The sequence below is a fragment of the Bactrocera neohumeralis genome, chromosome 5 (genome assembly GCF_024586455.1).
Source record: "Bactrocera neohumeralis isolate Rockhampton chromosome 5, APGP_CSIRO_Bneo_wtdbg2-racon-allhic-juicebox.fasta_v2, whole genome shotgun sequence".
NCBI lineage: Eukaryota > Metazoa > Arthropoda > Insecta > Diptera > Tephritidae > Bactrocera > Bactrocera neohumeralis.
In genome coordinates, this window is record NC_065922.1 from 44,352,678 (window position 1) to 44,641,035 (window position 288,358).

At 36.5% G+C, this 288,358-nt stretch overlaps 20 protein-coding genes and 1 long non-coding RNA gene across 37 annotated transcripts in view; 9 read left to right on the top strand and 12 right to left on the bottom strand.

Moving 5' to 3' along the window:
* The first annotated feature begins 577 nt into the window (after positions 1-577).
* LOC126758930 (uncharacterized) lies at positions 578-122,166 on the top strand. Of its 6 annotated transcripts, none has more exons than XM_050473385.1 (9): positions 578-750; positions 23,173-23,589; positions 61,146-61,206; positions 81,535-81,704; positions 84,745-84,999; positions 115,270-115,557; positions 117,327-117,543; positions 117,733-119,779; positions 119,841-122,149. In XM_050473385.1, exons 2-9 carry the CDS (start codon positions 23,464-23,466, stop codon positions 120,838-120,840), a joined length of 4,164 nt encoding a protein of 1,387 aa, XP_050329342.1. In that variant the 5' UTR covers positions 578-750; positions 23,173-23,463; the 3' UTR covers positions 120,841-122,149. The 6 variants fall into 6 exon arrangements, with proteins under 6 accessions (XP_050329342.1, XP_050329343.1, XP_050329341.1 ...); XM_050473386.1 differs by having other exon boundaries at positions 578-729; positions 23,129-23,589; XM_050473384.1 differs by having other exon boundaries at positions 578-729.
* A 649-nt stretch (positions 122,167-122,815) lies between these two features.
* Positions 122,816-124,478, top strand: LOC126758959 (histone acetyltransferase KAT8). Its single transcript, XM_050473455.1, has one exon. The coding sequence runs from the start codon at positions 122,896-122,898 to the stop codon at positions 124,429-124,431; it is 1,536 nt and encodes a 511-aa protein (XP_050329412.1). The 5' UTR covers positions 122,816-122,895; the 3' UTR covers positions 124,432-124,478.
* A 132-nt stretch (positions 124,479-124,610) lies between these two features.
* On the top strand, positions 124,611-127,018 carry LOC126758951 (glycosylphosphatidylinositol anchor attachment 1 protein). The gene is made up of 5 exons (XM_050473442.1): positions 124,611-124,885; positions 124,938-125,288; positions 125,351-125,542; positions 125,608-126,707; positions 126,774-127,018. The coding sequence occupies exons 1-5, from the start codon at positions 124,708-124,710 to the stop codon at positions 126,894-126,896; spliced, it is 1,944 nt and encodes a 647-aa protein (XP_050329399.1). The 5' UTR covers positions 124,611-124,707; the 3' UTR covers positions 126,897-127,018.
* A 73-nt stretch (positions 127,019-127,091) lies between these two features.
* On the bottom strand, positions 127,092-130,709 carry LOC126758952 (myb protein). Its single transcript, XM_050473443.1, has 2 exons — positions 128,616-130,709; positions 127,092-128,552 (listed from the first exon to the last, which is right to left on the bottom strand). Exons 1-2 carry the CDS (start codon positions 129,841-129,843, stop codon positions 127,858-127,860), a joined length of 1,923 nt encoding a protein of 640 aa, XP_050329400.1. The 5' UTR covers positions 129,844-130,709; the 3' UTR covers positions 127,092-127,857.
* A 503-nt stretch (positions 130,710-131,212) lies between these two features.
* LOC126758976 (geminin) lies at positions 131,213-132,868 on the top strand. 2 transcript variants are annotated; one of them, XM_050473481.1, is made up of 3 exons: positions 131,214-131,406; positions 131,680-131,795; positions 131,904-132,868. In XM_050473481.1, the coding sequence occupies exons 1-3, from the start codon at positions 131,347-131,349 to the stop codon at positions 132,412-132,414; spliced, it is 687 nt and encodes a 228-aa protein (XP_050329438.1). In that variant the 5' UTR covers positions 131,214-131,346; the 3' UTR covers positions 132,415-132,868. The 2 variants fall into 2 exon arrangements, with proteins under 2 accessions (XP_050329440.1, XP_050329438.1); XM_050473483.1 differs by lacking the exon at positions 131,680-131,795 and having other exon boundaries at positions 131,213-131,406.
* Positions 132,869-133,330: 462 nt separating this feature from the next.
* Positions 133,331-135,573, top strand: LOC126759285 (probable ATP-dependent DNA helicase HFM1). Its single transcript, XM_050474020.1, has 6 exons — positions 133,331-133,335; positions 133,377-133,982; positions 134,057-134,201; positions 134,466-134,584; positions 135,165-135,357; positions 135,439-135,573. The coding sequence occupies exons 1-6, from the start codon at positions 133,331-133,333 to the stop codon at positions 135,571-135,573; spliced, it is 1,203 nt and encodes a 400-aa protein (XP_050329977.1).
* Positions 135,574-135,845: 272 nt separating this feature from the next.
* Positions 135,846-141,219, bottom strand: LOC126758987 (pro-resilin-like). The gene is made up of 3 exons (XM_050473504.1): positions 140,870-141,219; positions 136,928-137,008; positions 135,846-136,862 (listed from the first exon to the last, which is right to left on the bottom strand). The coding sequence occupies exons 1-3, from the start codon at positions 140,972-140,974 to the stop codon at positions 136,740-136,742; spliced, it is 309 nt and encodes a 102-aa protein (XP_050329461.1). The 5' UTR covers positions 140,975-141,219; the 3' UTR covers positions 135,846-136,739.
* Positions 141,220-149,572: 8,353 nt separating this feature from the next.
* Positions 149,573-171,617, top strand: LOC126759286 (uncharacterized). Its single transcript, XM_050474022.1, is given in 10 exon segments — positions 149,573-149,674; positions 162,226-162,454; positions 162,539-162,687; positions 162,842-163,014; positions 165,391-165,488; positions 165,694-165,935; positions 166,301-166,512; positions 166,602-166,702; positions 169,050-171,299; positions 171,302-171,617. Coding segments are annotated over 10 exon segments (3,651 nt in total). The 3' UTR covers positions 171,397-171,617.
* A 2,976-nt stretch (positions 171,618-174,593) lies between these two features.
* LOC126758942 (uncharacterized) lies at positions 174,594-190,174 on the bottom strand. The gene is made up of 7 exons (XM_050473430.1): positions 189,629-190,174; positions 189,002-189,196; positions 184,722-185,377; positions 184,078-184,515; positions 177,934-178,399; positions 177,464-177,619; positions 174,594-175,523 (listed from the first exon to the last, which is right to left on the bottom strand). Exons 1-7 carry the CDS (start codon positions 189,749-189,751, stop codon positions 174,744-174,746), a joined length of 2,814 nt encoding a protein of 937 aa, XP_050329387.1. The 5' UTR covers positions 189,752-190,174; the 3' UTR covers positions 174,594-174,743.
* Positions 190,175-197,617: 7,443 nt separating this feature from the next.
* On the bottom strand, positions 197,618-232,776 carry LOC126758935 (stromal interaction molecule homolog). 7 transcript variants are annotated; one of them, XM_050473411.1, is made up of 12 exons: positions 232,612-232,776; positions 226,778-227,328; positions 224,605-224,768; positions 224,350-224,469; positions 224,163-224,275; positions 218,876-218,991; positions 218,625-218,797; positions 217,000-217,579; positions 216,869-216,916; positions 209,212-209,641; positions 206,030-206,278; positions 200,102-201,123 (listed from the first exon to the last, which is right to left on the bottom strand). In XM_050473411.1, exons 2-12 carry the CDS (start codon positions 227,145-227,147, stop codon positions 200,187-200,189), a joined length of 3,300 nt encoding a protein of 1,099 aa, XP_050329368.1. In that variant the 5' UTR covers positions 227,148-227,328; positions 232,612-232,776; the 3' UTR covers positions 200,102-200,186. The 7 variants fall into 7 exon arrangements, with proteins under 7 accessions (XP_050329374.1, XP_050329368.1, XP_050329372.1 ...); XM_050473415.1 differs by having other exon boundaries at positions 209,212-209,620; positions 232,612-232,775; XM_050473412.1 differs by lacking the exon at positions 232,612-232,776 and adding an exon at positions 227,464-227,860.
* Positions 232,777-233,303: 527 nt separating this feature from the next.
* LOC126758966 (diphosphomevalonate decarboxylase) lies at positions 233,304-235,080 on the bottom strand. Its single transcript, XM_050473464.1, has 5 exons — positions 234,850-235,080; positions 234,688-234,758; positions 234,483-234,600; positions 233,643-234,427; positions 233,304-233,580 (listed from the first exon to the last, which is right to left on the bottom strand). Exons 1-5 carry the CDS (start codon positions 234,899-234,901, stop codon positions 233,428-233,430), a joined length of 1,179 nt encoding a protein of 392 aa, XP_050329421.1. The 5' UTR covers positions 234,902-235,080; the 3' UTR covers positions 233,304-233,427.
* A 577-nt stretch (positions 235,081-235,657) lies between these two features.
* On the bottom strand, positions 235,658-239,549 carry LOC126758941 (coatomer subunit beta). The gene is made up of 8 exons (XM_050473429.1): positions 237,734-239,549; positions 237,524-237,653; positions 236,935-237,460; positions 236,713-236,874; positions 236,515-236,651; positions 236,309-236,445; positions 236,137-236,242; positions 235,658-236,079 (listed from the first exon to the last, which is right to left on the bottom strand). The coding sequence occupies exons 1-8, from the start codon at positions 239,329-239,331 to the stop codon at positions 236,014-236,016; spliced, it is 2,862 nt and encodes a 953-aa protein (XP_050329386.1). The 5' UTR covers positions 239,332-239,549; the 3' UTR covers positions 235,658-236,013.
* A 102-nt stretch (positions 239,550-239,651) lies between these two features.
* Positions 239,652-241,089, top strand: LOC126758969 (putative inositol monophosphatase 3). Its single transcript, XM_050473466.1, has 2 exons — positions 239,652-240,320; positions 240,384-241,089. The coding sequence occupies exons 1-2, from the start codon at positions 239,789-239,791 to the stop codon at positions 240,920-240,922; spliced, it is 1,071 nt and encodes a 356-aa protein (XP_050329423.1). The 5' UTR covers positions 239,652-239,788; the 3' UTR covers positions 240,923-241,089.
* A 605-nt stretch (positions 241,090-241,694) lies between these two features.
* On the top strand, positions 241,695-244,624 carry LOC126758958 (uncharacterized). Its single transcript, XM_050473454.1, has 2 exons — positions 241,695-243,425; positions 244,027-244,624. Exon 1 carries the CDS (start codon positions 241,830-241,832, stop codon positions 243,366-243,368), a length of 1,539 nt encoding a protein of 512 aa, XP_050329411.1. The 5' UTR covers positions 241,695-241,829; the 3' UTR covers positions 243,369-243,425; positions 244,027-244,624.
* LOC126758980 (glycolipid transfer protein) lies at positions 244,052-252,920 on the top strand. Of its 4 annotated transcripts, XM_050473497.1 has the most exons (5): positions 244,055-245,205; positions 247,416-247,471; positions 247,569-247,826; positions 247,932-248,113; positions 252,541-252,920. In XM_050473497.1, the coding sequence occupies exons 1-4, from the start codon at positions 245,091-245,093 to the stop codon at positions 248,094-248,096; spliced, it is 594 nt and encodes a 197-aa protein (XP_050329454.1). In that variant the 5' UTR covers positions 244,055-245,090; the 3' UTR covers positions 248,097-248,113; positions 252,541-252,920. The 4 variants fall into 4 exon arrangements, with proteins under 4 accessions (XP_050329453.1, XP_050329455.1, XP_050329454.1 ...); XM_050473496.1 differs by lacking the exons at positions 247,416-247,471; positions 247,569-247,826; positions 247,932-248,113 and adding exons at positions 251,842-251,897; positions 251,995-252,252 and having other exon boundaries at positions 244,052-245,205; positions 252,358-252,920; XM_050473498.1 differs by lacking the exon at positions 252,541-252,920 and having other exon boundaries at positions 244,054-245,205; positions 247,569-247,845; positions 247,932-248,080.
* Positions 248,428-249,414, bottom strand: LOC126758981 (transmembrane protein 17-like). The gene is made up of 4 exons (XM_050473499.1): positions 249,223-249,414; positions 249,061-249,164; positions 248,870-248,983; positions 248,428-248,791 (listed from the first exon to the last, which is right to left on the bottom strand). The coding sequence occupies exons 1-4, from the start codon at positions 249,260-249,262 to the stop codon at positions 248,510-248,512; spliced, it is 540 nt and encodes a 179-aa protein (XP_050329456.1). The 5' UTR covers positions 249,263-249,414; the 3' UTR covers positions 248,428-248,509.
* Positions 251,587-260,937, bottom strand: LOC126758936 (gamma-tubulin complex component 5). Of its 2 annotated transcripts, none has more exons than XM_050473419.1 (7): positions 260,292-260,937; positions 259,730-260,203; positions 258,330-259,661; positions 257,455-257,592; positions 256,955-257,398; positions 256,662-256,887; positions 251,587-251,756 (listed from the first exon to the last, which is right to left on the bottom strand). In XM_050473419.1, the coding sequence occupies exons 1-7, from the start codon at positions 260,802-260,804 to the stop codon at positions 251,713-251,715; spliced, it is 3,171 nt and encodes a 1,056-aa protein (XP_050329376.1). In that variant the 5' UTR covers positions 260,805-260,937; the 3' UTR covers positions 251,587-251,712. The 2 variants fall into 2 exon arrangements, with proteins under 2 accessions (XP_050329376.1, XP_050329375.1); XM_050473418.1 differs by lacking the exon at positions 251,587-251,756 and adding an exon at positions 256,543-256,589.
* Positions 252,856-253,841, bottom strand: LOC126758982 (transmembrane protein 17-like). The gene is made up of 4 exons (XM_050473500.1): positions 253,651-253,841; positions 253,489-253,592; positions 253,298-253,411; positions 252,856-253,219 (listed from the first exon to the last, which is right to left on the bottom strand). The coding sequence occupies exons 1-4, from the start codon at positions 253,688-253,690 to the stop codon at positions 252,938-252,940; spliced, it is 540 nt and encodes a 179-aa protein (XP_050329457.1). The 5' UTR covers positions 253,691-253,841; the 3' UTR covers positions 252,856-252,937.
* Positions 260,938-264,696: 3,759 nt separating the features above from the next.
* LOC126759287 (uncharacterized) lies at positions 264,697-271,328 on the bottom strand. The gene is made up of 2 exons (XM_050474023.1): positions 270,216-271,328; positions 264,697-265,241 (listed from the first exon to the last, which is right to left on the bottom strand). Exons 1-2 carry the CDS (start codon positions 270,805-270,807, stop codon positions 264,697-264,699), a joined length of 1,137 nt encoding a protein of 378 aa, XP_050329980.1. The 5' UTR covers positions 270,808-271,328.
* Positions 271,329-274,919: 3,591 nt separating this feature from the next.
* On the bottom strand, positions 274,920-280,084 carry LOC126758991 (uncharacterized). The gene is made up of 2 exons (XR_007666934.1): positions 276,510-280,084; positions 274,920-276,475 (listed from the first exon to the last, which is right to left on the bottom strand). It is a non-coding gene; the product is annotated as an uncharacterized LOC126758991 (long non-coding RNA).
* Positions 280,085-282,962: 2,878 nt separating this feature from the next.
* The window catches only part of LOC126758943 (uncharacterized), a 30,617-nt gene continuing 25,221 nt past the window's right edge, over positions 282,963-288,358 (bottom strand). Inside the window, exons 4-6 of the mRNA XM_050473431.1 lie at positions 286,604-286,748; positions 284,129-284,488; positions 282,963-284,061 (exon numbers count right to left, since the gene is read on the bottom strand). Coding sequence (XP_050329388.1) covers positions 283,666-284,061; positions 284,129-284,488; positions 286,604-286,748 — 901 coding nt within the window. The 3' untranslated portion in view covers positions 282,963-283,665. The remainder of the gene's footprint in view (positions 284,062-284,128; positions 284,489-286,603; positions 286,749-288,358) is intronic.

The following is a 288,358-nucleotide window of genomic DNA, read 5'->3' on the forward strand; positions in this document are numbered from 1 at the left end:
ATATTTTTTCCGTTAAAAATTCCCACTTCTTCGGATCGGGAATATAACCGCACATTGGCGCTTTCGTGCATCAGCCGTGTTGCACCCAATTGCCGGACGCCAGTGTTTGCTTGACGCACCGTGTGTTGGCGTTTTAACGTTGTTATTCTTAATGTTGTTGTTTTTAATATTATTGGCATTGCCGCTATTGTTGTTGTTGCGACGGTTAAGGCTGAAAGTAAAAACAAAACGATATTCATATGGCGTCGCTGTCGCCGTTTCAAAGTGATTTTGGAGGAAAGCTTTGCGCATGTGTGTGTTCGCATTCATATTTGTGTGTATATATGAGAGACCGCTTGAATAGCTGGAGGAAGCACAGCGCTGAGGCGGGCGATGCGTGGCGTGCGGTGTGCGGCAGGCAGGTATTAAGCGCCTCAGCTGGCTGCTTGGCCGACGACTGGTAGTGGACGACGTCAGTCAAAGCTCAGGCATACCGCTGTGGGTGTGTGTGTTTGTGTATATTGTGACAGCAATATACTCCGATGGACCGCAACACCGCAAATTGTTTGCGCTTGAACATCGTAAGCAGGTAGATCGACAGATCAGTTGTGACGCGATACTTGTACGAACTGCACGAAACCACAGCGTATCTCAGCGAACCGCTACGATCAGGTGTTGTGTTGTTGCTGTTGTCGCCGCCGGTGGGGATCCATATACGAATCAGTTGGTCGAATCGATATCGAATTTACGGTGTGTTGTGTGGTTTTTGTTGTTAGTATATTAAATATATAAATTAGTTAAAAATACACTTGTAGTTGTTGTTGTTGCGTGATTTTTTGTTGTCACCTCAAAGCGATGATTAGCCATTCTCGCGCGAATCTTACAAAGTGCTAAATCTAATTGGAACGGATTGGCGATTTTTGTGCATTGTGTTGTTGTAAAACACATTAGCAACAATTGTTGTTTGTTTGTTGGTTTTAAGATGTAATGTGATCGCCAAGCTATTTATTGAATTGCTCCAACAATTTATTGATTGATCGGATGTGATGAATCGGATTTCCACTGTCATATATTTGCGTTTTCTGAATTCTGTGATTTTTCTAAAGTGATTGATTTGATAAATAAATATTTTAAAAATAAAAAACAAAGTGGAAAAAACTAAAATTAAATTAAAATATCTTCCAGACAAATACAAATAATTTAGGTATTGAAAAAATTAACTAAAGTGAATTACAAATAAATTATATTAACCGAAATAGTACATATGTACATATGTATGTACATATATGTATTTAATAAAAATTAATTAAAATCAAATTTGATAAATATAACTAACATAAATGAATAAAATCTCCGCACAAAATAATTAAATTTAAGTTAAATTTATTATTTTAAAGTTAATTATAATTAAAATTATTTTGTTGATATGATTAATTTAAACCTTTTTATTAATTAATTAAAGTAAATTAAATATAATTTAACTAAAGTTGACCATTTATTCGATGTAATTGAAAATCATCAAAAATTAGACGGAATTAATTTTTATTAACTATTAAAATTAAATTAAATTTAATTTATATAATTAATTAACTATAATTCACATCTAGAATTAAAAAAAAATTAATATAAATTATTATTTAAAAATAATAATACATAATTAATTAAAAAATCAATTGTAATTAATATCATTTTATAAATTAAAATTTAAGTTAAGCTTATTTATTAAAATTTAAATTTATTCAATTAAATCATCAAAAATTAATCATAATTAATTTTTATTAACTTTTAAAATTTAAATAAATTAAATTTTTAAATTAATTCACATCTAGAATTAAAAAAAATTAATTTAAATTATTATTTAAAAATAATAATACGTATTAAATTAATTAATTATAATTAATTTCATTTTATTAATTAAAATTTAAGTTAAGTTTATTATTTAAAATTTAATTTGAATAAAAATTCAAATTTATTCAGTTTTTTAACATGATTAATTTAAAACTTTCCTATGAATTAATTAAAGTAAATTAAAAATAATTTAACTAATGTTGACCATTTATTCGATGTATTTGAAAATCACCAAAAATTAATTTTTAATAACTATTTAAATTATATTTCTAAATTTAAGCTTCGACTTATAATTTATTTTGATTTTTTGTTCAATTTTAATTTTTAATTATTTTAAAATTTTTTTAAATATAAGTCATTTTTATACACATGTAAGTAACTTTTTTTTAATATTTTGTTTTTTTAGTTTGTAAAAGTTTAAGTCTGTTCGTTTATTTAATTATTATTTTTTGTTTTTTTAATTATTTGAAATTTTAAATATTTTTTAATTATTATAAATTTTATCTTTAAATATTTTGCTATTAATAAAAATTTATTATATTAAATTTATGTTTTATTATTTATTTTTTAATAAAAATTTAATTACTTTAATTTTAATAGTTAATTTTGATGATTTTCAATTACATCGTAAAAAATAACAAAATTGTTTTTAATTTTTAATAATAATAAAAAAAGATTTAAATTAATCAAAAATTTAATGTAAAAATTTTTATTAATTATTCTATATAATAAATCTATAATAAACAATTAATAATTAAATTTAATTTTTTTTTGATAAATTATGTTATTTTTTTTAAATTAATAATTTAAATTAAATTTTTATACAATTTGGACGTTAATTAAAATTAATAAATTATAAAGATTAAATTAAATTTAAAAAACGTTTAATTAAAACTAATTTTTTAATAATAAAGTTAAATTAAATTTTACTTCTTAAAATTAGATTAATTATAATTATTACTGAAAAATTTTTAATTATTAATTTTAATTTTTAATTTAAATTTTTATAAAATTTAAATTAAAATTAATTAATAAAATTAAATTAAATTAAAAAAAAATTAATACATCGTTATTATATTTAATTTTTAAATAATAGTTAAATTAAATTTACTTTTAAAATTGATTAATTATAATTATTAGTTACAGTTTTTTTAATTAAGTATAACAAATTTTTACTAATTAAATTTTTATAAAATTTAGGCGTTAATTAAAATTAATTAATTATGAAAATTAAATTAAATTTAAAAAAAATTATTACATCGAACGGGTTTAATTATAATTAATTTTTAAATAACATAGTTAAATTAAATTTTACTTATTAAAATTAGATTAATTACAATTATTACTGAACAATTTTTAATTAATTATGTATAACAAATTTTTACTAATTAACATTTTAATATGTTAGTTTATATCAGGAAAGAATTCTCTCTGAGTTTTTCTTAAACTGTAATTATCAAAAATAAATTAAATTAATTTTAATTATTTTTTTAAATAATTAGTTAAAATTGTTCTTAATTAATTTAGTATAACAAATTTTTATTAACTAATATTTTAAATTATTATTTTTTATTAAATAATACAAGTTAATTAAATTTAATTAATTAAAAAATAAATTTAATATAATTTTAATGGTTAATAAAAATTAATTATGATCAATTTTTCATGGTTTTTAATTACATTGAATAATTGGCACAATAAATTTCATTAAATTGCAATTAAAGTGTGATGCGATTATTAACCAATTCCATTAACAATGCACAATACAACTACAAGTAATCACTCCAGTTTGCAAAGTCGAGTACAATTAAAGCATAATAATTACTATGTTAAAAGGCATGCAACGATCTTATGTAAGCAGTTATATGACAACAGTGAATCGAAAAAAAGCATGAGCACTTATTATATTTTTTAATTTTTCACTTAAACCAACAACAACATATCGGTGTGCTTATAGTGCACTGCTTTGACGGATGAGTAATGAGTCAAGAATGAAAAAAACGCCATACAAGCAAACAGCAAACGAACGAACTTAGTTGAACGGCAAACTGCAGATCGAATCGAAATCGAATCGTCGCGATCGACTTGTTTAACTTGAGCACTTGCACGCGCCCGAGAGAGCGCTGGAAAAAAGTGAAACCAATTAACGCGATTTTTTCGCATCATTGCCTCCGCCGACCGCACGCCGCGCCGCAAAGTGCAACACAACAAGTGGAACGCTGTCGCCAAATACAGGCAAATATGCGTGTGTGTTGATGTGCGGTGCGGCGTGGGGCGTGGTATGGCGTACTAAGTGTAACGGCGGCCCTTTGAGCGCGCACCTGTGTAAACGAGAATCAGCTATTATTGGCGTTTTATTTTGCATTAAAATTTGTGACCATTTTTTTTTTGTTGTTCTAATGATTTGTTGCAATGTTGCTAGTACAATGCGGGCAGTTTATTGACTGGCGGTTGCGCCGAAGCGTGAAAATTACAATTTTTCCAAACATCTGTTCGTCTGGCAGCGATACTCGCTTGTAACGCGGTGCAATACAACAACAACAAACAACAAAAAATCCAAACTGCCGCACTCAATTTGAATAACATGTTTGGTTTTGGAAAATATTTGCACCAAAGTGGTCAGCGCAGCGCATGTCTGCTGCAAAGAAATTTAAATTGAATCGAAAATATCGAAAAATGCACAAATTCGTAAATTAAATTGCATGCGCCAATGTGAGAAAAACTAAAACAGCTCGGCGCGCCGCTTGCTTGCTTCCAGCTCAAGCCAAATATCGAGTGGCCGCTGATTGCCGCTGTCGTCATCGTTACAAACCTGCTTGCAGCGCGCATGCGCAAACTCAATACGCGCAAGCTTTAGTGGCTCACAACAATTACGCTGCTTATTTACGCGCGCACGCTCAACTCACTTAACGCGCTGCGTAACGGTGTAATGCGCCGCCAGCGCTTGAGTGACGAAGTTCAGCACACAATTAAGTGAAAAAAAAACGAAGAACGCTGAAGCCAGTGCGACGCAGTCATTAAATTGCAAATTGGCGCGGGTGAGCGCCGCCACTAACATTGCCGGCAGCCCACATATGCGCTTGCGCATGCGCCGCCAACACTCGGTACGTCAATTCGTTGCGTGCGGTGCGCGCATTTGTATGGTTGGCTCGTGTGGTCAGCGACGGTAGCTTGTTGCCCACTGATTGACTAGCTGCCTGATTGGCAGTTTATGCGAGTCAGTTGTTAAGCTTTTTTTCTTCTGCGTGGTTTTCATTGTTGCTTTTCGGCTGTGTGCCAAATCGAGTTCGTTTCTTTTGTCTTTTGATTGTCGACCCAATTTTCTACGCTTACAACGGGATTGCCGATGATCGTTTCCTTTTCGAGCGTTGATTGCGTTTTTTTTCGATTGTTCGACTGTCATTCATACAACTCGAAAACTTGAAGCAAGTTTTGTGTTCATTCATTTTTTAGTTGGGCGCTTAAGTTGGAGTTAAGTGTATTTTCCTCTCCTCTAACTTTTTTTGTTGCTTGTGATTTATTACACTCTTGCAACATGTTGCCACAGAGTATAAGAGTTTTGTTCACTTAACGGTTGTACGTATCACCTAAAATTAATCGAAATAGATATAGGGTTATATATATATAAATGATCAGGATGACGAGACGAGTTGAAATTCGGTTGACTGTCCGTCCGTCCGTTCGAGCAAGCTGTAACTTGAGTAGAAATTGAGATAAAACTTGGTAGGCCCGTTTATATATATCTTCCCGTTCCTTACTAAAAAACATACGAGTTCGTGGATGGGAGTAATGTCACCGCTGCCACGTCCACAAAACGCCATTAACAGAAAACATATAAAGTGTCATAACTAAGCACTAAATTCTGTATATAAAACTGTAATTTGGCACAGGGGATCGCAGTTTCAAGGACCACTTGTGGGCAAAAACTGTTTAAAAAGTGGACGTGTGGGCCCTCTAATGGACTTTAGGGGCTATACGAGTGTAACGCATGAAAAATTAGGCGATTTTCGTAAATTTTTTGAAAAGAAAGTACTCGATTGAATGTTTCGAACTTCTTTGAACGTGATAAGGTTTATTTGCAGCTACATATATTTTAAGTTTTTTTTTACAAAATTATTGAAAAATAACGGACAATATTGAATATAAATGTATTCAACAATACTAAGTTTATTTGAAATCGATCGGTCAATTTCTAGTTGAGTTATATGTCAGCAGTTTTGAAAACTGTCGTTTCGAGAAAAACGCGTTTAAAGTTTTACTTATATACAAGTATGTACAAATATGTACATAGTATATACCTGAATGATGCGAGTGGTCGCTCATTTTGAACATTGCCATTCAAAAACTATTCAAGAAACGAATGGTTGCCGATTTCACAGGAAATTTTTGGAAAAGTATATTTTTTTTACTATGGAAAAAAATTTTGTCAAAAAAAAAATGAGTAAAATATTTTTTTTTTTTCGAAGTCATGTCCGGGTGTTTAAAAAAGGTATAGCCCCTTTAAAGTTTGGGTCAGACTTTTTCACTATCGAAAAAAGCAAAAAATATATAATATTTTTTTTTAAAGTGTCACACTGGTATAGCCCCTTAAGGGGTCAGTAGGGTAATCTGGCCTGTTTTTTTGATTTTTTTTTTCGTAGAAATTTTTATTCTACAATAGGACTTTTTCACATATCATATATAGTGTATAAACAATTTTTTCGGAATTTTTTAAAGACATCTGTCGAAGAAATGGCTGGGTAAATGATGCGTTTTTTCACTGGCGTACACGATTTCTCATGTTTGGATCATCTGAAACACAAAAAACCAATTTATTCTTAAAAATTAGGTGAATGGTTATCGTCCCTACTAGAATCATGAAAAAATGTTTATAAATAAAAAAGTATAGTAATTCACGATTTTTTTTAATTTTTCCACGTGTTTTTTTACATAAATTTTGTCATAACATTGTCAATAAATTATAAAAATTATGAGTCTAATAGGGACGATAGCCTGGCGTTTTGTAAACATTTAAAAGAAAAATTAAGCAAATCGGTTGAGTAGTTCGACCGGAATCATGTCCGCCAGTTTAAAAAAGTGTGTTTTGAGAAAAACGCGTTTAAAGTTTGAGGTGTGCACTCCGAGCGCCCCGAACGTCGAGCGATATTATTATTTTTGGATCTTCTGCGAAACCTTCCAATGATAAAGTGGGCTTCTACATTAATTCTAAGGGTATAAGGGAACAGAAAATGCAAAAAAAAAAAGATTTGAAAAAAGATGACTCTACTGACCCCTTAATGTACATATCTTAAAGCGCGAAAAATCAATAACTAAATAAGCCAAAGTCATTAAATTTTATCTCGGATAGATTTAATGGAGCCCTGGTAAAAATTGCACAATGGGTGTGGCACCGCCCACTTTTTGGGACATTAAATATTTCGTCGATTTCGACTAAATTATACCTGGCATTCTTCTCATTTCCCTGTGACCCAGTTTGAAAATAGGCGAAATCGGATTAAAACCACGCCTACTTCCCTAATAGCTCAGTTTTAAATTCCACTTGATTCTTTCACTTTCCAGTACACAAATCAAGAAATAATTAATAATTATTTTATGGTATGCCACCTCGTGATCAAAAATTGCCCAAATCCAACCAAAATGGTTCAAACCCCTAGATACCGAATATGTGGACCGCCGTACCTATAGTTGACTTTTGACCGAAATTATCGGTTAATGTAAGGGATATACAATTGGAGTTCAGAGATAATCCCTTCCTGATAATATTGACTTTGTATATCAAAAATGGAATGAATCGGGTCAATACTTCCCAGAGCCCTGAATATAAAGATTTTCGAACTTCCAGTTGACTTTATACCGCATATATCGGCCAATATGTGAGCTATCTCAATGAAAATGAAAGAGCGTGTTTTACTCATAACAGTGTATGTATATTTGTGCCTAAAATAGAGCGAAAGCTTGACCTAGACGCCATATAACTAATATTAGGATTTTCGACCATCCGATTGACTCTGTTCCATAATATTGGTGATTATATGTGAAGTACCTTATTGAAGCCCAGTGAATATTTTTTTATTATGTGGCATGATAATAGATAAAATTGGGTCGGTACTACCCCAACTCGTATATACTACGTACATACATATGTATGGTATAAGGATTTTAGTTTTTCTAGCAAACTTTATGACGAATATGTCGGTGAGTGTATGTGTTACATACATATATTATATGGTATGTACTCATATATATAAAATTCGGCAAAAATGTTCGTTTTCACCCGAACTTTGCCCTTCCTTACTTGTTATGCTTATATTTTTAGAGTTTGCTGGTTGTTAGTTTTCATTGTTATTATTTTTTTTTTTTTGCTTTTGCGCCTATGCTGTATACATATATTTTTTGTTGTTTTTTAGTGCCTTAAGTATGTAATCGGTAGCAGAGTGGGCGTTACGCGCTCAGCTTAGTGAATTCGTTTCAATGCGAGCTTGTCTTAGCGCTCCTTTTTTCTTTTACTAATAATTTGTTGCGGTTAGAATATGGTTTCATTTGATTTTGTTGTATTTACAACTTTATGTACATTGCCCAATAGCTATTAAAACCGCTGGAGGCATTTCTTAAAAGTGCTTCCCAAGCATTACGGTCTCAAAGCATACATATATTCTTTTGACTTGGGGACTTGGAACTTATATATGGGTTATCAGGTGATAATTTCGATATGGAGCTGAAGGTACATTTTTTAACAACTTTTTCCCAGAATTTAATTCAAAAATCTTTTTATTTGTTTCTCGTTTTGACTATAAATATATATGGTATTGAAAAACCGCTTGTTTCTATCGCTATCTCAGTTATAATAATCACAGGTGTCAGTTTGTGTGTGTGGGTGTTTTTAAAATTGCGACGATTCAATTGAAAATAATTTTCTAACTGAACCTGAAATGTCAAAACAACTTTTAGTTTTAACGAGTATTGTTGTTGTAATTACTTTTTAATAGCAATAATAACACCAATACGATCACTTACCTGGAATTTGCTCCAGTTGACTTGTAATAGGTACCGATACACATACATTTAGTTGCTGTTAGTGATAGAAAATTTCCAATTAGAAATATTAGAATTGCTAATTAGAATTTTTACATCAACTCTTCTCACATTTTTAAATATAAAGGGTTTTACAATAAGAATTTTGAATTATTTGAATGAGGGAAATAATATTTTTAGGAGAGTATTCTGGTCTAGAAGCTTCAATTTGTGTCGTAAAAAAAAGGCAATTGCAAATTTATGCAATCCATTTTTATACTCCTGCAACATGTTGCTACAGTGTATAATAGTTTTGATCAGCTAAAGGTTGTTTGTATCACTTATGTTGGAAACTACTTAAAGTGCGATAACTCACTGAACAAATGAGTTCATCGTCCGGTTTCCCTTATACGAGGGCTGCTATATATATTTCTGGCCTAATAATGAAAATAGGAATATTTATCAACGAAAATGGTTTTATTGTTTTTCAAAATATTCTCCATCAAGATTTATACACTTTTGCATGCGCTCAAACCAATTTTCGAAGCACTTTTTCCACTCAGATTGAGACACCTCCAAAACATGGTTTTTGAATGCTTCAACAGCATCTTCTGGCGACGAAAATCGTTGACCACGCATTATTTTCTTGATGTGTGGGAATAAAAAGAAGTCATTGGGTGCCAAGTCAGGACTGTACGGCGGATGACCCATCAATTCGACGTTTTGGCCGGTCAAAAAGGCGCTGGTTTGAGCCGATGTGTGAGAGCTCGCCTTGTCATGGTGCACAATGATTCGTCTTCTCTTGTTCGTTTTTCGAATTTCTCCGAAGACTTCAGGCAAACAAATGGTGGTGCACCACTCAGAATTGACCGTCCTACGTTGCTCAAGCGGAACAGTCGCCATATGACCAGTTTTGCCGAAGAAACAGGCGACCATTTGCTTCGAAGTGCTTCTTCCACGAACAACTTTCGTTGGATTTGGCTCGTCTTGGAAGACCCACACGGTCGATTGCTGTTTTGTTTCGGGCTCATACGCATAGATCCATGATTCGTCACCTGTGACGATCTTATAAACGTCTTTTGAAGCAGCGCGATCGTATTTTTTCAGCATTTCTTTACACCAATCCACACGAGCCTTTTTTTGAGCGATTGTCAACGTTCTGAGTGAAACGGAATTTCTAGGGCTTATAGTTATATATTTAAACATCAATCACAAATTTTTTGGATACGAAATATTCTGCCTTCGGAAAGCAATTGCCTGATGCATCTGGCATGTGCATTTGTCGGACGGCGCACAGGATGCAGGTCGCAATTTCTATTGGATACAAAAAATTCAAGGAGATTCATATTTTCCAATAATTTATCTTCTAGTTAAACTAAAAAAAAGAACCGATTCAAAAAAAAAGTTATCAAGTGTAATCTCCCGATAGTTATATTTTACAAATTTTTTAAAAAGTTGAAAAAATGCATCTGTGGTTTTTGACAAAAAAAATACAAAAAATTTACTATACATATGTTTTTTAAAAATATGTTCAAAAAAAAAAAATTACTTTATGACTTTACTTAGTTTTTTTAGTTTAAATTGAAGAAAATTTAATGCCAAAGATAATAAATTTTGCCTCAATTCCATAGGACGTTTAGTTTCTTTCTATTCTGCCCCGCCAATTAAGAAAAATCGTAAAAATGAAAAACCGAGAGATCGCCCGTCAAAGTTTTCGCTTTCTGCCCAATCGCTCATATATCTGCTAGACGCTCGGTCACTATTTCCCTTCTAGCTTCGACAACATTTCGAATTCCCATCTAAAACTTTGGGGACATATTCTTAGATTATTTTTAAGAGATTTAAGCAAAAAAAAATCGATTTTTTGAAGCTTCTAAAGCAGGCTCCCCCCTTAAGTTTAAAAAAACCGGGCATAGCCACAACCATCACACATTCTTTAAGATACGAGTATAAGGTTAAGGCTTATCTACTTAGAAAAATCGTATACAATATCTGTTTGCATTTTACGGTCAATAATGTGTAGGGACCCCAATTAAGGTTAAACCATTGCAACACTGGAGCCAAAGAAAATTAATATCGTAACATCTCTTCGGTAAATGGCACATGTGCGATGCTTACACATTGTCAACTTAGCAGTCTTAGCAGAATTTGATTAACTCTATTTACTATATGTGACCTGGTCTAGGAAAAGGGGGCTTAGGTGTCAAAAAAAAGGAGAACAATTAATGAGATAACGAGAAACTGACGATTATTTTTAACAGCTTTTCCCAGAAAACTAGTTTTCGCACGTTAGCCCCCCTTTCGTAGACCAGGTCAAATATATTTATCGGGCTTCCCAACTTTCACTACAGCCAACTCCAAGGTTTCCTTGGCGATTCTGCTGCCGATCTAATCCTTTGTAAATCGATATGTCATCTCAAGCGCCCAATTATTAGATGATGAAAGAAATAAGCCAAATTTAAAAGACCACTGGTGATGGTAGGGAATAAAAAAGTAGTTTCCTCTTTCATAGTCACTAATTTTTGAAAATAAGGAGAGGAGTTTGTCCTGCTGAGATCTATAATAAATTATACATCTGGATATAAAATATCTAAACGTTTTTTTATTTTCAACAAAATCGCTTCCAAAACTCGTTATGTCCTATGATCGGTAAGATATTTTTGCGTGTTATAATATCTATTAAAAAATAAATAAATCTAAATAATTCGTAAAATTTCGAAAAGTATTTTTAGACAAATATATACTCATATATGGCCATACATACACATATACGCGCACACACACAATGCCTTCTAAGGCCAACTCAACGCACTTTTCCTTAGAAAACGCCCACTTGCACGCAAATAGCTTACAAATATGATATACATATATATATAGTATATATAAGAGTATGTATATGGATTTCGCCATGATTACATAACAATAGGGCTGACACAGCTGTTCGCTGATTTATTCCATTCGTGGCGCGGCGTACGCGACGGTCGCTCCCAACTGTCAATATCAATGCCATTTATGGGACGCATAGGCGACTTCCATTTCCATATGCATTTGGAATACTTATTTACAAACATACACCTGTACATATGTACATATGTAAGTGTATGCAAGTGCCGATTGACTCGATTGACGGCCAACCGCTGACGGTGGTGCCAGTGCCAATGCCGGTTGTGGATTGTTGGTGAGACAGACGTGATTGTCATTTCCATTGTTGATGTTTTTGTGGCTAAAGTTGACTACTCGTTTGTCCATATATATGCGCACGCCACATATACATATGTTTATGCGGGTATTCATGTAATGACCTTGATTTTAATGCGGTTGTTTTAATGCGTTTTAATGCGCACGCGTACCGTAGTTGGTCGAATAAAGCATCAATGGACTTGTTTATTTGCTCGTATTACATTACACATCGTAAATTAGTATGCCGAATGAATGAGCGTAGATCTAAGTATACATGTACATATATCGACTTCAAATTTTCTGTCGTATCTGATTGACTTATCGTTATCTAAAAGCGTTCGCCGCCTTGTTGCTAACAAGCATTCTCGCATTACTCACTTGTTCATGAATGAAAATAATTCCATTAAAAAGTTCGAAATAAAACAAAAGCAAGCGTGTTTGGGCTACACAGGCAGTTCAAACACCTCCCAGTGCATTAATAATTCATTAGGCTAATGTGCTTAATAATGAAATAACTAAAGCCGAATATACTTGCAATTGAATGTACCGTTTGTGCTGGAATGTGATTGTGGAATGCCAAATTCAACAATTATTTTTTATTATTTTATTACTTTTTATTTAAATATATATTATTTTGTATTACTATTTATCAATGGTGGCCAGTTTAAGTTCCACATAAACATATAACAGCTTAGTCTTCACCTAGTCGGAAATTTAGAAAGAGAGCAAGTAAGGAAAGTTCGGGTGTAACCGAACATTTTATACTCTTGCAACTGGTAAGAATCAAAGCCAGAGAAATACCTTAAGGGGGTATTCTCATGTAATCACTTCGAAAAATCGATTTTTTTTATATTTTGACAGTAAAACCTATTGAAAACATGCTGTGAAAAATTCAGACCGAAATTCGTAGTATTTGGTAAGTTACAGCTCATAGTCGCCGACGTGTCGTAAGCGACTGTCTACCAGGCGCCATGCCAAGTCTGCAGCTGCTACGTTTCTAAATGCATTTTTCTTGAATCATCATTTTCTGAAACTGTCATGGTCCTAAAAAAAAAGTATTCAACCGATTGCTTTAAAATTTACATATGTTCTTCTACTCATTTATGTTATCGTCCCTACCAGAATTGTTTATTTTCGAAAATATTTTCATATTTTTTTTAAACGATTTTGAACTACTTTTTTTTGTTGGGGACTACTTTGATTTAAAAAAATATATATTAAAAATGTAAAAAACGAAAAATAAAATTTTTTATGCATTTCAAAATACAAATAAAAATATATTAAAGAATTAAAATGATTGAGTTTTGTTGCCGCAGATGTAAGACGTCAACCAGAAATTCGGAAACCAAGCAATTTTATCATACATATAGTATATTAGACACAAAGACACACTATTATGAGTAAAACAAGCTTTTTAATTTTCATTGAGATATCTCAAATATTGGCCGATATATCCAGCTTATACCACCCGGAAGTTCATAAAACCTTTATATTAAGTATATGGCGGCTCGGGGAAGTATTGACCCGATTCAACCCATTTTTGATACACACAGTTATTATTGTCAGGAGAGAATTCTTTCTATATTTCTATTGTGTATCGCATACATTGACCGATATTTTCGGTCAAAAGTCAACTATATATACTTATGTCCACATAGTCGGTACCTAGGGCCTTGAAAAGTTTTGGTTGGATTTGGGCATTTTTGGTCATAAGGTGGCATACTTTAAAGGATTTATTATGACAAAATTTTATACCTTTATATCAATTGGCTCGTAATTTGTGTACTGGAAAGTGAAAGAATCAAGTAGAATTTAAAATTGTGCTATATAAAAAGTAGGCGTGGTTTTAGTCCGATTTCTCTCATTTGTGACATAAGAATGTGAGAATAATACCAAAGTTAGTCGAAGTCGATCGGTCGGGTTACGTGATATGTGATTTCACTAAAATTTTTTACCAATCCTACAATTTTTAAACCGGCTCCCATAAAGCCCTCTAATACCATATCGGGGGTATAATTAAACCAGAAATGGGTCTCCTTTGAGAAGATGATTTTCGATGAATGTGAATTTGTGAATTTTTGAAGCGTTGTACCATAGTGAAACTTGATCTGACGAAATGGCAAACTTTACTGAACAAAATTTGACACAAATCTGTTAACAAACAAGGCCGCCAGAAGGTGTCAAAATCATGTATTTTCTATCGGTAGGTGATGTACTTAGTGCATATGGTTGTAAATAAGTCCTGAGAGAACTCAAAAGTTTGAAATGTTTTAATAAAATAATAATAATTTTTTTAGGAGATATTTCTAGAAACATAAAAGCTTTACATATACCATTTTTGGTTTGTTCATATTTTCATTTTTATGCCCTGAACAGGGTGTATTATGTTTGTTATACCCGTCGGAGACCACATGAAATATACATAGTTAAATATATATGTAGTGAAAGATCTGCTGACGAATTGAGTTGCATTTAAGCGAAGTAGACACTAATTTTTTGAAATATTACCGCCAATATCGAACCTCTTTAGGTTATAGCTGCCAAACAAACTAAGCCATTATAATCAAATCCTTTTATTTATTTATTTTATTTGACAAGATATCTGGCATTAATTATTATTTAAAATCTCCAAAGAAATTTTGGAAAATGGACCAGTATATACATAAGTATATGCTACAGTGATTCGATCTCAAAAATTTATACCACCATACCAACTGATCAAAATCAAATCCTTACATGGAAAAATGCTTTTATTTGTGAAGGGTTGTTTGTTTTGTTTTTGTTTATATTTATTGTAAAAAAAAAATAAAAATGAAATTAATGCCAACGGACTTCGTCATAAAATTTATGGTTATTATGAGTAAAACCACAATTTGCAAAAAAAAGAAAAAAAATATTGCATACATACCATACAAATGTATGTACGTAAATACATACAAATACAAACAGACATGAGACAGATATTTTCTTGTCATTTGGAGTTTTTTCTTCACTTCAGCAAACAACGATTAGTCTCAATAGCGCAGAGTTCAAAAACCCATTAACAAAAAAGGCAACATAAATAACAAAAAAAAATATATAAAATAAAATAAAAAATATTACAAATATAAATTCCAGAAAATATAAAAATGATGAAAGGCATATATAAAAATTAAAAAAAGACCGCAGGAAATAAAAGAAATAACTTTGATTTGTGTCTGACAATAAGTGTGAAGAATCGATGGAAATCAATTGGGTATTTATGTTAATGGGCAAACGAAATACATGCAGGAATATCTGTATTCATTCGTGTTTCACATTTTTCGCATACATACATACATAGTATTTTATATAGTATGTATGTTTGTATGCATATAGACTACTCTTTATATGGCTTTGGTCACGGTTGTGTATGTGTGGTTACCGAACAACTGTTAATACAAAAATAATTATGAAAAAAAAATATTTTTGTGTGAATCTATAAATGGTCTCCAAAGCTCTCCATTATTCTTTATGTCATTAAGTTTGTTTTTTATGCATGGCATAATATCTATTCTTCTGTATTCTCTTGTATTTCTCGTTATTGATTATTATTTATAATTTTTAGTGTTATTTATGTACTTCAGTTTTTGCTACCATTTCCTATGAGCTTCTTTATTTACAAATCAATACCAATATCTTGAATTGTGTAATATTAGGGTGTGCTTTTTTTTTATTAAAAATTAAGTTAACCAAAAGTTATTAAAATAAATGTTTACTGTTCTCAAAGCTGCTTAATATATGTATCTTCAACTTTGACTATTATTAAAAAATTCTTTCTCGTATGCCGAAAAAATATGTCTGTCGGTAAGAAAGGTTTTTCTGCTTAAAATTATCTCAAATCCAAAAAACCAAAAAAGAATTTTTGTTCCTATAAAATAATACGGGCAAAAATCGCAGGCCTGGTCCAAATTTTGATTTTTGACAAAATGACGGCTTCCCATAAAAATTGTTTTTTTTTATGTTCAGTGTGGTTTAAAAGGAATGTTAGGTTAGATTACACTGACTGGCTGCCATGCCATAGATAAACCTACAGGTCGTTTGTAATGCCATTAATAATAGGAAGTGCAAGGTCTCAGCGTTTTTTTGCGAAGCTTAATAGAGACTTGTTATCTAAATCTGTTATTTCAGCCAGTCCCTTGAACTGCGAAACCTCTAGATATCTAAGCCGAGTTATAAATAAGACCGGATATACATAAATAGAGGAGATCCTCCAAAGTCTCCTTTGCACTTTTTACATGTGTCATCGTTAATGATGGTCATGCAGCTCACATGCGATGTCATTAAATACAAGTAGTGACCTAGGTCAATAGCTGCCATGCAGTCTTTTTGATACCGTGTGCGCACAAAGTTTAGGTGATTTTCTTCCGCTTTTTTGCACATGATCTGGCGATGTATGCCCCTGAGGCATTCCATCTCACATTGATCCGTCTGTCAGTCCTTGTTATTGTTTTTAGCGACTTACGTATTTCCTGAACTGGCTCGGTAGTCAAGCGGATGGCACTTTTGGCTATCTAATCAGCTATTTCGTTTCTCGGAACGCCTTTTTGACCTGGAACACAATATACATATATGGCTCATTTGCTGCAAGACCGGCAAAAGTCAAAAAAATCGATTTGCCAGAAAACGCGTTAAAAGTTTTCAACTGACTCCAACCTTACACGGAAAACAGGAATCATATTCTCTTCTCAAGCGGAGCATATAAGAGGTATTCATATGAATTTTTCACTCAACATGAAGTATGATATGACGAACAATTCTGCATCATTAACTCAAAAATCACGTTTTTTGATTTATGCCGGTCTTGCAGCAAATGAGCGATATGTCGTTACAATTCTTTAAAAACTTTCAAAATAGACCACTTCTGCGTCGGGCAAGCGCTTCCAACGCGATTTCCAAGCATTGAAGGCGTCACGGAAGTCATTCTCCGGAATATCCTTGAGAGGCGAGGTGCATGCTGCTTGGATCCCCTCTGTCGTCTCGTCATAGTGCAACTTCCAATCGGCTACGACCTCTTCCCGGTCCTCCAAACAGGCCCGGTGGCACCAGGACACACCACTTCTTGCTAAAGCGATATCTGGGTAAGATCATATCAAACGTCTCTGTCGCAGATTTACCGAGTTTCACACCGAATTTAGTCGCGTAACTCTGCTCTAACGAACGCTGCATTTTCGGCTTGCACCACTTACAGAAACACGTCGCGCGAAATGTTTGTCCTGACTCTCCAGGTGCTCAGAGACAGCTGACCAGGCGCTTGTTCCTTAGCTAGGAACGCCCTCCACCGAATCCAGTCGGTGCGCGCACGGTCAGAAGTACAGTCACAACGGAAGAAAATCAGCCCTATTACTTTCCGAACAAACCCTGTAGTCCCTTATCAACAATATCTTTGCTCTCCCTGCTTCTAAGGCGGCACAATGCGATAAGAGGTTAATGCTTAACTGCAGCTTGGCTTTTTTTTATATATTTTTTTCGGCGTTTCCTGCATTATTTGCTATCCCAGCAACAGTTTTCCTGACCGCAAAGCTTTCGGCATGGAAGATACTGCAGTATTCGGCAGCTTAAAGGGTCGCTTGAGATCTAGCTCCGTGCTGTAATCTCGGCGTCCAGTACATCAGCAATTTTTGACCCGTTCGTTAAGATGTTGAAAGTTCCACTGGTGGGTCACGTCCACCTGCTCTATCCACACTCTTTTAGCGTTATTTAAAACTACCAGATAAAGCGTTAGGATATGTGATCTGTTTTATCCACAGACCCTCTGCCTATCAAGCTACATATATCCGAAGTTTCTTGTGGAAAATTCCCCAAGCGTTCTCAATCTTGCAACTGATCTCGCTGCTGAGCTTTTTACAGCAATTTCAATTGGTGGCAAGTAGATTAAATCGTCATATAAATACTTATCGGACCGCCCTAATTTATATATCGCTGTGTTGGTTATACTATGTAAAAATAAATTGTATAAGGCAGCTCTTAATGACAGCGGCCAATAATTTTTCATTATCGCAACATAACAGGTTACCAGTTTCTCTGTCCAAACAATAAATCAGACAAACGAAGCGTATTAAGATCACATTATTCCCTAAAACGTGATTTTGGGAAAATAATCTCAGTAGTGTATTAACTAGCATTTAAAATGACATTTCTTAAATATTGCAAGTATTTAGGGTTTCCCCAAAACTTACCTTTCCCGTTTTTTTTTTTTTAATTTCGCTGCCATTGATCCAATTATAGATAGAATTACGAATCTAACCACAATACTTTTCGCCACTCAACGCAAGCCGAACAGTGCAAACAGCTAAATTGCCGACCCCTTAAGGCAATGAGCAAGGCAGTCAGGCCGACGTGCTGTCAGGTTTGGTGGCTACCAGCAGGCGTGTGTGGGCCGCTGCAGCAATTTCAAGAATCTGAAGCTTTGATTGAGTTCAAAGCTGGTTATTTGGACTTAGCCTTTAAGGGAAAATCAAACATCAGATAAAACAAACTCAGTCGCACACACTCAAGTACAGCGACAAGTCAAACCACTACGCTGAATAAAGCAAAGCTTTGGCGACAAGTGACGACGCCTTTTTTGTTGCGTGCTTGTTGACATTTTCAGTGATTGTTTTGCTGTTGTTGTTGTTTCTTTTTTGTCTTCAATTTTGGGTTTTGTTTGCGATCAAATTAAATTTTCGATTCTTTAACGCGATTTTTTTTGTTGTTAATTTTCGGTATTTTAATTTATTTTATTTTTTATACCCTCAACAGGGTGTCTTAAGTTTGCCACGAAGTGTGTAATGCTCAGAAGGAAACGCGGGAAACCCTATAAAATGTATATACATATATAGCTCAAGATTTTTTTATAAGATATCTTCACGAAATTTGACATGGATTGTTGTCCGTGATAGCGCTACACTTTCCGAACAAATTGTTCAGTTTGGACCTCTCTTGCATATAGTGTCATATAAGCTGTGAAATCAAAATCAAGATAAAGCTGTTGTTGTTGTTGTTTGACGGGGTTGGAGCAATGGGAGAAGCGTGTCAGATGTGTAGGGTTAGCAGGGCATGCAAAGAGGTGGCTAGTTTCATTCGGGGACTCATTACACGCTGGACATATGTTTGATATATCAGGGTCTATTCTGGATAAGTAGAAGTTTAACCTGCTACATTATCCAGAATGAAGCTACGCAAAGGTCACTCTCGTTTCTCGCGGCAACTCGAGCTCTTAGTCTGCAATGGGTGGTGATTTTACTTCAAGTACTTTCAGTGCGAAAGAGTCGGAAAGGCTTCAGTGTGAATGGCGGTCTTGCGTCCGAAGATTGGTCGGCTTGTTGTTTTATGTCGTCGACGTAGTTGAGTAAGGATCTTGTGATGCTCCTAGAAGACGGTTCCGCTCCAAGCAGGTGATTGCAGAGAAGATTTCTGCGAAAGCATCCCAACAGAAACTTCTTGGAAAGGAGTTGATTATGCTCCTTAACTGGAAGCATACGGCCCTCACTGTGCAGGTGTTCGATGGGAGATTTCAATAGGCATCCTGTCGTAGTTCGGAGTGCAGTCTTTTGACTGGTTTGGAGCTTCCTCGTCTGCGTTTCATTGCATTCAGGCTACCATGTTGATATAGAGTAGCTAAGGCCGGCCGATTGCCTTGTAAGTTGCCAACAACGTTTCTTTGTCCTTTCTGCATGTGCTGCTGACTAATGACTTGAGGATTTTGTTGCGGCTCTGTACTTTGGCAATAATCGCGATCTTGTGAGGATTGAAGGAGCACAGGCTGTCGAAAATCGCACCTGAAATCTTAGCGTTATTGACAGTCGGAATCTTAACGCCATCGACGGCAATATTAAGGTTAAGTCTGTACTCCTTCGTCCAGTTTGTAAATATGGTCGCTGTGGATTTAGTGGGGAGAGTGTTAGTTTCCGTGCAGCGAGGAAACGATAAAGGTCGGAGAGATAGCCGTTTACGTCAAGGTAAAGATCATTTTATACCCTTTACGATAAAAGAAATCATACCTGTGAAGTGTGTACAGCCGAAGTTTACATTTTTTTCTTTCAATTTTTATTTTTAACAAAATCAATCGATGGCCACTCGCGGCTTAGAAAATCTTTATGTGTTTTACAAACGCTTTGTGCGCTTTCAAAAGCCACTTATGTTGTACGCCGCGCATGTTGTTTGCATTTTTATGGCTATTGTTTTTTGTCGTCTTGACCAAATGCGTGTGCGCACGCAATGCAAACATAGCCAGATACACACGCACACATAGGCAAATATATGTTTCTACAAATGCTTGAGATTAATGGGTCAATGCTGATGTCGCGACGCCACTAACAACCGACTGACTACTAAAAACTCTTTTCCACGCATAACACGCGTACGCACAAATGCTGATAAGTACAAGTACTGACATACCTAACTATATGATTGTTTGTGCTTCATTTTCGCGCATCCGCGCATGCGTATTTAGTTGATGGCTCTGCGTGTACTTTTTAAGTTGGCAGGTGGGAGTGTCTTATGGCATTCCGCATTGTTGATTTTTAAAACTGAAACTTTAAAGTTGTTGTTTTGTTTTAGTGCTTGTTGTTGTTGCTTGACAGCGTGCAAAACACACACAGTTACGTCAATTTGTGCGCATCAATGAATTGGCAAAATAAATTTAGTTGAAGGTAATTTGTAGCGAATACTCACCTACATACCCACATAACTGCTTAGGTCGTTTGTGGCACGATTGGCGCTACGCGTTTGTGTATTTGTATGAAAACATATAACGGTACATTATTAAGTCATTGTACAAAACGTGTTTTAGACACTCAATTAGTCTGCAGAAATTTGCATACTCATCAACAATTGTACGCGATTATGTAGGTAGGTATTTAGTAGTATTGTAAAAATATCCAGAGAATGTTTGCTACAGTGATAAAAGATGGAATTTTATGAAACTGCAAAATCATCTTTGAGGGGCTAAACAATTTGCACAAGAAACTACATTATTTACTCTAAAATTTGATATTTTCGGACCACATTTTAACAGCTGTTAAAATCACCTCAACACTGTAAATCGACTACGAACAATTGAGAGGTTTTTCATCTTAAAAATAGCTATTTACCAAAAACTATGATTGGTTCATGTGATAAGAAAAATCCGATGCAAAAACTGTTTATAACATTAAAAGCATTGGTGGCCACCTTATGAAAAAGTTTAAAGTATTCGGTATTTAAATTGATTATATTAATCAATCTTATAAATTAAACATACCGGTGAATACGGTTATGGAACAAATTGCAATATTTTAAAAAATTTGATCTTTAAGCTTTCTTCGAGTAAAATTTTCAATTAGATGATAATCTTAAAATTTTGTTTTGGCTTAAAGAACAGTCTGAAGCTTCAGTTCAAAATATATAATTTTACTAGTAGATTCTCTCACGCGTTATTCGGGCTATGATATACTTTAAATAAACTATTCAGTACAGTTAAACGGGTGGCGCTCATCAGCATGAGATTCACTCCAACCCTGGCATTTAACGCCATCCTGTACGTATTACCTATGGACATAGTCGAAGATTGTACAGCTGCAAAAGTTGCCATCAGACTCGGAGAGTCTCGGTTCCTGAAAGAACACGAGTCTGAACACTCGGAAATCCTCACTCACTTTGACTTCATACCACTTGGATCATGGAGTCGCCAAACCGAACTCTGACGACTCCTTTTCTACCAACATACCGGTGAGGGAGTTGTGGGTGGGAAGAATCCGTTGGAGGAGAGGGGCAATGAGCTTCTTCACGGATGGGTCAAAGCTTGGGGGGAAGGTTGATGGAGGGGTCTACTATCGGGAGCTATCTATCAACTCCAGTTGCAGACTTCCTGACTATTGCAATGTTTTCCAGGCCGAGGTTGCACCCATTAAGGTAGCAGTAGACTTACTGCTCCGGAGAGCAGCCTCCTTCAGAGAAGTGACCATCCACCCAGATAGCAGAGCGCCGATACTAGCCTTGAACTCAATAACAGTGTGTTCAGGGCTGGTCGAAGAGTGCCTAACCTCGCTATCAATAGCATCGAATGTCTTTGTGATAAGACTGGTATGGGTACCGGGCTACAGCGGAATCGCAAGAAACTGTAAAGCTAATAAGCTAGCAAGGAAAGGCACCCTGGAACCGCTATCGGCAGAATGGGAGGGTATCGGTGCTCTCTAATCTTCTTGTGTTCTACTACTAAATACAAGTAGCCGGGATTCGTGGAGGCTGTCTCAAAATCCTTTTGGCCTAAGCTCGATGGCAACAGATCTAGTGATCTCTTTGACCTCAGTAAGGCTAGTTTCGCCCTAGTTGTGGGGATTCCACTAAGTAAGGCCCGGAATCTTACCAGATGCCATCTGCAGAAGCTATATGAAAGAAGATAAGGTGGAAACAACTCAACACTTTCTTTTTGACTGTCCCTCGTTTGGGAGTTCAAGACACTTGGGTGCGCATTCCTTCGGACATTGAGCTGGCGGGAATGGAAATTAAACGCCTGTCCAAATTTGTATTGGCTACTAACAGTGTGCTAAAATTTACTAAACCGATTCAGTAGTTTAGGAGTTTACACCGGACAAAAAAATATTTTTTTTATTTATTGATATATTGAGTTGATCAGAACTTACGATACAGAATTTCGTGCTATTTTACATCATATTTTTTTGCGGACATTATTATAAACATATGTTTGCTTATGTAAATCAAAGGGACTCTTTAAATAATTTTGCTCCACTCAGGGGGGAGAAAAGTTGAAACGGATAAGGAAATATGAAAATTTATAACAAGCTTTCTCGGAAATCAGATTGCTCTTCTTCGTTTCTTAATTGGTGTGGGAATTTTCGCTTTACTCGTACTGGTGCTTCAAGATAATGTAATGAAATTTGTTAAGTAAAAAGTTCTTGAATTGTGGGTTTGCTGTTGACAAGTTGACTTAGCAAAAGCTAAAAGAAAACATATTGATGGCTAAACTGAACTAAATTTCCATTCCACCTACTAATTTAAATGTTATTAAGTCTTGAATCACCATGTATGTTTTATTTTTTATTGTTGTGTATTAGATTACTCATATGTAAATACATCATAGCAAACGGCAAGTATTTCCGTTTATTTCCAGTTCAACTATTGTTTAATAACTTCTTGGAAACTTATTCTCTTTAGCGTCATCAAAAACAACAACATTCATAAACCAGCAGTATGAAATAAAACAACAAAGAAGCAAGTGCATTGTAAGCCAGTGAAAACATAAAAGTTTACCGCCAAATCGATAAGCTTGTAAGATCATTTGTGTATGTGTGTGAATCATACGTCGTGTAATGAAGTGCTAAAGATCGTGCGCCTAAAAATATGCAGTAACACAAATGATCGTGTATAAAAGTGAATTAAAAATACGGCCAAGGAAAATTATTAGTACAACAAAATTATTTCGTGTTGTGTCGTGAGTGAAACACAATGAACAGCAACGATAAATCGAAAATCAACAACATTTTGAAAACAACAAAGTTTGGAGACGAAGATGTAGCAACCAAGCAATTGCTGAAGAAGCCGAGAAGGGATAGCGACGCTGATAAAGAAGTGGTGAGTAGGCATTTTTTAAATTTTGTATACAATTTTGATGTACCATATTACTAACAAGTATTGTTGATTGTTGTCATTTATAAGTATTTCTTGAAAGAAATGCTTTTTTAAGCAATAAAAAGTGAAAAATATATATTTGTAAAAATATTTTTTTAAACTTGTTTGTTTTATATTTTTTCAGTTTACATTTTTTTAGTTTAATAAAAATTATTTAGTTTATTTGGTAGTTCATACTTTTTTACAAACAATTTTACTGAATTCGAAAAAATATTAATTAATTCTCTAAACCTGGAAATGAAATAAAAGAAATGATTTTTTTAAGAAATAAAAAGTAAAAATTAAAAATATTTGTTTTATGTACATACATATATGTATGTATGTATATACATATATGTATACATACATACATATATTTATATCTTTAAATTTATTTGTTTTTAATTTTTTTAATTTGCAATTATTTTCTTTTTTAGTTTTATATAAATTATTTAGTTTTTTTTATTATATATTTTTTACAAAAAAATTTTAATGATTTTCAAACAATATTAGTTTAGCTATAATCAAAACAATTTTCAAAATGATAAAATCTATAAATTTTATTTTTTTAATTTATTTGTTTTAATTTTTTTATATCAAAAATATTGTTTATGTTTACTGACAATTTTTTTTTAAAGAGTTATAAACGAATTTTTTTTTAATATTTCACATTTTTTAATTTAATTTGCAATTATTTTCTATTTTAATTTTATATAAATTATTTAGTTGTCAATATTATATTTATTTTTAAATTATTTTACTGAATTTCAAAAAATTATAAATTTTCTAAACCACTTTTCAAAACAAATTTCTAAATGATAAAAACTATAATAATTATATATGTATATATTTAATTTATTCGTTTTATATTTATTTACAATTATTTTTTTTAATAAATAATGTTATTTGTATTTACCGACAATTTTTTTTTAAAGAGTTAAAAGTAAATATTTAAATTTATTTTTATATAAAATATTTCTTTTTATAGTTGCTTATATTTTTTTACAACAAATTTTGTTAAAAAAATATTAATTTCTCTAATCCTCTTAAAAAAAATTTCAAAATGCTGAAAACTTTAAAATTTGTATTAAAAATGTTTTTATATATTGGTTTGTAATTTTTTCATAAAATATATATTTTTAATCTTAATTTTTTATATGTATTTTATTATGTTAATAAATTCGAAAATATTGTTTTTTCTAATCCGCTATTCAAAAAATTTTTCAAAGTGATATAGATTTTGAAATTTGTTTTGACTTTTTTTGGCCAATATTTTTTTATTTTAAATTTTGATTTTTTAATTTTTTTTATTTTAAATTTTTTTTTTGCAATTTTGTTTTAATAAATTCCAAAATATGCATTTTCTAAAACTCGATTAAAAATGCTATCATCTGCCACAAAATTGTATACAATTTTTTTTATCAAAATATCTACGAGAATTAATACTGACCGACAGCTTTTTTAATTATTGTGAGATCACCTGTCGCTAACGGTTGGTCAATATCGGCAAGCAACGTGTATTTTGCGCTAATTGTTGTAGCGCATTGTTGCAATTCAGCGCTCGTGCGTCTCTCTGAACTAATTTGCAGCCTTCATACTTACATATGTACATACTACATAGCACATAGACGTAGTTATGCAAATGTGAAAAACGCCCATCGCTTAGTTCACCCAGCTCAGTACGATCTTGCTCGGCTAAGCTGAGAGCTTAGCTCAGTTTGGAGCGACGCGAAGTGAACTTGAAAAGTAATAACACACGCTAAGTGCATACAAAGTGTCTTTACATATATAAAATATACATAATATTGAACAAACATATGTACTTACATACATACATACATAGGTATAGAATAACTCTACAAACCGGATAAAGCAGAAAAACAAATCAATACAAATTAATAAATTTATTCTATAACTTATTACGTACTCGTACGCTCATGAGCACAACAACAATAACTAACAGCAAGTGCTGCTGCCATGTTCGGTAAGAAGTGCTACCAAAGAATTCTAGCAACAACAATTCTAACATGCGCGGCGAAAAATGAGGCGGTGGCATAAACAGTTAACGAGCGTGCTTTGGAAATCAAATCATCCGCGAAATTTTATGCTGAAAATGTTGGAACTAGCTATGCGATGATGTGAAAAATAACTTTTATGGACACGATTGCAAAAACAACTTGACTGTAACAATAGCTTAACATTGTCATAAAAAACAACAAAAATTATTTATTTTTATTAAGCGCTGGTTATTGTTCATCGAAGTTGTAGGTGTTTGGCTACAGTGGCGCCTAAAATAATAATATATTTTAAATATACAAAATTTTTCCAATTTTTCTAAATTTTAGTCACAGTAATTTTTTTTTAATTTGATGGAATTATTTAAGGAAATTTTTCAAACAAAAACTTTTTGTACCGAATTGGAGGCATATTTTTTAATTCAACGCACAGCTTTTGGAATTCGAAAATGGTTGGTACCTCTAAAGGGTGTTTAGTCAAGTTTCTGTGTCTCAGCTTTCAACTGTTATTTCGCAAAAAACATTCCATTATCATATTTATTTAGTAGTTTTTGCCACACTTTATTTATTATATAATTTTTGCTTGAAGAAGACACAAATTCGTAAAAATGTTTACTTAACACTTATTTATTCTTATTTGCTAACATTTTGAAGTTTTTTTGTGGCAAATATTATAGCAACAGTGGGCTATTTTAAATTTTCCAGTTGTAAATTCTTCTTTGAAAGGAAATTAATATATTTTACTAACACAAATCAACAAATTTACAGCAATTTTTGGTGAAGTAACCAGTGCAACTTGTTAAAAAATTACCGTACGACATCAAAAATATTTTTATTTTTTTCCTGCGTGTAGTTTTCGGAAAATCGGTTTGAAGTGATCTTGACCAATTCTATTTCTCAACAACTTTAAAACTAAGTAATGTGATATGTAATAATGTCTACAACATGTTGAACCGCAACTTTTACTCTCGCAGGAATAGATTTCCTACGGATGGGCGTTTTTATTTCAATATTTCGTAAATATGGTAGCTTTAAAAATTATGAAAAATTTTTCAAAAAATTATTTTAGTTTTTTTTTTCACGATATAGTTTGATTACATAGATACATAAGTAACAAACAGGCCGAAAAGTTCATTTTAGACAAAAAGATTTTAACGATATACAATTTTATTGTTCAGTATAGTTGGCATCAGAGCAATAAACCAATTATAGCGATTTTCAAAATATTGTTTGTGGTTCGCTGGAAAATAAGACCTTGAAGCTGGCCGATTATTTCGTTTTTTTTTTTTTTGTTTTTTGAGGTTTCAAGCTGAGAAGCGTCTTTGAGAAAAAATGTTCAAAAAGTGGGCGTGATCGCGCCCTCTAAAAATGGAATATGAATATATCTCCTAAACTACTAAAACTACAGCAGCCAAGTTTACCTAGTTCAAATATTACAAGAACTCCTACCGGCAGTGAGAAAATGGATAAAATAACGTTACAGTTAAAAACTACTAAAATCGCAATAAATCAATAACTAAATAAGACACAGACATTAAATTTTACCCCCGATATAGTATGATAAAGCTTTAAATGAGCCGGGGTCAAAATTGGAACATGAGCGTGGCACCGCCCACTTTTAGGTGAAATCGCATATCTCCGCTGGTATTCTCATTTTTCAGTGTCAAAATGGGCGATATCGAACTATAGCCCCGGCTATTTCTCTTATAAGAAAATTTTAAATACCACTTGAAACTTTCACTTTCCAGTATACAAATCCCGAATGGATTACTATGTCAGGATAAAACTTTGCAATAATAGTGCTATTGATGTGTGCCATCTTATGACTAAAAATTTGCTGAATTGAACCAAAACTGTTCAAGCGCCTAGGCACTAAACATGTGGATTCAGTGCTTATTGCTGACTTTTTACCCAAAATATCGGTTAATGTTCAAGATATATAACTAAAATTCAGAGAAAATTATTTCTGTTACTTCCCTTACACAAGGTGCGTTCCAAAGTGAATAGGACTTTAAAAAACAACAGAACAAATGGTTTTTCGGCAAAATCATTTTATTTTATTCAAAATAGTCTGCTTCTGCTTCAATACAGCTTTTTGCACGGTCCAAATGCATGTCGAACGAGTGTCTTAGCTCGTTGGCCGGTATGGCCGCGAGTATGCCGGTGCAAGCCTTTTGAATGGCTTCTACGTCTGCATAACGCTTTCCTTTCATGGGCAAATGCATTTTTCCGAAAAGGGAGAAGTCGCACGATGCCATATCAACACGTTTCGTCACCAGTCACAATATTGTAAAGGAAGTTTTTATCCTTTTTGACCTCTTTAATGATGTCCTTCGAATGTTGGATTCTGAGCAATTTTTGGTCGTCAGTCAATTTGTGCGGAACAAACCGTGCACACACCTTTCGTAAGCCCAAATGTTCGATCAAAATGCGATAAATCCATGTTTTGAAGATGTTCAATTCCATTTACATGAATTTCAGTAATGATTTCGGCTAATTTTGCAACGATAACACAAACATACTGACACTTTAAAGCACCTTGTATACCTAGTATAAAGATTTTCGAACTTCAGTGTGATTTTATAGCGCATATATCGGCCAATATAACTCACATATATAGGTTGTCAAAAAAGTCTTGCGGTATTTTCGCTAGTTGGCGCTGAAAGCGCGTAGTTCTAGTTTTATTCGTCGCATCGGGTCATGCTATACCTCTTTGGAAAGCTCATTTCAACAACGCTAACACGTGTTTGATTGATTGTCGTTTCTTTTAAGTCGTTCGTGAGTTATAGCGTCGCAAATATGGAGCAAAATAAAGAGAAAATACGGCATATTTTACAGTACTACTACGATAAAGCAAAAATGCATCTCAAGCCGCCAATAAAAATTGTGCAGTTTATGGACCCGATACAGTTTCCATTTCCACCGCACAACGATGGTTTCAACGTTTTCGTTCTGTTGTAGAAGTGGTCGAAGATGCGCCACGCTCCGTAAGGCCTGTCGTCGAAAATTGCGATAAAATCGCTGAATTGGTCGAAAGAGACCGGCATAGAAGCAGCCGTAGCTTCGGTCAAGAGCTGGGCATGAGTCATCAAAAATTCATTTCAATTTCAATAAAAAAAAAAATTCAATAAAAATACCGCAAGACTTTTTTGACAACCCATTATTTAATTATCTTAATACAATTGAGAGACCATGTTTTCTTATAACGGAGCATATTGTGCTTAGAATGTATAAAATTGGGTATAAACTCGCACTAGACCCCATATAACAAACAAGCCTTAAAGTAGTACCTTTAGTACTGTCCAAAAAGGAAATTTTTTCCGTTTTTATTATGGGAGAATACAAACTGATCACATCCGATTTTTTTGCATATATATTAAGAGGTATTATTGAACTACAAAATAAAAATTGTTTTATGTAAAAAAATGGCGGAAATATCAACGATCCCGCTGATTGACATTTTTTACGACCGTCAACTTTGTGGCTAGGCTTCTTATCTGAAACGAAAAAAGGTAATTTTTTTTTTAGTAGGAGCTATTATCAAGTGTCAAGTGGTTTTAAGAATTTCAAAAAATTATCGATGTAAACTGCATCTGTGTGTTTCGACATCAAATTAGTTAAACAAATTAAATAGTCAAAATGTCATTTTTCTCGGAAAAGCGCTCTATCGCGCACTTAAGTATAAAGTTGTCTATAAAATACGCTTTAGTTTAAGTAAATCGGTTAAATAATTCAATCGAAATTTCGACGACCGGATAAAAAAAGTTAATTTCGAGGCAGCGAGTCTCAAAGATTTGGTACTATACAGCCGCTGCATGAAGTGCAGTGGTTCTGGGGCCTATTTCTTCGAAAATATTTGAAGTAAACCAACGAAACTTCGGGTCTATATTTTTTAATAGTTTTTCAATTGACTAAAAGAAAATTTTTGTTTGAAAATTCTAAATCCCCCCCCTTAAGTACCTGAATGTCGTCCTCTGGCTTTATTCCATGCAAGTTGCAAGAGTAATAAACGTTCGGTTATACCCGAACTTAGTTCTGCTTTATTTGTTAAATATTAAGTTCACGAAGCTGATTTGGGTCGCTCAGTTTGTAATATAATAGCCAAATGCTAAAATGGTCCAATAAAGATGGTGTCGACAAGTGATTAGCTCGTTGAGGAGAAATGGATGTGTACAAAATTTCAGAGCGATTTCTCAAAAACTGAGGGATTATTTCTCTTATATGCCTACAGACAGATGGACAGATAGACATGAATGCTAAATCAACTCACCTCGACACGCTTATCATTTATTGGTATATTTTATAGGATCTACGACGCTTCCCACTGGGTCTTGCAGACTATGTGGCAAACTTATTGTAGAGTATAGTTATTGATTTTCTTAAAAGTAAGAATATGTATAACCCACTAAGCCACAGCTCTAGAAATTATACATATATACCATTTTCTGATTGTTTTCAATTTCAATCTATATACATCTGGATTTTGGTCACTTTTTTATTTCATTAATTTTTCTACCTTCTCATAAAATTCTTTATTTCTTGCTACGAGAGTTGCGTTCTTTATTTTAATTAATTTTTATTCTACTTTTAATAAATTCATAATGACGAGAGAAATGCGCCAAGATTACATCATAACATACTGGTACTCGCAAAAAAATTACAAAAAAAAATATGTTTAATTAATTGAGTTGTATATTACTCATACAAGCCCACTGTTATGTAACAAAACCCATTTCATTGCTTTTGCGTTCGTAAATGGTGCCGGCAGCTATTCCGCTAATAATATTCTAAAATGTTGTGTAAAACGCGCACCCATTGAAGAAGCAAGGCTGAGAAGCTTTTAGCTTAATGATAATAAATACCAGCAAATAATATACAACTCGCTAAACAATTACTATGATTGCTAAAAAAGAGTTAAAAGCAAAATAAACACATATTTACATACACTGGTGAGAGACGACGAAGCAAAACAAAAACGGCGAAAGCTCCACCACGCCACATGGATTGATAACAGGTGAATAGTTGAACGCACACACACACAAATACAAGTAAAAAACTGAGCGAAGCTTTTGAGAAAATGCCAAAGAAGGGGCTAGTGGGAGGTAGTTGAACGCTTACGGCAAAGAAAATGCAAAGCTTTTTCCACAAAGCACGCGCTTGCTGAGAGCGCATGAGCGGGAGAGTGAAAACGCGCGAGCACCACAAACCGTTAGCGCCACTTGGGAGTTGTTGCTAATTGTACACTTTGTTGGCAAAATTGAAGTTTGTTGCTAAAGTTTTTTGTTTGGCACGGCCGCTGAGCGCCGCCCGACTATGTTGCACTGGCGCGCTGCACTGCGCCATGCGCTCGGCTAGACACTTTGGGGTGTTGCTGCCGTGCTCAGCTTGTTGTGGTGCACAAATCGTAGCAGATTGTTGAGGTACGCGCGCGCAAAACGCGCAAAGTCGCAACCAAATCGCACTTGTGTACGCTTTTCACAAATCATTTTCCATTACGACGCGCTTCGAAATAGCCGCGGACGCGCGCATCATCGCCACCCGAATCGCTTGCCTGCAATATGCCACATTCATTCGCATACGGCTAGAGAAAATCGTCATAAAACGACGGACAGCGGAAGCCACTCGTGTGAACGGTGTTCTTTTTTTGTTGTTGCTGGCGGGCGGATAATCGCTTTGGGGTGGTGTATGGCGTAAAATGTAAGAATTGTGAATCAGTTGGTCACACAACGACGCGCGTTCAAGTTGTCAACGCGTACACACACTTGAGCACATACAACGGGACAAATATTTGACTTTGTCTATTTGATTTGACGTTGCCAAACTGCTAGATAACACTTTAGTTTTCGGTTTCGGTTTCATTCTCGTTTAGTTGTGTGAGCATAAAGTTTGTGAAAAGTGAGCAAAAAGTTTCCTGTTCTTGGTGTCAGTGCAAATGTGTGCGTTTGTCTGCAAGTAGTTGCAAGTTTTTTGTATTTGCCGTTCAATTGACAGTACAGTGTTGTAGTTTGTTGTAGTTTTGATGGAATTTTTTTGCTAATTGTGCGTGTTGTTAGACTGGGAACCAAGGAATTTTTTTGACTAAAATAATGAATAAATAATAATTTTAATTAATTGAAAAATAATTATAATAATAAATAATTGATAATTATAATTAAAGTGACAAGTAAGACAGACCAGTGGCGTAGCTAGGGGAGAGAGGGCAAGGGGGCCGTTGCCCCGGGCGCAACGTCTTGGGGGGCGGCAAAACGATCTTCGCTGTTTTTTAATATTCAGAAAAATACTTCCACAAATTTTTTTACAAAATTTATTATAAAAGATAAAGAGTTGTACACTCACAATATAATAATCTGAATAACAATGAAAAATATTAATTTTTACTCGAATACTCTTCAGTCTTTGAATTTGTCTTACTTATCTCTTGGCTTATATCTTTCTTTAAAATAGTGAGAGAACTTAAAGATGCACTTTTCTAGCTTTGTCTAGCGACGTGTCACTCTCACAGTTACCCTATGCTTTGAATGTAACAAATACTTTTATTTCTCCAAATTTTCAAAAATGGTATTTAAAAACTTCAATTCGGGCAAAAATTCCTGCAAATTGTGGAATTTTGGAACTTCAGAATTTGCGTGGCTTCTAGTTCCTAAATTGTATATACTTAATATCGAAGATATTTTGTAAAAATTCACTTTTGTTCGAACCACCTCATGAAACTTGTAGGTAGGTAGATAAATCCAGAACATCCTTGGCCCCGGCCGCCCGAAGTTGTAGCTACGCCACTGAGGCAGACTATCTATATTTAATGAGCTAATTCTGAGCAATTTGAGGTTATGAATTTGCATGAGTACACAAGTAGCTGTGAAGCCTTATTTCTCATCTCTATTTTTTTTCTAAAATTTTGTTTTTTATTATTGGACAAAAAAAGGAATATGAGCTTTTTCTAAGACTACCAAGAGACTGGTAGTTATATGTTACAGTGGTGCGATATGAAAAATACTTTAACAGTTTGTAATAATGCTTTGAAATATAATATACGCCAAATTTCGTTAAGATATCTTGTCAATTATAAGAGTTCGGTCAGTTTGTATGGCAGTTATATGCTATAGTTTTCCGATCTGAACAATGTATTCGAACATTGTAGAGATACCTTTCATAATAATTTATGCCAAATTTCGTGAAGCTACCTAGTGCAATAAAAAAAGTTTATCATAAAGAGACCTGATTTTGATCGTCTGGTTTTTCTGGCAGCTATACAGAATAGACTGATCAGAACAATTTCTTCAGAGATTATAATGTTGTCTTCAATAAAAGAGTTTCACGTACAAGGACTTCTGTTTAAGCTGTCAGTTTGTATCCTACGTGTTATAAGTGTCCGTTATAGCCGGTTCAGCAGCTTCTTGGTATCGAAAAGACGTGTGCAAAATTTCAGATCTAAATCTCGAAAACCCGCGAATGTGACGCACATGCCCTAATCAATTATATATACATATGGATTGGGTAGTCAATAAAATCTTTTCTTATTTCTAATCAAGCTTCAACTTATTTTTTATATATATAATGAACTTTAATTAACTAAATATGTACCACTTTGGTCGACAACTTTTTGCCATTTTTCCGCTAGAGACATTATTCCAAGTGTAAAACTTTTCTGCTTACTCGGCGAAAAACTGCGACAAGTAATTTTCACAGGCTTCTTTTGAAGCCAACTTTACGCCATTAAGGGGGTTCTGCATTGACCGAAACAAATGATAGGTCGATGGTGCAAGGTCAGGGCTACATATATGGTGGATGTATCAAAGCTTCCCAGCCAATCTCTCCAAGTTTTTGCCGAGTCATCAAAAATGTGTGTGGTCTAGCGTTGCTCTGATGGAAGACGAAGTCCTTTCTGTTGATCAGTTCTGAACGTTTTTTCGATTGCTTGCTTCAATTTCATCAATTGTTGACAGTAAATTCTAGAATCAATCGTACGACCAGGCTGAAGCAGCTCATAGTGTATGATTCCTTTCTAATCCCCTCAAACAATCAGCATAACCTTTCGAGGTGTCAATCCTGGCTTTGCGACCATTTGTTGAGCTTCAACATGCTTGGACCATGATCTTTTTCCCACATTATTGTCGTATTTGATCCACTTTTCGTCTCCTGTTACCATTCCTTTCAGAAATTATTCGATTTCATTTCGTTTCAGCAAAGAATCGAGAATGTTAATTCGGTCCATTAAATTTTTCACAGACGATTCATGTGATACCAAAACATCGAGCTTCTTTTTGTAGCCAGCCTTTTTTTATGGTGCATAGCGATGTCATGGCTGCTTATGTGACAGTCCTGGTCAATCTTTTTCATAACTTCATCGACTTTTTCAAAGATAGGTCGACCAGAGCGAGGTGCATCTTTCACATCGAAATTTCCAGAACGGAAGCGAGCGAACCATTGTTGTGCTACACGAACTGATATAGCATCGTCTCCGTAAACTTCACAAATTTCATTGGTGGCCTTTTTTAAACAAAAATTTCAAAATATAGCGAATTTCTTCATTATTTTCACTCATTTTTGAACAGCTGTAACTTTTCTTCAACTTCCCCGAATTTAATTTTTTGGTTAAATGAAGCCTAAATTCTCACCTTTCCAACACTACTACACTACCAAATATATACATATATATACTTGATAGAGCCTCTGACGCTTCCTCATGGGTGTTACAAACTTCGTTACAAACTTAGCATACCCTGTTCAGGGTATAAAAATAGTGATTCAATAGTTTTATAAGTCATCTCAATTTTTACCACATACCACCGATCTAAAATAAAAAACATGATTAAAAAATATGTTTTATTCACTGTTAAAGCTTTTGATTATATAAGTTTGCATGCCTTTGTTATGCACCCTTCAATCAACAATACTGCTTAGAAGTCAGGGGTTTTCTATACAATTTTCTAAAATCAGATTTTAACGTGTTATTGCGCGATCTAATACTAAGCGGCTCAAGTTATTGATATGGAATATTAGCATAAAGCATGACAAGTTTTCCACATTTTTATCAATAAATCCTAACCAATTAGCGTTTATTAGACCATATTTTAGTGTATTTGACGTTAAAGGCACTAGTTTTCTTAATTTATACCCTATAACCTGCAAGGTTGTTTTCCTGTTCAGGTATTCTAATTTCAATTTCAAAAGTTAGTTCTAATAACAAATCAAATCGACCAATCACGCGATAATTCTGCATATATAAATATCCAATTAGCCTTGCATTAATTGAGTTATTATAATGGTATTTATTTTGTTATTATCTTATGAGATTGTTGGGTCTAAAGTAAATGGCAGTTGGCTTGGTTATCATACCAATAAGGAGTTTTTAAGGCGTGTAATAATCATAAGTTGTTAATTTTTTTATTAAATTATTTGGTTTAGCTTTTAGTGAAAGAAGTGTTCCTCTCTGATAAAAGTTATTGTTTGGTTTAAAAATATATTATATGTATTTGGTCTGAAAATTTGGGTAAAATTTTTAAAATTAATCTGAGCACAACTAAGTTCTCGCTGTTTTTTTTAGTGAAAATGCAATTTTAATGTAAGAAACTGGTTACAAATGAATTATTCGACGTATTGCCCATCGCTAGTCATAGCTTTTTCCCAACTTTCTGGCAAAGCTCGAATAGCATTACGTTAAAACTGTTCACCTCGTGTTGCTATCCGAGAATAAAGCTAAAGCTTTCGATGTCTTCTTGTGAGTGGTGCTGTTTCAGAGCCAGAGCATGTGCCATCGAATGGAACAAATAATGATCGAACAGTGCAATATAGCGGGTGAGCTAGGACTTCCCATTAAAGCGTTTTCAGTTAGGATTTAACGGGAATGGCAACGAGAGGCCAAGCGTTATCACAAATCACTTTTTTGTGCCTCACCTGGTATTAAAATCATTATGAACCCAAACTCCGTTTCTGAACCATTACCAGCGTTTGTAGTCGCTCTGAAATGGCTTGGCGGGTGACTGCCAATGCTGAAGTAAGCTCTTCTTGCATTTGACATGGATCCTCATCAAGCAACGTCTCCAATTCACCGTCTTCGAAGGTTTTTGGCCGTCCTTCACGCGGACGTTCGTTAACTTCGAAAACGACTTCTTTGATGCGACGAAACCAATCACTGCCCGTTGTTTTACTTGAAACAGCTCCGTTAAATTTTTTGGTGTACCCGATGTGCATCAGCAGTCGATTTCTTTGACTAAGAGAAGAACCTAAATTATTTTTTCTTTCTCATAATTTCTTTTTAGCTTCCAAATTTACATCGCCTACGTAGTATAACAGTAATAATATAAGGCTTTTAAAATCATTAGTATTAGAAATTGTGTTCTCATAGACCTTAAAAGCGGAAAGCATAAGGACTCAGATCGAAATGTTACTTGTTTTAATTCGTTTGTGTTTAACAGGTGAGGGTTTTGACGAATATATCTCTTAGTAATGACGGATTTTTTTATATTTGTCGATCTCATCACATATTTTTTTTAACATAAATTCTTTTATAGACGAGTTTGGTACTTCCATAATAGGTGTCGTATTCTTACACCTTTAAATCATAACCGAAAATAATTAAAATATTTTGTTCATTCATCTGTTCTGAAGTTTAGGTGCTACAGCCACACTAACTGACAGTAAACGATGAAAAAAATATTTGTTTAAAATTGAATTCGAATTATTTTGAAATTTCTGCGACTCTTAATCCTTGTAAAAATAATATATATGAGAAATGGCGTGAAATCGAAAAGAAAACCTCCTGAAATATGCTAATTCCAAACATATTAATATATAAAAATATTTTAATAAATGAAAAAAAATTTAAATAATAGACATCAGGCTCAAATATTAATAAGCATAAAAATATACAAATCGAGAACCAAAAACAATTTCACACGCACTAAATCATAAAAAAATTTAAGTCAAAACTTTGCACCCTTTTTCAGAGCAAAACAAAAGAAGTTTGAAGAAGAATAAACATTTATTAAGTTAAAAACTACAAGCATTGTAACCTACGCTAACCTAATAAAAAAGTATATAACTAAATATAAAGCAACAGCATAACAATAAACATAAAACAACGAAACATAAAAACGACAATTAACTAACTAAAAGTAATGCGAGAATTTGTTTATAAAAAAATTTCAGTGAAATAAAAAGTGAAATTACACCTTTTTAAGCACCGACTGCGAACTGCCAGCATTATCGTCATTATCATCAGCTATCGACAGCAATTTCAGCGACATTGACATTGCCGACTTTAACAATATGTAGTTTGGGGCAAAAACAGCAATAACAAAGCAACAATTGCAGCAATTAGTTGACACAATGGTGGCGTCCGAGCGCACGACGGCGAAATAAACAAATTAATTTCTATGCATATCCGCAGTATTGACTCAATAACGCTATTGTTGTTCTTATTATAAAATAGCAAACGAGTTAAGTTAGTTGCACTTTAGAACCGCAATTTGTGGTGAGGGAAAAATCATACATTTCTTCAACGAAAATTACTACAAATTTAAATATATTTTTTTTAATTATTTATAAAAAAAATAATTTAAAAATAATAATATTATAATAATCAAATAAAAAAATTTGTTTTTCAATAAAAAAGTAATAAATAGTTTAAAAAAATAATTTTTAAAAACAATAAAAAATAATTAAATAAATTTTTTTTCATATTTTATTATTATTTTTTAACTATTTATTATTATTATTTTTTTAAACCTTCTTTTATTTATTTTTTGTTTAATTAAATTTCTTATTTTTAAATAAAAAATAAAAATTTTTAAAAACATTATAAAAAATAATTCATTTTTTTTTTTAGTTTTAAAAAATATTTTATATAATTATATAATAAAAAGTTTTATTTAATTTTTTTATTGTTTTTAAGAATATTTTTTTATAATTTTTATTAAAAACTATTTATTAAATTTTTATTAAAAAAATAATAACTTTTTTTCACGCTGGCAAACTTTTTCACCGCAATTTCCATTATATTTTCAAAATTTGATGCTAAGCATTTTTCCGTTTTTGGTAATTTATTTTTGTTGTGTTTTTTTGCTTGCATTAAATTTATGCACACAGCAAGTGAATTGTTGATTTCGCGCTAGCTGTTTCCCGCGCGAAAATCGTCAAAACGGCAAATGGCACGTACATATGTATATGTCTGCATACATACATACACCTAGACGTATCACAAATGAATAGTTTAGGTTCCCACATTATTTGTCCACCCATGCACACGAGTTTGAAAAATGCGCTACAGACATACGAACACACTGCAACGTTGTATATATTTATGCACATGCATATGTATCTACATACACAAATATTGGACCCAATCAGCCTTTTTGTGGCTTGAGAAAATTTTCGCTTTACTAATTACCGAGCGATAATTAAAGATATGCATGCATTTTGAAATTGATTTTCCGCCTTTGCACAAATACTTCCTAAAATCTTACAAAGATCTTTCCTTAAGTGAAGCAGAGCGTAGATCCGAGTTTCTTTGTACTGAAAGTAGTTCTCTAAGTTACCTCCTTATGATTATCTATGTTTAGTCGTCTACTCATGACCGTATTCTAAGGTAGCATCTGGATAAGATGGTTAGTGTATCGGTTCCTTGTATAACTTTTTTGTGTAAAATTAGCGCGTGACTGTTAAAGAACCGAGAGCAATATGTAATCTTGATTTTGATTTTGAAAGCATTGGGTTGATATCTGTATGGTATATAAGGTATAAGGAATTAACAGTAATAAATTATTGTTCATTTGAAGTTTATTAAAGAATTAACTGTAATTAATAGGTTACTAGGGAATTACAAAAGTGTTTAAGAGGACTGCTCTCCTCTAGAGCTTACACCAAACCTATCATCACATTATCATAACTATTATATCCATTAGGGTGTCCGATATTTACCAAATTGATTATTTTTGACGAGACGCCCCCTAAACTTTTAGTTTTACATCTAAAAACAAATATCAGACCATAAAAAGCGCATAATTTTCATAATAAACCTTGCCCCAAACACGATACATTTCTCATTGAAATTACATGGGATTTTGCCACTTTTTACGAATATTTTGTTTTCTCTGGAGCTTTCTCCTTTGTAGGAATAAAAAGGTCATATTCTTGTACAGAATTGAATACTCTACAAAAAAGTCTTGACAATTTTTTGATATACTCACTCCTTTAAAAGTTATTGAAGGTTAAAATTAACTTCTGGGTAATATGCAAAAATAACTAAGGAATGTTTAATAAAGGAAATCTGATGTACTCAAATGGTTTAAATTTGATTTGATTTGCAAATTTTTCTTATTTTTTATCCTAAAACTATAGGCATAATATATTTTTTAGAATAAACAATTGAATTTTACAAAAAAAAATTTCAATATGCCGTAAAAGTTCGAAAATTCCAGAAATTACCCAGAAGTTAACTTTGACCTTAAATAACTTTTAAAGGAGTGAGTATATCGAAAAATTGTCAAGACTTTTTTTGTAGAGCATTCAATTCTATACAAGAATATGACTTTTTTATTCCTACAAACGAAAAAGTTCCAAAGAAAAAAAAAAATATTCGTAAAAAGTGGCAAAATCCCATGTAATTTCAATGGGAAATGTATCGTGTTTGGGGCAAGGTTTATTATGAAAATTAAGCGCTTTTTATGGTCTGATATTTTTTTTTAGATGGAAAACTAAAAGTTTAGGGGCGTCTCGTCAAAAATAATCAATTTGGCAAATAACGGACACCCTAATATCCATATTGCGCATGATTCCTTGAGAAATTTGCCAATTGATAACACTTCGATTAGAGCTAGAGTTTTTTGCTTCGGCTCGATTTTTATTAAAGGTCATTAGTACAATATAAAACTGGTTATAAGGATGTTGGACATCTCTTTCTTGCTGTGGCAGTAGGTATTTATTTGCCCTATTTAGTGAAACCTGAATCCAACTTTTCTCTGCCACGACACAATTTTGTCGTTGGAGACTTAAAATTTGGTAGTATATTTGACACGATCGATATTTTCTACTAGTTTTTGATTACTATATTTTATGACATTGCCCATTTGGTTCCAATAGTAGACTGTAATCAAGAGTTTCAATAACGTTAATTGATTTTTAATACTGCTTTCCTGAAAATCCTTTTTCTCAACAACGAAAAGCATATTTTGTGAAATGTGTTATGATTAAATGACATTGTACAGATACGACGAATTTGCGATCGTGCTAATATTATTGAAATTCATATTCTAAATAGTACGTATTGATCTGCGATAGTTATATATCATAAGTAATATTGGCCGTGATATCAGTAACTTGTGACCTTTGGTGAAGAAATTTATAATATTGAACAAAAAAATAAGAAAATCGAAAATTGTATTATATATAGCATAGCCTTCTGAGTGATATTAATAACATTTCAAAGTAGAGTACATATCTCCGACGACCATTAGTTAAATTATATTGGAAGATTTAAACCTACAGACGCTGTCCGAAATTATTTTTTTGAAATTTGCAAAAATGTGCAAATATTTTTTACTGTATCACTTCTGGCTTAATAAATTTAAAAAAAAAATATTAACGATTCCATCAATTTCAGTTTCCGCTTGGTCTAGAACAGGGTTGGAATTTTTTAATTACAAAGTTTGAGTGTAAAATTTCGAATTCTGGTTTTTAATTCCAAAACCGAAATTAAATATTGAAATTTTAATTTTTTAATCCAAAAAAATTGGAAATTTAAATAAAAATTATATTTAAATTTTTTTTATTTGAAAGTGGTTAAACGATGTTGATATTTTAAAATAACTTTTTCAACCGTCTAATACTCTTGCACCATTTTGGAAAGCTGATGAGCTAGCAAGGAAAGGCACCCTAGACCCGCTATCGGTAGAATGGGAGCGGGTCGATACTCCCGTATCCTTTTGTGTTAAAATACTAGACAGCTGGGCTTCGCGGAAGCTTGGCCAGAGCTAGGTCACCATTGGTACATGCGCTGTCGCAAAAGCCTTTTGGCCCAGATCGCACGCAAGAGATCTAGTGATCTCTATGCCCTCAGTAAGGCTAGCCTATTCCTAGTTGTAGAGCTTTTAACAGGCCCTTGCTCTATTGTATTCCATGCTCATCTTACCGGACGTCATGTGCAGGAGCTGTAAGGAAGAAGAAGAAGTGGAAACAACTCAACACTTCCTTCTTGACTGTCCCACTTTTGGGATTGCATACTTTTGGACGTCCTATCGTGCTGGCGGGAGTGAAAATGAAACGCCTATGCAAATCTGTATTGTCTACTAAGCGTTTTGCTAATTTATAAGTTCGACCATAAGAGTTCTTTTCTATGGCTTCATAAAGGACTACATATAGCAGTCCACGTGCGATCTTTGATCAGCCGTCTAACCTAACCTAACATGTTGCTACAGAGTGTATTAGTGTTCTTCACCTAAAGATTGTTTGCATCACCTTAAAATAATCGAGTTAGATATACTGCCTATTTCAAAGTGGACATGGCCCCGCTCCCTAAAGGGCTTAATGTACATATTAAACACATCTTTACTCTTTGTGAAAATGGGTAGAATCAGATAATAACTAGGCCCACTTTCCACAGAACGGTGTTCAAAACCACCAAAAAGAGCCACAAGCATTAACTTTCACAACCATGACGGTAAGAACGTGCTTTATAGGAGCAGTGATAAAAGCTATATAATGGCCGTGGTACCGCTCACCTTTAGGGGAAATCCTCTAACTTTTCTTTACCTATGAAAATTGAATGATAATCACGCCAACTTCCCATAGAACAAAATTATTTAAATATGACCTGCAAATGAATTTACAGAAACTAAGGGAACTGGCTGCTTAGGCCTTCGTCACACACAAATTTTTAAATTCCCTCAGATTTATTCATTTTATAGTATACATATCGAACATCAATTAAGTTATCAGAATAAAATTTTGCACTAAAGGTTTTTAATCTGAACTTTAATCCGTCTGAAAATTGTTGAAATCGATCTATAACTTGTTTCAAAGATGAGTAAAATCAGTCCAAAACTTTCCGCAACTGCCATATATCTAACATACTTAAATATTTTCGAACTTCGGTTGCGCTTTACACCGCATCTGTCTGTCAGTAGTAAGAAATCTTAAGGTATTGTCTTGCCTTAAATGGATGAGATCACAACGGTACTTTCCCTAGTTTAATCTGAAATTTTACCAACATCTGAAGCTGTTTCCCGGATTTTGATCCTTGCTAGTTGCGAGAGTATAAAATGTTCAGTTACAACAATATTCGGCATTTAGGATTAAAATTTTAACTTTTTGTTTTTAATCCGATTTTTGGGATTAAAATTTTAATTTTTCAATTGGGATAAAAAAATTTAAAAATTAATTTTACTAAGCTTTTTGGTATTTTGCAAAGTAAAAAAATTAATTTTCTTATTAATTCATTATTTGCAACCCCATCCTCAGGTCGTGCATATATTGCAGACAATTTGTCAAAAATCGATTTAAGACCCAAAAGTGTGAACTCATAAACCAGTGTTGGAAAGATTAGTGCCAAGAAAGAGTTATATTCAGCGGATTTTTAAAAAAATATTTTTTAAAGTATAATAAATAGACTGTGAATAATTGCTAATTGGGTATTTAAAATTTACACAAAGCTGGTAATATATTTGCATAACACATACATACATACATACGTATATGTAATTTTAAGCATGCTTGTAATCACATGCATACAAACAAACATATATTGACAACCAACATATAATAGTACCGATCGGTACTTCCAGATACGTACAATTAGGCTGTTTGTGCAACACTCTCACCGCCACACCATCATCTGCAGCGCCACCGCCGCCACCAACAATGACTCTTCCAGCACCGCTTGCCGCCGCCGCACAGATTGTGGCATTTGCGCGAGCGTGTTGCTGGTGGTCGCTGCTGGCGATTGGCGTGACGCTTGCCTCCATGACTTTTTTGGCGTTTTGACGCGCCGCGCCGCCACGCCGCCGTATTACTGCCGGCAGAACGCGGCCTGGTGTTGGCCATCGTTATTCACCTTTACCGCGCATTTGTGCAAAGTGCGAGCGCGACTAGACGCTGGCCAAGCGCAGGCAGCTTATAAATTGTATTAGATTTCGGGCTCTACACTGTTTATTTCACAGTTAAGCCAGTGGCTACATACATGCTGCGTTATATGTGTGTTTTACTCTGGAAGGCAAGGTACCTAGTCGGTAGGATTTTTGGACGTTTGTTGTATTTTTTTCGAAACTTTAGATTGGATTTCATTTTTGGTGTGAACCACCGCCACTGTAAGCAACCTAAATGAAATTCTTTACCCAATTTGGTAAAACTTTTTTTTCAATTTTTTTTTCTATTAAACTGGTCATCGCTTCGCACGTAAGTAGAGAGCGTTTGTTCATATGTGTTTTTTTATATTTTTTATTTTACATTTTTTTTTTTTTTAATTTTGGATTTTGTACCCAGAGTGTTGTTGCTGTTGTTGGCGGTGTTGGTGTTGCGGTTGCGGTTATGAGCTCACGCCTCATTTGCAGTCGACAATCGAGTTGTTTGTTGGCCCGTTTGTCTATCTAGCTATATGTCTGTCTGTCTGTCCGACAGCTGACATGAAACTTCAGCGCACACACTCAAGCCAACACTGCACATTATAACGTTATTTGTGTTCACAAAATAGAGTTGTTGTTGTGGTTTCACTGTGCGCGCGCACACTGCACAATGACAAGGTGAGGTTGAAATGCCAATTTTGTTTGGTCACAAATGTTGATAGACGTATAATTTTAACTGTTTCGCATTAATTAAATAATCTACAACTGTCATTTGTTAAGGCGAACAAGAAGAAGAAGAAGAAGAAAAAACATTTAAGTCCGATTGGCCGAATTTTGAAAGTAAAATTCTTTGGCTTCAACTTACATATGTATATTTAGATAACTACTTATATGTGTGCATATACATATATACAGGTCACTTGTATGTATATATGTATATCCTTAAAATTCGCTTACACCTGTTTGTCAGCCACACATTTTGTGCGTTCTCATATTTAGTCAAGCAACCGCCGAAAATTTATACACGCATTCATACCCGCACACAAACACACACGCTTCGAATCGCAACTACAATGCATACTTACATACATACATACGCTTACATATAATGTACAATATTACATGTTTATACAAATATATTTTGCCTTCCTGTAAGCACCTTTGCCGGCTTGTTTAATTTGCATTTGTGATAGGCGTGCACACCTCATTTGGCAAGTCAAATGCCTTTCAAATCGACATTTATTATCAACCGAAAAATTTGCGCAATAAAAAAGCACTGCTTGCTGGTTGCGTGTAGCAAATGGTCAGTTTTGGCATTCCAAAAGAATTATTTAATAGAATTTATGTGTGTGTCCAGCCAGAAGGAGTACTTTTGTATCTTTGGTCGTTAAACAAAAAGCCGCCAAACAAAATAATTCTTTTTTTTTACTATTTTGCATACGTGAAGATGTATGTTTCTACTTACGTCTACACTCCGTTTCACATGAGTCGTTGTTTGCTTGGCATCGGGCTTCAACTCACACGCTTCGTTACACCCTGAAAATTCGAAGATATTGAAATTCAATAAAATTGCGGAAGATATGTACATCATATACAACACCCGAGGCCGCCATAACCGAGCGAACAAATAGTTGCAATTTAGTGGCACGTGAGTGCGATTTCATTCGTTTTTTCTAAATGCTATATTTTATATTTATACTCTCGCAACAAAATTTTGAAGGAGAGTATTATAGTTTTGTTCACATAACGGTTGTTTGTAAGTCCTAAAACTAAAAGAGTCAGATATAAAGTTATATATACCAAAGTGATCAGGGTGACGAGTATTGAAATCCGGATGTCTGTCTGTCCGTCCGTCCGTCTGTCCGTCCGTCCGTCCGTGCAAGCTGTAACTTGAGTAAAAATTGAGATATCATGATGAAACTTGGTACACGTATTTCTTGACTCCATAAGAAGGTTAAGTTCGAAGATGGGTAAAATCGGCTCACTGCCACGCCCACAAAATGGCGAAAACCGAAAACCTATAAAGTGTCATAACTAAGGCATAAATAAAGATATTAAAGTGAAATTTGGCACAAGGAATCGCATTAGGGAGGGGCATAGTTGGACGTAATTTTTTTGGAAAAGTGGGCGTGGCCCCGCCCCCTACTAAGTTTTTTGTACGTATCTCGGAAACTACTATAGCTATGTCAACCAAACTCTACAGAGTCGTTTCCTTCAGGCATTTCCATATACAGTGCAAAAATGGAAGAAATCGGATAATAACCACGCCCACCTCCCATACAAAGGTTATGTTGAAAATCACTAAAAGTGCGTTAACCGACTAACAAAAAACGTCAGAAACACCAAATTTTACCTGGCAAAGGCTGCACCCAGGCTTTTTTTAAAAATTGAAAATGGGCGTGGCGTCGCCCACGTATGGACCAAAAACCATATCTCGGGAACTACTAGACCGATTTCAATGAAATTCGGTATATAATATTTTCTTAACACCCCGATGACATGTATGAAATATGGGTGAAATCGGTTCACAACCACGCCTTCTTCTAATATAACGCTATTTTAAATTCCATCTGATGCCTTCTCTCTATAATACGAGTATAAACATTAGGAACCAATGATGATAGCACAATAAAACTTTACACAAATACGGTATTTGAAAAATATGTAAATGACTGATATTGAAATTATTATCACTTTATCGTGCAAAGTATAAAATGTTCGGTGACACCCGAAAACCTTACTTGTTTAGATACAAAATCATTCGTAGAATCGACTGAGAGTTTTTAACATATATCCTCTATCGTTCCAACACATAATAACCTTCTGTAGTTAAAGTTAAGTTTAGTTCATGACTTTTTCGGGGAATTTACAATGTACTTGTATGTTAGGCACATTTTCATCCTCTTCTTGAGTGACGATGCTTTATTTCGTTAGATCAGTTTATAGCCCTTAAGGTTAAGTTAGGTTAGGTTAGATGGCTGATCTAGAGAGATCGCATATGGACTGCTATATGTAGTTCTTTGGGAAGCCATAGAAAAGAAATCCTGTGGTCGAATTTATAAACTAGCAAACGGCTTAGTAGACAATACAAATTTGTATAGGCGTTTAATTTCCATTCCCGCCAGCTCGGTAGGATGTCCAAAGGTATAAGTATCTCAAGTATTTAAGTTATGACTTGCCATACGCGGGACAGTCAAGAAGGAAGTGTTGAGTTGTTTCCACCTCATTTTCTTTCATATAGCTTCTGCAAATGACGTCTGGTAAGATTCCCAACCTTACAGCGTCGACGCCAAAGGGCAATAACCTGAGGCAAGGAGATCACAATCTCTTGTCATCGATCTTGGGCCAAAAGGCTTTTGCGACAGCGCATGTACCGATGGTCCGACCCGACCCGCTCCTATTCTACCGATAACGGTTCTAGGGTGCCTTTCCTTGCTAGCTCAGCAGCTTTGCAATTTTCCGCTTTGGCCTGGCACTCATACCAGTCTTAACTCAAAGACACTAGATGCTATTGACCAACCCTGAACGTACTGTTAATGAGTTCAAGGCTGGTACTTCCGCTCTGTTATCTGAGTGAATGATCACTTCTCTGAAGGAGGCTGCACTCTGGAGCAGCAGATCTACGGCTGCAATCTAAAATACTGCAATAGTCAGGAAGTCTGAAGTAGAAGTTGATAGAGAGCTCACTTCCGCAGCCATACACCTTCCGACTATATCTACGGGCAATATGTGCAAGATGGTGTTAAGTGCCATGGTTAGAGTAGACCTTAACGCACCACACATGCAGATGAGCGTCGCCCGTTGAAAGTTTTCTAGTTTCTTTGCAAGTGTGGTCTTTTCTAGAGCCCTCCACCACATAAAGACTCCATAGAACATAATGGGCTAGACTATGGTGACGTAGTGTCAGAGGACCACCTTTTGCAAATAGCTCCTCTACAGCAGTCACGGCAATCGATGCCATTTTTGCTCTCTCTTCAATATTCGGCTTCCATAAAAGCTTCCTATCTAGGATGAGCCCTAGATATTTCACTGTATCCACCGGTTGCAGAAGGATGTTTTGCATTTGCGGCAGTGATGCCATCGGGATCTTATATCTTCTAGTATATAAAACCAACTCGGTTTTTGGGTTGATGGCGAGACCACTTCCGACTGTCCAATTTGTTACGACGCTGAGATATCCCTGCGTCAACTCGTACACGGTACTGAGGAACTTTCTTTTGACCATAAGCGCTACATTGGGGAACTTGGCTAAATCGACTCAGTTTATTTCACTGATAACTTACATAGTGCAGCGTTTGTCTGGAAAAAATAGGACTGAGTCGATTTAAAAAAATTTATTGAACCAATCGTTACAATTCTTTAAAAACTAACAGAATAGGCTCCTTCTTCGTCGATGCAGCGCTGCCAGCTGTCATTTCAAAATGCTTTAAATCGGCATTTTCAGTCAAGGAAACAAAAATAGCCTCGCGAGGTGCATGCTGGGATCCTCTCTGTCATTTCAAAATGCTTGCCTTTCATCGGTCTTTTCAGTCAAGGAAACAAAAAAAGTCCGCGGGGCTACATCTGGGCTGCAGGCAGCTGCGGAAGCGTGACATCCCGTCCTTGATTAGGTAGCTGCGATGTCTTGTCGGACCCGATTGACCTTTCGTTTGAGCCTCTTGAGGACTTCCACGTAAAACTTTGACGGTTTGTTCAGGAGGAACAAATCAATGGTGAACGATGCCTTTGATGTCAAAAAAGACAATGAGCATCGTTTTCATTTTTAATTTACTCATTCATCAGCCTGGTGCCACCGAATGACCACTTCTTGCTAAAGCAACATCTATGTAGGCCTGCTTCATCCTATCAAACGTCTCTGTCGCAGATTTAGCTAGTTTCACACAGAATTTAATCGCGTACCTCTGCTCTAACGAGCGCTGCATTTTCGGCTTGCACCACTCACAGAAACACGTCGGGCGAAAATGTTTGTCCTGACTCTCCAGGTGCTCTGAGAGAACTGACCAGCTGCTCGTTCGTTAGCTAGGAACGTCCTCTACCGAATCCAACCGGTGCACGCACGCTCCGAAGTACAGTCGCGGCGGAAAAAAATCAGTCGTATTACTTTCCGGACAAACCCTGTATATGTGTATGTATTTTATAGGGTTTCCGCCGTTTCTTTTGTTAAATCTTCTAACAATTCAATTGTGCTTTCAAGACTCTACAGCGTACTTCAAATTGACGTTATCGATTTATATTAAGCGAACTATTGTATTTTAATTATTACAAAACTTTTTTCGTACTTTGTATTTCTGTGCCGATATTAAATGCACATAAAATAAATTAGCATAAAATGCAAGCACGTTTCGCACGATAATCTGCATTCTAGCACGCATTTTCGTATTCGTGAGTCAGTCAAATTATCTACGCATTTAAAGCATCTCGCAAAGCTTAAAATTAGTAAACGCAAATAAACTTCCCAAGTGTCTAAGCATAAATGTTCACATAAGTAAATATTTATGTAAGCTCGTGCTCGTAAGCTCTCAGGCACTGCACACAAGTCAAATAGGTATTTTGGGTGCGCTTGAATAAGTGCGCAATATTTTATGTGATATTAGAAGGAAAAACAATTTAAAACACATTGAGAAAACCTTACAACAACAGCGCAAACAGAGAAATATATAAATTTGTAAACACACACACACACACACACATGTAAATGTATGAGTGTAAATAAAGCTCAAACTTACGGAATTTATTTGCATTCGCGTAGATTTTGAAATGTTCGTGACGAACGAACATTTTCGAACAAAAAAATACCAAAATAAGGAAAAAATGAATCGAGGAAAAACGCAGTATTAGCCACTTAAACCAAAGTTAACACAGTTTGTTGCCACTGCCATTGCTTTGAGCAGCGTCTCAGTGTACGAGTGACTTTAAGCTGTTGCTGTTGCTGTCGCCAGCGCCGATTGTCAAGAAATAAGAACAAGGTGACGTTTATGTATCGCAAACACACTAAAAACTAAAATAAATGACAGACTAAAAAAAAGTAAATACAAAATTTCCAAAATGTTTTTGAGTTTGCATGTACATAGGCGTGAGGTTAGCTCGATAAACCCCTAATATTTTGGTATATTGGTATATGGGAGTAATAATTTCAAATGCAACCCTGTGTCTGTAAATCATAGTCCCTTAAGATGAGATAAATATCATAAATTTCACTGTTATGTGTCTTATAGCATTGACAGACAGCAGCGTTAAACCAGATTAATTGCATTTTTCGGGATTAATTAAGGAGTTACCACAGCTAACTCCGTTGCTGAATCCAAAAATAACTCTCAAAATTTTAGGGAGTTTGTGAGATTTTCGTTGGCAACATTGTTAAAAATGGCCAATTTCATCTGTTGATATGATGCAGTTTTAAAAATAATGTGTTTATATGTTTTTGTAATAAAAAATGGTTTGGGAAAAATTGGTCGGCTAACAACCGTAATGTTTATCTTCTATCAATTTTCATTGAAAATATTATAAAAAGGACAATGAGCTGTTTATGAGAGTTTCAAACTCGCATAGCTGCCGTCTGTCACCTACAAATTTGGATCTGATTAAGTGCGCAGTTAATCCGGATTAACGCTGCCGTCTGTCAAGGCTATTACTGTGCTTATCACGCAATATCATTTGTGTAACAAAGGTTGACTAAAACCAAAGATAGCACGAAAGTTATTTATCCCGAATACTGGGAAACAATTTCAATGATTGACTTTAATATACTCCCGAATAAGAGGGACTAGGCATTCATAACACTCAAACCGAATTTAATCAGTTTATGATTGATAGTGTTTTAAGTGTTTGGGACTCTCAGCATCCCATATTATTTGTTACATCGCCCTTTAATCTTTTTAACTTTCTTTATCCTAAGCAAATTTCTTCATGAGAGATTATAGCTTCAGCCAAAAGGAGCAATAGATAGATGTGGCTCCAATTTAGGACAGTTGAAATTAAAAGAAAGATTATCAAAAAATCTCCGTTGATCTCATTATATTGCATATTCAAAACTTTGTAAACTAGATCCATTTGTACCCATATATCTGACATAGATCACAGAAAAGAACTTCTAAATAAATTGGAATAAACGCCGAATTAACAACCAATTGATGAAGTTTGTGATATTTCCGTTATGGTTATATTCCCTTACAAGTTTCAAAAATGTGTTGTTTTTGTGATAATTTTTGAAGAAACACTACATATTTTATTTTTAATATTATTTCTATAGATTAATTCAGCTAATGATCTAAGGACTAGTCAAAGTTTTGATTTTTATCGAAATAGCAGCTTCTCAAAACTCATTTTTTGACAAACATATCTACGAAGGGAGGAAATTTTACCCTGAAACCAGCATTTCGATAAAGTTTTGGGAACCTTGGCTGGCCTTCAAAACAAAAATTCAACTCGGAAAACATTCGCAAATATATTTACATTTGATTGACTTTTTGAAATTAACAAATGGATATAATTTCTTAAAGCCGGGAGAAAAGTTCGTCTCCTGCTATTATTGAGTCATGGAAGTATGTCATTTGGTAGATGGTAAATCAGTCATGACTAGGTACTAGAATATTGATAATATAAAATACAAGCTATATGCTATAGTGGACCGCTATCAGACCTTCGAACAAATAAGCAAAATGTCAGGCATTTTCAGTACCAATTGGCAGTGTGGAATAGGCACAATACCCATCTTGTTAAGGTTCAAGGCCTATCTTAAACCTTTGCCGTATTTTGTATCCGGCAACCGGTTGCAATGCGCCAACACATTCGACTGACAAAGGGTCAGTTTTTTCAGCTCTCGGGATACTCCCCGAGGAGCCAGTCCGCATGAGCAGGTTGGAGCGAACTCTAAGGGCTTCTGCTCCTCGTGGTACCAGAATTAAGCCTCCGGTCAGACCTCTTCGTCAAACTACTACCAGTTGAGCTTCCATACTGCTCTGGAATCGTGACCATAGGTTGGACCACATACGTACATTACATGTACATCCCATTCACACGATAAGCTAACCCTAATTCTCAGTTAAACGCCTTCGCCGCCTGAACAATTCACGCGCAAACGACCCTAACTGTTCGGCATTCCGACAACGCAGGTCCCTAATGTCCGAGTATAGCGGGCATTCTGCAATTACATGCACCCGGTCTTCTAGTCAGATAGGTCCGACTGATGCAAAAATGCATTCAGAGGCACATGCCCCGTACGCAGAAAACCCAGACTCAGACAGAATTTGAAGTCTGGGTTACCCTCAACAAATATAGGCAAAAACCATTGACTTATCAAGCTTAGTTCGTGTATAAGTTGTTAATTCGCCAGCATACAGACATTCAGTAATCTAACGCACAGTCCTATGAGATCTGAACATTTTTTTGCCACAGAAAACATACCACCTCCAACAACACCAGCAATGGTCAACGAGTTGAATAAAAAGTCACCAACAATTTGAATTAAAAATGCAACGGGAAAAAACTTGAATTGTCCAAAACATAAAATTTGAGATGAGTTGGACTTTGGTTGCGGCCATTGGGCCATTTGCTGGCCATTTGTGGCAGTGGCCGTAACTGCTCACTCTGACTTCGGCAGTCACAACAAGAGCGACATCAACACCAACTTGGACTTGGTCTTGGCTCGTTGATGGCTGGCCATTCTGCGGTTTCACTACCGTCTGTTGTCACCGTGGTCGACTCAACTCTGTCTGCGCTTGCTACATACGAGTACTAACCACCACTACGACTAATGTATTACACTGCGATTACTACCGAATTGTTACTCTTTCTGTGTTACGTCGCACATGCGCGTGTCAGTTGTGTAAAATGAATTTTCCTTTATTTCATTTATTTGTTTTCTGTTTTTCTTTCCATCGCTCTTTTGTTTTTGGTCTGAGGTCTTAGGTTAGAGGTTTCCATCACAAGTCTTGGCCTAATAGAGCTTGTTCGTACGAGTACATCTGACACAGAGCGTATGCCCTGCTTGACTTGACTTGTCTGTCATTTTCAATTTCGTTTTCATTTCCTTTTTCGGCACACACACACACATACACATACAAATACAACAAATATATTGCCCCTCTGTTGCACAAAAAGCTATAAGAAACAAAAATTCATCTCAACATAGTTCATTGAGGTTTGCATTTGCGCTTTTCCTTTATTGTTGTTGCTGTTTTTGTTGGTTTTAAAGTTTTTTTTCAATTTTTTGCTCGTTGCTGTTGCTGTTGCTTTTGCTTGATCTAGCTTCGTCGCATTTCGCCTTCAACTTTAATTTAGTTTATAGTTTATCTGCGCATTAGTTACTGTTATTATTATTGTTATTGTCTTAGTGTTTCTTGTTGGTGTTATTAAAGTTGAATCACCTTTCAAATTGAGCGCGCGATCCGAGCAAACCCATCTGCAGAGTGTCAGCAAACGCACTGTGGGAGTTGCCAAGCAAATCTGACACAAAATTGTGTGAGCAATTCGTAGATCTAATTGAATCTGTGTCCCTTGTGTAAGAACAGTGTCAGCTTAAGCTTTCTTATGGAGAGTCTGAAGTTGCCAACTTCGGTTACAAATAGTTTCTTAAACCCTGAATCCAATTTTATATATTTGGACCTGATTTTATTTTCGATTCATTTTAGAACCCACCAGAGAAGCTCGCCCTTATAGCTCTCTGAGATTGGTTGTATTCTCCTATCGTATTGTATGTTAACATTTTCATCTTATTTTGATCAGTATTTATTGAAATTGTTTAAGTCATTTTCGTGTTCCATATACTGAACAGGAAATAAAAATTAAAATCTTGATATATTCTCTTTAAACAGTGTGGAACACTTTTAATATCATTGTTTTTATGTGACCAAAATAAGTCTAATAATGAGAAAACAAATTCAATTCCCAGAATAAAAATTTGGTCGAATTATTCTAATGACCAGACAATGACTCAGTATTTATACCGAATACTATTTTGGGTAATCATTCGGTACAAAATTCAGCACTTGTGATAGTACTAAAAAATTATTGAAGATTTAGTAAAAACCTTCAAAGTGGATTAAACAAGAAATTCCCCTAACTTCGGCTGCAATGAAGCTATAACACCTTTCATGGGTGTATTTCTTATAGCAACTAGCAACTATGTATTCACTATATGTATAACTAAATATGAAAACGCAACCGGCAAACGGTTTGCATCCACCGGAAGACGTTTTGCTACTTCCTACTAATATGGAAAACAAGCTTTTATGTAGACATTGATTACTAATTTAACTATATGCTATATTAGTCCGACATGAAAAATTTCAGAAATCATAGCGTTGCCTTGGACAATAATTCTTGCCAAAAAAAACCTGATAAATTAAAAAGTTCTCCATACAAGGATTTGATTTCGACCGAGCATTGATTTGTATGACAGTGCCATAGCATGGCCCGATTTTGGCAGTTCCGACAAATGACCAATGAACAGGTCTTTGGGGGAGTTGTGAATAATTTCGTATTGATAACTTAAAAACTGATAGACTATTTACCGTAAATAGGGAGAGACAGTCATACGAACATGTCTAAATCGACTCAGCTCGTCACGCTGATAATTTATAAACATACCACAAAGCGTGTCCGACGTTTCCTGCAGGGTGTTACAAACTTACCCTGTTCATTGTATAAAAAGACGTGAAAATGTTAATTTTAGGTATAAATTCGATAACTTGTTGGATACCTAAAACGAGATAAAGGCTCTGAAATTAGTTTGAAAACAGAAAAACTTCATTAAAAATCTAAAATAACTTATTGGTTACCAATCAGATGAGTCCGAAATGTCAGGATGTCGTTTTGGGTACTAATACGGTACTTAGTTGAATATATACAATGAGCTGAACGGCTCTAGTAAAGTTCGATTATTTCGATTTTCAGTAAAAATCTAGTTTAGTGCTAATAATTGGTACTGAGAAAAAAGGCACCGAAGCAAAACAGTCCGAGAATTAAGCAGATTGGTCGTTGGTTCCATCAGCGCTTGTGTAAGTTGAAGTAGTTATATCGGCTTCCGAGTCAGAAAGAAACGATTTTTTTTGTGGTTCTGAATTGGTTTTTGACAAAATGGCGGCTTCTCAAAGAAGTCGCTTTTCTTGTGAACGAAGCGCTTAAGTGTTAGAGCGGCTTAAAAAGTCGGAATTATTCAAATAAATCTTGTTTCTGCGATCATTACCTGTTAAATATAATTCTCAGCAGATCGATCATTCGAGACGTTTCGGAAATTTTTTTCTCACAAACACTGAGCGCAACGTTTCGAGAAAAAAATACACTTATATCTTCGAATCTTCTACATTTCCTGCTTTTTTCTCGAGAAAAAAATTATAAATCTTATTTCTCCGATCATCACATGACAAATATATCTAAATTTTTCTCCCCGACTCTGAAAACAACTTTTTGTGAAAAAGAATACACTCATATCTCCGAATCTTCTGCACTTCTGATTATCTTCCATTTTTCGGAGAATATTATCAAATATCTTTGCAATCGATAAATATGCAAAAAATCGATTTAAAAAAAATTAATTAACAGCACATAACCTAACTTCTCGCCACACTGTGCCTTGCCGATGACTCGCGCACCGCCACGCTGCGAAGTGCGCCGAAGCGGCATGATCATCGTGAGATCTAGGCCAATTGTGCAATCACAGTTGTGGTTAAAGTAATATCCGAACCGAAGACCGCGTAGTACCCCTCCTCCACACACAGTTCTATACTTTAGGGCCCAGACAAGAGAACCACTCTCGTATAGCAGATTAGTAGATGTTTGAGGGTGAGAAGGCGGACAATATGCAGCACCCGGCCAAGACTACAAATGGCTTTATATGCGAATAAGCTTTGTCTAACGCAACGACGAGCTTGCTGACAGCACAAGCGCTATGAAAAATCTGCAAATATGAAGAATTACTCATAAAAATGTGGCAAGTTGTTACTAATGAATATGTAGATGAGCACAAAGCAACAACAACAGCTTGGAATACGAAATTATAAAAGTGTTTTGTTTGGTGTTGTGTGAAATGGGTCGAGGTTTCGAGGCTGACCAAAAGCGCACACACTCTACTGTGTGTTATAATTAATTGCTTCTGCTGCGTGCATGTGTGCGTGCGTCTGCGCTTAATATGTGTACGTGCGTGCGCTTTGCCCACTTTTTCTTGACCATTCATGCAGTTTCCAATTTAAAATCGAGTTCAACGCAACCTAATGAATGCAATTAAAAGTTTCTTAATTAAATAATTACGCGCTTGCCACATAGAAAGAAGGCAAAAGTAGGAAACTCGACTTTCGGTGAAATGCCGGAAGCGCATAGGCACATAGGCGCATGCGCGAACCGCTGCATATGCAAGTTCATATTCGCTTGGGTGTGAAATGCATATTTGGTGCGCTTAGAAAACAATAAAAGGCGGCATAAAAAGTGGTGAAGCGAAAATTCGTTAAAATATTGGAATGCTATGCGCTAACACACACACACACGCACACGTATGCGATTATGTTAGTGTGTGTGTGCCGAGGAAATGCCAGCGCGCTAGAAAATTGAAAACAATTCAAAATGCATATTCAATTTTTTCAATTCCTGCATTTTATGCACTCGAATTTCTCATTTGCTTTCACGCACACACACACACAAATATACAAATGCTTATGCATAATTTTTATAAAATTTTTTTTTTTTTTTTTGGTTTTCGCTCACTCGAAATCAGCGCATTTGCTGCTGCGTCATTTTGCCGCGCCGCGTGCAGCGTCTGGTGCAAGTACGTGAGCGCCGCTTGCCGCCATTCAATTGAGAAATCTCAAGGAAATTGATGCATTACAGAAATATATAATGAAACGACAACAACAACAACAACAATAGCAACGACAAAAACGGCGGCAAAATAAAGCTGAAAGCGCCAACAACAACAATGCAATGCATATTTAAAGTCGCAATTGGGAGCCGCATGAAGTCATCTGCCGTGCAAATGCGCCAAAAACAACAACAACGACAACAGCTTACTACTGGCGTTTGCCAACTGCGCAAGGAAAAGATTGCATTGTACGAAAACGGCATGCAACAGGCAAACGAGTGACTCAATTGCAGTTATGATTGTTGTTGTTGTTGTGATTGTTTTTGCCTTGCTTGGCTGTTGTGAATCTGCTGGCGGGTGGAAATTTGCATAATGCATAACGAAAAAAGTACATAAAGAATAAACAAAAACAACACAACAAAGGTGTATCAGATATATTGTTGTTGTATTTGTATACATACTTATGTGTATGTGTGTGAATAAACGCAAAACTGGAAATCAGCAAACGAGATAGTGTAAGAAATGCATAAAATGCCAGCAATTAGAACTTCAAAACAAAAAATTAAAAAAATGAAATAAAATAAAAAAAATTAAAATTAAAATTAAAATAAAAAAAATTTAATTAAAAAATAATAATTTCTGCTGCACCAAAACTATAATACCTTTCAGAGCTGCACAAAATTTCATAAAAATATATTTCTCTTGATTTTGAGCACTCAATTCGTAAATATAAAAGTAATAAAAGCATAAAAATTACCATTAAAAGCCCTTGCTTGCAAATCAACACTAAAATCTTTCGCGCAGAATATCCATTTGCTCGCACACACCTACATTATGCAACTGCTATACAATTATTCATATTATGTTCTCACTATTTTTGGTCTTAAGTAGTCACTCTTGCTTGTTAGAGTTGCTTTGAAATCCAATACTTTGAAGCCTCACACTTGTCTGCATTGTTTTAACAGCAATTATAACGGTTTAGCAAACTTGTTACATAAATATTTGAAGTTATTAAGAAGAGCGCATACGAAAGAGTAGAAGATCAAGCGCTTGCTTATCGCAGCTTATGAATAAATAAATAGCAAAAATGCAGTCGTAAGAAGATATTAAAAAATATACATTAGTGTATGTATGTATAAGTATGTACATTTATAGTATTCATGTAGGTAGTTATCATGCTCGTTAACAACTTGCTAACTAGTAATTCTTTCAGCATAAAAAGTAGTTGGGTACTTTTGAGCTGACTTCACTTATAGTGTCGAAAAAGATAAATCTTCTTATTGTAATGCTGGCCTTAACCTGTTGGAGCGCTTGCTTGAATTTTTTCAACAATTATTGCGCCTACTAATTATTCAAATTTAATGTGCCCTATTTAACGATATCTAGTCTTTAACATACCAGATATATGTACTTCATATTCACCGGTTTAAGTCAATTTTAATGAAACATTTAAAGGATACGACTAAAGCGCTCTTACACATTTCCATCATCAGATTTTATATAAGCGAGTGAAAAAATTGTCAGACAAAATTTTATGGATGATAAAATTTGTGGTATCAACAAAATCTACTCCATATAGGTTGCTTTTGGAGTTTTGGGGAATTTAGACAGCGGTTGTTTATAAAATTCCTATTTATTATATCTTCGTTTTGAAATACCATATATGTATATAAATGTACATATGTCTATACATATTTGAAGTAGATTAAGTCAAAAAAACAGTCCACTCACTTCCTTAGGAAGTGATTTTTTGCTGACCGCTAACAGGATATACTTATAATACGAAACATTGGCAATGCGAAAAAAACGAAAACAAAATACATACTTTATTCCCAACAGCCGTATTCCGACTGTTTGTTTGATGACAGGAGATATTCCGTCTTGCCCTCGCTCACTATTAGATCCATTTGCTTCGCTTCTTTGCCCAACATGGAGAAAGCTTAACTGACTTCGCGTTTGTTATGCCAACGATATTGATGTCATAGCAGTGGTACACTCTTGTAGAAGATTGTGCCTTCTCTATTCAGATCTGCAACTCGAATTATTTTCTCCAGGAGTAGATTAAAATAATCGCAGGATATAAAGTCGCCTTGTCTGAAACCTCGTTAGGTAACGAACGGTTCGGAGATGTTCATCCCGATCCTGACGAAAATTTTGGTATTGCTCAACGTCAGTTTATACAGCCGTATTAGTTTTGCGGAGATACCAAATTCAGACATCGCGGCATAAAGGCAGCTCCTTTTCGGGCTGTCGAAAGCAGCTTCGAAATGGACAAAAAAGTGTTGTATGTCGATCCTCTTTAGACGGGTCTTTTCCAAGATTTAGCGCATGATGAATATTTGGTCTCAATTGTTGAATTTCCAGGCCTGAAGCCACACTGATAAAGTCCAATCAGTTTGTTGACGGTGGGCTTAAATCTTTCACACAGTGCACTCTATAGGACCTTATATGCGATGTTGAGGAGGCTAATCCCACGATAGTTGGCGCAGATTGTGGGGCAGATCAGTTTTGCTCCGCCGTATTTGAATAGCTCGGCAGGCAATCTATCGGCCCCCGCCGCTTTGTTGTTCTTCAGACGGGTAATTGCTATTCAAACTTCTTCATGGTCGGGCAATAGAACGTCTGCTGAACAGTCATTGATTGGGGAATAGGATTCACCATCTCCTGGTTTGCTGCTTTCACTGCCATTCAGCAGACTAAAGAAGTGTTCCCTCCATATTTTCAGTATGCTCTGGGCATCAGTACAAGAGTATGCTCCGGTCTTGAAATCTTCTGTTAGTCGCCGCATCTTTTTGTAGAATTTTCGAGCATTATCCCTGTCGGCCAGCTTGTCAAGCTCTTCGTACTTACTCATTTCGGCCTCTCTCTTTTTTTGTCTGTGTTTTGTTTTGTGTTGTGGTCGATTGTAAAGTTACTAGGTACGCTGTTTGTTTTCTCTCCATATTCTCATATTTATGATCTACACTTCCCTTCGTACCAGCTGTTCTTTTGCCGAAAACCAATGGTTTGCAGCTGTATGTAAGGAGCTTGAAATGCCATCCCACAGTTTCTTATAACAAGTTGCTGATGAGTGCTCTCAGTGAGCAGGAGTGTAAGTCGAGCAGAAAATCGTTCGGTTGTCAGTTGTGATTGCAGCTTCTCGAATCTTTCTTGTATTTGTTGAAGGTTTCGAATTCATACGCATTTCAGGAAAGAAAATATTTGGCTATTCTTTGAAGTCTCCATCTAGAGTAAAACATTTGTTTTAACAATCCGCTAATGTTTTGATAACGGTTTGATAGAATGATAGGCGTTGCTTTCCATCTTCATGTGCTTATTTTATAAAAGTACGAAACTCACGAATGTGAAAACGATTAGATCAATTGCCATTAAACTTTGGCAGTATTCTAGTTAAGGTTAGCAATGTAAGAAAAGTATAGATACTTTTTGTTTTTGGCATGCTCACTTGATCAGGCTAAAGATTTTAGCCATGTACTAATTTTTTAAATTTTCGTTCCAATTTTTAGAATTCGCAGAAAACACATTAATTTGAATCAACTCTTACGTTGCCATTAGTAATATGGGAGTTTCGTCATTATATCTTCAATTTAGTTGTTACCCAGACTTTTTTAGACTGAACTCTTTGAGATAAATGATAGACCCTTGTATAATTGGTATTTTTTATACATATTATTTAGCAATGCTGGATTATTTAACTGCATAAATAAGCGTTCCGTTTTGCCTCCATTACTACGTCATTTATTTAGAAAAATCTTGGATAACGTCGAGCAGTTTCTAAATATTTAATTTTTAATGCGATTTACTTCTTTTTTAACACTCTAACTGTAATACATGACTAAAACTGTCTATTCTCATATTTATGATCTACATACTTTCTTTCTTTGACCCTTGACCAATAACATCAACGGGTGCCACTTTCAAAAATAATTTCTCCAAAAAGTATTTTTTATTACACTAGTATGTATGTGTATTAATGCATTTGAGGCCAAGAATTGCTCAGTTAAATACAGCTGGTTGAGCTTTTAGTAGACTTGTTGTTTCTTATGGTATTTTTTGTATATATTTTTGGGTATTTTTTTCCATTTTATTATTTTGGCTGACTTTTATTATTTTACTTGTCATATGTCTAAAGTTAACTGTAAAACGATGATAATGCTGATGAAAAACATAAATAAACTTGCGCTGAATGTTGCTATAGAAAATATAGTGCATACCTATTGTATTAAATATTAATGCCCACAGCGCCGAAAATTTTGGCAGTTCGACAAAGATACCAAGTTAAAAAAATATGAGGGTTCATAAAAGTATATCAAAAGAATAAGACAATCAATGCCAATAATTGCACAATGAAAAGAAAAAAGAGACCATAAAGATAAGGCCAAACACAACAACAAAAAGTAAACTACAACAAAAAACAAAAAAAAAATTTATTTTGAAATGTTCGTAATTTGTGAGAGTGTAAATTAATGTTTTACAAATGATCGAATGGTGGTAATTCTACTACTATCGCCGCCGCCACCAACGCCACAACCACCGTACACAACAACAGCAACAGCAGCAGCAGAAGTAACCAACACAAATGGCTGTGATGGAGGATCAAACGATAGCAGCACCGTATCGACGACATCGACCGGCGATACCGTTATACCCACCATCTATACCGACAACAAAGGAATACCACTGCCAAACGAAGCCACATACCAGCACTATCAACCACCCCAACCACCGGCGCCAACGGCAATTGTACAAACACAACAACAGCAGCACCAGCCACATCACCAACAACTTCATGCGCCCGGCGAATACGAACGGCAGCGTCAGCGACGTCAACGTGCGCATTCGCTGCATGAAAAAACAGCACAACAACAAACCAAATCCTACTACCATACAGCAGCACCACCACGATCTAGTCATTTGCGCGGTGCGGAAGCAAGAAACACCAGCGAACGTGTTGGATCTTCACACGCGGCGTATACACAACATGCGCGACGCGCATACGCGAGGCAGCACGGGCGCGTTTACGAGGAGCGTGCCGGCAAGATGCCTGGTGCAGGGTATCCACCAAGAATTATCGTCTCACCGCCGCCGCCACCGTCGCCACCACCCGAACCCGACGCAACAGACTCAACGGCAGCGCCTGCACCACCGCCGCCGCCGCCTCCCCTGCCGAAGATACAGCCACCCTACAGCCCTGGCTATTGCTGTTGGTGTGGCGAGGTGCAACCGCATCTACATTCACATCCGTCGTGTACGAATCCGCTGCCAAAACCGCCCAGAAGTGGCGCAACCCACAGTGCGTCCACCACTGCCGCCGCTGCGTCGTCCAGCACTACGCGCGTTGGTCCGACGCGCAGAAATACAACCGCTGGAAGGACGCCGCAAGCGCGTTGGTCCATTCCACCAGCGCAAGAATCCGCCAACAACACCACACACCAGTGGCGTCAACACATCACACCAACACACTCGCTTCCTTCTTTTCTGCCTGCTTCTTATGCTACTCCAACAATGCGTCAACAACAAATGCCACCAGCCAATGCGAATTATTACAACTATAGCAAATACGACAACAACAACAACAACAACAATTATAATAATACTAACACCAATGATTATGTACGCCACGTGACACGTGTTAATTTCTATGATGTTGTTACTTCGCAGGTCGAATTCGAGCCCAAAGATGATAGTGATGAATGCGATACGGAAGCTATTACCAAAGAAGGTGAGTGCGATGTTCAAATGAAATATGCTAATATAATGTACATAATGTATATAGTATGTGTACTTTAGTAATGTACTAACTTCTAGTATCTATTACGTTTACCTTATCTAGCTGAGTAAAGTACGACTTTATAGTATATGTGAGATCGTTAAGTTGATGTGAGAGATTGGCTTCGTTAAACTTTGCACATTTTATTAAGTCAGTAATATGTAAAAAAGTTAGCACATATTTTCACTTTTATTTCCTTCCTTATACTTCCATTATCAGCAGTCATAGCCATCACCAGGTTACCAGGAACATGGCAACACGCTAGAGTTCAGTTTGCTATGTCCACACGTCGCACTTTAACGCTCATTGGCGAACAAAGCAAGTCTGTTACCTGAATCTTTTCCCTAAATGATCCCGATACACTTGGATTGCTAAGAAGAGCGCCTCGAACCCTTTAAAATTCTGCCAGGACAAAAACTCTTCCTTAAATTGGTGTGCTAAGCGTCACAAAACTATCAAATTCCGCATATTTAACCAATTTGTGTGGATAACTTCATCATGAATGCGAATTACGTGCCGAAGACAGAAGTGAATGAGTTTAGTACGAAAAATAGATAAAAAGGGTTATATCGGGTGATTTTTTTGAGGTTAGGATTTTCATGCATTAGTATTTGACAGATCACGTGGGATTTCAGACATGGTGTCAAAGAGAAAGATGCTCAGTATGCTTTGACATTTCATCATGAATAGACTTACTAACGAGCAACGCTTGCAAATCATTGAATTTTATTACCAAAATCAGTGTTCGGTTCGAAATGTGTTTCGCGCTTTACGTCCGATTTATGGTCTACATAATCGACCAAGTGAGCAAACAATTAATGCGATTGTGACCAAGTTTCGCACTCAGTTTACTTTATTGGACATTAAACCAACCACACGAATGCGAACAGAAGAGAAATATTGCGTCTGTTTCTGAGAGTGTGGCTGAAGACCGTGAAATGTCGATTCGTCGCCGTTCGCATTTCTTTGTGTTATTCGACCACATGGAATTTACGAAAGATCTTGAAAACCGTACTCGTGCAAGAACTGAAGCCGACAAAACGTCGAATTTTCAGTGAATGGGCTAAAAAGTTGGCAGAAAATCCGCTTTTTTATCGACAAATTTTGTTCGCATGATCATTTCTGGTTGGCCAACTAAATAAGCAAAATTGCCGCATTTGGGGTGAAGAGCATTCAAGAACTGCGAAAAAATGCACTGTTTGGTGTGGTTTGTACGCTGGTGGAATCATTGGACCGTATTTTTTCAAAGATGCTGTTGGACGCAACGTTACGGTGAATGGCGATCGCTATCGTTCGATGCTAACAAACTTTTTGTTGCCAAAAATGGAAGAACTGAACTTGGTTGACATGTGGTTTCAACAAGATGGCGCTACATGCCACACAGCTCGCGATTCTATGGCCATTTTGAGGGAAAACTTCGGAGAACAATTCATCTCAAGAAATGGACCCGTAAGTTGGCCACCAAGATCATGCGATTTAACGCCTTTAGACTATTTTTTGTGGGGCTACGTCAAGTCTAAAGTCTACAGAAATAAGCCAGCAACTATTCCAGCTTTGGAAGACAACATTTCCGAAGAAATTCGGGCTATTCCGGCCGAAATGCTCGAAAAAGTTGCCCAAAATTGGACTTTCCGAATGGACCACCTAAGACGCAGCCGCGGTCAACATTTAAATGAAATTATCTTCAAAAAGTAAATGTCATGAACCAATCTAACGTTTCAAATAAAGAACCGATGAGATTTTGCAAATTTTATGCGTTTTTTTTTTTTAAAAAGTTATCAAGCTCTTAAAAATCACCCGATATATTGCGTAGCCGAATAGAATAGATGGTGTACTAAATATGGCAAGATCCGTGGAAATAAATCATAAAGTCAACCAGAGAGGTAAAAATTACAATATTGTCTATAGCCTTCTCTAATTATGAGGATTGTACCTCTCCTAAGTCACAACGACCCACCTAGCATATTGATAAATTCCAATATACTGCTTGAGGCGATGCGATCCCTCTTTAGAAACATGGATCAAAGAGTTTTTATCCTGCGTCCGCAGATTGCTATGCAGCCAATAAGCAGGTGTTCTGAAGTTTCAGGCATCCATGTTGTATAAGTGCTTCTTGAGCATACAGTGGTCGGTGTAAAATGCGACCAGTCGCCTGAGTTGGTCTATAGGAAAGTTGATTACATATTTAAACCAGCTGAGGTTGTAAACCCACATTCGCAACTTGGCCTGGCGTATGCCTTGGAGTTGTTTCCAGCATCTGTCTCTGCCTATTCCTTTTTCCTTGCGAATCAGCTCCTTTATGGTATGTGAACCCACCGTAATAAACATTTCAGGTTCTACAACGTTAATGGATGCTGCGAAGCAGGCGTGCTCATCAGCCAGTTCATTTATAAAGTGCACTTGGCAACGTTCCGATAGACTGTTCAGCCGTTCTCTACACTCCTGCACCAGTAGCGATTTGATCTCGTTGGCAGAGATTGTTTTAAGTGCCGCTTGACTGTCGCTAAGTATGATTATACGTTCGTTGCGATAGTTACGTTGGAGGTTTATCACTACGCACCGACTTATAGCAAATACTTTTGTTTTTTTGTTTTGTTCGGAAACCTTCCCCATAGGTATGGAGAGTTTGGTGCGAGTTTCTGCGACTCTGCACCAATCCCCTCGTACGTTTCGAGCCGTCAGCGTACCTCATGATTGTACTATCCCGAAACAGTGGCTCAAGAGTGAAATCATTCCATTCAATTACGGTATATTTAACGTTCGTATTAAAAACTCGAAGGATCGGATGCAAATCGTAATATATTTAAGTTTTAAAGTTAATATCTTAAGAACTCTTTGTGACACCTTTCAATAATATAAGGTTCCTTTCATTGTAATGATTTGACCTTTTCTTAAGAAATTAGCCTGTTTATTTTATACTTTCGCTTGGTTGAATGCCAGTCTTATAACAGACCACATCTCTGATCTCATGTGCCATCAACTTTTACACCTTTATAGTCAAAGCTATGTTCTTTTTTTCTGTTGCATCTAATAGAATGTGCCTTCTAAGGTCACAGAGATAAATCAATAATGTTAGTTCGCCATATTATCGATAAAAATAATCTAACTATAGTATCCAGCATTTTATCAAAGAAGCTGCTTGCCACTGCTTTCAGTAATTGCCTAATTTTAGAGTTCTACTAAAACATTAATAGGAATAATCAGACTACTTTGCAATTCTTAATAAAAATTTGGTATGATATGACCGTTAAATAAAAGCTTAAATCACGACCCACCCAACATCTCACTAATTGCCTCACTTCAAATGAATTATTTTCGCATTATTTTAAGTATTTTTCGAAAATCACGTACGTGCCGTTAGTGCTACATCAAAGTGAGGCATACGAGACATTTCAAGAGCACTTGTGTAGTACATTAGTGACAAGGTCTATAGGTACATTTTACTTTATATACATACACACATAGATACACATATGTATTACTGTACATTACTGGCGCTTAACTGGTTCAAGGAACTGATAAAGTTCGATATCGATTCGAATACAAAAAAATATTTTCTGCTAAACTTTAATTACGCCTAATAAGCAACTAATAAAATAGGTTATATGCGACAAGCCGTTTCCTTTCCCACCGTTATATATATGTACATATATACATAGTGTTTGTTATTTAAATCGGGTAGATGTAAGTTATGCAATTATATTGTAAGAGAAAGCGTTGCAATTAACATTTTTTAAGCAATGTAAAATTAATATATAAAACTCTTATTTCTACTTATGCATATCTAGACAGGTGCTTGTGGTAGAGACTACAAAATTTTTTCTTCAGAAAAATATGCTTAAAAAGCATAAAACACTTATCTAATAATTACAATCTTACATTGTTAACACATATAGCTATTACGAGTTTAAATATGCCTTTTATGTTAGTATAAATAGGAGCGATGGTAAATACAGAGACATTTGGATAAGTCGGTCTGGTTTTTTGCCAAAAAAGCAAAGTTTTTTTTTCCACTCAGTTTTCATTTTTAGTGCCATTCTAAAAATTTTAGGATCTTAAAATCCACAAAAACAATTTTCTTTGGCTTTCTTCTACCTTTGGGTGCGAAAATAGTCGCAGAACGGCTATACCTTAACCTAATTCATCAATATTATTGTTCTTTCAACGCTCAGCAGACCATAATCTTAGTGGATTTCTTCTTCTTTGGTCTTTGCCCATCTCTGATTTATTCGGATCCGTCGATTGCTTCCACTTCTCTTTAATATCTGTTTTGATGGGTTTGTCTTATGATCGACGAAAAAACAAGTCATTAATGATTTAGTTAATGGTGGCTGTAGTATCTGAACCGACCACTTTAACTTCGGCCATTAAAATACTATGGATACTCAGATTTCTACTATTAGAATTTGTTTTGGGTGATCCATTTGGACTTTTCGGCAACCTAGAGAAGAAGTTTTTAACAACAGTTTGATAAATATGTTTGTAATTTTTCTTTTTTCTTCCTGGGTATCCTTATTTTATGTAGTGTTCTGAGCTGGTGCTGAAAATTGTATTTTTAAAATATTTTTAAAGAGATAAATTCATTGAAGATTAGTGTGGAAAATAAGGGGGCTAGTTAATCCGACCTCCCGGTTTTTCTGATACGTTATTCTCTCCCACGAAGGTTACTTTTTATATATACTTTTGTGTGAGTTTAAACTAATTGCCGAGACACTTTTGCCACTCTGATTGAATGTCTCCCAAAACATGCACTCTTAACGTATCAACCGTCTCTTCAGGTGTCGCAAAACGTTGAACTTTTAGTTTTATATTTTTTGAAGCTGGTCTGTCTTAAGTCTCAACTAAATGGTGTACAGGGCCGGATCTGCAGTCGGGCGTTATTAACTGCTAAAAGTTATACATTATTTTGATCATAAATGACACTCCGCGTAGAAAAGGACTTTGAGTTGCTAATACAAAATTATATAGTTAATCCCCCTCCCCAAAAACTCTACTCTGGATCCCTGATGGTGGTTGACTCATCAAAGTGAGGATTTGAGTGCTCAAAAATGCAGTTGTTTCAGTCGTCAGTCAGCTCACATTGTCATGTTTAAGAGAACGGTTGGTTTTCCTAATTTCTTAAAAGACAACTGGCAAAGAAATGATTGTATGTTCTGAGTTGTTCTAGTGGTATGGTTGCAATATGTCCAGTTGTTCCAAAAAAGGCAACTATTTGTTTGGAAGTGCTTCGTGCACGAACAACTTTTGTTCGGCTCATTTTGAAACACCCATACAGTCGACTGCTGTTTAGTTTCGAGCGCATACGCGTAAATTCACGATTCGTCACAAGTCACGATGTCATAGAGGTGTTTCAAAGCACCGCTATAGTAACTCTTTAACACTTTTAACGGCTAATTTTTTTTTGAACGATCGACAATTGTCTGGACTTCAACGTGAACAAACATTTTTTACAATCAAAAGTACATGCATTATTGATGTTGTATGCTGGTTCCATTAATGCCATGATGTATCATTTTGCGCTATTAGTTTCCGCACAGCATCAATAGTTTCCGGAAAACCAATTGATTTTGGTCGACCTTCACGAATTCCGTTTTGGAGTGTTCAATGACCTAGACTGAATTTATCATACCATAGATAAATGCTGGTCTTTGGTATAGTTTCACCGCTAAAATTTTAATTAAGTTCAACGATGCAGTGTTCCTGAGATATTCTACGTCGTAAATGGTAAAAATAACCGCGCGAAAATGTTCAAGATTTAATTCCATTTTTTGGTCGAGGTGAATAGTTAAGTTAACGGTTGTATGCCAAAACGCTCTGCGTATGTATAACAACAAAAATGTCAAACTTTACAATGAAGTTGTCAGTTGCCACATTGCCACACTAGGAATGCCAAATCCCGAAATATTAAAGACAAACTAGGTACTGAAGTTAATTGTTGATTAATTTGCTTAATGGTATGGATCAATAATGTATCTACTTGATGAAGCTGCCAATACACTAACCTTTCGTGTTTTGATGCTATTGAGTTCGGAAAAAGGTCCATATACAACACAACAGCTGTTCGGAGGCAGCAAAACTCTAGCCAATGTGTAAACGTCTATCGACGACATAAAAAGTGACAGTGATGTGACAGCAGTGGTATTGCATTTCTAATTGAAAAATTCTTGTAATCTCTCACCTATCGAAATGCCCTCGTAAATGTGGTCATAAATATAACCGTTACTCATAAATGCATTTCTGTCACACGACTCCGTGACGTCAAGTCGAAATAAATATTTTAAAGCAGGCTATATAAATGCAATACAAACATATGTATCGACATATATAACCATGCGTGGGTATATAGTATTTATAACACATCGTGAATGGCACACTTATTTATTGAAGTTTAATAAACACACGTACACACTCCTATATGCACTTCATGTTGCCAACGTCGCGTACACCGTGAATTACCTATTTAGTTTAAATGGCCGGCTACCGCTGACCAAATATGATGAGCGACTGCATTCACTAAAAAATCGTAAAAGGGAAGTGTATTTTTGCTTTATTTCAATTTTATTAAATTATTTTTGAATTTTGGTTCGTTAAAGTCGAGGCGCTGACAGCGCTCATAGCGGGGCGTCAATTAGCATTGTGTTCGGCGGCTAAAAACATATAAATTAACAGTTAGTTTGGGTTATAATTAACAGTTAATAAATGTGCAAAAATGTCTGTCTAACGAATGTTTGCATTTTGACATTTAAATATGGCTTTGTAGGCAATTGCAGCGAAATGCAGGCGAAGCAGTTTGCCGTTGCCGTTAGCATACGGTGAATGGTTGCTATATAGACCTAGTTTTTTTAGGTTTAATACGAGTAAGTGGTAACCTGGATTTTGAAGTACAGAGGGATAAATTTACATATTTAAATATTCTTCTGCTTTCTAACAGGCCCAAGCGAATTAATTAGAAGTGTATGCCCATTATAGGTGTTCCAACGAACAAAATGGTGCTCTAATAGAAACTGCTAATAAGTTCTAGCTAAAGACATCTGCTCTCAAAGCGGCTGGTATTATATAAATAACAAGAAAAATCCTTAACTTCAATTGCATCGAAGCTAACGGGTGATAGTAGAGGTACTATTTCAAATAGCATTTTTTTTTTGACAGATTGTCAAGTTGTTATGTTATTTTTGTTCAGTATAATTTGGCATTTCATCATGGAAAGACTTTCGCCTGAGCAACGTTAACAAATCGTACAACTTTATTAAGAAAATTCACCTTCCGTAAATAATGTCTTTCGCGCGTTTCGCTCAATTTTTGGTCAACATAATCGGCCTACTGAGCGTACTATTCGCAACACCATCACCCATCTTGACGCCCAGTATTCATTATGAGATAATGTTCGACCGAATATAGCAGCTGTAGAATTTACACGAAGACCGTGGAGAGTCGATTCGGTGCCGTTCGCAGTAACTCAGACTGACGTAGAGAACAACTTGCGTATTTTATGTTGAGATCTTAAATTGAAAACGTACAAAATACAGCTTACGGAAAAACTGAAGCCGCCCGACATTCCCAAGCAACATCGCTTCACTTTATGTGCTTTAGAAAGATCCAAGAATATCCAACGTTTTCGAGCCAAATTTTGTACAGCGATGAGGCCCATTTCTAGCTCAATGTGTATGTGAATAAGCGCAATTTCCGCATTTGGACGAAGTGCAACCTGAAGAGATTTAAGAGCTATCATTTCATACAGCAAAAACAACGGTTTGGTGTCGTTTATGGGTCAGTGGATTCATCGGTCCATATTTCTTCAAAAATGATGCCGGTGAGAACGTAACCGTCAATGGCGACCTTTATAGCGCCATGATAACCAACTTTTTGATGCCTGAAATTGAAGCTCGTGATCCCGATTCGTTTCAACAAGACGTGGCACTTCTCACACATCGCATCAATCAATGGATTTATTAAAAAAACACTTCGGAGAACAGATAATTTCACGGTTTGGGCTGGTCGATTGGCCACTAAGATAGACTTTTCCTGTGGGGATATGTAAAGTATAAATCTTTTCGGACAATCCCGCTTCGATTCAGGCCTTGGAGCAAAACATCACGCGTGTCATTCGCCAGTTATCAGTCGAAATGCTCGAACGAGTCATCGAAAATTGGACTCAACGGATGGACCATCTGAGACGTAGCCACGGCCAACATTTAAAAGAGATAATCTTCACAAAATAAATACCAAACAATGTTCTTTCGAATGGTGATAAACATTTCCCTTTAAATTTGAAGTTTCTGTGTTTCTTCTTTAAAAAAAGTAGGTTCCCTCGAAATGGTTCACCCTTTGTTAACAAATTCAGTTCAAGTCTGCTTCTAACTTCTGACAGCTATGTGTTTCTTCAAAATTTTATCGATTTTTATCCAACTTATGAAATATTTTTTAACCAGATCGTTAAATCGTAAATTACACCGATATGTGTTTAAATATATCAATCACGAAAATTACCCATGTACCAACTAAGATAATGTGAATATTCATATTTTTACCTTCAGGTATTGAAGAACAATTAAACAAAAATAATCGTTAACTCCGGTTGCACTGAAGATATAATACTCTTCACAAATACTAAGATTCTTTACAAGAACTGCGATCGATCAGTTTGTATGGCAGCTATATGCTATACTTGTCCCATCCGAACAATTGCCAACAAATGAGCAACTGATGAGAAAAGAACGAATGCAAAATTCCAGACGAATATCTCAAAAATTGAGGGACTAGTTCACATATGTATATACAAACGAACGGATAGACAGACGGAGAAATTGATTCTGCTTGTCGCGCTAATTTATATGAATATATATTTTTTAGAGTCTTCAACGATTCCTTTTCGGTTTTACAAACATCGGTTCTTAAAATTGGTGGAAGAGACTTAAATCTGTTCATTCGATAATGATTACTACTAAGAGCAAAATTAAAATTAATTTATTCTTCAAAATCTCTGTTGCCCCTCTCAAAGTAATCCAACTTGGCCCCAAAACACAAGTGTTAATGTTTTTCCAAATCTCGAAACATTTGTTAAAGTGAATTTCTGGAATAGCCTTCAATGCGCGTAGCGATTCTCGTTTAATGTTTTCAGTTGACTCAAAACGATTTCGCCGGAGCGATTGATTGAGTTTTCTATATAGCCTGAAGTCACAAGGAGCTAAATCAGCCGATTACGGTAATATTGGTCTAAAATTTGGCGAAAAACTTACAAAGAATCAATGCAGTATCTTCTTTCTTCTTTACTGGCGTAGACACCGCTTACGCGATTATAGCCGAGTTAACAACAGCGCGCCAGTCGTTTCTTCTTTTCGCTACGTGGCACCAATTGGATATTCCAAGCGAAGTCAGGTCCTTCTCCACCTGGTCCTTCCAACGGAGTGCAGGTCTTCCTCTTCCTCTGCTTCCCCCGGCGGGTACTGCGTCGAATACTTTCAGAGCTGGAGTGTTTTCGTCCATTCAGACAACATGACCTAGCCAGCGTAGCCGCTGTCTTTTCGTCATATATCTCATACAGCTCATCGTTCCATCGAATGCGATATTCGCCGTGGCCAACGCGGAAACGACCATAAATTTTTCGCAGAACTTTTCTCTCGAAAACTCGCACCATATAGCAGGACGTCAATTATGAGTGACTTAAAGAGTTTAGTTTTTGTTCGTCGAGAGAGGACTTTACTTTTCAATTGCCTACTCAGTAACACCTGTTGGCAAGAGTTATCCGGCGTTGGATTTCTAGGCTGACATTGTTGGTGGTGTTTACGCTGGTTCCAAGATAGACGAAATTATCTTCGACTTCAAAGACTGTCAACAGTGACTTGAGAGCCAAGTCGCGAGTGTGACGACTGTTTGTTTGCTGACAGGAGTGCACTCGTTCACTGCCGGACCCATTGTCTTTGCTTCCTTGTCCAGTCTGGAGAAGGCAGAACTAACGGCGCGGGTGTTGAGGCCGATGATATCAATATCATGCATCAATGCAGTACGCGATGGTGAACTATCGCTGTGTAAAAACCAGGAGTTGTCGGCCCTTTTTACAAATAACTACGCGCAAACGACGCATAACACTCAAATAGTACGCCTTGTTGACAGTTTGGGCGGTCGGAAGCAATGCGAAGTGCACCACACCTTGATAATCGAAGAAAACTGTCAACATAACCTTAACTTTTGGCCTGCTTTGACGTGTTTTTTTCGGCTTTGGCTTACCTTTGTCACGATATTCGGATGATTGATCCTCTATTTCCGGGTCGTAAGTGTAGATCCGAGACTTATCGCCAGTAATAATACGTTTCATAACATGTAGACTATACTCAAACATCATGTGAGTCAGCCGAGTTCTAGGCGTATTATTTGAAGTTATATTCTGTCAACTATAACCAAATTTCAACTCTGTTAGTTATATTTTATTTTCGATAATTTAACGTGGAAGTATAAGAATATCAAATCAAAATTTTTGAATGAACTATTGTCGCGAACTAGTCCTCAGTCTTTGAGATTTTAGAATCTGCACATTTGTGGGATCAAAATCAAGTCCTTTGAAAGGAAATTTCTTTTTATTTTACTAGATGTCTTCACGACATTTGACATGGAATATTGCTTAAGGTAGTGCAACCGAAATTAAAATTTTCTTACTTTTTCTAAGCTAAATAAAAAAATTTTACTGCCGAATGCTTGACATATGAGTTTTCTAGAGCAAACGGCCGACCTATCCCTACTCTCATCAGTCCTGGTTGCTAACAGTAAAAACTTAATCAAATATGGAAATACAATTATAAACCTGTAAATAAGTAATTTAAACTGTTGATATTAAAATTCCCTATTTTATTGGAGACAGAAAACAAGTATCGATGTTCAATATACTAAAGGGCGGTTAAAATATGAAAACAAAATAATTACCCATCAGAGTTGTAGGCGTAAAGCATTACTCAAAAGCTTGCCTCGATGCATATGTCTGTATTTTCCAAGCAATACACCTGATCAACGATGCTGAACGCTATCACCTGTTATTAATTTCAAGATTTTTTTTTCGTTTTTATCAATTCATTACCTGACAAACAGCTCAAAAGTAATAAATGCTTATCTAAATAAATTATCTATTGCAAAAATGCGGATACACCGCGACAGGTAACTAAGCGGCTACCTAGTTACTTTGATATTAAATTAATGGCTAAAGCATAATTCACCAACACACACACACACACATAACTATTTAGGTAGAAGCTTGTGTGTATGTGTGCAGGTGTGTGCTTGTATGCGAGTGCACTGTAGCAAAACGCGTCCGTTGCTTTCAGCATGTTTCGATTTCATTCGAATAAGACAACAAAACCAAATATGTGCAACAGCAAAAACAAAAAACAAAAAAATATTGTAAACAAGCTTAAAGTAAAGAATAGAAAATAAGGAATAAACAACGCCAAGATTTCAACCCAAAACCGCGCCGAGTTGTTAACAATTTGATGCTGACTGAGAGCTTACCTTACTGACCTGCTGAGCGGTAGCAAACGCTGGCGTCGCTTGTTGTGTCTGAGAAATAACTGCTTGGCTGGATGTACAAGTGACCTTTAATGGTCCAGTGATTTCATTGTGGCGACACGTCGCGCTAGCCAGCCGCAACGATACAACTGCATAGCAGTAAAGTCTTAGATAGCTTTGCTTCTATGACTGCAATGCCTTAGAAACACACTTCTACCTACGTATATACGTATATTTGTATGGAATGTGTGTGTCTGCGTGCAAGTGCTGTTGTTTGAGTGCAGAACAAAAGCTTAAGCAACGGGAAAAACGGTTTCATTCAATAGTTTGCTTTGCCATATTGTTTTGTTATATTGCTTTTATACCCTGCACAGGGTATATTGAGTTTGCCACGAAGTTTATAACACCCACCTTGTGGGTGGGTAATTATTCAACAATATTTATTTTGTCGCCTTCAAAGTAATCCTCTTCAAATGTAATACACTTACACCAAAGATTTTTCCAATCCTCGAAATAATATTTTCATAAACTGCAACGGCCTTCAGTCTCTCAGCGAATTTGATTTTATCTCTTCAATGGACTGAAAACGGGTTCCTTTCCGATGATTTTTGACTTGTTTGCATGCCAAACTAATAAACCCACGTCTCATCGGCAGTTATAATGCTCTCCATGAATGTGGGATTGGACTTCGCACGATCAAGCATGTCCAAAGAGACCTGTTTACGGTAATCTTTTTGAAAAATATTCAGCTTTACCAGGACGAGTCGAGCAAGAACGCGTTTCATACCCAAAATATTCACAAAAATCATTCGAACGGACTCGCAAGAGATTTCCAGCTCTCTTGCCATCTCTCTAACATTTGTTTGACGATTTGCAAGCACCAATCCTTCTCTTTTTTTAATATTTTCGTTAGTTCGAAGAGGTCGAATGTCGTCCAGAAATGCATGTATTCAACGATCTCTCGACCGTCTTTGAAGGCTTTGTACCACTCGTAGGTTTGTATTTTTGATAAAAATAAATCAAGAAGCTGCTCAGTTTTAGGAACTCATTTATCAGAACTCTATAGCATATAGCTGCCATACAAACTGAACGTTCGGAATCAAGTTCTTGTTGGAAAGCTTTTTTATTTGATAAGATATCTTCCTGAAATTTGACATTGATTGTTGACCTAAGCAACGCTCCACTCTCCGAGCAAATTGTGCAGATCGGACCACTATAGCATATAGCTGCCATACAAACTGACCAATCATAATATAGACAAAGATTTTTTATACACTTTTATGCTATAAGAAATACATGTGTGGAGGGTATTATAGTTGCGGTGCAGCCAAAGTTAACGTTTTTTTTCTTCTTGTTGCTTATTGCTGTCCACTGGCCGGCGTAAAAAGCGTACAGCTTCGCTAGCAACAACAATTGCATTGTTCTTCAGCAGGTTGCGCTTGCCACACACACATACACAAATGATAGAGTTTCTTAATGTTACAGGCAAAAAGCGTGCACACATACAAAGCCTAAATACATACATACATTTTATACATACACACAAATACCTTGGCTTTGTTATGTAAGAGCTTTAACTAAACGCAAAATCGCTCAAGCACAACGTTGCTTACATACAACAACAAAAACAAAACAACTGTGCTACAAAAACAATAACAATAATAATGTTTAGTTAAAACAACAACAATAATAGCATTGTAAGAAGAATATACATATATATATACACACACACACACGATATGGACACAATGCACCAGCTTGTAAGTCAGCCAGTAAGCCAGCAGTGGACTCTAAAACTGCATATTAAGCATGCTTCTGCAACGCAAACTCTGCTTGCCGCAACTCCCCTACTCCTCAACTTCCTCCTCTTTTCTACTCTACTCAGCTTAACAACAGCTTGTGAGTTGACTATTTATAAAGCTGCTGGTGGAGCTCTTGGTCGGTCTGACAGCTAAGCTGTCTATTTGGCATACATTAGAGCAATAAGCTGTTAGCTGCTAGCTGTTTTCATGTCACTACATATGTAGTGGTGTATATATGTACATATAAGCATTTTGAGCAGCTCAGGTTGCACCTCCAGCATGGGGCATGACTAAGCCTCAGGAGGCAGGTTCGTATTAGGTTTCTCAGAAAATCTAAATGTAAACAGAAAAAAAATGTATTTATTAAAGTAGAAGCAAATAAGATGAAAATGCAAAATATAGCGACCCGCTAACTGTGATACATGCCATACAAGTATATACGTAACTATGTATGTATGTCCATTTCACTGAATGAGTCTATATTTGGTAGGTTCATAAATAGCGTTTTTTGCGGTATTTCTTTTAGTCACAAATTTTGAATTATTGGACTAATTTCGACGGTTATATTCTGTGTTCGAGCAAATTTTCAAATTTCTTTATATTTTTGGGTTATGTTTCTTTTTTTGTTTGGTTATAATCTGGTTAATCTATTTCGATATTCCCAATTTTTTTAAAGATTTTTTGAAAATTATGTCCGTCATTGGTTGGCTGCCGCTACGTCTCAGATGGGTCATCCGATGGTCCAAGCGTAATGTTTTTCCTGAATCTGAATAGACTTTACATACTCAACAGAAAAAGTTCTAAGCTGTGATATCACACGATCTTGGTAGCCAATCGACCGGCCCAAGACGTGAAATTATCTGCTCACCGAAGTGTTCTCTCAATAAATCCATTGATTGATGCAATGTGTGGGAAGTAGCGCCGCCGTCTTGAGACCAAATGTCGCCGAAATCACGAGCTTCAATTTCAGGCATCAAATAGTCGGTTATCATAATGGTGATAATGGTTACTTTGCCATCGACATCATTTTTGAAGAAATATGGGCCGATTATTCCACCGACCCACAAATCATTGTTTTTTCTGGATGAAATGGCAGCTCTTGAATCTCTTTAGGGTTCTCTTCGTCTCAAATGCGACAATTTTACCTGTTTATACAGGGTGGCGCAAAAGTCTGAAGATGATCAGAAGATGCTATAAATTTTACAATTGACCTCTAATGTCAGTTCTGTTTTGACATTTGTGTAGTAAACGCATGCGTGCCACAACCGATATGCTGAAGGATGCATTTCCCGGGCGCCTAATCTCCCGTTTTGGCGATTTACACTGACCAGCAAGATCGCCTGATTTGACCGCTCCAGACTTATTTCTGTAGGGCTTCTTGAAGTCGCGGGTTTATGTCAACAAGCCTTAGACTCTTGCAGCTCTTAAAGACAATATCCGTCAAGAATGTGAGGACCTAGGCGGCCATTTACATGATATCATATTCTCGACTTGATGTAAAAAAGTTTAAAAGACCAAATGAAAATAATCCACAAGCAGAATCAAAGTTTTTCATATTTTTCTTTTCCAAAAAACATCGGAAGGTATCTTTGCGCAACCTGTTATATTCATTGAGTCAGAAATTACATCATCACTGTTAACACGAAAACATCGGATCGACCTCCAAGGTCTTTATCCACTCTCAGCTACGGCTTGTCGACAGTTTTTGCGTTCACCTTTAGAGTTTTTTTTTTGTATCCAGCCTTATTAAAATGATCCCAAATTGTCAGACAGTTAGACCGACAATTTCCCTTGTCTTTTATCAATTTTCGTCAATTAACGAAATCGACGTAACGTAAAAATACACGAGATTGGATGTTATCAATGCCATAAACACTAGTGTCATTTTAGCCGTCTGTCTTGCGTTTGCTGTCTGACGACGCACCTAACCTTTGGGAGGTCCAATGTGAAATTACCGGAACTATTATTCCCTCACTCCATTGTCTCCTCCCTGAACCACTCCACGCTTCTGATGACGTTCATCAGTACAAGGAGTGTTATTTTTGCAACCTTAAACGTCGTCCAAAAATCGGCATTTGCGGCCCCTGTTCTATTTGAAATGTTTGCCTGCTTGTTCAGCAGGTCAGGGATTGACTCCATCGAGACTCAGCTTAGTTTATAACATGTTCGCCGGTTAAATACCTACAAGTGGCCAGAGGCATTTAAATTCCCTCTTTTTCGGAGTCTAATCTGCTTCACAGTTACCAATGACATCACTATGCTTTGGAACCCATTGCAGGTTTATAATGAAATATGTTGTTAGATCCACTAAAAGATCAAAGTATTCTTTTACTATCTTTGATAAAAACGTAGGGGACTTCAGAAATTTCAACGCCACTTGACTATCCTTAAATTTCGGAACAACAAGACTGTATTTGATTGCTGCATTCCGAAATTTTTGGTACTATATTTTCTTGTTACTTTCGCAAATCTTGTTACAAAGTGAATTACATACTCGTTAACACGAAAACGCGGACCCCTACTTTATACCAAAGACAGATCTCAGTTCAGATTTTCAACCAGATATTGATCAATAAAACATACTTGTCGAAGCTTTAGTAGATGCTACGGTCAAAAAAAAACCCTTGAGACTAAAAATATTTGTGCTAATGACTTTGGGTGCAGGGGGTACAGGGAAAAGTCGTTTAGTCTTAACCGTAAACATTATAGACCATGTAGATCAGGAGTCTACTGTCAAGGATCCAGCCGGAACGGACTATTTTTATTTTGCTTTGACCGCGAGTGATTGCGAGGTGTTATATTAGAAAAATCGATTTGTGATTCGAGTGTTATTTTTGGAATAGAAATCGGAGTTGAATCAAAGAGCGAATGATAAATCGGTGAATATTTTCATTCGATAGTGATCGTCAAAAATTGGATAAACTATCGTAAGCCCCTTTTACGAAGGGTACCTTGGTTATGTTAAAAGACACTATCCCGTATTGGCAGACTGCCGCGAGATATCTGAGACAGTAGATATCTCAAAAGACCGGGTTGATAGTAACATACACACCAGAGACCCAAGAACAGCCGCAGCAGTGGTATTCATCCGTCAAACCTGCTTCGAAGAAGGCGAAGACTTGGATATATGCCATACAGTTAGTAAAGGGCAAAACGATCACATAAATCTAAGATTTTAGACAAATTACCACACTTTTCGAATAAATAGTAGCGAGTAAAGAATAATCTTCTCTCTAGTAACTCTCCATTTAAAGAACCTGTTACAATCATTACGGTTAGAGAGCAAGACTGTACATTTGATTGCTGTTCTAAATACTTGGAAGAGTCTGCATAACTAAACTTTTTGTATGCTTTCCATACCCCGCCTAGTTATTTTCCATTATTTGCCGCCATACCAATATACCGCATGTCATAATCGGTCTAACAAATACTGTGTAGAGCGAATGACTAATCCAAGGCGTTAATTCCCATTTGGGCCCTACCACACTTTTGCAGGTGTGAGGGGCCGTAGCTGCTTTCTTCACCGTAGCGTCTAAGTTTTGTTTGAACGAAAGCTTCCTATTTCAAAAATTAGGCCTCAGTAGCCCCGTTATCTCCTATTGTACCATTCAATAATGGCATCAAGAAGTACTGTGTTTCCTAGTGAATAATACCAATTCTGCCTTGCTAGCATTTAAGCACTTGTATTATTACGTTCGATACGGCCCAACTTTTTATGTCATTGAATATTTTTTGGATAAGGTTAGAGATGGTAATCGGGAAGTTATCTTTAACCAAAACCGCCACATCCTCAGCGTAGGGCACAACATGTATCCCCTTCTTTTCTAGATCTAACAGCGATTTATTCATTTTTAAAATTCGGAGAAGTAAAGGCAAGATGCCTCCTTGAGGTGCACTTCTTGGGACAGATCTGCACTTCGTTGAAGCTTCCAGCGTTGAAATTATTGACATGCCCATGAGCATCTGTTCAATTTATTTTCTGAGAGGTTCAGCGATGTCCAAGTATGAGTATGGCCCCAGGCTGAATGTTATTAAAAGCGTCTTCCATGTCTAAGAGGTAACCAGGACTTATTTTTTGACATGCAAAGATTTTTAAATCTTTGCTACAGTCTGGAAGTTGGTAGTACTCTTAGTGACATCTATGCCAAATTTCACGTCAAAATATTCATTATTATTTGAGATACGCGTTGTTTTGTGAGGTTCTAAAAGTGAATTCTACGATTTTTACTATGTCTGAATTTATAATTAAAGAAGTACGATTATGCACCATCTTATACTGCATTGGTTATTCGTGATTATTTCGCTACATTTTCAACTAATATCGTGCCGCGACCACATCATTCGCCTGATTTACCTTTGTGTATCTTCTGGCTATTCAGCAAATTCACATGACCACTCCGAGGACACCTTTTGACTCAATTCAGAATATAAAAGAAGTCTCTGATGGCCATCACGAGGCGGATTTTTCCAAGTGCTATGATGACTGGACAATTCGTTGGCATAAGTGTATTGCAGCGGGAGGGTACTACGGAGGCTGCTATAAGTGTTGCCAGGTGCAATCTGACATTTCCATTGGAAAGTTTGACATGTTTTAGCATAACATCATTCAGAACGTTGACAATCGCTCAAAAAAAGGCTCGTGTGGATTGGTGTAAAGAAATGCTGAAAACATACGATCGCGGCTCTATGCGTATGAGCCCGCAACCAAACATCAATCGACCGTGTGGGTCTTCCAAGAGAGCCAAATCCAACGAAAGTTGTTCGTGGAAAAACTTCAAGCAAATGGTCGCCTGTTTCTTCGAAAATCTGGTCATGTGGCGACTGTTCCGCTTGAGCAACGTAGGACGGTCAAGTCTGAGTGGTACACCACCATTTGTTTGCCTGAAGTCTTCGTAGAAATTCGAAAAACGAACAAGAGAAGACGAATCATTGTGCACCATGACAATGCGAGCTCTCACACATCGGCTCAAACCAGCGCCTTTTTGACCGGCCAAAACGTCGAATTGATGGTTCATCCGCCGTACAGCCCTGACTTGGCACCCAATGACTTCTTTTTGTTCCCACACATCAAGAAAATAATGCGTGGTCAACGATTTTCGTCGCCAGAAGATGCTGTTGAAGCATTCAAAAACCATGTTTTGGAGGTGTCTGAATCGGAGTGGAAAAAGTGCTTCGAAAATTGGTTTGAGCGCATGTAAAAGTGTATAAATCTTGATGGAGAATATTTTGTATAAATCTTGATGGAGAATATTTTGAAAAACAATAAAACCATTTTCGTTGATAAATATTTCTATTTTCATTATTAGGCCAGAAATATATATAGCAGCCCTCGTACTAGGAGATGAAATGGACCTTTCAATTTTATCACAGTAGTATTTGATAACGAAGTAATAAAGTTTAATTGCAGCGACCTCTTAAGAATGTTTACTAACCAAACTATTATGTAGTTTTGAGACTGCTGTCATTGAGCCGTCTGGTCCGACGATTTGAAGGCTTTGCAACTTCTTATCGCCCAATTTACTTTGCTTTCTGACACTATATCTACAGGCATAGAATCCATCCCACGTCCCTCTCTTCTGCTATCTATTAGAGAAGTTTAACTGAGCCAACCCAAAAAAAATAAGCAAGAGCATAATTTAAACGTACTTAGGCTTAAAAATGTTTTTATTTTTTTTATTGACTGGGTTGACAAAGACCACCATTCCACAGTTTTCGTCTATTCCCGAAGGCGAATTTTAAATTTTGCTTAACTTGATGTTATCCAAATAGATAGTATTCTACAAATTTTAAGCTTTATCCCAACTTCAAGAAATTATTTAATAAAAAATATATTTTGTATGATTTTTATGCCATCAAAAGTGAAACCAATATCCATCACAATTTGTATATTTTATTATCATATCTAATTTTTAATTTTATGCAATATATCAACTGAATTATATTATAAATTCTCCTTATTTTTCACGTAACGGTTAAACCACGTTTTTATTTCTTGTCAGGTGTTTTTGTAGACGTCTCTTAAGTGCTGCAAATTGTCACACATTATCGTTTGGCTTTATTTAATTGCTAGTTTTTCATTTTCGCCAACAAAGATTTTCATGTTTACCATTTTTTGGTCTAAGCAAACAGATTTTTATTGTCTTAGTCGCTGTCACACCACGCTCACGTTTCCACATATATGTACGAGCATGTTGTTTTTATTGGCTGTCAGCTAAGCATGCTTTGAATGTGTTCCACAAAGCTAATTTATTGGCGTGGGTTAATTAGTTTAGCACATTTTTATTGTGTCTTTTTATCGCCTCCAACTTGTGGGAGTCCTAGCCGATATACAAAAGGTGCTCGCAATTAGTTTCGGGTTGTTTTGGCAGGTTGTTAACAATTTTAATACAAAGTTTAGTACAAATTTAACGGTAACATGGAAATTATGTGCACAAACAATGTAAATTGAATTTATGCTGTGTGTGAAGAATAATAAAAGTCGTGTGTTTTGAAGCAAATATTCAATGTAAAGCTGTAAATAATTGTATTACAAACGCTTTGGTGTGATTTTGAAATTTTGGCGAAATTTTGTTAGAAATGAAATGTTGGCTAAAGCATCCTTATGAGATATAATTATATGCGGCACATGCAATTAAATTTTATATTTTCAAATAAGTATTTCTTATTTATTTTTTTTTTTTTATGATTGAACAGATTCTAAATATATTGTAATTTACAAAAACAAAAATAAATATATACATTCTTACAATCAAATCAAATAATATTTTTCATATACGTATTATATGTATCAATATGTATTTCCGTCCATATGTAAATAATTCCCTTATTACATTATACAAAAATTTTTCTCAGTGTAAGCCGTATTAACTGCATCCATCATAGCATAATTTTAGGCGCATACATTGCAGTCAGTACAAAACGCAAGCTTAACTCTTTCTTGCTCATTTTACTAATATGTGCTTACTTTTTGTCTATTTCTCTTTTGCAGAAGAATGGATAACAAAAAGAAAAACCGAACTTACAACAACACGCCAAATAGAGACACGCGTAAAGCGACAGTTGGTGCTGGAGGATGGCAAGGTGGTGGAAGATTCAGGGCCAATTGTCTCAACGAATACGACGGAAGATACAGATAAACAGGAAACGGAAACAACAGAGGTGAGTTTGACAGAAAAAAAAACAAATGTTTATTAGCATATACATATGTATGTATTACATATAAATGTATGAATGAGATTTTACAGTTATGTTTATGTAAGCGTGCAAAATAAAATAAAAAATGCACGATTAACTTATAATAGAAATACAATGAGGAAAAATAAAAATAATATAAAATTTTACGTAATTCGCTAAATCAGATTAAAATAATATCAATGATCAGGTTGGAAAAAAATAAATTACTTATTGTAATATAATATTATTTTAAAATTTAGAAAAATTATTTTCAGAGGGAAACCAACTAAAAAGAAATAAAGAATAGAATAAATAGTAATGATTCAAATAAAGTTGAATTAGAATGAGAAAACTAAGTAAATACCTAATTCGAAAATTTAAATAAAACAAGAAAAAACGTTAACTTCGGCTGCACCGAAGCTAATATACCCTTCAACGGTTGATTTCTTTTAGTAACTAAGTGTTCAGTTTGTATGGAAGCTATATGCTATAGTAATCCGATCTGAATATTTTTATCGGAGATTACATTTTTGTCTTAGAAAATAATCTATACCAAATTTGGTGAAGATACATTGTCAAATGTGTAAGTTTTCCATACAAGAACTTGATTCCGATCGTTCAGTTTGTATGGGAGCTATATGCTATAGTTATCCGATCTTAACAATTTCTTCGTAGATTATATTGTTGCCTTAGAAAACAATCTATACCAAATTTAGTGAAGATACATTGTCAAATGTGAAAGTTTTCCATACAAGAACTTGATTCCAAACGTTCGGTTTATATGGCAGCTATATGTTATAGTGGTCCGATATCGGCCGTTCCGACAAATGAGCAGCTTCTTGAAGAGAAAATGACGTTCGCAAAATTTCAAAACGATATCTTAAAAACTGAGGGACTAGTTCGTATATATACAGACGGACGGACGGACGGACGGACAGACAGACAGACGGACATGGTTAAATCGACTCAGCTCAACATACTGATCATTTATATATATACTTTATAGGGCCTCCGACGCTTCTTTCTGGGTGTTACAAACATCGTGACAAACTTAATATACTCGTACCCTGTTCAGGGTATAAAAATTTGCCCTCGGCAACTAATATTCATTGTTAGACGAAGTTGAAAGACAAATTCGTACATTTTTGTAAAAAAAAAACGTTAATTTTGGCTGCACCAAAGCGATAATAGCCTTCAGCAATAAATAACGGTATAAAAAGATTCATCGATTTTCATCCACCAGTTTCCACGGCAAAGCAGGGGCAGCTCTATGCTATAGTGTTACGATCTGAATAATAAGTTCAGAGTTTGTAGCGAACACTTAATTTCGTGAAGATATCTGGTCAAGCAAAATAGTTTTATTTCCGATATTGCTGATTCCGACAAATCCACAGCTTTTTAGTAAGCAAAGGTTAGGTTAGGTTAATCTGGTAGGCCAATAAGCCACGTATATATCAGTTTCGGCTCTTTGAAATGCCAGATGGAGTTCAGTTGCTAGATTTAAGAGGAGTAGTCATACATTAGGAAGTTCAGCTTGAAATATACTGCAGTGGTCCGCACCTTAAAATATTGCCTTATGGATAACTCTAAACAGTATATTCCCACACCAACTCCATCGTCCATTTTCGAGCCATCCGTATAGATGTTTAGAGTGTTGCGCTTAGCTAACATACCTTTACGCCAGCCATATTTTTCTATGTTTACTTTGAACCTTCTTTCCCAGTTGAAAAGTGGGATCATTTAGTCGATGTTTGCCCAACCGCCATTACCAACCAAGCTATGCTTAGCAAAGACTTGTTGAAAATTTCAGACTGATATCTTAAAAGCTGAGGAACTAATTCCCGTATAGACATTAGGGTATTCCATAAAAAAAATGGTTTTTATTTCTTTGCTTTGCATCACTCTATTTTATCGTTTACCACTCTTGTTTGTTCGAAATTTATCTTTCTACAACTATTACTTTAGAAGGTTATCGATAAAACTAGTCGTTTACTCAAGTTTTTTCAAAAATATCTGAAAAATTAAAAAAAAAAGTTTTTCGAAAAATATCTGAAAAATTAAAAAAAAAGATTATTATTAAAAGGTTGAAAAGAAAGCACTTAAAGTCAAAATTAACGGCTCAAAGTTTCTGAGAATTCATTTTAACATAAACAACTAAATTTGTATGTATCCATGATGAAATAAAAAAGAAAGTTTTAAATGAAACATCCTAATATTCATACGGCCTCCGACGTTTCCTTCTGGGAAATCAATAGTCCCAGTTCAGACCATAAAAATAAATTTATCTAAATCTTTCCTACATTCTCATAATCCGATATATTTACTTCAAAGTCTAAACGGAGTTTAATAGACGATATAGACCGATTTTGTCATCAAATTGAAGAACATACCATAGCTTTCTCTATCTTCAAACATCGTATATGATGCTCAGCACAACATATTCACACAGCTATACCAAGACATCTTTTATAGAGGCCGGTATATAAGGTGTGTAGGCAGAGCTCCTTATACTCGACTTATGGGACCAATTTCTGCAAGAAAGTTGTCACATAAGCATAGAATCATTGTAAATGAAGTAGGCGTGGTTGTGGACCATTTCGTTGTTCTAAGTGGCATCATGACCAATTTTTTACACTTATCCACGTAATCTTAGGTCCTAAGTAATAATTTAGGTATAAGAATATGAACTGATGAATGATGATGTTGTTTGAAATATACCAAAGCCATTTATGGGTTCAATTAAATGTGTAGAATTTTTAGTTTAGTTTTAACGAATATATATTCACCTTTCAACCGTTTGGTTAATATTTTTTAGTATCGGATTTTTGTAGAGCCTTAATTTTCCTAAAACTTATCTTTCGAAGCATTCATTGTATATACTATATGGTCATTTTAACCAATAAATTCGATAGTAGTTAAAATATGAAATGTACATTAGGGTGAGCCAAAACTATACTATCGAATTTATTGGTTAAAACATTACTGAATAACAAAATATCATGCAAAACTCTAAATTCCATTTCAGAAACGCGATTTAGGTATACCCATCGATAGTATAGCAGTGGAGGCCAATGGCGGTGCACTCGAGGCGCCTGACACCGTTGACGGTCAAGTGGCTGTGCTGCCAGCTGAAAACTCCAAAATTATTAAGAAAATGGTGCCGCGCCCAGCAGACGGGCTAGTGAGCGAATCGAACGACAAACGCGTGATTACACACGAGGAGGTCAAGGATTACTTGGAAACGGAAGATGTGCGCAATCTGGGCGATTTCTCGGACGAGGTGAGTGAAACGACCTTTTCTGTTGTTAATATTTTTTACTCATTTTTGTGATTTTTTGAACTCACAAACTTTATTAGTTCACTTGAAATTGTATTGATAGAATTGAATTTTGTGGTAGCTGCGGCTTGTAGAACTGTGCTGTGGCAAATCGAAATTTGCTACGGCTTCAGCACGCGTTCTACATTCAAGCTGAAGAACTAAAAAACAACAAAACCAAAATATATACATATATTGCGCGCTACCAACAGTTGCAAATGCAAATATTTGCCAAGAAACTTTGTATTATTGGTCTAGACTTTAGACGAAACAATTGCACACACATACAAACACACAGCGGCGCGGCGTAGGCATTTTTGACTATTCGCAGAAATAATTTCGCGAAAAAAGAAAACCAAAAAATGATAATAATATATATGCGGCTTGCTGTTAGATACTTGTTGTGTAGCCAGCTGGCTGACTAGCTGACTGTGGCTGTTGGTTGGCGGCTGCGGCTGCGGCCTGATAGGCAGGCAAGCTGGTTGGTCTTAATATTAGCCCCAGTCCGGTTATCGAAGTTGAAGTACTCGTTGCTTTGGTTGCATTTTTTCTAGCCAAATTGCGAATTTTCAGCTAATAATGAGGGAAAGGCAAATTTATACGAATTTTAATGTATTTGTGCATAAGCCCATTGTGGTGCGCTTAAGCCGGTGAAGCCGGTGGCATTTAGTGCAAAATATTGCTTGCGATTAAATGCAATTATTGCTGATATCCAAGCACTTATAAATAAATAGTTATATACAAGTATATGTTGGTTTGTGTGCACGTGTGTATTTGATAAGGTTTGCTAGATTTAATGTAGAGTAGAAGAAATTGCACTTAAGCTGTATATTAAATAAATTATATTATTGTTGTTGTATTAAAGACATAACTTTTGCAATATTAAAAAGTTCTCTAAGGTTTATATAGAAAACAATTGCTCTGAAAGTACGAACAAATATCGAACTTACCCCCTGATCAAATTTGACCCGGACTATTCTGCCGTAATCTGAATTGATAAACGATTTTTGTCTAGATTGGTACAACCTTTTTTATGTCTGTGTGAAATTTGAAATTGAATTGAAATTTTTTTTTCCATATTCAATTAGTGTCTGTTTGGCAGCTGTTTTTGAACGACTCGAAATTTTGACAGGCGATTTTTACCATGAAAACAAAATTAACAACGATTTTGCTTTAAAATTTTATAATGAAATCACGGCTACGACATCGTTCTAAATTTTGCAGATGTAGTTATCATCCGCAGAAGTATTTAAGTGGCATAAAGCATACAGTGTATGCCGTGAAGTCATCGAAAACTTGCAAAATAGAACCTTGGCTACGTAGCTTAGGACCATACATTCAACAAACGCAAAATTACGTGGCTTTATGAAATGCCGACGAAATTTTCGAACCATCTAGAGAATAAAGCTTCAAAAAATTAGCTGTAACCTAAAAACAAAAAAAAAAACAAAATTCGTTGAAGGCGCTGAAGGTCATCCCGAGGTCTATAACAAATATATGAAGAATTAAATTATGCGATTTGTATTAAAAGACGTGCAAATGGGTTCGGGTCTAATTTGATCAGACGATTTTCTCAAAAACATATATATTTAAGGTATTTTTTTCAGAATGTCAGTACTTCGGAAATATCTATACGAAGCAGGGATCTTAAGGGTTTATATATAGTTAGAAGGTCGAAAAAAGAGAATTTTCCATATTTTTTCTGAGAAAACTTTTAAATTTATTGATCCAAAAATTTGTACACGTATTATGGTTCCAACAGTATTTTAAGACTTAGTATTAGTAAAAATATTTATTCTTCTCTCAAAAAAGACGTTTTGCGGTGACCACTCTCTGAACTGGATCCTCTGAAATAAATAAAAAACCAAACAGATTTCGTTAAAGTAATGCACGTCATAATCCGAAGAACAAAATAGCGGTCTCTCAAAAAACAAATCGATTTTTGACCAAAATTTCGTTCTTAAATTGTTTATAAAAAAATTATTTATCGGTGAGAATCTTCGATTAATTACTAAAAAATATATTTAAGAAGCTAGAGACTAATCGGTTTAACCGTTTTCGAGTAATGTTGGCTACCGACTTTGAAAACACTATTTTGAGAAACATGCGTTTTAAGCTTGGAATGCACTTCCAAATACTCTGAAATGCCTTCTCAAATTTGCGTGTAACTTCGAAAATATTCACCGGAACGATATGTATGTATATTATTCTTAACATTAAGAAAAAATATCAAGAAAAAATCGATTTTTAGAAAATTCTAATTATATACATATAACCCTTTAATTAAGTTTTTCAAAAAAGATCTTTATTTGTTTTTTTTAGCATTGATATCTGTATTTTTATACTTTTACTTTCTTTTAGAACACTTATATTATTAAACTAGTTGAAGAAATTGTGTCATTGATATTAGAAGAAGATTTGAGACTAACACTGTAGTACGTTTAACAATACTGAGACTTATTAGCGCTCGCCTGTATGCTGTTTTCACATTTAAAGGTATTCTTGGCACTAGTACTGTGTGATGTAGAGTTCTAAAACAGCATTGGAAATTCCATATATTGGATAGATTTGTGGGATTCATCTCTTAAAATTTGGGTTTTTAAAATTATTCAAATAACCTGAAAACCGATTATTCGAATATCCGATTTGTAACCATTCGTATGAATATCAACTGACTAATACCGTTGGAATAGTTGCTCTACTCGAATAATTGTTCCACTGCGACTTTTCGGTTAGTTGCTCTGCTGCGAGTGTTTGAATAAACGAAAATTGTTGAAAATCCAAGCCGTATTTGGTTTCCGCTGCAAAGTTCCTATAAACTTTTATACATAGAAAAATTTGTAGAAGTTGAACGCTTACTATTTGATAATCAACAATGAAGGGTTAACCGGATAGTCGAAAATGAGCGGTTAATCGAATAGTCGTCGGTTTACAATTATCCGAATATTATTATTCGAATTCGCTTAATCCGGTTAGACGATTAGTCGTATACCAAGAGCTCTACTTAAAGAATATTTTTTTTTAATACGCCTCTGATTGAAAGATTTTTGAAACTAATACACATTTAGAAAACTGCTTCTCATACCTTATAAAGTGCTATCGAGATATGCAAGCTTCGTCAATTGACTGAGACTATTATCATTATCCAGTGTTGCGTTATTATGTCACGTGATCACTTCAGAGAAGTCTTTTAGACATATTATTCATTATTTTATGGTCATGCTAATAGTTTTTAAAGTGCTGTAATGCACAATCTCAATAAATTTCATCGCAATTGACAACTTGCTGCTATTACCTTGAGTTGCTTCACATACTTGGAACAATAAACGCATCAACTTTATACCCAAAAGTTTACGTTTCGAGAAGAACTGGAATTTAATGGAACAAATTAAACTATTTAGGGGATCCACTATGGTTATTCTTTTTTTTAGTAGAGGAACGTTACAAGAGCGGGCTGTTACGTAACGCACCCAATGAAAGTGCCTCTAAATTTTCAAGCAAAAAAGTTGATGAGAAGGAGTATTCATTGTTGTTGTGCTATACTAAGGCATTGACCAAATCTTACAAAACTTCATTTTTTTTTAGAAATATAAATTTGTTTCATTTAGAGTGAACGGATGTGAGAAAACCCGTCTACTGGACTCATTAAGCTGTGAATACCTTACCTATAACTGTTATGGGCTCATCTCGAGTACCCTAAAGGGCGTAGCTATTCACACAAAATGCGATTCAGCGCAATACAACTCAAAAGGGGATTTCATAGAGCGTTCTTGATTGTTTACATCTTCGCTCTCTCTTCAAAAAATACCTATCTGGTAAAAATATGTCTTCGGAAAGTAAAAAACATATTAAAAATTAAGTTCTTTCACGCCTTTTGACATTAATATTATTAAATTAGGCCACCTAAATTATGAATTTATCAAATGTATTTCTCTTTAAGATATATTTAACGGTTTTGTATTGGTTTCTAGAAATCTCAATATTTTTTTCTTTCATTTTTCATATGATCTTTGATTAATTACGACAAAAAGTGAGGCCTACAAGGCCTAGAAATGTGCTTTCATGACAGAAATAAATTTTTTTAATTTTTTAATTACTAATTAATTTTAATTTAATTTTACATTTCCTCTGCGCTTGCATTTAAATCCATGATCTACGAGCTGGCAACCAGGCTAAAACAAAAGCAAAAATTTCGCATGGGAACAAACTGCGAACTATTAATAGCGCACATTCGTTATGCTAACCATTGCAATATGTGTTTGAACAAACATAATTATCCAATATATTGCTTGCTAATGCACCCAGTTTGCTATATTACTATTTGCACTAGAGTCAAACTCAATAGCTTTGCGCCGAAAACCCAACTCTTCGTCGCCCTTTCGCTGGGAGAGTCAGAAAGCATCTTCAATGCGAGAGCAACTTCTTCTTGTAGACAGCCGAAACACACACACACACACACGCACATGCAGTTTTGAAGAGTGTAGACTATAAACCTGTGTTTATTTTTATTCACTTTGTGGCCAAAGCGAAAATCAGGTTTGCTGCTGCAGTCTTTTGTTTCATAAACCAACCCTAAACAACTTCAACTGTTTCTAAAAAACAAAGCAACAGCACAATAAATGTCAGAAAAGGAGCGCTCAGCTGTATTCTAGCAACAAAAAAAGCCAAGAAAACAACAACAAAAATTAATGATTATATAAAAGCGAAAAAAAAACAACAAAAGCAATGCTTGGCATTTGCTACAACCGGAGATGAACACTCGAGTCTGCTGCCAGCTATAGCATAGCAATGGCGTTGTAATAGAAGCTGCACACAACTCAAGCCGTAGTTAGTTAAAGCTGCCACAAATATGCTCCGCGCCGACGAGTTACGATTGCAAATAACAGCAACTTACAGCTCTTTCTTTTCTCCGAAGTTTGGCTTTCATTAGAAGTTATGCCATGGCTGGCCATTAAGCAAGCGCTCATCTCCATTAGCAACAAAAACGTAGCAAAGTAGCATGCCAACATCTAGAACAACAACAAAACAAACACCGGAACGAGTTGCATCATGCTGCCGAGCTGTGCGGCTGCGGCGTAGCGCGCTGCGTTTACCGCCGCATCCATAGCTAAGGCTTCAACTGCTATGCTCAAACACATAAGCTCGAGTTGCAGAACGGCAGCGCCACCACGAAGTTGGCTGAGCTATACAAACTCGAAGAAAAAGCCACAAGCCACAGTCACAGCCGCAGAGTGGTACAACAGACAACAGCAACACTTTTGACTGCCGCTGGCGCGTTGGTGCGCCGCTCAAGTGCTTCGCGTTGGTAGTGGTGGTTGGCAGCAAAAAAGTCTCTGCCTCTTCGTGGCTGAGTGTTTGCCGCAATCAGTTGTTGTTTGGCATGCGCGACGGTCAGTTATAGTTTTGAACGCGCTTTATCGACGGTGTAGCTTGTGCGGTACGAAGACAAGTAATCGCTGGCTTGAGGAGGCGAACGTGTGTACGCAAGATACAGTTCATATTTCTAGCTCGCTTCGTGTGCGTATATGTGTGTATGTGTTTTTTTGTCTATATTAATAATAATAACATCTTGCTCTGTTTATAACTTACATGGGATATTATGCAAATTGGAGAAAAGGGTGGAAGAAAAAGCAAAAGAGGAAGAAAACACCCAAGGTATTCGTCTCGCTTTCACACTAATTAATTAATTATTTATAGCAAATATCAAGTGTGTTGACTAAGCAGGCAATAAAAAATTTCTGCAAGCTACCAAAATTAAAAATTGTTGGAAAATAAATAAAAAAAAATTAATTAACTTTAAAAAAAAATTTAAAAAAAATATAAAATAAATTAAAATTTCATTGAAAATAAATTAAAAAATATGAAAAAATATTTATAATATTTAAAAAAAGAAAGTTGAGAAAAATTAATTAAATAAAGTTTTGTACTAAAGTAATTTTATATTGGCTACATATTAATTATTATAAAAAAATAAAACAGAATAAGAAAACATATATATTTTAAAAAATAGCAAATTAATAACAAAAAATTAAATTAAATTCTTTGTGAAAACATTTTTTTTGTTAAATATTATAAAAAATTTACACAGAATAAAAAATTCAGAAATAAACAGAATTGAGTGAAAAAAAACTAAAATAATTATAAAAAATTGAAACAAAATAATAAAACAAGCAAGAAACTAAAAAATAATAAATGAATCATATAAATCAATTAATAAATAAAAATATTAAGAATAAAAACACTGATAACACTTTATTTTTTAACAAAATAAAAAAAAATTATTAAAATAAAATAATTAAAACCAAATAATAATGAAAACAATAAATCTAAAAAAATAGTGAATTAATAGTGAAAAAAATTAAAATAAACTACAAAAAAATTTTGGTTATAGTAAAAAAAATTAAATACACAATAATAATTATAAAAATTAGTAAATTGATCAGAAAAAAAATTTATTAATGAAAAAAAATTAAATAAAATTAATTATACATTTCTGGTTACATAATAAAAAATTAAAATAGATTAATAATATAATTAACAAATTAAAAACATTTATTAATTAGTTACATAGAAAATTGATCATGATATAATAAAAAAAAATTAAAAGAGATTAATTACATAATTAACAAATTAAAAAATAATAATAAATTAATTACATAGAAAAAAATTAATGAAAAATATTAAAAAAAAATATATAAATTTTGGTTAAGTCACAAAAACATTAGGAAAGATGAATAATATAATTAACAAATTAAAAAATTGATTAATTAATTACATAGAAAATTAATTAATGAAAAATAATAAATTACTTAAACAAAAACATTGATTTCAGTAATTCCCATAAAAAAACAGCAAAAATTAATTAAAAATAAAAAAATTACAAAGTAGTCTTAAAGAGACTTGAAATTGAAAAACCCACATAACGGTAACTGCGGTCGAAAATCGATTTAATGCAACCTTGGAGTACACAAAAAAGAAAAAGAAACCGAAGCAACAACTACAAAAACAACAAATGAAATGAAATACATAATTAGCAGTGCATAAAATATAAATACAACAAATCAAATAAATACAAACAAAACAACAACAAGCATGATACTTCAAACTACGTAACAATTGTGAAAGACAATCAAACAAATAAACACAAAAAGCAGCAAATATCTAAATAACACAGCAACAACATTGCATCGGCGATCAGCTACAGAAACCAAATACAACAGAGCAACAGAGAAAAGGTAAAATTGTGTATCACAAAAGTGTTTCGTCGACTCAAAATCCGGCAAGCGGTCGCGGTGGTGACGGCTGCTGCTCGGACGGCCTTCTATGAACACCTCCTTTAACCGCCGACCTCAGCCACGCACTGAGCGCAAGCGTTAAACGGCCTTTACGATTACATACACACATACATATATACATATGTAGAGTATGTGTTTGGAGATGATGATAATGGTGTTTAGAGCTGTGGCCAACTGACTAAATGACACAGCCATAGCAATTGCATGTTGTTGTTACTGTTACTTGAGGCAGTTGTGCCGTTGCGCTTGCTGTTGCTGTTGCTGTTGTTGTTGGGCGCTAGCGCTAATGACTCGCGACTGTCGATGACGCTGCCGCTGCCGCTGCCGCATGCCGGAATGCCCGATGACGGCAAAATTGTGGTTCAATTTCGTATTGCAGATGCTAACGCTGTTATTGTTGTTGTAGTTGTTGTTATTGTAATCGTTACTTTGTTGCTGTGCCTGCGGTTGCGCCGTTTGCGGATATTTTAATGCGCAAGGGAAGTGACAAAATAGCAAAAACAGAAACAGCAACAGCAACTGCGAAACAAAAGACTTAAGCAACGAACTTGATCTTTTATTCTATGCAGTGGCGAAAGCAACAACAACAACAACTATAGCGAAAATACCAGTACTACTGACTCAGCATTCGCATGGAGGTTAAACGATAACAACAAATCAGCCAGAAGAAGAAGAAGAAGTGGGAAGAAGAAAACACAAAAGCGCACACCAACAAATGCAAAAACAGCTAGCGTTACACGCGTACACACGGCAGGGCGTAAAAATGGCTAAAATCTGTGTTGGCCTGCAGTGATTGAATTTATTGTAGAAACAGTGTGTATAATATGTGTGGAGCAGCTAAGGCGTTGTTGTTGTTGCTGTTGTTGTTATTCCAGCAGCTGCTGCTGCTCCTCTCGCATGCTAACCAAATGAACGGACTCAAGTGAACTATAATAAATTTAATGATTTTTGTTGAGTTCCTTTTTGCTCATTTGTGCCACAGCAGTGGCGGCTTCTGCCGCTTCTTACTCTTCTGCTGCTTTTTCTTCGTACACACTGTACTAAGAGTGTGGAAGAATAAGTTTTTGCCAAGACGCACCTTCGACGCAGACTGCGTCGCCTCTTCTCTACCGTTTATACCCCCAACATCAGCTTAATCAACAGTCGCCTCATCGGCAGCATCATCATTATGACCGCATGCTGATTACTTTAGCTGCCTTCTTGTTGTTGTTGTTATTGCCATTGAACATCTAAGTTGGCCGTAAACCGGTACTGGGCAATTACCTAGACCGGGATGGGGAGTGGCAGCATATACGGTTGAAAATGAACAGACAAAAGAACTCTTCTAGTTCTAATTCTAATTTTAGTTAGAATGTTGTGTGCAAGTTGTTGATATTCGGTTAGTCTGCGATGCTAAAAATGTGCGGAAGTATCAGAAAATAAATAATAGCCCAATAACAGCTAATCTGTGTGGCAAATCAACTCACGCTGTTGAGGCCTGAAAGTCGTGCGGGTATTCTGCAGTGATTCTTCTATTTCTATTTTTGCTTCTTGTTACATCAGTGTTGTAAACAAATTAACTGTACTTCAGCGTATTATTTACATACTAATCTGCACTTTGCTCTTAGTTTGGGTGAACATTTCGCAGTAATTAGTGATGCGTGGCGTTTAAGGAAGACTTTACTCTTTGGGTTCCATGTCAAACATTTTGGTATAAAATGTGTTCAGAGTTGCATTCAAAGTAGATTCGACAACACTGATTAAATAAATGACACAATAAAGATATCTTATTTGTGTTTATAATGAAAAAATCGAATAAATCCCTTCCTGGTAGCGTTTATAGTTATGATCAATGGCTGCCTGACATAGAAAAAGAGATTCATATTAGGTTGTCAAATATCTCCCTTCCGCCTTTTTGTCTTTTGAATTTCGCGGCTATGTGTAAAGCGCTGCAGAGCTCGTATCTGGCAATACTACTTGTATACATCTTTGAAAGGTCTTGACATAACCTACAAAACGACGATATGCATGATTAGTTTGGATATTGCGGTTAACAGTTATAGACCTGTAAACATGGAGTTCACTAACGCCGAAATTCGCGTTATTTTAAAGTTTTCCTTCGTTAAAGGCAAATCCGCTAGAGAAAAGTTCCCTAAGATTAATGGTGTTTTGGGGGATGGTACTATTCACTTCGAACTGCGGACTCGACGATTCAGAGCGGATGAAAACGACACCATGAATAAGCCAGTCGGCGGAAGACTTGTGACGACGAACACCGATCAAATCATGGAAAACATCGAGTTAGACCGGCATGTGGCATCTCGTGACATCGCCCAGAAGATGGAAGTTAGTCAGCAAACCATTTTAAGCCATCTGCCGAAGGCTGGATACACAAAAAAAGCTTGATGTTTGGGTGCCGCATGATTTGACGCAAAAAACCTTCTGGACCGAATCAACGCCTGCGATATGCTGCTGAAACGGAACGAACTCGACCCATTTTTGAAGCGGATGGTGACTGGCAACGAAAAATGGATCACATACGACAATATCAAGCAAAAACGGTCGTGGTCGAAGGCCGGTGAATCGTTCCAAACAGTGGCTAAGCCGGGATTGACGGCCAGGAAGGTTTTGCTGCGTGTTTAGTGGGATTGGAAAGAAATGATCCACTATGAGCTGCTCCCATAAAGCCAGACGCTTAATTCTATTATCTACTGCGAGCAATTGGACCGCTTGAAGCAGGCGATCGACCAGAAGCGTCCAGAATTGGCCAACAGGAAGGGTGTAGTGTTCCACCAGGACAACGCCAGACCACACTCTTCGTTGTTGACTCGTCAGAAGCTACGGGAGCTCGGATGCGCTTTTATCTTCTTCTTCTTAATTGGCGTAGACACCGCTTACGCGATTATAGCCGAGTTAACAACAGCGCGCCAGTCGTTTCTTCTTTTCGCTCCGTGGCGCCAATTGGATATTCCAAGCGAAGCCAGGTCCTTCTCCACTTGGTCCTTCCAACGGAGTGGAGGTCTTCGGTTTACTGCGTCGATCTTTCAGAGCTGGAGTGTTTTCATCCATCCGGACAACATGACCTAGCCAGCGTAGCCGCTGTCTTTTAATTCGCTGAACTATGTCAATGTCGTCATATATCTCGTACAGCACATCGTTCCATCGAATGCGATATTCGCCGTGGCCAACGCGCAAAGGACCATAAATCTTTCGCAGAATTTTTCTCTTGAAAACTCGTAACGTCGATTCATCGGTTGCTGTCATCGCCCAAGCCACTCAATAGTGAGTTTAGCTTTTGTTCGTCGAGAGAGGACTTTACTTTTCAATTGCCTACTCAGTCCGAAGTAGCACCTGTTGGCAAGAGCAATCCTGCGTTGGATTTCCAGGCTGGCATTGTTGGCGGTTTTATCACATCCGCCATATAGCCCGGACATAGCGCCAAGTGATTACCACCTGTTCCTGTCCATGGCAAACGCCCTTGTTGGTATAAAGTTGAACTCAAAAGAGGCTTGTGAAATGTAACTGTCCGAGTTCTTCGCAAATAAGGAGGGGGCTTCTACTAAGTTACCGTCTAAATGGAAACAGATTATCGCATATTTCAACTAAATCCGATCACTGTAACACTTTTTATAAAACATTGAATAAAGAGCAAAACAGCGGAAGGGTGATATTGACAACATAATATTTCAAGAAATCAGTTCATAGCTTGATATTTAGCTTGATTTTTTTGTAAAACTTTCAAGATACAGGTGTATTTAGAAAGTTTAAAGTTTGGCATAAAACATCCTGCAATTTATTGTGTTTAATATTGTTGTAGAATGAACCTTTAGACAGATCTAAATTCGGTTTCTCTTAGGTAAAACCCCCTAGTTTGATGTGTGGTTGTAACACATTACATTTGAGCACCTCACTGCAGTCTCTCCGGGACTGTAATGTTCTGCCCTCTTTCCTGAACATTGCGATTTGATCCCTTACTTCCAGTCAATGAATTTTTCACGCTTTCCTTTCAATGTCTTATATGATTCTCATTTCAACTGATTTGAAGTGCACCCATTTGGAATATTTTGCTCCGTTAGGGCAGAGTGACGAATTACTAATTTTTATAATATTTTTAAAATCGCTCTTCACTGATATTTATTCGAGTCACCGTTGTATGAATATATTATGTGTGAATTTACAGTGCTCTGTATCACAAACATTACTGATTTTATCATTTACTTTAAGAACTTCTAAAGATTTGTATTTGTGCTTATAATATCGTTACTAATATAATAAATTTGTCATCTGAGATAATATATGGGAATTCTGTAATGTGCACGTTCATGTCGCACACCCAGTCAATATCGCAAGCGCGATAAATATAAACAAAGAGCTGGTACATTCCACAATAATCAGTATTGTAGAAGCATTAAATCAAAGTCTTCAGCGTTTCACTTTCAAGTAATCAATATAAATATTATTTAATATGATTAAAAAAACGTTAACTTCGTTTGCACTGAAGCTCTTCACAAATAAAGAGGTTTCCACATAGCAACTTAATTTGAATTTGTTGCGTTTGTGTGAGAGTTATATAATATAGTGGCCCGATATCGGCGGTTCCTTCAAATGAGCAGCTACTTGGAGAGAATATAGGCAGATGAACTTGTCTAAATTCACTTAGTTCGTCACTCTGATGAAATAAACATATAGTATTTTATAGGGTCTCCGAGATTTCCTTCTGGATGTTACATGCTTCCTAGCAAAGTTAATGTACCTAGTTCAGGGTGTACAAAAAGTATTCTACTTATGCTTGAATTGGATATGGAAAACATGAGATGATATGTTAGAATTTGACCCGGACTTACAAAATCAAAAACAAAACTATTCTCCCGTTTTTAAACTCTTGCAACATGTTGCTGCAGAGTATAATAGTTTTGTTCACCAAACGGTTGAACGTATCATTTAAATCGGAGCGATATATAGTCGATATAGGGTTATGTTTATATCAATTATCAGGATGACGAGATGAGTTGAAATCCGGCTAACTGTCTGTCTGTCTGTTCGTCTGTCCGTGCAAGCTGTAACTTGAGTAAAAATTGATATATCAAGGATTAAACTACGAATGCGCGTTGTTTGGCAAAAACCAAAATCAGATCACTAATAAACATTTACTTGAAACATGAAGATTATTATATTAAATGTAATAGTCTTTATACAGTTTAATATCATGGTGAAAAAATTTGAAAGCTTACTACATTGTAAAAACACAGTATAAATCGTAGTCGTGTCACCCACACGACTTTATTGCAATTATATATTGTAGTCAGTTCGATGTGGGCCAAGTTTTGAGAAACTTTTCAAGAACTTCTTCTGCAGTGACTTCAATGTCATGAGGCGTTTGTAGCAACGCCAGGCCGATCAATCTATCTTGAAGCATGTTCGTCCTCAGCCACGTTTTCATGCGGCGAAATGTCGAGAAATAGTGTTCGCAGAATATGCGAATAAAACTATGAATTATGGATATTGGTCTACATCGCAGTTCTTCAATGTATCCAATGCAGTAGTCGGTAACTTGTATTTTGACTTTTGCCTCTGCCCCTAATGGCACTGCCAGTAATCAAGTTCAACTTTGACTTTCAAACGTCACACGATGTTGGCATTAACCAAAAGGCCTTTGAATCTATCTATCAAGCAATCAATAAAATTCTCCATTTTTTTTGGTTTTCAAAGCACTTTTTCTGGAAGCAGCAAACTCAGTTGAAACCAATCCAATACTTCTCTAGAAAAATGCGCCTTCATATCTTCGCCGATTGTGTTCAACAAAGGAATTTACACTGAAACCCTGTAGTATTCTTCGCGTATCACAAAGAAATTTTCGCATTTTGTTGTCGACCGCAGATTCTTGGGTTTTCTTCGACAGCTTGCAGTTCTGACGCCATTTTTTTGTCTCAGAATTAATGGATCTAAAATGTCCGTCAGCTTTTTGTCTTCTATTTGGGAACGAAAAAGTTCGTCAGCTTTTTGTCTTCTATTTGGGAACGTTACAAACATTTCCACCTCTGAATCCGCCACCTGTCTTTAACTAACTAGCATGATATGCCTTTGAAAAACGCAATAGAAAACTTGTTCTTGTAAAATCTGGTAGAAAATATTAACTCAGAAAGATTAATTTATGATAATTCTTGAATGACTGAAATAATGTTCCTTTGAATATATGAACTTATTTTTCGAAATAATATGCATGTAACGGTCATCCAGCATGTACAGATATTCGGTAGTGCGTTATTGCCTCTTGGGGCGTTTCTAAAAAAGGTTTACCAATTGTGTTAAAACTCATGACGAAAATCAGCAAACCGTTAGTTGACCTGTAAATATTAAAAGGCAAAGTTGTCGCATCAAAGTTGTTTTGTTTTTCTCATTAAAAAATGTTTTATCAAAAAACGAAGTTCACTTTTTCATTATAAAAAAAAAACATCAAAGTTAGCATCACTTTGAGAACAATAACTTCACAACGATTGGATGAAATATCATGAAGCTTTGACAAAATTTCCTATATACATATAGTATATAGTTAATACTCTCACATAAAGATTTTTAGTTTGTGGCGACATTTCTTATTCCGACCAAAAACATTTCACTTTCATATAATTAATTATGAGGCCTAAGTTTAAAGCTTATAAATTTGTTTCTTTTACAAGTTTCGTTGGGTGGATTATCGGTTGAGTACAGTGTTTAGGAAAACTTTACGAATATTGTAAATTACTTATTGTTCTCCATAAAAATGCATATACTTATATCATTCGTAATAGACGAAAAGAAGGTTTACGCAATCCCATTCAAATAAAACCGTTGTTGCAATTAGAATTCCCAAAAATAATTTCGGCGTCGCGTTGTTTGAGAGACCATCAATTTTGATTTATTTTATTATTTTAAACACTTTGAAGTGAATTTCAATTAAAATTCTTAGAAATGCATGCCTCGGTATGCAAACAGCGATAATACATGCATAATTATTTACATATACCTATATACAGATATAGTTACATACGTGAGTTGACTGCCACACAACACGCTACATCCAAGTGTAAGTACAGATGTATGTATGTACGTTGCAGCGGCGTATTACGAGTAGTTAATGCAGCACTTGATTACGTTGCTTAAGAACATGCCTTGCATGCAGACTTGTAAAAGCGTAAATATCGCATAGTCTACTATATACATAAGTATGTGTGTGAGTGCGTGGAGATATGCAATAATCGATACATACACACGTAACTGGCATGTAAGGAGGCCTATCGATGGTGGCACCGCCCAATCCACTGTTACGTGCGCCGCAGAAACCAGTCGAAGAACGCCTTGCAGCACGAACAACCGGTGCGCCGGAGCTGCCGGAGAAGCCAGAACAAAAGCCGCTGACAGCCAACCTACACGTAACTATGTGTGTGGCTGTATGTGGTTGCACAAGCGTTTGCGTTCGCCGTTGGCGCGGCAAGCAGTTGGGTTTCTTGCATGCAAATGCGAATATTTACACCCAAAAAACAGCTGAGGCAGCGCCAAACGGAGGCAGAACGCGCCGCTACATTCACAAATACAACGAAGCTTGCAAAAAATAAGAATAATTATGTATATGTGACTGTGTGCGCACGCATAGGCACATGCCACACACACACGCGCTTGCAGCTAGCCCATATCACCCACCAGCTCACCACCACCTCTTGTCAGCGCGCCAAGATAAGACATCGCGCAGTCGCGCATTCGCAGCGCCAATACGCGCAGCTATCGCCCGCCTGTTCATGTCGAACAACTCCCAAGGTAAACGAGTCTTGGGAAAATGAACAGTCGAACGTTGCCCCTTTGCCATTTCTATATATGAGTATTTATGTATATTCATATTTGCAGTAGCCAACACACACACACACACATGAATCAACTTAAATACATACATAAGCGCAGAGTTTCTAACCAAACCATAGCACAACTTCGCCTTCGACACCCAGCAGCGCCACAGTGGGATGCGTTGCGCGGCACTCACGATCTTTCCCGCCGCCGCTGCGCTGTTTTGTTAACCTCAGCTGCTGGCGAAATGAAGTATGGCTGAAAGAAAGCAAGTTTCTTCTTGGCATCGTCTTATATGTAAAGCTAAATTCGTGTGTGAGTGTGTGTGCGTCGCTACTAACGCCTAACCCTTGTCACCGCAGCAATCTGCTGTAACTACTTACCTAGATGACTAGCTTTGCTTGTTTTACCTTGTCTTGTCCGTTGGTCTTGTCATGTCTCGTTTTGGTAGATTTCGCCTTCGCCTTCTATTTAATGCCACTCTGCACTTCAAGTGAAGTCAATGCTGCTGCTTTTCTTTCTTCTTCTTTTTTCTATTGCTATATTTTGCTTATTTTGTTGTTGTTGTTGTTGTTGTTGCACAATTCACCAACTGTCAAGTGGACTGCCATAAAAAGTAAGTTGTGGTGGACTCATGTTTTGATATCGCTGCTGAAGTTGGACTTTTGTTACATTGCGCTGATTAGATGATTGTGTCTGGTTAGGCTGGAGAAATTGTGAGAGTCAGTGGTTCCCAATATTTGAGTCTAGGTGAGTTGGAGAGGCTCTTGCTTTGAGTGGGTTGAGCGTTCAGCAGAATTTCTCTTCCAAAATGTTTTTTGGTTCCTTATGACGTTCACAGCGAGATTGGTTAAATATAGAACTACTCACGATTTATCTAAGCTCTTGCTTAGGATTATCTGTATCTTTTAAATTATAGTATTATTCGCTCATTGCTTATATTTGGCTTCCAAATATCTTTCTAATCGTAACGTCCACGCTGAAGGTTGATCCATTTCGATGTTCCCTACTTTTTTAAAGGAAAAAACACAGAAAATTCAATTTTAATGGGAAACGTTTATTATCATTCGAAAGATCCAAAGATGGCATCTATTTTTTGAAGATTATTTATTTCAATAATTGGCCGCGGCTACGTCTCAGAGGGCCCATCCGTTGAGTCCAATTTTCGATGACTTGTTCGAGCATTTCGACGGGTAGCTGGCGAATGACACATGTGATGTTTTGCTCCAAGGTCTGAATCGAAGATGAATTGTCCGCATTGACTTAACATATCCTGAGAATATGTCTAACGGCGTGATAACACACGATCTTTGTGGCCAATCGACCGACCCAAAACGTGAAATAATCTACTCACTGAAGTATTCTCTGAATAAATTCATTGATTGATGTGATGTGTGGGAAGGATGGCCGTCTTGTTGAAACCAAATGTCGCTGAGATCACAAGCTTCAATTTCAGGCATCAACTAGTCGGTTGTCATGGCGCAATAACAGTCGCCATTGATGGTTACGTTCTCACCGGCATCATTTTTGAAGAAATATGGACCGATGATGTCACCGGCTCACAGACCACACCAAACCGATGTTCAGAAAATAAAATGGCAGTTCTTGAATCTTTTCAGATTGCTCTTCTTCCCAAATTAAGCAATTTTGTTTTGTTACATACCCATTGAGCCAGAAATGTAACTCATTTGGCTCGAAAACGTCGGATCTTTTTGGTACTTTACCCATACCCATAGAGCGAAGCAATGTCGCTTGGGAAGTTCGAGCGGCTTCTGTTCATGCACAAACTGTATTTTAAACGCTTTCAATTTAAGATCTTGACATAAAATGCGCCAAGTCGTTCCATCCGTTAGTCCGAGTTGCTACGAACGGCACTGAATCGAGTCTCCACGTTCTTCGTGTACACTCTCAGCTACGGCTGTTATATTTTGTTTCAGTGCGTACTGAATGTGGTGTATTCAGTCGAATATTATCCAATAATGAATGCTGGTACTCAAGATGGGTGATGGTGTTGCGAATAGTACGCTCAGTAGGCCGATTCTGTTGACCATAAGTTGATCGAAAAGCGCGAAACATATTCTTTACAGAACGTGAATTTTCGTAATAAAGTAAATATTTTTCAGACGTAAGTCTTTCCATGATAAAATCCAAACAGTACAGAACAACAATAACATGACAGCTTGACACGAATCGCTCGTGATTTGTCAAAGAAGGGCTTTGAAGAAAGTACATCTACTTAGATCACCCGTTATTTAGCTTCCAAATAACCTACATCTTTATAGTTATAGATTAGTAATGATAATACCCTTAGTCGTCAATATCAAATCTGATATGTGTATGAAAAGACTTCTATCGAAACCATCAGCCCTTCAATACCGCTTAAAGGCTCTCAATATGTAGATGATATGCGCTTAGGCTTATTATTTTTTCTTCCATGAAAGTATGAACTAAATTCTAATTATTATTTATTGAATAAAATCTAAAGATATTTAAGAACTGTGTAGTTATATCGAATCCAGCTTCAGATCAGCATTTTGTAAAGAATTCAAGAATTTTTCTCTGGCAATGCCTGCACCAGTTGTGAAAATATTTTTTTGTATATTCTACCAATCCGTCAATTATTTCCTCTCTTACTCGTTATTTGGATGTTTCTCTCTCGAAACCTATATTCCCCCTTTTCTCTCTCTGTCTCGCCGTTTCTCTCTCTCTCCCTCTAACTACTTATCTTTCTAAAGCCTTGTATTTCACAAGGAAGCCCATACTACAAATAAATCACTTTGGGAACCCCTGCATTAAACAACATAACACACTTATAACCATTTATATAGTTACAATAAATATTATTGTTGTAGTCTTCATTATTTGCGTGTTCAACATACAATACATATTTATTGACAAGATGCTGCGCATGCTCGCCGTGCTTTTTTTATGATTCGTTTATTTTTTTTTATGATTTGTGTTTTTGTTTGCAAGCATTAGTGTCACACGTTTACTTGCCACAAGTGACTTTCGCTAGTCACAGTAATTTGCAAATACAAAAAGGCTTGCATAAATACAGACATACAAAGAGCATCTAACACCGTCTAACTATCACACTAAGCTGGGTCTTTGACACTTCTTTGCGCTGCATAAGTGGCACCAAGAAAGCCATCCACGTTTTTACTACAACAAACGACAGTGGTTCACATAAATCCCTTGGAAAAAGTTGCCACTTAGTTTTTTTCCTCACATTACGAGATTTAAATTTTAATCTTTGCTTTCGACTTGCATTCGTTAATTGTTATGTAACTTTTCAGTTGTTCGGTTGTGAATTTTATGAATTGCAGTTTTCATTATTACCATAACTTGTAAAATTAAAAATCAACCAATTTTTTGTAAGAAACATTTCGAGGAAGAAGTTAAAATTGTTATTTCACTGATTTTCAATTCATGTTTAGTCATTCGTCTGAGAGCAAGGCGACTGTGAGAAAATTTTCTATTAAAGCATTTTATCATTTTGAATATGTAAAAAATAAATTCGTGCAAAGCGCCTAAGTAAGCTGACGCTATTGTATTTATAGTGTCGGAAGTTCTCTCTCAATGGTGCCTGTATCGCTTGGTTGTGTGTGGCAGGTACGCAGTGTGGCACAGGCTAAAATCCCTGTTTATGCAAAATATGGCATCAAAAAGCTTCTCATAAATATTTCAATCGTGCGCAAGCTGCTTATAACTCGAAGGGTCAACATGCAATGTATCAAGATACAAGTGCAATTAAAAAATAAGCGAAAAATTTTTCAAAATTGCTATTTCCATATAATTGATGTACATAACTACCGTCGGAGCCTTCCCCAAAAATTCTAATGTTATAAAGGCTCCATTAGTTTATTATTCTCTTGAAGTAATGTAGAGACCAAAAGTAGTATGTAAATGGTACACCTTATCTCATTTATATTATCTAAACTCCAGTTAGATTGTAACTAATATGCAGTATGCAGTCTGCAAAACCGTCAAAAAAAGTTGATTTATTAATTTAAACTAAATTAGATAGGGAAGATATATGCTTAGAAGATAAATTAAAATCGTCGTCATAAAGGTCTTCCCTCATAAAATTTTGCGTTTTTGCAATAGCTTCAGTTTGAGAAATTTCGAATAATGTCTTCATTCATTATTACATATATCCTGGGTATACGTATATTAAGTTCGCCAAGAAGCGAGTAACATCCAGCAGGAAACGGCGGAGACCCTATAAAGTATATAACGGGGTTTTCAATAAGCGCGCTACAAAAATTGTTATGTTTGGAACTCGATTTCTTTTGCATGGCCGCCACGGGCACGCTTGCAAAAGTCCAAACGCTGAACCAAATTTTCGATTTCAAGCATAAATCGGCCGATACTACCACAATTTCACGTTCGAGTTTCGTACGAAGTTCATCAATCATCGCTTGGCTTGTTGGCATAGCCCATAGACTTGACGTAGCCCCACCGAAAATAGCCTACCGGCGTCAAATCGTACGACCGAGGCGGCCAATTGACGGGGCCATTTCGTGAGATAACACGTTCACCAAACTTGATTTTCAATAAATCCATTGTGACATTCGCTGTGTGGCTTGTGGCGCCGTCATGTTGGAACCACATATTGTCCAAGTCCATATCATCCAATTCGGACCAAAAATATTCGATTATTCGATTCTCATTCACAGTAACGTGCCGGTCTTGATCATCATGGAAGAAGTACGGCCCAATGACGCCGCCGGCTCATGAACCGCACTAAACCGTAATTTTTTCGGGATGCAATAGTGACTTATGGAGTACGTGTGGATTGCTGCCTGACCAATAACGCATAATTTACTTATTGACGAAGCCGTTCAGCCAGAAATGAGCCTCATAGCTGAAGATCATTTTTCGATGAAAATCCAGATAATTTTCAGACTGTTGTTCAGCGCAATTCACGAACATACGACGATTCTGGTGGTCAAGCGACTTCATTTCTTGCGTCAATTTGATCTTGTAAGGATGTAGATCAAGATCTTTTCGCAAAATTCGTCACAACGACGTCACAGAGATACCCAACGCTTGAGAACAATGTATGAGAGAATGAGTCATGGCGGAAAAAATATGGCGTCATTTGCTGTCTCTACCGGTCTGCTTTTATAGCGTCCCTATTGAATAAGCCATTATGTATGTAAGTAACCAGCGCGACGAGCTGAGCCGATTTAGTCAAGTCAGTTTTTAGACACCAATCTGAAAATTTTACTCACGTCTTTTTCTCCCTAAAAATCTCGCAGTTTTTGAGGTATCGATCAGAACTTTTAGACACATCCATTTCTCTTGAAGAAGCTGCTCACTGTCGAATCTATCATATCTGCCATACAAAACGACAAATGTCACATCAAAATAATGATTAGTGTTTAGTATGCCCTTGTCTTTCTGAAGTACATAAAGTGCATTCGGGATTTTTTCGATGAGTGAAGTTATTCAAAAAAGAAGTTCCATTAAATTTTGTGTGCGCAATAGAATTTCTGGTGCCAAAACGTTCAGAATGTTGGAAAGGGTATTCGGTGATAATTGTTTGTTGCGAGCAAGTGTTTTTGAGCGGTACAAATTATACAAAGAGGGTCGAAAACGCGTTAACGACGAACCACATCAACATGATGATCAACACGTCAATAAAATAAAAGAATTGGTGCTTGAGAATCGACGATTAACAGTCAGAGATCTTACCGGCATTGTTGGAATACCGGATGGATCAGTGAAAACCATTTTGAAACATAATTTGTGCCTAAGAATAGTGAAAGCATGATTGGTTTCAAAATCACTCAATTTTTTCGAAAAACAGAGTTGAGTTAACGTCTGTGAAACAATGCTTTACGACTACCATGATATCATGAAACGTATTATTACCGGCGATGTGTCTTGGATCTATGCTTACGACCCGGAATCAGAGATCAATCGGCCGAATATTGTGGCAAAGGTGAGCCGAAGACGAAAAAATCACAACAGCTGGCCAAAATTCAATGATATGTTGACAGTTTTCTTCGATTATCGCGGTGTGGTGCACTCCGAATTCCTTTCAACTGGCCAAACTGTCAACGTGGAAAACTATTTAAATATTATTTGTCGTTTGCGCCGAGCTCTTCGTTAGTTTTTCCGCCAAATTTCCTACCAATATCGTGTTGCAACCACCGTATTCGCCTGATTTAGCTCCATATGATTTCTAGCTATTCAGAAAACTCAAACGACAGCTCCGGGGGAAACCATTTTGTGTCAATTGAAGACATTAAACGTGAATCGCTACGCGCATTGAAGGTTATTCCGGAAATTGTGTTTAACAACTGTTTCGAGGATTGGAAAAAAGTTGGCACAAGTGCATTGGGGCCAAAGGGGATTAGTTTGAGGAAGGCGATATAAATTTTGAAGAATAAATTAAGAATTTTACAATTGTAAACAAAGTCTTACTATTTTCTGCTCATAGCAGTGTATCTCAAATTGTAACCAATCTACCTACTAGTATGTATATATCTGAATTAGGATCTTTTGGCTTATACTATATACAACTTATTTTCTATATAAGGCGAAACTGGTTAATTCCCATACAACATTAAAAAGCTTGAATAAAGCTTGTTGGGTCAACATTTTTATATAAATAAACGCGTGTGACACAATTGATACACCCTGTATGTTTACTTAAAAAGCGAATAGTAAAACGAATTATAAATTTGTTGAAGTTAAAGTTGCAATAAATGATAATGATTTAGTATAACAGCAAAACGATCAAAACTCGTGATTTGAAATCAAATACAATATCACTTGTGCTTCACAAACCCAGTTACGATGCTTTCGAACAAAATATGGCGTAAATATCATTAGAAACCAGCATCGACAGGTTTGACCTGCCAGCGACAAATCTGGACAATTACCACTGGCGCCTGCAAACACAAAGAGGCGCAGAGGTCCATTTTAAATGGGTTTGTAGCGGCGGCATCGCTGCACCAAATCATCATGCAACGGTACAAGTAATTAAATGCTGACATGACAGTGAGTGTCACGGTATCGCTCTTAATAGGTTTTCGAAAAGAAAAGCTAAGCAGCACAACAAAGCGGACGCAATTATCTAATAATGAAATGGAAATCGATGAAAGGCACAAAGCCAACAATACAAAGGCGCAACAACAGCACATCGCAAGGAAAGCATCATTGCACCATTGTACACTTTGTTGCTGTTGGTTAATGTGTTGCTCACTCGTGTTTTGCTTTTCGCTGTTGTTGTTATGTACCCATGCTACACAACCATTGTTTGAGTGCCGTTGTTGTATTTAATGTTAACACTACTTGTCATTCACACGCTCATAACAACAATTGTGCGCATGCGCATGCGCGTCGAGCTCATTTAAGGCAGCATCTAATGGAGCATGCGCCGTCAGCATCTCGTGTTTATTTGACGTAATAATTGCTGGTTTAATTTGTGAATTTATTTACGTTGCACTCTTGCCATTGAACCAGTGCGCCGAACAATGTCAATAAGCAAAGTGCGTTAATGGCAAAAATGAGCAATAAAAAATTAAATAAAATTAGAAAAATACAAGCACGCTTTCTACATGCAACTTCGCAGGCCAACTTTTTGCATTGCTCATATGACTACGAAGTTGTTGTTGTTATTATTTTCATTGACGTTTCTCTTCGCCATCTACTTATTTGGTTGCTGCTGCTAATAGCTGCCCATATGTATTAGATTTTGTGGTTTGAAAATCACTTCGCCACAGGCACAATGCACTGGGCAAAGCTCATGCAAGTGTATGCACACACACATACACACGTATGTACATACAAGACAAACTCGTACCAAAACTAAACTCTCGACCATAGTTGACCTTAATGTATGCCAGTGGGTGGACCAGCACATGTTTTTAGCTAATAAATATGTAGTGTGTCCGTCTCTCGTTGTATTCAAAATTATGCAAATAAGCACCAAACAAATAACAGCATATTGAGGCTGACCGAGGTCGATAAAGGTTATTTTATAAGATGTTGTCAGTTAAGATTTTATCGCTCAAGTACTCGTATACATACTTCTGTGCCCAAAAAATAAGGTGACATTTGAATTTAAACTGAGCACTTCGAAGGATTTGGAGAACTATTTAATTTTGTTTACGGAATCAAATTTCTCAAAATGTCGGATTTGTGAGCTGCGTTTTTTCGGTTTTGGATGGTGCAGAAAGCAAAGAATTTGGTGATGAGGAATCAATTTTTCTGCTCGGATAAAAAAAGCCTGTTTACTATAGTGAGTTCCAAGCCGGCCGTGAACGTGTCGAAGACGAAGAGCGTCCCGGGCGACCATCAACCTCAACCGACGAAGCTCACAAATCAAAGATTTGGTGTTGAAAAACCATCGATTAACAATTAGAAACCTTGCTGATGAAGTTGGCATATCGAAAGGCTCAGCCAATACCATTTTGAAGGATGTTTTGAGCCTCAAGTGCGTCAAATCTCGACTGGTACCGAAAACATTGAATTTTTTGGAAAAAAAGGCGTAGCATTAAAGTTTGTGAAACGATGCTTTCCGACTACCAGGGTGTCTAGAAACGCATTATAACTGGTGATAAGACTTGGATCTATGCTTACGACCCCGAAATAACTGATCAATCGAGCGGATGTCGTGCCAAAAGAGAGCCGAGACCAAAAAAATCGCTCCAAAGTCGCTCAAAAATCATGTGTTGACTGTTTTCTTCGATTATCGTGGTGTTGTGCATTATAAATTCCAACCGGTCAAACAGTCAACAAGGAATATTATTTGAACGTTATGCGTCGTTTGCGTAACGCTATCCGCCGGAATTGTGGAAAGACAATTCTTGGTTTTTACACCACGATAATGCACCATCCCATACTGCTCTCGTAATTCGTGATCATTTCGCCAAAAACTCAACCCATATCGTTCCGCAACCACCGTATTCACCTGATCTGACGCCGTGCGACTTCTGGCTGTTCACCAAGCTCAAAAGACCGCTCCGGGGACACCGTTTTATGCGATAGAGGAGATTCAAGCCGCAGCGAAGACGGAACTGAAGGCCATCCCGGAAAGTGACTACAACCAGTGTTTCGAAGATTGGAAAATCCGTTGACATAAGTGCATTGCATCAGTAGGGGATTATTTTGAAGGGGATGAAATTGATTTGGAAGAATAAATAAAGAATTTTCAAAATAAATACAATGTCACTTTATTTTTTGGGCGCAGTAGTATTTAATATTTTCTGTCTGGATAGGAATTATATAAGTTTCCAAAAACTAAAGTTCATTGAATGTGTGTTCAGCGTCGCCTTCTGTCGCGTCGTTGTATAGGGATGACGACTTTTCGACTTTTCCCATTCTGTGGAGGTACATTTTGAAGTATCCGTGACCGAATAACAGCTGAGTTGTATAAAAGTCGACTTCTCCAAATTTACGGCTTGCCCATAAGTTTAGGTCTTTTATTAGTCTGACCGTTCATCTGCCGCGACTCTCATTCTCCCATCGTCGTTGCCATGTTGTTATTGTATATTTCTTCATTTGTTCGATTGTTATTTTTGGATGTTTTCTTTAGCTCTCACAGTTTTTTTCTTTTGTCTGCCAGAAGGTTAATTTTTTCCTTTTAAGCACATCTGCCCAGTTCTCAGCTCTATATAATAGAACGCTATTTGTCGCCGAAATTAAGAGTTTACTCTTTTCTTGGCTGGGTACCCCTATGTTGGCCATTAGTCTGGTAAATTGGAAGGAGATTTTCGCAGTCTTTCCTGCGGCGTGCTGGATTTGTACCCGGAAGGTTTGTCGGGGTCCAGTCTTACGCCTAGGTAGTTTACTACTTTTTGACTACTAAGAATATCCGTAGTCGTTTGCATACTTATTTCGAAGGATATGTGCTTATTTGTTTACAGTAGGAGCTCTGTTTTTTATTTCGTAGCGAGTTGGAGGTTATGTGAGCCGAGCCATTGCTGCGTCCGTATTATTACCTGATTAAGTAAGTGCGATTCGTCTGGCATTCCGAGTTTTAGAATAGCATCGTAGCTGATGCTCAACAAGTCTGGCCTTGGAATGGATCCTTGTGCTGCGCCTGACGTGACCACTATCTGTCGTGATCCCTCCCTTTCTGGTTTTGTACAACAGTTACTAAGGTAGCTCCGCACCACAGCTCTGATGTAGTCGGAGATTTTAAAGCTTTTTTCGAGGGCGTCGATCATATCTGCCCATCTAGTGCTGTTGAAGGTGTTTCGCCAGCAACACTATTCTTTTGTATTTGTGCTATCTATGCTGTGCGGCTTATACACTTTCAATAACGCATTTTATAGCCCCTAGCGTTGATCTGACGGGTCTTAAGCCGTGTTATCTAGGGGAGAGTCCTTCAGCTTCATTGATAGCCGCTTCGAGTCTGGATTTGAGCAGTCTTTCATAGAGCTTTCCTGCTTTGTCAAGCCTGCATAGTGGACAGTATGCTGATGGCAAGTTGCAATTTCCTTTTCCCTTACTGATTAGCACCACACGTTATTTTTTCCAGGGTTTATGGAATATTCCGGCTTCGAGGCAGGTGATGTACTATACATATTCCATATTACTGCCAGTCGCTCTGCAGGGATTATTTTTTCTGGATTTCTGCTGGGCTTCCGTAAGGGCCGGGGGATTTGTTGGTCTTGAGCTTGCCAGTGGCTAGTTTCAGCTCTTCGAGGATGAACTGGGGTATTTTCGGAAATCTTAGAGTCCGTTCTGGATCACTAGCCTTTTTTTCGTGTGCGGGGAAGAGTGCATTCTCGATGTGATTCATTTTGGCAGCGGTTAGGTCAGGTGTTTTTTTCGAAATGGATACATAGAACGAAAGTTATCGAAAGGTTATATTGGAAACTTTATCGATATATGTGACCTGGTCTACGGAAAGGGAGCTTAGGTGTCATTTTAACTTTTTAGTTGATTCGGATGGAAGATGAGATGCTTTTTCACGTGATAGAATCCAAAAAGTCATAATTTTTCGCACGTTAGCTCCCTTTTCATAGACCAGGTCACATATGTATAATTTTATCGAAAAACGTTATAAACGTCTTAGGGCCGATAACGATAATTTTATCGATAAGTGTATATCGAAAAATTATCAGAAAATTTATAGTCGAGATATTTATTTATACATCAATCTGCAATGCCTAGCTAACTTAAAAAAACAGTAATTTAATTATCAAAGTCTTGATGGGAAGCGTTTCTATTTTTCAAGCAATTCATACACTAGTAAACTGAGTATCAGATTAAAGGAAAGGTGATTGCCTGAAAAACAGATTTTAACTTCAGTAAATCATTGAATTACTGTAGGTTAACTCTGAAAAAATTATACGTTTTTTTTAACTACAACAAGTATATATTCCAAGGACTGTGGTTCTTTTATGAACTTACAATGGAAATCACTTGATGAGTTCATGATAGTATTATCTCAACAGGCTGATTAGGTCAGAGCTGATTTTTTCTGTTTATACGGCTGGATTTTGGAGCATTTTTAACAATTTTTTTTCGAACTCTCTTAGAAATACTCTTAGGACAAGTGTTCGGCTGGCAAATGATCTGTAGAAACCCCTTTAAATTATCACAGAACTGATCGGAAATTTCTTTCTGTCAATTTATATGTATGTACATATAGTAGATCACAATGATATCATCGGAAGTACCTGCAGGCACACATACATACGATGTAAACATGTACATTCAAGAACACATGTAAATATGTAATTGCTTTCTATTTTAACGCATATTTTGCGCTTGACTCATGTCGGCCCCTTGCTATCGAAATTATTAATCTTTAAAATTTTTACTATTATGCACAGTGCCGCCCATTTAAAGTAATTTTCAAACAGACACATGTGTACATATGTACGCTCAAGTATGTATGTGTATTTGTATCGCAATTAATTCCACAGTAAATCCATTAAACACGCTTCAAATCAAAGGGGCGCTTGATGTATTTACATAAATAACCATGCATGTACTCGCAAAGCACTCGCTAATAAATAGAGCATGGATCATTATTCTACCTTAGAACAAAAATTTCTTAGCTCCAGAAGTTCATTGACTGTACGAAGATTAAACGCTTTTCAATCAGATAAAGAAGGCACGTCAAAAAATTTGTTTGCCTCCCATAAAGTACACAGAACAGAAATTGTTAATTCATTGCTTACTCCACCTACCTGTTCGTACGGGAATTTCGGCATTACCATACATGCGAACATTTCTACATATGTTTGGTGGTCTGTTGGTTTTATACTTGTACGTGTGTGAAAATTTAATTTCGCCCATTTCGACCAATTGTGTCTTTTGACATAGATTAGGAAAATACAAGAAAAATACATTGATACCCTTCACAGTTGCATTTCTTATATAGCATAGAAGAGTATAAAAATATCTTTACCTTGATTTTCATTGGTCATTTTGTATGATAGATATGTACTACAGTGGTTCGATCTCAAAAATTGGTTCCAAAACTGTAACATTGTCTTGAATAATAACCTAGCCCCAGCATATTGATAAAGTCCAATATACCGCTAGGTGCTAGTGAGGCTATGTGATCCCTATTTGGAAAATTGGACCCCAGAGGTCTTATCCTTCATCTGCAGACTGCTATTCAGTCAATTAGCAGGTGTTCCGGAGTTTCAGGCTTCCTGTCACAGAACCGGCAATTTGCACAAGAAGCTAGGCCGATGTTATAGAAGTGTTTCTTCAGTTTGTGGTGGTCAGTGTATGGCCGTTGCATGAGGGCATGTCATCATCATACGCTCCTCAAATATCACCCGCTCCTCTGGTGAAAGGGCATCCAGGAAGCTAAACTGAGCTGACGTTGTTGTCCATGTCGTCGTCCTTAGCCGTTCCTTGTGTCCATTGCAAAAGGTTCGGTTTTAAGAATGTTTTTGTTTGATTCGGTCATCTGTTTCTTACGACCCTTGGCGGTGAGCGGTCGGGTCTACGCTGTTGTAGGGGAAAGAAAAGGTCCGTCGGGTCAGGGCCCATGACGCGGTAAGGCGACCGTTACTTTCGAATTCGGCCCGGTGTTGGGAAGGCTCCGTTCGAATACAGCCGAAGTTAACTCCTGACTGCAAATCACACAATGGGCACGGGAGTCGCATAGCACCCAGGATTGGAGGTGGCAGCTTCTGACAACACGCAGAAGTGCAGCACCGCTCATGCCGGTTGGGAGATGCCGAGTATGCCTTGTAGCTTGAGCTGCACAACGAGAAGGTCGCTGCCATACGCAAAGGTTCCCCATACAAGAGCTTGATTTTGAGCTCTTAGTTTGTATTACCAGCTGTAATCGTCGGATAAAAGTAGCTGCAAAAAATGCAAACATTTCCCTTCTCAATAGTTTTATTTATGAGATGGAAAATTTATCATGATCAATTAAAATATCTCCTTGAACAACTATCAGTTTCGAATAATTATTACTGCCAAAAGTCAATATTCACCTTCGTAGCCCTCAAAAATGGTTTTTAGTCATTACCGTTTGAGAGAGAGCACGCTTACATTACATCAGATTAGGATTATATCCTAGAATACGAAGCAGGAGATCCACTGAACTACCTGCTCTCAGCGGGGTACATCTTGCTGCACTCGTACTAGTTCTTACTTGATATTGCCCGGGGTGAAGTTGCGATCAGGCGGAAAATCTTATCGGACTCCATTTCAGTCACTTTTTGCTCCATAGTCCAGTTTTTTTTCTTGAAGTTCAAACATCTCGCCAATCATAACTTCAGCGCACCTGGTAAATATCCGGAGTCGATATTAGACGTCTGAACCAATTTGTAGCCGGCTCAAAGTGCCTTACCGATTTCGATTAATGCTTGTTTGATGACAACTATTTCGTTCACTACCAGACCCATTTTCTGTGCTTCCTTGTCTAGTCTGGAGAAAGCAGAACTAACGGCGCGGGTATCACAACATAAAAGATAGTACGGTACTAAGTTCTGCAGCTCGAACTATTTTCTCCAGAAGCAGGTTGAAAAGCCACTCTTCTCAGCTGTTTTTCTCCAGTTTATAGCAGTTCCACACGATCTTAACCTAAGGTAATCATTATCGGTCTCTAGCACTGACTTTAACTTTTCAGCCAAAGACTAACTTAACCCAAAAGATTTTATTATAATGATTAGAACAATATTGTAGTTGTTCTCTCCAAAGTCGCACCATTCACAATAGTACAAATCAGTAATACTACTAATTCAAAACCCAAAAGTTAAAACATAACCTACATCCATGGATTTTTACAAAATCGCTAATATGATCTTGAAGACGTCTGTCTGTACATGAAACAAACATCATGTCTGTGAACCTCCATGGATTAGCTTCTACCACCGTTAACAACGTTAAAAAGGCGGCGTTTTTACCCGAAAAGAGGCCAAACAAAGCCCGACCCCTCCTTTCGGAACGCCAGTGCGCTGCCGAACGGTAGCAAACGGAAGACATTTAACTGAAGTGGCAAAAGTAAAAGCTTAAAAACTTAAGACTATTAAGCAAAAGTGAATTGTCTTGCTAACGTGCTCTTTTTACTCCTCCAAAGTAGTTGCGGTTAATGTTTTTTTATGTTGTTCCTACCGTACCACCTATGACTTTAATGTTATTACCGCTATTGTTGTTGTTGTTGTATAGGTTGCAGCGCATGTTTCACAGCAAAACAAGCAACAAACGAATATGCAGGTTTTGGTTTTGCTCTAAATACTGCGCTAGCATTCAGCGTGTCTGATGTCTCCGCACGCACACAACAACAACAACAAACGTATATAACAATACCTCTTAGTTGGTGACAAAAAACGCTGCACAATTGCACTTGTTGTCGCTAATGTTGATAAACTTCTTGCTGCTGCTCGGAGCTTGGTCTTCGTCGGTTGTTTATTATGGCTGTTGTGGTTGTTGTTGTCTTTGTTAGTGTTGCTACTGTCGACGTTGGCGTTGATGTTGGTGTCGATAACGACACCAATAGCGATAATGATGTTCCGATCATCATTATGATGATGTAATATTTCAAATACGCCGACCGCAATTCTATTCTTGTCGCTCTCTTATTTCTTCTTTATTTCGTACTTTGCCCTTCCTCTGCCACGCAATAATTGAAATGATGAAACGCTTACTTATTTATTATTTTTAAACAATTTTTTAATTGTTTTTTACTCTGCTTACCACTTAGACCTATGTGAAGGCAGTCAATAGCGGCGTGGAGAATCTACAAGAAGCTTTACGCGCAGCGGAAAATCATAAACAACTGGTGCCATTGGGTCCACGCATTATCGCCAATACCACCAAGTCGTTTAAGACAATCGATTCGGAGGACGTCGAGAAGCGTTGCCTGCTACAAGCGGACGGACAGCTCGTTACGGAGAGCAAGAAGACAACCGAACACGAAGTTATCGTAGACCGTGAATTGCCTGAAGAGGACGATCATTCAATCGGTAGTCGTGAGAAAATCGAAACTGTGGTAAGTACAAACATACATATCACATGTACTCATATCTATATGCGGAGATAGGTGTAAATTTCGTAGAAACTACTTAGTGTTTATGGGGCGGAACCGTTTGCGAAGTAATGTAAAGGAAAATTAGAAAACTAATTAGAAATGAAAGTGCGTCAGGTTCTCATCCGCAATAATCGCACTAGGAATTCATTGTCATACGTAATATTACATGATACATTGAAGTAAAACTAAGACACAAGCAAGTAAGGGTGTGCTAAGTTCGGGTGGTAAATAATTCCTTAAACTTTGGGATTGTAAAGTCTGTGAAAGCGATGTCACTTAGAATAAAGCACTATTAGTTTTCACGGAATTATGTTATACGGAAGCCGTCACTATCGGTCGAGGATTCAGATTAGAAGGGTTTCACCAATATTTGGTACTCCTAAGCTTAATAGTCATATCTATATATTTATTACAACTTGAGTATATTATTAGTATTAAGTATACGAGTTATATAGCCTAATAGCTGGTCTTGGATGAGCAGATTAGAGAGATATGGAGTCCAATTTTTGGACCGATACTCCCTTCTAACTAATTTTATATTTTTATTCATATTCCGTGAGTTTTATAACAGCTTTGGCTCAACGAATCCTTTTCACAGCCGGTTAGAAAGAACAATTCAACGCTTGAAGCTGATAGGTTCATTCCTCTTCTTCTTTATTGGCGTGGACATAAGCGGTTATAGCCAAGTTTACAACAGCGCGCCAGTCATTCTTTCGCAGATTTGGCGCCAAGATTCCAAGCCAGGTCCTTCTCCACCTGGTCTTTCCAACGCAGTAAAGGTCTTCCTCTTCTTCTGCTTCCTGTACCTTGATGAATTTTTCTATACTGGAATCTAGTACTACAGATAACCATATTTCTGCCCCCGCGAGTTTGATCAGCCTCAACCCATTTGGGGATGTTTCATCAGGGAGACTGAATTTACCGACCGTTGTACCAAAGATACTTTCTTTGCCCACACTGGCATTAAAGTCGCCAAGCACGGTGCGCTCCAAGCGCTCATAGAAGACATCTTTGGTCACATCGTCCTTCCCTTCCATCGCAACGTGGGCACAAATCAGTGATATGTTGAAGAGCTTCGCTTTGATGCGGATTGTTGCTAGACGTTCATCCACCGTGGTAAATAACAGCGACGGAGTCTCTTTCCCACCACGAATCCCACACCGAATTTGCGCTCCTTTATATGGCGAGTGTAGTAAATACCACAAGGACTTACACGTCTCAGTCCTTACCCCGTACATCGCACTTCTTGGACTGTGGTGATTTCCGCCTTTACTCTTACGAGGACATCAACCAGCTGGTCAGCGGCACCTTCCCAAATAAGGAACCAGACATTCAAGGTGCATGCCCTTAAATCGTGATTCTTAATGCATTGCAGTGGTCGTCATAAAAAGGACGGTCTCTCATCCCAGATCTTTTCATTACGGGTGTTTTTATATAGCGGGTCCCAAACCCAACGCACAACCTGATGTTTCTGGCCACTCCTAAGCGAATGGCGCTCAGAAAACTTTCCTCATTTGCGTGAACTTCTTCACATGACTCCATCCTCTGATATAGGTTCATTGGAAACCGTTAAAGACTATTGAAATGTGTTGGAAAATTAATAGATCCAATTTTCTCAAATAGTATGTAAATAAGACGGCAGCTTTTATAGTCTACAAGTATATAGTAGTTCTAAGTGTGATTCTTTCATGTCTTGAACATCTAAAATGATTTTCCTCTAAACATTTCAGGAAGCTACACAACATCTTTACAAACAACGTGACGAACAATACGTCGATAAGATTGTTGATGGCAAAGTTGTTAATACCGAAATGAAATACGCTGCCGAGACAATGCAAATTGAAAAGGATGGCTCATTGGAACGACCGGGCGATTGGGATAGCTTATCGGATCGTATGCGAAAGCTACGTCGACCACACCAGAAGAGTGCTTTGCAGCCGCATAAGGGTAAGATCATTTGTGGTATATGTAATATGCCTCATTGCCGATTTTTGAAGACCCATATCGGTACCCTAATCGTCGTAAGACAGTGTTTAGTGAACCGATCTGCTGATTTATCATATTCTATAATTAAGCTACATTTAATACACATTTGCTTTCGCTTTAAACTATATACGCATATTTGTTTCTTTGAAGAAGCCACGCTACTGGCTGATCGTAAGGATGCGCTAACCAAGCGGCCGCTGGATTTTGATCGTGAGGAGGAAACACGCAAGGGAGAAACGATCAAATGGTTGGAATCGCATTTCGGCAGCGAATCTACTGCTTCTAATGACTCGCGCGAAGATGACGGCGGTGGCGAAATAGAGCCCACCAAAAAGACTTTCTTCAATGTTACCATCAAATCAAATCAAACACCAACACCTACGCCACTGACCAATGGTCATCGGTTGTCAGCAGGCAATACATATGAACGTAAACAATCGAAAGATCATGTGATCGAGGCACATGGACCGAATGGACCGGGTGGGCGATCAAAGTACTACCAGGGTATCTCAAATTGGACTGAACGTAAAGAGCCGCCTGCGAATCATTTCGCTTCGAAAGCCTTTCGTGATGACCTCCAAGAAACCGTTGAGCGCAATCGCCTGCGACGCGATAAGCAGCAAGATAGTCATTACGTAGTTGAGTCTACAGATAACTACGTTAGTCGTGAGGATATTCTGCATCAGAAACAACGCCAGAGTTTATCTTCGCAGTTTTTGGCGAAAAGTAGTCGTAATTCACGTGATCGACTCGATGATTTGGAAGCACCAACGGTGGGTGTTGGTATTGGTAAGACGAGCCGAGATATGGGTGTGCGCCACATAAGTGGTTCGCGCGGTGATCTTCGGTACGGTGGATTAAATGGCGGTGAGTTGGACAACAACAAACGCGCTTTCATGCCACCCAAACAGCAAAGTCAGGAACGTGATCTAGAAACCCGGCGCTCACCAGCTGACTTTGCACCAAGCGCTGGCAAGAAATATGAATACAATGAAATGCGTAGTCGCAGTTACGAACGCACATTAGAGGATACATCACGTGGCGTTGGCTATGAGTTGCATAATACGAACTCTCTTAAGCCGCTGCCTCTGCCTGAATCACGTGCTATCTCGCCCGAACGCGAACACTTTCAAACTAGCACGCTCGGTCGTCCCACAGTGCCACAACGTCGACGCGCCATCGAAAAGAAACTACGACAGCAACACAGCGCCTCACCGCCACCACCGCAAAAAGTGCCATTGGAGCGCCAGCACGCGCAAAGCCAACGAAATTTACTGGAACCACCGCCAGATTATTCGCCGCCGCCACGTAGTCGCTCATCATCGCCACAAGTGGAATATGTGAATGGTATACGAAATCAACGCAACTACCGCAATAATATAGCTGACCATGCACCCAACAGCTATGGACCACCAAGCCAATTGGTCGGTCAGAGCTCAAGCACGTTGACACGAAAGCAAAATCAACGCACACGATTCGCACCGACCACACAACACGAACATGCGCACTCGCAATCGTACATGCGTCCCGTGATGGCGACACAAACCACACAGACGACAGCCTCAACCATTTCCAACTCCACCGTCACCTCGCACAAGTCCAGCAAAATGGGGCAGGTGATAGGTAATTCACTGCGTAAGCTCGTCAATAAGATACGTTCGGCCAGCGCTGAGCGCAAAATGCGCATGAAGTCGCGTAGTAAGTCACGTGAGCAGTCGCCGTCACCTCAAACTATCGACAAGGTTGGCCAACAAACTACCTACCAACAGTATAATCTCATAGACAGTCATATCGGCGGTCAGGGTGGTATCTCCGGTGAGTCCGAGTTGGAGAGTATGCCGCAGGAGACAACACAAGCGCATAAGAACTACATACATGCGGCAACACTGGAGCGCAACGGTCAAATACACAAAACACAATTCAAACGTGCCAATTCGGCGGATCCATACGCCAATGAACGGAGTGAAATCGGTGAACGCGGACCGAGTCCAAGACAGCGTTACTACTTGGGAGAAGATCCATACTCGAGCACTTTGTATGGCAAGGAAAACATGTATGTACCCGGTTCTGTCGGCAAGCGCAAAACTTTAGCGCCCAGAGATAGTGCGGATACTGGCTATGCGGGTAAGCAGGAACGAAATAATCGTGACAATGTAAGTGCGAACCGTCGCGATGAAGGAGAGCTTTACAAGCAGAGGTGAGTATTTGCATATATCATTGCTACGTTGCTTAATTCGCCGCTTGCGGTTCTCTTCCAGAAATGTAACGACCAGCACTTTGGGACGATATCAACGCACAAGTCAAAATTTTGCCGCATCAACGCCTAATTTAAATCAGGACTATCGCACGACACAAACATTGCCACGCAAATTGCAAGACCATCAGCAACAACCACATCAACAACAACAGCAACATCACCATCAGCCGTTGCATGCGACACAATCGTCCACATATCAGCGACCTGGACAACGTCTCGTACCTAGTGGCTACAGCACTTTAGGTCATCCTGAACATCGCACACAATACCACCACCAGCAACAACAGCACAATGTGCAACAGCAGCAAACAACAGTAGGTCCTGCTAAACCTGCGCGCACTTACGCAAAAGCGTTGAATCGCAGCAAAAGCTTCAACGTCCATGCCATGAACGGCAGCCACGACCCCAGTCCCATTTACATTGAAAAGCTGACCAAGAATAATTACACGAACAACGCAAACAATGGTCACAACACCAGCAATTTATATGCCAGCCAAGCCTACAAATCGAATCCACACCTCTATAGCGGTCCATCGAAAGAGAACTCATTACAGAGTGGACTGAAAAGTCCTTCAATTGTGAATCTGATAAGTCGCAGTCAAAAGGATTTAACCAAAATTGATAGTTTAGAAAGTGAGCAAAGTGACATGCTGGAAAAGAAGCAAATATTTATGCGCGGTCTGCACCAGCAAGCGCCCGATCTCTACAAGACTTTGCATGGCGATGAAAGCTACACCGCTCACAGTGCGCCGAATAAGTACCATCAGTTGCGCCACTCCACATCACTGGAAACACGTTCGCCGGTTGAAATTAACAAGGATACGGCAAGTATTGTGCGTAGAGACAGCTCAAGCAATGAAGGTTATGTGCTGAATGCTTATAGCAATAAAACTACAATGGAGAGCGCGACAGCCAATAGGCGTATACTCTATAAGGACGAACAAAGACGTCGAACACCGGGTGCCACCATAATTTCTGTGCGTAACGAAATAGAAAAATGATTTTGTGAAAAAATAAAGATTATTTAGCTCAACAATGCTTATGCATGTGTATATAACAGCCCTTAACCACTAAATGGTTACTCGAAGCAGCGCACTATGTAGATGGAAAAATCGCTTAGGAGAGGCTTAACTTTCATTTGACGGGTTGCAAATAAAAATTGGAAGCCTATTAGTAATACATATGTATTTATCTTTCACTATCAAAGAAAGTACTCTAGCACCAACTCTTACCGCAAACAATAGCAATTAAGAGCACAAAACGAGTAATGAAGCACTATATCCGTTATATCAAAAGCTGACCACAACGTATTCTTAAATATCATAAAAGCTACATTCCTTCGCCTAAAGCTGCAACGGAAGATGATTATTTAATATTTCCTCCAGTTGTCAGAGTTGCATGTGACATAAAATATTTTAGTTAATTGAAGAAATTTAGGGTGTTTGACTTCCGCAGATGGGAATTTGAGAAATATGTTTTTGCTATTCAATCCTATATACTCTATTTTTCGCTTCAAAAGCCATTAGGCTTTAGTGTTGCTTTCTTCCATATGACACTTATATAAAACTAAATAATGAGCTTAAAGTTTGGCCAAGTTAATGTTTGTGCCAAGTTATTACTTATTTGAAAGCAAACAAGAATTTAAATTTTTTATATATATTCAAATATTGTCATAATTTTGTATGGGTCGAATTCACAATAGAGAAATTTTTAATATTACTTTTTTTAATATTTAATTTTAAATATTTTATTCAATGATTTAAAGTTAATATTCCTCTTTTATTTTTTTTTTTCAAAATGTGTATGAAAGGAATGTAGCTATGATTTGTTTGTAATTTTATGCCAATAATATTTATGGCGCTCCATTTGAAGTTTATACAGAGTTTGGTAATAGCTTTAGTAATAAGTAAAAAAATTACAAATAATTATAAATTAATATTTAATAATTTCATTGGAATTTAATTACAAAAATAAAAAAACATAATTTAAACTAATAAATAAGAGAAGACAGTTATCAAATTAGATAATATATACGCATAACACATTTAAGTATATTTAGCACCCTTATATTCTTTAATTACAAGCTGAAATAATGAAAATAAATTAGCGTAAAGTGCGTAATTGCAGTTAAGCATAGTTTTAGTTATTAAAAATTTTAATTTTCTTCGTATATGAATGAACTTACACAAACATATTATTAACTACATATATTATCTGTATACATAACTGAAATAATAATTGGTTTTATCATAATTATAATTTACATTACATATTAATTACATAAGTTAACGATGAAAACCTTATTAATTTTTATTCAATTCTAATATTTATTAAAAGTTCTTCCAAATAATTTTAAAATTTTATTTAATTAGTTTAATTAACATTTTATTTCAATACTAATAAATTAAACTAAATATAAATTATATCCAATAAAAAGTTTAATTCAGTTAAATTTCTTAACGTTAGAAGAACAAATGTGAATCAAATATTTAGTTTCATTAAAATGTCAGAAATGCGAATAAAGTGCCAAATCTAACAAAGAATTTTTATATTAATTTTAAAAAACTAGTTCAATAAACATTTGGTGAGTATTTTGCACATAAACGCATTTTCATCAAATCTTTTCCTTAATCAATAGAGCTTTAAGTCACCTGTCGGTTACTTAACTGGTAAATTACCCAAGAGTGCTGACAGAAAATTGTGTTGCAGTTTCTGTGAGGCCCAATCGACAATTCTAACCAAAATTCTTGTGTATATGCGATCGTTCATCCTGTACTTACGCCTTTTATGAATTACACGGGGTATATGCGTTAGTTTCCGCGTTTATTCTTTCAATGGATTTGAGTTTCAGTGACCAAGACTTGCTAACCAAATATTTTCTTAAAACTCTGACAATTTTTGCAATTCACACAGATGCAAATTTGGAAGCACTGTTCATAATTCACAATAGATTGTAATTGTATATTTAAGAATAAGAAGAAGATAATAAAAACATTTTGCTAATTGATTGGACGCGTAAAAATAATTTTTGCTAATAAGATTTAAATGTGCACACAATGACGGTAACTGAAAGTTCTAAGGTAAACAATGCTGATAAAACTACTCAACAAGACGAACAAATGGTTAATGCAACAGACAAAAAGGAAATAGATGCAAATAGCACAACTACAGAAACTACTGGAAAAACACCGGCCACAGAAAATGTTGCAATCAAAACAAACGCTGAATTAGGGCCTTCAACAACAACTGCAACAGCTACAACTAATCAAAACGATATGCAAATTAAAACCGGTGAGGTATATCTTATTAAACGCGCTGATGGTAATGTATATCCAGCGCAAATTATTCAGTCTCGTCCTGGGGAACCAGCCACGGGAAATTCCGCTAGCACACCTGCTGAGTACTATGTACACTATGTTGGACTAAACCGACGACTGGACGAATGGGTTTCGCGTGATCGCATTACGGATGCAACAGACGCTGAAACAGCCAGTGAAGCAGCAAATTCTGCTGACTCTGCAGATGGTAATGGTGGTAAAACTATTAAACAATTAAGTAAGGAGCAAATTGCAAATTTAGAAAATCCTTTACCAATGGAAAATAGTGATCGTAAATTGACACGCAATCAAAAAAGACGACATGATGAAATTAATCATGTACAGAAAACGTATGCAGAAATGGATCCAACAACAGCAGCGTTAGAAAAAGAACACGAAGCAATTACAAAGGTCAAATATATCGATAAGCTACGTATTGGACGTTTCGAAATAGATACTTGGTATTTCAGTCCCTATCCCGAGGAATATGGCAAAGTGGGAACATTATATGTTTGTGAATATTGCCTGAAATATATGCGCTTTCAAAAGACCTACCGCTATCACGCATCCGAGTGTACACAGCGACAACCGCCAGGAAATGAAATATACCGTAAGGGTACAATATCTATATTTGAAATTGACGGTAAAGAGCATAAACTTTACTGTCAAATACTCTGTTTAATGGCTAAATTATTTTTGGATCACAAAACATTATACTATGATGTGGAACCATTCTACTTTTACGTACTTTGTGAAATCGACAAGCGAGGAGCACATATAGTGGGATATTTTTCTAAAGAGAAAGAGTCGCCAGAAAATAATGTTGCTTGTATATTGATCCTGCCACCGTATCAACGAAAAGGATATGGAAAATTATTAATAGCCTTTAGCTATGAGTTGTCAAGGCGAGAAGGTGTTGTTGGTAGCCCGGAAAAGCCACTTTCCGATCTGGGACGTTTGAGCTACCGCAGTTATTGGGCGTATACCTTGTTGGAGTTTATGAAAGAATGTCGCACAACAACACAAAGTATTAAAGAGTTGAGTGAATTAAGTGGTATAACACAGGAAGACATCATTTATACACTGCAATCAATGAAAATGGTTAAATACTGGAAAGGCCAACATGTTATCTGCGTGACACCGAAAACAGTTATGGAACATTTGCAGTTGCCGCAATTTAAGAAACCGAAATTAACCGTTGATCCAGCTTACCTTCGTTGGGTACCACCTAAAAGAAACCCAACTGGAAATGCTAAATTTAAGAAAGTTGCTTAAATAGTTTATTATAATGAGAATTGAATAAAAAATGTTTATGCAAATAAAAAAAATATTATTATTATTATTTAATGAAAAGGATAACATAATTAGAACTTAATAGTACAAAAAGTATATTAAATTTTTACAATCAAATATTTTCCTATATTTATTAATATTTGGCTAGTTGGCAACGCGGTACACGAAAACAAAACCAGCTGCTTTCTATACACATATTTTTCATGTTTTCCGGCTTTTTAAGTGTTGAAAATTAAATAGAACAATTTATATATAATAATGGGTCTCCTCTCGGATCCCTCATTAACGCCGCGTGGAAAATTTGGGCGTACATTAGCTAAACATAGTGGAAAAATTTCTTTGTTTTTCTATATAGCCGGCTTGGCTTGGTTCGTTTGTCTGTCACACCCTGAATTCAGCCATGGTACTTATTTATCAGAAAATGCGCTCTCACCAGGTAAAGTAAAAGAATAAAATTTCAAACGCGTTTTAAAAAACTCTCTTATTAGGACTCGTTGATCCGGAAATCGGACAAGACTCTGTGCGTCTCGCACAAACTTTATATGAAGAGCTACAACGTGAGCGTACCGATCATAAATCCACTACACCACACGCTTGGATCGCAGCAAAGATGCATCAAATTGGACTCGAAACTCATGTGCATAATTTCACACTTCGCTATCCTTTTAGCGCAGGAAAAGAATATCATGGCAAAAATGTGTATGGAATATTGCGTGCACCACGCGTTAGCTCTACTGAGGGTGTGGTATATACGGCGCCATATCGGGCTGTTAACTCTGTGCACACCGACATAACGGCTAGTGTCCCAATGTTATTAGCATTTGCAGATTTTGCACGCAGTAAGTTTGCATTGAATAAAGTTATAGAACTTTGATGAACAAATGTTTTATATTTCCTCTAGAAAAAAATTACTGGGCTAAAGATTTGGTATTCCTGGTAACCGAACAAGAACAACTGGGCATGCATGCCTGGTTGGAGGCTTATCATGAAGGCGGCATAACAGATTCACCAATTTTGCGATGCGGAAATCTACCAGCACGCGCGGGTGCGCTACAAGCCGCACTTAATTTAGAAATACAAGATCTAGACATTGGTAGAGTACATGTACAGATGAAATCTGTTGAATTTGCAAATATTAAACTTAATTTCGCTTATTAGATTACATTGACGTAAAAATTGAAGGTTTGAATGGTCAGTTGCCGAATTTGGATATGTTCAACTTGGTGCAACGTCTGACGTCGCGCAGCGGTCTTTCATCTGGTTATAAGCATACGCCACGCAAGAAGCGTCGCTCCAACCGTGACTCATTGGAGGATAATTTACGTCACATGGTAGAAATGTTAAAAAGCCAAGCTACCGGTGTACCCAACGGCAATCACGGCCTATTCCATCGTTACCGCATAGAATCGCTGACACTTGAAGCTGTGAAACGCACAACCAACACCAATAACAGCAATCGTTATGGCACTGCACTCTCACTTTTGAAAACAGTTGAGGGCATTTCGCGTAGTTTAAACAATCTACTGGAACGTTTTCACCAGAGTTACTTCTTCTATATATTAGTGCAGAATGATCGCTTCGTTTCGATAGGCGATTATATGCCCTGTCTTATTGCATTAGCTAGCCCCATGTTCATTAAGGCTTTTCTGCTTTGGCTAACCACCACAAGCGCAGATGACGCAACGTCAGAGGAAGAGGACACAACGACACATGAAGAAAGATTACCAATGCATTTACCTTACATTTCGGTGCTGCTTTACATGGTCGCAGCGCTACTGTTAGGCTTCTTCTGCAACACCCTACCATACAGCCAACATGTCCGGGACTACTTCAACTCTATGGGCGTTAGCACCCAATGGAGTGTTGGTCTCATTTTGGCTGTGCAAGTACTACTAGGCATTTTATTGCCACTATTCTACACACTCCCAGAGGCCGGTCTTGAATTGCTACATATTGGTGTGTTAATATTCACGGGCGTAGCACTGATCGTAACTGGACTGTTAAATTTCGCTTTGGGCTTCATATTGGCGGTGATCATCTCTCCGGTAACAATATTACTACAAAGCGAGCACGTCAACGGCTTGCGTCAGAAATTAACACGTATTTACACAGTTCTGCTCAATCCTATGGTTGTCATATATTTACTAGTATTATGGCTGACTCTTTTTGAATTCCCGGAATTGGCATTGAAGGACATGGCAATGCGCGCTATTAGCGCCTCTTTGGATGCCATAACATATGGTCTGATGGACAGTATTGTAAGTGAAAATATTATAACGGCGCATGTGAATGTTAATTGCATGATTTGTATTTAATCCTTACAGATTTATGGCAATTGGCTATACACGGCGATTGCTGCTATTTATTTCCCATTGTGGATTTTGTACTGGACTTTGGCTTTGGGCCGAAAAAGCTATGCTGTGACGGCTAATAAAAAATTTAATTAATTTTTAGTATGCCATACTTTCCAGCGAAAGTTTAATTTCCAGGAATGTAGTTATGTACTTGCTTCGCTTATACTAGTGTTTGAAATAAAAAATATCAACCGATTCATTCGTGTAGATTCGTATATCCATAAATTCAATTCTTCATTTGCCTGCAAAATTCCATTTATCAGATTTAAGAAACATTACACATACGGATTTTATCTCCTTAAATCTTATATTTATTTGATAAAAAAGTTTAGATACGCTTTGTGTTCTCGTTTTGAGTAGGTACATACAATATTCGTTTATGTATTGTTAATAATTTAAGTTCTTGGATTACATGATAGGAGTGCACCGGGTTTTTACTGCTAATTTATAACTTTTTCTTACTTTATATATAAAATAAAAATAATTCAGCATTTACAAACTTAAATAACGGTTTGTTATTTTGCTTACTAGCCAATTTATATTTATAACTTACACATTGATACATGATGTGTAAATGGCTGACGCATATGTACTATATGTATATACATTTGTAAAAATACATGCAAACACCATTTTATAAGACATGCTTCGAGTACTGATAAATTTCTCAAACTTCTTTGGACTTAATTTCTATATGCTATCGCTGTGCAACGGCTGCAAATGCCTTTTTACAAAAAATATACCCTTTTGTAATAAATAAAAATGTATGAAAGTGGCATAAGCATGCCACCAACCGCAAACCTTATGTGCGTGTACTTTATGTATGTATATTGTACAATAATAATTATAATAATTAACACGATAACAATCGTAGCGTAGAAACAATAATTTAAAAAAATAAGCAAATATCGTAAATATCTGTGTGTACTCGCATCAAAGAATGTGTGTACACATTTATGTGCATGTATGTATGGTATTTTCTTAAGCCTAAGCCTATTTATTCAACAATTATGTTTAGTAAATTGCCTCGAAACGTTTTCGCTTTGTGTTCACGTCATTTTTGCTTCTCAAAGTTCAGCGAGCGCGGCATTAGCGACAAATTCTTTAAGCACGCGTGCGCTTGTTGCACCATGAATTGTTGATCCTTGGTTTGACCGCATGCTAAGCGCTCCCATTTGGGATCCAAATATTGTTGTCCATTGCGTTCACGCGGCGGCAATATCGACAATACATTTTGACTCTGTTGTTGTTGTCGTTGTCGCTGTTGTGGACTGTTTTCTTTTTTGGCTTCTTCATTGGTTTCAAGTAGTAGGTCAGCCTCACTGCATAAGGTATCTTTCATAATTATAGTTGTGGGTGAGAAAGCAATTGACTCGTTGGATGTAAGAAATTTACTCGGAGTCTCAGTTTCGTAAGGTAATGGTTTCTTTTCATGTTTGACACCGATGCTGGGCATAACATTTTCACCCCAGCTGGTGATCAATGACTTTCGTGCCTTCTTTGTTGGTTGTGTTGTGGAACCACCACCGCCAACGGTGCTTCTAGATCCATCATTAGTCAAGTCCGCATCCGATGAGATATTCTCTTTTTTAATAATCATATTATTTGAGTCATTCACTTGTTCTTCATGAATTATTTCGGCCAAATCCTCTACTAAGGAGGAAGGACTTGGTGGAATGTAACGTCGCTTCTTCCCTAGCGCGGCTAGAGCATCCTTGAAAGGTGTTGGCGTACGTGGACCTAAAATACCTGTAAAACATAGTGTGAATTTCATTGAATTGTTTATTTCACAATTTTTTAATTACAGCTTACTTTTTTGTGGCGTTTCAATTGATGAACTTTCCAACTCCTTTTTGATTTCTACTCCGGGTCGCCCACTACCTTTGTGTACAGGCGTGCTGGCACGTAAGCTTATATCTTCAAACGACGGTAGACATGGTGAATTGAGAAATTGTGATGGTGAAAATGGTAAGGGTTTTATGGGTGTCATAACCGGTGACTCTGGCAATTTCGCTTCCGATTTTAACCACTGACTGGAAATTACACCCATATTATCAAAGCCAACTGTTGAAATTGTATTTGTTGTGCACATTTCTAAGTATTGTTGTTGTTGTTCCGTTTGCGGACGCGCACGCTTCAATATATTTGGTGGCGGGCGTGTAGGTGGTGGCTTAACGACTTGTTGCTGTGCTGATATTTGCATTGCCGCGACGGCCGATGTACTCGGCTGCTCGTGATTCTGTTCGTTTTGCTGTCGCATTTGAGGACGCTGTAATATTTGTGCCGACAAGGACAGTGTTGGAGCAGGTGCTTGTACTTGCGGTTGTGCAGATGCTCCGACACTCGCTTTTATCAGAGCTTTCAGATTTGATCGAGAATCTTGTAAATCAGGACACAGGCGTCCAAGAACTCTTAAGCGATGTGGATCGTATTTGCGTCTCATGGTGGAGTTCCAGTGGTTCTTTATGGCATTATCTGTACGTCCTGGTAGTAGCTTAGCTATTTTCGCCCACTGATTGCCCCATTCCATATGAGCATTAAAGATTATACGATCCTCCTCTTCCGTCCATGCAGTTTTCTTAATATTAGGATTGAGATGATTATGCCAACGTTCACGGCATTGTTTACCAATACGACCATTTAAGTATCTCGAAATCAATGTCCATTTTTTTGGACCGAATCGTCGTACTAGTTCAACAACTTTTTCATCCTCTTCTTTTGTCCAAGGACCTTTGATTAATTCTGGATTTAATACCTTAGCCCAACGCTGTTGTACTTGCTGTTCGGTACGATCTTTAAACTGTGGCGCAATCAATTCCCACTGATCGCCATATTGTCCCACCAACCCTTTTAAAAGATTATCCTCAGCTCGAGACCAACGTTTACCATAACCATTGCCACCAGTGGTGCGCGAACTCAAACTACTAGAATCATCATCGATGCCACCACCATTATCAGAGCATTCCGATTCGCCCGAATCTCCACTACCACTTTCCAAACGTTCGGCGATGAAGTAGGTATCAACATTTTCCGAATCCATATTTCGTTCCTTAAAACTATTATTTGTCTATATCCCCAATCGCACGGGTACAACTATGATATGTGTGAATATCCTTACAATATTGATATTGATGAACTTTACCACCGCAATAACAGCACTTTCCTATGCTATTATTATGCGCAACGTTTGCGTAATGTTCAAAAATTTCATGCAAAGAAGTTGATTCAAATACTTGTCCACAGCTCAAACATTTCACTCCCTCGTTTTGATGTTTTTTTAAAAGTCGTGGATGTATTGCGTCGTGCTCACAAAGTCCTCTTTCTGTTTGTGTAGGGGCTTCTATTTTACCTCCACCAATTGGTATATAGTTAACGTTTGTGAAATTATTATTTGTACTCGAATTTAAGTGTCCAAACGGTTCCATTAAAATATATCGAATTTAACTGAAACTTATGATTGTCAAAAATACTCCACCTGTTTGCAACAACAATTTACTACTAAACTTAGTTTTCTCACAGTTGACTTTTTCAAATTCAGCGTCTAAAAATCTAATTGCATGGCTGAGAATAACACATTAACAAACGTGAGCAGCGACGACTACGACACGCGCTGACAGCAGCTGTCACAAGCAGCGATCTGCTGCTGCGCCAGCCTAGTCCCACGGACGGACATACACACCCTCAGCTAGTTGCTTCTATTACATGCGTTAAATAGGCTCCGAATTACTAAATTGACGTTAGTATAACCTTTTCCAAACTTGATCACCTTGAGGAGGAGCTAAAACGCTTTTGATTGCACAAATTTCTAATTAGCTACATTTAATTCCGTTTGTAATATTTACAATTTTAATTTGCACAGAACGTTTCGTTCTCGTTTAACGACGGTTTTTACTTACACACACAATAGCCATTTTGAAATGAGCTTACAAGGTTGCATTTGGAGTTCAATGAGAAGAACTCATGCGCCGTTAAATGGTTGAATAACGGCTTCAAAAATGGATATGATATAATAAAGTTAAAGGCAATAACAGATACACACTTTTAGAATTTTTACTATACTTTGCTGATCCCAATATCAATATTAGTTTATGAAGTAAGAATTAAAATTAAATTTAGCGCAACAATATCCAAAATAACAGCGTTTTTGATGTTAACTTGTGCAAGGTTAACCGAATTTTTTATCTTACTTTGGACCATGTGTTTTAATAATTTTCTTCACTATAAGAAGCTTCAAATTAATTGGTTTTGGAATCATTACTCTTTCTATAAACAGCATTGAATAATTATTCTCAAAAGTACAAGCTCCATATATCCCAATGACTTTTTTCAAAACTTTATAATGCAACCTTGAAAGGAAGTACAACTAACTTCTGTTGTCTACTTATTTGGCGCTTTTATTTGACATTTGCAACAGAAGAGCAGTAGAGGAATTTCGTTCAACCACCATATTTTAAAAACAATTTCATTTTAAAGCAACACAACGGCGTCTTTTACGCGCGTTCAAATAAATTTGTTTAAATTGTATTAATTACCAATCGATAAAATGTCTAATGTCTCCACGAAAAAGATCTTCATTCAAATTGAATCCGCAGCCGAACAACAGGTAAGTAACTTCTAAATACTTAAAATGTACATAAAGCGAAGCCACGCCGATTAATTGAAAGGCCTACTAACGCATTACTGAATTTTCATAATGTTTCGTGTTCATTTCACAGCCATTTGACTTTCCACCACACTTTTTCATTTATACTAATATGTCTTTTTTTATTTACATTTGTTTGGTGCATTTTGTTTTTATGGCATGGGACCTATATATATGTACATAAACATCGCTAACTGCATTACACTTCATCCGCTTGTTTTTGATGTTGACTAGGAGAATTTAAAGAATCAGCGCAAGACCTTTAAGGTGCTGCAGCCAGGTGGAATCGCCAGTGACAAAGAAAACTTGGCTGGGCGTCCACAAATTGACAAACTGAGCCGCCTCAAAGCGTAAGTTGCGTGTTTCTTCTACTAATTCCAAATCGTAGTGGTATATTAGACATAATTAGTGTTTTTATAAAGAATGTAATTGTAGATACTAATTTATTACATTCACAGCGCTACTGAGGCCTCTTTGGCTTCCACAGATTTACCAAAACGCAAAAAGGTTGAGACGCGTGCTTCGGAAACTCAGACTAGCCCACAAAAAAATGTCAGGGGTGCAGAAAAAACTACAATAACAGGTGAAGACCTTACTAGTGAAGAGAACCCCGGTGAGCTATATTGGGAACATTTAGCAGAGAAACGGCGTGAAGCTTTAGAAGAGACGCTGAAAGAAAATCAACATTTGCATGAACGAATTGAGGGATTAGAGGCAGAATTGGACACATCTCGTCAAATGTTGGAGGAGGCGCGTAATTTAGTCGAAGTATTGACGGAGATGTTAAACGAAAATGAAGCTGAACGTGAAATTGAAAGTGACGGTGGTGTTGTAGGCGGTGAAGAACATGGAGGAACTGCTGGCAATATACTGGCTGATGATGACAACAGCAATACGTCCAAATCGAGTGCCGAAGCACCATTACCCAGTGCAGAGCATGAAAGATTGGAGCACTCTCGCACACCTTAAACAAGTACAATCTACAGGAGAAGGCTGAATGTTTAGCTTTACTTTATTAGCTCAATTGGAGTCGTCTCGCTCAACGTACTAATTTACAAGTTTATTACTATATAGCTATATTACCTTAAATACGTTAGTTTATTTAAACATTTTTGTATTAATAATTTTACCCGACAAGTACGCACCAAAGCAAAACGACGGGATGCCGCTGCCCAGTATCGGTGCTCCAGTGCGGTACAAAATACTTATTAATCCTCACATTTATTACAACTTTTTTTATTTGTAATTAAAACCCAAACGTTCAACTGTTTAAATAATTGATTTTTATGTTTGCCCGGTGTTAGTTACGGATTTGAAATGAAAATGCATTATTTACATCTATTTCCTTTTAGGATTAATAATTGCGTTCGAATGCTTATGTAGTACTTGAAAATTTATAATAAATTTATTAATTGTTGCTAAATTGTGATGTTTAATTCCGTTTACCCACTTATGACAAATAGCAATACGAAACGATAAGCATATGTACTATGTATGTATATAGGTGTGTATAAGTATTTCTTATTTGATATTCGCCCTTAGGTAGACTAACTGATTTTGCCAGCATTGTTGTGCAAAATATTCGTTTCATTTTCACCATCTGCTCCCTATGCTTCAGCCCATTTCCACAAGCAAAGAAAATCGTTAACAGTGCTGCCAAATCCTTCATTAAATTTCCGTACTTAGTTTACCGCTACTTTTTTGACGTTTCCGCTCATTTCTTTGTGTGCCACCAGTTAATAAGGATGGAAATAAAAAATTCCGCCGATATTCGTATCCTTTTCAATAAAATTGCACACATTTTTATTTAAACAACGGTTTACTTAATATATCTTTCACACAGCATCGCCATTTGGTCGAATATTCGAGCATTACAAAAGTTTCAATGCAGTACAATCGTCTCTTCTAAATTTGTTGCTACACACCAACAGGTCGGTGGTACTTAGCGCACCCACTGGTTCTGGTAAGACTGTAGCCTTTGAGTTAGCCATCGTGCGTATGTTACTCGATCATCCACATGACACCAACAATGCTCAGGAGCATTCCACTAGAGTAATACCAGTCAAAGCGGTGTATGTGGCACCAATTAAGGCACTTTGTGCTGAACGATTTAATGATTGGAAGTCGCGCTTCGAAAAGCTAGACATAGACTGTGTACTCATAACAGGCGATAGTGATTTGGATGAACTGGCACGTTTACGTAGTGCTCAAGTGATAATCACTACACCAGAGAAATGGGATTCGTTAACACGTCATTGGCGTGATTGTCGTGATGTTATCGGCTCTATACAACTTTTTCTCATAGACGAAGTGCATTTGTTAAACGAAGATGTGCGTGGCCCAGTGTTAGAGGCTATAGTTTCACGTATGCATACTATTGCACGTGATGTTTTGAATAAACCGTTGCGTTTTGTTGTTGCTTCGGCCACTATACCAAATGCACATGATATAACATGCTGGATTGCGGGTATTGTTGACAACAGAAACTGTAAAGGCAGCGGTAACAAGATTAAACAAGAAAATGTCGCCGAGTTGGTGTAAGGAATTTGATTTTTACAATATGAAATATTACATTTTTAATTATTAATGCTATACTAACGATCTAACACAGTTACTCAGATGTCGATCGCCCTGTGCCATTGGAGAAGCATGTGCTGGGCTTTAATTGGAGTTTACGTGGTTTTAAATTTGATATGAGTCTCAATTATAAGTTAATGGACATATTGCGCAAATATTCCGAATGTAAAGCTACTTTGGTAAGTGAATTAATATTCGTTTGTTTTTAATACTTATATTTTGCTAGATACGCTGACAAATTAAGTTTGTATATATTATGTATTTTATGTAAACTGAAATATTCCTCATTATGTTTTTTATTGAATAGTAATTTTGTGTTATTAGATTTTCCAAAATGTATGGTATATGTATATGCATTGTATACTTACATTAACTAGCTCTACTAAGTTTTAGAAAAACTGTGTGTCTTCAAGTGATTTTATTTATTAATTTTACTATTTCAGATTTTTTGCAATAGTCGAAAATCTGCTGAAATGGCGGCAACCGTTTTAGAGAAAAATATTACCTCATATTTCGCACTCAGTGACCAACAGAAGACAAACCTTACACAACTCGCCCAAGTGTAAGTATTTGCATATTTCACAATACTTTGGAATTTAGTTAAAGACATTTAAAAAAACCCCAAGTCAGTGTTTTATACCCCGAACAATATATGTATATGTATGTAAATACATATAATAAGTTCGCCAAGAATCTCATTTGTCGGAATCGCGCGATATTGGGCTATTATATCATATACTTATATAAATGCAAAATAATCTGACCAGCCAAAATCAAGTTCTTATGTGGAAAACGTTTCTTCACGATAGTTCACACATAGTTTATTGTCCAAGACAAAGCCACAATATTCAAATACATATATTTTTTGAAACAAACTACTATAGCATATTCATACATAACTGCCGTACAAACCGACCGATCCAAATCAAAATAAAGATCATGTTATACCCTTTTGTGTTAAAGAAATGAAATTGTTAACCCTGTGTATTATAGCTCCAACGTGTTTTATTAAAAAAAGATTGAGTAAAGTGTCTAATAGCCAGAATGTGTGTGTGTGTGTGTGTGTGTACTACATAAACAAACACTTGTAGTGTAATTGTTTTTTACACTTTTCTTTTGTTTTCTGTCTTTTCGACTTTTAGCTTGCACGACAATAAACTGCACAAATTGATTGCACATGGCATCGCTTACCATCATGCCGGCATGAGTTTTAGTGATCGTAACAAAGTTGAGGAGAGCTTCCGTCAGGGTAACTTAATGGTTTTGCTCTGCACCAACACTTTGGCAATGGGTGTCAATTTGCCCGCACGCCTTGTGGTCATCAAGTCAACTGAGGTAATTTTCTAAATGGCTTTGCGCTTATATGTACATTGTTTGTGTGTCCATAGTAATTTGTAAACAATTGTAAATCATTAGTATTATCACCTTGGTAATATGACGGAATATCCAGAGAGTACTTTGTTACAAATGATTGGACGCGCTGGACGACCACAATACGATACCAAAGGTGTCGCTGTCATTTTGACGCATATGAGGAATGTGGTGAGTTGAGATTGTTATTACATTATTTATAAAGCATTTTTATACATATAGAGTACCATATTTGGAGTGAATATTTTCTGAAGAATATTTTTAAGTACTAATTGCTTTTATATTTATATTGAAAAGTGAACTAAATTTATTTTTCATAGTCAAGTAATTTCTTTGATGTGACCAAGTTAATATTGACTAAAAATACCCAAATATAAGCTCTTGGTACACCTTATGGCCTTCTATCTTACCTTAAACCATCAAATTTCTTTGTAAAAATATAAAGTCACAAGTTTAGTGGTCTCTTTTAATTTGAAATCCTTTATTACTTTATAATTGAGCCATTTTCCATTCATTCTTATGTGTAACGGTAACAAATATCGATTTGCATGTTTGCAATTATTGCTATTTTTTGATTTGTATTGTCAAAAGGTACATAGTGAACGCTTTCCGCGCATAAAGCGAAGAAGATGATGTACATTTAATACAAATATATATATGTATGTATATGTAGTATTATATAAAATTAACAATATCAAAATCGTAGTATAATATTTAACATATGTAAAAAAGTTATAAAATATAGTTGAAGACATCATGTAACTAAAGTGTAGAAATTGACAGAATGAGAAAAGATATGCATACATATGTGTGCACGTCGATAAGTGCGAAAAATACATATGTATGTATGTATATTTAAAATTTTATTTACAATGCTCGCATTTAAAAGTTAATTTCATTTTAATGGCGAAGAAGTTGTAGTTTTCTTCTTATTGTTGTTGCTGCACACAAGCCTTTTAATTCAATGTTAATGCTTAAGTCCTCCATAAGTGTTTAGCCATACATACATGTATTTATGCCTTTGCGTACCTATGTCTGTTTGCGTTTGTCGCCCTGGACATACATACATATTTATGTGTATGTATGTGTGTGTGTTGTTGCTTTCTTAATATGCAATATTTCGCTATTTTCTGCATATTACCACTTAGCTAATAATTAACTAAATATTTATTTATTTTTCGTTTTCTCCTAAAAAAATTCTAATTGATTTTATTGTTGTTGTATTTATACCATCACCATGCCTTTTAACATTTTCCACATTTTCCATTTGATTGTTTGATTGATTGTACTCCTTGATATGCGTTTTCTTGTTGTTGCGTATTTTTATATCTTGTTTCAGCCGCTTTCTAACCCAATGGGTTTGTTGTATCGAACGTCACTTTAGGCACAAAGCCATTCTCCCCCTCCACTGTGTAGGCAACGGTCATAAGCCGGCCATCGGGCAGCCACACAGAGTATTGACCAGACACCTGTGAAGTTTTAGCATTAAATTTCCTAATTGTATTTCAATAGTTCAACTATTGTTGTTGCTTACCTTTCCAGCAGCATCGCCTGCTTCGTTTTTGTTAAAGAACAGTTCTTTTTCGGCATCCTTAACCTCATATTGGTATTCATACTATAAGCAGATAAATTTACAAGACATAAATTATTTTATTTTTGCATAGTTTATTAAAACAAAAAATAATATATAAGAAGAGGTTTAGATTCCTAGTAGTGATGACACTTGAGGCCTTGCTACTCTCGACCTTCACACAAGAGCTGAGCCTAGCAAACCTTCAGCATCGCATTCGAAAAGTGTACAGTGCCACCACAGCACTTAGCGTCGTAAGATAGTTCGTGGCCTTAACCAGAATCCACTCTGCGAGAGAACGATCCTCGTAGCGTTGGACTTATCAAAAGCCTTTGACACAGTCAATCACACAACGCTACTTGAGGACATCGAAGAAACTACGCTCCCTCCAGGACTGAAGAGGTGGACCATGAACTACGTCGATCATCCGTACTATTTCGAGGTAAAGACTCAAAATTGAGAAGAATTAAACAAGAGGGTTAGAAAATTTCTATCACTTCGTACGCTGATGATTGCACATTATTGCCGTCGGGCAATGGAATCGGTGGCATGTGTTCAAAGGTAAACGCGTAAGGCTGTTCCTGCTGTGATGCTTTCGCCAACAACACCTTCACCGACTCTATTTCAGTGAATGACGTACTTGGCGTCAAACCACCACCCATTGCAGACGAAGAGCTTGAGTTGCCGCGAGAAGCGAGACTGACTCTTGCGCAGCTCCGTTCTGGATACTGCAGCCGGTTAAACTCCCACTTATCCAGAATAGACCCCGATATATTTAATATATGTCCAGCGTGCAATGCCTCACTAACCCTTCTCATCAGACACCCCTCTCCTTTTGATCCGACCACGTCGAAACTTCACGTTTCCTAAGCCTACCTTCGGACGATGTCGACGACAACTTATCTAATCCTTACCATCCTAACGGGGATTAGGTACCCGTTACAACAACTACAACAAGCCAGCAAATTTCTGAACATGCTTCTCATTTATCGACAAGTTTATTTAAAACTATTCCGGATTAGAGTCGTGTTTTATTTTTATACCTGCAAGCTCATCTGATGGTGTGAGATCCAAGGTAGTGCTCATCAGCGCTTGTGAAGCAAAAATACAACAACAGCAACTATTATAAAAGATTTAGATCAAAATAATATAAAATAAATTCACATGCATATTACTGCTTGCCTTGAAATTGATGGTTCTACGAGCTTAAGGGCGCTGACTAAAGGTTTCTTCGTTTGTGAAATAAATTAAAATCTCTATTTTTCCAACATTTTTCTAAAACTTATGGTTTCAGCTGGGATTTGAACAAACGACGATCTACATAGTAGTCACGTACTTAACTAACTCAGGTGCCCATATTAATAATATTGCGAGAAAAAGTGAAAATTTAAGAAAAAAGTTGAAATAACCTTTTTTCATTTAACATTGGATAATTTCTTCAGTTTAAGCTCACGACTCTAATTTTGTAATTTTGGCTTACACTTTTTCTACTGTAAACAACAATTTTAAACAGAAGATAATCAGCATCGGCTTGGAGGTTGTCATTTGATTTCATCTGTTTATTCAAACCCATTCACTGTCAGTCACTCACTGCTAAATCGCTGTAATTTCTTTATATTATTAGCTGACTATAATTTATAAGAAATGCTGACCACATCATAAATTATAGCAGAAGCTTGTAGTTTACCTACATACATACATACATGGCACCTGCATTGAATTTCAACCTCAATATTCCAGTCTCAAATGTTGGATAATTTTTGATAATTAGATTCAACAATTAATTCAAACTATTTTGTTGTTCTTGTTGTCACATAAAAATCCCGCCCGGTACCGGTTATCTACCAGATAAAACACAGGCAACAATCGGGTACTACACAATTATTCGATCTGTGATTTGTTGGTTAAATAAACAAAACTGTGCAAAAATATTATTTATTCAAAAATCCATTATAAAAATTGTTTGCTAAACTTGATTTATATTTCAATTGTACAGCTTTTATACATTCCAATTAGAATCTCCTTAAGTAGCTGTATTATAATGCGTTTGGAAATTAATATTTTTCCATTTGGAGAATTTCGTATCGTTTCGTTTGGGAATTATATGTCGCTCGATTGTTTCTGAAGTACTTCTGTCCCATTAGAAACAAGAGAAAAAAATAGTCTAGTCGACAACAAAGTTTGCGAAAGTTGCTGAAATTTATTTTGTAGCATATTTAAAGCTAATATTGGACCACTATAGAATACAACTGACACGCAATCTGATAGATCAAATTCAAATCCCTGTATGGAAAACTTTTTTTTTGATGATACATCTAAATTTGGCATCGGCAGCGCTATGATTTCCGAGGACATTGTTCAAATCGGACAACTATAGCATACAGCTGCCAAGCAAACTGACCGATCACGCTCAAGTTCTTGTATGGAAAACTGTTTTTAATTGACAAGATATCTTCACTAAATGTAGAAAGGAATATTGCCGAAGGTTGCGCTACTTTCTCCGAACAGATTGTTCAGATGAAACCATTACAATATTTATATGCCAATTTTTGACATGCAAAAGTAATGTTTAATCAAAAATGTGCGAAATTGAATTTTTAAACCCAAAATCGAAAAAATATCAATTAATTTCTTTTATTTTTAACTATAAACTTGGGACTAAAATTTTTTTCATTTTGGGATTAGAAATTTGAAAATTATTTTTAATGCACATGCTCGGGATAAAAAATAAAAAAAAAAAAATTAATTGTAACTATAATTTAATTATTGTTTTAATCTACTCTTATCACAATTTTGATGTAAAAAATTGGATTACTTTTTCCCTACTCCCAGAAAAATTAGAAAAAGGAAATTTTTGAAATATGTCAAAATGTTGGTAATTAAATTTTTAATCCCAAAATCAGAATTAAACATTTATGAAGTAGAAATTGTTTTAATGAGTATGTTTGTCGATCACTGCTCTAGAGCTTTGAATATGATGGCTTTAATAAATGATAAAAGAAATACACAAACGCCAAAAAATAAAATTATTATTTTTTTTTATTTTTAAATATAAAATTGAGACTAAATTTTTTTTCAATCCGGTATTTGGAATTCGAAATTTGAAAATTATTTTTAAATCAGATTCTAGGAATTATAAAATAAAAGAATTTAATTGAAACTATACTTTAATTATTTTTTATCCTTATCACAATGTTGATATAAAAAGTTGGATTTTTCTTACTTCCAGGAAAATTAGTAAAAAGGTAGCGTTTTTTGAAGGTTTCTGAAAAATTTAAAAAATTTGGAAATCTGTTTATGTTTACCGATGCTTCCAACGCCAAATGCTTTCTAAGCCGTTTAAAAATTACAAAAATATTTATCAAAACTGATACAATTTTTGATATCTCCTGTTCTATATAAATTTATCTCAAGATTTATTTTATTAAAAAAAATTATCGTTGGGTCTTCTAGCTAGAACGAACTTCAGTATTTACATACCAATATATGTATATACTACTTATACATATGTATATAGTAAAATAGTATATAGTAGGCTCCTAGACAAACTCTTCCACCGTGCCTATGCGCTGGTAATTAAGCGCAACGCTGCCAGTTCTACAGCAATTTACTTTGATTGCATTTTTATCAGTGTTGACAGGGTAATTTTTCCAAATTAGCCGGCGCTCACACTTCGCAGCGATTGCGCAAAACAATGTGAATGAGAAAAGAAATAATTCACTTTGCGATTGCGCTTTCAAAAATAATTGTTTTCCTTTTTTTCATTTTACAGACTTCCACTTGAGTTTTAGTGTAACTTAACGATTTTTCATTTCGCGTTAACATTTAGTTCATGAACTACTCACAAGCAGAACTGCCTACTCTTTAGAACCAAAAATAGAAAAAGCAGGGAGTTTTAGAATTTACCGGCTCTGGTTGCTCTGGCGCCTGTGGTCGTGCTTGCACCAACAGCACACAAGCAACGAGCACAACCAACGCGACAAACGACACTCTGACGGACAAAATCTCCATTATTACTCCTTTGCTAGTATCCTTTAAGCGACCGTTGCGCAATTTCTTTTACTCTCTTCTTGACTCCACCGAATCGTTGAATCCTTCGTCGCTGCTCGCACACCTTTCGCGATCACTAATTTCGCCTCTAAGCAAGTGTGTTAAGAGTGTTGGTGTATTACGAGTGTATTTCACGAGTTGCCCTACGTTCGTTCGTTCACAAATTTTAGTGCACAACCGTATTCGTACTCGAGACGCTTTTAATTCGTACTGACACTTGGAGCCGTTGCATTTGTCTTTTATATGAGAAGTTGGCGGCAAATGTGCGGCACATCGTATAGGTCAAAGGTGTTGAGGAGAAGCTACAGCAACAGTTGCTGCGGCAGTTGCGGTGGTGGCGGTGGCGGTGGCTGCGGCAGTCACCAAAAGCCGGTGATGATGCTCTCGTCTCTTCGTTACGAATATCTGCTGTTTGATTTTTTATAAGTGTTGTTACTGTTGTTTGGTGTTGTTGTTGTTATTGCATTGTATGCTTGTATGTATGTATGTACCGCTGTAGGTACTAACGCTAAGCCACATCTATAACAATGGCCCAAACTGCTCAGTTGCATGCACAAAGAGCAATGCAAACATACATACCTGCATACATATGAACATATCTATATGTCTATATGTTCGTACGAGTATAACGGACTTGCGTGTATATTGCACCCGATCTGCGAAATTCAGTGTGGTGGCTCTTCTCCGTTACATCTCAACATTTCGACTGAGTTGGTCTGTTGCATGGCACCGCTCTAGCGTGTTGTTGGTGGCATTGGTGTTGCAGAAGTATTCCCCTAACACCAACCTCTAACGAATATGTACATATCTAAGCATATATATTTTCATATGTGCCTTAGCTACGATGGGCTCTTTTGGCTTCAGTTCTTGAAGTGTCCAGCAGCTAAATTGTTGTTGTTTTAATTTGTTGTGACTTCCATTCCGCTGCATAGATGCCGGCAAAGACCAAAAAACAGTTATGTTTACAAAAATAGTATTGCTCTTTTTGGAATGAGGAAGATATTGCTTTCTGAAGGGAAAAACTTCAGTTGATGCAAAAACTTGGCTTGATGACGAGTTTCCGGATACTGCCTCAGGAAATTCAAGCATCAATGATTGGTATGCTAAGTTTAGACGTGGTGAACGCCCAAAAGAGGTTATTACCGTCAAAGCATCAAAATAGTCTACAAAATAATTTTCGATGACCGTAAAGTGGAGTTGTTCGAGATAGCAGGCACTCTAAAGATACGAGTATCACGAATATTTAGATATGAGAAAGCTCTGTGCGAAGTAGGAAAGAGAGCTCGCGCTCTTTTGACCAAAAACAACGATGAATTGATGACTCGGAGCAGTTTTTGAAGATGTTAAAGTATAAGAAACCCGAGTTTTTGCGTCGATATGTGACAATGGATGAAACATGGCTCCATTATTTCACTTCGAATTCGTATCGGCAGTTATCCGAGTGGACTGCACATGATGAACCCGCTCCAAAGCGTGGAGAAACGCAACAGCCGGCTGGCAAGGTCATGGCGTCTGTATTTTGTGATGCGCATGGAATAACATTTATTGACTACCTTGAAAAAGGAAGGATCATAAATAGCGGCTGTTACAAAGCGTTTTTGGATCGCTTGTAGAACGAAATCGCCGAAAAATGGATGCATTTGAAAAAAAAAAGAAAGTGATGTTTCACCAAAACAATGCATGGTGTCACATGTCAGTTAAAACGATGGCAAAAATCCACGAATTTGGCTTCGAATTTCTTCGGCATCCATCGTATTCTATAGACGACTATTTTCTGTTCTCAGACCTTAACAGAATGCACGCTGGAAAGAAATTTTCGTCGAATGAAGAGGTGATCGCCAAAACTGAGGTCTATTTTGAAGCAAAGGACAAATCATACTACAAAAATGGTATGGAAAAAGTCGAGCCGAGAACTTTTCATTTGCCCTGTTATAATGAAACACATTACGGTAGTTTTGAGTATTAGATCTAATGGCTGACAGCATTTCAATCTTCATTTTAAGTTCATAACATATGTGTATTTAACTCGCCCTTCCATTCTGAGAGCTAATATTTGGTTGCATTCAACCTAATTCAATGAATTTTCGGTCGGCTTATTGATTTGGACAGGCTAAGTTTGCCACGATGTTTGTATCACCCAAAAGAACATCAGAGAATCTATAAAATATACATAATAGGTTGTCAAAAAAGTCTTGCGGTATTTTCGCTAGTTGGCGCTGAAAGCGCGTAGTTCTAGTTTTATTCGTCGCATCGGGTCATGCTTTCGGGACGTTTTTGGAAAGCTCATTTCACGCGCTAACGCGTGTTTGATTGATTGTCGGTTCTTTTAAGTCGTTCGTGAGTTATAGCCTCGCAAACATGGAGCAAAATAAAGAGAAAATACGGCATATTTTACAGTACTACTACGATAAAGGCAAAAATGCATCTCAAGCCGCCAATAAAATTTGTGCAGTTTATGGACCCGATACAGTTTCCATTTCCACCGCACAACGATGGTTTCAACGTTTTCGTTCTGGTGTAGAGGTGATCGAAGATGCGCCACGCTCCGGAAGGCATGTCGTCGAAAATTGCGATAAAATCGCTGAATTGGTCGAAAGAGACCGGCATAGTAGTAGCAGCCGTAGCATCGGTCAAGAGCTGGGCATGAGTCATCAAAAATTCATTTCAATTTCAATATAAAAAAAATTCAATAAAAATACCGCAAGACTTTTTTGACAACCCATTGTATATCAGCATGATCATGAGTCAATTTTGCCAGGTTTATGCGCGAGCTAGTCCCCAAGTTTTTGAGATATCGATCTGTAACTTTTCAAACGACCTTTTACTTCCAAGAAGTTGCTCATTTACCGGAACCACTGTTATCGAACCACAATAGCATATAGTGGCCATACAAGCTGAACAAAAATCTCAGAAAAAAATTTTCAGATCGGTTTATTAAGCACATTTCAGTTCGCACTGCTATGAATATGAACATTACTGTACCTACGCGCACATCTTCAATACTCCAACAATTTGCACTCGAAATAATATCCTCACCACGCTCACCGCCGCCGAAGCTGGCGCGCTTACTGGTCATAGCGCATTTGACTGCGATTCTTGATTCATATGACTATGAATATATTAATATGTTAATCAATAGAATGTTAAATTAGCTTTTCAATGCAGGCATAACCTAATGCAGTCTGTAGATGTGCACATAGCAATGTAAGTGTGTGGAAATTTATTTATTTTTTGCTGATGAGCATTGACCATTTTTTATTGTAGTAACAACCTTTTTTTCAGTGTGAAGGTATTTGAAATGTTGTTTGCGTTTGATTTATTAACAAACCTCATAGGAACATCTTCGTATACAAAATATATATACATACACATATACTTTGTTTAATTTTTATATATAAAGTAAAAATGTAATAATTTATTTTAGTAAATGCAAGGTGTTTAAGAATTTCATAGAAGGAGTGTAACATCTCCTAATCTGATCATGTAACAAATGCAATTTATTAACTATTAATATATTGTAGAATCACTATTAATATTGCTTGAAAACAGATGTGATTGAGGTATGACTGTTTAATACCAGGGCTCTTTATATAAATCTGCAAGGTGTTTGACCATACATCTTCCATCTACTCATAAAAAGGGTTGACATGTTATCGAAGCTTACAATGATGCCCTCACTGCTTAGCAATCTCTGATAGATGAACGTTATGTTTTTGCAAATAAGAAATTCCCTTTAAGTATTATTATTACGAGCCAAAAGTTATTAGTAAAAACTTTTCTCAGCACCTTTCGTGCTTGAACTCAGCTCTTACAGTTTCAAGCGCAAGTTTCTAAATGTTATACCATATAAAGGGGATCATAAATATTTCTTGTTGCTTCCGTACACCTAATAGATTTGAAGTTGTGCATGGAAGTGTGAACAGTATCTTCGAATGATACCGACCAAATTGGTTTTCTGACTGATTTTGTGATGTAAAATTGGATATTTTGATTTTTTAATTAGAAAAAAAACGCTACTTTGGCTGCCCCGAAGCTTTAATACCCTTTACAGGTGCAATTCTTATAACGGGTGATCCAAGTAGTTTTTTCAATAGCTTTTTTTTGGCAGATCAAGCGTGAGTCGTTGCAAGCGGTCATGTTATTTTTGTTCAGTATTTTTTGGCATTTCATCATGAGGAGACTCACGCCGGAACAACGTTTACAAATTGTTCAACTTTATTACGGAAAATTTACATTCTGTAAAGAATTTGTTTTGCGCAACTTTTGGTCAACTTAATCGGCCTACTGACAGTACCATTCGCAACACCATCGCCCATCTTGAGACCCAGCGTTCATTATTGTATAATATTCGACCGAAAAGACCACGTCCAGCTCGCAGTGAAAAATATATAGAAACCGTAGCTGAGAGTGTACACGAAGACCGTGGAGAGACGAATCGACGCCGTTCGCAGCAAATCGGACTTATGGATGAAACAACTTGGCGCATTTTACGTCGAGATCTTAAATTGAAAGCGTAAAAAATAATACTTGTACAAGAACTGAAGCCGCTCGACCTTCTCCGCTCTATGAGGTCTTAAAAAGTTCCAAGAAGACCGGACCTTTTCACCTTTGGTTCAGTGATGAGACCCATTTCTGGCTCAATGGGTATGCAAACAAGCAAAATTGTCGAATTTGGGACGAAGAGCAACCCGAAAAGATTCACGTGCTGCCATTTCATCTAGAAGAAACAACGGTTTAGTGTGGTCGGCCATAGAATCATCGATCCATATTATTTAAAAAAGATGCCTTTGAGAACTTAACCGTCAATGGCTACCGTTATCGCTTCATGATTACCGACTATTGATATCTGAAATGGGAGCAACTGATCTCGGCGACATTTTGTCAAATTAAAAAGTTTTCTCTGTAAGGACTTGATATTGATCGAATAGCTTATATGACCGCTATATGCTGTGGAGGTTTCGAGAATTGAAAAGTTTATTAGGGAGAAAAGGGGTGTACAAAATTTCAGATTGACAGCTCAAAACTGGGGGAACTAGTTCGCGTATATACAGACAAACGTAGAAAACTTATTATATCATGTCCAGGGTATAAATATAGATCCATTATCGTCTATTGGGATAAAGTGCTTGCACTAGGATCTCCTATAATGAAATAAATAATACTGAGGCTAGTGGTCCATTGTGTTCTTGCTTCTTCGCTATGTCTCATCAATAAATTTGCTTTGGACAGAGAGGTCATATAGGCTCTACTCAGATAAGTGCGCTCCAAGTCACATCGCCCTTCACTTGCGCCGTGGCGGAATTAATGCGGATTGTGCCAGAAGTTCATCCACCGAATTGAATGCCAGGACTCGGTGATGGAGTCTCTCTCCCACCACGAATCCCACACCGAATTTGCGCTCCTTTAAATGACCACTGCAGTAAATGCCACATAGACTTATTCGTTTCAGCCCTTGTCCCGTCAATCGCACTCTTACGAGGACATCAACCAGCTGGCAGAGCAACTTTCCAATTAAGGACCGGATATTCCTGGTGCATGCCCTTAAATCGTCATCTTTAATATGTTTGCAGTAGTCGTCATGAAAAGGTGGAGTCTCTTAATCGAGGCTAAGTTGATATTTTCATTGGATATGCTTTTTTACGTGGCGAGTCACAAACCCAGCGCACAACCCTGGGGAAGGATGATTCACCTTCTCACTTTCGCTTGCCTTCAAACGGATCCCAGAGGATACTTGGTCTAAGACCGGAAGTCGTGAGTTGCTTGAGCCATATGTAAAATAATTGTTTCTGGCCACACCCAATTGAATGGCGCTTAGAAACCTTTTCTCACTTGCGTGAACTTCGAAACATGGCTCCATAATTCTAATATTCTTTAGGCATATTTTCTTTAAAGATCGTAGTATCTTTTGATAGAATGCTATTTACTCGCTTCACTGATGTTAGAATAATAATATTTTAAAACCGTGTAGTTACTTACTAAGTTTTTAACTCGTTCATTTGTGATATAAAGAAAATTTAGCACAAAATGTTTTTTCTGTTCTAAATGTTTTAAAGCTATGTTATCAGAGGTGAAGCCGTCTGTCTACACTAAAGGCAAAGACCACTGAATCCGGCTCAAAGTCACCTTGAATAAAATTAAATCTGCACGGTGGTGCGCATGAGCATACGCTTTTCAACAATGCTGTGCCTTGTTCTAAATATTTCCCTGAATGGAATTTTGTTTAAATTCAACACAACTCCTTTCTTACTTGTTGCAATGCTTGTTGACCTTGATTACCATATGCACCCGAGTATATGCAGAACAAAGGCATACCTGAATTACTCGCACACATACACACATAATTTGTGAAAAGAACTTTTCAGTTTTAGCATTAAATTAGAAAGAGACAGGCACGTGGCGCTCCAAAAGAATGGATTCATCGTTGTGTCACTGCTTCTTCGTCTGCACTCCACCACATACAAACACACTAGCGTGTAATGGGCATGCTATGTTATTCATGCTGCAAATAATTGCTATTGGATCCGGTCGGCCAATTGATGCGACACCATACGATGCGATACGATTATATCTGGCCAATTTGAGATTCCCAAATGTCAACTGTTTATTTGCCATTTACTTCGATTACACGTAACGGGTACTTATATTATTGTTGTTATCAGTGTAGTTGTTGGTGTTCTTATAGTCGCTGGTGTTGTTGGCAGTTTATCCGCTGCTTGTTTGATTTAACCCATCAAACATTTCAAATTTGTCTATTCCACGATTTAAGGTTTACCTATAATTCTTCCCGAGTTGGTTGATGCCTTTAATATAAAAAGTTTCTTCTACGTCTTCTTCTTCTTCTTTACTGGCGTAGACAGCGCTTATGCGCTTATAGCCGAGTTTACAACAGCGCTTCACTCGTTCCTCCTTTTCGCGGTTTGGCGCCAATTGGAGATTCTAAGTGTAGCCAGGTCCTTCTCCACTTGGTCTTTCCAACGGAGTGGAGGTCTTCCTCTTCCTCTGCTTCCCCCGGCGAGTACTGCGTCGAATATGTTATCGTCCATGCCTCTGCACCATATAACCGGACGGGGATAATGAGTGACTTATAGAGTGTGGTCTTTGTTCGTCAAAAGAGGACGTTACTTCTCAATTGACTTCTCAGTCCGAAGTAGCACCTTTTGGCAAGAGTTTCGTGCTGTCAAAAGCAACTTTGAAATCGACGAAGAGATGGTGTGTGTCGATTCTTTTTTCATGGGTCTTTTCCATGATTTAAGGCATGGTTTATATCTCTAGTTGTTGATTTTTCAGGTTTAAAGCCACACTGGTAAGGTCCAATCAGTTAGTTGACGGTGGGCTTTAATCTTGCACACAATACGCTCAATAGAACCTTATATGCGATGTTGAGGAGGCTTATCCCCCGCAAGTTGGCGTATATTTTGGGGTCTCCCTTTTGTGGATTGGGCAGAGCACACTTAAATTCCAATCGTCGGGCATGCTTTCATTTGACCATACTCTACAAAGAAGCTGATGCGTGCTATTTATCACTTTTTCGCCGCCGTATCTGAATAGCTTGGCCGGCAATCCATCAGACGGGTAATTGCTATGCGAACTTGTTAATGGTTAGACAATGGAATGTCCGCTACATCGTTTATATCGTTAAATGAAGGAGACTCCCTAAAACATTTCTATTTTTTGGAAAAACAAACAACTGTTAGATCTCCCTCTGTCTTATCTTCATGCAACTTGTATACCTATTCCTTGGGAAATTTTTAGTATTAAATAGCTTCGTTAGCTCCGTTTCTCTGAAACATATTGAATGAGATTACTCACGATTCTGAGCGTTAGGAACCTCACCCTCAGTCTATTTTCCAAACTATGCATTAAGTAAGTCGTAGCGCTTGAGGCTAAAATGCTACCATAGGTGATGGGTCCATACAGAAAATGTACAAGATTCACACCGCTGTTGGCGGTAAAACGTACTCGGCTCCTTTGTCTTTCCGGCAGCCGTGTCTTTGTTATTTTTCGGCCTTGTTCTTATGATAATTTCATTTTCTATCTTGATTAATGATTAACGAATTAAACGCTCACTGGGTTTTCGATACAGATGGAGCAGGCGCCCACAGATACTTGTTTGAGCTGAGTATAAATTTACGGCAGAAGCGACGTTTGAACCATTAGAAAATAAAAATTAGAAAACCATACCATAAGTGTCTATTTGTAGACTAAACGCAATGATGTTAACAACAATAACAGCAACAATAAAAATAAAACCCAAGCAAAGATAGTAGAACAACAAGAAAATATCGCTTCAACAATGATAAGGTGAGCAAAGTTGAGCAACTTTTTTGTAGTTGTGGGTTTTCTTTTAAGCCACCGCAGCAGCTTTGAGGTTTTTCATAACGACTCGTATAAATATAATACTCGTGCTTAGTTGGTCACAGCCATCAATTCTCTATTTAACATAGTGAAAAAATGCTGCATCCGTGTCGATTCGCGAATGTTTGTATGTATGAATGTGCACAGCGCCGTATGGCTCTTTAATGCCATGATAAATGTTGGGTACCCGCAATTGCGGATTGAATGGCTGCTCGTGAGCTGGCTGGTGGACTGCCTGCCAGTCAGCAGCAGCAATTGTCGCATATCAGCTATGATTCCCAATTTAGCCAGCAACCAATGAACCGAGCAAGTCACATGAAATGGTCAAAGATGAAATAGAAGAAGACACTACTTATGTTGCGATCTCTAACTTGACGGCGGCCTTACCCAGTGTGGGTCGCAGCAATGCAGATGTTTTTTTCTCGTCGAGCTTGGCTGCTATATCACTTTTCCAACATATTACGGTGTCTTATTGATGGCATCTTCTAAATTCTCCGTTAAGTAGAAACGGCATTGCACCTACATATATACATGGAGTTGTGAGTGCATGTGTATGTGTGGGTCGCCGCTTGCCAGGTCAACCGCTGCGGATATTTTCGGTATTTGCGGCATTTTTGACTGATTTTGTGTGCCTTCTTCAGCGCTTTGCTGCCAAAAAACGCTTCCATGCAAAAATTGTATTTGCCAACATTTCGGCGTACCCTTCACACACACACACCCCCGCATAGCCGTGGAGTAGGTCGCACGTTTTTGAGCAAAAGGAGCGTTGAGCTCGCATGTTGTTGTTGCAAAAATGTTGTAACACACGACTTACCGAGGCAGTGTGGAGGTGATGGTGATGTGGATGGTGGTGACGACAGCGGCGGCGGCATGTAACCTTCAAAGTCGTGCTTAGGTGCGGCAGCAACGACACCAAGCGCCAAAGCAATGCCGTTGTAAATACAACCAGCAAGCATTTCTGTAGCGCAAAAATAAACATTCATACAATTATTATACAAATAACAACAACAATAAATGCTAACATATGCATATAGGCACATAGTATTAACGTCAGTAATCCGTCGTCAGCGGCAGCAGTCTGATCGTCAGCATTTCGGTGGCACACCGTCTTGGCGACTTGGCTACCTTCATTCATCACTCCTTTTATGTTCATTGTGCGGCAAGCGCCACCGCAACAATGCTTCCCGTGAATTGTTGCAAGCTCACTCAGTCACTCACACACTGACACACTCACCCAATTTAGTTCACCAATTTGATGTTTCGGCGCTGACAGGCATATGTACATGCTGGCTGATGGGCTGGTAGTTACGTTTACGACCAACAACAACAACAATTGTGGTAGACATCGCCAGTGGCGGCAAAGCCGATAACGACACCCCTTTTTCACAGATCTGGGCTCATTTTGCTGCGGTTTTTTTTGTTGCTCTTTTAGCTCTTTTTCCAAATTGGCGTTTATGTGTTTTAGGTTTATATTTAGACCTTGTAAAATGGTTGTAAAAGTGCTCAGTTTTATCAGAAGTTATGTAAGAAAAATATTTAATTATTTTTTTCAATTTATATGGGCGCGCGCAAACTCGTATGGGCTTCCTTGACAAAACTATACATGCTCCAAATTCATAAACAATAAATTTGCTCGCAATATATTTCAATTTTAATGACAGTTTGTTGAGAAATGGGGATGCGCAAACTAGTTCATTTTTTATGCTTGTATATCGGGTTTGACATGGAAAATGATTGCTGGGTTTCTTCGCTTACGCTGCAAACTTGTTTAAATACCTCCACTCAGAGAGTGTAATTATGTATTACGTATAGAAAAATACATGCTTCGAAAATGTTTAAAATGTTTTGCTGAATTTAATAAAAATAAAAATAATTAAGTTTCAGTTCCATTTCCATCTAGAAAAATTACACAACAGATCAAATGTTGCTCAGAAATATATCTAATATATAAAATTCTCGTGTCACGGTGTACGTTATTGAACTCCTCTGAAACCGCTCGACCGATTTTCGTGAATCTTAGCGTGCATATCGGCTAGGGTGGAGAATCGGACAACATCTATTTTTCATCCTCCTAAATGTTAAGAGACAGTGGAAAATTACCAAAAAGTAAAATTTTTCCATACAATTTTTTTTTTCAATTTTTGTTTGTTTTGTTTTTCAATATTTTTATTTGTCAAATATTTGAATCATTCAATTTCGGTCGCATGTTTTTTTTATTCCTTCTTATACATATGTATATAAGAAAGTTGTGTTAGTTACACCATTTATAACTCAAGAACGGCTGAATCGATTTAACTGAAAATTGATGGGAAGGTAGCTTGGAACCAGGCTAAGGTCATAGGATACATTTTATCTCTTTTTGTCAAAATTTAATTCAACTCATAAATACAAAGATTATATTTCAAATCATCCTCCTTTCCTTGAATATATGCGTACAATTTTAAACAGATTCTTCCTCAAAACTAATACAATTGCTAAGTATTTGGAATAGTAGAAAAGAACTGCAACCAAATACGCAGTGAAATAGAACATAACTGGCTCAGTAATCCACGTCTGAAAACCGGTTCACCATGTGCAGTCCACTAGAATGACTGTCGGTTGAACTCCAGTGAGAAATGATGGGGCTATGTTTCTATTGTCACATACCGACGCAAAAATTCGGTTTTATTTCAAACACTTCTCAGAATCAGTTATTCGTTGTTCTGTTGGATTATGAACTTGCGAGGCAACCACTTTGTACAGAGCTTTCTCCTCTTTAGAGCATCATTGTCCTCGGTTCCCCAAAAAGCAATGCTTTATTATTACACGAAATGCTTTATGATCCATTTTTTTGTAAACTAACACAAGTTGCTTCAGAAAAATGCTATATCTTATTAACGAATAGTTATAATGCAACTAATAGAAATCGTATAGATGGTAGTAGTAGTATTATCTATGTATCAGCCACAGCGAAGCGTGGACGGGTCCTCTAGTTTTATTATATTATACACAATATAGGACTAGTAAAGACGAAATATCTCCTGTCATCAAACAAACAGTCTTCGCACTCGCGACTAGGCTCATTCGATGGAACGATGAGCGAATTAAAAGACAGTGGCTACGCTGGCTAGGTCATATCGTCCAAATGGACGAAAACACTGCAGCTCTGAAAGTTTTCGACGCAGTACTCTCCGGGGGAAACAGAGGAAGAGGAAAACCTCCACACCGTTGGAAAGACACAGGTGGCGATGGACCTGGCTTCGCTTGGAATCGCCAATTAGCGTCACATAGCAAAAAGGAGAAACGACTGGCGTTTTTGTTAACTCGGCTATAACCGCGTAAGCGGTGTCTCCGCCAGTAAAGAAGAAGAAGAAGAGGTCTGTAAAGGAATCTAGTGCTCGAGGCATTAAAATCATCCATACTTTTTTAAACTAAGAAAAGCTTAATTGTAATTTATACCGTTAAAAGCGCAGAACTCTGAATAGGACGGGGTGCTACGAAAACGATGGGGTGCTAAGTATACATCAACCAAAAAATGTGAAAACAATCGCATATACGAATGACCTCCTAATGGTAACAGTGGCTAAACATACAACCATTACAACAATGAATTTAGAGCTGACTGAGCAGAAAACGGAAGTGTTGTTCATAAGCACAAGAAAGGTGCAAGAAAGGGTAACACTCACTCATAGGGGATTGTGAGATTACTTCACAGCCCCAGCCGAAGTATATGGAGTAATATTGGACTCCAAGTTAAAATTTAAGGAACACTTGACGTATACTTCCGGCAAAGCAAACAAAATATATAACGCTCTATCGAGATGATGGCCAATAGAGGCTGCGTGCGTTCCAGCCGGCGATTTTTAATAGCAAAAGCAATGAGTTCCTCAATATTGTGTACAGGCGTTGAACATAAAATCATATGCAAGACTAATAAAGCAGCGCATAGGCTTTTTGCAATACAAGTAATAAGTGCTTACCGAATGATATCAAGCGCTGCTGCTGAAGTACCAGGCAGCATGCCGCCTATTGACATCCAGGCAGACAAATTCGCGCGACTATATCAGCAAACAGAGCCATCTAAAAGGCAGAAAAAAGCATAGAAAGGCCGATGAACCCACAGACTGCTCCCAGATATTAATTCGTGGATAGACAGACGATATGAATTTCCGCCTAACCCAAATACTGAGTGGCCATAGATGCTTTAGAAAGTAACTGTTCCAAACTAATCATGCCGTTAGTACGTATTCTCCGATGTTTTCAGAGTGCATAGTAGACTTCGAACACGTTATTTTTCAGTGCCCTTCATTTTTTAAACATAAGGAAAAGCAAAAATCTACACAGTTTCGATGGAATTTCCGGTGATCACGGATTTTGATTGGCCCACTGTTGATCGTCATTTATGTCCTCACGACCACTTTGAAAACGTTCAAACCACTCGTGCACTCTGCTACGGTGTGTAACGATGGAAAATTTGACATCACATATGTATGTATGTATGTGTCACTCCTCTGATACAAGGAAAGCTGTCAACGAAGCGTCAGCTCCTTTTTTTCTTACACTAAGAAACTCAATAGTTAGAAGTCAGTCAGTCCGTACAATAGAAAATACTTAAATGTCTTTTCTCTCCCTTGTAATATCTTATCCGTTTTCCGCACACCGGTTTTTGATGTTTCCTACTACTATAAAAAAGGGTGTATTACGATTGCCGCAAAGGACACGTCGTCACTCTATATATACACGAAAGAACCCTCAGATTTTGAGATATCAAACTGAATTTTTGCATATGTCAATTTTTCTTCAAGAAGTAGCTTACTTGATCGAAATATATAAATTTTAAGTAATTTTATCGCTTGCACGCACGGACGGGCACTCGGAATTCAACGCGTCTGATCGTCTTGATTATTTATACATTTGTATATACATAACCCTATATCTAAATTGTTTTTGGTGATACAAATAACCGTTAGGTGAACGAAACTACCATATTATACTCTCTAACAGCATGTTGCATGAGTATAAATATTACCATATTTCAAAACGTTTATCTAAAACTCAACTAACCTTGCAATTATATAATAGATCACTAAACAAATTTGAAAAAAATATTAAAACTTATTACAAATTCTGAGTTCTCATACTTGTGATAATTTTATGCAAATATTTAACAATTATGAGCAAAGGCGACCTGACAGACGTCTCTAAAGCTGCTGTCAAATTGACAATGGAGGGCAACATTAGTGAGAATTGGTAAAAACTAATATTAACTTATCACATTCATGACTTCATGTGGGTTGTGGTGTGATGAGATGCTGACTTGCCAAAATTGCTATTATTTGGTTAAGTGTGGAAACATTGTATGCGGCAAATACTGGGTATTGCAATGCCACAAGATACCGGCAAGTCTGGAGGCATAGCAAATTGCGCGAACTACGAGCATGTAATTTTTTCGGATTGTATCTTCTTTTTGTTAAAGAGAGCATTTGGAGTACACGGCAAAATGTGCATATTCATGAGGTTAGCAATATTTTTGCATAAACAAAAACTGTAACAATTTGGGTGGAGTTGTGAAGCATTACCAGTTTTTCCATTTGAACGAATTTCGGTACATGCGAGCACATTTCGCCTATTGATTGAATATATTTGTATGTGTGTATGGCATTTTTTGCATCAACCACTTAGTTCACGGAAATATGCGAGATTTCGAAATTATTTTCATTCAGTTTCTATTTGACTTAAAGAAAAAAAAATAGAACAAATGTTTTTTCGGCAAAATCAATTTATTTTATTCAAAATAGTCTCCTTCTGCTTTAATACAGCACTGTCCAAAGCATGTCGAACGAATGTTTTAGCTCGTTGGCCGGTATGGCCGCCAGTATGCCGGTGCAAGCCTTTTGAATGGCCTCTACGTCTGCATAACGCTTTCCTTTCATGGGCAAATGCATTTTTCCAAAAAGGAAGAAGTCGCACGGTGCCATATCAGGTGAATACGGGGAGTGGTTAATGGTTAAAATGTGATTTTTGGTCAAATATTTGGACCTCCGAATGTTGGATTCTGAGCACTTTTTGATCATCAGTCAATTTGTGCGGAACAAACGGTGCACACACCTTTCGTAAGCCCAAATGTTCGCTCAAAATGCGATAAATCGATGTTTTGGGGATGTTCAATTCCATTTCCATGAATTTCAATGATGATTTCGGCTGATTTTTGATGAATTCACGCACAGTTTTGATGGAATTTCCGGTGATCACGTATTTTGATTGGCCCACTGTTGATCGTCATTTATGTCCTTACGACCACTTAGAAAACGTTGAAACCACTCGTGCACTCTGCTACGGGATAGGCAATCATCGCCATAAACTTGTTTCATCGATTGAAACGTTTCGGCAAAAGTTTTACCAATTTTAAAATAAAATTTAATGTTGGCTCTTTGTTCGAAGCTCATTTTCGCATCGATAACACAAACATACTGACACTTAAAACGCAATAACTTCACTTCCAATCAATGAAATGTCATGAAATTCTCACTGGACAATCGATAAAGATAGCAGATTCTAACACACCAGTCGACATATAGATGGCGCCATCAGGAGGCGCTAGATTCAAAAAGTCTTGTTTACTTTCGAACGCACATTGTAAAATAAGATCGACCCATCTGCTTCTTGGTTGATTTAAAATCCAAGAACAGATACACTCCCTCTTTCGAATCCCGTTTAACAGGAAAAATGTGGAACAGTTGATACGAAATTTAGATTTGTTGGCACAAAGTCAACGCCTATCCTCTTATGCAATCATGTTTTGATATTCATTAGATTGTTTCCACGATATGGAGTAAATTTTATGGACAACACTTTCTTGTGAATTATTGGAATATGTACTATATATCGATATGCAAATGAATTAATTTTTAACTAACTATTGAGCCCTCTCCTAAGTCAAAATGATCTACTTAGCCCCAGCATATTGATAAATTCCAATAAACCGCTAGGTGCTAGTGTGGCGATGTGATTCTTATTTGGAAACATGAAACCAAGGGCCTTTATCCTGCGTCTGCAAACTGCTATGAAGCCAAATAGCAGGTATTCTGGAGTTTCAGGCTCCCTGTCGCAGAACCGGCAATTTGCACAAAAAGTTAGTCAGTGCTCATTGTAGAATGTCACAAGTTGCCTGAGTCTGTCCCTAGGGAGATTGATTAGATGTTTAAACATGCTGAGGTTATGACCCGGTTCACTTCCGGCTATAGCTTTGTGACCGGGCACCCAGATGAGGTGCACTTTGTTAAGTTTCGATAGACTATTCAGCCGTTCGGTTCGATTTGATCTTGTCGACATAGATTGTTTTAAGTGCCGCTTAACTGTCGCTAAGTATGGTTATATGTACGTTGGGATAGTTGCGTTGGAGGTTTATCTCTACGCACTGACTTAAAGCAACGATTTGTGCTTGAAAAAATCCTCGGAAAACGTTCCATAGGTATGGAGAGTTTAGTGGGTGGTCCTACGACTCCTGCAGCAATTCCTTCCCTCTTCGAACCGTCGGTCTACCATTTGATTGTACTGTCCCTAAGCAGCAGCTCCAGAGTGGAATCATTCCATTCAACCTTACTACTAAGTGTAACCTTGAACTTCTTAATGAAGTTTACCATTTTGGTAATGCTGTCCATTGGAAGAAGAGCCAATGGTATTACACCACTTAATTCCTTCATCCGCTGGCATGAGATTACCTTACTTCTGCGCCACTCTTCTACTGTCATTTGAAGCAGTGTGTGTTTAGCTACCTGACCGATTACTAAGGGAAGTGATGTGAGCTAAAGCATTTCTTTAAGTGCTGCCGTCGGGCATGTGCGCAAGGCACCCAACATGCAGATGCATGCAAGTTGTGGCAGCTTCGATAGTTGGAGCCCTACCGAAGTCTGCGATGCTTTTGAGGCGCAAGCCACAACCCCATATAATTATTGATGGCACGATCATGGTGTACAACCACCTGATAATTCTTGGCTTGCAGCCCAGGATTTATCAGCTAATCGATTACATACTATTAGTGGTTTAGTGGTCAGATCAACATGCTGCTTCCACCGCATAGTGGAATCTAGCTTGAGATCAAGATATTTGACCATATTAGTCAACTTTACCTCTCTGATCCCAAGGGTTAGGTTCTTGAGGCCGGGTAGAGATCGTTTACGAGGCTTTGGTTGTCTTCGGGGGTTCAGGCTCAGCTTAACCCCACTGCACCATTCTTTAGCCAAGTTAAAACCTCTTTATACTAAGTCCCAGGAAGTATCCCCGGATTTGCCATTAGCTAGAGCAATGTCATCCGCATATCCTTGACAGCGTATCCCATTGCCAGTTAGCAAAACTAGCAGGAGGACAGCACTCCACCCTGTGGGCAGCGTTTTGTAGTACCGAGACAACTCCTGGTATTCCCTACTGTGGTTTCAACTATTCTGGTGGCCAGTACAGCCTCTATCCATCTGCGCATCGGTGCTGCCTTTTCTCCAGTGCCCTGAAATTTTGAACTTGCCACTTTTTTCTCAATTGACTATTCATTCGTCGGAACCGCTAACCGATCAAAATATCTTTCTAACCCTTTTGTGAAGGCAGCCGAAGTAACTTGTTTATTCCTATATGAAGTAGAGTTCTAATTTTGCTTACGAAGGGCAATCGTAATTCTATCCACCATAATCGCCTAACTATCCTTGACATGAAAACTTTTGCTTTTTGCAGTAAATTAGTTCTACTTGTATCATCTCGGTATAAATGCATATTTTTTTTGGTAATTAAACTTCTCGCTGCCCGAAAATTCGATACCAAAATTTATTTGGTTTTGCTTTTAACCTATTCGTCACCTCATTGACACCAAAAGATCGCATTTAAAACAAACAAGAAAGAACGAAAACTTCGGTTGCACCGAAGCTATAATATTCCATATATGAACTTGGTTTTGATCGGTCAGTTTCCATGACAGCTATATGTTATAGATGTTCTTTCTGAACGATTTGTTTGGATATTGTACCGTTACCTTGAACAATAATACGTGCCAAATTTCGTAAAGATATCTTGTCAAAGAAAAAACTTTACATGCAAGGACTTGGTTTCGATCAGTTTGTATGATATTAATATGCTATAATGGTCCGATCCGAACAATTTCTTCGGATGTTGTGGTAATGTCTTGGATAGTAATCTGTGCCAAATTTCGTGAACGTTTTACTTTGGTACAACGCTTGGAAATTGTCCAAGATTATTACGCGAATTCACGTTCTTCGGTGGCTATTGTAAGAGCTCTTCTCGCAAAAAGTGTTTTCATATGAGGCCCATTTCTGGCTTAATGGCTGCGTCAACAAACAAAAAAGACGCTAATGAAATGAAGCAAATCCTGGTGTGGTTCAGGAAACCACATCTCGTTTCGTGGTGGCTGTGGTTAAAACCGCATAGCAATCGGGTGCCGGACCCAAAGTACGGCAGAGGTTTTAGATGGGCCTCGAGCCCTACCAAGGTGGTTAGTGTGTCTATGCCACACTGCCGATTGGTACTGAAAATCGTTACCCAGTTTTCAGGGTGCTGATCGACGCATTGTATTGATCCGTTGTGCTTTTGAGCACCTGGAGTTAAGCTGTCGCCAGCAGAATCCCACGTTAAACACTATCAGACGTTGTCTCTGTTTCCAATAAGACGGTACGCCGCCTCATGTTTCATGTCTAAAGATGGACAGATTGCGAGTAAAGTTTGGCGACTCGTTACTCTCAAAGTAGCTAGTGAAATTATTTTCTCTGGGGTTATGTTAAATAAAGGGTTACGCCCATCGACCAGCAAAGCTCGTGGAGCTCGAAGAGAATATTCAGCGCACTATATGGTAGCTGAAACTCCCGCTGAAATACTGCACCGGGTCATCAAAAATTGACGTAAACTGGTAGAGAAATGTAATCGGAGCCGTGTTTGCCATTTAGCCGACATTTTAGAGTCTTAAAAGGTCTCCGACGTTTCCTTTTGGGCGTTACAAACCTTCTGACAAACTTAAAATACCTGTTCAGGGTATAAAAAGTATGCATAAAATTTTTTCGGTTAAAACAACTTATTTGTACCTATCAAATCTGTTTACAATAAATAATTAATTTCGAAATGATGACACCGTTTGCGGTCGCAACCCCACGAGGTTTTATTGGCTTATTTATTTATTACTATTATTTTTTAGTGAGACAAACAAGTCAGCAAGTCAACTTGGAAGGTACACATATGTGGATAATAATAAACACGCACACAGCCACATATCTATATGTACACACATATACATGTATAGACACATGCAAAGGAGAATCACCACTCCTCACTGCACCGATATTTAAATTGGTGGCAATCGTGAGCGTTTTAAATGTCAAGATGATGCCTTGCACATGAGATCATTGGTGGCAACACGTCGGCACATCGCCACAACGTCGTAGTGTCGAGTTAAACGGTGTACCTGCAAATATTGGTTAGCTATGAGCGGCCGATGCATCAATGAATATTTGCCTAACTGCTTGTACTCAATGTTTGGACTCATCATTAGCATCAACAGCATCACTTTGCTGTTGCCGTTGTCGTCGTCGATGTGGTGTCACAAGGGAGGCCAGTGCTTTTGTTGTTGTTGTTGGGGCAACAGTTTAATGGTTACAACGCCGCTTGGTTGCACCAAGTGTGGCTTAAAAATGGCTGATTTTGCATTTGTGGCACTTGATGGTCGTTGCTTGAAGCTGGTTGCCGTTACACTTGTTGTTGTTGTTTAGTTCTTTGACATTGTAGTTGGACAGCTAAAAAGTGACTTGTTTTAACAAGTAATTCATTAAACGAGTACTAACGATTAGTGGTATTGGTAATTACGATTACAGGTTATGTAGTCAACAACAACAAAAAGTCAGAAAATAAATATACCCAGATATTCTATGTATATTTTTAAATTTAATTACTTAATTTTACTTCGTCGTGTGAATAAGTACAAAAATTTAATTAGAATGAAAATAGAAAATAAAATATGGGAAGCAAAAGAGGTATTGCTTAAAGTTGAAAGCAATGTGAATAATTTATAAAATTAACTTGGGGATTTTCACAAATTAAAGAAGAAGAGATGTGTTATGAAAACTCATATCCGAAGAAGCACCTGTTGGCAAGAGTTAATCTGCGGTCGATTTCGAGGCTGACGTTGTTGTTGGTATCAATACTGGTTTCAAGGTAGACGAAATTATCTACGACCTCGAAGTTATGACTGTCAACAGTGAATCCCTCTGCGGGTAGGGGGGACCCCCTTGGGTTCGGGGGGGAAACCGAATATACCCGTGGTAAGGCATGCCTGTCGTAAGAGGCGACTAATATCCTGGCTACCAGTCCAGAGCCGTATGGAAGCTCAACTGGTAGTAGCTTCGGCTACGAGGTCTGACCGGAGACTTAATTCTGGTACCACGGGGAGCAGTAGCCCTTGGCGGTAACTCCAATCTGCTCATTGGGTTTGGCCCTTTGTGGAGATTCGTGGTGGTTGTGGTTAAAACCCAAATGCGGGAAGAACTGACCTTGTCAGTGGAATGTGGAGTTGCATTGCAACCGGGTGCCGGACCCAAAGCACGGAAGAGGTTTTAGATGGGCCTCGAACCCGACCAAGGTGGTTAGTGTGTCCATGCCACACTGCCAATTGGTACTGAAAATGCTTGGCATTCTCAGGGCGCTGATCAACGCATTATTTTGATCCGCTGTGCTTTTGAGCGCCGTGGAGTAAGGCTGTCGTCAGCAGGTACCCACGTTAAACGCACCGGATGTTGTCAACAGTGAAGTGGGAGGAGATATTTCGTCTTATCCTCGGTCACTACCAGACCCATTTGCTTCGCTTCTTTGTCCAATCTGGAGAAAGCAGAACTAACGGCGCGGTTGTTATAGCCAATAATATCGATGTCATCGGCGGCAAGATTTGGGCGTTGATTTTCCAGTCCTGAAACCACACTGATAAGGTCTGATCAGTTTGTTGACGGTGGGCTTTAATCTTTCATACACTACGCTCGATAGAACCTTATATGCGATGTTTAGGAGACTTATCCCACGGTAGTTGGCGCAGATTGTTGGGTCTCCCTTTTTGTGGATTGGGCAGAGCACACTTAAATTCTAATCATCGGGCATGCTTTTGTAGAAACATATTCAACAAAAAAGCTGATGCATGCTCCTTATCAATTCACTGCCATTCAGCAGGCTGGAGAAGTGTTCCCTCCATAATTTCAGTATGCTCTCGGCATCAGTCTCTAGATCACCTCTTTAGGTTCTACAAGAGTAAGGTCCTGTCTTGACACCATCTGTTGGTCGTTGCGTAGAATTTTCGAGCAGAGGTAATGACGATTTACGCCAATTTTCGATGGCCCGGTGCAGCATTTCTGCGGAAAATTCAGCTACCATATAGTGTGCTGAATGTTCTCTTCGAGCTTTCGAGAAATTAACGCGTTGCCAAACTTTGCACGCAATGTATCCATGTTTAGACGTGACGTACGAGGATTTCACGCACCCTAATATCGACACTTTTGTTTGTTGACGAAGCCATTAAGGCAGAAATGAGCCTCAGAAGCCCGTTTTTTGCGAGAAGAGCTCTTACAGTAGTCACCGAAGAACGTGAATTTGCGTAATAATCTTAGACAATTTCCAAGCGTGGTACGAAAGTGAAACGTGACATGATGAAATATCAAACTAAACACACTGATAAAATTTGGCACACATATATAAACAACCATGGCCGCCACGCGCTGTCAAAAGTTTGACCACTTTGTATAATATACATACCTAAGTATATACATACATATGTACATATATAACTAAAACGGAAGCTTCTGGTAAATTTAATAAGATTAATATTTGATAATATTATAATTATATTCCAGCAAAAATATGAAACTTTGATGAATGGCACAATGCCAATCGAATCACATTTACACAAACACCTGGCTGAACATCTCAATTCAGAAATCGCTTTGGGTACCATAAATAATCTGGAAGTAGCCATGCAATGGATGCGTTCCACTTACTTCTACGTGCGATCAATGCAAAATCCCTCATATTATGGATTAGAAGAAAACACCGATAAGGATATTATTGAGCACAAACTGGAAAGTAAGTTTCAATTAAACATAAGATCACACTAAAACATAGTCGTGTTTTGAAATGCCTTGAATTGACAATATTTTACTCCTCCAGAGCTGTGTTTAGTGCAAATACAAGAGCTTCAAAATGCTGGTCTCATCTCTAGAAACCCACAAAATGAATTAGATGTGCAGACCACCAATTATGGCAAATTAATGGCTAAATATTACTTATGCTTCGAGACCATGAAGCTTTTTCGGCAGGTTAGTACAAATTGGTGGAATGAAAATCATTTCTTTTACATACATAATTTTATTCACATAACGTTAAGGTTAGAATTACGACATAAATGCTAATTAATAAGAGACGTGAATATCACACTTATTTTACTAAAAAAAAATATTTTATTTCCAACAGATTCGAGGCGATGAATCTTTTTTAAAAATGTTTGATCTAATTGTGCGCTGCAGAGAATTCAGTGATTTTACACTAAGAGTTAATGAGAAGCGTTTGCTGAACGCGCTAAATGATACGCCATTAAGATTTCCCCGCCCCGGGCGTATCAAAACACGTGAGGATAAAATTTCATGGTAATTTATTAATGATTCGTGAAAAGTGGGCAATCCCGAAGGTTGTTATGAAAATGCACATATTTTAACATATACGAGGGTGGGTTAAAAAGATGCCGAAGGTTTTAAAAAATTTTGTAAATATTTCTTCCATACTTTTAATTTCTAACTCTAAAAAAGTGTTGATCAAATGGTAGCGTTTGCCCTGTTTCTGCTTAAATTTGAAAAAAATGGTGGCATTCAACGCTTCCGAATAGGTCATTTGAAAAGAATACGTAGAAGATAATATATCTTTCGAAGCGATTCAAACAAATAAAATAAAATAAATTAATTTTTTGAAATTCTCGACGCAAACTCTGCGTTGGAGTTTTTCTAAAGACTTCTTTAAGGGACAGACCCAGTGTGACAGCCTAAACCAAGGCGATTTTTGAGAATTATATAAAAATTACTTTACAAAATATTGACAAAATTTCGCTGATAGGACTTTTAATATTTATATAGAAATTTTTTTAAGTATTGATTTTATTAATATTTTGAATACAATACCACAATTTTTCAAAATTGTTTGGCATCGTCGGGGCAAACCTACCACAAACTTCTGGCACTTACTTTTTGGAAATGCGTACCATGCCTCCTCGAACCCAGTCCAAAGTTCTTTAGAATTTTTGATTTTTTCTTAGCAATCTGCTCCTCAACATCGCTTCATAAATTTTCAATGGGGTTTGCATCGGCACTTTGCACTGTCCAGCTCAGAACGTCAATACTTTCTGCAGTGAGCCAATTCTTCACATTTTTAACTGCGTGCTTTTGATCATTGTTGCGCATAAAAGTCCAACTCACAGGCAGCGATTCGAACGTGAATGCTTCCATAGTATTTTTGAAAATATTGGAGTATGAAAATCGGTCCGTTCTACCATTGCGCTACCACCGCCGTGTTTAACAACTTTTTGGTGTATCAGGATTGACAAACGGTTTGCCATCGGTTCCAATACAATTCACCTTTGTTTCATCGCTCAAAAGTACTATTTTCCAATTTATTTTCATTTACTAATTCGTAAAAAAAGGGGCATCATTGAGAAGCTTTCGTAGAAGTTTACTGAATACATTAAACTCAAATTCCTCATTTATTTCAGCCATAAACTCTCGGGAAGATTTAAAAGGATCAGCCTTGCTTTTTCTGATGTTGGCTTTATCAGCATGTTCCGTTGTTTTACGTACAGGTGCTTTCCGGATTTTTTATTTTTCAGCAAATTAGAATCTCTTTTAACAAAATGTATATGCGTTATACACCATTTTGCTCGAACAATTCATAACTTTGTCAATCAGAGTTAGATTGAATTAGTTATTTTCTTCCGATGAGTCCAATTTTCGATGACTCGTTCGAGCAGTTCGATAGGTAATTGGCGAATGATTCGCGTGCTCGAAGCGGGATTATCCGCATAGACTTTGCATATCCCCACAGGAGAAAGTTTAACGGTGTGATATCACACGATCTTGGTGACCAATCTATTGACCCAAAATGTGAAATTTTCTGCTTATTGAATTGATTGCTGCTTTGTGTGGGAGATTTGTTGAAACCAAATGTCGCCGAGATCACAATTTCAGGCATTAAATAGTCAGTTAACATGGCGCGATAACGGTCGCCATTGACGTTTACGTTCTCACCGGCATCATTTTTGAAGAAATATGGACCCACACCAAACCGTTTTTGTTTCTAGATGAAATGGCAGCTCTTGAATCTCTTCAAGTTGCTCTTCGTCCCAAATGCATTAACTTTGCTTGCTTACATACCCATTGAGGCAAAAATGGGCCTAATCGCTGAATAAAGTTTGACTCGAAAACGTCGGATCTTCTTGGAACTTTTTAAGATCCCATATAGCGAAGCGATGCCACTTGAGAAGGTCGAGCGGCTTCAGTTCTTGCGCAAGTTGTATTTTGTACGCTTTCAATTTAGGATCTCGACGTAAAATGCGTCAAGTCATTCCATTTGTCAGTCTCAGTTGCTGCGAACGGCGGCAAAACAATTTTTAAATTTTAAACTAGATGTGCTTTTTAAACTTTTTGCGCTTGCCGTTTACAATTTTCTTAATTCAATATGATTATTTTTTTATTTTTAAACTAAATGGAACAATTTTATATGATAATAATAAAGTTAAATTCTTTTTCAACTTTAATTTTAAAAATTTTGATTTTTTTTTAAACCTTATTGTAGAGTTTAAAATTAGTATTATTATATTATCTCCCACCCTCGTATCAGTCGCATTTTTTCACACGGAAGCTAAACGCTTCAAAGCTGCAAAGTGTGGCAAACCATATTACTTTGTATTACTTTGTTTAATATCTTAATGATGCTGTATTAAATATAATTTAATGTGTGATAATCTTTCTAATTTGCAGCTTGTTGCAAGCGGTACTTGGAAATATACCGATCGCCTCCCCGACTTTGGCGCAGGAATCGTTGAAAATGTTACGCATCGGTGATCGCATTGCTAAATGTATGGCTGCTATTTTTTTTATTTTACCACTTATCAGCATAACGAATGCATTTATAACTTCATTTTAACTATGAAATTCTTAGCGCTGTTAAATTTACACATTTAAGTTTGCAAGCATTTTCATTTGTGCATTCTTCTTCTATCATTACATTCTCAACTACTCCTTCATATGTATATAAGTATGTACAAAGATGTATGTTTCTAGGTCTAATGGAGTATATGCGCTTGTCGGAGCATCAAGCGCATGCATTGCATTTGGGCCGCTACAAGGCGTTATTGCATACCGTGACAATCGCGAAATGCTTCCACGCCAAGTTGTGGGAAAACTCGGAGTATGCAGCGAAACAATTGCAGAAAATCGGTGCCGTTTACTCAGCTCAGCTGGTGTGTGCTGGGAAAACTACATTGAAATCATTGGGAGCGACAGACGCGCGCACCATTGAAGCGGTAGGTGCAACAAGGGAAAATTAACTATTGCTCTGTTTGCTTGGGCGCTCATAGATACTTACCGTATTTGTTTTTATACTGATGTATATACTATATGTATACTTGTATGTACATAGTATTAATAATATAGCAGGTAGGTAGGTCACCCGTACGGTAGCTATCTGTCGTCCACCTCAATTGTTTACAAACCTATAATTATTTTACTCAAACGACTGCAATTTGTGTTAGCAATGAATTATATTTGCGCCTTTTTGTCATCTTAACGGTTTTTCTAATCTATTTTGCAGATATGTCAGTATGTATTGTTTGTTGAATTAAATTTGTTTTGTTGGCTTTTCAACTTATCTTACTGATTTCATTGATAGATACTGAACAAATCATATCCCTTTGGCGATGAGATATTGCAAAATTTGCAACAAACATTCCCTGAATATTCCCTACAATTGACGCGAGATTCACAAAGTCTGGTGCGCGTCTGTGCGCGACAAGTTAATGAGGCTTACATTTGTCATGGTATAAATGCCTTGCTTATTGTTGGTGATTCCGAGAATCAGCTGCTGCTCTTCATTGAAGATCTGTAAGTAATAGTGATCAATATACTCCCTTTTTATATATATATAGTATGTATGTATGTATTTATTTATTGATTTTTTCTTCGAATTGCAGCGATTCATTGCTTTTGGAGTACGGTTGTTTTATGAAAACAATTAAATTACCAAATCCTGATGTTGAGCAGCTGTATGCACATGTAATTCATGCCACATTAGGTAATTTTCAATTCATATTCATATATTTTATGTTAAAACTTAAAGTTTTACAATAAATGATTAAGGTCCTACCAAAAATAACGCTTATATAAATTGAGTTTATGCCCGCAACTCAGAGGTAGGGTCATGGAAATTTTAAACCTCTTTCAAAAAAAAAATTATATGAATCGTTGTTTTTTTAAGACATGTCGTATATTCGATACTACCAACTTACCGGTGCTAAAAGTATTATTCGAATATGCCACCAACTCGCATTCGATTGTGGAACCTGCGTACTAGTATCGATCGAGATATTTTCTCAGTAACAATTCAAATTTGTTGAGACATGAAACATGAGGTAACGCACTGCCTTGTTGGAAATAACTGGCGTCGATTTCATCAAATTCTGGGGAAAAAATTGGTCAACATCGTGTTGTAACGCTTGTTATTGAATGTAAAAGCATTTCCTGCTTCATTTCGATAGAAGTAAGCTCCGATGATACTGCCACATCACAATTCGCACCAAACGGTAAATTTTTGGCGATGCAATTACGTTTCCTGAACCACACTAGTACTTGACTCGACCCAAGAGAAGAGCTTTTACAGTAGCCACCGGAGAACGTGAATTAGCGTAGTAATCTTGGATAATTTCCAAACGTTGTACCAAAGTAAACACACTCTCAAAGTTTTACACAAATCCGTAAACCAATATGGCCGTCACAAACTGTCGAAATCACGTCATCCCTATGTTCCGAGAGGATGCTTAGTGCGAACAAGGCGGAGAAAAAACAATTCCTAAGGGTTTTTTCATGAATGCATATTGCATGTTATTATTGTAGTAACATAAAATAGTTTTCAAATATTTATTTTCGTAAATTGCTGCCGAGTTAATATTAATTTTCCTCATAAAAATCCGGTTTTGAACCAATTACATAGAACGGAATTTCGACAAATAGCTTGTTGGTGTCAATCGACAAATAAGTGCCAAACTATTCAAAAATGGTGAATTTCCCACTTTTTGGTGAAGGTATATTGCTACATTATATTTACTCTTGAACAGCCTTAGAGCCTGTTTAAACTTTTTTGAATTTATTCTTTCCAAAAATAGTTTCGTTTGACTAAGCGAGAGAACTTCATATGGTATCCCAAAGGACTAAACTGATCTATGCGTGGCTTATTGGCCTACAAGATTAACCTAGCCTAACCTCCATTTGGCGAAGTCCAATCACTTGTTATCAGTAAATATCCAATTTTCAATGACTCGTTCCAGCATTACGACTGGTAACTGGCCAATGATACACGTGATGTTTTGTTCCAAGGTCTGAATCGAAACGGGATCGACTGCATAGACTTTACATATCCCCACAGAAAGTCTAACAGTGTGATATCGCACCATCTTGGTGGCCAAACGACCGGACCAAAACGTGAAATTATCTGCTCACCGAAATATTGTCCTTTAATTGATCCCATCGGAGAAGTGCCGCCGTCTAGTTGAAGCCAAATGTCGCCGAGATTACGAGCTTCAATTTCAGGCATCAAGTAGTCGGTTATCATGGCGCGATAACGGTCGCCATTGACGGTTACGTTCTCACCGTCATCATTTTTGACCACTGGCAGCTCTTGAATCTCTTCAAATTGCTCTTCGTCCCAAATGCGGCAATTTCGCTTCTTTACAAACCCATTAAGCCAGAAATGGGCCTCATCGCTGAACAAAATTTGGTTCGAAAACGTCCAAGCGATGTCGCTTGGGAAGATCGAGTAGCTTCAGTTCTTGCACAAGCTGTATTTTGGACGCTTTCAATGTAAAATCTCGATGTAAATTGCGGCAACTCGTCCCATATATCAGTCCCAGTCGCTGCGAACTACTCCGAATCGACTCACCACCGTCTTTGTTTATAATCTCAACAAGGGTTGCTATATTTTTTCACTACATGCTGGGCGAGGTCTATTCGGTCGAATATTCTCAAATAATGAATGCTGGGTCTCTAGATGGGAATGGGATTATGTTGACATAAGTAGAAGGAAGCGCATAAAACACATTCTTTAGGCGTAAGTTTTTTCATGTTGAAATAACAACCAATACTAAATAAAAATAAAATGACTCACGCATGATCTGTCAAGGAAAGGCTCTTGACAAGAGTACCTCCAATTGGATAATCCGTCATATAATATTAAACTTTGAAGTTTTTAAAAATTTCCATTAACCTTCAAGAGAGCAGCCCAATATTAATATTTCACATTTTAACAAAGATTTGCAGAGAAAGTATCAGCTAGGATTCTTTAAATAAAATTATAGTGTAAATTTAATTTACCAAAGACACAATTCTAGAATAAGATTCTAAATTACTATTCTTTATCTTTCTTTCAGTTGGCGCTGATGTGCACGAGACATTAATTTTAAACGAACGTGTCATGGAATCAACAATTGTATCAAATTCAAAAAAGTCCAAAAAACGAAAACAACAAACAGGGGTAACTGCTAAATGCAACAAAAAAGTAAAACCAAACTTATCCAAGACTATTAGTACAATTTGCGATACAACGACTAACAGCACATTGGCAAACAAAAATAAACTTTCCTTAAATTTAAAAAGCTTTACTTTTTCGAAATCAAAACTTAGTAACGACGCCATTAAATTGAAGGCAGTTAAAGTGGAACAACACTTTGCACAGAGTAAAATGAATTGCGCAAAGTATCTTAATATAACGGATACTACCACAAATGAAGAATCATTTAATACTACATATAAACAATCCAATAACAATTCAACGCTCGTGCAAAGTAAATTAACGCAATATTTCACACAAAGGAAGCATATAAAGGATAAATCGCTAACTATGCTAACAGAGCGAAGTGCTGATGAATGTGACACTTCAACGGCCGTTAGCCACATGCAAGACAAATCCGAAGTAATACTGGATAGAACGCTAGATACGACTTTGTTAAAATACCAGAGACTTCTAAAGCAACGTGATCTCGATTTCGACAAATTAAGGGAAAGCCAGGAGAAACAAGAATATGAACGAAATTTTATAGCTAACAATAATACACCAAGTCAAAAAACGTCGGATACAGTAGAAATTACAAAGCCTGGTGCTGAAGAGTGTGCTAAACTACCAATTTACGAAGCAGAACCAAAAAATGAACAGAAACCTACAGTGCAGCCTTCCCTTCGTGCAACAACACCAGAATTACACGAACTTTCTGCGTTCTTGGATACTCAGAAATCAAGGCAATCTAACGAAGAATCACAAAAGTCGAAAAACGCTGAATGTCTTGAACTTTCTGCGTTCTTGGGTACTCAGAAAACAAGGCAATCTAACGAAGAAACACAAAAGTCGAAAAACGCTGAATGTCTTGAAATTTTGACAAGCTGTCTAGTAGCAGATTGTAGTATTTTAAATGGTACACAAAATTCTCTGCTGTTGAATACACAAAACACGAGATCTAGTAGTGAAGAAGTACAAAATAATAACCCCGTTAAAAGCACTGAAAAACCAACACTAAGAAAGGCACCAATTTCATTTCTCGACATTACGAAGAATAATGAACAACTTTCAAGCTTTTTCGACAAGCCAAAAGATAAAACAAACAATTCGTTCGACTCCTCAGTGTCAAATTCAAGAATATTTAACTGCGGCGTCTCCAATATGATGCAAAAAGAATTTGTCAGATGTAAGGCTATGTCAACTAATAACGAAAAGCCTTTAGATCTAACAAGGGAATCCAATTATTTAATTAGCCCTTATAAAAAGAATGTCAAACATTTAAAAGCTACCAAGTCAACACTAATGTCTCAACATACTCCGAACACAGACACTGTTAAAAGCGCAAAGGTCCCACGCGGTCATCTGAAGTATCCAGAAGAAGACATCGGCGTCCTAGATCTGTCACGCAGGTCTGAAACTAATTTGAATATGTCGTGGTGCGACAGCAAAGCAGTAGACGAAGTGTCTGCTGGTAGCATTACGCTGACCAGCAAAAGTTCCGAAGTTCCACTAAGGAACAGTCAAAAAAGTATTGAGAATTACATACTTTGTTATAAAGTAGCTACCGCTTATGCGCGTCTCAGTGAAAAAGAACGTACAATCGAGAATTTTAAAACCCTTTACAAACGTGTGTGGCGCACCAGTTCCGCTATAGATTATATAACCTATAAATTGAGCCACAGTAGCATTAGTCATGATGAGGAGCCGAAGGCAGTGCCAGTGCAGAAAGCAGTGACCAGACACGATATAAAGAGTGCCATAGAAAATTCTTTTGAAAAAAGTGAACTACCCTTGAACATGTCTAAAAAGTTGATTGTGGAAAAACAAGTGAAAAATGTGCTAAATAGTGATAATGTCAAACCAACCGCACCGGTATTACGGTCCAAATTTACAAAAATAAAAAATAACGAAGAAAAAATGTGCCCGAAACTTTCGAACGGGTCTAGAAATCCAGATACGTCGTCTAAGTTTCCAAATCGTTATCGCTTGCAGTTAAATGAAGTGAATAGTGAAGCGAAGAACGCTCAATATATTAACAATGAGGTGATGCATTTAGTGCTCAACATGAAGTGTGACGCTATTGTCGCTGAAGAAACATATCAAACTCTGCCAGATTTGATTACAAAGCAATCGAGCAAAATATAGAACTCAATGAAACGCAAAGTTCGCCGAGTATGTCATTCGAGGAATATTGCAGCTATGTCCTTCAAACACCGACTAAGTAGTAAGTCATGCAATACTTTTTTTAATTTCTATGCTGTTATATATCCATATTATGTACTTGTGTACGATTTACGAAAAATAATGATAACCCAATTCGAATTTCAACCTTGCATTTTTATATATTTCTTTTCGTTTCATTTAAAATACCAAAAAAATACTATATACTCGTACATAAGTACGAAAGCCAATAAAAATGTAAATATTAAGCAAGTTCTAAGCAAAATAATAAATAGTCCCATCAGATCCTTGATCATCCTCCTGCTTCCACTAATGTCAAGAAATCAAATAATTTTTTCTTTCATATTCAATTCACATTTGTTGTAAAGAGCACTTGTACTCGTATTTTTTGACGTCTAGCACTTATTTTTTAAAATCTTCTGAGCGTCTATTTTTTTCTAAGCACGTAGTTTTTATTTTTGTAAACTTAATACCCGTTCGTGTAAATTAAAAATGTTTATAAAAGAACTTGATTTTGATCGTTCAGTTTGTGTGCTGGCTATATGCGGTACATGACAAAATGGATGAAGAACCTTTGGCGGCACATATCATGAAAATTTTATGGGCAAAAAGCCCAAATACATCTTTATAGAACCATATCAGAGCTCAAGTTGGACAATCAAGAAGCTTGGGGGTATTTTTATCAATGAACTTGGGGATAAAAGGATGAGTGCAAAATTTTAGAATGATATTTCAAAAACTAAAGGACGTATATCTACAGTAGCGGACAGTGAAATCCGGACAACTATAGCGGATCATAGTTTCCCCTTATTATTTTAGTGGAATGTTTAAATTTTTATTTAAAACAATAATATATATTTAATACGTTAGGATTAAGCGTAAAAAACGTCAGTGTAGTGGATTAAACTTATAAAACTTTTTTTTATTCGTTTTAGATATTGTATCATTTTGGTAACTAGCAATATAAACAGTGATAATTTTTTTATTTACATTAGAGAAATGATTTTATAGTTTTTGTTAAATCAAATATTAATCTATACCAAAGTACTCTTTTTAGTACTTTGTCAAACCTCCTTTTCTTTTTATAACGGCTTTTATACGCTCGGGCGTTGAATTTATGAGGTTTTTTATTGTTACTGCTCCAATACCTTTATACCACGCTTCTTCGAAAATTCCATTCATCTCTGCTAAATTCTTTGTTCTCTTCTGTGCTACGTGAGCCTTCATTATAAACCAAAGGTTCTCAATGAGATTGAGATCCGGACTGTTACCTGGCCACTCCAAAGTCGAGACACCGATTTTTGATAAATAATTCTTCACCTTAAAGAAAGAAAAAAGGATAAGTATAAAATTTGTGATTAAAATTATAGCTATTAACTCTAATTGTACAAATAAATGGATACTTACTATTTTGGCATGATGGCAGGGCGCAGAGTCATCCTGAAAAATAAGGACATCCGCTCGTGAAAAGTGGGTTTTCATTGACAGTTCCTTCTATTAGGGGTAGTTGTCCAAGGCCGTAGTAGGAAAAGCAACCCTGGACCATTCGGCTGCCTCCCTGCTTAACAGTTTTTGAACACATTCGTCCTTCAACCGCTCACCAGTTTTCCTTCCCACGTAGGACATACCGTCGCTGCAAAAAAGGTTAAATTTGAACTCATCTGAAAATATTACATTTCGCCAATCAAGCTGAGTCCAATTTTGATGTTCTTTTGCTCATCGTAAACGGTTTTGACGCATTTTTGAGGTTAAAAGTGGTTTTTTGGCGGCCCGACGAGCCTTCGATGAACTATCTTCCCCAGTACTTGACTTCTTCTTTGCTCCAGAGCCAGTTTTTCTCTTAAGAGACCTGGTTTTATCGACATTTTTTTAGAAATTCTCCGATGGAAGACTTGCTGAAGCCAACTCTATCAATAATTTCCCGAATGGTCAGATTTTCTTTTCGGAAAATCAAAATATTACTTTTCTGCAATTCGGACATGTTTTTTTAATTTGGCATATTTAAGCTTTAACCAAGCACGAGCACGAAATAAACTTTGAAACTATTGAAAAATAAAACTAAAAGTTGTTATAAAACGTGTACAGACCACTAATTTATGTGAAAGAATAAACCTTTCCGCAAAAATTACACTTGTCTGTTACAATCGTGCTTTAACCCTCATCGAGACCCTTGGGTCAGGCCAGGCATATTTTGTTTTTAAATGTTATTTAAATATATTTAGAGTGTAGCAAACGACTTGCGCTTCCAGGTAGCTTCCTAGAATTTTATTGTCTATAGAATTCAGAAAAAAAATTCAAGGATATCGTATCGAAAAGGACGAAAAAAGGATATTATAATATTACACCTTAGTGCACCAACGGTGCTTGGCTAGACCCAAAATATATTGTGTATGAAAATATATGAACTTTGGTATGTTTCTATCATTTCGCACGGTTGATTTATCTGTTTCCATGTTCGTTACATGTCCAAATTGGTTTGTAGTATGTTTATCTAGGTCAAATACTTTAGCCGCTAGAGCGTTTTAAAGGTTAAGAAAAATGTAATTTTTCTCAAAATGTTACATTTTTTGTGAACGCTATTGCCACGCCCCTGGTAGGGATAGAGGGGAGGTTGAGGGCTTTCCTGAAAGCCCCAAGAGTGAACTAACTCGCAAAATGGTTTTGTTCCCCCCGGCCCCATACCCCCCAACTGTAGTGAAACAAAAGGGGGGACATAGTGAAAACCCATTTTCGCCTATTGCCACGCCCCCGATGGAGCCAAAAGGTCATAAAAAAACTGACACATACGAACGCCAAACCCTTTGAGAGTTTTACTATACTGACCTAGTACCATCACCCTGACTTGGAATTTCTCACCCCCCAGATTAGCTGCTGTACTGTGTAATTAAATATATTGCATTTTATTTACAATTTCCGGGTATTTTGTCACAATGTATAATTAATGAAATCAGTTTTGGATATACATATAACCTAAGTTTCAAATATTTGTCCCTGGCCTTTTTTACATATATTTGCATATTTATGTAGTTGTAGATGCAGAAGTTATAATAATAACTTAGCACACCATTTACTGGCACCATCATATTGATGGTTAATTAAAGTGAGATTTACTAAAGTTCTTTACAATTTTGCTTATAACTTTAGACTTTTTAAATACAATATAAAATATGTGTATTTCCACTTCCTTTAACGAGTATATCTTATATATTCTCAGTCAATCCCAGTATTAATATTGACTTAATTACGAGCCTTAAAACTGACTTTTATTCGTTTTACAAACATTTGCGCAAATGTTTACTTAGACTAAATATAATAAAATAAGTACATCTACACTCAGTTTTTAAAAATGATTGCATTATTCATCATTCCACAAAAATGTGCATGAATACGCTCAGCTGCTCTCATTCAGCTCTTCATATTCACGCTTACGCTCCGCTGGCATTTTATCCTCAGTCGCTTTATCAAAGACCTCGCTCACATTACTAACATTACAATTCTGATCTTTCGCCGTCAAATGTAAATTTGGCGTGGAGAAAAGCGATACACGCGCTTTGCGCAAGTGCGGCAGACTGCCGAAGAAAGATTGTCGCCGCGTCGATTTACAGCTTATATCATCAGTTGTGCAACTCGTGCCACAGTTATTGCCATTGTAGGCGCCATTAAAATGCTTTGGCCTAATTTTCACTGACTTCCAACGATATTTTGACTTTTTCGCCGCCCCACCCACGCTGTTGAGACCGTTCGCCGCACCACCACCACTGCCACCGCCAGCAAAGTGTCCATTACCATTCAGTTGTTGTTGTGTGGCTTGTTTATTGCCGAAATTTGTCTTTGGTTCATAGTGGCGCGCACATATTTTACGCACACGCACCTGCATCGATTTGCGGTGTGCGCCGAATTTGCGTTTAATGCTGGCAAATTGTGATGACGTTGTGTTTGTTTGTATTGTCGTGGTAGCAGACACTGCCGCTGGCTGTTTCTTTCCTAATGTTGTTTTTGTTTTGCTATTGCTCGCTGCGGGTGTGGGTGACGGTGATGGCGTTGATAAGTCTATGGTGTCATAGTCAGTGTGCTGGTGACGACGCATGCGCGTAAACTGCAGCAGCGAATTGACTTTCAAACGTGTTATGTAGCGCCAAAAAGCGTTCGGTTGCGTCGCAGAGGCCGTAATCTGCAAGTGGACGTTGTTACAGTTTTAAATTTTTCTAAAGAAAGTTTTTGAATATGATATCAACATGTATCTACAAATATATTCTACCCAAAAAGTTGAAGATTTGCCGGAACCGCCAATATCGGACCACTATAGCATACAAGTAGTTGCAATAGAAACTGAACGATCCAAATGATTTTTGGGCATGAACAACTTTTTTATTTGTCAAGATATATTCACAAAATTTGACGTAGATTATGGCAACAGTACAATCTCCGAGCATTTTTTTAATCGAACCACTATAGTATATATGTAGCTAACATACAAACTGTCCATTCAAAATCAAGATAAAGATTTTTATACCATTTTATACTATAAGAAATGCTCCTATGACGAGTATTTTAGCTTTGCTGCAGCCGCTGTTAAGTTTTTTCTTGTTTAAGGTTATGTTGCTACTAAATTCATTTTCAAATACAAATGAAACTATTATTCTTGTTTAGAAATGCAAAGCATATACATAAATTGGCTCACTTCTCTTCCCTGAATGTAATAGTGTTTTCTATAGAAACTGATTCTTGCAAGAGATAATCCAGGACTGACTTAACGAGTACAATTCAATGACAATAGAAATTGAGCTTAATCCCATTTACATAGATTCTCGATCTCCTCCATTATGTCTCGTATGAAGTCTTGAAAATGTATTTAAAATCAATCATTTTCCGGTTTATAAGAAGTCTTTGAAAATGATCACACATACGAGGGTGTATTTATATTGGAGAACAAAAACTAATACAATGTAATAAAAACTATTCTCCATGCGTTCATGCGTTCGAGCCAATTGTGAGCACTTTTGCCACTGTGTTTCTCCAAAACATGCCTTCTGAACGCATCAACCGCTTCTTCAGGTGTCGAAAAACGTTGACCGTTGACGACGACTCATAAAATCGATGTTTTGAGTCCTCAAAAATGTATTTGTTTCAATTGATGTGTGAGAGCTCGCATTTTCGTGGTAAAGAATGATTCGCTTTCGACGGTTGGTTTCCTGAGAGACAACTGGTAAACAAATGGTTATGTACCACTCAGAATTTACTGTTATGTCTTGTTTTAGTGGTATGGTTGCGACATGTCGTTTTTCTAAAAAAACAGGCAACCATTTGCTTGGAAGTGCTTCGTGCGCGAATAACTTTTGTTGAATTCGGCTCATCTGGAAACACCCATACAGTCGACTACTGTTTACTTTCGAGCTCATACGCGTTTATTTACAATTCATCAGCCGTCATGATGTCATAGATCTGTATCAAAACACTGTTTTCGTATTTTTTTAACATTTCTCTCGACCAATCGTCACGAGCCTTTCTTGAGCGATCGACGGTGTGGGATCCAAAGTGGACAAATCTTATATATAATCAATTCTATAGTTTTCTCAATCTCAAGATAGGTCACATGCCGATCTTGCAATGTCAGTTTCCGCAGCAACAACTTATTTTGGACGACCTTCACCAAATTTGCCTTGGAATGATCTAAGATCTCAATACACTGGTCATTAATGGAACTTCATCGTAAAATATTGAATTAAGTTCGTCGATATACTGTTGCTGAGTTAATCCACATCGAAAGTTGTAACAAATAGGCGGGTCAAAATGTTAGCGATTTAATTCCATTTTTGGCCAGGCTGAATATTTTAAGTTACTGTAAACAACACCAATAGCGCTCGTTTGTCAAAACGTTCTGAGTATATATTACATCAAAAATGTCCAACAACTTTTCGATACAGTTGCGAGTTATCGAATTCCGAAATATAAAAGGCAACTTACGTAATTGTAAAATATTATAATTCAATAAAAAGTACTTCAGATTGGTAAACAGCGGCTACAAAAAAAAATGTCCTGCACTTTTCCCTTTCCATCCTACTAATCTTAATTAATCTTATTTTTACAAATACATATAAATAAAAATAATACCTTTTGGCTGCCAAAATTGTCGAAACCAACAGGTTCATATATATTTTCATCCTCTTCAGCATTTGGTAATCCACCATTTTCACAAGTCGCAGCAAAGTTATCACCATCCTCGTAGATGCCGTCAATGTCATCATCATGTAGATTACTATTTGATTTCTGTTTTGAGATGAGTATAAATTTATTACTTGCTCTTTATATGCATTAGAAATAAGCCTGTGTTTTACACTGATTCATTTTAAAAAATCAAAATCAAAATTATAAAATGTTTGTGAATATTTTTTTCTGATCCATCACACCGATATTTGAGTTTCTGTATTTATTTTCCAAACAATTGTTTTTACAACTGCTAATTTTACCACTTTTTACATAAAACAAAACAATTTGTTCGGTATTGGCATCAATTTCGAAAATTTTCATCGGAATCATAATTTATCACAGGCTTGCATGTTTATCACTTTACTTGCACTCACCCCCATCGGTCCATTTCCATTCGTCAAACCCACACTATGCTCCACACCCTGTATAATGCTTTCATAGCTTCTACACCGATTCGCCTCCAAACTTTTCAAATTGTTTCGCACATTTCGTTGCTGTCGCTGTGCATATTTGTGCGCCAAATCCACAACAGCATAAATCGGCTCTGATGACCTATTACAAGTCGCCGACGCCGCTTTGTCAACAACGAGTTGTTGTTCCTCATCACCTACACTTTCCAGATCACTATCCACTGATTTTGCATGCGCCTCATCAACAACTGTTTTGGTCATACTGGCTGCCGATTCAATAAATGATTCTTCCTCCAACTTTTTCGTTAGGACAATACGCCTCTGCTCATGTCGCTCGACTGCGACATCTGCATTCGCATACGACACGGTTTCCTTCCGGCCTTTGATGTTCATGCGTTGAATTTGGTCTTTCACCATAACCATTGCATGGCTGGAAATAGATTTTGGAGTTGGAAAAAAGAACAGTTAAAAAAATGAAAATTGTAAAAAACAAAAACACAAACAAACACTACACACTCCAGTGCATGTCGAGAAAGTACGAGTACCATATAGAAAGGAGATGTGGCTGTCGTGTGTGTGTGTGTCGACGTGGTGAAGCATCATCTGTAAGGCATCTTTTTATTTACTGCACATGCAACTATCCTTACGTGCTTCAAGTATACGCAAGCCCATATGTACCATCGACATAATATATGTAGGTATATATATGTAGGTGCATAAGTTAAAATACACTTGAATTATTTTGATTCTTACTTTTCCAGCGTTTTCAAGTGCGTTCGCTGTATGGAACAGACATTCAAGAGAAAATCACTCTGTTTTGCTCTAAATGTATACATTTGTGCGCGCTAAACACTTCTACTTAGGTATATAATTACAGTTCATTTGAAATTTCTAGTCTGAGCTAAACCATGTGCCGCTGCAACGCTAAGCGTCGCCGCAAACTCCAATGAATCAATGCCTCAACGCAATGCATATGCCATTTAAATCTACACGAATGCATGTATATACTAACATATATCTAAATACATTTGTATGTATGTACATATGTGCATATGTAAGAATTTAAATTTCCTCCTTGTCGCTGCCACTAATAGCTGGATAGATGGATGTTGCGTGCTGCTCGTCGCTGGCACTCAATGGTGCCTGCTATTCCGCTGTTTACATTGACTTAAGAGTGAAGTCAAAAATAGCACGTCACAGTACGGAAATATGCACACATCACATGCCCAAACACACACTTATGCATAGCTTATTCGCAGCGTACATGCAATACTTTAGACTTTAAATGACTGCAGCAACGCATCCGCTAAACGAACTTTATTCATTCAGTCACAGCCAGCCGATTGACGTGTCCACCCTATCCAGATGCTTTTGTGGTCTTTATAGACATTGTTTTTATATTTTATTGGCTATGCATTGCCGCCGATACCCTACACAGCGATGGTATGGTTAGTTCAATATCGGAAAGTAATATTTTTCATAAAAATTCTTCTATTGCCCCGGCACAATGATTACCTAAAATAATTGAAGAGTTCAAATGGCTCTTGAGCTTTAGTAATCTGTATCTCGCATTGTATGAGTGGTAACGGATTACGCTATATGGCGTTAGAAAGATAAGATGACGTTCTCAAACAGTTTTGTGATTACTTGACTCAGTAGGGTAGAGTCTTATGAACCGTATTTCCACCTGCGAATTGCTGCTGACTCGCAACAAAATCGTCGAAACTGCTCAAACCCGATTTTCGGGATAACCTTTAGCTCTGCGACGGCCATTTAAGGTTATCTTTATTTTTAGTAATAGGAAAAGTTTAACGTTCGACAATTATGTAAGATTGTGGCATTGTGACAGTATTATTTTTGGCCAAGGATTCACGAATAAATTCTTTAATACACTTCTCAACCGCCAACCTCATAAAAACATGTAAAATTTAGCGTCTGCTGAATACTTCTACAAGGTAAACGAAGAATAGAGCTGAATATTTTATCCTACTTCAGGGGCATGTATATTAATTAAAAAAACAAGTTATTTGAAAGCGAGTGGCAAAATTAAAAAAGAAACTCCAAATACTATATACATGCGTGCATAAGAGTAGCTCCACTTCAGAAGTTCTATGCTAACCACTCTAACATGCGCGCGCTTTGAAGCTCCCTTTTTTGCATACGTTTCCAGTGTCTGGTAATATTTATGTATGTACGTGTGTTTTAGGAAGTGTCTCGCAAGTAGCTATTTATAGCGAAACTCTTATCTCGCCGGTATATGTGTATTGGAAAGATCCCATTTTACTGTTTTGTTTACTCATTACAAATGTGTGGGCGTTCAAGTCATAAAAATTGTACAATAATGCAACTGTTTTACATGTTCATACTCGTACTCATACTCTTACTAATTTTGTTTTTGTAAACTACACAGATTAACAATACATTAAGAGAGAGTTGTGAAGATATTTTTGAAAATGGTAATTCATGAAACAAGTGCTGGATTTATTTCTAAGAAAACAAAAAAAAAACAATAAATATTATTTATTTGATAAAAAGTCCGGCTATAAAGGGCAGCTGATTCTGTATCAGACCATATAAACCCAAATTCTATCAAAAAAGCTTAATAATAAACAGTCGAATTGCCATATGAATTTGGTTTCTGTGCTCCAAGTCCCCACAATTTGTTCACATTTATTTTCGAGATTTAATCGCAAATCCAGAACCTATTGTTAGAATTATAAGCTTGTCAAATGTTTGTAAAGTTTTAAATAAATTCTTATTTTTCTCTTTTTTATATTGTAACTTATGTACACACATATATTTTGTATATACACTCGTGGCCACGCAAACCTTACCATTTAAAATTTTCAAGTATTGTGCGTATTTGACTACACTTTATAGCGGTACTTTTTGCGGTATAGAAATTTTTTATTCAGAAAAAAGTTAATGACATGTTATTTATCAAAAATATTAAAAATTAAAAACAAAACACATTCAGCTATAGATAAATCAATTGAAAGATAGTGAGCTTTACAATATGAGCTCGAAATGTAAGAGGCTGACATGCGATGAAAACATGATATTTTTTATTTTTTTAATTTAATTTCATTTACACTATAATTGAAATTAATATTTTATTTTATTTGTTTTTAATTGAAACACGAAGTTTGGTGGGTTTTTCACTTTAAAAACAATAAAATCGGCCGCTTTTGTATAAGCACAGAAAAGCTAATTTGTGTTTTACTCATTAAACGTAATAAATTAAAAACTATAATTATAATTAGATAATATAATTTAGTTTTTTAAAAACATAAAAAAAAACAAAATTGAAGAAAATCCAGAACGAACAAAAAGTCGGAAAAAAATTTAAGAAAGAATAGTGGTAAAGTTTGCGTGGCCACGAGTGTTCATGTATACAAGCAGCGTTCCAAAGTAAACAGGACTTAAAAAAGCAGAAAAAATGTTTTTTTCGGCAAAATCAATTTATTTTATTCAAAATAGTCTCCTTCTGCTTCAATACAGCTTTTTGCACGGTCCAAAAGCATGTCGAACGAGTGTTTTAGCTCGTTGACCGGTATGGCCGCCAGTATGCCGGTGCAAGCCTTTTGAATGGCCTCTACGTCTGCATAACGCTTTCCTTTAATGGGCAAATGCATTTTTCCGAAAAGGAAGAAGTCGCACTGTGCCATATCAGGTGAATACGAGAAGAGGTTAATGGTTGAAATGTGACTTTGGTCAAATAATCGTCCTTCGAATGTTGGATTCTGAGCAATTTTTGGTCGTCAGTCAATTTGTGCGGAACAAACCGTGCACACACCTTTCGTAAGCCCAAATGTTCGGTTAAAATGCGATAAATCGATGTTTTGGAGATGTTCAATTCTATTTCCATGAATTTCAGTGATGATTTCTGCTGAATTTTGATGAATTCACGCATAGTTTCGATGGAATTTCCGGTGATCACGGATTTTGATTGGCACATGTTGATCGTCATTTATGTCCTCACAACCACTTTGAAAACGTTGAAAGCACTCGTGCACTCTGCTACGGGATAGGCAATCATCGCCATAAACTTGTTTCATCGATTGAAACGTTTCGGTAAAAGTTTTACCAATTTTAAAACAAAATTTATTTTTGGCTCTTTGTTCCAAGCTCATTTTCGCACCGATAACACAAACATACTGACACTTCAAACGCAATAACTTCACTTTCAATCAATGAAATGTCATGAAATCTTCAATGGAAAATCGCAGATTCTAACGCACCAGTCGACATATAGATGGCGCCACCAGGGGGCACTAGATTCAAAAAGTCCTTTTTACTTTGGAACGCTCATTGTATTAAAAGTAATTTTGGCAAAATTCATTCGGAACCATTTTTTGCTTTATTATTGTTTTACTATTTTCGAGATAATCGTTTAAAATAATTCCATATGAATCTCCAAAATTCCGCAATGCGTTAATCTAAATTGTTTTGAATATACTTCATAGTAAATACCTAACTGGCTGCAATTTCATATTGTTTCAATTAGAGTTGATATATTACTGCGCGCAAAAAATAGTAAGACTTTTTAATTTAAATTTCGCTCGAAACTGTCAGTGACATCTGTGAAATGAGCCTCATCGCTGAAGATGATTTTTCGATGAAAATCCGGATCATTTTCAAGTTGTTGCTCAACCCAATTTACGGACGACGATTCTGGTGGTCAAGCGGCTTCAGTTCTTGTACCAATTTGATTTTGTAAGGATGTAGGCCAAGATCTTTTCGCTAAATTCGCCACACTGACGTCACAGAGATGCGCAACGCTTGAGAACGACGTGTGAGAGATTGATTTCGGTCTTCCTCAACTGATGCACTAGCGGCAGCAATATTCTCAACATTACAGGCATTTCTTTGTCTCATTGGCACGGGAACATTTTGTACTGTGCCCGTGAATTCAATTTTTTCCACTTGACGCTCAATTGTTGATCTGACAGGACGATTATGACGACCATAAATTGGACGCAGTGCTTTTAAAGTTGAGCCCACTGACTCCGAATTTCCGTAGTAAATTTTAATAATTTTGACCATATATCTTTCCACGATGAAATGGCAAACCCTATTGGTCTACTTTCAAAGCGTCCCTATTGAAAAACCCGTTATAAATTATTCAAAGATTGCCGAGAACGCTGGGCTTAAGAAAAGTAAAAGCACGATTAGTTCAAAAATCACTAAATTTTTTCGAAAAATATTCAGCAAACTCAAACGACCACTCCGGGGAAGCCGTTTTGAGTCAATTGAAGACATTAAACATCAATCGCTAGGCGCATTGAAGCCTATTCCGGAAATTGACTTTAACAACTGTTTCGAGGATTTGAAAAAACGTTGGCACAAGTGTATTAGGCCAAAGCCAAAATCTCAAGTAACCCCGATTTTGTGGAATAAATTGAAAATTTTAAAATTATGAGTAAAGTCTTACTATTTTTTGCTCAAAGTATTATGTGTATATATTTTGTGTTATAAGCCAACCTTCAAAAAACTCTCTATGTAAATGTGTTGTACAATTGACTGGTGATGTTGCAGGTTTTCATATTTTGAAACGAATGACAAAGAAGAACTTAGTGTGAGAAAAAAACATTTTTTAAGAAAAATTTAATTTTATCAATACTTTAAAGTAACTACATACATATGTACAACAGATTTTAAAAATTCAAATGATAAAAACATAATTTTCTCTGGTTAATATTATACAACATAGACAAATAGTCTTTTCCGCAGGTCATATGGATGCGCTTAATTTTAGTGTATGGATCGCACTAAACTTTTCTCATTATTCGTTTTCGCCCATCAACTAAGAATCCTGTAGACTAAGTCACTTGTACACTATTGATAATGTTTATTGTGATCTAATAGCTATTACTTGGGGCTTATCCACAGCTATGTATTTCAACCATTAAGATGACGGAGCTCTCAATGATTAGCTAAAAGCTTTAATAGTGACTTTGTGGTATAATATTGATCAATATTTGCGGTTTTATACTGACTGCATCTGCAATCAGCTGTTTATTTGATTATCAATTATTTGGATATAATAAGTTTTATTGCAACGGCTTTGCTATGGAGTATTTAAACAATTTCTTTTTGATTGCTTACCTGTCTTTGTGGTTGTTAGCATATGCTGTAGAATTGGTGTCCACATCAACTTCAGCATCATCACTCATTGAACAGTTATCTGACAACAACCAGTTATTGTTGTTGCGTTCGCTGGCATTGATGTTGCTTTTGTTACGCTTATACTTTGGAGTAAATTCGTTTCGATCACAGTTCGCTTGTGTTGGCTTTGGATAGGATGGCAATTCCTTATTCACCACATGTTGGCGGCTTGCGCTGGCGCTTTCCGACGTCGTGGAAGAACTTGATTGCTGCTGGAACATGCTATTTATCTTCAAGACTGTTTGGTTAATTGGTCCATGGCAAGCGGATGCGGAAGCTGAGGAAGATGTGCTGCCAGCACTTGAGGAATTGCGGCCATTGTCGAGTGTGGTAAAGTCAGTCCAATTACTTTCACCATGCAAACGGAAGTGGGTCGCACTGAAATGCCGTTATATAATGTTATGTTAAATGGCATGAAAGGCATTTCTGTTTATTGTTTGAATTTTAAATTGCATATGCGCATAGTTTCTTTTATTGTTCGCCTATTGCACCATTCAAGTCAGCAAGCAAATGTACGCATGCGCATACCGCATACCTATACATACACACATATGTACACATTCATATGCATGCACGCTACTTACCTCGCTTCAGTAGTTAAACGCGCATCTGTGACGTTGTCGTTACTTTTGTTGTTGTAGCTTTTACAACTTGTTGCGCTAGCTGTTGTGCCACTACTCCTGTTGCAACAGTTCACTTGTTGCTGCTGCTGCCGTTTTTGGTAGTGTTGTTGTTGATGTTGGTATTTTTTCAGCGGATCGCTTGAATTCACGCCGTTACGCTCCAGTAATTTCGCTGTGCTGCGCGCAATTGGCAAACGTACCGCTGCACCAGTACCACCCCCGCCACCACCAGCGCCGCTACTATGGCTGGGCAGTGACAGCGCCGGCGCTAAAAGAGACCGTGTCGTCGATTTTATGCCATTTCTCGTTTTTACGTTTGCCATGCGCTCCAAATACGCATACTCACTCTGGGCGTCCGCCAACTCCACACGCTGCCGCATCGAGTCACAGCTGGACGAAAGCTCTCGCTGACGCTGTGAATTCTGCCCTACACCCGACCACAGCGCATACGGTATATTGTCGACAGATGTATTGCGGAAACGTTGCTGCTGTATCGGTAGCAGCGCATACGCTGAGGCGGAGGAGTTGGCGGAAATAATTTTCGAGCTGGTTGTGTTGGTCAAACTATCCAGCAGCATGGTAATCCATTCGCGGTAGGCGTTGCGATCGTCGCAGTGCTGATGAAGAAACACGCGATTAGAATAGAGTGCAATCAACAAATTAATAAATTAAAATGGATTTAAATTGCTGCAGCTAAATAGTTTTATATATAATATATTTTAACTAATACTATAAGTCTACAATAGTTCTTGATATAGATTTTCTAAAAATATGTATGAAAAATTTTCTCAAAACCAGTGTTTTATGATTATAAAAGGCAGCCGAAATTCGTATCGTTTTAAAGAAAAGCTATTTTTTCCGGCAAAATTCCATTTTATCATACAGCATCGTTGAAATTGAGGACAATAATCCAATTATAGCAATCTTTCATTTCTCCAATATATTTTTTTGTAGTAAAAACTGCAAATGGATCTAAAATAGAGGTCTATCTAGATGTAATCTGAAATACTGGCGCCTTAGTCCGGAGAATAGGAGGATGAGAAAGTAATTCGAAACTCTATTCAAGCATGGAATTGAAGTGCTTGTCTCTTCGATATCCTTGGAGTATCAGCTGCCATGATCAACCAGATCATTTTGTCAATTGCCTTCATTGTCTTTTGTATTTATAATGGCCTTTACAGAAATCAGCAATCACTTTTGAATGATTACTTCATATGAGACAGACTTCGGACAACACACACCAACCAGTAGGTATGAGTAGAATTTTTTCTATCTAACTATTTCATTAAAATATGACCTATACAGTTTTTTCTAAACAAACAAAAGATCAAAGATTCTATATCTCTTGAATCATTGTCCGACAATTGCGAAATATACACTGGTGTCTTTTGAAGGTTTGATCTTACAACAAAACACTGTATTGCAGTGGCTTTCTCTTATAAAAACAACAGAAATTTTGCAGTCTGCATAGTATTATATGTTATTATCAAGCTGGTTTCATGGGTCTATTAATATAATTACATATGTATATGGCTTTAAAATAACTCTAATGGCTTGCTGAAGACTGAATAGAGCTTTTGACAATTCTTTTCATTAGTTTAATATCCAAGTTTACAAGATATGATTTTAAAGTTAAAACCCCTAATGTGTTTTCCCTACTACATTACAGAAGCCGAGTTTAGCTTTTAATCGATCGATTATAATAACTAATAGTAACAATCTCAGCCGAAGATAACTAATTTAGGAGCGCATAATCTTAACAAATTAAATTTAATTATTATTTCCTGTATTTATTTATGAAACATGTAATACAAAGTTCACGTTGTATACATTGAGACAAAGTATCCGGAAAATGTAAATAAAACGCAAAATATTTATTTAGTCATCAATATTTATTTTGTCGACTTTCCACCAGATGTAATGCACTTATGCCATTGATTGCTCTAGTCCTCGAAACACTTTTCACAAGCACTTTTTGGGATGGCCTCCAGCTCCTTCAGCGAATTTTGTTTTATCTCTTCGATCGACTGAGAACGAGTTCGGCACAGCAATTTCACTTTAGGGGGGCAAGAAAAAATGATATGTAGCCAAATCTGGTGAATATGGTAGTTCATCGATGCTATTTATAGCTTTTTTGACTTTAATTTCGGTCACAATCGTGGCTGCATTATTATCGCGTAAAGTTCATAGATTGTCCTTCCACAATTTCGGCCGTTTTCGACGGATGTCGGAACAGGTCGGATGACCGGAACAAAGTCATGATGCATCAAACCGCGAATATCGAAAAGATACAGTGAGCATTAACTTGATTTTTGAGCGGCTTTGGTGTGATTTTTTGGTTTCGGCTGGTTTTTTTCCTTCCATTCCGATGATTGTTGACTTGTTTGCATGTCAAACACATAAAGCCATGTCTCATCGGCAGTTATAATACTCTTCATGAATGTGGGATCGGAATTCGCACATTCAAGCATGTCCAAAGAGAGCTTTACAGCACTATTTTTCAAAAAGATTCAGCTTTATCGGAACGAATCGAGAAAGAACGCGTTTCATACCTAAAATATCCACCAAAATCATTCGAACGGACTCACGAGAGATGTCGAGATCTCTTACCATCTCTTTAACACTTGCCCGACGACTTTTAAGCACCAATATGCTTTACTTTCTTAATATTTTCATCAGTTGAGGAGGTCGAAGGTCGTCCAGAACGAGGCATGTCTTCAACGATCTCTCGACCATCTTTGAAGGCTTAATACCACTCGTAGGCTTGAGTTTTGGATATAACTGAATCACCGTAAGCCTTTTCCAAAATTCGCAACCATTCCGCACACGAAATTTGGTTAGAAATACAACATTTTAGACAAATTCTTTGTTCGCTATATTTATCAATTGTAAAAATCGTAACGCGCTAATATAAGGGGTACCGACTTAAGCAGCCACTGTAAACAAACTGGTTGATGGACCGCTCTCATATTTGGCATAGTAATTAAGAACAATCCTACCAACTTAGCAAAATACATTATTTTTGAAATGTCATTCACCTTGGGTATTTATTACAATTTCCGGGTGTTTTTTGTCACAGTTAATATGGAAGATATGAAAATGTTCTGCTATTTATAAATTAGAAAAATTGTTGAAACCAAAGACCTACGCTTTGAACACATCCTGACACTTCAGCAGTAAATTCCATTCAATGTCGAGTTCTAAAGGATCGAATGTTACTAATGACAACAAACTTCAAAATTACTTGAATAACGTTTTGAACATAACTTCAAACGCCAGAGAGTCTTTTTCAAATTTGTTTACATTGTTCTTTTTACAAAACAGATTAACCGATTTTGCCAGAACTTGCGTGTTCCCAAAGTGAAAAATTGAAATGTCGTTACCTGAGTGAAGCGATTATGTAACGATACAGTTGTGATTTTTTTGGTTTATACATGTAATTATAGAGGTAACGCCAGAGAGTCTTTTTCGAATTTGCTTACATTGTTCTTTTTACAAAAAAGATTAACCGATTTTGCCAGAACTTGCGTGTTCCCAAAGTGAAAAATTGAAATGTCGTTACCTGAGTGAAGCGATTATGTAACGATACAGTTGTGATTTTTTTGGTTTAGGATGATGTAGCACCGTGTTATAGGGGGCACCGCAATTCGACTTTTTTTCCGAGACTCGCCAGAGTAATTGCTGTCATTGCCACATTTTTTAACATTTCTCCATGAAAATTTAACAGATCACTTCACCAAAAGACATAATATTCAGTGTTTTTCAATTTTAATTGTTAAAATATCTAAAATAGTTTCCATTAATAGATCTGTCAAAGTCTTGGCTACCAAATTTTGATATACACATTTCGAGAATAAAAAGGAAGCATAAGAACGAAAAGGGCGTTACTAACCTCCAAATTAATTTCTTGAACAAGCAAAGACAGGTGTTCAGACAGATCATGAGAAATGTGGACGATCAGCTGATCAAAATACAGGTGTGTGTTGGCATTTATACTATGTTTTTAAGGGTATTATACGAACACTTCCTGAGCACACTGTTAATATTCTTTTAATTATTCATAAATCTACATACACAAATTGCAAACTTTTTGCTTATAACGCTATCAGTACTATAAAAAACGTGACTAATATATTTACATATAAATGCCTTTACGCATTACTCATATAATACACATTCCAATTGCTGTTATTATTTAAATAAGTAATATAAATAGTAGCACATAGCAACCAAATACTCACAAAGGTATACATTACTTGCGTTGTGGTCTCAATTGTGAAGCGAAAGCCACCCAAAGGACGCACCATTGTGCCCGGCACCAGATTGAGCACGTCTTTGAATGAGACCAATTTATTGTCATACTCCTCCTTCGATGCATAGGAGAGCAGCAATTTATCCTGCAGCACAAACCACATTTTACGCCAACCGCCAACTTTCTAATAACGGTTGTAAACAAAACAACAAAAACAAGTATATTGTTATACATATGTATGTAATGGGAATAGTGAAAAATTGTTCATTTTTTTTTTTTTTTTTTTTTCATTTTGTGTTTTACTTTGAATTTTCCAACTGAGCAGGGTTTTTTTATTTTATTTTTTTTTTTTGAGCTGTTTATTCAATCAATTATGGACGCGTGTGTAAAATGTGCGAAGAAAAATATTTATTTAACTTTTTTCATTTTCTTTTTTTAGTATTTTTAAAAAATATTTATATCCAATTTGAACTTTGCCTATAATACATACATATTTTGCTCTTTTGAAATTCAGAATATTTTTTATTTGTTATTGAGTCTTGTTTCGAAAATATCTCTTAGTTCACGCTTGCACACGCGTCCGCAATTATCGTCTTCACTTCGTGTTCATACTAACATTTCGTTTCTTCTTCAAATAACCACAAAGTTTCACTTTATTGATGCTTCGATTACGCTCCTTCACCAACTGAACACTGCTGGCCAACGCATTGGAGCTGTTCGTAAGCTTTTGCGTATCCATGCCCGAAGTCTCCTTAACGGTTATATCAATCTATAAGCACTGTGAGGAAGTTGCTATTAGGAGACATTGTCTCGCCACGACCTGTCTAACAACACGCCAATGCACTTGCACTGCCAACAATCAGCTGTTCGAAAACGTTACAATTACGAGTTTTAAAGTTGTAACGCTTGTGCCACTGCTGGTTGCTCTACTGCTCCACTGCTGCTGAACAATGTAAAGTCGAACACAAACTGAATTGTAAGACCAGCCTAGAAAAAGATGTACTGTGCTCGCTCCCATAAGTTGCACTCAAACCACACCGCACCGCACCGCAATGTTGGTAGCGGCGCCCCTTGCCTTTCCAGCGAAGCAGCAAACATTACATAGCCCAGCACGGAAAACCGTCGCCGCGCAGCGCAGTCAGACGAAGAGTTGGCTCAGCGTAGTAGCGCTCATCAAACTCAATGAGGGAATCACGGTCGAGTGCGTTTTCATTGTTTCAAACGCTTGCCTCAGCTCGCAGTTATATTTAGCTTTGCAGAAAAGTGGTTGAGGGCAGTGGTGGGGCCAACAGTGCGCAACAACAATGGCAACACCGGCTTTTCAACAGGCCACAAAGCAAAATGCTCAAGTATAAATGCATTTAAAAAATAATAAAGGTTCAGGAAAACTCGCAAACTAAAGCAAAATGTGAATGGAAAAAGTCAAATTATTATTTTTATTATTACTATTACTGTGGGTATTTATATATAATCGTATATACGAGGAAGGTGAGATACGTCAGTAATACTTTTTATACCTGGAACAAGTTTCTAATAACTAGCCACAAACGTCGGAGACCTATAAATTATATATATAAATGATCACTGTGGCGATCCGACAATGTCAGTCTGTACATTTTTGAGATTATTTTGAGATACCGGTCTGAATTTCACACACGTTCTTTTCTTACGAGTACAAAAAAACCGCTCATTTGCTGGAATGACTGATATCAGATCTTTATTGCATATAGCTACCATACAAACTGATCGATCAAAATCAATATAAATATTGTATACATACTCTTTTATACTATAGGAAATTCAACTTTGAAGGGTATTATATCTCTGCAATGTTGCTCTATTTTTTGTGATTTGTGATTTATTTGTGAAGATGTCTTAATCTCTCTCTTAAGATATTAAGAAATGTATTCTAATTCAGAATAAGTGGACTCATATTGGTCAGTTGTTTTCTGAAAAAATTCAGTAGATTTATCATTTATGGGCCTTTTTCTACCTCTTTTACTACCAATAAAATAATCTAAAAGATCAAAGGTCTCTAATCGATTATTTCTCTCAACTGGCCCAAAAGCTCTGTCTGTTAAACAACTTCTAAAATATTAATTTTTTTTTTTGTTCAAGATATGATTTATCCGCACTAATTTGAATCGCCATTGCCAGGAGTTCATAAAACGTTGGTCTTGGGTTCGTCTCCTGGTTCTATCTAAGATCAGAAATTCTTTTCTGATGACAGTTGCTAATTATAATTTCTTAGCAGGCTTCTTAGAGGCATCATTTTTTTCATCTTCCTTATAGTGGTGTAAAATTTACTTTAGGTTGGGTTAATCTGGCAGGCCATTAAGCCACACATAGACCAGTTTTGGTCGTTTGTGATACCAGTGAGAGATTTTTTTTTTTTTTTATAGTAGGAGGAAGCATCGAAAGCCGAAGTGCGAAACTTTAATTCGTTAAACCTAACCTACTCCCAACTCAGGACTCTCCCACGGAACCACCGGCTAGGTATTACTTCGTGGGAGGGACAAGACATTTAAGTCTCCTCTATTGCGCGGACTGACGGACGCCTAGACTGTTGAAAAGATCTCAGTTTGGTCATTATGAACGCTGACGCTTCGCTGACAGCTTTCCATTTATCAGTCGACTGACACATAAGTGTCGTCAAGTTATCGACCGTAAAACTACCACCGAGTGTGGTTTTTAGCTGTTCCCTTGTATTCGAAAATCGAGGGCAATGAAATAATACATGTTCAGAGTCTTCTATATACTCTGTACACGTCGGTCAGTTCGGACTAATGTCATTGTGGAATCTGAAAAGGTTGCTTCTAAAGCATCCATGTCCACTAAGTATTTGGGTCAGATAGAAATCTAAGTCTCCATGTCGTCTGTCTATCCACGAGTGGATGTCCGGTATAAGTCGATGGGTCCAGCGCCCTTTGGATGATTCTACCGCTCCTGCCACATTTTAGTACTCTTGTTTCTCTCCTCTGTCCTTACCGATACTGTTTTAGGCGTTGATAATTGATATAAACGCTCGAGTTCAACTCCCTAAGTTGGAGATCAGTTACTAGGTCCATGAGGAGTAGTCATCCCTTAGGATACCTACGCTTGAAGCGAATTTTAACAGATTCTCCAGCCTCACTATCGATACCACCTCCAGTGCATCATACCGTGGGGATCCCAGATGCTTACAGGTAGTCTAGCCAATGCGGGACAAGTGCAAAAGAGATGATTCATTGTTTCCCTGGTGTCCTGCTCTATACAGTCAGACAGGCTGCTTCTCGATCTGTCAGCCACATCCTGCGTTCGTGTGTCGCCACCCGACAGTGACCAGTTAGTATTCCCAACATGTTCCTATAGTCTCTTCTATCGTGTAAGATATACTATAAATATGCATACCATTTTTTTTTTTGCTTTACTTTGTCCATTTCTTTTCAGACGTATGTAAATACTGCTTTCAAGACTTTGTTTCAAAACACTTTTTAGAGGAAGCAATCGGATGAAAATTTATACACCGTCTTCAAGTCTCTGTTATATCAAACTGCCCTTGTACATTTCTATATATAAACGCTATAGGCCACATTTCTTAACTTTTGTTTTCATACCTTTTTCTTAACTAGACGCTTTTGGACGTTTCACTTGCGCGGCGCGCTTTCCATCTTCCACGGCGCTGAGCTCGCGTTTACGAGCTGCGCAATAACTCCACGTGTGTTTGTGTTGTATTTATATATATGTATGTATTTCTTTCAGTGCGAATGTTTGCTTGACAAGCTCATTTGAAATTTACGTTTACTACAGTGTAGTGCTGGAGCGCAGTTCTCAGGGCTGTCATAGTATACCAGCTCTTCCATGCAGACATACATATTTATATACACATATTTTATATAGATGTACGAATGCTTGAGTCTGCCTCAATGAGCGTAGATATATTTATTTAACATATTTAAATAACTTGTGGCAAGCGCACCTAGTAAATCAACCCACATACGTGCATACAAACAAAGCAAAATATAAATACGTGAATATTTGTTGTTGTTAGTGCAGTACACAGTACGTGTTAATATGCCTGGGTCTTTGGGTGTATTTACCTGTTTACTTATTGCCTTTCCATACTTGCAAATGCGACGCGTTGGAAAAGTAAACGCTGCCACGGCAGCCACATTGGCAGCCAACACAGTCAGTCAGTCGGGCATGGAGCGGCGGCCGCGGCAACAGCAGCAACAATTGGCGCGCGCTTTGTGTGCCACACTTTTTTAGGCGCTTTCACTGTTTTCGCAGACATCAGCCGTTCCACTACTTTGTGGGCCGACCGACTGTTTGGTTACCACGCAGTTTGTTGGTTTGTCTATTCGCCTGTTGTACTTGTGATTTCAGTGACTAATGGCTTGGTATTCTGTACTCTTTTTGTTGTATTTTATTGTTAACTTTGCCGGCAAAACGACTGCATTGTGGAGCAATTGTATTTAGAAATTAATGCAATACATAACGGCTACTGGTTCAAACGAATAACGAACACCTAAGTACTTACATACATAGGTATGGTATATATATTGTAGGGTTATTTATTCTTAATATATATTACTACGACTACATACATTCGTATATATGTTGCTCTCTAATTTTTGGTTAACACTTGCTTTTTGTTATTGGTTTTGGTTTTAAGAACTTAATTTTTTGTAATAATTTTTTATTATGGCATTGTTCATTGTTATTTCAATATTTAAAAATAATAATATATATAATATTAGGTTGTCAAATATCTCCCTTCCGCCTTTTTGTTTTTTGAATTTCGCGGCTATGTATAAAGCGTTACAGAGCTCGTATCTGGCAATACTATACATCGTTTAAAAGGTCTTGACATAACCTACGAAACGACGATATGCATGATTAGTTTGGATATTGCGGTTAACAGTTATAGACGTGTAAACCTGGAGTTCACTAACGCCGAAATTCGCGCTATTTTAAAGTTTTCTTTCGTTAAAGGCAAATCCGCTGGAGAAACGTTCCGTGAGATTAATGTTGTTTTGGGGGATGGTACTCTATCACTTCGAACTGCGGACGAATGGTTTCGACGATTCAGAGTGGGTGAAAACGACACCATGGATAAGCCAGCTGGCGCAAGACCTGTGACGACGAATACCGATCAAATCATGGAAAACATCGTGTTAGACCGGCATGTGGCATCTCGTGACATCGCCCAGAAGATGGAAGTTAGTCACCAAACCATTTTAAACCATCTGCAGAAGGCTGGATACACAAAAAAGCTTGATGTTTGAGTGCCGCATGATTCTGGACCGAATCAACGCCTGCAATATGCTGCTGAAGCGGAACGAACTCGACCCGTTTTTTAAGCGGATGGTGACTGGCGACGAAAAATGGATCACATACGACAATATCAAACAAAAACGGTCGTGATCGAAGGCCGGTGAATCGTTCCAAACAGTGGCCAAGTCGGGATTGACGGCTAGGAAGGTTTTGCTGTGTGTTTGGTGGGATTGGAAGGGAATCATCCACTATGAGCTGCTCCCATACGGCCAGACGCTTAATTCTACCATCTACTGCGAACAACTGGACCGCTTGAAGCAGGCGATCGACCAGAATTGGCCAACAGGAAGGGTGTAATGTTCCACCAGGACAACGCCAGACCACACACTTCGTTGATGGCTCGTAAGAAGTTACGGGAGCTCGGATGGGAGGTTTTATCGCATCCACCATATAGCCCGGACATAGCGCCAAGTGATTACCAACTGTTCTTGTCCATGGCGATCGCCCTTGTTGGTGTAAAGTTGAACTCAAAAGAGGCTTGTGAAAAGTGGCTGCCCCAGTTCTTCGCAAATAAGGAGGGGGGCTTCTACGAGGGGGTATTCTGAAGTTGCCGTCTAGATGGAAACAGATTAACGAACGAAACTGCGCATATTTGAACTAAATCCGATCACTGTAGCACTTTTTATAAAGCATTAAATAAAGAGCAAAAAGCCGGAAGGGAGATATTTGACAACCTAATATAAAAGAATCTATGCCGATAGCTCTAGCTTACCCTGCGTGTATTATGCTGTTAACATTAATATTATTATTATCAGCAAAAAATAGTGAGACTACTTAACAAACTCTTCAAATTCGTCTATGTCATTCTCCTTTGCCTCAATACATTTGTGCCACCGTTTTTTCCTAGTTGTTAAAGTCAACTTTTGGAATAGTCTTCAATTAATTCAAAACGATTTCCCCGGTGTGGTCGTTTGGGTTTGCTGTATAGCCAAGGAGCTAGAGCAAGCAAAAACGGTGGTTGTGACACCATATAGTATGCAACGGTGCATTATCGTGGTGCAAAACCCAAAAGTTGTCGGCCTTTAATTAGTGCACCTTTATACGAATAGCCTAGCGCAAACGACGCATAACACTCAAATAATTCATCGTTAACAGTTTGGTTGGTCGGAAGGAATTCGGAGTGCACCACACCTCCATAATCGGAGAAAATTTTCAAAATCTTAATTTTTGACCTGCTTTGACGTGGTCTTTTCGTCTTCGGCTCACCACGTTATTCGAGCGATTGATCGTTTTTTAGGTAATAATGCGTTTCATGACATCCTGATTTTATGATATGTTGAAATAACTGGGTTTTAAGTATTCAATAACAAATAAAAAGAATTAAATTAGTTGACTATTAATTAATAATGTTTTTCCCCTTTATCCAGTCCTTTTAGTTACTAACGTCAAACATATCCATGAAACACATTCCATGATTTCCATTCTCAATTCCCAGTGACAGGAAAGTTGTGCATCTCTTTATCTCTGTTCTAAATTATGCCCCAACCTGTATACATCCGTAGCCAGCATGGGATTTTTGAAAGCATCGATACCACTATCTCCTCTTTATAATAGCCCACAAATTTTCAATCGGATTACGGTCGTGACTTTGTGCTGGCCATTGGAGGAGTTGAAATCAATGACATTGGAGTAACTAATTTTCCAATGCACCGATAAATACCTTGATACCGCCTCTAATATGTTATACAATCTATCGCACATGATGTCGTTGAAAGTCTTCACTATGGTTATGGTAGTACTTAGTACTGTTTGCCATACGATTGATTTTCGTTATATCTTATCAGATAACTTTTCTCCAATCTTTCACAGAGCAGTTTTTCTATTTCTTACAAAACTGTTGGCGCGCCTTATTTTTATTACATAGAATAGGTATCTTCTGTTTCATGTTGGCCGCAAAACCATTTATTCAAGGAACTCTGCGAAAGGTACATTCCCTGACTTTTATATTTATGGCGATTGCAGCTTGCTTTACAATGCATATTTTGCTTTTAGCCTCCCAGTTGGCTTTGAAACTTTAACTGAATAGCAAATTTTACTGTCCGAAACACTTTTTGTTAAACAAACAATCTTCACTTGAACTTTGGATGAAGATTTTCGCTTAATAGCGTATGTTTTTCCAAGGAAAATCTATTAAAAACAATAAAACGCGTTTTATTCGGTTGCACCGAGGCTAGAAAATGCTTCAAAAATAAAAACAATCCATACAAGACTTTTATCTTGATCGGTCATTTTCATCTCATCTTCTTCGGAGATTGTAACTTTGTCTTATTCTCTTATTCATGCCGAATTTCGTAATGATAACTCGTCAAAATTTTCAAAACCGGAGCATACTCTTATAGGACTTAAAGAGGTGATCTAGTGGCTGATGTTCAGACCATACTGATGTTATGGAGGAAACACTTTTCCTGCCTTAATCAATGACGATGGAATAGTAAAAACAAAGGGCGGCGAAAAACTGACAAGGTGCATTCATCAGCTTCAGGATATGATCGGATGAAAGCATTTCTGGCTCAACGTGTATGTAAACAAGCAAAATTGCCGCATCTGACGAAATTCCAGAGCTGTCAATTCATCTAGAAAAAACAATGGTTTGGTGCGGTTTGTGAGACGGTAGAATCAGCGGTCTATATTTCTTAAAAAAAAGATGCCGGTGAGAACGTAAGCGTCAATGGCGACCATTGTCGCACCATGATAACCGACTGTTTGATGCCTGAAATTGAACTGGTGATCTCAGCGAGATTTCCCACATATTGCATCAATCAATGGATTTATTGATATGTTAAAATAATTTGGGCCGGTCGATAGGACACCAAGGTCGTGTGCTATCACACCGTTATAGTTTTTCCTCTGGGTATATTTAAAGTCTAAAGTCTATACGGACAATCCCACCAGTTCACCAGTTACCAGTCGAAATGATTGAACGAGTTGTCGAAAAATGCTTTCAACGGATGGGCCAACATTTGAAAGAGATAATCTTCAAAAATAAATGCCAAGAAATGATAATAAACACTCCCCATTAAATTTGAAATTTCTGTGTATTTTCTTATAAAAAAGTAGGGAACCTCGAAATAGATCACCCTTTAAAAAGTCAACACTTCAAATTTGGTAACGAATCAGCCAAATGTTGAAATGTTAAAGCACTTAGAGCGCAGAAAATGTGAAATCCGAACGATTTTGCTCACCAGTTTGAGTACGTACATATGTATAGTATGTGAGCTCACTTGGCTCCTAGAGTTTCTGTTTTCTAATCCCAAGAAACCGCCCGCAAAATTGATAGAAAAATAAAAGATTTACTGTTTTTAGGTTATTTTTATTAAAAGGTATATAATGATATAATTTTCTCAGCAATTTGGCTGAAAAAGTTTCTTGCGTCTATCGCTGTTGCTTAATTGTGGCAAATTTTGCTCTCTATTATAATTATATTTAGTTTAATACATTATTATTTTTGTTTTAAGTTTTCATTCTTGTTGTTGTTAGGTATAGTGCTTATCGTGTCTGGTGTGTTGAATAAATTTGTTTCTCTTCTCACACACATACATTTTGGCCTTGTGTATGTGTATTTAGCAAAATTTTCTTTTACAAATTATTACTAATATTGCTAAAATCTTTATCCGCATGGATAATTGTATGTATGTATTAAGTATGTATAGTATAACGCTATTATGCTATAAATATTGCTATCATTTAGGTAGATACATAATACACTAATATTAGATATTATTTATTTAGGTAATGTCTGCAATTAATACCAAATTAAGTAAATATTCGACGTAACGTTTGTCTGTACATTCATGCACAGCAACAAGTTAGGTATAATATGAACATACATAAAAATCATTTATGCACTTGTAGAAGTAATACAATATTATCATAGCATTTAATAGGTGTCATAGCCAAGGAAATATCAGTCCAATGATTTAAGGTGCAAATTATAAGTGTTTATATTAAATAAAAAAGATTTCGATACAAATTTAATGGACCAAAAACATTACACAGAGTCGAGTATGAAATTTTAAAAAGTTCAATTTTGTTCTAGTTGTCTTTTTTGCTTCTCATGGCGAGTTTTTCAGTTCTGTAACGGTCTAACTGTGCTTTTAGGCGAACAGTTGTGCGCAAATAATTCACAAAACAACACAGAGTTTATGTCCAAAATTTTTGTCAAATTAAGTACTTTAAAAAATTACAAAAAAATTGAAATTTGTGTCTGCGTTAATTTTTCTAAAGAGTGGCATCTTAATTTTTAATTTGTTTGCAATTGCGCGTTTATTTTCACTAAAAGTTACAAGCCATTATTTCTTATAAAAAATTTTATAAAAATTGTAAGTATCTGTGTGTTGTTTTTGCTTATTTTCGCATTACAAATTTAAAAAAAAAAATAAAAATTTTACGAATTACTTATTTAAAAATAAAAACTCACAACTTATTTACTAATTACTTTGTAAATATCGTGATTTCGTTGAGGCACTATTGGAACAATTTCTATAAAATACGAGTGTGTGTCGTCTCTCGTGTCACAAATTCGAGGAAGATTGCAATTACCGTTAAGTTTTAAGGTCAAGTATGGATGGAACCAAAACAAAATATCTCAAGTTGACTTTTACAATACACATTACAAATATTGAACTAATTTCCTTATTATTTGCAATACAAAAATTGTCATAACAGTATTTGCAATAAAAACCTTTTGCAATTTTATTTGGCTACTAGTGTTGTCTTCGCATTTGCTTAGGGAAGCACTCAAATCATTGGCGGCTTCATTACGAAAAATGTATTTTTGAAATGCTTTGTAAATGAAACTTTCGCAATTTTTTATTTATAAAGTAAATTTAATTGATTTTTCATTTTTCAGAAATAAGGCCGTTAATGTATGGCTGCCAGAGAGCTGCGTATCAAATAGCACTTCACGTCAATATTTTGGAACAAGTTAAAAATTACAATTTGAATTCTCATAAAAAAAATGTATTTATTTTTTACCGTTATGTCTATAATAATGCCATTATATGGACGCTGAAGTACTAACTTGGTCTGCATGGCTCACAAAAATTATAAATTTTTTTTTTGTACAAAAAATTTATTTTATTTTCACTTGGCGTTTTGCGCAGGCGTAACGCAAATTATCGTTTTGCAAAGTAGGTTTCGGTTAAACTGCTTTAGATTTTTAATTATACGCAATGCGAGGAAGCACTGAATTGATGTGTGCCATAGCATGATATTGGAGCACATTTCTAGGAGTTACTCATGCTTTCGGAGATCAGGGTTACTATGTTCTATGTCTGTGTGTGTGTGTGAGTGTGTTTGCATGCAATGTATTTATGTGACCTTCTCCAATTAGTATATGTTCGTATGCAGAACTATGTAAAATTAAGTACTCGCACGCACATTTCATTCGCATTGTTGTCGGTTCCAGTCGTCGTACATGGAAGACGTGTAACATTTGTGTTAAAAAATATAAGTATTTCGTTCGACCACCGTATTAGGTGGCCGCTATCGTGAAGCCACTGGTCGGCGTGCTGCTCAAGTCGCGTTGGGTATCACTAAAATTATTATTGTCATGCTCGTTCAATTGACGCGCAGTCGCAGCGGCGTGTGCGGCGCGTTTAGCAAAATTCAAAGTAACCTGAGAGTATGCCTCCGCCTCTGAGTCGGCATGCGCATCGGCGTTTTTGTGGCTACTATTACGTTTATATAAATTTTCTTTGAAAATATCATCGTTGTCCATAACATCGTGCATGCGGTCGTCATCGTTGCCTAGCTGCTGCTGTAGTTGTTGTTGTTCCTTCTGCATCGTCAACGCATCCTCCATTATTGCGGCGGCGGCGCCGCTGTAGGAGGTTGTCAGACAGCCAACGCTATGCGAGCTATGTATGTTTGTTGGAGTTGACGCTGACGCTGGCTGTGCTGCCGCTGCTGGCGCTTGCGTTGCTGGCGGATTTGCGGTGTCCGCCGCCGAAGGGGAAGCGCAAACGTCGTTTTCGCTTCTTAATGGTGGCGCCGCCGTCGAGACTGGCGCTGTCGGCGCTGAGCAACAGTTGGTCCTCCATTTGGGTATCACTGTGTGCCGACGCAGCAGCTGGCGCAGATGTGGTGGTGGTGGTGGTGGCGGCGCCGACGGTGGTGCCGAGGCTGATATTGTCGCTCCCATGCTGTGGTGTCTGCCCCCCGCACAGCGATTGCAGGCTAAGCGAGGTGGGTAATTGCTGGTATTGTGCGGGTATTGCGCCGACAGTGGGCGGCTTTCCAGCAATTGCTGTGTAATGGGACTGCATGAACGACTCTTTATCTCCAGCGTGCTGCGCTGATTGCTGTTGCTGTTGTTGCTGCTGCTGTTGTTGTCCGTGAGCGGCGGTTGGCTGCTTGTGCTGCACAGACTGCATTGACTGCCAAATAAGCATTTGAGGTTCGTGCTGCTGCTGTTGCTGTTGTTGATGGATTGGCAAGATGCGCTCATGGGATGACCAACGTCCGGGGGATTGTCCTTTGCCACTGCCGCTGTGTGCGTCTGCGCCGAGTGCACCGGGTGCGGATGGTGTTGAATGGACGGACGATGATGTGGACGATGTGGACTGTTGGCTAGTTGTGCTGTGCTGCTTGACCATCTTCTTGTTGGTTCCGCTAAGTTTTCCAACAATTCCACTTCCGCTGCCAATGAATTGTTGTCCCGTGGATAGGCTGTTGTGGTTGCTGCTGTTGTTGCCATTAATGTTGGGTTTCGTGCTATGCTGTTGTTGCTGTCTATTAAGGAACGTGTAGATTTCCATTGGTACCAGATCCGTGCTTTGGGATCGCAAAAGTTGGCTGTGTGGCGAATGAGAAGGAGAAATACAAATCGAATGAATTATTTTTTGATGAGTCTAATGCTCTAAGCCTTGTTGAGGGCTGTGAGTGAGTAAGTGAATGAGGCGGTGGTTAGTGACACGCAATGGCGAAGACACACAGAAATACCAAGAAGAATACCATATACTTGTCTAATACATGTTAAATATATGTAGATTTGTATGTAAGCATTTAATGTGGCTTGATTGAGTGAATGCCTTAATGAGCTACAAGCTTAACTGAAGTCTACTTTTTAGCATTTAACGATCTTAATAATAGTTCTAAATATTTGATAAAAAACTTGGGTGTTCAAAAGATATACATACATAAGTTGTTACATTTAAACTGAATAATTCTTTTAAAGCAACTAAAAAGTTTTGTTTTGCATTGCAAGCCTTTCTATTTATCTTAAATACATATAATACATTAATACTATTATTATACTAATGTTTTTTTTTATTAATACTTAGTTAAGATTTTATATCTATAATTAATTAATAAAAAAATAACGTAGTACTTTAGCTACAGGTGACTTGGGCGGGACTTTCAGGGGTTATATCAAAATTGGACGCCAGAAAAACGCGTTTTTTTTTTGTGATTTCTTTTAAAGCGGTATTCTATTTAATAAAAAAAAAATAATAAATAAGTACATTTGCTGTATCTAAGTAGTTGAATAATCAGTGATTCACTTTGAAAAATTTGGACTCCGATTTCCAGGAGGACCTCCGAAAAAAGGTGTCTGGCGAAAACACTTACACTTCACAATAGTTTAAATAATCGAAATTATTATGAAAAATTTAGTTCCTTGGATCATTACCTAACATATTCCCTTGTGTGAAAAATAATAAGGACAGTGGAAGCTAATGTACATCCAGAAATGTGGAGAAATCAACGGCAATTAACTAATCAAATTAATTGAGAACAAATTAAAAATTTGTTTTTCTTTCAGTTCCATCAATATTTTGAAAAGTTTTGTATTTTATTTGCTTTTGTTTTAAAATTTGCGATATAAACATGTAAAAGACAAGAAAAAACGTTAACTTCGGCTGCACCGAAGCTAATATACCCTTCAAAGGTGCAATTCATTTAGTAACTATGTGTCCAGTTTGTATGGAAGCTATACGCTATAGTAACTCGCTCTGAACAATTTTTTCGGAGATTTTATTATTACCTTGAGCCGTAATCCATGCCAAATTTCGTGAAGATACCACGTCAAATGCGAAAGTTTTCCATACAAGAAATTGATTCCGATCGTTCAGTTTGTATGGCAGCTATATGTTATAGTGGTCCGATATCGGCCGTTCCGACAAATGAGCAGCTTCTTAGAGAGAAAATGACGTTCGCAAAATTTCAAAACGATATCTTAAAAACTGAGGGACTAGTTCGTATATATACAGACAGACAGACCGACAGATAGACAGACGGACATGGCTAAATGGACTCAGCTCGACATACTGATCATATATATATATACTTTATAGGGTCTCCGACGCTTCCTTCTGGATGTTACAAACTTCGTAACAAACTTAATATACTCGTACCCTGTTCAGGGTATAAAAATAAGGACACTTCGTGGCGTACTATAAAAAATACAATTTTAAATAAAAAAGTAACTAGTTTTCATTCAGCTGACATAATATAAATTTCTAATTAGTTTAATATTTTCTTGAAAATCCATGGTTGTTTAAACCGCAACCGCTTTGGCTAGGTTTTGGCAGACGGAAATGGGAATTGCATTTCTTGAATTTTGATTAAGTTGCCAAAGCTCTTCATCACTACTTGGACACTTTCCTCTAAACGAGGCTTTGACTGTATTCCCTAAACTATAATATTTCCGCCTTGTTTAACGGTCTTTATCATATACTTGGGGTTATAGGCTGCATTGCGTAAATACTTTGCAATTGCCTAACGGAATTTGTGTTTATAAATAATGAGTGATGAAAAAATTCCGAGACTGGGGGAAATTTTCATGGCTTACTACAGTTGTATTGCTGTTTTGTTTTTATGCATCCCTGTCCTTATTATTTTCACATAATTGTATATCTACGAAAGCCGTGTGAAGATTTCCCGAATAAACATTTCGTAGAAAGTTTCCTCCCCAACTCCGAAAACAGCATTTCGAGAAAAACGCACTGAAACTTTTGGGTTTACACAAACTTAAAAAACTCCCAATACACTTTTATCTCCGAAACTATTCGTCGGATTAAAAAATCAAATAAAAATCAAAGTTTCGGAGAATACTCTCAAATATGTATATGTACATTCGATATAATGGCGAAAAAACAATATCTTGAAATTCAGAAGTGGATATAAGTCCTTAAAATACTAATAAAAATTAATCGAAAAAACATCGGTTAATAAAGTTTCTTAATATACATATGTATATATCATAAATAATATAATAATAATAATATATAAAGTTTATTAACTAAAAAATGAAAATATTATGTGTACTAGTACTAGTAGAATAGTTAACAATTAAAAAATAAAAAAAATTTAAATTAAAATCTAGACTTAATATATATAGATATAATATAATATATTATAATATATACAAATATATTAAATATTTCCCCATTATTTGTTACCATTCAAATTTCTCACAAAATAACCGTATTTTTATTATTTAAATAGTAATTTTTATGAAAATTATTATTTTTAAGGGATCGATATTTTTTGAAAAGGTTTGATAAGATTTCCTTTAGACAATTTTAATTGGTGTATTTCTTCATTAAAAAATATGTTAATTTAAAATATGTTTTTTAGTATGCATTAAATATCCTTGAAAATACAGAAATGGGAAATGACTTTGAAATTTAATAACTTTAATCTACAAAATAATTTATAAAATGGTTTAAAACATAATTTTTAACTAATCGTTATAAATTCAAAAATACGAAAAACAACCTTAAAGTTAACAAACTACTACATACATATTACGCATATAATATATATTAATATATTAAATATAAAGTAAATACTTAGTCTTAAGACCAATATAATAGATATTTTTGAAGTTAAAGTTGATCAATCTAAATGTAGTAGGTTTCTCATAGCAATTTACTTCCACTCAAAAACTCTATTGTGCTTCCAAACGGGCAACATTTAGTCATCTATAAGGTGAGTCAGTATCGATTTTTTTATTTTTTCTTTACGCTAAATCTTGTAATATAATATATGTTATGAAAAATTTTGGGCTAGCAATCCTTACATAGGATCCTTCATATTTTTCTGGACTATTGCAGTTGTTCAGTGAAGCTAAACGTTCAGCTTCAGTTTCTAGGTTAATGCATGCATGTTTCGAAGTTAATGCATGGATATTTGATCAGAAATTAACTTACGGTCTTTTACTTTGGAAAATTATTCTATGAATTGATTGGTTGTAGGCGATACTTCTAAAAACACTTACTATTGCCATGTACTACTTAAACAATGTGGAAACATTAATTAATAACTTTAGTTCTGAAGGTTGTGAATTTTTCAACAATTGATTTTTTTCAAGCTTTGCGATAATGCTTACTACTTGTTATTACATAATCTAGCTTAACTATTTAAGTTAAAGACGCTTTCTGTTGGGTTACTGAAAAATTGTCAATTATAAGAACTTTTTTATGAATAACTCTACTGCATGGTACTTGCAAACAAGCCAATTCATATGGGTAATATCCTACCCCTAAGGGCTCTGGTACTAAACTACAATGAACCCATCTCAAATTTTTTGCGGTATTAGCTCTCACTCGAGGAAATTGGTACTGCAATCGACCAATACTACCTACTACCTCTATCTATCTATCTATCTAACTCTAAATTAGTAACAGTCATTCTCCTCTTTACTTATGGCCAATCTCAATGTTATATTGCATATGAGGATACTCTAAACAGCTTTCAAAACCTGCTGAATTTTATGCAAAAATATAACAAGTTGGTTGCCACAGAAAAGTAATTCTAACCGAAATTTTTCTTTATTTTTCCATAGATCATGGTAGATAATTTAGCAAAGCTTGGTAGAGCGCCTACATAACACCTAGGGTTATAGTACTATTCACTAGAATTACTCATACAAAGTACTTTCATAATTAAAGTAAGTTTAAATAAAGTAATTAAAATTCTCGATTTGCCAATTTTTGCGCCTTTAAGTCATACTGTCTTAATAATATATTAATATCCTGGTATTCATTGCCTAGAATTAACTTAATTCGAAAACATGTTGATTGATGTACGAATGTGTAAATATGTATGCAGAAGTGTCTGGATGCCAGTAACGGGTGTTCAAATGACATAACTGAAATGTTTAGATCTTTACATTATTGATAAAAAAGTCGTTACAATTCACAAAATTGTTATTAACATTTCTAGAATGGAATTTAAACATAAATCAATATTTTTTGGGGGATTCTCAGTGAAGAATTAGAACTACAAGAACACCGAAGTTCATGTAGAAGATTTTGTTTTTTGTATTCTGAAATTGTAAAACCAAAGAAAAGAATCAAGGTTAACAAGAAAACGGTAAATAGTGAGTCTGTAATTTGAGGGTTTGGATTTGCTTTCTTTATATACACATACATGTATGTATAAACACTGTGCGAAGCAGGAGAAAGGAGCGCAACTGCATGAATTCAATCGAGTCGTATTAAACTGTTAAGAGGACAGAAGGTGTTGCACATTGATAATTGCCAACGAAATTAGTTAGATAATTAAGCGTTTAATAGGAAAGCGCAAGAGAGTAACATTCATGTGCTGATTATATTCTAAAGAGGAAGTGCATTTGGCAGGGCACATTGGCTTCGGGTTGTTAGCTGCACTTAAAAGCGCATTTAGTTGGTGAATTGGTTTGAAATTTGGCTCTTTTCCATTGGACTTGGTCAACAAAGAAGCGAACGCAACAAACCTCTGTGCAGACTTGCGAGGTGGTGGAAGTGGTGCACGGTTCACTGTGCCGACCGCTGCAAGATGTGGTGGCAATGGCGGTGGCGGCGGTGGTGGCGGTATTGGTGTTGGTGGTGTAATTGTTGTTGCTACCGCTGTTGGTGGTGTCACCACTAAGTTAGACGAATTGTGCTTCTTCAAACGCGGCGGTACCGTAATGGAGATTTCTGATGAAGACGGACTATGACGACTGTCATCAACACCAGTAAGACTGAGATGAAGACATATACATACAGATATATATGGTGTAAAATATCATATAATTCATACTAAATGAAAATGATATAATAATGGAGAAATACAGTCAAGATCAAATTTGACCCGGACTGGTAAAAAAAAAAACCAGCAGCCAAACACACACTAATTGACATGTGAAGATCAAACATCACACGAACATAAAAATTGTTTTGTCAATCTAGCAGAAATTATTAATAGATTCGTTCGGTGCGTGACCAGTCCGGATCAATATAGACATGAGTGTAGTGCAGTTTGCATATTTGTTGTGATGATGATTTTTATGAAATTTTCTTCATACGTCAAAGTTAACAAATTTACAAAATAGACAAAATTAACAGTTATTATTATATAAATAAGCGACAAATCGATAAAATGTCTGTAAAATAAAAGTTTAGCGATGTTTTATACAGCATATCATGAGCAAGCACAAGCTAAAAAAATTAAAGTTAAACAAAAATTAAAAATAAATAAAATATTTATAAAATCAATATGAATGTTGAAAAAATAAAAATAACAAATGATATATTAACAAAGTATATGAAAACCATAAAGTATAGAAATATAATTTTTAACTAGTAACTACAAAGACGGAGTCAGTATATAGAGGTTACTGACTATGCAATATACATACATTCATCGAGTCGATAAGTCTTTTGTGTTTGACTACTCTATTCCAAAATCATTTAAAGAGCGTAACATGAAATACTGGCTAAGTTATACGGTCCAATTTACCCGTTATTTTCATAAACATTTTCATTCTAATTACTTCACAGAAAAATTAATATAACAATTTTGTTCATAGCGGTTGTAGTATGCAGTCCTGACGAGAGGGGTTAGGTCGGGATGATACCCTCGGGACTGAAATTCACGAAGAGGACCGTATTTTTTAAGTAATTAAGTTAATTAGTTAAAAATTACAATTCTTCTGATCACCTATAATTCGAAAATTTGTTTAACGTAACACTAAATGGCAAAGTAATGTAATAAGAATCGGTATAACAGTCGCCAACCGAGCCTCATTACGCGTTTCCTTAGCGTTAAGGCCCCACCCTCGTCCTCATTATCGAATGTCATCCGCTGTTAGAGAACACTCGGCGAATAGCATGCGCGTCAATCGGGAAAATAATAATAATAGTGACATTGACGTTTCCAACTTTAAAATTTACGACTTCGTTTGCAGTTTTTCATGTGTCAAGCGTGTTGTGCTCGGTGCTTCGATAATGAAAGATGTCCGTATGGTGAGTTGAAATATTCAATTTACAAACAAGTATACATAGCTTTCTAAAAATATTCGTAAACCCAGTAAAAGAAGAGCGCGTATGCCGCATAAGCAGCTGCAAATTTTCTAAACAAAAATCGATACAAGATCGCGCGATTTTTCGTCTACTTCTTGATCTTTTTCCTACCTACATACATGAAGAAGTGGATGAAAATTGCTGTAAAGAAAAAAATTTCATTCTAAACAAACTCTTTCTACGTCTTACTTGACGTTATCTGTGGAATTAAGTGAAGATTACCGGCAGTGAGCGTCATAAAGGAGTTCTTCTTATTTCTATGGCAGTTCCATGATATTAAAGAAAATGAACTCAGCTATCTGATAAGTTGGCTAACGAAACTATTCACTTCAGGCACGTTTGTGATGCAAATTTTGAAACCCGTCTTACTCCATACAACTTATTGAATGCCTTCTATGCTCGAAAATTAGGAAGAATTTTCCCAAATTTTTGCAACACTTTGAGTATATTTTGAACTTTATCCGTTTCTCTTTCAAGTGGTGAACGTTCGTTTAGTGCTTTAGTAAGGATCAAAATTTTTCATCGATCATGCTCGTCACAGGGTAGGAGTTTCGGACTAACTATACTATGACTAGAGGCAGAATTAGCCAAGAAGTTAGATTTCCAGACTAATATGTTGACACACAAATAATTGCAAATTGGGGAATTCTAATCTTATTGTACCACTTTTTTTATGGAATAACTGAATTTTCTTTTTGGATACCCAGATCTCATAACAATTTGCATAAAAGCCTCAAAGGTCAAATTCGAACACTTTGGAGGCCAAATTAGTTTACAAAAAAAGCTTTTCAAATAAATGGTGCTCTCAGAGGAGGTGCTTTTATTGCAAATAAAACACAAAAAAAAAAAGATGAAATGGCAAATATTTCGATTTTATTATTTTGAAAACTTTGGCAATTTAGAGTTCTATTTTTGAGTGTTACGAGGATCGGTAAAAAATTGGATTTCTTTTACAGCACGTTTATCCGCACAGTCCATTGGCTTGACAAATATAATCTAACGGAGTGAAATCAAGCTACCAAAGTGAAAAAGGTTTTCCTTGATTAATAGTTTTGGCTTGCTGCAGCGCTTGGCTGTGACTATTTTTGCTTAGACGATTGATATTGACATGAGAAACCAAAACACGACAAAAAATTTAATTTTCCGCAACGAAAGCTTTGCACATAAATTTCCACAATATCAAACATTGACACGATACTAAATTTAACAAATATTTATATTTTGACAGCTGGTTTGTATCATCAATATTACAGCACTTCTGGGTCTGTTTCCATAACATTAAATATTGAAGATAAATATCGAAAATGCCTCTTTTCGGTTACGATATTGAGATTGTTTTTCCTTTTCGTAGCAGTTAACAGTCCTTAGTCCGCTAAAAATGAGGGTCCGTTCCGGTTACTAAGTCCCGACTGTCGTGGGAATGGCTTCAAAGTCTTAGTGTGTGCTTTACCGAGATAGACCTCATCTTTATTATTTATTTTTTTCTTAAATTTTTTACCCGTATTACCTTTAATTATCGATTTCTTACATAAATATGTCAACATATACGCATGTTTGTTAGTAAAACACTAGACTAGATACTAGATCGGCGATAAAACGCAAAGAAATTTACCTATCATTCAAAAAGTAACTCGAATTGTAAGCATTATTGTGCGGCGGTAAGGGTGGTGGTGTTGCATTTTGGGCGTTTACACTCGCCCCACCGGACGTTCCAATAGCGTTCGTTGAGTTGCCCAAACTGCCAATATGATTCGTGGCATTCACATCCAGTGACGAGTGATTGACAGCAGCACCAGCCCGTGAAACGACACCTGTTACGGCGCCTGCTGTTGAGGTGGCGCTCTTCAACGAGGGTGTGGGCGCACCACCCAATAAAAATTGTACCGGCGCATGTGCAGGAGCCTCACTGGCGTCCTCACTACCCGACGAATCATCACACAGCGCATTGGAGTTATTGTTTAGGATGCCGCTGCTGCCACCGCTTAAACCCACCGAACTGCGACTATAGCTGTCCAACATACCTGGATAAATGTACAGAAGTTCTGGAACTAACGATCATCACAATCTATATATGGTACAAGCGTTTGTCAAATCATGATTGCAGATGGTTTGTTCTTAAAGCAAAAAATGAATGATGCAAATGCAAAAGATTTTAAAATAATTCAAAGCAAAAAGTGCGATTCACACAGGCATCTATTTATGTATGTATGTATGTATGTATATGTGCGTATGTAAAGCACACCGGTTTTTCGTTTATAGAAATAAAGTTGTATTTTAATGTGTGTTTATAAATATAAATCTATATATGTTTGTAGATATGTAGCGAGCTTATGAGTTGAGTTTAAATGAAGCACTGAACTTCACTTATTTCCGATGAAATGAATTATTTAAACAAATGTGCTTATATATAGATATATTTGGTGTTATTTGTTAGAATACAGTCTTTTTGGGTTATTTTTAGCACACAGTACATTTTGTTCCAGTTCCATAGTGGCACAATTGTTGTTGTTGTTAATTTTATGAAATTGAAATGACTGTTTTGTTCTTTATTGATGAAATATTATTTACTTTGCTTTTTGTACATATGTATGTATGTATGCTGTTAGTTACGCATCGAATACACGCTGAACAATACTTATGAAATTGCGCTGAGTTAGATACAAACGAATATTCATGCCAACACACTCTCATGCAGGCAACACAGGCAGACAAGGACAATATGTAGTATCCATAAATATAAATATGCGCTTCAATTTGCGGTTGAAGCTAGAGTTTAGAGAGACTTTTCAGGATGTGTGCTTACCTGAAATCGTCGTGCATGATTTTTTTGGAATCTTAATTGTATGCTTTAAATTTAAATATATATTTTTTATTTCTTATATAGTTTTTTCTATACAAATTACTTATAGCTTGTCAATTTATTTGAAAGAACACTGGTTTACGTTCAATTTTTTATACTTTCAATCTTTTTTAATTCGATTTTGAGTTATTTTCGGTATATTTTTTGGTTTTGGTTGTCAGTTTTATGCCAATTTTTTACTTTATAATTTTTATTTATATGATACATTGAATAATTTTTATTTTTGTTTTATTATTAAGCAAATAGTTTTTATACAATTTATTTTTCTAGTTTTTAGATTGATTTCAAGGAACAATTTTTCAGGTTCTTAAATATGTATATTTTATTTGTTTTCAATAGATATTAATTTTTATGCTGATTTTTCAATTTATAATTTTTATTTATATTTTAGAAATTTTATATTACTAGGCAAATGATTTTTAAACAATTATTTTTTTTTTAATTTATTTGAAACAAAACTTTTTACGTTTTTTACTATATCTTTTTTATTTATTTATTATGTTTTATCAAATTAATTTAATGCTATTCTCATTTATTTTCAATATACATACATATTTTCATGTTTATGCTTATTTTTAAATTTATAAAGTTTACTTATTTATTATTTTTTTTATTAAATTTTTTTATTATTTGGCAAATAGCTTGAAATTATCATTCAGTCGCATTAAATTTTTTATTTAACTATTAAGGAGTTTATTAAAAATTTTAATCTATCAAATATTAAAAATAGTTTGTTGTTTATATATTTCAATTATTATTTTTTAGATTTCGTTAAAAAAATATTTTAATAAAATTTGGAATTAAATGATTTTAATTTTTCATTTAAGCTTAAATTATTTTTAACCTTTTAAATGTTTGGTATTAATTTAAAAGAAGAAAATTATCCGAATCATCATACAATTAAAAAATAAAATAAATAAATAATTTGTTTTATTGTATAAAATAAATTATTTTTGGTGTAGTGTAAAAACTTTTTTAGAATTGAATATTTTTTATTTTTTGTATTGCGTAAAATATGATTATCCGAATCATCATACAATTAAAAAATAAAATAAATAAATAATTTGTTTTATTGTATAAAATAAATTATTTTTTGGTGTAGTGTAAAAACTTTTTTAGAATTGAATATTCTTTATTTTTTGTATTGTGTAAAATTTGATTAATGTATTTTTTTGAATTCAAAGTTTTTTTTTAATTTGAAGAATTATTTCATTATAATTACATTTTCGTTATAACTATATTGATAATTATTATTCATTAATAATCATTAATAATCAGAAATTATTTAATTTTATTTTAACATAAAATTAATTTAAATTTAATATATTTTTTTTATTTATTGTAATGTATTGTAATTTATTATTCATTAATAATCCATTAATAATCAGAAAATTCCATTAATTTAAATTAAATAAATTTTATAATTTATTGTATATGTATTATAATTCTTATTTTTTTATTCTGTTCGTGTTTTTTTTTTTATTTTTTTTTTTAATTACTTGAAATTGATTAGTAATTATTAAAATTAAACAAAAGTAAATATTAATTTTCCCATGATTGTAAAATAATAAGATAAGATTTCATGTTATTTTTCTTAATTTTTCACATTTTGTCATTTATTTGAATGTTTATAAATATAATTTAATATTTTTTATTTTGTTAAAATCGCAGTACTTTAATTTTGCAAAAAAAAAATTTTATATATTTTTTCTTTTAAGATACAAAACTCACATTATTAGAAAATAAAAAAATTTAAAATCGAGCTTTAATGTTATTTGATTAAACTTTAAATTTTGTTGTAATTGTTTTTATGAAACTTATACTTTTTATTTTCATAACGCGCGAATTTGTTTTCATTATTTATTTTTATTATATATTATAGTTTTTATAATTCTAGACTTCTTTTAACTTGAACAAACTCAATTTTTATTAATTATTGACACTTTATATTTAAATTGTTTTATGATCAAAATTAATTTTTCCATATTTTCTCAAATTTTTAGGAAAATTAAAACGTGAAAAGTATGCATGGTGTGTGTGGCGGTGAAATGAAACAAATTCAGATTATTTAAAAAATTTATTATAATTTAAAAATAATCAAATTATATTAACAATTCACTTTTTTATTTAATAATATTTAAAAAAAGACATCTTATGCATTTGATGCATGGGCTCTCTAGAAAAAAATCCGTTTACTGCAATTTTCGCTAGAGAATACGGGATTGCATTCACAATTCGAAGACACATTAAACGTGGCTAATAAGTATGGGCATGTATGTATGTTTGTATATACGTAAGTCTACAACATATTTATGTATTGCAGGAGAACTTCATCGCTCTCGCTATAATTACAACTGATTAGATGTTAATCCATTCCGGTGATTTGGACGCTTCAATCTGGTGAATATAAGCGCCAACGGACAATTATGCTGCCGAAAACAGAAAAGTTTCGGTAATTGTCATATGTATTTTAACACGATTTCCACAAATCGACCAAAAACTAACATAAACACTGTAAAAATAAATATGAAAAATTTATATATCTGTGTAGGGTGCGTATATATGTATTTTATACTTTTTTTGCACACCGAAAATTAAAAATTTGTTGTCGTTTGCCACTGAGAGTTTGTGTTGGTCATGACTCAGGCAATTTCACGCATGTATTGCATAAGAAACGAGAGCATGTGTACATATGTATGTATGTAGAATGCGCGTATATGGCACGCATGTGCAGTCGTTGGCGGTAAAAGGTCAATGAGAACTTCAAGGCGTGAAAACAAAAACAAAAAATTAGAAGTAAAATTTTCAAATGAATATTATTTTTATATATCTTTTTTGCAATTCATTGCCAACCACTGCCTGTGCGTTACATATAGGTATGTCGATGTATGTGTATTGGCATACATATGTATGATATAAATGCTGTCGTGGGCCTTTTCCATTACGATGATCGATTATTTCTGTTTCGCCGAGTAACAATGAAAACACTGAGATTGCGAAGTAGTTGCCGCATGAGATATTAACGAATTATATATACTAGTCAATATTAAGAAGGAACAGCTAAGTAAATAGGGGGAACAAGTTTAACTATATATTATTGTAGGTATATATATGTATGTAACTTCATGGAGTTAAATAAACAGGCAAAAGTAAATCAAAAATAAACAATGACGAAACTTACAACACCGGAAGGGATTAAGCACATTCGTTGTTAACATTAAATAACATAAAATAAAAACTAAAAACAAATTAAATATATATCGAAAATTCAACTAAAAAATAAATGTTATTTATATATAAATAGTAACAATATACTTTTAAAATTAAGCTTATAAATATAAAACGCATGTACAAAATGCGTAGAATTATTTAAAGAGGACTGAAAACACAGGAAGAATATTATTAACGCTAGTTTTGTGGGGAAAACAATATAGGTAAATTATGCAGCTTTTTAAACATAAACAATTGGTAGATAACAATTAAATGTGTCTGTTTATAATTTACTTATTTCACAACTGCATATAATATGTCAAAAATCATACAGAAAATTTTATTACAAAATATGTAAAACTAAGAAAAAAACTATTACGCTGCAAATATGTGAGTGTGTGTGTAGAGACTGCCGTGTGTATATGCGCTAACAGCTATTGAGTACATTAAGTATTTGCGCCAATAAGTATTTCTTTCATTCTACTCCGTTTTTTTTTTTTTGAACATTCGTAAATTTAATTTTTTTTAATATTCGTAAAAACCTTGTGTGTGGTAAACGAGACTGGTTGACTTTAAGTGCGTCATCGTTGTGCGCAATTAAAAATTTCATTGCTTATACGTGTATAATTTTCAGCTGATTATGGCTTATTGTTTATAGCTGTTTTAACAATAACAAAAAAATCATTTGGCAAGTGTTAAGCACAACTCAAAAGCTTAATAGTACTTTTACGTTCGGGAATATTGCATATTCTTTGATTTTGTTTACAATTTCGTTAACGTTCAATTTGAATTCATTTGGCGTGGCACTAGTTTGGCTTTGTTCAATTTACGACAAGTGTATGAAATTATCACTATTTTCCGTTATACTTTTCCGCACACTTTCATTAAGCGCCTAAAATAGCAGCCCAGCAATTTATAAAGAAAAACTACCTAGACATAAATATCTATTAAACTACAACACTAGCGTTGTGAATGCGCAAGGCAAGGCGTGTGTGTGTAAATAATTCCAAAAATTTAAAAGTAATATTTTTACCACAAATTGTAATATGCATAATTTTGTTTATATGTATGTATCCTATGAAATTCAGAATCATTTCTGCATGCTCCACCACGCCTGTTTTGTTTATAATAATTTTATACATTTGACACCTGTTTGGTCATGCAAAAAAAGCAACGCAAACACGTTGCCTTGTTCTGTATTATTTTAATACATACATAAATAACTATGTACATATAAGCGTTCCCACTGTGTGGTATAAATCATGAACGGGTTATTGGCAACTTAAAACCTAATTTGGTATGGAATTTCTAGGAAGACCACAAATGGTAAACATAACTGTCTTCAAACATTTCCATTTTCGGCATTTTTTAAGTGACTCAAATTGTTGTTTGACAGAAATTAAAAAAAAAAATTGCATATGGAAACATTTACATATATTATTAGTGAAAACGGCATATGAGTGATAGAATTCACTTGTTTCCTTATAATTTCAGTTTTGTGTTTGTTGTTTTTTTCACTATTGCCTCTGTATTAATTTCAAGTTGAAAATATTGTATCGTCTTGAAAGTAAAATGCAAAAAATATATAAATATATACATATGTACATGTACGTCTAATACATTTATTGCCAGTGCTTCCTTTTTTAGAAAACTTAATAAAAACAAATAACAAATTGTTTCAGCTGTTTTTAGATTTCAGTAAATAACAATAATACAAAATCTCAAATTTTCATATTAAAATCACACTTTTCAAAGAATTTGGAATAATATGAATCACTTTTTATTAACTTCTACCAAAATTTTAAAAATTATTATTTTACAATATAGTTTTTCATACCCAAATCGAAGGAATATCTTTTCCAAGTACATTGAAGTATTTTCGGAATTATGTGTAAGTTCTTTTGTTCATTCTAGATGAACGATGAATATTTCTGAGATTTTTTTAAGTTCTCAAATTACTATTTGCAAATTATGCAAATAATAACGAAAAAGTAGATTGAAATTTAACGAAATGCAGACGAATGTTTGATTTATACATCTAGAGCCGAATTTCAAGGACATTTATTGAGACGAGAAACTTGAAAACATGCTAAAACCAAAAACTTAGAAGAGGGAGCACTTAATATGCAACTAAATATTGCAAAATTTTTCTTTATTGGCGTAGACATCGCTTACGCGGTTTTAACAAAATTAGTAACAAAAAATAAAAATAATTACAAATATAAGCAAAAGCCTTAAACAAATTTTTTGTTAATTAGAATTTTAATTCTCGATTAAAGAAAAAAGTTATTGCTGCAATCAAAATTTTTTGTTTTACAAATTTTTTACTCGAAAAATTTACACACTCCTGCCTTTTGCTTCATATAATAAATGCTTTAAAACTGCTCAAATACATTTTTTAAATAAACTTTTATATAAAAACAACTATTTATTTAAAATAGTGGCTTTATAAAAAATATATGTATGTACTATATGTATATACCTAAGCTATATTTTATATAAACGCTAACTTATACCCAATATCTGCCTATTTATTATCATTAACTCCATATGGTATACTGTCATTGCTGCTGCTAGCTTTTCCATCAAATTGAGCAACTAACTACTATGCTTATTATTAAATAACTTTTTCTCTTAAGGCACTACTCTTTTCACTAGCACTAACCTCTACTAGCGCTATATTCTTTCTCTCACTTATCTAGCACCAAACTACAGCTTTTTAGGCTTAAATAACTAAATGAGGCATTTTATGACATAAACAATTTAACCAAAAAGTACAAGCTAATGAGAAAAAATCTCATATATATATATGTATATACTTTATATGTAAAATTGTTCGCTAGTTTACGTTGTGAAACACGCTTGCCGCTATGCTTCGAGATTAAGTTAATGTGGCAAATCTAATGGCGCTCATAATATTGCTTAATGTGTATATTTGTTGGATATACGCTTACTCTATAGCGCTCGTATGTGCAAAATCCACTAATTTACATATGGACTGTAGGCGTATGTGTGTTTTAGATATTGCGCTGCCAATTCAATTTTTGGAAAATATTCATGTATGTAGACTTCTTTTGCTTTGCTTTTGAGCTACATACATGTTTCTTTATTGTTTTTTTGCTTGTGTGATGAAGTGCCACGCCTCATCAGCTGCATCATTCAGTCGAGAACAAATTGAAGTGGTCAAAATTGGGCTTACCTTGCACAGATTCATCGTCTAAATCATCGCTGCTGCTCGTTATGCGGCCTAAAATATCATGAAATTTAATTAAAATTATTCCGAAGCAATTTCGTGTAATGTGCAAGCATAAGATTTGCTCTAAAAATTACCTCGTGAACCCTTATTGGAGCTAACACTGCTACCGCCATTGCGATTGTATAACACATTCTCCAGATACTGTAAACCATTATTGTTGACAATATTAAAGCCCAGACAATTCTCAATTTGTTTCCAACGATGCAGACGTTCTTGCAACTCGTTTGTCACCTCGCTGAGCGAATTGCGCGCCTCCACAATGGAGCGATCGACATCGTCAATACTTTTGCCATGCGTCGACACGAATGCACCAACTAAGCTTGAACGTTTCTTACGCAACTTCTCACATGCTTCCCGCGCTGATTGCAATTGCTTTTCGGCTGAAACACGTTTCTTCAAATGATTCTTGCTTTCCAATTCGTAGGTGTATTGCAGCCAGGATTGTAGTTGTGGTGGCGGTGTCCAGCAGTTATCCACCAATTCGATTTCGGCGCGTGACAGTTCAGTACGTAATATTTCGATTTCCTTTTTCAACTTTTGCACCTCCAGATCAGAGCTGGATGATGAAAGTGTGGGAGCCTCTTTAAGTCGACGTTCCAGGTCCATTTTTTCGGTAGCAACATTTTCTTGCTCCATGCGCGCACGTTCCAATTCCTGTAGAGAGGGGGAAAACAGCAAAAATTTAGAGAACATTGAGCTTAAATTTTTGATAGAATGTGTCTTAACGTCAAAGTATTCAATTTGTAAGAGAAAAATGTATAAGAAGTGAACTGAATTAATACTTAAAAAGTAATAATTAAATAACATTAGTCGTTAATTGACATTTACACAACTAATGTGAATTGTAATCGATTATGAATACGATTTTTTAATAATTTCAGCCATCGAAGCTCACAATAAGGCTTTTGAAAAATTAATTATTGCTAAACAACACGCAATTTGGTAACAACGTTTACTATTACAGTCACTAAATAAATATAATAATTAAAGTATTAACACATTAGTTGTACAATTTCGGTTAAATATTGGCAAGTTACCGATATTTTATATGAATGCGCCTAATTGTATGCACCATTCAATTTTTTGTTTCGAAATATTAAAAAAAAAAATATTTTTACTGTGAAATTACTAAAGCGGTTTTTTCTCACACTTGGATTTATTCAGCTTTATGCCCAAGCTGTTTTTTTTCGCAGAATGCTGCCCTCTAACCTGAAAAGCTTGCACAATTTTCTGCCTTTTTTACAGTTTAAGGGTTAGATGTGTGTTTTTCGATTTTGATAGTTATTTTTTTAAATCAAGTTTTACTACTAATTATAATGAATCGATCAGTTTTGTTAAGTTTAATAATGGATATTGCAAATGTTGGTTGGCATTTTTTCTTCTTTTGTCATGTAAAAAATGGAACATTTATATAATGTTGCCATATATTGAGCCAACATTTTCAGCGAGAAAAGAAAATGCTATTAGCTTAATATAAAAACTAGGTTTCGAAAAAGTTTTGCCTACATTTAGGCAGTTATAGCGTAATACAATAATAATCTAGGGACTGAGAAACCGACAAAATTTTGGCGCACGCAAACAGTTAAACGCAAAGAAGAAACAGTTAAACTTAATCCTCCAATATTGAGTTTAAACCCCTGATCGAAACAACGATTCCCTTCGCATGCTTATAACCGCCAATATATGTATGATTACGCACCTTTTGCATCTCTTGTAAACTCTGCTCGGCGCGCTGCAACCCCTCCATGTCTTGAGCCATACGTCGTAAATGTCTTTTAGCATTCTTATTCTGTTGATATGCATACCAACAACCAATAATTGCACTGAGTAATAGCGTCACTAAAATGTAATCCTTCCAGCGTGTGCCGGTCTCTGCAAAGGCGTACAAGTTAAATAAATATGTAAATATTAGTGTTATTGTTACAAAAATGTTTCATATGATTGGCATACCACGCGGCGGTCCGAATAGCACAACGTCCATCGCCTTGAGCGCAATTTTCTGCTTATGAATGGGATCCTTTATGCCCAGCACATTGCCCACATAGTGCATATTATTTACTGCCAATCTGTAAATAAAGCGAAAGGCAACGAAACGTTCAGCGTGTCAGAATACACTAAATTGCGAGAAGTTTATAGTCAAATTATTATTATTTTTTTTTTTTTAGTGAAATGAGCAGATTTGAAGGCCAAACTTACGAATAGTAAAGCTTTTTTAATTTTCTATTTTTGTTTTTATATTCCGTTTTTGTTGCTTTTCGCTCACTGCCGCTTTGCGAATAATGCTACATAAACTGCAAAAACGTTAACTGTAAGTTTATTAACTTCACACAAAAATAATTCCAATGATTCAGCATGCTATCCACTTACACATTCGCAGATACATTTAAACATATGTCGGTTTGTATATATTTATAAACAAAAATCTATTTGGTTTCGCACAATAACCCATTAAGTGGGCGCCCACTTTTTCACTGTGCATGCCTCGGTAGTTGTTGGTTTAATTGCATGTTCCAACTAATACTACTACACCATTGTCACAAAGTTGCACATACATATGTACATACGTACACGAAATACAAAAATTAAGCTTACAAAAAAGTCTCACCGCTATATAATTGCCGCTTTTTTATTGTTATTAGTGAAAAATCATTGCCTCCTCGTTGCTTACCTTTATTATTCTATGACAATTTGATGCCTTTTATTATTGCCGTTATATTTGTGGCGTTCCAATTGTGGAACACCCGACAATCCCACCCCCATTAGTTCCCCCTAGTGGCTTATTTTTAGTTATTTTTTATTTTGTGGGTATACATATTTAATTTGAAAGTTGCAAAAAAGTTTATAATCTACATTATATATTTTCGAATATTATTCTAGAGTTCTAGTGGTCATAATGTTGTTGAAATAATGGGAAATGTTATTTTAATTTTAATGTAATCGTATCTTATAATTAATTTTTTTTTTCATATTAGGTAATTAATCGTATGCCGTAACTAATATATTTTTTATATTAGATAATTATTTTTGACATATGTATTATTTTTATTTTTTCATGTTATATTTTTCATATTAGATAATAATCGTAAGTCGTAATTATCTTTTTTTTTGAAATTTGGTATTTAATATCAAACAATATATTCTAACAGAGTAGCCATTCCGGCTGCTGCAGCGTGTAACTTCAAAAATATTCAATTTTTTCTATTAGCATCTTACTGCGCATATTTAAAGTATGTAGAAATATACTTTTCTTTTAGGTTGTCATACTAGGTATGTGTTTTCTTTTAATAAAAAAAACTTATTTTTGAAAAATCATGAATTATTTTAATATTATAAAGTTCTTCTGCATATAAATTATTCTATTACAAGTTAACGTCAACAACACAAATATTAAATCGTCTCAAATTAGGCTCAAGTGATTTTCCCACAGACCAAATTAAGCTCAAACCTTTATTAGCTATTTGAGTTAAAGATCAAATAGATAAGCGCAAAATATTAATTGGCGTTGTCATGCGCAGATAGTTAAAATGACAATTATTTACAAATTTGTAATAATTTAATGGAGTTTTCTATAATACATAAAGATTGAAATTCAAGAAAATGTCAAAGAAATCTCCATACTGAAAATCAAAGAAATTATACTCAATAAAACAACTGTTGACTCATTTAATTTTCTAAAAACAACAATAAAAACTTCATTATAAATTATGTCATATTTTTGCTGATAAACGCTTAATAAAAACGGATGACTTCTAATCAGCCTATTTTAACATATAAATAGCATTTATATAGACAGAGCAACTTAGGCATGCAAATAAGATTAAGATTATTAAAATCGTAATCGCGTTTTATGCTGCGAGCAAAATTCATTTGAATTCGTAATAAAGCATGAATTTGTTAGATTTTCTCTGAAACGTTATAACCGTATGAACTAATGCAAGTGAAATGGGAATAATAATTCATAACAATTTCGTAACCTGATATGTAATTTAGTAGAACTTTATATTGAGCTGTATGGTTTTACTGTTTAATGTCATAAACCACATGAGTATAAGAAACATAAATTAATTTTTGAAGCAGTAGGCTAGTGGGTTGAGTGAGTGACTACTACGAAGAGGATCGTTTCGTCAGATTGAACAAAGTTTGAAACTAATGTTTTAATGTCAAACACGCTTAAGGAAGAAGTAACAGAAAACGTTTAAAAAAAAATCGATTTTTTATTGTATTGATCGATAGGTATATGCTCTAAGAAAAGTATTACAAAATTCCAAAAGCTTCTGCTTTTCTCTAAGCCATGTTTTCCAAATTGCTGTAAGCCATTGCGGAAAAAGTAATAAACCGATTTCTCTATTTAGACTTTATTTAAAAAGGCATACAAAACTACTGCAGATAGAATAAGGACTTAAAGAAAATTTTATTTTTATTAGTATTTAGCATTTTTAATGCGAAAAAAGCGAACATTTTTGCTAAAAAGGCCAATTTTTTGAACCCTTAGTTTTATGGTTAATGTTCGAATTTCCTGATGATCGTAGTCTATCTAGGGTAAAAACGCACTCGAGTGAAATAATGTTTGATTTTATGACCAATTCTGATGTCAGTGAAAACACGACTTACGATAACCTCCTAAAATAAATTAATTCTTTTTTTATTCTTTAAACTTCTGTTCCTGTAGAACCCCCAAAGGTGATCTAGTTACTGATGCCCAGAGCATACTTAAATTATGGAGGGAACACTTCTCCAACCTGCTGAATGGCAGTGAACGCACAACACCAGGAGAAAGAGAACCCGATTCCCCAATCGATGACGATGGAGCAGACGTTCCATTACCCGACCATGAAGAAGTCCGAACAGCAATTGCCCGCCTGAAGAACAACAAAGCGGCAGGGGCTGACGGATTGCCGGCCGAGCTATTCAAACACGGCGGCGAAGAACTGATAAGGTGCATGCATCAGCTTTCTTGTAAAATATGGTCGGACGAAAGCATGCCCAACGATTGGAATTTAAGTGTGCTATTCCATTCTGCGCCAACTACCGTGGGATTAGCCTTCAACATCGCATATAAGGTTCTATCGAGCGTATTGTGTGAAAGATTAAAGCCCACCGTCAACAAACTGATTGGACCTTATCAGTTTGGCTTCAGACCTGGCAAATCAACAACCGACCAGATATTCACCATGCGCCAAATCTTGGAAAAGACCCGTGAAAGGAGAATCGACACACACCACCTCCTCGTCGATTTCAAAGCTGCTTTCGACAGCACGAAAAGGAGCTGCCTTTATGCCGCGATGTCTGAATTTGGTATCCCCGCAAAACTAATACGGCTGTGTAAACTGACGTTGAGTAACGCCAAAAGCTCCGTCAGGATCGGGAAGGACCTCTCCGAGCCGTTCGATACCAAACGAGGTTTCAGACAAGGCGATTCCCTATCGTGCGACTTTTTCAACCTGCTTCTGGAGAAAATAGTTCGAGCCGCAGAACTAAATAGAGAAGGTACCATCTTCTATAAGAGTTACAGCTGTTAAAATGCCGATTATTTTATCATCGGCCTCAACACCCGCGCCGTTAGTTCTGCTTTCTCCAGGCTGGACAAGGAAGCACAGAAAATGGGTCTGGCAGTGAACGAGGGCAAGACGAAATATCTCCTGTCATCAAACAAACAGTCGTCGCATTCGCGACTTGGCACTCACGTCACTGTTGACAGTCATAACTTTGAAGTCGTAGATAATTTCGTCTATCTTGGAACCAGCGTAAACACCACCAACAATGTCAGCCTAGAAATCCAACGCAGGATAACTCTTGCCAACAGGTGCTACTTCGGACTGAGTAGGCAATTGAGAAGCAAAGTCCTCTCTCGACAAACAAAAACCAAACTCTATAAGTCACTCATAATTCCCGTCCTGCTGTATGGTGCAGAGTCTTGGACGATGTCAACAACGGATGAGTCGACGTTGCGAGTTTTCGAGAGAAAAGTTCTGCGAAAGATTTATGGTCCTTTGCGCGTTAGCCACGGCGAATACCGCATTCGATGGAACGATGAGCTGTACGAGATATACGACGACATCGACATAGTTCAGCGAATTAAAAGACAGCGGCTACGCTGGCTGGGCAATGTTGTCCGAATGGACGAAAACACTCCAGCTCTGAAAATATTCGACGCAGTACCCGCCGGGGGAAGCAGAGGAAGAGGAAGACCTCCACTCCGTTGGAAGGACCAAGTGGAGAAGGACCTGGCTTCGCTTGGAATATCCAATTGGCGCCACGTAGCGAGAAGAAGAAACGACTGGTGCGCTGTTGTTAACTCGGCTATAATCGCTTAAGCGGTTTCTACGCCAATTAAGAAGAAGATTCTTTAAACTTTGTTCTAAATATGGAAAATAGCAGTTATCACTTTAAATCGCCGCCCAAAATTATTAAATAAAAAAATTATCAGAAAACGATGGGAGGGTTAAGATTTTATTATTATTTGACTATTTTTTTTTTTTTTTTTTTTTTTTTTGGTTTTTTATTTTCGGATAATTTCCAGAGCCGAGTTAACAGCGCAAAGTGTTTTTTTCTCAAGACGTTCGAATAAAAGTACTCAATCCATATTTAAGAAATAAATTCGCAAAAAGTCTTTTTTACGTTACCAACCTCAAGTAGACAATAAAAAATCTGTCAGTATATTTCCGACACAAAAAATCGTCTCAGAGAATCCATTAGTTATGCTAATATATAATTAATGCTACTAAACTGTTGCTACGCGCAAACAATAATATAATATGTTATTATACATACATATGTGTGTATGTGTGCATATAAATTTATAATATAATTTTTTTATATAAATAATGCAATCTCTCCGCCGTTACTTGATAGGCATAACAACTTTGTGGAAGAATGAGCAATGTTTGCAATAATTTCTTTTCTTTTTATTAAAAATTCTGCCTAAACAAAAAGTGTGACATGCTGGAAAAAAACTGCCACGGAAATTTCGCATGTTCGTGCGCTTTTTGCAGACAGACAGACTTTTTTAATTTCGATTTTTTATTGTTAAAAGTTTTGTATGTACATATGTATGTGGGTGACTGCAAATTTGGCATACTTCCCTCTTTATTAGCTACAAATTTGAGTATAATTTATGGTGCATATTTGCTTAGCATTTTTTTTTATTTGAGTGCTATTTTATTTGGATTTTTTTGTTTGCCTTTTTTCTGCATTTAAAATACTTTTGAACTCGTAAAAAAAAAATCAAATGGCTTACCTTGGCAATGTAGCACCGGTCACTTTATGCAAACGAAATAGTTCGACATATTGTGGTAATTGCACTGATTGCGCCAACCAGTCTGAAGTTTGCTCCATGGTCCAGTTATGCACCTGAAAAATGTACAAAATAATAACAGTATAATTAGAATTAATGTAAGAAACTTTTCGTTAAAGGAGCAACCAACCTCCGAACGTAGCCACGCCTCCCACAGTTCCTTCACGGAAATGTGCATATCATCGTTAAAATGGAACGCTTTCTGACGTTTCTCATAACCGGAGTCGTATTTGAGTTCTTCGCGTAAAAACTAAAGAAACCAACGAGATTGTTATGGGTACAATACAGCACAGAAGTTAAGCCAATTAGTTACAGAACTTATTACCAATGACCATAGTGTAATAATAAAAGAGTTTTTTTCAGCTTTCGTTTTTTGTTTACTTACGTCGTCCGATTCGCTCAAATCGATATTGCCATTGTCGTCATCATCGAGCTGACGATGCAGCGTACGTATAGCCTCCATACCCAAACGATCCTGCACATTGCCACTATAACAATCCAAATCGTCTGCATGGCAAGCACCATCCGCCGAACCACTGCCCAGTGAACCTGTGTCATTTTGTATGGATAAAAATACAAAAAAATGGGGAAATATTAATAAAATTATAGTGTGACATGCTCATTCCAAGTGGGATATTTTTACGCAAGTCCAATAACTTGCAAACACACAGGCGCGCACACATAATTAGAATCAAGCACACATGTGCGTGTGTGAATACACACATAATAATAATTAAATGCAGAGAGATAAATATTTATTGTATCAAAGCCTGGCGAAGGCAAATAATTGAGATAGTGCCGTTTGGCAGCCAGTTGGCAGAAAACACAAGACACTGTTGGAATTTTACAAGCTTGCGCGCATCTTTAGCAAATAATAAAAAGCCAACGCTTAATTGTGATATTTCGCGTATATGTATGTGTGTTAATAATGTTATTTTTGTTTGTTTGCTTGCTCCTTTTATTTGCCGACAAGTGCGTAAGCAAATCATAAATAAGAATTTGGCTTTCAAATTGTTGCAGATAAGCAAAAAAAGGAGCGCGGGAGTCACCTGCGGTTAAGCAGTATTAATTTCCTTTGGTGAAATTTTTGCTTGTAGGTGTGCGTATGGGTGTGTAGCAGCGATAATTAGCAATAGTTGGGGTGTTCGTACGTTAATAGAAAGTAGGTTCGTTGCGTTTAGGTTTCAAAAGCGAACAGATTTTTGTTTAGCATTTTTCTAACAAACCATAAAAAATAGGTTGGAACATAAGTGCGTTATATTGTAGATGTTGACCCGACCAGCGTGCACTGGTGACCAAAAAAAAACTTATTGCTTCCACGCCTTTAACAAGAAAAATGGCCTGGCCACAACCGTTATCAAAAATATATATTTCTATTACTTTTAATGATCGCTATTTTTATCGAAACGTAGGTAGTTTGGCAATTAATTGACACTAAAGCCTGCTATCTCAATTAATGATGCATTGTGTGATGGGAGTGCACATTTGTTTATGCTTTATTGAAGTCAGATTTTTTTATAATTACTTTGCAAAGTAAGGTGGGGACAAATTTCAAGTCATTATCAGTGATTGGTACGCTTGATACGCGCAAAATTTAATATTTCCGTTATTATAATCAAATATAAAAATATTAAATAAATTTAGAATTAATTTAAATTTTAGAATTTTATTTTTTTTACATTTATTTTTAATTATTTTTACACAAAATTTTTATTACTTAAATTTGAATTGCACTTTTCAAAAACATCCAAAAATTTTTCTAATAACCTTTTTCTAACACTTTATCTTTGATTTTTTATACCGGTTATCACTTCCACTTTTATTTCCATTATTTAATAGAAAAATCCAATAATTTACTGCAGCATATTTATATTAGAGCATACAAAAACTTTTTCGAAGGTTTCAGTTCCATTTTAAAATGTCATTTGATCGGGGAAGTTTCTTATATATCACGCACAGGTGGCATGCCAGAACATCAGGCAGTAAGAAAAGGGCGCAACTCAAAACAAAAATTATAAAAACTAAACTGTTGCGTCAATCGCAGCAATTTATCGGTAAAAATCGTTTGGCTTATGCATTTCGCACCTTAAAGGTTATATTTATAATTAAATCAGTTTCATGAATCAAAGCAAGATATTATTGGATTTACTTTTTCTTGTTTTTGCAAATGCATGTAATTAATCTTTAACGAGCTAATTCTTTTGAGCATTACGTCACATTTACCGGATTATCATTTTTTTTTGGGAAATAATTAATCGATGTAAATGATAAAATATAGTGCTGTCAAAATTTGAAGCACTTTGTGAAGGCATGCTGCCGCTTTAAAAATAACTTAAAAAAGGAAATTAAAACAAAAGCATGAGTAAAAAAATTAAATACGTACAAATTTCAACTTTCGCATTAGTAACTAAGTACAGCACATTCACTCATTGTGACTGTGTGTGTATGCAAAAATATTGTTTCTTAGTAGATAAGATCAAGCCGATCAACAAATTCGTCATTCACTTCCGACATTTACATTTACATTAGCGTATGCATGTATGTTTGTGTGTACTTACTGAATTCATTGCTGACAGCCTGCGACATTGCTTCGCTTAGCAGATTATACGAATTGCGATGCTCCATGTGGCCACTGCCCGATGGCGATGGATGGTATAAAGCGTGAGTGGCGGCCGTTGGCGCTGCGGGCGCCGGCACAACGCTGTTACTGCCGCCGCCACCGCCAGTGCCGCCTTGATGATGCGCCGCCGTGGGAAGATGATGCTGTTGCTGTTGTTGGTGTTGATGCTGCTGCTGCTCGGCATTGTAGCGATTGGCGGCTATTGTGCCCATAGTGTCGCTGGGTGGGCCGCCACTTTCGACTACATGACATTTTTGCGACGTCACTGCCAAGAAGAGCAGCGCATAGAGCAACAGTTTGCGTTGCATAGTGTATCGTACGCTGCCGCTAGGTGTGCAGTTCAAGTGTATTATGGGTGTTTGCTTGTGAGTTGTGTGTTATTTTGCGCAAACAACAACGACAACAACAACAACTTCGGCAAACAAATATTGATAACAATAAATATTTGAATAGAATGCTAATTTAATGGAACGAGATGACAACGTCTACCTGTAAAGATAAAGAAAAATACAAATAAAATATATACATACATATGTATTTTAGATAGTACTTGTAAAGACAATTAAAAAATTGCAATAAAATTGAAATTTTGCTAAATGACAAATAGGCTGACACTGACTGTACATTTGGCGACCAGTTGACCTTAATGTCGTTGGTCGTTCGCCGTGCTCTGACTTGTGTTGCGTGTGATTTTGTTTGTTTCTCCTGCTAACAGCAGCTTAGAGCGTGCTTTAATAGCGTAGACTTGCACTGAATGCTATAACGCTATAAGCAGCGCGCATTCGCCTGCTGTTAGTTTGAAGTTCACAAAAACAAAAAAATCCACAAATTATTGCATTTATTCAGATGCAATATTTGCTCGTTTTTTAATGCGTGAAGTTCAAATCCGAAAACACATAATTGAACAAAAAAGCACAAAGAAAATCCATAAAACTGATTTAAACCACAAATTGTTCCGTATTCACTCGGCGGCGAACGTTCGACTGTCTTGTTTGTTATCTGCTGACTGACGGTGTACTGCGAGCAGCCGGTACGTCGTCGTATATGCACGCGCACGAATATTGCAAGAAACACAGAGAAGATACAAACAAAATTAATTTCCAAAGATACCTGTACTTATTCCAATATTTACACACTTTTTCATGTATTACACATTTATATTAAATATGTACATATGTATATATGACTGTGTACAAACAGTTGCTTACAATATTCGTAACCCAAAAGTGAGTGCATGCATACAATTGTTTGTATGTAAGTTTAATTTGTTTTATATATGAACAAGCTATAACAATTGATACGAGTATGAATTTGGAGAATTCGAGCTGCCGCTATTGACGAAGCGTTCGTGCTTGAGCGCTAGAAAAAGCTAAGCTCTGAATATATGTACATATGTATGTAAATGTATTCGGAATCGACATCTCATGAGTTGCCAAGTACACGCTTCAAACAACAGTTTTCAAAACAATCAATCCCCCTCTGTAAAAGCCCCCACCTTATTTATGTAAACGTTAAGCGCAAATTCTCAAAGAGAGCTTTGCATTTACATATATACACATACAAATATATATCTTTATATATATAAATGGGATGTAGGTATGTATGTGTGTATATATGCATTATTTACATATATTAATTAGGCAGTCGAACTTAAATTGTAACGAAACATTGTTTCGTGACTTTCGTATTCAAAAATTATGAATACTACAATTATTCATTATTAATACATATGTATGTATATATATGGTTGTTGTATATAATATAATTTTAAAGTATGAACAAAGAAATACCCATACAATTATACAAAACAGTTTAACATAAAAATATAATTTTAAAAATGCATCAGATGCTGCAGGAATTTTACCGGTTTTTTAGTTCGCAAATATATTTATTATAACTTATCGATAAAAGGAGCACATGACATGCGAAAAGTGGGAATACCCGAGCTTTCAATTGGAGGAGTAAATTACAGAAGGATTTTTTACGTTTGAGATATTATATGAATCATTCATTCATTCAAATATGGAACTTTATAACTGAATTCAAACTTGAAATCAATGGAAGTAAAGAATTTCCAATTTAGTTGTGTCTTACGTACTATAAATCACCTTATATCACAGAATTTGCAGCATTGGAAACCTAGCACTAGATAAATCATATATATGTAGAAAGATCGAATTCATTTTGAATTCGTAAACCGCATGGTCGCGGTGAAGTTAAGATGGAAAGGTTCAGAAAAGTTGTCATCGGGCTCATCCAACAGTAGGCCCAGCAAACGTGCTGAGAGAGGAGTTCAATATGTTCCTTAACTGGGAGAATGCGGGCTTCACTGTGCAGATGTTCAATGGGAGACATCAAGAGGCACCCCGTTGTAGTCCGGAGTGTAGAATTCTAACATGTCTGTAGCTTTCTCGTCTGCGTTTCACTGCATCCATGCAACCATATTAGTGCGGCGTAGTAAAGGACCGGCCAGCCGATTGCCTTGTATGTTGCCAGCAACGTTTCTTTAGCTTTTTCCCCCATGTGCTGCCGGCTATCGCGGTCGTGAGAGGAGTGAAGGAGCACAAGCTGTCGAATGTCACACCTAAAATGTTAGGGCTTTTGACAGTCGGGATTTCAACGCCATCGACAGCAATATTATGATCAAGGAGAGTGTTAGGTTCCGTGCAGCGAGGAAGCGATTCCATTCCCGACGTCATTATCGTGCAATCATCGGCGTAGGAGGTGGTTCTCTGACCCTCTGGTTGTTGAGAGAGTTTCGAGATGTTGAAGAGATGTCGACCACTCAGGTAGTTCATAGTCTACCTTTTCAACCCTCGCTGGGTTGTTTTTAGTTGAGACCATGAACTATTCCCTTGGGTTTCGAAGGTTTCAGTAGTGGGACCACTCTTCCTATCACATCCGAGTTTTTGAAGAGTGATCAGCGACAGGTTGAGGACCTTGTTGAGGAAGCTTACTCCCGTCGAGGTGCTTTAGCATCAGCATGTTAATTCTATGAGGGTCAATGGATTTGGAAGATTTTGCCTTATTGACAACACTCAGAACCTCCTCATCGGTGAAGAAAAGTGGTTTGCAATCTTTTAGCATTTTGCGCAGCCGACAGATAACTCGTCGTTTGGCTTTGCCTACCGAGAGGTGCAGTGTAAATTGCCGGCTAAAATAGTGGACAGACAAAGTGGACAGAGAAAGCATTGCCAGTAGTCTAAAGCTTACTCACACCGGTTGCAAGACTTCAGGTATTCTATTCCAAGTTTACTATTTGCCGAATCTCCAAATTGAGATCCCTTATTCGGGGATCATTGAGATCAGCATGGCGTAAGATGTCGAGCTCTCCCGCAGGGCTGAAGCGAGCGATAGTATCTGCGATCACCTCGCGGAATTGACGTTCGCCAACGGTTACGTCCGTAGGAAAGTGGTAGCGTGTTAAAGGTGCTCTAGGTAAATTCTGTGATGCATAAGCTTTATTAAAGTTAACGAAGGTACGGTTGTTCACAGAATTAAGTCGGGAGGTTTTTTGATCGAAATAACTATGGGCAGATGGTCTGATACCAAAGTTAGGATAGGTCGCCAGGTTATGCTAAAAAAGAAAAATTCCTCCGGACCGAGATGAACTCAATGCCAGCACGAGTCATGAGGAATCAAAACCTTACCGACTGTTGTGAGAATTGGTGCCTATTGATCATAAATACAGTTATAAATCGGCAAGGTGCTTTGAGCCAATTTCAAATTTGTGAGACGGTTAATATCAGTTCTACTCTAGGTCAGAAAGATCTCCGAATCGGATATAAATTCCTATCCATTCAGCTTACGTGAGCTGAGACAAACATTATTGTTAATATATGTACATACATAATAGAGCACATTAATTCCTGTGTTGTCGCAAAGTGGAAAAATACAAATACCGATATTCATTAGCAAATTTAAAAAACGTAAAAAAATATTTTCTGTGGAAGTATCTACGTTAATAGTTGTAATAGAATCAAACATCAATCAATTAATAGATAATATAAATTGTACATATTTTTGCCAAAGTGATATTTTCACATATTTACATACATATGTATGTATGTATGTATGTAGTGTCTACATATAATTTAACCGCCAAAGCACTCATCATGATTTGCTGCTTCGAAAACAAAACACAAAAAAAGTATTTCCAAGGCGATAAAAAACGCAAAATTCAAAGTAAACACAAAATTTGAATTCTATTTTTTCACACTTATTCCAATGTTATCACTCCTCAAAGCTACGAATGCTTACCAATGCTGACTGCTGCTTTTCGACTGCTGTTTGCGGTTAAAAAAACAAACAACATAAAACAAAAAGAAGCAATCGGAATACCAACCAACCATAGCCAATTGAGGATTAACATAGTGTGGTTAGAGAACACGTCATTATTTGCTTATACAATTGGCGAAAAACTCAAATTAAAAGAATGGATAAGCAGCTATATTGGGCAATGCATAAATTTATAGCAACAACAGTACATATAAGTACATATACACTTTTACAAATTTGCACCCACTTTCGAAGTTCAAACTCATATTTAAATGGAGCAATTGAATCGTTCTCGAAGACGTTGTTATAACGGTATACAATTTTGCGTGGTTACTTTCTAAATTTACGTTTTATCGTCTCGCTAAAATGTTAATAGAAAATTTCCTAAATGTGTTAGTTTTAGACATTTATGTATGTATATTTTACTACGACATAACATATTAAACGTAATACTTCAAGCAACAACATGAAAACATGATATACATATACCATATGCGTATTTTTATATGTTAACAAATATCTAAACTTGTTAACTTCAGGGGAGAGATGCAGAGGAGGTCATGTCGAAAAGGGTTAAGTGCCAATTGACTGGCGGCATTATTTGCTAGATACGTAAATGTTTTGTATGTACATACGTCTACACACGCAAACAAATATTTATATGAAAATATTCACGTTAGAAATGCTAGAACTGGAACTTGAACCTGACCGTCAATACGTATTGAGTCAAGTTTCCGTTTTTAACTTTTTCCTCGGTTTTTTTTTTTTTATAAATAAATAAATTCGGGCCCTACTAGAATGGAATAAAAACATTATTCAAAATAATATATGGAGATATTAAAACTGTCAAGATTAAATTATATATCTGTTCTTGTTGCCTCCCAATAAAACTGTAATAACTGACTTATACACAGCTCAGCGATATAAAGTAGACGGGTGCGGATGAATTGTTACAAATAATAAAACAGATTAGCCGTCCAATGCATTATCACTTTTAAGCTTTTTCTTTAAATGCTATCACTCAATCAACGTCTTGATATGCATATTGTATAGATTTGCAACACATCAGTCTGGAATCTGTAAACAAATGCATTTTTGCATTGGTTTGGATAGTAATTCCTTTTTTTTTAATATGTATACATTGATCACTGTTTGCATGTAGATCATTCACAGTCTCCGATGCCTCGCTTACACCACACACATATGCCTTTAATTATTTATTGCTTCTTTTCGGCTACTTCATTGTACGGCATCGTTGCATCTTGTATCATTATACAAGCGGCTAGGCAATAATTAAACAACACAAATCACACGCTGCTGCCACTGCCACTGCCAATGCTATTGTCATGTGTACGCCAGCGCTGGCTAGCTAGCCGTTTGTGTCAACGCTAGCGCTGGCATTTACCTTCGTCGTCACTAGCTGGCTAACTCGTCATTTTGTAAAACTTCTGATTTTCTTACAATATTATTTTTTAACACTTTTTAACTCTTTACCAAGGGCACATCCTTTTGTACTTCTCCTACCAACGTAAAACACAATCAATTTTTAAGTAATTTTCCACTTTTTATTACGAATTCTGTCCTATAAAAGGTCTATGATCAAGAAATTAAATATTTTCCGTTTTCTTCCCGTTCAACTAAATAATGACACGAACGAATAAGTTTTCAAGCTCACGTTTGGGTGCATGTGTGAAAAGATTGTGATCGTTGCCATACCAAGGCAAATATAAAATCAACTTTATTTCTTTTTTCCACAAAATATTACACATAATTAATATCCTCCATAACAATGCATAATAACCTATCTAAATAAACCTCATTCACTAAAAAATGTTTCAAAAAATTTACATAATTGAATAAAACGCTAAAACCTAGAAATCTATTTGGGCGATACTTGCGCTATTCAGTTTTTGATCTGGTGGCTCTCAATCAGCTGACGAACGTAATTGGAGTACGATTAGCAAATGAAAACAAAAACGGCGAAAACGAATGGGGTGATAAGATAGCTGATGGGGTAATAGGGTTGCCGAAACTCTAAATAAATTTCCCAATTTATTATTCTATTTAATTTCGATGAATATAAAAAAAAAAAAATCATTTTAGAAAATTACTTGTATGAATGATTACAGTTTTCCAAAGTACACACTTTTCGCACTTTCATATACGATGGAAGAAAAAAATTTCAGTTTCGTTTATTATTTATTGATATATGTATAGAAAATATTTATTGAACAGTTGCTCTGCGATCACAATGTTTACATTTTTCTGCTTATGACTTAAATGAAATATATCCCAAAGGCGTTTTTACTCTTAATTTTCAAGTGGTAAGCCATTACTGATATTTAAAAGGCTTTTGCTTTCATCGAGACGTTGTGGTCCTGTACCAATCCTTGTATGAATTACATATTTAAAAAGATTCTTATCATTTTTAGGTAAAGTACCATTATTGTAGAAGGCGTCGATCTAAAAAAATATATTATATTTAAAAAAAAAGTCTTAATAAATTCATATAAATTTCTACGTACCTCTTTGGGTTCACACTTTATCGGTATGCCCTTAACATATTCTACACTGTCTCCCGCATCATTCGGAAAACTGTTTTGTATTGCCGCCAATGCAGCACTTACATCTTTTTCTAAAAGAAATAGGCAAGCATTTGGTCCGGCATCAAAAGTATAAGCCAACTTTATTTCGCCTGCTGCTTTATTAAAAGCGTGAACAAAGTCCACAATTGCATGTGACACATCATTCATGTATGCACATGGTGGAAATGTGTCTAAGGCAATAGCATGAAATTGATTCGAATCGCGCATAGTAATTTCTGCCAATTTAGGGAAGTCATGGTTTTTTATTGCATCGATCACTGCTGCTATACGCTGTGGTACGCAATGTTGTGCACGATATGTTAACAAATCTGATGTTTCTACAGCACGTTTCATACCGTTAGTCGAGCTTGTTTTCTTACGTGAATCGTTTACCACCAATATGATGATATGAAAGTCCTGCCAATGCTCTGCCGGTACAACGGGAGAGCCTATTGAATCACTACCATCATTGCGTGTACCCATGCGCCAGCGTACAAAACCGCCGTGCAAGCTGCGACATGCAGAACCACTTCCTTGGCGAGCAATTGTCGTCAATTCTTCATTTTCCACGCCATACAGTTGCGCAAGTGTATATACAAGACAAGCGTAACCAGCTGCGCTTGACGCCAAGCCCGCAGCAGTAGGAAAATTATTACGCGATGCTATATGTAGCCTCCAATCTATGGGGAACTTTAGTTTTCCTTTAGCAATAGCAAGTTGTTGTACTAAAATATTGAAATTTAAAAACTTATATCCATAATATTCCGACAATAAACTTACATTCCTTCACACAACGCATTAACCGTGCGTTCTGCTCAAATGGCACCTTTTCGCCATTCAACCACATTACGTTATCTTTAAAGGAAGCTGAAGCAGCTGCCGTTGTTTTAGCGCACATCTAAAATGAATTTCCGTAACAAAAGGGTTTTGTTTACAATAATTTACATTTAGGAATTAAACATAAGTATATTCAAATGGAAATTACCTCGTCGGTGTTAAGGGTCACACTGAGCGAGTCGTTGATGGGTAATATGAGTTCCTCATGTCGTTTTCCCCCTTTAAATAAAGTCATATTTAAAAACTGTTAACTACTTATGTATTGTATGTATATATGTATGTATGGCTTGAAAAGTGAAAGTTTACTTACAATATTTGATTAGTGCAATGTTTACAGGTGCAATGCATGTTTCAACAAACATTTTCAAGTAAAAAAATATATTATTTATTAACACTTTGCTTAATTATTTATATTAAGTAGTTGCTGGACCGCTAACTAAACACGACTGCTCCACTTTCCCCAAGTAAGAAACTGGCAGTTGGGGCCATTTCTTGGTGCAACTTTTTTACCGTGGAGTTGAGTGATCGCACACATTCCAAATGTTTTTGCATACATTGCACAGCTGTTTAGCAGAGTTGCTGAGTTTTTGAAGCATCAAAATATTGTAAAAGATTATTGACAGTGGTGGCGAGAAGAAGCTAAAAATTAATTTTGTTTCAATATTTAACGGTAAATCAGTTACTGTAAACTCAGTAGGTCTCTTATGCATGAAAAGGGCTTTTGATCGGTGAAAAACTGTAAATACTGATTCCTTGCGCACAAATTGCTAAAGTAGTAGCAAAGTTTGCGAAAAGGCTCCGCGAAATGGGTCACTCGACTCTATTACCCCAAGTAGATCGACAGATTTTTTTATGAGCTGAGGCTCAATGAGGTGTTGTGAATTAGCGGATGGCATACAAAAGATCGAAGTTAACTGTGCATATCCCGCATATCTATGTAAAATGCTATGAAAGTTTAGCGATTTTCTTCTTCTTCCTTTTGTGTATAAATTCAGTATTTATGTATTTCGCTATGAAACACTTTCACACACACTAATTACAAGTCAAGCTTAATTGTCCGAAAAAAGATTACATTTTTTTTTTTTCTAAATTTTAATTTCATACATATATTTTTAATCGGTGTATGGTGTATGCAGTATATATTTAAATATTATATTTCTCGTACATAAAATAAAGCGTTGCTTTTTATTCTATTTAATAGCTGGAATTATAAGCTTTTCAAAAATCTTTATAGCAATGATATACTAACAAATAAATGGTTTTACATACATGTTAACGTATAAAGTACTTTGTGTGCGAATATTCGCTGTTTTAGGCAACACAAATAAATCAAATATAATTAAACAATAAGAAAAAGAGTTTTCACCCATACAGTAATGCACTAAGTTTGAAATGATGAATTTCGTAAACGGATATAATTAATACACTAAGAGTTCAAACTTAAATAAGAACAATTTGCCATGTCTGTCAGCATTTAAGCAGCCTGCACTGACTGTTTCTGCGACGAACTGATCTTATCACCTAAGCTTAGTGCCATGCCCTGAAAATACAAATATTTAGTTAAAAAATTAATTTGATTTGCTAATTTTAATAGTACCTGGCTTTTAGCGCGTATGCGTATGTGGCCGGTGACCTTGGAATCGGGATCGTCCACAGGTTTTTCGATGCTTAAATTGGCAAGGGCGTTTTCACCAAAGATTGATCTTGAATACAATAGACATTTAATGCATTGATTTTTATAAGTTTCATTGGCCAAGCTAACTACTCACTTCGCATACATATTTGCAGCCATAAATCCACATTGGCCGCTGAGTGCCTTCTCCGGAGTCAAACATTTCATGTTGGTGCTCTTCAACAAATGCTTCAAATACTCATGCAAATCGGTGAATGTAGTGTTAACCGTTACCTAATGAAGTTACAAATAGTACATCAATTATCAATTATTTATACAATTATTATCAATTAAAATGCGCACCTTATTTTCCCACTCGAAATCTTGCCACATCTGTCTAAACTCAGTGTCAGTGCACGAAGCGGGTATGATATAATCCATAATGTCAATGTGTATGGTGTTCAGCACAACGACATTTGTATTGATGCTCGTGTCGTAAACTGCAAATATACATAATAAATAATCTCAGGCACACGCAAGTTAACTAAATATTCTGCTCACCGATATTTCCGAAAATTATGCCATTCTCAGTGGACGACACTTTCACATTTGCCTTGATGTTGCAGAAATCATGGGGCGCCAACACAACTGGATGTGGTCGTTCAACCAATTTCAAATCACCCAAAGTTGCCAACTCGAGTGTACAGTTTTGTAGCGTATCGTCTGTGATTTAAGAGATTTCTTATGAGCGATTTTCGTTTTTAAACAAATTTTAGCACTTACTTGTTTGATTTACAATCAATACATCCAAGACGATGTCGTATTGGTTGACATTTACATAAGCCTCAGCGTAGACTGGATCAGAGAAGCCGGTCAATTGTGTTACCTTATTGAGTTTGTTATTTGGCGAAGTGATGTCACTCAAATTGGTTGATTTTGTGCCGGCCAACGCTTGATTCAAACTAGTTTCGAACACGTTCTCGCCCAATTGATTGTCACGCCCATTAGATAGTTGTGCAAATCCAACGGGATCGTCAGGTTGTACCTTAGCAGCAGCACGTTGTTTCTCTTTCAAAATGCGTTGATCCTCTTCATGTTGGGCATCCAGCATTTTGCCAAGTGCGTCACGGCAATAATGTTGGAATACTTCGACTGCCTCTTTGGTGCGTTCACTCAGTGTGCGCAAGCAAATGAAGATACGATCTATGTCATCATTGGTGATAGGTTTGGTAGGGAAACCGGATTTTCCAAGATGCAATATGGAACTCATAATGAGCATAACTTGTGTAGTCAAACGATTTTGTTGACGCTGCAGGAGGATAGAATGTTTAGTTGTGTCAAGTTATATAATTTTAGCTAATCAATTACTAACCACATCATCTTCCAACTCGGCATATCGTAGTGCTAGTTTAGTTAGAGTGGCTGAGAGTGCAGCTCCAATGAAGAAGTCACCATCCATTAAATACTGGCGTAGTGGTGGTCGTTTCTCCTTCTTTGCGACACTGCGAACGTAAAACAAATTAGAATTTTACCAAACTAAAGGTATTTTATTATTTGGTCAATGAAAGAAAATTCAACTTACGGCGCCAAGCTGAAAGCACTTTGGGTGGCATATGTACCATCCGAGGTGACTTTATTGCCAGCAGAAACCGTGTTGGGCTCAGTGGCTTTCTGCCCCTCATCGGTTTGTTCACCCGCTAAACGTTTTTGCTCCGCTTCAACCATCGGTATTTCTCCCAATGTCTGTATTATGGTTTCGGTTACTTCGAGTATCTGCTCTTTGTTGTCTACATATTCACCTAATATCCAGACTGCGGCACGATGTATTTTCGACGATTTTATTTGTGGGAATGCTTCAATTAAACGCTCGATAATAAGTGCACGTAGTGAGGGGAATTTCTGTATAGCCTCACGTATGAAAATCAACACATCAGCTGCAGCAAATTCATTTGTATCGGAAAGGAATTCCACTAAAACGGGTATTACATTTGCGGCCACATCAGGGAATTTTATGGAGCAAGAGTGTAATGTGCGTACAAGCAATTGGCGATACTTGCCAGTGTCCTCGTGTTCAACATTATGGGTTTTAGAAACTTCTTTCTTTAATACCAGAACCATTTCCTCAATATTGCGTGAAGAGACTAAATCCATGGCAAGTGCCAACGTCTTACGTCGCACTTCGATATCGGGTGCTGCCAATACACGTAGTATATCCATTACTAAATCTTGCATTACTTTCTCCATATTTTCATTTTCTTTCATAGCAATTAAGCGATCCAACACAATAAGTTTGACATTGTTATCGCTATCACCGACAATCAACTCAATATAACAGCTGGCTGCGGCACGAATAGCGGTTGGTGCAGACGATAGTGTAATGAGTGTGCCGGCCGCTTCATAACGCACAGCATTTGATGATGAATTAAGCAGATTGTAAATGCAACGTATAAAACGTGAGCGTTCTGCTGGATTGGCGTGACACACTTTATAGATGAGTTCAACAATTACCAATTGTAGAATATCACCAAAGTTGTTAACTTGGTCAATGCAAGATGCCAGATAGTTGAGTGCACGTTCTTGATCAGCATGCAAGAGCATCAAAAAAGCATTTCGCTTGCAAGACATATCTTGCTGAGTTTCCAAGAAATTAGCAATCAACTCTGGACCGTCTGGCACTAACCAATCAAAGTTTTTGTATATGGTGAAAATGGCCAAAACTGCATTTCGTCGAACGTAGGAATGACGATGTTCAAGGCAAGCACGTATGGCTGGCATGAGTGGCTCCAAAAGCTCTGGCTCTTTTAGTTTGCACAGGAAACGTAGAGTTGAGCCGCGTAGAAATTCATTGGGATGTTGCAAGTCCTTGCGGTATGCATCACACACCAATATCATTTCTTGCAAAAGTTTGCCATCTGCTGAGGTTTTCGGCACTATCTCCCAGAAGATGAGTAATAGTTTTTTGATTTGATGATTCTGTACCGGAAGCACGAATCTGATGATAGTCATTATCAGACCAGATAAACGTTCTCCATTCAATAACATTTGTATAACTTTTTTCAATGTCTCGATTTTCATATTGGTATCTCCCTTTTCGAGGTCTTGTTTAAGTTGCATCTCGTTCGGTACCTCGATGTCCGGCGAGTTGATGATTGTATAGCAAGGTCCCTCGGCCAACGCCATGTTTGTTACACAAATTTATCAAGTGGTCTTTTCTGTACTTATTTAGGGAATTAATTCAAATAAATATGATTTATACAACTCGTGCACAAATATGGAATACACTCAAATGTTGTTTAGATTACACAAATTGTATTTAATTTTGTAATTTTCAAGAAAACATGTATTGTGGAAATATAATTGACGTGTCAAATACTCAGCTAATATTGTGCTTCTTCTTCCGCGAACATTTACAATCGACAGTGACATCTGTTCAATGGCATTGCCAACCACGATGCAATTGTCATAATTTGTAACGTCAGATGACGCTCCAATTTGTTTACTGTTCAATTGTTGATTTTATTTGTTTTTGTTTGAGAGTAGTAAGTATAGTTTTGCTTGGACACGACATCAAATAAGCTTTCCTATCCAAAACTGCTGTGGAGGTAGGTTGCTCATATAGAGTTTATTGTAGTATTCTATGAGCTATACGAAGCGCAGAGAAAAAATGGGGCGCACGATACATATTCATCGAGTGCCCGCTGCCATTGCCCTCATCACGATAACACTTATTATAGTGTATTTTGTGAATTTCCATGAGGACGAACGACCCGCTGTATATGGCTTGCTACGCAATCAAAATAAGGTGAATTTACGCAAGCTACTGATTGGTGCCATACAGGCAGCACAACGCGGCGGATTGGAAGTACTGGATGTAGCTCAATCGCGAGATTTAAGAGAACGTAGTAAAGGTAAAACAGACGAGGGTGCAAACGATCCATTTACGGATGCGGATGGACGTTCCCATTGTGTCATGAAAGAAGGGCTACATCGTATTTTCCCACGAGTTAAAATATACTCTGAGGAAGACAAAGAAAGCTGTAGTAACGTGAATACTTTCGATTTAGATCCCACAGTACTGCATGAAACGGCCAACTTGCCCAATGAATTGGTTGATATAAAAGATGTCACAGTATGGATTGATCCTCTAGATGCAACTCAAGAATTTACGGGTATGAACATTTGACAGCTGTCTTCTTTTTGGAAAAATTATTTATTAATGAAAATTTTTACAGAAAAACTTTATCAATATGTCACGACCATGGTGTGTGTAGCAGTAAAAGGAAAGCCCATTATCGGAGTTATACACAGTCCGTTTATAGGGCAAACTGCGTGGGCTTGGGTGGATCATTCAATGTCTGAATATTTAGCATCTATACATCCTGTCAATCCAGACACTTCAAAACCACTTATTACGGTATCACGTTCTCACGCAGGTAGCGTAAAAGATTTGACACGCAATGTTTTTGGTGAAGAGTCAGAGATCTTAACGGCTGCCGGCGCTGGTTATAAAGTTCTGCAAGTAATATCCAACAATGCCACGGCGTATTTGCATTCAACGAAGATTAAAAAATGGGATATTTGCGCGGGAGATGCTATTTTAAATGCGCTTGGTGGAGCTATGACGAATCTTAACGATGAGCTGATTGATTATGGGCCAGAAGGCTCACCAGTCAATGATCAGGGATTATTAGCTACGCTTAAAAATCATGATGAGTATATCGAAAAATTGATGGAGTATAGAAAGAGCCACACTGCGTCTGCACACAGATAGTTTGAAAGTTTTTGAAATAAGGATTTAGAAAATAGGTAAAAAGCTCAGGCTATTATTCATAGGTTATATATGTATATTGCGTAATAATAGAACTGTTTTTGTACTCATACTAAACGTTCTTGTGTTTCAAAACAGTAAACGTGCGAATAAAAAACGATGCGTGTGTTAAAAAAAAAAAAAAAAAAATATGTTGATTTATTAAGTTCAATGAACCGGCATTAGTCGAAAGTCCGCTGTAGGCTTCATTACATAATTATGCCAATCGCTAAACTTGCTTTTGTATAAAAAACCTGTTTGAGGTAATTATTAAAATTCTTGCTTCAGCATCTTATCTCTAGCTTTTGATGTCAATATATTAATAGAAAAAAAAAATAAAAGATTCTGGTAAACAACCTAAGCTTTAATTATCAATAGTTTTTTCCCCATATGTTTAAAAAATTCATTTAAATCTATACATATTTACATACATATATGTACATATGTATAAGAACACATATTTACATACATACATATGTATATAAGGAAAATATGTATATAGAAGATGTGTTGTTATACCTTATAATTTTGAAATCGTACTTTTTATTTTACTTAGCTCCAATCCCCACGCCAAAAATGACTAGAAGAATATATAGTATATAGTATGTACACATATATGTATATACAAGTGTTTGGAAATAACTGCGTATGCATTTGTTTTCGACACCATTGTATTTTTTTATTTATTACCAAAGAATCACCACCGTACAAGCGGCACTATATACTACAAAAACAGCTGATTGCTGCACTTCTTACTTTCCTTTCACTTTTCAGCTGACTCCGGCCACGGCAGTTAAAAGCATTTGTTATCAGTATTTAACTCAAATGTTATCAGTGTATTGACCTTAATTAGTTTCTAATAGATAGTGCAATGATTAGCGATGATTGTGTGCACAAGATAGAACTAGATAATCTAGAGAACGGCGAAATTATAAAGCACACGATACTACTAATTAAGGGGCACATTCGTCAACAGCGACAGGCAAAAAAGTGTAGAGAGCAACACATTTTACTACGAGTAAGGCACGATGATAGCGTTCTAGAGGCAACTTGGGAGTTGCAGATACAATCGAAAATTTCCAGAACCGGCCAGTTCAAACTACTTTGTGATTTTGCTCAGCATGAACTCGAGACAGTCTGCACACGAACACCACTGATACTAAATTTTAGTTACTGCAACATTGTGTATCAGTGTGAGATCCTGTATGAATCTACCGCTTACAGCAAAAACAGTTACAGTCTGCAAGCATTGTACATCACATGTGTGAATCAGAAGTCTTTAGCGGCGGAGCAAGTGCTTGAAAATTGTGAAAAAATCAATTTGAATCTACGCTTGGTGCAGTCTGTATATGCCGAACAGTTGCGATCTGCTGGTTACGGTAGAAGAACTTTTACATTGAACAGCGATTGTAAAGTATTTGAATCACGTTTAACATGTGAAGAAGTTTGGGAGCAGTCTGAAGAAAGTTTGTGGCAAAATTTTGCAAAAGAAATACTTAACTCGTCTACTTGGAGTGGTGAGGAAAAATTGAAATTTGTTGCGTTCATTGGTTGTACAAAATATGATGGTGCAGCCGTAGCAGTCTCAGGAGATTTCTCTTATTCAAACATACGTAAACATTTGAAGGGCCACGCAGCCCTAGGTGGTGGTGGTCTAGCGCTTTTTGGTGCAGCCTATTTATATGCATGGCCACAGAGCTTTAACGAAATCAACGCATGTTTTGGCAGCAACAAGTTGGTTGATCTGACACAATTACCAGACGATAGCAACTATCGGCGTACATATGGCGGTGTTTATGCAACTACTTTAGGTGCCGTAGTGCATGAAATTGGACACACTTTCGACTTGGGTCATACTAGAGATGGTGTGATGGGCAATGGTGTCGATTATATTAATCGTGTTTTTACAATAGACAATTTGACCGAACATCTACCGGATAGAATCATACAGCGACCGTTGCCAGAACTGTGTATTGAAATCGCGACGCGTCCACGTTTCACACAACTCAAACGTGCCACAAACACGTTTTTGGAAAAGTATCACGAACAGAAGATAAATGACTCATTTTATTTTACGCCAAATTGTGTAATTATTTTATCTTATAATAAATGGTTTGGAAATTCGAACGACTGTAATGCTGAAGAGAATACGGCTGATGTTCCAATAACCTATGATGCTGTTAATAGCTGTGTGATTGTTGAAGGACACGAGAATCCACTCTGTCTGATAGAGGTGCGCAGTGTTGATAACAGTTTAGTGAAATATTGGTATGAGCCGCAGTCAAACAAAGAGTGCAGTGAAGTTTATAAATTCTACTTGCCAAAGGAAGCGCTCAAAGCGCTCGGAGAGAGTCATTATTTGTTTGTGTTAACACGGTCGGGCATAACAAAGCGTTTTTGTGAGCATTAAAATTGTTTCATACAATGAATATTAAATGTGTATAAGTGTTCACTGTGCTTCAAAAATGTAAGTATAAAATTTAAATGTATGTAAATATTCCAGGGAATTTCTAGCTTAATTATAATCGGTTTTACCTAAAATAATTGGGGAATATACTTTATAGCTGTATGCGTTGTAAATATATAACTTTATTATAAAAGGCTTAAAACATTATAATATTTCAATATTTTGTGCTTCCGATTAGGTTTAAATTTCTCATTAAAAAAGTTCTATGGTTATTTTTTGGTGGAAATTATAAAACATTTTTTTAATTTTTTAACAAAAAACGAATCATGAGGTATGGTTTTTTCTTTTTAAACTAATAATGATTTCTTAATTTATTTGTTTTTTTTTGTAGTTTTCTTAAAAAAAAAGTTTTGTAATTTTTTTTCAAATTTACACTTTCTTTTTAAAGAAAATCCGTCCAAAAAGCACATATGAGATTGTTTTTTTTATCACATGAGGAAACTCTGTAAAAATTTGTAAGTAATTTTGAATCGGAAGGGTGACCTAATCGGAAGTGATTTCATATACATGCATATGTATGTATGTTTGTAATAAATCTTTAAACTTAGATCATCTACAATCTTTTCTCTAAACAAACTATCATATTTTCGTTATTTTTCAGTACAAGCATGGCTATTTCACCGAAATGAATCTAAAACTGAACTCGAATGGTTTGAAGGAATTCAATATTTATTTACATTGCAGTAAAGTTTTTTGATTAAAAACAATATATACATATGTATGAATATTCTTTTGATGGTAAACAAATCGGTAATCAGAGTCACAATATCAACACTCACAAGCATACACACGCACTTACAGCAATATAACACAAAATACATATGAAATAGTAATCTGTGCTATAATAAGCCTCACATACATACATACCTACATATGTATGTATTTACAATAATTACAACAATAGTTGACTGAAGTGGAGCTACTCGAAAGTAACCGCAAAACAAGAGAGCAACCTTTCTTTGAAAACCTTGATGAACTAAAAAAACGAGTTAATTGTGTATTAGCGTTTAATCAGCAGTTTGCTAGTTGTCGCCTTGACGCCGCCAAAGTCACACTCACGCAAGTAGTTTGCCAGCCACGTTAGCAGTTTGAAAAAAAATTTAAGACGAAAGCGCGACTCAATCATCGATAGTTTAGTAAGCTACTAAAACAATAGCAACGAAAGCTTATTCATCAGCTGACATCACAGCCTCTAAGAAGTATTCGCAACAAGTTTTGAAAAACAAAAATTTCCAACTATTTTAACAAAAAAATTAAAGGCGCTGCCTAGTTTTGAAAAACTGTGAACTTGAAAAGATAGACGAAATAAATAAATCTACTTGAAATACGTGTAGATCTACATATACATATGTATGTATAGAAGTATATTATTTGTAGTTACTATGTGTGCAATACAAATATAGTGGGGATTCCAACCGGAGCATTTATCAGCGATAGTTGTTTACAAAATAAATGATAAGATAAAGTCGAACCATATTAAGGCGAAATCGAACCGAGCATTTAACGCTTTGATTTTTGGAAATTTTGTACGCGCCCGTCAATGTAGGAAGTTGCACGCGATTTGCCGAAAGGAAAATATAGTGCGCGGATAAAATAAATAAATTAGTGCATCTGCAATTGTTTTATTATCAACACAAATATAAACGAGTAAAAAGCGCTGCAAGAATGTCAACTCCACGTATACAATTTAAAGCATTGAAGGGCTTCCCGCCAGCCACTAAAGATAAAATCGAAACCGAAGCATTTCTGGAGTCTGCAAAGGAAATTGTGACCGTTATTGGTGAGTTGGCTTGAAATTGAATATGTAGCTATTTGAATGTATTTATGTGAAATAATTATGTAAGAGTTTGTAAACACATACATATGTATGTATGAACATTCAATCCATATATTTATTTAAGATTGATTTATGCCCACTTCACTTTATCAATGAATTTTTTTGCACGTTTAACACCCATGTACATATGTATATACATATGTATGTATGTGTATGCACTTAAGATTTTCTGGTATAAGTTTTGCACAAAAGTGTTTTGAATTCAAAAGACAGATTTATTGCAATATGCACAGCACCTTTATCGTTTGCACTCAGCTCTTCATTTATTTATTTATTTTTTTGTTTTATTTATCAAGTCTTTAGCTGTGTATAATTTTTATTTGTTCGCAATAATGTTATAAATCTTTGTGGCTGTTATCGCATTTATTTATTTGCATTTTATTTATGGTAGATATCACACATCGCTTATAAAAGAGGTTGCACCTGCATTTATTGACATACTCATCATTCTGTGATTAACTAACATCACAAAAACTTTAGTGTGAAATGTGCTATTTTAAATATCTTTTCAATCTATCTATCTGAGATATCACGTTTGGCATTGCTTAACTTTTTAATTATTTTATTTATAGTAAAATAATATTGAATTGATGTACTATGTATGACTATTTTTATGAAACATTTTGTTCGTTGTCTTTATCTGTCATTTTTACCTTCTTTTGAAATAACTGAAAAATGTTTTTTATGTTTGATTGAGGCTGATAGATGGATATTAAAGTATTTTCCCCATGATCTAGTGTAGAATAGGTAATTTCATACATACAAACTTAATTACATACATGTATTTACAATTTACATATTTTGCCTCATTTGACACAACATTTGTAACACCGTCGGAAGCGTCGAAGACCCTATAAGGTGTACGAGCACATGTCTATAGAAAACATGTTCGTCTGTATATGCGCGAACTAGTTCCTCAGTTTATGTGATCTGAATATTTTCAGCCGTCCTTCTCTCCCAGAGAAGTTTGCTAATTTCTTGGAACCGCCGATATCGGTCCACTACAGTATAATGCTGTCATACAAACTGACCTATCAAAATCAAATCAAAATAATTTCATGAAATTTAACCAAACTTTTTGACCACTACCGGATATATGGCTTAGGTCAGATCACTTTAGCATATACATAGCTACCTTACAAACATATCGATCATAATTAGGTTTTTGTATGGAAAATGTTTTTATTTGACAAGATATTTTAACGTAGCAATATTTGAATATTTTGTTCAGATCGGATCACTATAGGATATATGTATGTAGCTGTCGCACAAATTTCTCCAACAAAAGGCAGAAAAAGACCTTCATAAATATCATTTTTCCTTATTATACCGTTTGAAGATTGTGATGTTTAATAAATTCTGAGACAAAAAATTAAACTAATTTAAAATTCGCGTAGGTTCGTTATTTCCATTTTACCGAAGTTTGAAATTCGATATTTTAAAGTATAATTTGAGGTAAAATCAATTTCGAGTTTTGAAATAGTAGGTCAGCTTAACTGAAATCATCAATACTCGTATTAACTTAAATCGACTTAAGCTATTTTAAACTGAGCAATACAAATTCCTCAAAAATTCTTCATTTGAAGCTTTCTTAATAAAGGGTGATCCATTTCGAGCTTCCTTACTTTTTTAAAGAAAAACACAGAAACTTCAAATTTAAAGTACCTCTAATTGGATCACCTGTTATTAACATTCTATTTGTAGCATAAAAAATCAAGCACACAAGCATTTAAAACTCGGCCCATCCTCATTATCATTGCATAATTATTATATGAATATTATTACTCAATGGTTTTGGCCTTTCCTTCCGCCAGCACATAACCTTATCTTTTCTGCATGTAAATCGCTTAAAACATTACAAATTTATTGCTCATATATAAACATCAAACAAAACATTGACAATTACTCCAAAATTGCGTATGGGGTATTGGTTAAATAATGGTGACTCATAAAAATTAATGTTCGAAATCAGTAACGAAAGGGAATCACTTTCGTTGCACGTTATCATTTATTGCTAAATTGTTTGTTGTTGTTTCTAATAAAAGCATGTTATCTTTAATGGTTCTCTACATACGTGTATTTGATAAAAATGATAAACATAAAAAAGTGTAAAAACCCAACCACACTTGTACATATGTATGTATATCTTGCAGAGTCCTTTGGCAAACTATTTACACCTGTGATAAGTGATATGAACGGCAATATTACGGTAGGTTAATGATAACAATTTCAATTATTAAACTGTTATCTATTCAATAATATCAATTTACCGTTAACACGCTGAAATTAACCTCACATTTTTACAGAAATTAACAAAAGTCTATAATATGGACAAAATCAAATATGTCTACCTGGAGGATATGATCATCTTGAATGTAAAAGTGGACAACTTCGCTGCGGACGCGCTTTTGTGGCTGAAGCGTGGACTACAATTAATTTGCACCTTTTTCGAAAACATATTCTACGACGCACAAGCGACGGACGTGCTGAAAATACATTTGCAGAATGCATACGAGCGCACGCTGAAGCCTTATCACGGTTTCCTAGTGCAAGGCACCATAAAAGTAGGTTGTTGCGGTTGTGGTGAGCAGGAGAAATAGCAAAAATCAATAATAAATAGGTTATGAGTACTTTTTCATTGAAAATATTTTTTTTTTTTTACATTGCAGATAATCTACAACTGGGTGCCCACACGCTCACAGCTGATCGGTACGGGCGAGGCGCACGATGAGAATCTGCAAGAATTGGAGAAATTTCTACCGACAATGCGCAGCCACTTGAATCGCATCGATGCACTGCTAAAGCAATGCAACGTTGATAATGCTAAGGTGTGAGAAAAGTGCAGTGCAGACTTGTTTTTTTATTTTTTATTATTTTTTTATAAACGCTTAACCAGTTGATCCAAAGAGACTGCTATATTGACAACACATGAGTATAGCGCTTAATACAGGCCAGTTTGAACCATGTTATCATTTATTGATACATGCATAATTTATATATTAAGCATTTTACGTTAACGACCCATGTTACTTTAATGTATTTTAGCATTTGATAAATATTTGAAGGTTATATGTAGTACTAATGTTGCCTTGCAATTATATTTATAATTCAAATTGAACTTTATTATAAGCTTTATTATGTCATTTTATTTATTTATTTGATAAAATTTGATAATTTGTTGCAAAAACTATGTAAAAATTAGAATAAATTAATTTTAATTTATTTAACAACTATGTATTTAACTAAACTATAGCACATTCCATGTGTCCGCAGCATTTGCACTTTCTTTTTTGGCATTTCGCATTTGCAACGCGATTTGGCGCTTCAGTTTGTGCAAATCATTTTGATGTTTCGCAAACATATGCCAGGCCCACATGCCGGCAATCAATTCAATTAGCATTAAACAAAACATTAACTCAATAATGAGATATATGATCGTCCAATCACCACGCACGGCGAGAAAGAGAAACGCGAGTAACGGCAGTTGTATTAACGGTGTTGTCACAAGAAAGATGCTCAGCTCGCTGATCTGTTATTGAAATACAATTGTTTTAATTTTGTGTAAAAAAATCTGTAAGTTCATCTGAAAGGTAACACACATACACACCTCTGCGCCCAAGTTGCCTTTATAGCCCGCACGTAAGCGATAAACTTCGGCCAACAACGATAATATGTAGGCGACTATAACCGCACGTCCATAAAAGTCCTGCAACTCTGACAACTTTTTTGAATGGAAATGGAAAAAATATTAAATTATAAATTTGTTTTGCTAAAACATTTTACATATGCTCCACTCACATTATAGAGTATATAGCAACCGTAAATTATACCCCAAATTAAGGACATGTAAACATTGATTAGCATAGCGGCTTGTAGCCAAAGGTTGGCGTTGTAAGATATGTCTGGAAATACAAATTAAAAATATATGAAACATATTAAAAATTTATGATTTTTGCTTACCCTCCACGCTGGATTTTGTAGGCATTTTTGTGTTGGACATTTTGAATACTTATACGGCAGCGATTTGAAGTCAGTTGTGAGCACTAAAAAATAACATACTGTATGTTTATATGCATTTATACAAGTATATGTATGTAACCAAGACGACCCATTTGTTTGAAAACAACCGTAATATGTGTCAAGCAATTGGCAATTTGAGCAAAAACTGGCTGAGTAATGAAACTTATGTGGGCCGAGTTTTCCTGCTATTTCGCTGTGTAGTTTCTCTTTTCAGATACTCACGGGGGTTCCAAAACTCTAAATCACAATTCAAATGATTTTCAATTCCTTTTTTAATTTGTTCCTGTTGTTGAGGCTATTGTCGCATTAGTGTGGTGGCAGTATAGAGCCACATAATGTGTGCACCACATGAGTCTTAAGGTCTCAACAGGTCTTAAGATGACTCCAACTATTACATGTGTTACATCTAACCGAAATGGAATTATGATGTAGCCTTTTTTTGCGAAAGCGCAGCAGAAAAATTCCCTCAGTTCCGGGTTGGACTTAATGTCAGCAAGCATCAGGAGGTTATGGAGCAACAGTGCTGCTAGGTGTTGATCTAAATATGATGACAATATTAAATTATTACTTTCCGATCCAAACAGGGTTACATCGTCATCGCCCTTGGCTGGATAAAATCCGGGTCAGTGTTGTGGGATTTCATGAGTTATTGTCCAAGGCAACTGTTCAATCTGGGCTTCCGCCGTTTTCCAATAGATGTCTCTAGGGTTAAGCACTGGTCGATTAAATCGTTTTATATCGATCTTGGACATTTGTGTCAACACTAACCCAACAAAATATTTGTAGAGATCTGTTTGCATCCAAAATTTATTCTCAACTGAAAATGTCACTTTTTGAGCCGAATTTCTCGACATTTGCGGGAAATTTTGCTTTTCTTTTTTAATTCCAAGAAAAGTGCGGCTGAGGCTCATCGAATGCTTTCGGATACGTACGGTGAGGCTGTCCTAAGTGAAAGAACATGTCGCGAATGGTTTCAACGTTTTAAGAATGGTGATTATGAAGTCGAAGACCGGCATGGTGGTGGAAGGGAGAAGATTTTCGAAGATGCTGAATTGGAAGCATTACTCGACCAAGATGCGTTTCAAACCCAAGAGGAATTGGCCGAATCGTTGCAAGTGACACAGCAAGCCGTATCAAAACGCCTCAAAGCCATGGGGATGATTCAGAAACAAGGAAACTGGGTTCCTTACGACTTGAAACCAAGAGATGTCGAACGGCGCTTCTTTGCATGTGAACAGCTGCTTCAAAGGCACAACCGAAAGGGATTTTTACATCGCATTGTAACTGGCGGCGAAAAATGGGTCCACTACGATAATCCTAAGCGAAGAAAGTCATGGGGAAAGCCTGGACATGCCTCCACGTCGACGGCAAAACCGAACATTCACGGCGCCAAGGTCATGCTCTGCATTTGGTGGGACCAGCTGGGGTGATATATTATGAGCTGCTAAAGCCAAGTGAAACCATCACAGGAGATCGATACCGAACGCAATTGATGCGTTTGAGCCGAGCACTAAAAGAAAAACGGCCACAGTACGAGGAAAGACACGATAAAGTCATTCTCCAGCATGACAATGCTCGGCCTCACGTCGCAAAGGTGGTCAAAAAATATTTGGAGACGCTGAAATGGGAGATCTTACCCCACCCGCCGTATTCTCCAGACGTTGCTCCATCTGACTACCACTTGTTCCGATCGATGGCACACGGTCTAGCTAACGAGCACTTCAGTTCTTATGAAGAAGTCAAAAATTGGATTGATACTTGGATCGACTCGAAAGATGAGGAGTTCTTTCGTCACGGAATACGCATGCTGCCAGAAAGATGGTCAAACGTAGTAGCTAGCGACGGCCAATATTTTGAATAACATTTTTGTAACCGTTTTTATACAATAAAGCCTTAAATTTACAAAAATAAAAACGGCGGAAGCAAAGTTGCAATATTCGGCTGCAATATTCTAGGAATTATGAAGGAGGGGAAGTTTTGTTGTTGTTGTATCTGCGAAAACAACTCTGAAGTAATTTGGAGGAAACTGTCAAGCTAAAGTGCTTGGCCGAATAAAACCATTCCAGTTATCTAAATCCGACTATTTTACTATTTTGCTAGATTCAAGATAACTAAGATGATTGTGACAAAACCAACACTTTAATGCTGCTATATTTCGATATGAGTATACATACATATGTAGTCCATATATATATATGTATGTACATATATATTTTCAGTCAAGCATTCATTAGTTCATTCTGCTTACTGGGTTAACTTGCGTTTTTACAAGCCTCTAGTATCGAACTTCATTAAACATTTCAATTAAATTGTTTCGTATTTCATAATTCATGAATTTTTTTTTCGCATTTCGAAGGTTTTAACAAACTTATTAAATATTAACGATAACAAATGTATGAGTATTAATGATAAATCTGCATGTATGCCTTATTAGTATGGTAAACTAGTGTTGAAAGCAGTGCTTAGGCCCAACACTGCAAAGTAAAAGACGAAATAATTAAAATAAGCATATATTAGGAACTGCATTAGCTGGTAAGATTATGTATGTATATCTTGCAGAGTCCTTTGGCAAACTATTTACACCTGTGATAAGTGATATGAACGGCAATATTACGGTAGGTTAATGATAACAATTTCAATTATTAAACTGTTATCTATTCAATAATATCAATTTACCGTTAACACGCTGAAATTAACCTCACATTTTTACAGAAATTAACAAAAGTCTATAATATGGACAAAATCAAATATGTCTACCTGGAGGATATGATCATCTTGAATGTAAAAGTGGACAACTTCGCTGCGGACGCGCTTTTGTGGCTGAAGCGTGGACTACAATTAATTTGCACCTTTTTCGAAAACATATTCTACGACGCACAAGCGACGGACGTGCTGAAAATACATTTGCAGAATGCATACGAGCGCACGCTGAAGCCTTATCACGGTTTTCTAGTGCAAGGCACCATAAAAGTAGGTTGTTGCGGTTGTGGTGAGCAGGAGAAATAGCAAAAATCAATAAATAAATAGGTTATGAGTACTTTTTCATTGAAAATATTTTTTTTTTTTACATTGCAGATAATCTACAACTGGGTGCCCACACGCTCACAGCTGATCGGTACGGGCGAGGCGCACGATGAGAATCTGCAAGAATTGGAGAAATTTCTACCGACAATGCGCAGCCACTTGAATCGCATCGATGCACTGCTAAAGCAATGCAACGTTGATAATGCTAAGGTGTGAGAAAAGTGCAGCGCAGACTTGTTTTTTTTTATTTTTTACTATTTTTTTATAAACGCTTAACCAGTTGATCCAAAGAGATTGCTATATTGACAACACATGAGTATAGCGCTTAATACAGGCCAGTTTGAACCATGTTATCATTTATTGATACATGCATAATTTATATATTAAGCATTTTACGTTAACGACCCATGTTACTTTAATGTATTTTAGCATTTGATAAATATTTGAAGGTTATATGTAGTACTAATGTTGCCTTGCAATTATATTTATAATTCAAATTGAACTTTATTATAAGCTTTATTATGTCATTTTATTTATTTATTTGATAAAATTTGATAATTTGTTGCAAAAACTATGTAAAAATTAGAATAAATTAATTTTAATTTATTTAACAACTATGTATTTAACTAAACTATAGCACATTCCATGTGTCCGCAGCATTTGCACTTTCTTTTTTGGCATTTCGCATTTGCAACGCGATTTGGCGCTTCAGTTTGTGCAAATCATTTTGATGTTTCGCAAACATATGCCAGGCCCACATGCCAGCAATCAATTCAATTAGCATTAAACAAAACATTAACTCAATAATGAGATATATGATCGTCCAATCACCACGCACGGCGAGAAAGAGAAACGCGAGTAACGGCAGTTGTATTAACGGTGTTGTCACAAGAAAGATGCTCAGCTCGCTGATCTGTTATTGAAATACAATTGTTTTAATTTTGTGTAAAAAAATCTGTAAGTTCATCTGAAAGGTAACACACATACACACCTCTGCGCCCAAGTTGCCTTTATAGCCCGCACGTAAGCGATAAACTTCGGCCAACAACGATAATATGTAGGCGACTATAACCGCACGTCCATAAAAGTCCTGCAACTCTGACAACTTTTTTGAATGGAAATGGAAAAAATATTAAATTATAAATTTGTTTTGCTAAAACATTTTACATATGCTCCACTCACATTATAGAGTATATAGCAACCGTAAATTATACCCCAAATTAAGGACATGTAAACATTGATTAGCATAGCGGCTTGTAGCCAAAGGTTGGCGTTGTAAGATATGTCTGGAAATACAAATTAAAAATATATGAAACATATTAAAAATTTATGATTTTTGCTTACCCTCCACGCTGGATTTTGTAGGCATTTTTGTGTTGCACATTTTGAATACTTATTCGGCAGCGATTTGAAGTCAGTTGTGAGCACTAAAAAATAACATACTGTATGTTTATATGCATTTATACAAGTATATGTATGTAACCAAGACGACCCATTTGTTTGAAAACAACCGTAATATGTGTCAAGCAATTGGCAATTTGAGCAAAAACTGGCTGAGTAATGAAACTTATGTGGGCCGAGTTTTTCTGCTATTTCGCTGGGTAGCTTCTCTTTTCAGATACTCACGGGGGTTCCAAAACTCTAAATCACAATTCAAATGATTTTCAATTCCTTTTTTAATTTGTTCCTGTTGTTGAGGCTATTGTCGCATTAGTGTGGTGGCAGTATAGAGCCACATAATGTGTGCACCACATGAGTCTTAAGGTCTCAACAGGTCTTAAGATGACTCCAACTATTACATGTGTTACATCTAACCGAAATGGAATTATGATGTAGCCTTTTTGCGAAAGCGCAGCAGAAAAATTCCCTCAGTTCCGGGTTGGACTTAATGTCAGCAAGCATCAGGAGGTTATGGAGCAACAGTGCTGCTAGGTGTTGATCTAAATATGATGACAATATTAAATTATTACTTTCCGATCCAAACAGGGTTACATCGTCATCGCCCTTGGCTGGATAAAATCCGGGTCAGTATGGTAGAAGTGGCTGTTGTGGGAATTTCATGAGTTATTGTCCAAGGCAACTGTTCAATCTCCGAACATATTCTTTAGAACGGATTATTAAAGCAATCAAATTCAAGAAAAAGACCTTTTCCCTTATCAAGAACCATTAACTCGACTTGAAGGTGTTATTTATAGCAAAACGTTTGCACCCAATTAGCATAGAGGAAAGGCACTCCTTGGATAAATAGGGTAGTTCTGTTGTTTTATAGGGCGAGAAATATTAATTTTCTATTTGCCAGCTTAATCCAGAGCCTGGATTTTAGTATTGAGAAATAATGCTCAGGAGACAGTTCATGAACACGTATATACCGGAAAATCGGCCTATAAAACATAAGTAATTAGGTCTACAACTTTGCTTCCGCCGTTTTCCAATAGATGTCTCTAGGGTCAAGCACTGGTCGATTAAATCGTTTTATATCGATCTTGGACATTTGTGTCAACACTAACCCAACAAAATATTTGTAGAGATCTGTTTGCATTCAAAATTTATTCTCAACTGAAAATGTCACTTTTTGAGCCGAATTCTCGACATTTGCGGGAAATTTTGCTTTTCTTTTTTAATTCCAAGAAAAGTGCAGCTGAGGCTCATCGAATGCTTTCGGATACGTACGGTGAGGCTGTCCTAAGTGAAAGAACATGTCGCGAATGGTTTCAACGTTTTAAGAATGGTGATTATGAAGTCGAAGACCGGCATGGTGGTGGAAGGGAGAAGATTTTCGAAGATGCTGAATTGGAAGCATTACTCGACCAAGATGCGTTTCAAACCCAAGAGGAATTGGCCGAATCGTTGCAAGTGACACAGCAAGCCATATCAAAACGCCTCAAAGCCATGGGGATGATTCAGAAACAAGGAAACTGGGTTCCTTACGACTTGAAACCAAGGGATGTCGAACGGCGCTTCTTTGCATGTGAACAGCTGCTTCAAAGGCACAACCGAAAGGGATTTTTACATCGCATTGTAACTGGCGGCGAAAAATGGGTCCACTACGATAATCCTAAGCGAAGAAAGTCATTGGGAAAGCCTGGACATGCCTCCACGTCGACGGCAAAACCGAACATTCACGGCGCCAAAGTCATGCTCTGCATTTGGTGGGACCAGCTGGGTGTGATATATTATGAGCTGCTAAAGCCAAGTGAAACCATTACAGGAGATAGATACCGAACGCAATTGATGCGTTTGAGCCGAGCATTAAAAGAAAAACGGCCACAGTACGAGGAAAGACACGATAAAGTCATTCTCCAGCATGACAATGCTCGGCCTCACGTCGCAAAGGTGGTCAAAAAATATTTGGAGACGCTGAAATGGGAGATCTTGCCCCACCCGCCGTATTCTCCAGACGTTGCTCCATCTGACTACCACCTGTTTCGATCGATGGCACACAGTCTAGCTAACGAGCACTTCATTTCTTACGAAGAAGCCAAAAATTGGATTGATACTTGGATCGACTCGAAAGATGAGGAGTTCTTTCGTTACGGAATACGCATGTTGCCAGAAAGATGGTCAAACGTAGTAGCTAGCGACGGCCAATATTTCGAATAACATGTCTGTAACCGTTTTTATACAATAAAGCCTTAAATTTACAAAAATAAAAACGGCGGAAGCAAAGTTGCAATATTCGATCTTCAGTGACTCTGAGCAAATCCATTCTAAAATCCTATCTGATCTCTGTCATTTTCTAAGCGATAGTTAATTTTTCATTCAAGGAGGGGGATTTTTCCAGTTTTGTTGTTGTTGTTGTTGTTGTATCTGCGAAAACAATTCTGAAGTAATTTGGAGGAAACTGTCAAGCTAAAGTGCTTGGCCGAATAAAACCATTCCAGTTATCTAAATCCGACTATTTTACTATTTTGCTAGATTCAAGATAACTAAGATGATTGTGACAAAACCAACACTTTAATGCTGCTATATTTCGATATGAGTATACATATATATGTAGTCCATATATATGTACATATATATGTACATATATATTTTCAGTCAAGCATTCATTAGTTCATTCTGCTTACTGCGTTAACTTGCCGTGTTTACAAACCTCTAGTATCGAACTTCATTAAAATTTTCAATTAAATTGTTTTGTATTTCATAATTCATATTTTTTTCGCATTTTTTAACAAACTTATTAAATATTAACGATAACAAATGTATGAGTATTAATGATAAATCTGCATGTATGCCTTATTAGTATGGTAAACTGGTGTTGAAAGCAGTGCTTAGGCCCAACACTGCAAAGTAAAAGACGAAATAATTAAAATAAGCATATATTAGGAACTGCATTAGCTGGTAAGATTACTTACGAAATGAATTGTTTTCAACATATACTTCAATGTTCAGCTTATTTGCCATATACTGATGGCAACGTATGTATGTCACCTCTATGGCTTCGATTTGTGTATGTGCAACATAATCAAGCTCTTCGGAACTTGCGTTCATATCCACCGCCGCCCAGGGATTACGCTTAATTTCAATGTATTTCACACAACTGTTCCACTCCAGGCGCAAAATATATGTTAAATTCAGTAGCTGAAAGACGACAATAAACGAAGTTATAGATATAATTTGTGGTAAATTATCACAGTGTTATGCTCACCTGATCTACACCCGTTTTCAACGAGGCGAAATTATCTGTTAAGAAGCAATGTTCACATACCGTATTCATATATGAGCGATGCACAGTTACCATTTCTTTGAGATTCGCGCATTTCATGATCTTTTCGTCTAATTGCTCGCCCATCGCTTGCAGCACGTGTGTCATGAAATGAAAGTGTAGACTCTGTAGTGCGAATAGCATCCAAAAGCGTAACTGTTCGAGACGACGCATTAGCAAATCGGCCATTTCGTAAGGTGCATAGGGTCTTCGGCGTTTGTGCGCACGTGGAAATTGTAGATTTTCCAAAGTGGTTAGGCCCCATTTGACTTTCAGTAGAAAGCGAAATACTTTATTATATGCCTCTAAGTCCTTTGGTGTTATCATATGTGCTAATTCGGTGCTTAAATTGTATGATAAGGATAGTTCCGCGACTGCTTCATGAACCTGCAGCGAAATAAATTGAAATAACTTAACGGCTATAGTAGGCTTGATTGTTTTACCCTAGTGGTGCGACTTCCGAATGTCGAGCAGATCTCTATACGAAATAATGAAGACATGTCTGGGAATTTAGCAGATATTATATCATCCAGTTGTGAGGTTAGTGAAAACGCATTGGCCCAACCCTCGCCTGATTCGATCTGTTTGCATAAAATACAAGAAAAGCATTAAATTCGAGTGCACGAAGCAATAATATACTTCACAGGTGCATTTCTAAAAGCATAAGAGTGTATAAAATGATCTTTGTCTTAATTATGATCAGTGAGCTTGTATGGCAGCTAGATGCTATATTGGTCCGATCTGGCAAATTAATTCGGAGGTTATAGCGTTGCCTTGGAAAACAATATTTGCAATATTTCGGGAAGATATCGTATCTAATAAAAAAAGTTTCCATACAAGAATTTGATTTTGATCGATCAGTTTGTATGGATTTGTTGTATGATTGTATTACATATGTACATACATATATGCTATAGTGTTCCGAACTGAACAATATATTCAGAGATAGTACCGTTGCCCTGGACAATAGTCCGTATCAAATTTCGTAAAGATATCTTGTCAAATAAAAAAGTTTTTCATATAAGGACTTTATGTTTATCGGTCAGTTTGTATGACAGCTATATACTATAGTGCTCCAATACTAGTGATTCTAACAAATGAAGAGCTTCTTGGGGACAGGAGACATTGTGTAAAATCTCTCGGCGATATCTCAAAAACTGAGGGACTAGTTCACTTATATACAGACAGACGACCCGTCACGCTTATCATTTATGTATTTTTTGAAGGGTCTCCAACGTTTTCTTTTGCGTGTTACAAACTTCGTGGCAAACTCAATTTGATTCACTCAAAATTTTCGTAAAATTTTCCATTCAAATACCTGTTTGAATAGTTTACTGTAGAACTGATGCATTATATCGCTCGCCTCTAGTAAATATATCTTACGTATGTTGCGTAAGTGCTTCAAAATATCGAACTCTTCACGATACAAACGCATTACAAAGGAGTTTGCGAATGCAATACGGGTTTTGAGTATGCGACTCAATGCATTCAAGACCACTTCCTCTGTGGGTAGTATGTTTTTCGATTGTTGAAATTGTTCAAAAATCTCTAAAGCAGTCGTTTCCTCGTTTTTTGTAGGTCCACTTTTGTTATGCGTATCGCATTGATCATCCGATGCGTGTTCGTCATCATTTAAATCCATATTCATTGTGAAAGCCAGTAGTAAGAAATCATCGTTTGTTGTTAATTTTTTGAGTATTTGGTCATCCTCATTACAGTTTTGTGACGTATGTTGCACATCTGCTTCGTTTACACCTGCCTCACTACCTATTTCATCAACTTCATCGACATTGTTACACATTTCATCACTTTCAATTTCCAGCCTGTCATTCTCTTTGGCCTCTCTTGCTGCCTCGGTGATTTGTTTTTGCAAAATGCGCACATGTCTCAATACATCTTCGATGAAAACGTTGTATAATTTATCTTCAATAGCATCACAAGCGCTACGTAATTCGCCAATACGATTAATTTCATAGAGGAGATTTAACGTGCAACCAGCTTCGAGTGAATGTTCCAATAAAAGTTGGAAAAAACTATTCTCAGTTATCATTTTTGAGACTTGTGTCGACACGAAGAATGCTTTCTCTTTATTCTTATAAAATTCACGCACACGTATACTTTGCCCGGATTCGTTCACACGTTCGATTATGAATTCATTATGCCAATCATCCAGGCGGCCTTCGGTCCACCATGTGTCGGCAATGATTAAGAACACTCTTACTGATGCGAGGAAAAGCGACATTGATAGATTCGCTTCAATTGTAGTTGTCGCAGTTCGATTGCAGTGAATCAAAGCGGCTAATAAGTGCGTACTTGAGATGTGTGCTGGCAGTTGGCGTATATTCAAGACCGCTTGTTGATGTATGTTATGCAAAATGGAAAGTTTGGCAAATGTAGGTCGCAATTTATTGTGTAAGCTGATGACAGTGTTTATTTCACAGTCAGGTTGAGTTATTAAGGTCCTTTCGCATGACAGCAACTCATTCCAGATAGGGTCGAGTAGTAGTTCCAAGCTGGCTGCATAATGTTCTAATGTATTTGGTGGTGTATAATCATCCGAACCGTATATGAGCTTGCTGAAATTGCGCAACTCTTGCATCATGCGTATATAAGGCAGAAAATGATTTTCTAACATTGAACAAAGAGCAATCTGAAAAGTTTATAAAAAAAAAAATAAAATTTTGAAATACACCCAAAATTAAAATACGAGCTACATACCGATCTTGTGCTGGTCAGTGTGACATTTTTTCTAATTTTAATGTTTTCACCATTCACATGAAAAAATTTGCATGTTTGCGGCACTTGAAACATCCAAAATATTTCACGCAACAAACAATATTCCGTAGCTGTTTCGGGTGGATCACGCTGACGTTGACTTCCTGCAGTTTTATGAAGATTATGGTATTCTAATGCGAAATTCGCTTCGCTATTTGTACTCTCTATATGCGGCTGTACTATTCTAACACCTTTCTCCCACCAAGAATTTTGAACAGTAGTTAGCAGTCGTTGCTCAGCCGATTTGCTATCGAACGTAGTGCAGGAAAAACATCTTCGTGGTGGTTTTAAATCATCCATTCCACGAGGTGGTACTGGTGTGTTGGATCTTGTAGGAAAGGAAATCTCATCTGATGATCTGACTTCATAGTTTGCATATAAACCCATAAGTTCATCTATTGTTGCATCCGACCAGTACTTGAGAGAAAAAGTAAACATTAGAAGTAATTTTCAAAACATATTTTAACAAATTTGCACCAGATGATATCATATATTATATACTAACACTCAAATCCGAAGAACTACTATAAGAGTGTTCTAATGGTATAAAATCTTCCTGTAGCACCTTCTTCCAATACTCGGTCTCATTTTCAGCGCAATTTTCACGTACAAGTTCTTCATGCTCCTTTAAGAGCTTATCAATTTTGTCTTTATTTTTACGTAGCGCACCAGTGGGATTGTTTGCAAGCGATAGTAGAAAATCTAGTAATGACCATTCTATATCAACTTCATAATGCTCTTTACAGAGTGGATGTTGAATGACCTCATCGCATAGTCTGCCAAGATGTTCAGCATACTCCAAATTATTGTCGACTGCAAATTTTTCTTGTATTCCTTCTATGCGCCTTCGCACCTCGTGGCTGTTGGTGCTCAAATTGCGATGGTTTCGTATGATGGACCAAGCCATTTGTTCGTAGCCGCGCAAATTTTCATCATCATCCGCAAAACCGGTGAGCGCTTTAACAAGTAGTGGTATATTCTCGCGTATAATTTCATTGCGTTCCTCCTGCACAGACATTTCGCTTTATAAATAGTCGCAACAATATTCCAATAAAAACATCTATTTGAAATTATTAAAGTATCAGTTCTAAATATACAAAATTAAATGTTTTTATTTTTGTTTATATTCCTTATGTACCGTTTACTATGCTTCCTCTTGCATATTTTAGCTGAAAGTTCACAGTAAAATCATTCACAATAAACTTTTTCCAATAAAATATGTGATAATAAATGAGTGCTATTGGAAATATTGAATTTTTTGAATTGAGATTCTTATATTTTATTTTCAAAAAGAATTAATGAATAAAATGTACTTATTAGATTTTAATACCACTAGATTATCTATATATCGGTGGTTTTTCATTGTCAATCTATACAAAGCAAAAATTTTCAGCGTAATCTGCTGCTGGGCTATGTTTACTCATTCGCCACTTCCGTTAGTTTGCCTTATCGGTAAAATTAAATTTTGTAGATTTTTATTGAGTTAAAGCGCTTTTTTCTTTTTGTGTAAAATATATATTATATTTAGTGTTTGAGTACTGAGCGTGTGTAAAATGAAATATAGCATTAATATATTGTTATAATAACGTAAACAATTTATAGAAAAATGTGAAGTATTCTACTTTGGCAAAATCGTTCACCGGACATAAATATGCGTCGTTCCGGACGTTCTCGCGACAGTTGGGTCTACGTAATCGGAGCGGACACTGTTTTTTACACGTCCAAAGACTGTCAAACCGGCAGCATTCCTCCAAATTACTTCAGGAATGTTTTCTGCCATCACAACAACAACATCCCTCGGTCCCGCGTGTGTGCGTGTTTGCGTATGTGTGGCTTTTCCTGTCCGTTCAACGGTCTATTTGTTTATCCACATTTCATAGCGAATAATTGAAATGTGTGCATATATTTAATATTTTGACGATTTGTGATTTATGTTTCCGGTACAAGCTTTTGTAAGCAATCATTTTATGAAAAGTTAATTATCTTGATATATTTATGGAAAATAATTTACCATTGCGGTTTAACGTTTTAAACTTTTGTATGACCGCTTCAACAAATACAAAAATTTATTTAAAGGTAAGTACAACTTTTAATTTGCAATTTTTTTAAACATTTTTGATTAAAAAGTAAATTTTCATTTCTTAATGTGATGTGGAGATGAAAATTTTATTTTTATTAGAAGTTTCCTTGTTTTTTATTTATATATTTTCATATCTATCTCTAATATTTCTTTTTCCAAGTTTTAAATTATTATTATATACTTATTCTTAACATAAATTCTGTTAAAAAGTTTATAATGCATACATCGAGGAAAAATTGGCAAAAAAAAGTGTTATTTTTTATTATAATTTGTATGCAGTGTTTCCTCACATATAACAATCAGTTCAGTGTTTGTTTTCGCTTATTAACGATAGGAAGGTGAGCTAAAGAATTTCGTATTGCGATGATTATTTTACATACATAAGTGTGGAAAAAGTGCAAATCTATGAGATCTCAAAAAATTTAATATTTCGAAAATGTTTCTTTACCGCACTACAGCTCCCAATTCAGTCATGCGACTGTTCACGAACGCATTCGCAGCAGTCTTATTAAAAACTGAAAATTATGTCAAAGACAATGGATATATCGACCAGTTCAATGTCAAGACTAATGCTGGACGATCTTCATATGAAAGCCTACCGTTGGTCAATTGATCACCTTCTGACAACGCGCTTGAAGAAAATTAGACCCAACATATGCAAGCAGCTTCTTCAGCAACACGCAGTCAACGGCCATAAAAGTATCCTTTTCACTGTTGAAGAAGTTTCTAATATACAAAACGATAAAATCCACACCTTCCAAATACGCAAAGATGTTATTCCAAGGTTTCAACGCGATCACCATCCAGTTGCTATAATGGTTTGGTGCGGAGTCTTCTGTTAGGGCGACTCCTCATCACTTCTGTGAAAAAGTTTTTAGGGTGGTAAAGCAGTCAAGCAGTACTCTCTACGATAGAGAGGTCTCCCAGTACGGTTTTGCGTCAACACTCAAGGCAAAAATCACCTAATAGTGGCTTAAAAATATTCCTGGCTTCATGACTGTTTTGAGGAGTTTCAAGTCTGTATGAAAATCTCTATATATTAGTGTGTGTTCATTACATTCGAGAATGTGATAATGTGAGATAATTAAATATTTTAATAATCCGAAAATGCGCTGCTTTCAAATTCAGTCCTTTTTTATACCTTGAATATTGTATATTAAGTCTATTATACCTTGAATAGGGTATATTATGTTTATTGCGATGTTTTAGATTGAAACGTCGGAGACCCAATAAATATATATATATAAGATCAGCATAACGAGCTGAGTCGATTTAGACATCCCCTTCTATCTGCCCGTCTGTCCGTCTGTATATATTGCTCATTTGTCGAAACCGCCGAAAACGGGTCACTCTATAAAATAGCTGCTATGCAAACAGTTGTGAAGGGTGTTATAGCTTCGGAAGTTAACGTTTTTGCTTGTTTTATCACGCAAGTGAGGAAAGTTTTTTGAGCGGCATTCACTTGCGAATGACCAGAAACGATTCTTTACATTTGGCTCAAGCAGCTCACAATTTTCGGTCTTAAACCAACTATCCTCTGCGTTTTCGAGCAACATCCGTTTGAAGGCAAGCTAAAGTGAGGAGGCGAAACTTCCCTCCCTAGGGTTCTGCGCTGCGTTTGGGGCCCGCTACTTTAAAAACATCCAAAAATTAAGAAGAAAATAGCCTCGGATGAAAGATCTCCGCAAAACCAAACGAGGTTTCAGACAAGGCGACTCCCTATCGGGCGAATTCTTCAATTTATTAATGGAGAAAATAATTCGAGCTGCAGATCTGAGTAGAGAAGGTTCAATCTTGTATAAGAGCGCACAACGGCGTACGCCGATGACATCAATGTCATTGCATATAAAAAACGGCGCCGTTAGTTCTGCTTTCTTCAGGTCGGACAAAGAAGCGACGAGTATGGGTCTAGTTGTGAACGAGAACAAGGCGATACATCTCCTGTCATCAAAAAAAAAGTTGTCGCACTCGCGACTTGGCTCACACGTCACTGTTGACTGTCCACGTGCTGCTATACGGTGCAAAAGCATGGACGGTGACAACATCTGATGAGTCGGCGTTACGAGTTTGCAAGAAAAAGGTTTTGCGGAAGATTCATGAGTCATGAATCATGGCCATTCGCGCATTGGCAATGGCGAATACCGCAGCAGTTGACATAGTTCAGCGAATCAAGAAACAACGGCTACGCTGGCTAGGTCATGTCATCCAAATGGGTGAAAATACTCCAACTCTGAGAGTATTATACGCAGTACCCACCAGGGGAAGCAGAGAAAGAGGAAGATCTCCACTCCGTTGGAAAGACCAAGTATAGAAGGACCTGGCTACATTTAGAGTCTCTAACTGGCGACAAACAGCGAAGTGGTGTCTTTCTAGAAGAAAAAAAATATCCTAATTCTACTTCGGCTGCAATAATCGAGAAACAATTATTATCTAAATTAATTAAATTCTTTTAAGGAGTTGCTGCAGGTAGTGATTTCTAAAAATATTTTAGACATATCTTCGTTCAGATCTAGTTTTGGGGCTTACTATTTGATAGGAACTTCACTGTGCCTTAAATACAATGGATTCAAAATCTTATGCTCATAAATAGTTCTAAACTTACCATTTCAACCTTTGACCCCGCAAAGCTATTGGACGACGTCATTTTTGCTTTTAATCAATAATAATGAAGCATATAAATATTAATTAAGTTGAATTTATTCTAAACATTAAAATCACATACTGATAAATGCATATTAATACTATGTATATTATATGTATATAAGTATTTACACAAAAATTGCATGATAAAACTAAAATTAGTAAGCTTTCATTATGAACTATGTCAACCTTATAAGCTAACGCCAATAATTGATTCAATGGAAAAGCTAAGTTTTGGCTTCTTAACAGGCGTAATCAAGTCCACACACTGCGCTTGCGCACCATTCGGCGTGGTAGCAGGTGACACTTGCGTAGAAGCAGTTGCTGCTGTCGGCGTTGACAAGGGGTTGGCATGCCACAGCGGTAAAGGAGCATAATGCGAGTCGATGGATGGCGGAGCGGCGGTAGCAACGGCAGGACATTTTTCGAAGCCGCTGCAGAAGGAATAGGTGTCAGGCGCAGCTGCTGGAAACAATGTGGGCGTGACAAAGTAGGGCGGCAGTGATGGCGGCGAACCCATATAAGCGCTACCATGACCATGTGGCAGAGTGTTGGGCATGGCGATTGTTGCATGCGGCACATCAGTCGTGTGAAATTGTGTTAGAGGTGTCGTTGTAGACAGCAATGTGGCGGCATCCAGATTCACCCAATTCAGTTCGGGATCGGCGAAGGCGCGTCGCTTACGGATACGCTCCAGTAACGGTGAATTAATGGTGGGAAAACGTTGCTTGTATTCTGGAAAAGTAATGAAAGCAGCATATTATTGAAAAGTATCGCTCAAAATCAGTATGTGTGTGTGTGTGTGATAGTTTTAACACATTTAAGTGAATAATTGGTGCATTTTGTAGCGGAGATGGGTAACAGCCCCCAAATACGACGATTTTATGGTAGAAGGATTGCTTGTTTTTTTTGAAGTCTTTGAATGGCACCGATGCATTCAGCAGTGAAATTTTCACAACTCCACGGAGAAAGTAACTAATTCGTCAATTAGACACTACCAGCCTATTGGCTGTATTGGTAATTTGATGAAAATTGACACTCACGAGTGGCTGATCGTCTGCGCGAGCAAAAGGATGTTGTAAATTCTGTCTGTCGCTGCAATTGAGTTACTTCGCGTGCATTCACGTAAACAACGGATTTCTCTGGAAACCAGATGGAACGCGCAATTTCAAGTGTTTTCCATTTTAGCCTACATTTCTCCATAGTCTCTGACAGGGATGTATGGTTAATGAGTCAAAGTATACACACATACACACACACTCTCCTAAAGAAATGTTGAAGTGCCTCACCCAACGTCTGCGTGTCTTGAGTTAGTCAAATTGCAGGATATCGGCAGCACATGTCCTCACAAATGACTCCAATTACAAATACAAATGGTTAGTCCACAGCAATTTGCTATTGTTTTCATATTTCTTATGTGTTTTTTCAGTTGCACTGAACTTTTTTGTTTATTGTTGTTGCTGCTGTGGCTGCATTTCCTGCATTTGTAACATTTTTTAAATTTATTTTTAATTTTTTCTGTGTGCATTTGGCCTTTTGCAACTTTATTGTACATGTTTTGGTGAGTGTGTGGGTTGCCTGCACTGCAGTTTATACTATTTTACGCATCTTAAAGCATCAAATTACTAAGTAATTGAATTTTCTAAGTGTGGGTCGCTGTGGGCATCTTCAGCGTAGACGCTGGTGTTCGGTTCGGAGGCGACAGTGTGTCTGGCTTGTCTGCATCGTCTCAGACAGTATGGCACCAGTCTGGCTCTCGATCTGTCTGCCAGTGGTCAACACTTATGTATACACATACATATATACTTAGTACATATGTATATGTAAGTGTATGTATGTCGTGAAATCTGAGTAGTTAGTTCGTTCATAAGTCATATTTTTTTAAGTTATTTTTTTTGTGATTTATTTTGCGGTTTGAGACCGAAAAAAGTGATCTTACAAAGTGAGTGTGTCCACATGCACATACATACATACATACACTTTTTTCAGACATTATCACACGACAAATAACTTTTTGCAGCAGATATTTTTTTATACTAAAGGGTTTACAGTTTCAAAGTAGAATATCTGGCTGTTTTTATCATGGAAAAAATGTAAAATCGAGTTTACTTGAAATTTTGTGTTTTTCCAATGAAATCAGGACTATGGACCTATTGAAAATGTTGCAGAGGGGCTTAAGGGAGTATACTGTATCACAAACAGAGGATGAGTGGCAGAAAGCATTTGGTAAATGTTGTGAGGTCATTGAAAATTTGCATAATGCGAGATGTCTGTCTAAGATAACAACGGAAACGAAAGAAACAGGGCTTATTGTTCGCGTTGCCATCGGAGCAATGGCACAGGGCATCTCACAATCTCTTTTGGATCGGCTCAACATAATTTGGTTAATGTTTTGGGTAGGAATATTCAACTCGTTCCCTGAATTTGTTGCAAAAATTACGATGAGTAGCTCAGGACCATACATACATACATAGATACATTAATATGATGTCGAAACTGTTCAATATTCTAGCTAATGGTGAAACCGAAGAAACTACTATTCGCTGCAGGCACTGATGGCCCTCCTAGCCAAGGATTGTAGCGGGTGTGTGGAAAATTGTATCAATCGTTGGTATGCTGAACAGGGTATATTAAGTTTGTCACGAAGTTTGTAACACCCAGAAGCAAGCGTCGGAGACCCTATAAAGTATAGGTATATAAATGATCAGTATGTTGAGCTGAGTCGATTTAGCCATGTCCGTCTGTCTGTCTGTCCGTTTGTATATATACGAACTAGTCCCTCAGTTTTTAAGATATCGTTTTGAAATTTTGCAAACGTCATTTTCTCTTCAAGAAGCTGCTCATTTGTCGGAACTGCCGATATCGGACCACTATAACATATAGCTGCCATACAAACTGAACGATCGGAATCAAGTTCTTGTATGGGAAACTTTCACATTTGACGATGTATCTTCACGAAATTTGGTATAGATTATTTTCTAAGGCAACAATGTAATCTCCGCAGAAATTGTTCAGATCGGTTAACTATAGCATATAGTTCCCATACAAACTGAACGATCGGAATCAAAGGCTTATATGGAAAACTTTCGCATTTGACGTGGTATCTTCACGAAATTTGACATGGATTACTCTAATTGTTCAGATCAGATTACTATAGCGTATAGCTTCGATACAAACTGAACACATAGTTACTAAAAGAAATGCACCTGTGAAGGGTATATTAGCTTCGGTGCAGCCGAAGTTAACGTTTTTTCTTGTTGAAGATGAAAATAAAAAATTTGTAGGCGTAAAGTTTTATATTCCTGACATTTCGGATCAAATTTGATCATTTGGTATATGTACATAAGTTATAAACATATCATTCATATGTTTATAGTAACATATTATACACATCTATTACTACAACATAATTTTCATGTAATGACATGTCCATTAAAATTGTTAATTTCCTCGAAAATCACTCAATATTTAAAGCTTTTCACAAACTCAGAGTGCTGAAAGCCAAATGGTCGGAAATTTTAATATCACCCATAATTTCATTTGAATATTTCAATCAAGGCACATATTCATTACACATATACAAACATACATAGACGATTTCATAGTTTCTTGCATACCCTCAAGGAAATTATGGCTAACCAACTATTTAAAGTTGTACGTAAAAATAAATATGACAATGTACCAAGAAACCGAATACATTCAGCGTCCGAGAGAAATACATTCTGAAATCCTCTTTCAATGCTTCTGTGATAACTTGGATTACTGGGTCGCGGAGTCTACTCCTAGTGGTATCTTCTCCGCGCACATACATATATACCTCCGACGGCTACTTGGGTGCATCGGAGGCGCAGTGAGCCTTCTCACGGGTAGAAGGAATAAAGCTCAAGGGGAAAGTTTGAGTTGAAAGCTTCTGTCGAGAGGTCTCATTCAAATTTTCTTTCAGACAGTCAGACCATTGTAGTGTTTTTTAAGCGGAAGTGGCAGCCACCAAGAAATCAGCAGATGTAAATACTTCTCCAAACTGACCTTAAAGTTAATCAAGGAGTGCATGACCTCAGTAGCAGTGGATCAATGGGACTCCCGCAAGCTCAGAAAGCAGCACTTCTGACCTTCTACCCCAGAAGGCAACGTAAAAGATTCATTTTAGCGAAGTTCTTCGTCTTCTTCATTGACGTAGATTTCGTTTACGCGGTTATAGCCGAGCTTACAACAGCGGAGGCAGTTTTCTTCCTTTCATTGGGAATGTTTTTACGTGGCGGGTCCCAAACCCAGCGCACAACCCTGGAGAGGGTTCACATCGCCGCAATGTTAGGTCTTCTTAGTGGATATTGTCTCATTGGCACTCACGTGGTGAGCCTAAATATTTTAGAGGATGCAACGTGATTATAGAGGTGAGTCTCGCACCAAAAATAACTCAATTGGACGGCTAGTCGTCACTGTCTAAGATGTATAGCGCAAATATCAAAGAGCGTTTCGAGCTAACTGAATTAGCATAGACGCACTTAGCAGATTTATCCGTTTGTCAAAATGGCCCGACAACTAAACATAATAGTCCTCATATTAGTCCAGTCATTTAAGCTTAAATTAGGTAAGAATCTCGGAATTCGATATACCCTACCATATGTAGGTTTTGAGACAACTTTAGGGTGTCAATATACAAGTATTTACAGACATATAAATGGGTATATCGAATTCAGAGGTGAACTTACTATAATGACTGGATTATATAGACCTTTTCCAAATTAGACGACTACTAGGGTATCATAACGTGTGAACATATCTATTACTGGGTTATTGGTGTAAATGGAAGTAATAAGCTCTAGCTTTAGTGAATTTGTGTTTCTCCACGATGAAGCATCAAACCTCGATGTTCCGTCGAGGTTTAGATATTGAAAAACTCTATGGCAGTGTGGCAACTGCTAACACAAAATTTACTATATTTGCTTGCTTCAATCATTGGAGCTCAAAAAATAATAAATAATATCCATCAAGAAACAACAAAAATTGCTTCTAACAGAGATATGCATATTAGCTAATTTCTTTGGTGTGGCAAAATAAGAAAATATTACCAATCCATTAACGCGCCAGTCAATTATGTATATATACATACATACAGACGTATAACAGAAGCGCTTCAAATATTAGCAAATAAATGCATTACCAGAACACTTTTGATTGATACCACATTCGACTGATGAGTTTAGGTGAATTGTTGATATGTGTAAACAAAAAACAAAAACAAAAACAACAAGTGAAAAGAAATACAAAGGGAAATGCCAAATCCTTTCGAACAACTTACATATATGGAGCTATGTAAATTCAGCACACACTGAGAGTGTGGATTTGTGTGTGATTTCTGGAGGGTGCACACGTAATATGGAAGCTGTCGACAGCTGGTGCCAAATGAAACTGTCTATCAAAGCGTGCGCCGGCTGATGAGCTGACTCTCCCCACAAATTGAACTTCAATTGAGCAACAAATGAATAAACAAAAAACCGATTGAATGAATGAATGAGAAAGTAAGTTACATGGATGAAGAAACAGAAATGATTGTGTGGCACGATCAGCAAGATCACCAATCATATCTATGAAAATGATTGAATGAATGAATGAAAAAATTAATTCGCCGAAAAAAATTTGTGTGGCGTCACGATCGGCAAGATCATTTAAAAATCATTGCTTATGATTACCCAAATTAATCGAACTCACCTTCCATAGCAGCGGTTATGTGCAGCGTGGTTTGTTGTAGGGAGCGCAAACGTTGCTTGTAGATCTTTTTTTGCGCGATCAGCGCCTGTTTGGTGCGAAATGAACTGGAAGTTGTCTTAACACCCGTATTACCACACGTTTGTGTTGTTGTGCTTGTTTCTGTAGCATCTTCACTCAACACGCTCTGACCACTCGACTGTGCCTCCAATGCTTCCATAGATTGCTGACGTCGCAACGCCACCTGGGCGGCCATCACACGCTGCCGATCAACAACCAACTGACAGTTCGGACAGCAGCATTCACGCCAGCGACAAAGCTTTTTGTGACCTTTGACACAAGAGATGACGCCGTGATTGCGACAGCGTGCACATTTCGGTGTGCGCAACATGCGCGACTCCTTCTGTGGCGCCGGCGGTGGTGAGTTGTTGGTGTTGGCCGCCGAAGAGCACGAGTATATGGTGGAGCTGCTGGAGTTCGGTGAGTAGGTGGCTAGCGTTTGTGGCGGCGGCGTCATGTTATTGTGGTGCATATCGTGCGCTATGGTTTGATCTGATGGGGTTGGCGATGTGGGTGGCGTGTATTGTCCGGGCATTATGGCGCGAGGTTGTATGGTTGGGTCGTGGTTTTTATGTATTTAAAGCCGACGGCGCTCAAATTTTAAAATTCTTTAATTAGTGTCAGTTTTCTTTTTAATAATTTTCTCGAAATTTTCTTTGCAAATTTCACTTTGTTCTTCGTTATATTCACTAAACTCGCACTTATCACCTCTAAAACAATTTAATATCGATTATGCGATCGGCGAGTGTGCTCCAACTGTTCACCCGTTGCTTGCTTGCGAAAGTGTGCCGCGTGTGCGCTCAGTTGGTTCCTCTTAAGATGACTACTTAAAGCAAAGAATTGTTTCAATATTTGCTTAGAAGCGGAAATTATCACACATACAACAATATTTCCACAAACATATCTGCTTTTACGCCCATATGGCTGCACATCCATACAAACAGACAGCTAAACCAAATTGAAATGTGGCAGGCACTAAGGCAAAAGTAACAAAATTTAAAACGCCTGTAATTAGAAAATTCAGTTTTCCACTTTCATATTCATACATGCACATGTTGTTGTTTTTGTTTTTATATGTTGCCTTTACTACAAGTAATTTCCTATTCTACTTACAGCTGCACAACACAGCCTCATGCATCAGCAGCAAAGTGTTGGCGTGCATTGTTGTTGTCGCGTTCCTATTGGTGGCGATCGCTGATCGATAGTCGTCTTCTTCGACCAATAGGACGCAAGTGTTGCTCTTGTGGATCGTCGGGCCAGACGGCGAGGCGCGTGTTCAAGTGTTCTTAGCATCGTTGCCAACTCGTATAGTCTTTGTTGTTGGTAAAAGAAAGTGTTGATCGCAAAGTGTAAAAAATTATTTTGTTGGGTAAGTGAAGTCAATAATTGCCTTTATGCAAGTGTATTAGTTTTGTTATTGTTACAAATTGCATGTCAAATTGTGAGTATCATTTTGTGGTTTTCTCAAGAAATTTTCTTCAAGAATGATTGAGTTTCGCTGGTTATAAGTGTACTGTATGCTAATCTATATAATGAGCCGTTTACTTACTGATCGCGAACTAATAATTATATATTCAGCGTGAATATCTTATTTCCAAATATTTGAAGGTACATACATACATAGATATGGACACACATACATACACATATGTATGTAACTTAATTCTTTATTAATTTTTTCTTCCTCTTTCCTCAAAATCTTCAAAATTTTATGAAAAATTACTTTAAGGGTTACATATGTATTTCCTTTATAGAAATAAAAAAATTTTAATTAAAAAATTATTTATTGAGGTAGCTAATAAAAACTATTCCATGCGCATCTCAAGGTACAGACGCCATAACCTGGCCAGCCGACTGTTGCGTTTTTCCACGGTTCGGAGCGGATGCATCGTGTACAGTCTACTCGGATGACTGTCGACATCTCGTGGTGCTATGCTTTCACTGCCATTCAGCAGGTTGGAGAAGTGTTCCCTCCGTAGTTTTAGTATGCTCTTGGCATCGGTTACTAGATTACCTCGGGGGTTCTACACGAGTATACTCCGCTCTTGAAAGCTTCTGTTAGTCGCCACATTTTTTCATAGAGTTTTCGAGCATTAACCCTGTCGGCCAGCTTGTCAAACTCTTCATACTTATATATAAGATTCCATTTCGGCCTCTCTCTCTTTTTTGTCTGCAAATGCGTCTCGGTTCCCTCTTCAACCCCCGGTATCTATCCCATTCCGCAAGTGTTGTGGTCTCTCGTAACGTTGCGAGGTAGGCAGTCTGTTTTCTCTCCGCTGCGACACGGCACTCCTCATCATACCAGCTGTTCTTTTGCATTTTACGAAAACCAATGGCCTCGTTTGCAGTTGTAGGTAAAGAGCTTGAAATGCCGTCCCAGAGTTCCCTTATATCAAGTTGCTGATGAGTGCTCTCAGAGAGCAGAAGTGCAAGTCAAGTAGAAAATCGTTCGGCTGTCTTTTGTGATTGCAGCTTTTCGACGTCGAACCTTCCTTGTGTTTTTTGACGTGCCTTTTTTGCTGCACAGCGGCGGGTGGGTACCTTGGCTGCAAAAAGATAGAAGTCTGAGTCCGAGTTAGAACCTCGATGTTCTTTCGTTTATCACAACATGATCGATCTGGTTAGTGGCTTTTCGACCCGGAGACAGCCAGGTAGCTTTGCGAATTTTTCTATGCTGGAATCTAGTTTCCATTTGGGGATGTTTCATCGTGGAGTCTGAATTTACCGACCGCTGTGCCAAAGATGCCTTCTTTGCCCACCCTGGCGTTAAAGTCGCTTAGCGTGATTTTGGCCACGTGGCGGGGCAGAGGTGTGTTTCAAACGCTCATAGAAAGCATCTTTGGTCACATCGTCCTTCCCCACCGTCCGCAGAGGTGAATGCCAGTACTCATCGACGGAGTCTCTCTTCCACCACGAATCCCACACCGAATTTGCGCTCCTTTATATGGCCACTGTAGTAAATGCCACAAGGACCTGCTCGCGTCAGTCCTTGTCCAGTCCATCGCATTTCTTGGACGGCGGTGATGTCAGCCTTTACTCTAATGAGGACATCATCCAGCTGGGCTGTGGCACCTTCCCAATTAAGTGACCGGACATTCCAGGTGCATGTCCTCAAATCGTAATCCTTAATTCGTTTTTTATGGTCGTCATCAAAAAAGGGGTCTCTCATCCGAAGCTGTTTAAACATTTTCATTGGGGGCGTTTTTTACGTGGCGGGTCCCAAACCCAGCACACAACCCTGTGGAGGGGATGTTTCGCCTTCTCACTTTAGCTCGCCTTCAAACGGATGTTCTGGATACTTGGTCAAAGACCGGAAGTAGTGGCGTTTCTGGCCACTCCCAAGTGAATGGCGATCAAAGAACTTTCCTCACTTGCGTGAACTTCTACACATGGCTCCATGTTTTGCTACGACTGTCACATTTTACAGATCGATGATGACTTTAATCATATTGCTCTTATCTAAAGTTGAAGCAAGGAATTTTTTTATATGCCTTGTAATGGGAGTATACCCAACTTTTGATGGTGTTTCTCTAACCTCTATCCATATTCCATATACTGTGTTGCCAATGCGCAAAGGACCATAAATCTACCGCAGAAGCTTTCTATCAAAAACTCGTAACGCCGACTCATGAGCCATTGTTATCGTCCATGTCTTTGCACCATATAGCAGGATGGGGATGGCGAGTGACTTGTAGAATTTGCCTTTTGTTAGTCGAGTGAGGATTTTACTTTTCAATTGCCTACTCCGTCCGAAGCAGCACCTATTGGCGAGTTACTCTGTATTAGATTTCGAGGTAGACGTTGTTATGACTGTCAACAGTGACGTCGGAGCCAAGTCGCGAATGCGACGACTGTTTGTTTGATGACAGGAGATATACCCAACTCTTTTTTTACACGGTTTCTTTTTACACGGATTTGAAGTTACACGGTTGAGAAAATTTTTTTTTTTGTAAAAATTTTTAATCTAGTATGGTTTCAAAATCGGTTTTCAACATCATTTAATTGGGAAATACCCTTATTCGATAACTCTTACCTACACATTTTGTACAATTCGTACGCATATCTGAAATTTTATAGTTTTCAACTTTTTTGACACGGTTTTTCGAAGTAAATATAGTTCTTTATTTCATCTTACACGGTTTTCAGATGACATGGAACGTATCCCCCATTTTACTATAGGAAACGCATCTTTTTTTACACGGATTTCTGAGGAACGTATCTACCGTGTAAAAAAAGAGTTGGGTGTATTTCATCTTGTCCACGTTCACTACCAGACCCTTTTGCTGCGCTTCTTTGTCCAACCTGGAGAGAGCAGAAATAACGGCGCTTTTGTTATAGCGAATGATATCGATATCATCGGCGTACGCCAGCAATTGTACCCTCTTGTAAAAGATTGTACCTTCTCTATTCAGTTCTTCAGTTCGAATTATTTTCTCCAGCAGTAGATTGAAGGAGCCGCACGATAGGGAGTCTCTTTGTCTGAAACTTCATTCGGCCCTTCCCGATACAGTTGGAATCCGCTTATCTATCAGCTTTTTTTCCGTCCGGTTAATTTTGGTATCTAGAAAACCGCCATCAGTGGAGCTAAATACCTTTTTGAAAATATTTTATTTTTTGCACTTGAAACCTAAAAATAAAACTCGAGGATAAATTTTAATTTATCTGCTCGTATTTATTTATGTATTTCTGTATGTATGTATGTGTATATATGTATTTCAATTTAATCAACAATTTCTCATATAATACCATACATTATACTCATCAAATGTAAATATGAAAATGTTTGTTTTAAAAACTAAACAACGCTAATATAAACTTTATTTCAACTATTGCAATTATAATTATTTTCATACGTTAACATTTCATAAAAATCTAGTACAAACATTAATAGTATATATGCATTTCACTATTGTTAACGGTTTCTTAGAAATGAACGTGTGCTTGTATATAATGTTAAACGCTCAATTGGAAGTGAACTTGAGTGAAGAAGACAACTTTTCGGACTTAATTTTGATTGAAGAGTCTACTGCCTAGCATTTCATGTAGCACAGTATTTATGTATATCCGCTTACGGCTTCTACTATTGTATTTTCGCGTTTCGTTTCGTGCATGCTCGTTTTCGAAGTGCAATTTCTGTTTTCGCTCATTATTTGCTAACTTTGTGCCACTGTACATTTGGTGAAGACGTTTTTTGAATATTGTTTTAATGGTGGTTTTTGGCGCAGATATTTATAATTTTAAAGTTTTCAATTATTTATTTTACTGTTGGTGGCTCTGGAAATGTCTTTTATTGTCCATTTTAGATGAGATTCGTTCGAAAAATAAATTACATAAAAAATGTATGAAATTATATTATGTGGAGCTTGCGAGCACATCTAACGTATTTCTACAAAAAATTCTTCTCTTAAATAAATTTCTGTTTTTTTAAGCTATAGCTTAATTTTAAAATGAAATAGAACTGAATTGCCTTAGTTTTTTAAACATTATTATGTTATACTTGTATAACAGTTTATTTCAAGTTCGCAAATAAATATTGCAAAGGATTTCGTCCTTTCGGTTTTGCTTATCACAATTTCAGAACAAAATTTTTCGTTAAGAGGCGCAAATGCAATGGTTTTTTGTATGTATGTACGTATATATGTATGTATATATGTATTTATGTAAGTAAGAGTATTTGCGAAGTATTTAAGAAGTAAGTTTATTTCAAGTGTTTGCTAATTTGTGGCATGCCTTTCAACTATGTATGTATGTATATCTGTGAAATTGTATATTTGAAGAATGCACATGTTTTACAGTTATTTTAGAATTTTTGTATATTTCTTATGCAAATTAATTGCTTATCTATTATTAAGTGCATATCATAAAATAATAAATAAATTTTAATCTAAAATTATTTGAATAAATTTAAGCGCAAAACTCTTCTAACACTATGCCTGTCTAGAAAGAATTAGGTATTATGTCTAAAATTCTTATAAAATATAGCGCTGGTCTGATACTTTTTAGTTTCTCATTTAGGCTTTTACTTAAGTTTCTAGTTTTTTTCTGCTCACAGAAAAAGGCGAAATATCGAAGTTGTTAATTTTTCCCATTCCCATAAACGGTGTATAACTTCAACCGTATATCTAGATTCTACGATTGGTTTTAGATGACATAAGTCGAGTTTAGTCGAAACAAATTCAAGAATAATGGTCTCCAGTGAAGCGCTTCGAAAAACGAGGCAATGCGGCGAGTCTAGACTCCTTTTTCAGCTCATAATAGTTCGTACTGGTGGTTGGAAAGTAGAGGGAAAGCAGTGCCTGACCGTCAGGTGGCTGATCCTAAGCCATAATGAAGCTCATCACGCTCCTAAATTGTAACCAATGAAGTCGTGTCCAACAAGTGACTTGTCTGATTTTTTCATAGACAGAAGGCTTGACATTCACAGAGCTAATATTCTATTGTCTCCATATCCATATATACTCCACGCATACTCTGCAATATGCCGATTCTATTTTACCAAGTTTCTGAAGATGGATTATTAAAGGTAGATGCCCCCTACAATGCTGATTGGCTCCCTTTGAAGAGAAGCTTTTCGATCTAATCACTATCAACATTAGCGCAAAAAGCTAGTTCCTTTTTCTCTAAAATGTTTTTTTTTTATAAAAATTTTAATGGAGTTTTGGATATATCGATAGAAAAGCTATTATTTCGTTCTTCACTTTCTGTTTTTGTTTGTTTGTGCAACTAACCCCGCTTAAGCAGTTATAATACTTGAAAGTTTAGAATGTTTTTCGCAATTATATAATGTCTGTCTGTATGTTTTTCAATTTCAACTTTAGATAAAATTAGCTTATGTTGTAGGGTTTACACTCATACCAAAGGTAGTACGCGATATTCAAAAATCCTAAAAATTGATAACCAGATCTTCATAGATCGACGTAGCGTTTTAAGCTTACGACAAATTTGTTAAGCGGTTATAACCGCTCGTGAACCACTGGTAGCGCACGATATCCAAAAGTCCCGTAAATGGATCGACAAATTTGTTAAGCGGTTATATCAGCTTGTGAATTTTAAAACCTCGATTTTTTATTTGAGAATATTTTTCGAAGATTTGAAGTTGATCCTGCAAATAATTTCGAAGACATGAGCGTATTTCTAAGCCATCCTGAGGTGCACATTTTTTCATTTTGATAAAAATCAAAATTTTGACTAGCACTCTTTTGTTTCCAGTATTCACTTATAGTTGATACATTTTTTGGATTTGACACAATTTTAACCTCTTGAAGATGCGCTACGAGATCAAGCGGATTCGACATTTTTCAAACAAATCACCAATTATAAATAAAGTATATTGAATTCTGTAAATTTTTTCTGACCTTCCAGTGGATATAACCCTTAAAGTGGCTAATATCAATCTCAGTCATAGCATAATAGATAAACAATAAATTTGCATTTTTTTATAATACTTATGGTATTTGCTTTTTTGCTTTCTTTTTCGCCGTTTCCACCCTTTAACGGTTATACAATTTATTTTTTTCGGACTTAATAATCACAAAGCTATTTATATTTGTTTTCTTTTATATTCCCGAAACAAATTCAATAATAATAATTCATTAATTTATCCTTATTTTGATTGCCTGTAGTTTTGTTTTTGCTATCTTTTAACTATTCATTTCTTGTTCAACAATTTATTTACATAAAAATTATTTGCTTTAATATATTATATATTTAACTTCTCGTAGGTTTTTTATTACCCATTCAACAATTGCTGTTTGCTTTTAACAACAACACTGTGTGACAAATAATTAAGATTGGCAAGATTGTATACTCGTTGGATAACGGAAAAAATGTAAGAGACAGTTGGGGAGGTTAGCTTTGTTATCGAAAAGACATTCTTTAAGAGTATTCACGACTTACGTTCTATGACAATTCAGCCAATCTGATTACTTCGTACATTAGGATGGCTTTTCGAATACTTATTTGATTTCAATATTCTACACCGATGTCGTAATGATTCAAAACGGGTATTGAAAATTAAAGAAATTCATTAACAAAAACGTTTTAGGATGTAGCTAAGCGTTAAAGTTTGAAAATTAAAAATTCACATTTCCGGTTTGCTGACACGAAAACTTCGCTATAAAAACGTTCAAACCTCGGTAGAGAATATTGTGTCACATCCGCACGTTATTCCGATAGCAGTGCCATTGCTTCACAAACTTTTTGCCAAGCTATCGAGGTTAAGAAAGCTGTGATTTAATGTTAGACTCTAAAAATTAGATAAGAGCCATTGATAAATCTTCATCTCATAGTAATTGCTTCTTTCGATTTCATAACTTCTTCCTCTGAAATATGCCATATGACCAGGAATCCTGAAAGTGTAGAGCCTTTGCAAGGTTGTAGTATGCGGGAATTAGAAATATTAGAAACCTGGCTGTTGTAAGGAACTGCAATGAATGCTTGCTTTAAGCCTAATTTACGAGGAATCGGGTTACTTAGGAATTGTTGCACAATAACTGCTTCTTTTGAAGTTTTTATGACTATGAGCCGCAGCAATATCGGAAGTTTCACCTCCGACTTTCGATTCTTGTCAAAAAGATGATTCCATACCATCTGAAATATGTAATAAGATCAGGAATCCGGAAAGTGTAGAGTCTTGGCAATATTTTTAATATCCGGAAATTAGAAATATTTGGAACTGTAATGAAGGTTTGCTTTAAGTCTACTTTATGAATATGTCCAAATTTTTGTTGTTTTTCGGCAAATAAATTTCCTCAAATTACTTTAAAAATTCTTGACTAGTCGATAATTCTCCGGTTATAAATGTGGTGTCATTTCAGTTAACGTACATTGTCTGTCGACCCAATATTATATTTATGCTCTGAACTGGGTATTAGATATACAACTATGAGCAAAAAATAGTAAGACTTTGTTCATAATATTAAGCTGCTTTATTTATTCTTAAAATATATGTCGTGCCTCTCAAGTAATTTCACTTGACCCCAATACACTTATGCCAACGATTTTTCCAATCCACGAAACAGTTAAAGACAATTTTCGGAATTGCCTTCAATGCACGGAGCGATTCACGTTTAATGTCTTCAATTGACTCAAAAGGGTTTTCCCGGAGCGGTCGTTTGAGTTTACTGAATAGCCAGAAGTTATACAGAGCTAAATCAGGCGAATAAGGTGGTTGCGGCACGACATTGATTGAAGATTTCACAAAGAATCAATGCAGTATGAAACGGTGCATTATCGTGGTGTAAAACTAAGAGTCTGCCGATAATTCCGGCCTCCTTTTACGAATAGCTTCGCGCAAACGACGCATAATAGTCACATTGTATTCCTTGTTGATAGTTCGGCCGATCGGAATGAATTCGGAGTTCACCACACCTCGATAATCTCGATAATCGAAGAAAACCTTGATTTTTGACCTGCTTACGTGATTTTTTCGGCTTAGGCTCACCTTTGTCACGATATTTGGGCGACTGATCGTCTATTTCCGGATCGTAAGCATACCGCCTGAAGAAGAACAAAGCGGCGGGGGCCGATTGATTGCCGGCCGAGCTATTCAAGCACGGCGGCGAAGAACTGATAAGGAGCATGCATCAGCTTCTTTGTAAAATATGGTCGGACGAAAGCATGCCCAACGATTGGAATTTAAGTGTGCTATGCCCAATCCATAAAAAAGGAGATCCCACAATCTGCGCCAACTACCGTGGGATTAGCCTCCTCAACATCGCATGTAAGGTTCTATCGAGCGTATTGTGTGAAAGATTAAAGCCCACCGTCAACAATCTGATTGGACCTTATCAGTGTGGCTTCAGACCTGGCAAATCAACAACCGACCAGATATTCACCATGCGCCAAATCTTGGAAAAGACCCGTGAAAGAAGAATCGACACACACCACCTCTTCGTCGATTTCAAAGCTGCTTTCGACAGCACGAAAAGGAGCTGCCTTTATGCCGCAATGTCTGAATTTGGTATCCCCGCAAAACTAATACGGCTATGTAAACTGACGTTGAGTAACACCAAAAGCTCCGTCAGGATCGGGAAGGACCTCTCCGAGCCGTTCGATACCAAACGAGGTTTCAGACAAGGTGACTCCCTATCGTGCGACTTCTTCAACCTGCTTCTGGAGAAAATAGTTCGAGCTGCAGAACTAAATGGAGAAGGTACCATCTTCTATAAGAGTGTACAACTGCTGGCGTATGCCGACGATATTGATATCATCGACCTCAACACCCGCGCCGTTAGTTCTGCTTTCTCAAAGCTGGACAAGGAAGCACAAAAAATGGGTCTGGCAGTGAAAGAGGGCAAGACGAAATATCCCTGTCATCAAACAAGCAGTCGTCGCACTCGCGACTTGAAGTTGTAGATAATTTCGTCTATCTTGGAACCAGCGTAAACACCACCAACAAGCCTGGAAATCCAACGCAGGATTGCTCTTGCCAACAGGTGCTACTTCGGACTGAATAGGCAATTGAAAAGTAAAGTCCTCTCTCGACAAACAAAAGCTAAACTCTATAAGTCGCTCATAATTCCCGTACTGCTATATGGTGCAGAGGCTTGGGCGATGACGGCAACCGATGAGTCGACGTTACGAGTTTTCGAGGGAAAAATTCTGCGAAAGATTTATGGTCCTTGCGCATTGGCCACGGCGAATATCGCATTCGATGAAACGATGAGCTGTTCGAGATATACGACGACATTGACATAGTTCAGCGGATTAAAAGACAGCGGCAACACTGGCTAGGTCATGTTGTCCGGATGGACGAAAACACTCCAGCTCTGAAAGTATTCGACGCAGTACCCGCCGGGGGAAGCAGAGGAAGAGGAAGACCTCCACTCCGTTGGAAGGACCAAGTGGAGAAGGACCTGACTTCGCTTGGAATAACCAATTGGCGCCACGTAGCGAAAAGAAGAAACGACTGGCGCGCTGTTGTTAACTCGGCTATAATCGCGTACGCGGTGTCTACGCCAATTAAGAAGAAGAAGCATAGATCCATGACTCAGCGTCTGTAGTATTACGTTTCATGACATCCTTGTAGTCGGAAAGCATTGTGTCACAGACGTAAACGCGACGCTGTTTTTCGAAAAAATTTAGTGATTTTGGAATCAATCATGTTTTTATTTTTCTTAGGCTCAAATGATCTTTCAAACTGCTTTTCACTAACCCTTCCGATATTCCAACGATGCCAGTAAGATCTCTGACAGTTAATCGTACATTCTCAAACACCAACTCCTTTATTTTATTGACATGTTGATCATCAGTTGATGTTGATAGCTCTCGTGGACGTGGTTTGTCGTCAACGCGTTCTCGACCCTCTTTGAATAACTTGTGCCAATCAAAAATACTTGCTCGCTGCGAACAATTATTACCGAAGGCTTTAATTTGAAAAATTTCACTCAAATAATTCGACGAATGGGTTTTCGCTCAAAATTTAAATCAAAAAGTCTTACTATTTTTTGCTCAAAGTAGTATAAATAAAGTGCGAGATGAGTGGAGTCGGTCTAGAAATCTCCGTCTCACTTTTTGAGCTATCGCTCTGAAATTTTGAATACGGATTCCGGATAACTGTAGCACATGGCTGCCATACAAACAAAAAGCGAATTTAACGTTTTTTCTTGTTTTCTTTGATCGACGGCGCACAGCTTTGCTTGCTCTCAAGACAATTTTTAATGGCAAAAACAGTATGGAATACCATTACCATTACCCATTCTAAGAAATAGTTTTGTCATTTCATGGGTTAAAACCAAAGCTAATCTGGGTGACTAAGTTCGACTAAGCATCTATTGTTCCTGTTGTTGTTGTTTTAACGGAAGGACCTTTTGATGCTCCTAGGAGGCGGTTCCGCTCCAAGCAGATGGCTGCAAGGATGATTTCTGCTACAATATCCAGAAAACTGCGAAAACATCCAGAACGAAGCTGCGCGTTTTTCTCGCGGCAACCCTAGCCCGTCTGCGATGGTAGGAACTGCTTGGAGAGGAAAGTCAGTTGCGTGTTGTACGACATCGTCGACATTATGCTCCTTTCCGCTCCCAACAGGGCTGCGTATTTCTAGCATCTCACTGTGTAGGTATTCGATAGAAGTCATCGTGATCCGGAGTGCAGTATTCTCGAAGGTCTGGAGTTTGCTCATCTGCGTACCACTGCATCCAGGCGACCATACAGGTGTTGCGTAGTAGAGGACCGGCCGGCCGATTGCCTTGCATGTTGCCAACAACGTTTCTTTGTCTTTTCCCCATGTGCTGCCGGCTAGCGACTTGAGGATTTTGTTGCGGCTCTGTACCTTGGCAATAATCGCGGTCGTATGGAGAGTGAAGGAGCATAGACTATCGAAAGTTACACCTAAAATCCTAGGGTTATTTACAGTCGGAATTTTCACGCAATCGACTGCATTATTAAGTTCAAGTCTATACTTATTCGTCCAGTTCGTAAAAATGATCGCTGTGGATTTGGTGGGGGAAAGTGTGAGGTTCCGTGCAATGAGGAAACGAGAAAGGTCGGAGAGGTAGCTGTTTTTCTATTGTTCCTCGTTCTTTTTCGCTCGCCAACGGATATACAAGTTCGCTTCCTTCATTTGTCGCACAGTGTAATAAATATGTATATTCGCTATTATTATTATTTGTTTCATAATTTTTTTGAGTACTCAGCCACATTTACATACACATTGTATCTTAATACATAAGCATTTTGTATGATATAATATATTTTGTTTGATTTTTCTATTCATAGTTTAGCTACAAACCCGAGTGCATTTGCTACGAATATATATTAATGTATGTATATATGTATATATAAATGTAAATACAATGCAATGCCATATACTTTATTTTGAATTCACATTTGCTGCGATCCGCTAAGGTATAAGTTGCGCTTTTGGACTAGGTGTGATATTTAGATAGTAGGTTACTTCATAAATATGGAATGAGTATATATTTTGGTTGAGTGCTGGATCCATAGTAGGAATACTGTGCGGAAAACCACATATGTACTACATATTAGTTAGTATATATATAAAGAGAGATTTATTAGTGAAGTGAGTGAGAAAGGGGGCAGAGAGAAAGAGTATGTTTCTTCAGTTATTAGGCAAGTCGCTGAGTAAAAAGACGTTATTAAGTATAAAAAAGTTAGAAAAGTAATATAAAATACTGAAATACAAGTCTTATTTGGGGTTATATGCCTAAAAGTATGCATTTAAGGACAACCAGTTTGATTGGACAAATTGTGCGCGTAAAAAGAGAAGAGGAGAGGGCGAACTACAGTGCTTTTATCTTGCTCATTTGGTTGTTTTCTCTTGCGAGTAACAGGAAAAGTCTTAACGCAATTGAGTTCTGCAAGAAAGTGGGGTACACTTGCATTCAACAACATGTTTCTCAATAAAAAAAATTCCTTGTTCCTATGAAAATAATTAGATAATACTGTTGCGCTTGGCACGTAAGGCTGTGCTCTGCATGGCCGCCACGACTGCTTCGGCGCCACCCGTAAAGATCGGTTGGTAGGAGGCGCGTCGCAGCACATGCCACATGGCAACGGGTTTGCGTAGCGAAGAGAGCATTTGATGCCAATGTCGTAGTCCCTTACCGGTTGTACAGGCGCCCGCTATCACATGACCCAGTGGCGTAATACGCGGTCCACCATCGTCAGCTTCGGTCACACCGAAAACGGTGAGACGTAACTGCACGGTGGTGAGGCTTGTTGGTGGCACACTAAAAATCACCGACTCATTGAAGATGGGACTGCGTTCGCGACGTTTGAGTGAAGTACGCTTCTTCAGCACTTTCTTCTCGTTGTTCATAAGGTAAACCTGTGAAAATTCAATTGTGATTTTATTTACGTCACTCAATGATGTCACTTAAGCGCATTACACTTACCTTTACGAAAACGCTTTGCACCTGTTGCGGTGCGATCACTTTGCTACCACCTTCCTTTATTTCCGTTTTTAAATTCCTCGCCTTCACCACGACAATCGTTAGGCGTTCCGCTGTTGGCAAATAGCTCAGCGAAAACATCAGTTCGCCCCATTGTGCATTGCATTTGCGCGAATCGGTTAGCGGTATCCATGTGGTGACGGGGCGTGGCATTTCGCCGATTTCCATTTCTGCTTCGCCGATTAGCGTGTGCGCGTCGCCATTGTGATACAAATGGAACCACAGGGAGTGGCGTCCTTGTTGCTTCTTTAGCCAAAAATTGAATGTTTCATTGTAGCTGGGCGTGACGGAGTCCTTAAAAACCTGCAAAAGAAAGAAAGTAGTAATCGAACTGATAGTAAAATCTGTGTTTGTAAAGTATATAATTTTTATTTCGTAGAATATTATTTTAAACCGCGCCAAAGCTTGTTGCTAAAATGGCGTCCCCCATCTTCCAATAACCCCTAGTTTAGGATTTTTTAAATTCTAAGCAGAATTGGTTCTAAATGTAATCTTTAGTTGGTGGTAAAACCAACAGTTGTCGACCCATAATTTTACCTCCTGCCTCTTTTTACGAAAATTTTCGCACAAACGCTGAGAAAGTTTGGCTCGTCGGAAAGATTTCGGAGTGAACCATACCTCGATAATTGAAGAAAAGTATAAACATAACCTTGATTTTTGGCCTGATTCCACGTTCTATTTTCGGCTACGGCTCGTCTTTGCCACGATACGATAGATCGTCTGTTTCCGGATCGGGAGCATAGATCCAAGGCTCATTGGCAATTATAAACATTTTATGACATCTTGGTAGTCGGAAAGCATTGTTTCACATTTTTAAACACGTCGCTGTTTTTCGAAAAAAATTAGTGATTTTTGGAATCATCCGAGCTTTCACTTTTCTTAGGCCCAAATGATCTTTCAAAATGGTTTTCACTGAACCTTTCTGATATTCCAACGATGCCAGTAAGATCTCTGACTGTTAATCGTCGATTCTCAAGCACCAATTCCTTTATTTTATTGACGTGCTGATTAACAGTTGATGCGGATGACCGTCCTGGACGTGGTTCGTCGTCAACGCTTTCTCGACACTCCTTGAATAATTTGTACCAATCAAAAACTATTGCTCGAGACAAACAATTATTAACGAAGAACTTTCCCAGCATTCTGAATGTTACGGCACCAGAAAATTAATTCCGCACACAACACTTAATGGAACTTCTGAATAATTTCACTGATCGTAAAAATCGCCGAATGCACTTTATTTCTTGCACAGTAGCAAATGATCAGCGTGACAAGTTGAGTCAATTAAAACATGTCCATCTGTCTGTATAAAGTTGTATGCGAACTAGTCTCTCAATTTTTAAAATACCGGTACCTAAGTTTTTGAAATAAATAGTCTGAAATTTTACACACGGCCATTTCTCAGCAAGAAGATGCTCATTTTTCTAAACCGCCGTTAAGATATAGCTGCCTTACAATCCATAAAAATCAAGTTCTTGTATAGAAATCTTTTTGATTTGACAAGATATCTTCAGGAAATTCGGCATAAATGTTTGTCCAAGGTAAGACTATAGCCCAGATGTCATAGAACTTATCAATCAAAATCAAGATAAAGATAAAAAACTTTCTTCCTTATAAATAACCTTTATTCAACTTCAATGTTGACTAAAATAATGAAGCAAAATGTAAACATGGTATGATTAATTGAATCTCCTGAAAGTTCTAGATAGTTCCTTGAGCGATTTTATATTTATGAACTTAATTGATTTCAGTTTTAGGAAGTTAAGTTAATAGTGCGATTATTTTTATTCATGCTTTTCAAACATTTATAGAAAAAGTTTTTATGGATACAAATCTACCGTGTTGCAATGTACTATGTATACTTTATATGCTTTTTACATATTCTTCACATCTTGTGTAGGGTTGTTATTGTCATATAAAATATACCCAAAACAGGTTTGAAGAAAGCTGCCAAGTTGTGATTTTTTTGTTGTATAAACTATCACTATACTTATGTATGTATATCGAGTCTAATAAAAAGGTCAAATATTGTTGAGAAGAAACACCATAATATCGGGTATGTTATACGGTGACTCTGATAGTTTGGTTTATAAAGGAAATTTAACAGGATTTTCCAGAACTCTGCGAGTTTGTCGCTAATATTCTGGAAGCTAGATGTAATATTATGATGTACATATATAAATATATGTTTATAGATATTTTGGACTACTTGCTCAATGACCTGCATCCGTATTTGCTTTATATTTTCCACCGTGTTCTCAATCTCTTGGCCAACTTGCGTAAGATTTCAACAGGTTTTTGCGCATTTTATTTTTATTTTTGAATATTTACTTGTGGAGTTCATTTGTTGAATTTTTTATGTAACTAAGTGTGTAATCCTTAAAAGCTTAAATGCTATTCTTTAACAAACCCGCTCACCTTCGTCTGCATTGCAGCTGCCTCGTCTGGCACAAGATAAATGCGCACAAAAGTGTCTAACGACTCGACGTTAAAAGGACAAATTAGCCCCTTTGCCTCCAGCACCATAACAGTGAGCTCCATGCCCTCGTCGTTAATGGAATTTCTGTGAAATACAAATGCGCCAAAGTAAATACATGAAAATATACATATGTATATACCTATATTTATATATTTATGTGTGTGTATATGTATTTATGTATGTAAATGGGAGTGGTGGCTTGGGGACAGTGAAAAGTGGACATGAAAAGAGCCACTATATATGTATGTATTTATACAATGTAAATACATACAATGCATGTATATAAAATAGTATATGTATGTGGTTATGTCGGTTTGTAGCGGCGGCAAAGCAAGCGTAATTAATATTTAACGTGATGGGAAAAAACTTGAAAAAAAAACTATAAATGGCTGCTATATGTTATAAAAAAGAAACAAAAATAAAATACGAGAAACGGCTGAGCCCCAGCAGGAAATCTTAAAAGTATCTACATATTTTTATTGAGCTCATGGAACCGTTCTTGTTTTTGGAGACGACTTAAGAGAGTTTGAGTTTTCTCCGGAGCAGGACAGCTTAGAATTCTCTCAAGATGAGAATCAGGCCAAAAAAATGTGGAAGCGGGTTGGAAAGACGTAGAGTTATGTGGTAGGTATAGGATAACCTTAGTTTAGAAACAAAAACACTGGGAGACTGGGAAAACCTTGAACCTCGGTCTGGCAGAACGTGGATGGTTGACGTGGTATATGAGTATCTTTAGAGCTCTTTACGCCGATGTCTCTTTGAGAACTCTGCATTATCTTTAGTTTTATATATGTTTATTATATCAAAGAAAGCAGGGACTTGTCATTTCTGAGCTAATCTTATCTACAATTTCCATTTGATGAAAGAGAAATCTATCCTTATTAATCTAAACAAATATTGAAGTGTTCGAGAAAAAAACAATATTATTGTAGATTACACTCCTTCCTAACCCAGAATAGGTGTCTTGGGTACTTTTAAAATAGTAGAAAAAATCTTAATATATTTAGTGATAAAAAATTATGAAACAGAACTTCCCAGAATTATTTTGGAATAATAGTCTTTGTGCTCAATATATACAAATTGGGATTAAGGAACTTTTTGATCTTGCTTTGATATAAAAGTGATGACATTATCGCATCGTTGTTTTAACAGATTGGCGATTTTTTTATTAAATTCTCCCAGGCTTGTGACAGCTTGTATGACTTCACGGATCATTCTTTCGACTTGCGTTCCATTGATAACGAATCTGCATAAGAATGAACTGTTGTTTAAACTGGTTAGGCCAGTTTATAGAAGCTATATATACATAAATATCCTATACTCCCACATTTCACTTCACCATAGATAGTGAACAGAGAGATAAATAAGGTCAACTTAAGGAAGGGTAACTTTTACCTCAAAATTTGAAAAGTTTCCACATTTCCTTTATCAAAAGTCGCAACATATACAGATCTGCAGGTCGGAACACTATCTTTCACTTAGCATAATTCTCCATAAATCTTTTTCTTAAAGTCTTAATTTTGTTTGAAGATTCATTTTATTTAATGAATAAAAACATAATATAGCTTGATGAAATTCCAAGCGCTTTAATAATAGTTAGTTTTTTGGTTTCCCTTGATAATAGAGCTGATCTCCAGGAGGACCTTACATAGAAAAAGGGTAATTGGCGATGAGCGAGATTGTTGGACTTAAAA

Coding starts and splice junctions, on each gene's coding strand:
- LOC126758941 (XM_050473429.1), bottom strand. CDS start 239,331: ATGGCGTTGGCCGAGGGACCTTGCTATACAATCATCAACTCGCCGGAC. Junction 237,654..237,733: donor AGTGCTTTCAGCTTGGCGCC/GTAAGTTGAATT, acceptor TTACGTTCGCAG/TGTCGCAAAGAAGGAGAAAC. Junction 236,243..236,308: donor GCTGCAAATATGTATGCGAA/GTGAGTAGTTAG, acceptor ATTGTATTCAAG/ATCAATCTTTGGTGAAAACG.
- LOC126758966 (XM_050473464.1), bottom strand. CDS start 234,901: ATGTTTGTTGAAACATGCATTGCACCTGTAAACATTGCACTAATCAAA. Junction 234,601..234,687: donor TGACCCTTAACACCGACGAG/GTAATTTCCATT, acceptor AATTCATTTTAG/ATGTGCGCTAAAACAACGGC. Junction 234,428..234,482: donor AATGCGTTGTGTGAAGGAAT/GTAAGTTTATTG, acceptor TCAATATTTTAG/TACAACAACTTGCTATTGCT.
- LOC126758952 (XM_050473443.1), bottom strand. CDS start 129,843: ATGGATTCGGAAAATGTTGATACCTACTTCATCGCCGAACGTTTGGAA. Junction 128,553..128,615: donor AATTGAAACGCCACAAAAAA/GTAAGCTGTAAT, acceptor TATGTTTTACAG/GTATTTTAGGTCCACGTACG.
- LOC126759287 (XM_050474023.1), bottom strand. CDS start 270,807: ATGCCCGGACAATACACGCCACCCACATCGCCAACCCCATCAGATCAA. Junction 265,242..270,215: donor CATAACCGCTGCTATGGAAG/GTGAGTTCGATT, acceptor TTACTTTTCCAG/AATACAAGCAACGTTTTCCC.
- LOC126758936 (XM_050473419.1), bottom strand. CDS start 260,804: ATGTCTGTGCAGGAGGAACGCAATGAAATTATACGCGAGAATATACCA. Junction 260,204..260,291: donor GTAGTTCTTCGGATTTGAGT/GTTAGTATATAA, acceptor TTTTCTCTCAAG/TACTGGTCGGATGCAACAAT. Junction 256,888..256,954: donor TGAAAACGGGTGTAGATCAG/GTGAGCATAACA, acceptor GTCGTCTTTCAG/CTACTGAATTTAACATATAT.
- LOC126759285 (XM_050474020.1), top strand. Junction 134,202..134,465: donor CCGAATGTAAAGCTACTTTG/GTAAGTGAATTA, acceptor TTACTATTTCAG/ATTTTTTGCAATAGTCGAAA. Junction 135,358..135,438: donor TGGTCATCAAGTCAACTGAG/GTAATTTTCTAA, acceptor GTAAATCATTAG/TATTATCACCTTGGTAATAT.
- LOC126758982 (XM_050473500.1), bottom strand. CDS start 253,690: ATGTGCAACACAAAAATGCCTACAAAATCCAGCGTGGAGG. Junction 253,593..253,650: donor TACAAAATCCAGCGTGGAGG/GTAAGCAAAAAT, acceptor TTGTATTTCCAG/ACATATCTTACAACGCCAAC. Junction 253,220..253,297: donor AAGGCAACTTGGGCGCAGAG/GTGTGTATGTGT, acceptor TTTCAATAACAG/ATCAGCGAGCTGAGCATCTT.
- LOC126758935 (XM_050473411.1), bottom strand. CDS start 227,147: ATGCAACGCAAACTGTTGCTCTATGCGCTGCTCTTCTTGGCAGTGACG. Junction 224,470..224,604: donor ATTTGAGCGAATCGGACGAC/GTAAGTAAACAA, acceptor TGGTTTCTTTAG/TTTTTACGCGAAGAACTCAA. Junction 217,580..218,624: donor GTTTACAAGAGATGCAAAAG/GTGCGTAATCAT, acceptor CCCTCTCTACAG/GAATTGGAACGTGCGCGCAT.
- LOC126758959 (XM_050473455.1), top strand. CDS start 122,896: ATGACGGTAACTGAAAGTTCTAAGGTAAACAATGCTGATAAAACTACT.
- LOC126758981 (XM_050473499.1), bottom strand. CDS start 249,262: ATGTCCAACACAAAAATGCCTACAAAATCCAGCGTGGAGG. Junction 248,984..249,060: donor GTTGCTATATACTCTATAAT/GTGAGTGGAGCA, acceptor CATTCAAAAAAG/TTGTCAGAGTTGCAGGACTT. Junction 248,792..248,869: donor AAGGCAACTTGGGCGCAGAG/GTGTGTATGTGT, acceptor TTTCAATAACAG/ATCAGCGAGCTGAGCATCTT.
- LOC126758987 (XM_050473504.1), bottom strand. CDS start 140,974: ATGGAGATTTTGTCCGTCAGAGTGTCGTTTGTCGCGTTGGTTGTGCTC. Junction 137,009..140,869: donor CGCCAGAGCAACCAGAGCCG/GTAAATTCTAAA, acceptor ATCTGCTTATAG/TATGAATACCAATATGAGGT. Junction 136,863..136,927: donor CAGGCGATGCTGCTGGAAAG/GTAAGCAACAAC, acceptor AAAACTTCACAG/GTGTCTGGTCAATACTCTGT.
- LOC126758942 (XM_050473430.1), bottom strand. CDS start 189,751: ATGGATACGCAAAAGCTTACGAACAGCTCCAATGCGTTGGCCAGCAGT. Junction 184,516..184,721: donor CGTTTAACTACTGAAGCGAG/GTAAGTAGCGTG, acceptor ACGGCATTTCAG/TGCGACCCACTTCCGTTTGC. Junction 178,400..184,077: donor GCTAACAACCACAAAGACAG/GTAAGCAATCAA, acceptor ATCTATTTCCAG/CCATGCAATGGTTATGGTGA.
- LOC126758976 (XM_050473481.1), top strand. CDS start 131,347: ATGTCTAATGTCTCCACGAAAAAGATCTTCATTCAAATTGAATCCGCA. Junction 131,407..131,679: donor AATCCGCAGCCGAACAACAG/GTAAGTAACTTC, acceptor GATGTTGACTAG/GAGAATTTAAAGAATCAGCG. Junction 131,796..131,903: donor AAACTGAGCCGCCTCAAAGC/GTAAGTTGCGTG, acceptor TTACATTCACAG/CGCTACTGAGGCCTCTTTGG.
- LOC126758980 (XM_050473496.1), top strand. CDS start 245,091: ATGTCAACTCCACGTATACAATTTAAAGCATTGAAGGGCTTCCCGCCA. Junction 251,898..251,994: donor ATATGAACGGCAATATTACG/GTAGGTTAATGA, acceptor ACATTTTTACAG/AAATTAACAAAAGTCTATAA. Junction 252,253..252,357: donor TAGTGCAAGGCACCATAAAA/GTAGGTTGTTGC, acceptor TTTACATTGCAG/ATAATCTACAACTGGGTGCC.
- LOC126758930 (XM_050473382.1), top strand. CDS start 59,970: ATGGTGGTAATTCTACTACTATCGCCGCCGCCACCAACGCCACAACCA. Junction 115,558..117,326: donor GTGAGAAAATCGAAACTGTG/GTAAGTACAAAC, acceptor TAAACATTTCAG/GAAGCTACACAACATCTTTA. Junction 117,544..117,732: donor TGCTTTGCAGCCGCATAAGG/GTAAGATCATTT, acceptor GTTTCTTTGAAG/AAGCCACGCTACTGGCTGAT.
- LOC126758958 (XM_050473454.1), top strand. CDS start 241,830: ATGATTAGCGATGATTGTGTGCACAAGATAGAACTAGATAATCTAGAG.
- LOC126758969 (XM_050473466.1), top strand. CDS start 239,789: ATGAGCTATACGAAGCGCAGAGAAAAAATGGGGCGCACGATACATATT. Junction 240,321..240,383: donor TGCAACTCAAGAATTTACGG/GTATGAACATTT, acceptor AAATTTTTACAG/AAAAACTTTATCAATATGTC.
- LOC126758951 (XM_050473442.1), top strand. CDS start 124,708: ATGGGTCTCCTCTCGGATCCCTCATTAACGCCGCGTGGAAAATTTGGG. Junction 124,886..124,937: donor AGAAAATGCGCTCTCACCAG/GTAAAGTAAAAG, acceptor CTCTCTTATTAG/GACTCGTTGATCCGGAAATC. Junction 126,708..126,773: donor ATGGTCTGATGGACAGTATT/GTAAGTGAAAAT, acceptor TAATCCTTACAG/ATTTATGGCAATTGGCTATA.